Consider the following 288,358-nt stretch of genomic DNA (forward strand, 5'->3'; position numbering starts at 1 on the left):
TAAACAAAATTCTAAAATTTTAATCTAAAACAATGAATCAAAACCAAGGTAAACAAAATTCCAACTTTTAAACCCAAAATAATGAACCAAAATTACGCTAAGCAAAATCCTAATTTTTTAATCCAAAGTAATAAATCAACACTAAAATATATAAGATTTAACTTACCTTTCCTAATGACATGTCAACTGGCTATATGCGGACACTAGGTGGACTGTTTCTTCTTATATCCTGTTTCTTTATGGGATCCCTTATAAGAGTGTGTGGAGTGATGATCTTTAGCAAAGTGCAATGGGTTGACACCTTCTTGGAATCGGTAGTTGTGTGTGTTTCCTATATTTTTCTTGATACGGTAGGATGTTTCTTAACAATGCAGCCAGCATGGAGATCCTAAAATTATGGGTTGTGTGGCTATCCTTTCACCCTTGGTGTATGCGTGGAGAGTTTTTCCAAGTGTCAGCCTGTGTATGTGGTATTCTTTCCAAGATGGACTCTCTTCATTTTTCAGGTTGTTGCGTGCTAATGCTTCTCCATGGAGAATGGCATCTATATGAGGACTTATGCAGTCTCTCCAATAGTGGACTGTGCGTAGGCTTTTCTCCCTAAAGTTGCTTGCTGCATGTTGCTTTGAAAAATGCAACCCATTTTTAAAATTTTGGTGTCTCTTTTCCTTAGTGTATGTGTACCCTTCATTCTACTAATGGTGTGGCCCACTATTGGAAAGCAATGGCGTGGTCGTCTTTCTATATTTGCTGGCTACTTCTTCCAAATTCTGAATGGTGCGGCTACCTTCCTAAATTCTCAACATGTGTGGCTCATGTGCAGATCCCCATTTATGCTATGATGCATCAGTATTTTCAGTGGTCGTTCTCCCCTATCATGAAGGTGCAACCCGCTTGTGCATGATTTTGCACCAATATGTGAACGTGATCTTTTAGGTGCAATCCCCTTGAATCATGGATGGGGTTGTGCATCTTTTACTTGAAGTCGTGTGAGTGGACTATTTTTTTTCTCCTCAAGGTGCGTGTTGGTGTCTTTCAATAATGATGCAACCCTTTTATATGGTGGATCGTTCCTCTAGTGTGTGTGTTGGAAAGGAATACCAATGGTGTTGTTGCATCTCATCTAATGAACAACATGTTCATGAACATAGACGATCGTCCTCCTTTAATGTGTGGGTTGTTTTATCTTCCCCTCTTGCTATCGTGGTCTTCTTATGGAGAGAGACAATGGTGTGTTACCTTTGTGGAGAGCCTATGCGTCATGTATCTTCAGAAATCAAGATCTCTTCCTTTTGAAGATGAAGTGGCGGCCTCCTCTTTGTTGTGCATCTCATGTTAGGGCCAATTGCATGCTATGGGGCTTCATTGTTGCATGTGTGGTCTGCCATGGACTATGTGTGATGGAAGTGGTTGTCCTTTTTCTCCCATGCATTAGGCGATTGTGGAGATTTTTCATCCCTCATGGTGCGCTGCTCCTTAATAATCCCACTTAGTGTGTAAGTCTATGTGTGGTGATGCCCAGAGTCCCTAATGGATGTAGTTATGTATCTTTTTGCAGCAATGGTTGAGATATAAGAAAGGATCTCCTCTCCAATCCTACGTGGTTGCCTTCTGGAAACAAAATCTCTAGTTGAGTGCCCTTCTTGCCAAATCCAAAATCCTTCCATACGTGTTGGCCACTTACCATTATTGCATGATAATCTCTTCCTCTTTCCCCAGGATTCCTTCCAAGTCTCCTTAGTTTGTCACAATCTCCTCTCCTTGATGACTTCAAATCTTATGCAAAATTAAAAATAAAATTGAAATAAAAAATCATGTAATTGGAAGTCAAAATCAAAATGAAATATAATAAAATGTCAAATCGCGTAGCCACAAAATCCAAGATATCAATTCATGGAATTAAAAAATGAATAAATAAGTAAATAAACAAATAAATTGATAAAGGTATAAAAATAAATATTAGATGTATACAATTAGAAAAAATCAAGAAATTAAATTAGTGCAACGAATTACAATAATTTAAAAGTCAAAGTCAAACCATAAAAATCAGAAAATTCATTTCATGCAATAAAAATTCAAGCCAATACTCATCTAATCTTGAAAAATAAGTAACCAAAATCAAGAACATGCCTAAGTGAACTATGCCAAAAAGAAGTGTCCAAGTGACCTATTCTGAAAAAAGTGCCTAAGTGACCTCGGGTGAATGTGTGTAAGCTGGAAGGTGTCTAGGATGTTTAGAATAGTGTCTAAGTCTAAATTATGGCTTCCAAGGGTCACAATGAGGGTCAAAATAAATCTCTCCATCAGAGTTTCCAAGGTGGCTAAAAAAAAAAAAGTTACATGAGTAGTAATGGGCTACCAAGGAACTATTGTGGAGCATTGGAAGTGAACTAAATGACATGTGCTAAAGGGACAAACGGAGGGTCTATGACATCATGTGATGCAATTCCTAATACTATGAGGCTATCAAGAGGTTTTGCATCGCATTGTGCAAAAAGTGAGTAAACCCTTTTGTAATCGAATCAACTTCGTATGGCAATATTAGGGTTGAGATATACATTTTAAAATGCAGAGGAGTTTCAAAATACTATATACCAGATGTCATTAGGTGGGAGTTTCAATACAAGTACAAGAAAAATTCACCTACTCATATGTCCATAAAGTGTTCGGTTGAGGGTTGTCCTTAGAAGATAGCAACTCATGTTGTAGAGGGGGATAAAATCTTGCGAGTTCATACTTACCAAGTTATTCATAATCATATAGCTCAAGATGAGTGTTCATCTAAGGAAAAGGTTTCTTCAAAGAGAGGCGTTGTTGTTATTAAAGATGTGTTTAGAACCACTCCAGAATATCTTCCCCATCAAATATGCAAAGATATTGAATGTGATCATGGAGTTGAATTGACATATAACCAAGCATGACACCTTAAAGAGAAGGCAAAAAAAAAAAAATGCATATATGGAGCTCTACGTGAGTCCTATGCATTTTTGTCTTGGTAATGTCATAGGCTAAGGGAAATAAACCCTAGAACTATTGCGAAGTACACTTCTCAAGAAGGTCACTTCATGCAATTGTTCATTGCCCACACATTTTCAATTCAAGAGTTCATCACTTTTGAAAATGAGGATCGATATTGGCTATTGATTCTTGCCACCTAAACAATCCATATAAGGGAGCTCTTTTGCCTGCCATTACATATGATGTAGACAATGGAATGTTCCTTCTAAACCTTGGTGTGGTCAATTTAGAAAATTATGAGGACTGGCATTGGTTCTTAGAGAAATTGAAGGGAGTCCTAAATGGTAAAGAAGTTGTTATTATATTAGATAGACATCATAGCATATTGCGTATTGTTTCCGAGTTGTTCGGGACAGAAAATCATGCATACTGTTATCGACATATGAAGGAGAACTTTTCTAGCTTCTTTACTAGGTAAAACATTAGAGGAAAAAAAAGGAAAAGAAAATGTTTTATTGCTTTTGCACAGCATTGTGTATGCTAAGTTGGATATAGACTACAATGAGGCATTTGAAAAACTTGTGCGCTTCAATGACAACCTAGAAAAATGGGTTGCGTAAAATAATCCTGAGCATTAAGCAATGTCAAAGTTTCTTAAAAAAACATTGGGATAAAATGATAACTAATATTGCAGAGTCCTTCAATGCCTAGTTAAGAGAGGAGCACCACCAAATAATTTATACATTCTTGTTGATACACATGGATAAACATGTAGGCATGTTGGACACCCATATGTGTGGTGCAGAAAAGTGGATAAGCATGGTTGGACCGAAAACAAAGGAAAAGCTAAAGTCAAATATCATGAGGTCTGGTTTGATTAGTGTGATGCCTTATTTGGGAGGGACGTATAAGGTGTTTACTAGCAAGGTTTGTTTGGTTGTGGATATGTAGCAATGTACATGTACTTGTATGACATGGAAAATGTCCAGATTGCCATGTGCACATGTATGTGCTATCATTTGCACAGTGAGACACGACGTGTATGAGTATATTGACCCATGTTTTCATGCCTCCCCTCAACATTTGATTTACTTGGGTTAGTTTCATTCATTACTAACGCACAACATGCCCAAAGTTTGTGAGAATGGGAGTTTGCAAGATGGAGCAGACAACTTATTTCCTACTCTCCAACCCCTACATGTGAGACTTCCTCTAAAAAGACCCTGACAAAGGCGCATTAAGTCACAGTTTAGCCATAAGAGAGATATTCATTGCTCTTGATGCAATGGCATAGGTCACAACCACTCTAAATGTAATAATTTGTTGTTGTGACATGTCCATTTTTGTGCTTATAAGGTTTTCATATTTTGTACCATCCTTCATTATTCCATTCTATGGTATATGGTGGCGAGGGAGTTGGTTTTGGTACTTATGTATTGACCTTGTTATAGGCACGATGAACTACCTTTTTTATTTTCACGATTTGGAGTTGTTTTCATTAATGAGTTAAATTAAAAGTGTAAGTTGAATATGGTATATCTTCACTTGTTGTTTAATTTGCCAAAAGATGAGCACGTATAGTGTCATGTTACCATAATATAAATAAGGGCTTCTACATCGAACATTTTGTGACTAACATGAAAGTGGAGAGCTTATTTTTGTTCAATCACACTTGTCATCTTATAACTATTAACTTTGGTACAAAACTTCTTCATCATTCTATTATGGTTGCACATTGTTGCTAACTTTCTCATAGTAGTCACTCACTGTAGTGTCTATTTATTTGAAAGTAAGGAAAATGAAATTTTAACTTTCTTAATTGTTAATCAAAATTTTGGGCATATGCACACTTCTTTGGTAGGTTCAATAGTTGTTGTAGGTCATGGACAATAGAAAGGGTAGACATCATCTTCACTTGGGGAAGTTGTAGACCCTCCATTTTGTCCTCCTAACACATGTCCTATTAGATATTTGTTCCGTACTTTATAGCAATTCCCTGGTGGCCCATTACTACTCATGTAACCTATCTTTTCTAAGCCACCTTAGGAACTTTGGTTAAGGAATTTATCTAATTCCATTGTGACTCTTGGCAGCCCTAATTTAGACTTAGGCTCACTTAGGCACCCTAGTTCCATTTAGATACACATGGCCCATTAGGCACCACTTTAGGTCCACTTAGGTACCATAGGCCCATTTAGATACACATAACCCATTAGGCACCACCTTAGGCTTACTTAAGCACCTTAGGCCCATTTAGATACACATGGCCCATTAGGCATCACCTTAGGCCCACTTAGGCACCCTAATGTCACGGACTTAGTCGTTTCCTAAGCTCGTGCGGCACTTAGGCAAATCAAGACACTTGATCTTGCTAAGTCAGCCTTACCCCCGACACTTAGCTTGCTAGGTTAAGATGCTCACGACTTGGAAGCTTGAGAAGTTGTAGTAGGCAACTTTTAAAGAATGGAAGCTCTTATTACTCAAGGAAGCCTTTACAAGTGCTTGGAAGCTCACTTGCTTGGTGCCTTGGCCAAATGAGGCTCTCACCTATTTATAGGCACCAATGGAACTCTCTAGAACCTTGGAGGGTTCCTTACAACTCAAGACTATTCTAAAATGTCCTACATCATTCTAGGTACAAGCCTATATACAAGTATATACAAGAGTCTTCTAGATTTCTCTAGAAAGCCCCGGACTCCTCTCGTGCCTTCTACCATGGTGTAGAATTGTGTGGATTCCTCTAGACTTCTCTAGAACCTTCCACACTCTTCCCACTCTAGGAGTCTCCAGAAGCTTCCTGGCTCTATATAAGGCCATGGGGAGGCTCATGTGGATCAGCTTGTGACACTAAGCCCATTTAAATACACATGGCCCATTAGGCACCTTAGGCCCATTTAGATGCACATGGCCCATTAGGCACCACCTTATACCCACTTAGGCTCCCTAGGCCCATTTAGGTACACTTAGCCTATTAGGCACCACCTTAGGCACCTTAAGCCCTTTTAGGTACACTTGGCCCATTAGATACCACCTTAGGCCCACTTAGGCACTCTTGGCCCATTAAACACCACCTTAGGCCCACTTAGACACTTCATTAGGCTTAGTTCACTTAGGCCCACTTAGGTACACTAAGCTCATTAGGCACCACCTTTGGTCCACTTAGGCACCTTAGGCCTATTTAGGTACACTTGGCCCATTAGGCACCACCTTAGGCCCACTTAGGCACCTTAAACCCATTTAGGTACACTTGGCCCATTAGGCACCACCTTAGGCCCACTTAGGCACCCTAGACCCATCAAGGTATACCTTGGCCCATCTAAGCACACTTGGCCCACAAAGCACATTTAGCCCATCTTAGCCACACTTGGTCCACCTAAGCTCGCTTGAGCCCACCTAGGTTTAAGTAATTTTTGCATAGGTTGCATGGCATGCATGATTGCATGGCTTACATTTTTGCATGGCTTGTGCAACACTTTTTTTATGATTATTTACTTATTTATAATTTTTTTACATTTTTATTTATTTATTTTATTATATAATTTTCCAAAATACCTCTTTTATTCATTTATTTAATCTACTAATTTTGTGCTTTTGTAAGGAAATTTGTCAATGAAAAGGAAAGGGTGGCCGATTGAATCTTTCCATTAAGGACTCTTCTCATGTTTGGAAAAATACCATACAACATTTTGCCCTTGCTTAGACATTTAATTCAATTATGAAAGGGGCTGTAAGAGAGAGAGTAAGACTTACCAAATGAAAGGTGAAGTTTGAAAGACTAATTAGAGAATAAATCATTTAGGTGGTGTTTGTTTTTTTACTTAATTCTAAATAGAACCTTAATACTTAATAGTATTAAATATTAGGTTGTTTGTTTTTATAGTATTTTATTTCTATTAAGTATTAAAAAGTAAAAAAAACCATTGTGTTATTTTTTCTATTTAGAAAAAGCCACATATTTTGGCTTTTTCTATTTAGTAAAAAATTTATAATAAGTCATGAAAAAGTAAAAAAACAAACAACATAAATTCTAAAACTAAATGGTTTTCAGCAAAAAGCTAAAAAAACAAACACCACCTTACTAAAGGGAAGAAAATTTGAAGAAAGATAAGACCATTTTTTTTTTAAGAAAAATTCAATATGAATATGGAATGAAAGGGGTTGCATTTATAAGGAAGATTCAATATGAAATAAAGGGGGCCACACTTATGTGGAAGATTGAATATGAATTTGGAATGAATGGGATTGCGTTTGTGAGGAAGATTCATATAAATTGGAATGAATGGAGCTGCATCTATGAGGAAAATTCAACATGCATATGGACGAAATTGGGTTACATTTAGGAAGGAAAATTCAGCATGAGTATGGAAAGATGGAGGTGGTGTCTAGGGAAAAGAATTCAAGATGCACTGCCAGAGAAGAAGAGAAACAAAATAAAGAAAAGTAAGAACGGAAGGAATGAAAGGGTTGAGTAGAGGGGGCACGATGGGCAATGGAAAAAACGGGAAGTGGAGGTGCAGCTGCACCTTGGAAAAGAGGAGGTGCAACCACACCATTGAGAAAAAAATTTCAGCATGTGGATAGGGCTTTGAAAGTTTGGTTTTTCGGGAGAGGGGCCACAATTTGCAGCAGAAAAAACGGAAAGAAAATGTGCAGCCACACCTTTGAAAAGAAAAGATGCAACCGCACCATTTTGGAGGAAAGAGGTGGGCCTAAAAAGTTTGTCTTGTTGGGAGAAGAGGAGAATTGGCAGACCATTCTGGAGCGTGAGGATTGGCAGTTGCGCCATTGAGGGTGAGGGAGATTGATTGAGAAGTGAGAGAGATCGATTGGGAGAGAAGAGAAAGGTAAGTCGCACCAGAAAAGCTTTAGAAAACACTACTACGTCAGGGAGCCGCACCATTAAAGGAGATAGAAAATGAGAATGTATTTTTTTTTTTTTTTGTACACTGTACACACTAGCATATTTTGGAAGGAACACTCACTATCAACAACTTCTTTTCACCAACAGCCAAACAACAACGTTTTCTTTTCCTCTACCAAAGGTAAATTTTGAACACATTAGTTTTTTTATTTATTTTCAATCATAAGTTTTGATTTTTTTTATAACTTTGATGTATTATATTTATTTTTTAGTACAAATTTTTTATATTCCTTCAGTTGTGTGATAATATTTTAGATTTAAGAATTCTTGATTAATTGTGTTAATATTTCATAATATCTAATCCCAAGCTTTGTTTGTCTGGAGAACTTGATTGAACTTGACCAAAATTTTGGATTGCATTTGGAGACATGTTTGAATTTTATTTAGCCAAGCATTTAGGTTGATATTGGGTAAGCTTTTAGGGTTGGATTAGCTTAGAATCAAGGCTAGTTATTATTTAAAATCTGGGTTGCATCTTTGATCGAATATAAGATGATTTATCCATGAAATATGGGTTGTTGTCAAGCTATTTTGAAATAAAAAATGTGGACTGATATTGCTTTAAAATCAGGGCTGGTGTAAAATGTAATATATAACCACCAGATTTTTAAATGAGAGAGCACCAAAATATTTGAGAAAGCCACCAAATTTTTAAATAAGAGTGCACCAAAATTTTTCTTTAAGTGAGATAGCCACCAAATTTTTAAATGAGAGAGCACCAAAATATTTGAGAAAGCCACCAAATTTTTAAATAAGAGTGCAACAAAATTTTTCTTTAAGTGAGATAGCCACCAGATTTTTAAATGAGAAAGCACCAAAATATTTGAAAAAGCCACCAGATTTTTAAATAAGAGTGCACCAAATTTTGTTTTCTTTAATTGAGAAAGCCACTAGATTTTTAAATGAGAGAACACCAAAATATTCGAGAAAGCCACCAAATTTTTAAATAAAAGTGCACCAAAATTTTTCTTTAAGCGAGAAAGCCACTAGATATTTAAATGAAAGAGCACCAAAATATTTGAGAAAGCCACCAGATTTTTAAATAAGAGTGCACCAAAAATTTTTCTTTAACTGAGAGAGCCACCAAATTTTTAAATGAGAGTGCATCAAAAGATATTTTAAGTGAGAATGTCACCAGATTTCTTAAATGAGAGAGCACTAGAAGGTATTTTGAGTGAGAATGTCGCTAAATTTTTTTATTGAAAGGGCACCAATTTTTTTGAATGAGAGCCACCAGATTTTTAAAAGAAAGATGCAATAGCAAAATGTAATCTTCAGTTCTTTGTCATCCTTTTAATCTCACCTTGATCCTTTCATACTTATCTATTTTTAGGATCCATGATTCTTCAATAATTTTCTTCAAATCTTATGTTATTAGTTTCCATTTACCTTTTGTTAGTTTGTGGCTTAAATGTCTTGAGATATTGGTTTTATTATTACCTAGTTCTCATTGATTTCCTACTATTTCATTGCTTATTTTTCTTTAGTATTAATTTGACAATTCCTTTGTTAATTTTTATTCGTAATAATTATATTTGTTGGGTGTATTAGTCCTTCGTTAGTTCTTTTTTTTTTATATCTCAGTGTTAGTTTTTATAAGTTTCACTATAGTCTGTGTACTTAATGTCTTTAGAATTTTGGTTGGCTAATTCATTTGATTCCATATCATTAACTTCATATTGCACGTTTTAATTCTCTTGGTTGATTTCATTTTGTTTATGAGTTTGTTTTTTTAGCCATGTCTTGTCTTTATTGATAACTCTAGTTAGGCTAATTATTAAGTTTGTTAAAAATTTAGTTTTAGATAATTATGTGCTATGTCCAAATTGATAATTAGTTAAAGATTAAGGCTTATAGTTATTATGCTAGTTATATTTTAGTCATAGTTTAATTCATGCCTATTTTTAAATTGATAATTCCTGAGTTTGATTTATCATTGCAATTATTAAGTTGTTTATAATTTTTGTTTTAGTTAAATCTATGTCTCCTCTTAGTGGTTTCTTTTAGTTGGATTGACCTCATTTGTTTATTTATTTATTTATTTTTATTTTAGAATCTTAGTTTTAGTCAAATTCTTGTCATGTCTTTAAATTGATAACTTTTTTACTTTGATTGAATCCATTTAGTTTTTAGTACTTAGGTTTTAGTTAAATTTTTTGCCATTTTTTCAAGTCGACAATTCTAGTTATTTTTTAATTGAACTCTTTTAAGTCTTGAACTCAAGCCTTTTTATTAAGAAAAGAGTTCTTTTAAATTGGCATCTTGAATTAAGTCAAAATGAAAGGGTAACCAATGATGTGGCTCTTTCAAATTGGCCACATCATTGGCCAATTTGAATATTATCCATCAATGATGTGGCTCCTAGATCCCAAATGAAACGGTAACCAATAAGGGGATCCAAGTTGATATTCTTTTGTTTTCAAAACCCTTTTAAATTAGAAATGAAAAGAAAAAGAAAAATCTTCATTTTGTGTCCTATATTATGGATTTATCAAATCACATGGTTCTTTTTGCTTTCCTAAAATCATTCTCAAAGGAATTTAAATCTTTTAACAATTTTTTTATAAATAATAAAAATCCATTCTAGGATTTTAGTGCAAAGATCTTACTCTCTCTTTAAAAAATATGCAACTTAGTTTTATCTAAGTTGTATTCCTTTTTCTCAATTTCCAAAACTTTATTTTCTTAACATAGGTTTGAGCTTGTGTTCCCAAACTAATGGGAATACATAGGTTAAACTTATGAATATTAACTGGGGACTTGATGGGACCCCAACATAAAATAATCTTTCTAAAACTCATCTTTTTTGCCACTTTAGCTACTTTCTATAATCAAAATCATCAAATTTTTTAGGAATTATATACAAGATGTATGCGATCATTGATGATTCTTTATACTGTGATCATTGATGATTTCATATACTTTGATCAATTTTGCTATGCTAATTAAATAAAAAGCATGCTAGGATTTTTGTATTTTATTATTTATTATTTAATCCCTCATGTCTCGCGGAAGCACGTTACGAGTTATCTATGCTATCCAAGTATGCCCCTAACACTCATCTCCTAAATTATGTGAATATGCTTGTCACTATGAACTGCGCCTATATTTGATAGTGCTTGGGTGTTTTGATACATATGTTTCATTGTTTGATTATTTCTAATAAAACGCATGTCGGATGATATACTATTTGAACTAACCTTGATGTCTTGTGATAGCGCTTAAGAAGTAGTCCAGGTACACACCCTAAATCTTCTTTATGATTGTGATTGGTCTTCTTATTAGGCATGTTATTTTTGAAATCGCCTAACCTACTTAGGTATTTATAATTAACCAATTAATTGCCACATCTCCCTCAACTTAGTTAGTAGAGACCTTTATAGGGCTTAGAGGGGTGCTACCTCCTAGAGGTACCTTCCCAATAAGTAATCTGATCCCCGGACCTAGACTCGGGTTTTTCAAAGACACGCTTTTCCAAAAATTATGGAGTCATTTTTTTTAGGGTTTTTTTTTCTTGTTTTATTTTCCCTTTTAAAATAAAATAAAATAAGTGGTGACTTTGACTTTTCCAAAATAATTTTTTCACCAATAAAAGCGAGTCTTGCCGATCGAGTGAGACACGTGAAAAATGCAGGTCCATAGAAGTACTACTGGCCAAGGGATATATTTGAGCTATCAAGCCGATATTGGGCATTAGGAGATGATAATTTGATGTACTCACTAAAGCCATCAGAGAAGTATTCGAACGTGACCATGTGCACCATGGATGGTGAGTGGACACATCGGGTGGAGGAATCAACAAATCTAGTCCAACAACTGATTGTTTTAGGTGTATGTGTAGCGTGTAGAAAGTCATTGTTTGTCCATCGATACAATCACATCAATTTATCTAAAGCACTTAATAAGATCAGGGAGGAAAACAATAGATGGCAGTTAAAAAAAAAGGGTAATAATGTCGGAAGAGGCACAAAACAAAGCATTGGCAAATGGTAAAGAACTCAATGAAGAGAAAAAAACAAAAATGTTGTCTCTACCGTAATGCAAATCAGATTTTGAAATCTTTGATGATGAGTAGTAACATATATGAATGACCTTACCTAAATGAACCCTATGTAATGTATGTAATATTGTACTCTGAATCTTGGGATATTTGTTGCAACTTAAGTAAGCAAATGGTTGATAATTAATGATCAACTTTGTTGTTAGTGTCCCATTATTAACTCATCACCCCATGGTATAACTCAAATTAGCATCACATCTTGTTAGTCTTACAATCAATTTTAAATAACATTGACATATTGCAAGTCATGGCGTATCAAATATATTCGTTCTAAACACATTGTAGGTGAAGTACAATTTGGTTAGGAAAAATTAATAACTATCTTTTTTTAATTTACCAATGATTCACATTTTGCCACATTTTCTCAATATGTGATAGTGAAATTAAATAATAATAATAATAATATTTTGCATGTCATAGCCAACCAAATCAAATATGTTCGTTCTTAAGATCTTTCAATGTAACCAAATAGGACGTTATAATGTAGGTGAAGAACACTATGGTTATAGGATATTATTAACTTTTACCAATGATTGAAAGTAAGGGGTTACGAGAACAATATTCTTCTAAAAATTGACTTCACAATAACACTTTTATCAACCACACATATTTATATTTAAAATTTTCATATAGGTCCTGTACTTTTGTGTTTGTATTGCAAATAAGCCCTCATGCCAATATTACGACTAGGCCCTCCAACCAATCTTCAAACTATATAAATGTTATAACTTCAACTTTAACACCATTGTTTGGTTCAAAGCACCGAGTAAAGAACCTTGATTCCAAACGTATAATAGCTATATTGTTCAGGTATGTTTGAAGGCATAAATTTTATATTTCATTTCTTCAATGAAGCATATTGTCAATGTTTTAGGCATATATGAAAGAAATACTCATGCACAAATTGTTTATTTGTTTGCATTAGTATAAAGAAATATGTGGTAAACGAAGACAAGTTATACGTTGTTTTTGTTGGGAGGAGACCAGGTGTATGCACTACTTGCCCTAAATGCTAAGCTCAAGTCATTGGTTACAAGGGTAACATTTATAAATCCTACAGAACTCATCGTGAGGTTGTATTGGCATGGGTGATGTATGAGCCTCGATGGAAAGTACCTAATGCAACTATTGAATCCTCCAAGCCTAAAGAGGTTAACCAAGTTATTGGCCAATTGGTAAATGACCAAGTATTAAAGAAGATTGAAGATTGGAAACAAAATTTTCTTGCTCTTTTTGTCCTTGGATGTGTTGTAACATTCACAATCATGTTTCTCATTCAAAATTTCTTTTAGGTATGCTCAAATGTGGTACGACTAAGCTACACGTTGTACTTGTTTTACGTGTCTTGAATACAATGGTACTTTGGCCTTTCATCCTTCATTATTTATTTTAGTTTTAAAACAATACTAAAACAATTTAAAACAAAATAAGAAGTTACGAATAGTGGATAATGAAATTTAAGAGGGAAATGAGTGAGCGAGTTCTTCAAATTTCCATAAAATCCTTCAAGATAGGTTACCTTGTACACCATTGTACAATTAGCACACGTACCTTATACACTTAGTGTAAATGCCTTGTACACTTGCACAATTTACATACACCAATAATGAAATGTGTGCATATAGGTGGGTTAACTATGTTTCCATTGTCATGGCTCAAGAAAATAGGTAAAAAAATGAAATTGAACCCAACCTTGTATCCCTAATCATCATTTATGAATACGAGGTGATGGAATGAACATGTATGAGGTCAAATAAATGGATGAGCTGCATGTGTGAGGAATGTCTTTCATCATTGAAAAAGGGAAATGAGCGAGCTAATTCCTCAAAATCATTTGAAATAGGGAGAATTGTACTATTGTACACTCTCGTACAGTTACCATATTTGTCTTATTCACTTAGTGTAAATGTCTTGTACAATGGCAAAAATTCCATACACCTACAATACATGAATCCATATGGGTGGGCAAACCATGTTCTAATGTCATGACTAAACAAAATTTGAAAAAAAAAATGATACCAAATTACGTTCCTATTCATTATTATTGTAGTGAGTAATATGATGAACATGTACGGACTCACAAAAATGAATGGGATGAGTATGTGATCAAGTAATGTGTGTGACGAATGTCCCTCATCACTAGAAAATGGAAATAAGCAAGCGAGTTCTTCATATACCTTTGAAATCCTTATGGATAGCTACCTTGTATAGTTAGCACACATACCTTGTATACTTAGTGTAGATGCCTTATACACTTGCACATTTATATACACCTCTAATGCAATGTGTGCATATGGGTAGGTTAACTATATTTCCATTTTCATAGCTCATGAAAAGATAAAAAAAATTGAAATCGAACCTGATTCTCGCTTGACTTCCCAGCCGGATCTTTTAATCAAAAACATTTATAAAACCTATGACCTTATACTGGCGTAGCAAAGCTACTATAGTATAGCAGTTCTAGGGTCGAACTCAGGGATGGGTTTTCACTCTATCAGTGACAGACTCTAAATTAGAAATTGATTCTGATGATTTCCTTTAGCACAAACTTGAAATTTAAAAGAAAATAAAATTGTTTTGAAAGTGGTGATTTACACTAAACTCACATAGAACTAAGTAAAAAGTGGAAGAAAGAAAGTCTCCCGGAGCTAAAGGTTGCTAGGTTCAAGTTCCAGATGCAAAGTGGAAAATTCCGGATTTTTCTCCTCGCATTGGGGATTTAACCTATAGTTATTTCCCGAACCGGTATAGGTTTGACAATGAAGTTTTAATCCATAAAAAATCACTAGAGATGGTAGTCAAGGTCCATTAATGGCTTAATACACTATGGGCTATCACCTTGAATCACTTTCCAATGGCTCGTACATGATAACTAATGGACTGATATGGATCTAGCAATAAGCATCCACAGAGACCTTAAGCTTACCATGTATTGGCCAGTCAAAGTGATTCGAAGGGATTTAAGGCAAAACCTTGGCTTTAAAAACCATTTATGGACTCCAACTACCTGAATTTAATGCACGGAAACTTTCCACCTTTTAATCTGGACTTTTCACCTAGCTTCCTTTAATCTAAGAAACTATTGTTTAGCCTCTCATCCTCTGGGAAAACATCCTCAGAGGGTGTTTGGCTTGCAAGAAAATAGAAAATAGAAGAGAGAAAAAAAATACAAAAGAGATCTCTGTATTTCACTAAGTATCAAATTTACATCAGTTGGTCTCCTGGAGAAAGCTCCCCGAAAAGAGATCTATTTTCAGTGATTACAAGAGAATTTATATAGGAAGGTAGTTTTACCCTTTCTTGGATACTTCCTCGCTAAGGAATTACATGGTTGGTTGAATACAAGGAGAAAATGGAAATTTAAACACAAAAATATCAGAAGAAAAAAGAGTCGGCAAAAATATCCAATTTTCGCACGCTGAGTTCCAATTTCGCATGTTGGTTTGAGGTGTGCGAAATTTTCGCACAGTGGACTGAGGATTTCGCACCTTAAACAGTGGTGTGCGAAATTGTCCCTCAGCTTGATGCAGTTGTCTTCCGAAGTCCATATCTTCCTCATTTCAGCTCCAAATCATACGTGGTGTAAACCATTGGATTCTTGACTTTCTAAGCTTCGAAATGGTATATAGAATGTAAAGAATGGACTTCGGGAAGTGCTCCAAAAGTGCACTAAAAGACTGCAGCTGTGTCCCCTGTTTTCATCCCCTGTTTTCTTCTTCTCCATTGTTTCTCCCTTGTAAACTTTGAACGATTAAGGCAAAGGATTATGAGGCTCCATAGCTTGATTCCTTCAAAAATCAAAGCTTCCAAAAGCTTTGCCATGAACTATAAATAGCTCTTCCTCATTCTTAAATTGCTTTGGTGGGCATAAAGCTATCAAAAAGCACCAAAAACTTAACACAATTGTTAGAAATCTGATTGCAAGGGTCCCTAACATGTTAATCGAGTTAAAAGGTAATAATTACTACTCAAGAGTGTTTAAGAGAGCTAATTACAAGCTACAAAATAGCATGTTTTGAGTAGTAATCACTCCCCCCAACCGACATATTGCTAGTCCCTTAGCAATTAAGGAGAGAAAAACTAAGCAAACGTAATAATATATATAAAAGAGGTCATGCAATTCATTCCAAAAAATAATTGAGTGGCATGACTGATATCCAAACACATCTCACCTGGTGAACTAAAGATATGAAGATTCAAAATGCAATAGGAGTTATCAAAGCTTAAACTTAAACAAAAAGTACAAAGAGTGGAGATTATGCAATTAAGTATCAAAAGAATCTCTACTCTCAAGGTTTCAAATCAAACTCTTCCATAATAAGCTAAGTGTTAATGAAATTAGCTTCCGGATATAGTATATACAACTATCCTCACCCTCCAACCTAAGCTTTTCTCGGATATTGGCAACATTAACCAACTCTTAATAGGTTAAGAACGCACCTTCTTATTCACAATTCTTTTTACTTACTAAACTTAACCAATTCACCTATGTAGCAAGCAGAGGATCGATGACTCCCAACCAATCAAGGTTTAGGGCATCGGGTTTTAAAGGCTTTCGCCACCCCTTCGGATCATGCTTAGGTTTCAAGGAAAGAATAGAAGCTTATTCTCTTTTTCTTTTTCTAAGACTCATTGGTCTTTTTCTAAGACTCATTGGTCTTTATGAGGTGTCCCAACACTATTAAAAAGAGGTTAAGTAAAATTTTCCTAAGCTTAGAAAGTGAGAAAGTTTTACATCTTATATCCGGGATCTAATGTGCACAGTGTGTGTAAAGCTCGAAATGGAAGAAGAAAGTTCAAAATCAAAGAGGCTTCAATAGATTATCAACTTTGAAAGCATAAAACAAACTCTAAGACTTAAATAATTAAGTTAAAACTCGACTTATCCTAATTTATTTTTGAGAAATTATCTTTAACAACCAGAGAGAATGATTCAAAAAACTTTTTAAAAATTTTAAATTTTAAGCAAAAATCAACTAAAATACCAAAATAACTTAATATTGACAACAAAACTTCCTTTCTCAATTCTCCCCCCCAACCAAGTCGAACATTGTCCCCAATGTTTCAAAAGCGATTAAAAATAAAGGGAGGAAGTGGTACCTCCTGAGTGAGACAAAGTCTGAGTGTAAAGGAGGTATGGAGTACCTTAAACCACATGTTCCAAGGACAAAAGAGTAATGAGAAAAGGGAATATAATCAAAAAGGATATATATATATATATATATATATATATATATATTACTTGTAAAAGAAATATACAATGTATGATTTCAAGTAATACTTCCAATCCCAATTTATAACACATGCAAAAGATGGGATTTACAAGTCTAAAATAAAAAACAAGTAAAACATAAAAAGATCAGATATGAGTGGGGTCATGTGATGGCTCTGCTCTGATCTCCTCCTCTGGTATAGGCTGCTCAGCTGGCAAGCTCTCCTCATCTGACACTAGAGGCTCGGATGGTGCAGACCTATCATGCCTAAGAGGAGTCTGCATACTCAGATGCTGCTGAATCTGATGAAGGATCGTGGTATGCTGGGCCTGAGTAGCAATGATCTGATCCTGGTGTGCCCGAATAGTGGCCATCTGGTGGATAATAGAATCCTGAGCAGTGCTCAGTGTCCGCAATGAACGCTCTAAGCCTCTGAATTCCGTAAGAGAAACGGTGACAGTGGGCTCAGATGAAGGAGGAGGTGCTGGGGTAGCTGGTACGACTGGTGGAGCACCCTGAGTGATAGGGGAGGTAGAATGTATAGCCTCGGGTATGTGCACTGAGGGGTGTGCTGCAGGGGCAGGAGGTGGTGTCTCTGTGAGAATCTCATCCTACTGGGCCTGAGGTATGTGCTCATCTCGGGGTAGCTCTGGAGGTGCATGTACAGCTGGGGCTCCCTGAGGTGCAAAGTAGGCTACCAAGTGATGCCATTTGTCGAGAGAGAAGTCCTCTCGGCAATGGCGGCGCCTCTCAAGACGGGGCTCTTCAGGATAGCCCAAGTGCTCTAAAATCTGGCAGAGGAGCCTCGGAAATAGTAATGGGATGCCATCTGCCCTCTGAAGCTTCTTCTGATGGACTTTCTCTTCAAAATGAAGAAGAGAAGTCATAATCAAATGATGAGGGCCGAAGAAATAGCCCTCAGAAATCCTGAATAATGCCTCAAGTATAGCTCCTCTCCTCTGAACCTTATGCTGAAGGGGGAATAGGTTGGCACGCAGGAGCACATCAATGAGGAGCATCCCAGATGGAAGCTCTCTCCTGGTCAATACCGAGGCTGTAGAAGTCCCCCTGGACAAAATGCGGACCATGTCACTCTGAGAGAATGAGGACCACTCCCTGAAATCTGCCTGAAACACGGGCTCATAAGGTATATGGAGGGCCTCAGCAATGTGACGAGCTCCAATGGCACCCTGACGTCCGTCTATAGTAAACTGGATGAGGGTAGGATTGCGGAGACCTCGAGTAGTCATAGATTGATAAAAATCTATAACTACTCTGGGATAGTAGAATTGCCTAGGAGTGAGAAAAGACTCCATGTGATACCTCTGCAGCAGTCGGAATGAATCTCTGAGCTCTGGCTGCTGTCTGAGGGCCTCTATATCAAAGTAGGTCTCGGAATGAAATGATCTATCTCTGCAATCCAAGTTACCCTCAATCGGCGGTCCAGCTATCATGGGACGCCTGATAATGGCCTCGGGAGGCATATCCACTAGAATCCGAGGTTCCTCTGTAGCTGGCTCTGGCTGAGGTGCGTGGGATGGCTCTCCAGGACCCGAGAACCTGGTCCTCTTCGCAGGGGGCCGAGAAACAGAGCTCGCGGCTTGCTCGGCTGGTGGCACAGGTTCCGTGGGTGGCCTTTGGGTGGGGTATCGGCGCTGAGAAGGAACTTCCCCCTCAGATGGGGGAATGGCCGGGGCCTGAACAGGAGGTGAATGTGCGGCTCCCATGGCAGCTCGCTGTGGTCGAGGGGTCGGTGAGGATGGGGAGGAGGAAAGGCCTCCTCTGGTCTTCACCATGGCCGAAATGACGGAATGTGGGTGCTCGAGGTTCCAGAGGCTTTTCAGCTGATAGGTGGGGGAGTCCTTTGAGCTTCTGGACCTCAAAGGTTTATATAGGACTGAGGTTTAAGGGATTTCTGATGCTTTAAAATTTTCCAAGGCTGCCGAAAAGTCGTTTTTGGACGTTAGGCACAATTTCGGGGGTAAAATTTTAATTTAAAAGTCCGTTTTAAATTTTTAGAACTTAGAATTTTACCGTGCGAAATTTTCGCACCTTGGTCTGTCCATTTCGCACCTTGGAATTGGGTGTGCGAAAATGGCACCCTTTTTGCTGAAGATTTCGCACCTTAAAAGGAGGTGTGCGAAATTTTCGCACCTTGAATAGTGGTGTGTGAAATTTTCGCACACTGTTTCGCACCGTGCGAAAATGAGCTTGAGGTGTGCGAAATCTGCACACGTGTGCCAGGAGAGGATTTCGCACCGTGCAAAAATTTTCGCACTTTCCACAGTGGTGTGCGAAATTGGATTTTAGGAAATTCGCACCTTGAAAACGGATTTCGCACCTTGAAATTGATTTCGCACCTTGAGGTAGGGGTGTGCAAAATCTTCTTCCTTTGGTCCAAGGATTTCGCACCTTGGTTTTGGGTGTGCGAAATTTTCGCACCTTGAAATCAGGTGTGCGAAAATTTGGCACCTTGAAATTAGGTGCTCTGTTTCCTTGGTTTTTCTCCCCTTGGCTGCTTTTGACGAGCTCTCCCCATCTTTCATGATTTTTTTCTGAAATTTATCATCAAAATTAACTTGAATTAAGACAATATAAACTAAGATTAGGAGAAAATTAAAATATAAAGAAATAAAAATACTAATATAACTATAAAACTATAACAAAAAATTCATGGACTTCTTTAGCCCATGATACCCTGCTTTTCCTCAAAGTTGTGGTGGTTCAAGGAGGTTGATCTCCTCCTTGTCTGTACTGTAAGGCTCTAAGAATGGCTTGAGACGATGGCCATTGACTTTGAAGGTTTGATTGCCTTTTGGATTGAATATTTCCACCACTCCGTTGGGATGCACTTCATGAATTATGAAATGACCCGTCCACCTTGATTTCAATTTACCTGGAAAGAGATGAAGTTTAGAGTCATAAAGCAAAACTTTTTGTCCTTTGGTAAAATTCCTCTGATTTACCAACTGATCATGCCATTTTTTCAATCTTGCTTTTGCAATTTTTGAATTGAGGTATGCATCATTCCTCATTTCCTCCAATTCATTCAAATCCAAACATCTCTTTAACCCGGCTCTTGTCAAATCCATGTTGAGCTTTTTGATTGCCCACCATGCTTTATATTCAATCTCTACTGGAAGATGACACGCTTTGCCATAGACAAGGCGATAGGGAGACATTCCTAGAATGGTCTTGTAAGCGGTCCTATAAGCCCATAAGGAATCCAGGAGCTTGATAGACCAATCCTTCCTATTCACATTGACCACCTTCATCAATATATTCTTGATCTCTCGGTTGGCCAACTCAACTTGGCCACTTGTTTGAGGGTGATAAGGTGTAGCTACCTTATGCTTAACCCCATACTTGGCTAGAAGAGTCTCAAAAGGTTTATTGCAAAAGTGGGTTCCCCCGTCACTTATAATGGCCTTTGGCACTCCAAATCTTGCAAAGATGTTGTCCTTGAGGAATTTAAGTACCACTTTATGATCATTGCTCCTACATGGGATTGCCTCTACCCACTTAGAGACATAATCCACTCCTACCAAGATGTAGGAATGTCCAAATGACATTGGAAATGGTCCCATAAAGTCTATACCCCAGACATCAAAGATATCCACTATTAAGATGGGGTTCAAGGGCATCATATTTCGGCGTGTTAGCTTACCAAGCCTTTGACACCGATCACATGCCTTACACATAGAATGGGCATCCTTGAAAAGAGAGGGCCACCAGAAGCCTGATTGGATCACTTTCATAGCTGTTTTCTGGGAGGCAAAATGACCTCCACATGCATTATCATGGCAATGGGAAAGAATTCCCGATTGCTCTTGCTCAGGAACACATTTCCTTATAATTTGATCTGCACAATATTTGAAAAGAAAAGGTTCCTCCCAATAATAGGCATGGATCTTAGCCAAGAAATGCCTCTTGTCTTGAGCACTCCACTCACTTGGTACTTCTCCAGTAACCAAAAAGTTTGCAATGTGAGAATACCATGGAGCTACATCTACTGACATGAGAGACTCCTCAGGGAAGTCATCATTGATAGGTAGACCATGTGAGTCATGTGCTATCACTAGTCTGGACAAGTGGTCAGCTACCACATTTTCTACCCCCTTTTTATCTCTGATTTGGAGATTGAATTCTTGGAGCAAAAGAATCCATCTTATCAATCTTGCCTTGGCATCCTGCTTGGTTAGCAAGTACTTCAAAGCAGAATGGTCAGTGAACACTACTATAGAGGACCCTACCAAATAAGCACGAAACTTATCCAAGGCAAAAACTACAGCCAACAACTCCTTCTCAGTAGTTGTGTAGTTCTTTTGAGCCTCATTCAAAGTTCTGCTTGCATAATAAATCACATAGGGCTTTCCATCTTCTCTTTGCCCTAAAACAGCCCCCATAGCAAGATCACTTGAATCACACATTACCTCAAAAGGTAATTTCCAATTTGGGGCTCTCACTATTGGTGCAGTTGTGAGGAATTGCTTCAATTCCTCAAAACTTCTCTGACACTTCTCATCCCACACAAACTTGGCATCCTTTACCAAAAGCTCACACAGAGGTTTTGAGATTTTTGAGAAATCCTTAATGAACCTCCTATAGAATCCTGCATGTCCAAGGAATTGCCTAATTCCTTTAACATTTGTGGGAGGTGGCAACTTAACAATAAGTTCCACCTTTGCCTTATCTACCTCAATGCCATTTTTGGAGATGATATGTCCTAAGACAATTCCTTTTTGTACCATAAAATGGCACTTCTCCCAATTTAGCACTAGGTCTTTCTCAATACATCTATGGAGAACAGCTTCTAAATGCATCAAACACTCCTCATAAGAACTTCCATATACAGTGATGTCATCCATGAAAACTTCCATGATGCGTTCGACCATGTCACTGAAGATGCTTAGCATGCATCTTTGGAAAGTTGCAGGAGCATTACATAGACCAAAGGGCATTCTCCTATATGCAAAAGTACCAAAAGGACAAGTGAAGGTTGTTTTCTCTTGATCTTCCAAATCAATTTCTATTTGGAAGTACCCTGAATAACCATCTAGAAAACAATAGAAAGGATGTCCTGAGACTCTCTCAAGGACTTGGTCCATGAAAGGCAGTGGAAAATGGTCCTTCCTAGTTACTGAATTCAACCTCCTATAGTCTATACACACCCTCCATCCTGAAGTAGGACGTGTAGAGACTTCTTCCCCTTTCTCATTCTGGATCACAGTGATTCCAGATTTCTTTGGGACTACTTGGGTGGGACTCACCCACAAGCTATCTGAAATGGGATAGATGATCCCAGCTTGAAGTAGCTTCAAAACTTCACTCCTCACCACCTCTTGCATGTGAGGATTCAGTCTCCTTTGGGGTTGCCTCACTGGTTTTGCATCATCCTCCATATAAATATGGTGGGTGCACACCAAAGGGCTAATCCCTTTCAGATCAGAAATTTGCCATCCAATGGCTTTCTTACATTTTCTGAGGACTCCTAAAAGACTATCCTCTTGATCACTAGTGAGGGTTAAGGAAACCACCACTGGACATTTCTCATCATCCTCCAAGTATGCATACTTCAACTCCACAGGAAGTGGCTTTAAAATAAGCTTTGGAGGATCCTCCATAGCAACTCCTTGTGAGTCTTCCTGGTTGAACAGTGGTAAGATCTCTTCCCGTCTCCTCCAAGGAGACATAATGGCTAGCACATCAGAGGGTTCAGGGAACCCATCTTCAAGGACTTCCAGGTTTTCATTCAAGCTCTCCTCTAAACTCTTGTCACAGTGCTCTTCAACCAAAGTGTTGATCAAGCATACTTCCTCAAATCCTTCTTCCTCTTCAGGGTAAAGATGCCTCTTACATAAGTGGAATATGTTTACTTCCAAAGTCATGTTTCCAAATGTGAGTTGCATCACCCCATTCCTACAGTTAACGATGGCATTTGAGGTAGCTAGAAAAGGCCTCCCTAGGATGATTGGCACATAATTTTCTTCCTTGACAGAGGAATCAGTATCAAGCACCACAAAATCCACAGGATAGTAGAATTTGTCCACTTGAACTAGAACATCCTCTATCACTCCCCTTGGGATTTTGACAGACCTATCAGCTAAAGAGAGGGTCATGGTTGTAGGCTTTAATCCTCCTAGTCCCAGTTGTTTATAGACAGAGTATGGGAGCAAATTCACACTTGCTCCCAAGTCTAGTAAAGCTTTTTCCACATGTGTCCCTCCAATGTTGACTGATATGGTGGGACATCCCGGATCTTTATATTTAACTGGGGACTTACTCTGAATGATAGCACTCACTTGCTCAGTGAGGAATGCATTCTTTGTCACCTGTAAACCTCTCTTGACTGTGCACAAGTCCTTTAGAAACTTTGCATATGTGGGGACTTGCTTGATCATATCAAGTAAAGGTATATTCACCTTTACTTGCCTCAGCACTTCAAGAATTTCTGATGAATTCTTGATTTCTTTCTTTCCATGTAAAGCTTGAGGAAAAGGGGGAGGCATATGTTTCTTCATCATATCCTCCTTAATCACTATCCTTGGTTCTTCCTCAATGCTTGATTTGGATGCACTTTTCTTCCCACTCTGCTCTTCTTGGTTTTTGCCCTCTTTAATCAAGGGTCCCTTTGATCTAATTTCTTCATCAGGGCCCACGTTAGGCAAGGGTTGATCAACCTCCTTCCCACTTCTCAAAGTGATCACAGCTTTGACCTCTCTCAAATTTGAAGACTCACCATCTTGGGTTTCAACTTCATGAACACCCTTGGGATTTTGGCTTGGTTGAGAGGGAAACTTTCCCTTCTCAATCACTGTGTTTAGGTTGGTAAGCCTAGAGATGGAGTACTGAATATTATCTATCTTCTGAGATAGATCATTTTGCATCCCCTCCATTCTTTTAATTTGAGAACTCTCAACATTTTCAATCTTTTGATGCAATTGGGAGTTGATTGCCTTTTGTTCACCCACAAAGTCACCCATGACTTTACTCAGGTTTACAATGGCTTGCTCCACTGAAGATGGTTGCTGAGGTGCTTGGGTTTGGCCTTGTGGTTGGTATGGAGGTGGTCTTGGTTTCCAAGAAAAATTTGGGTGGTTTCTCCAGCTTGAATTATAGGTGTTTCCATAAGATGCACTGTTGTTGGGCCTAAATTGCCCCACAACATTTACTTGATCACCTAACATCTCTCTCACAGCTGGCATGGTTGGACACTCATCTACCACATGATCACATGATTGGCAAATGGTGCATGGCATGGCATGGGCTTGAGTTTCGGAAATAGCTTGGACTTCATGCATCTTTTTCAACTCAAGTTCTTCCAACCTCCTAGCTAATGTTGCTACTTTAGCTTTCATGTCCACGTCTTCACTCAACATGTACATTCCAGCCTTTGGATTTTGGGTTTGTTGAGAGGGAAACTTTCCTTTCTCTCTTGAGTTGGGCTCATCCCATCCTCTTGACACCTCAGCCACGTAACTTAAGAAGTCCATGGCTTCCTCAGGATTCTTACTCATAAAATCTCCCCCACACATGGTTTCAAGAATTTGCTTCATAGAAGAGGACATTCCATCATAAAAATAGCTCACTAGGAGCCATGTATCGAAACCATGATGAGGACAAGCATTGATGGCTTCCATATACCTTTCCCAACACTCATGAAACTTCTCATTTTCTTTAGCAGAAAAATTTGAGATTTGTCTTTTCAACCCATTGGTCCTATGGGTGGGGAAAATTTTTTTCAAAAACTCAGCCTGAAGATCCACCCAATTCCTTATGCTTCTTGGCCTTAAAGAATTAAGCCATATTTTTGCCTTGTCCTTTAAAGTGAAAGGGAATAGCTTGAGTCTCATCAAGTCTATTGAAGCTCCTCCCTCTCTAAAAGTATTACATACCTCCTCAAATTCCTTAATGTGAGAATATGGATTCTCACTCTCCATTCCATGGAAAGTTGGTAGGAGGGGTACAATATGGGGTCTTATAACCAACTGCTCAAGAGGGGGCAGGATGCATGAGGGTGCACTCATCCTTGGGGGATGCATTCTATCCCTCATGGATAGATATGCATTGGGATTACCCCCTTGACCTTGTTGAGAATTCTGATCCTCTGGTGGAGGGTCCATGATATTTACACAGATATCCAACTCTGTGTCTTGAGGATTCTCAATCCTTACTAATCTTCCCTCTTGGTCCCTAATCCAATAGGGCATGCACAAGTTACAATTCCTGTAATAGTAAAAACAAAAAGGAAACTAAAGAAAAGGTTAAAGTTAGGAAGAAAATGAAAATAAAATTAACAAAAGGAAAATGAAAGAAAATGAAGTTAGTGAAAAAGGAATTCACCCTAGTTGTGATGAAAATCATAAGTAGCCTCTAAAAGGTTGTATCACTGTATTGTGGCACCATCCCCGACAACGGCGCCATTTGATTCTCGCTTGACTTCCCAGCCGGATCTTTTAATCAAAAACATTTATAAAACCTATGACCTTATACTGGCGTAGCAAAGCTACTATAGTATAGCAGTTCTAGGGTCGAACTCAGGGATGGGTTTTCACTCTATCAGTGACAGACTCTAAATTAGAAATTGATTCTGATGATTTCCTTTAGCACAAACTTGAAATTTAAAAGAAAATAAAATTGTTTTGAAAGTGGTGATTTACACTAAACTCACATAGAACTAAGTAAAAAGTGGAAGAAAGAAAGTCTCCCGGAGCTAAAGGTTGCTAGGTTCAAGTTCCAGATGCAAAGTGGAAAATTCCGGATTTTTCTCCTCGCATTGGGGATTTAACCTATAGTTATTTCCCGAACCGGTATAGATTTGACAATGAAGTTTTAATCCATAAAAAATCACTAGAGATGGTAGTCAAGGTCCATTAATGGCTTAATACACTATGGGCTATCACCTTGAATCACTTTCCAATGGCTCGTACATGATAACTAATGGACTGATATGGATCTAGCAATAAGCATCCACAGAGACCTTAAGCTTACCATGTATTGGCCAGTCAAAGTGATTCGAAGGGATTTAAGGCAAAACCTTGGCTTTAAAAACCATTTATGGACTCCAACTACCTGAATTTAATGCACGGAAACTTTCCACCTTTTAATCTGGACTTTTCACCTAGCTTCCTTTAATCCAAGAAACTATTGTTTAGCCTCTCATCCTCTGGGAAAACATCCTCAGAGGGTGTTTGGCTTGCAAGAAAATAGAAAATAGAAGAGAAAAAAAAAATACAAAAGAGATCTCTGTATTTCACTAAGTATCAAATTTACATCAGTTGGTCTCCTGGAGAAAGCTCCCCGAAAAGAGATCTATTTTCAGTGATTACAAGAGAATTTATATAGGAAGGTAGTTTTACCCTTTCTTGGATACTTCCTCGCTAAGGAATTACATGGTTGGTTGAATACAAGGAGAAAATGGAAATTTAAACACAAAAATATCAGAAGAAAAAAGAGTCGGCAAAAATATCCAATTTTCGCACGCTGAGTTCCAATTTCGCATGTTGGTTTGAGGTGTGCGAAATTTTCGCACAGTGGACTGAGGATTTCGCACCTTAAACAGTGGTGTGCGAAATTGTCCCTCAGCTTGATGCAGTTGTCTTCCGAAGTCCATATCTTCCTCATTTCAGCTCCAAATCATACGTGGTGTGAACCATTGGATTCTTGACTTTCTGAGCTTCGAAATGGTATATAGAATGTAAAGAATGGACTTCGGGAAGTGCTCCAAAAGTGCACTAAAAGACTGCAGCTGTGTCCCCTGTTTTCATCCCCTGTTTTCTTCTTCTCCATTGTTTCTCCCTTGTAAACTTTGAACGATTAAGGCAAAGGATTATGAGGCTCCATAGCTTGATTTCTTCAAAAATCAAAGCTTCCAAAAGCTTTGCCATGAACTATAAATAGCTCTCCCTCATTCTTAAATTGCTTTGGTGGGCATAAAGCTATCAAAAAGCACCAAAACTTAACACAATTGTTAGAAATCTGATTGCAAGGGTCCCTAACATGTTAATCGAGTTAAAAGGTAATAATTACTACTCAAGAGTGTTTAAGAGAGCTAATTACAAGCTACAAAATAGCATGTTTTGAGTAGTAATCAGAACCCAACCATGCATCCCTAATCATCATTTATGAATACAAGGTGGTGGAATGAACATGTATGAGGTCAAATAAATGCATAGGTTGCACATGATCAACCAATAAGTGTGATGAATGTCTCTCATCCTTGGAAAAGGGAAATGAGTCAGTCCGTTCCTCAAAATCATTTGAAATCCTTCAAGATAGGTACCTTTGTACACCCTTATACAATTACCATATTTTTCTTGTACACTTAATATAAATGTCTTGTACAATGACAGAAATTTGACATAGCTACAATTGAACGTGTGCATATGGGTGGGTTAACCATGTTCCAATGTCATGCCTAAAGGAAATTAAACCCAAATTAGTTTTGTACTCATCATTAGTGCGGTGGGTCATCCAATTAACATGTACAAGGTCAAAAAAAAAAAAAAATTGAATGGGATGAGTGCGTGATCAAGGAATGTTTATGAGGAATGTCCCCCATCCTTACAAAAAGGAAATGAGCAAGCCAGTTTTTAATTAAAAAATATTTGAAATCCTTTAACATAGGTACCCTTGTACACCCTTGTACAGTTACCATATTTGCCTTGTATACTTAGTGTAAATTCATTGTATAGTGCTAAAAATTGGACATAACTAAAATTGAACATCTGTTCATACATGGGTTAACCATATTTGCAATGTTTTGGATCATAGAATGGGGAAAAACTAAAGTCTAATTTTTTTCCCCAATTACTAGTCATCATATTACTCAAAAACAACTACTACTCCACGATTCTTACACTATAATCATACAAACAAATTAGTGAATGATGCAAATGAAAAACTCCTCTACTGACTTCCTACATGCACAACATTTGATATTCAAAAACAATTTTCTCTATTATTATTCGCCTACTCAAACATAAAGGAGATTCAATCATACAATTAATGGGATCCGAAACATAAAGAATTTTAACAAATATGGATGTGACAATTCATCCCTAAACCTAATAAAAACACTCTTAATCCTCCACAAAGTTGGGTTCCAATTCCAGAAACTATATTAACTCTAAAACCACTTCAACAAGTGGAACATATTTTCATGTTCAAAGAAGGTCACTAGGCATATACCCTACTACTAGTGCTATAGCAGCTTTAGATCTTCAAAGGAATTCTTGTTTTTTCAGATCCGTTTGACCCGAAGGAATTGTGGAGGAATTGCATGATCTTCACACAATCTTCTTCCCCAAAGTTCACCATCTCTCTCCACAAACCATACCCAAATCCTCTCTTTGAATTTATTTTATTGGACAATAGACTCAAGTCATAGCCACGTACACATTTTAACGAGATCTAACATGACAACTTCAATTGACCACATATGAAACCCAAATTTTACAAACATTTGCTATGGAAAGTTGAAGGGTATATTTGTCTCTTGATATTTTATATCCTCCCTCTCAATTATGCAACTTATATGCCCTAAAGGTTAATTTTTCATTGGAAATGAGTGTGTGAGTTCTTCAAAAGCATTTGAAATCCTTCAAGATAGGTAGCCTTATACACCCTTGTATAATTAGCACATTTGCCTTGTACACCCTTGTACAATTAGCACATTTGCCTTATACACTTAGTGTAAATACCTTATATAGTCACATAAATTTCATATAGGTACAACTGAATGAGTGCATATGGGTGAGTAAACAATGTTTCCATTCTCATGGATCAGGGAAAATGAGGAAAAAGTTGACCCTAATTTTGGTTCATATTCATGATTAGTGGAGGAGCTAATAGAATGAATGAACATGGTGGACATCAAATAAAATGCATGCAATGAGTGTGTGGTCAAGCCATGCGTGTGAGGAATGTCCCCCATGATTGGAAAAAGTAAATGAGTAAGTTCTTCAAAATCATTTGAAATCCCTTAAGATAGACACCCTTGTATAGTCAGTATATTTGGCTTGTACACTTTACGTAAATGTCTTGAACAATGGCAGGAATTCGACATAACTACAACCGAAGGAGTGCATATGGGTTGGTTAACCACATTTTAATGTCATGGCTGAGTGAAAAGGGGGAAAATGAAACTCAATTTAGGTTCCTATTCATGATTATTGTGGTAGCTCATCCAATGAATGTGTATGAAGGGAAATAAAGAATGTCTCTCATCCTTAGAAAATTGAAATGAGCAAACTAGTTTTTCAAAAGGATTTGAAATCCTTCAACATAGGTACCCTTGTATAGCCTTGTACAGTAACTATATTTGTCTTGTACACTTAGTGTAAATGCCTTATACAGTGACAAAAATTTGACATAGCTACAATTGAACACATGTATATGGGTGGGCTAACCATGTTCCAATGTGATGCCTAAGGGAAAAAGGGGAAATGAAACCCAATATAGGTTCCTATTCATCATTAGTGAGAAAAGGTCATCCAATGAACATGTATGAAGTAATAAAATTGAATTAGATGAGTGTGTGATGAAGGAATGTGTGTGATGAATGTCCCTCATCCTTACAAAATGGAAATAATTTTAAACGGATTTGAAATCCTTTAACATAGGGACCTTTGTACACCCTTATATAGTTAGCACATTTATTTTGTACACTTAGTGTAAATGTCTTATGCAGAGGAAGAAATTTCATACAACTACTACTAAATATTTGTTTATACATACGTTTATTATGTTTGTAATATTTTGGTTCATAAAATAAGGAAAAACTGAAGTATCAATTTGTTCCCCAACTACTAGTCATCATATTATTAATTTTCTACCCAAACATAAAGGAGTTTCAATCATACAATTAATGAGGTTGTGCTTTGGATCTTAGCAGAATAATTTTCACAAATATGAATGTCACAACTCACCCCTAAACCTAATAAAAACACACTCAATCCTCCATAAACCTAGGTACGAATTCTAGAAAATATACTTACCCCATAATTCTACTCCAAAAGGACATATACCTTATTTAGCATATTTTCATCTTCACATGAGGTTGTTGGGTCACTGTCATCATCACAACCACAACTGTAGCCGCTTTATATCTTCATTGGAGTTCTTCATTTTCTTCGTTTCAAGATACGTTTGATTCGAATGATAGCTACTATGGAGGAATTGCGTCATCATCAGAGAATCTTCTTTTCCAAAACTCACTGGCTCTTTCCATGAACCATACCCATTTCTTCTCTTTGGACGATAGACCCAACAAGCAGATTCTAAAGTCATATTTTTACCACGTATGAAACACATTAATTTAAAAGCAGTTGAGTTGGAAATTTGAAGGGTATATTAGTCCTTTAATATTTTATATCATCCCCATCAATTATGCAACTTATATGGACCAAAACTTAATTTTTGAGTCCAATTGAATCTAAAACACAATTGTCCCTCATGGTGGTGCTAATGTTGGTACTGGCGTAGATACAACATCTCCTAGTTGACATTGTAAGCCAAGTACGTGTAGATGTACACATCATTCTATAATATAAATAAATTAATTTATTCTACTATTTAAAAATGATTTATATAAATACAAATTTACATAAATTTAAACACAGTTTTCTTATAATTTATTGGTTTACATATTTGTAGTGAGATTCTAATTTTTCAAATTAAAATTTACTAAAATTTAAAAATAGTTAATAAATTTAAAATAAATACTAAAAAAATAAACATTTTAAAATTTAAAGAATTTAATAAATTAAAATTAAAAATTTTAAAAATTGATTCTAATTTAAAACATTTCATAAATAAAAAAAAATTAAAATACATACTTTTATTCAAATATAACATTTTTAGTAAATCAAAAAAACAAAAAAAAAGAAAGAACTTTTAAAAAGCAAAATTAAACTTTTAAATTAAAAAATGTCAATTAAAATTTTCACTCTCTCTCTCTCTCTCTATTAAAAATGTTAAGATGGAAAAAAAAAAAAGAAGTGTAAGAAACATGTGCAACACTGAGGGATCCAGCATCTTTTTAGTGTCTAATGTATGCATGTTGAACATGCCCCCATGAACTTTTTAAATGCTTTCTAAACTATTTTTATAATAAATATTTGAAAAAATGAGGAATAGGTAGGGTGTGTCATATGGAAGAGAATAATAAGAGTATTTTTGGCTTATTGAAATTACTCAGGTGGATGAATTAATAGGATTTATATTTGGAAAAATTAGAATAAAGTGCACTAAAATAGAAATATTTGAAAAATAAAATGACTTATTATTTAAAAAAATTATAATACATTTTATTTAATATAAGAGATTAATTAATATTTTTTTTAAAGATAATGACTAAAATATACTTATTTTTAATATTTTTGCAAAGTTTAAAAAATATTTGATGTGGATAGTATATGTAGAAATGATGCATTGATATCTTTTTCATTTATATATCTATTAATTTGAAAAAAAATTTAAAAATTTAACTTCAATTTTTATAAATCAATTTTTTCTTCTTCTATTTAAAAATATTTAAAAATACATACGTTTTTTTTTCAGAATTCAAATAATTATTTCCTAAAATGATATTTTATTCTCATCTTATCTTGATTTTTCAATATTGTTGATGTAATGAGAATTTAGATCGGTGTAAATATAAACAATTTGATCCAAGAACACCCACACAAAATTTAAAATGAAAAAGTTGTCCAAAAAGCCGAAATTTTGAAGGAAGCCCAACCTCAAAGCCCGTTGAAGAGTCTAATTGGGTCGGCCCAAGTGAACCAGGTTGCACCCGCGGGGATTTGAGAAAAAGAGGAAGCGGGGTGACCCCCATTAGCTTCACAGAGAGCAGGTAGTCAGTGCGATAGAGAGACGGAGAGAGAGCAGCAGAGCAGGAACAAAAATGCATTATTGGGTTCGAGCATCTCCCTCTGATTTCTCTGGGACTCTTCCTCAACGTCGAAGGCAACACTCTCTCTTTTAATTTTGATCTTCCTTTTATTTCCTTTCCGTTTCTTTCTCCGGAAAGTAAAGAAAAATGTGTTTGAGAGAGAACGGCCTTCTTTCTTATCATTTTCAATTTTTTTGGCATTCCCTCCACCTTGATTTTCCCGAGAAACAAAGCGGAGAGTTCTTCTCTAATGATCCTCATTATCCTGCTTTTCCATCCTCAGCGGCCACACTGCTGTAAATATCGGAAAATCTAAGATTGTTGTGTTCGGTGGCCTCGTCGACAAGAGATTTATCAGCGACCTTTGTGTATATGATATTGGTATTTTCCCATTTTTTTTTTCAATTATTGATTTCTACGAGCTTTAACTTTTGGTCAGCTTGACCTTGTTAACTGGCCTTGTAAATCTAATTCTTCATAATATTCTTAACTGTCTGAAATATGCTTTCTAGGAATTTAATTTCCTGTTTCATTTTTAAGTGCTAATTTTTCTATTGGAGGGGAGTTCTATTTTCGTCTCTCTTTTTCCCTTTTTGTATAGTTACAAGTTAGGATTTTGGAAATTTCTGTACTATGATTTGTGGTTTCCTCTTTCTGGTTGCGTCTATTTGATGGATTGCTGAGTGTTTGAATGAATTTTCAATGAAATTATAGTGTAATTGTTTTTAATACAATTTTTATATTGCTTTCGATAATCAATTTATTGTGATTTGAATTGAAAAAAGGAAACAAAAAAGTGTTTTCTGTGTTTCCATTTCTTATCATGTTGATATGAATACTAATAATTTGCGGATTTAAATTTTCTTCATTTTGTGTTGGATGAGTGTTTCTTAGTTTTTTTTTTTTAATTTATTTTATTTATTTATTTATTTTGGATTTACCTATACCAACTCATATTCAATACTCCTGATATTAGAAGTATAGCAATCTCTCTGTGTGCACTCCATTTGCACTTCCCAGTTATTGCCTATATCTCACCTTGCCTAGGAAGTTCATATCACCTATAAGAACCTTGATGATCTGTGTAGCTCGTCACTAATTTTGGCCTTGTTTGTTGGATGCAAGATGGCATATGTAGAACAATTGTACTTGGTAATCATCTAGTTTTGTAACTTTATGATCAATTAGTATTCTTGCTCTGAAGCTGGAATCTTGCTTTGAAGCTGAAAGTGCAACCTGGTTGATTGATCTGTGTAGTGTAAACAAAATATTCTACAAGATATGCATATAAAGTCTTATGCTAATGACCCTTTCTTTGGTTCAAATTGGAATGATCGTACTAATGGGCAGTCAAGAGAGTATTTGTTGAATGATGGCGTCCTATTAAAAGGAAATCAACTTTGTGTTCCAGACTGCTCCTTGAGGGAAAAGATCATCTAAGACATGCATGGTGAAGGCTTAGGTAGACATTTTGGGTAAGGTGAGGCATATGCTATGATTGAACAGAAGTCCTTTTAGCCAAAAATGAGGAGGGATGTGTAAAAATTTGTTAAAAGGTGTCACACATGCCAAGAATAAAAAAGAAAAGTTCAGAATATAGGTTTGTATACTCCACTGCTAGTTCTTGTAACTCCTTGGGAAGGTGAAAGCATGGACTTTGTGGTGGGTTGCCTAGAAGTCAATAGGGAATGGTTTCCATCTTTGTGGTGGTTGACAAATTTTCAAAAGTGGCTCATCAAATATAGCAAATCTCTACTTTTGAGAGATTTTGCGATTGCATGGAGTTCCAAATCAAGACTCCAAGTTTCTCTCTCAATTTTTTGGAGAACTTTATGGAAGAAGCTTGGATTTAGGCTTCAATATAGTACTTCCTATCACCCTCAAATGAATGGACAAATTGAGTTTGTCAATAAAAGTTTGGGAGATTCATTGAGTTGTTTAGTTGGAGAAAATCCTAAGCAATGGGAAGCTATGGTTGTACAAGCAGAATTTGCCTATAACTATTCTAGGAATTGAAGTATAGATAAAAGTCCTTTTGAAGTCGTTTATGGGAGGCAACCATTGCATCTCTATGATTTAGCTCTTTTACTAGAAATGAGAAGAAATAGCTTAAAGGGTGAAAGCATGGTTGACTTAAAGAAGGATCACATGAAAAATGTAGATTAAAGATTGAGGAGTTGAATGCAAAGCATAAGAAATATGCAGATTAGAAGAGGTGCAATCAAAGCTTCCAAGAAGGCGACATGGTGATGGTGTACCTAGTCAAGGAAAGATTTCCAACTAGCTCTTATTTCAAGCTAAGCTAAAGAAGGATATGGCCTATAGAATCAACAAGAAGATTGGGGAAGCTGCTTATGTGGTTGATCTGCCAAAACATATGGGAATAGATTCACTGTTCAACATGTTGGATTTATATTCATACACTGGTGAGAAAGTAAAAGAAGTCTTCAAGAACACAAAACTCGAGGATGAGCTCTTCTGAGGAGAGAATGATGCAATCATTAATAGAAAATTGATAGCAAGTTTGAATGGTCAAAAGGTTTGCATGGGAAAAGTTTGTTATTAAATTAGAAGTCGAAATGTCAATCTTTATTTTTGTTTTATTAAAACTATAGTAAATGAATATATAAAGGTTACTAATTGTATCTTGGAAACCATCAAAAAGTAGTTGAGGGCTAGCATTATAAAAGACAAAAAACCTACTTATTGTGAGGACTTCTATTATTTTTCCAAAAGAAATATACTAAGTGATTATCCAAAACTTTTTGGTTTCAGTTTAAGCAAAGGGTTTTTCCTAGATTTCTCCTTCAAGAAATCTTGACTCGGATGGTGTTTGAAGTAACTTGGTTGTAGTTTTCTTGGATAGTAGCTATATTATTTTTTCAGTTTTCATCACCAATGGGTATTTGGTTTATATATAAATGGTGATGTATATGTAGATTTATTTGAAATAAATAGAAATGAGGGGAATGTGCAGGTCATTTATAAATGAAAATGGATATTATTTTAGTTCAAATAAAAGTAAAATGAACTAGTCTTTATTGTTTGTAGTTGACTTAATTTCAATATATTTGAAAGGAAAAATAGTTTTTTTTTTTAAAGATTGCATCAGTTTAGAATGGTTGCATTTTTTAAATTAGAAAAATATGTTTTAAAAATTCTAAAATACTTATTTTCAAATGAACTATCTGACAATTTTGTTTTAATTATTTTTACCTTTCATTTTTTGAAAAAAATAATTTTTATTTAGCATGCTGCAATTTCAAATATCAAAAAATTGTATTAGATACAAAAATAGGCATGATAATGTTGTAATTGGAAATGGGTATTAGTATTCAGCAATTGGTCATGGTTAGATAATGCTATGGGATTTTGAGGCATTTTGCCCAAATGAGGTATGGTGTAAGCCTCGAGGCAGAACGAGGCATAGTAAGCCACAACTTAAACAAATAAATAATAAAAAATATTAAAAAAACAGAAAATATATATGAAGTCATAAGAAAATTGAATAATGAAAAAGATGTAAACTTCATAACAATTAAATTAATTATTTGTCATTATTAATAGTTTCTAATTTTGTTTCTTTTTCTTTCTTCTCAACTTTAGCTCTTGCTTATATTTTCATCAAATAATTTTCAACATTGTTTTCATTATCACTAGTAGGATCCTCCAAGAAATCTAATCATATCCAATTGATATATTATCCTCCATATCAATGTTAATATTCACCCATTCTTCTTCTTCTTCTTCTTCTTTGTCCACCAATTGCAGTGATGTTTTTTTTTATCTATCAATGATAAGATAATGATTATATATGATATCAACCACTTGGATAGTCAACAATTCTCTTCTTCTTTCTTCTCATTCTTTTTTTCCCTTCCATTTAAAAGATTAATTGAAAGTCAACTAAGCCCTTATTTCATAAAAGGTTTTACCAAGTCAAGACCTAATACAAAACTCATGAAATTTATGTAAAAAACTCACAAAAACATAGATGATAGATGCTATTATAACTCATAGAATATTAAGGCTCAACCCTTCTATAAAATATATGCTAAAAGCTCATAAAGGCCTAAAACCCTTTGAATATGAAAATACATGGAAAAAGGAACCTTAAATTTTTTAAATCAGTATTATCTTCTTCTATTTAAAAATAATTTGAAATACATTCACTTTTTAGTGAGTTATCTAATTATTCTCTAAAATGCCCTTTTCATTAACATAACTAGACTCCTTTACATAAATATTTCCCTTCCTTTTAGATTTATTATTATTATGTTTGAGATTTTTTTTTCACTATTTCTAATGTCCACACTCTTCAAACTACCTCCCTTTTGAGATGTTTGTTCATAAAGAAAAAAATAAGTCTCCACTTTTTCTAAGAGGTGTTTTTTTCTAGAGGAAAAAAAAAATCTCAAATAATAATAATAATAATAATAATAATAATAATAATAATAATAATAATAAATCTAAAAAGAAACGTGGAAGGGCTTAGTTGTCAATTGATGTTGATGACATGACAAGTAAAAGGGCATTTTAGGGAATAATTAGATGACTTATTAAAAAGTGCATGTATTTCAAATTATTTTTAAATAGATGAAAATAATACTAATTTAAAAAATTTGGAGTTCTTTTTTTCATATATTTTCATATTAGTGAGTCAAAACCTACTTTTCCCTAAAAGTGGTAGTTGGAATCCTAAGTTTATTAGACAACTGAATGATTGGGAGCTGGAGGAGGTAGACATCTTATTTGAGAGGCTATATGATCATTCTATTTCTATGGATACCGAGGATTTAGAGGAGTGGGTTGACACAAAGAGTGGTATTTTTTCTGTTAGGTCCTTCTACTCATCCTTGGCTAGTAGGGGAGTGAATCGTTTTCCTCACAGTATGATCTGGAACTCCTGGGTCCCTGTTAGAGTCAACTTCTTTGCTTGGGAGGCAACTTGTGTCAAGATATTGACTCTAGATCAACTCAAAAAGAGGGGGTGGAAGATGCCTAATAGATGCTACATGTGCAAAGAGGAAGAAGAAACAAGTGTCCATATTCTTCTTCATTGCCCGAAAGCTCATATATTGTGGCAGCTTTTTTTTTGCTTTATTCGGTGTTCAATGGGTGATGCACACTTTGATGAGAGGTTTACTCTTGAGTTGGGGAGGCTTTCTTATTGGTAGAAAAAGGAAAAAGGCTTGGAAGGTTGCTCTGTTATGCCTTTTTTGGTCTATTTGGAGGGAAAGAAATAGGAGAGCCTTTGAGAATTGTGAATGTTCAGATCATTCTTTAAAAAGTTCTTTTTTGTATCTATTTTGGGATTGGGTAAGATTGTATATCAAAAAAAAAAAAAAAGACCCCCACTTTTCCTTAAAAGAAATTTCAATATTAAAGATTGATCCAAATGCATGCTTTTATGACCTTTTTTTTTTTTTTGATTAGAAACAAACATATGTATTAATTAAGAATAAATAAAATATGTTAAGGATGAGAAATCCTCCTCGTGAAATACAAACCTAATAAACAAGGGGCTATACAAAATGTACAAAAAGCCTATACAAGTGTAACAACTCCTGGTCCTGTAGACCCTACCCTAAGGTGTGCAAATCGAAAACCAACTGAGTTGAATTACACTCAAAGAATAGATTTTAAAAATGTTTGTACAGTAAGCTAAAAAAGAAACAAAGAAATGAAATGCATCCCACATCATCTCCGATGTCTTCCAAGTGTCCTAAAAAATCCTAGCGTTCCTCTGTCTCCACACAATCCACAACAAAGAGAGACACACAATACTCCAAAGAGACTTACCTCTAATAGAGTTTTCAAAACACTTGAAAGAAATCACCATCATATCATGAATACTGCTTGGCTAAACCCACCCATGTTATCCTTGCCTGTGGGAAAATCCTATGCCACAATCCCAAAGTAATCGGACAATGTACGAAGAGATGATCAACCGTCTCACTCCTCCACCTACAAAGGATGCACCAATCAGGGTAGAGGGTTTTGAAAGGTCTTCTCAACTGTAGTATGTCATTGGTATTTACCTTTTTATGCGCCACTAACTAGGTGAAGGCCATGACCTTAGAGGGGACTCTTTATTTCCACAATAAGTTAGCTAGGTAGAAAGGAGTAGAATTTGAGAAGTTGGATAAAGCTAAAAGAAAGGATTTTACTGAGACTTGAAGATGATGGAATCTAAGCTTTCACATCTGGAATAGAAGGAGTCAAATGAACATGAGAAACTAAAGACATTAGTCTTTCAAGATCCTCAGTCTCCACATCTGTTAGATTGTGGTGAAAGATAAGATCCCAAGACATAGAAGTATCATTACCCAATATGGCTGAAATTGAAAGGTTTTTAGTTGTGGTGACTCTAAAAATTCTTGGAAATTGTAAGCATAATGGTTGTTCCTCCCACCACAAATCTTCCCAGAAAAGAATTCTAGTCTTATCACCTAATATAGGGTGAGTGTGTGTAGAAAAACTTGGAGAATATGTGCAATGACTTTCCAGGGGCAATGATGTGATGTATCCCATAGATACTCAAGATAACCTAATGCCAAAGGTAAAACTTTCCTGAGTGTGCTTTTATGACCATTTAAATTGTTAAATGCGATAAAAGTCTATTTTATCAAATTTTTAGCCTATGTAATTGTATTTATTTTTCAGATAATTTTATGAACTTTTTTAGATTTTTTTTTCTATATTAATATATTATGCATATCGTTTGATATCGATCAGAGGTACTGAGATTGATGATCCTTAGGACTTCCCTAGTCAATGATCAATACCAAGACTTTGAACCACACCATTAGCATGACATTTGGTGTTTTCTTCCTTTCTATTATAATGCATGGTTGTGTTAGTACTTTCTTCCATGCTATCTCCTTATCTTGTCTTGCCATGCAATATTATAATGTTTGGGCATGGATGCCTACCTCTAAGCATATGCTTAAGTACCTCAAATATGGTGGTGACACCATGAGTATCTTAGTGAAATTTTTACTTTGTTCCTGTTGTGGAAATGAGACCTTCCCACTCTTCTAATCTTCCTCACCTCAATTTGTTTTGCTATCCTCTTAGAGGACTCCTAAACCCTCCCATGTGGATGATCTCCTTCAATTGAGAACCTGACTTAAATAATATATAAGGGGATTTATTAAGGGACTGATTTTCTCCTTTCATTCTTTTGTGTCATGAGAGATGTGCTAATCATCTTTTTGTGCAAAGTGGGGGATGGTGTTCATTAATGCCTAGGTCCTATAACCTGCTTTTAATTTACATATGACACCTTGGTCATTTTTATTTATTTTTAATTAGACACATTGGTTTATTCTATGCCTTGCGGAGCCAATTTAATATTTTTGCATCTACCTTATGATGCTTTGAAATAACTTTAGGATTGTGTATCAATTTGTTGGAGTATGCTTTGATTGGAACAGGCTTCAGCTAATCATCTCCTTATTCATTGTGGTATCTCATAGTTTATAGTCTCTACTATTCTTTACTTATGGTGTCTCTTGGGGGTTGTTGCCAAAGTTAGTGAAGATGTCTAGCTGGTATGGATGCTTTCTAGGAAAGAGGAGGAAAATATGGAGAATGACTCCTTTAAGTTTATTCTAAGATCCTTGGACAGAGCATAATCAAATAAGTTTTGAAGCCTTAGAGTTGCCATTGCTAAACCTAAAAAACTTATTTCTTAAATTTTGTTTTAGTCAAAGAATTTGCTAGGGGAAGGGAGTCTATCTTTCTTTCTTAGATAGGATGGCTGTGGGCTATGGTCTTTTCCCAATCTATTATCTTCCTTTCCTTTTGGTATTCATTGTATGCTTGTTGTGTAACAAGGTTGTGCAACCACTTTTTAGTGTCTTCTAAAATTTTTTCTATTTGCCTATTGGAAAAAAAAAGTTTCTGAACCTGGACAGGCTAGTTTGAGAGTTTAGTTGTTGAATGGCTCATCTCCTTTCCAACTTCTTGTATTCTTCTAGGGGGCTCTTTTCAAGCTACTTTGGTGTGGGGAATTAGTCTTATGGTCATGTGAGATTAGATCTTCTTATTAGAGGGCAATTATCATTTTAAGGTGGGAGAATTATTCTTACAAGGGACTCTCTCTTGCTAGTTTGCCCACGCTTCCCTTTTCCTGTTTAGAAACTGAGCATGGTTTGTTAATAGATGGAAAATTTTGAAGAGACTGCTTATTGGTGTGTGTGTGTGTTTGTGTATACATTAAGACCTTCAGTGAGGTAAAAAAGGTGGCTGTTGAGGTTTTGGGAGAATGCAGACAGACCATAGAGGATTTTTATTTGGACTCAATATGAAGAGGGCACTAATGGATGGAATTCTTATGAGGCTATATGCCATTATGGTTTTTGGGTGTATAAGTCTTTAAACTTAGGCCCTTATTCCCTAAGACAAAATTGTAGATTCGTAATGTGGCTAGCTAAATTTTGGGTGATGTTGATTTTGGGATGTTTCTCTTTAAGCTACATTTTATTCTCTGTTTTTTATTTTTAATTTGCACAGATTGGTTGTAAGTGGAGAAGTGAAAATCCCCTGTTACTTTTGGAATTTGAAGAGTGAAGTGGAATGACTCCTTTGGTTCCTTCTGGAATTTGTAGGTCTGAGATATTTTCTAAAGCATGTTTTACCCTGCTTTAGAATTTGTCTTTGGATTTGTCTCAAGCAAATGAAAGAATGGCATTCTCTAAAGCAGGAATATTGAAGGGCAGTGTAGGACTTGGATATAAACAGGTTGGAGAATGTTATGTGTTGAAATAATGCCAAAGTTAGGACTTTAATTTAGGAATAAAAAAGGAGAGATCATTTAGGATATTTCCTTATGATTTAGTTTCCTAATTTTAGGAGAGAATTAAGCTAGATTGATTGTTTCTTATTCAGTCATTTGTGTATATATATGTGTATGGTGTGTACCGATTCATTATCAATAAAGGAGTTCAGAAATTCTTCATGGTATCAGAGCCAGTTTTCTGAAACCCTAATCCCTTCTGGCCACCTCTTATTCAGGCCATCACTCATTCCGGCCAAATCTTTCTGGCCATATCTCAATCCGATCATCTCTCTCTCTCTCTCTCATTCCGGCCATCAGTCCCTGTTCTCAGAGCCAAGGGAGAAAACACTTTCCAGTCAGTCGAATAGTCGTCAGAAAACACTCACCGCCGGCAACTTTTCCGGCGAACTTTTCCGGCGAATTTTTCCGGCGAACTTCCCGGCGACGGTTTTTTTCTACACCGCAAGGAGCGCCTGGAGGAGATCTCCAATTTGTCCCAAAGCACCGGAACCAGAAACCCATCCACGCGCCGCCCACGCGCGTTTTTCCGGCCGGCGACTGCATCTCACGCGCCGGCGCGTGAGGGCGCGTGAGCCACTTTCCGGCGACGCGCTTCCTCCTCCAGGCTCGCCTGACGCCGACCAGCCACCCTTCCTACCTGTTTGTGCAATCCGAGCCCTGCACGTGCCTCTTTTGGGGTTCTTTTGCTTCCGCGGGCCCTCTGATCAGATTTTCCGGCGTCCTTCGGCTATTTTTTCTCAACTCCAGTCCCTGCACGTGCCTTGAAAAGTGTTCTTCTACCTTTCCGGTCCATGACAAAATACGGAAAGGCATCATCACAAGTATCCAGCGTCACGTCACCAGAATCAGGGGGCAGATCTGAAATTCCAAACCTTGGTGGCAATGATTCCTCTCCTATTCTCATCACAGGACACAAATTAAATGGCCATAACTATTTACAGTGGTCACAATCTGTGTTGCTGTTCATTTGCGGTAAAGGAAAGGATGAGTACCTCACTGGAGAAGCAGTCATGCCAGAAACTACAGAACCGGGTTTCAGGAAGTGGAAGATTGAAAACAGCATGATCATGTCATGGCTTATCAATTCCATGAACAATGACATAGGCGAAAATTTCTTGCTGTTTGGGACTGCAAAGGACATATGGGATGCAGCCAAAGAAACTTACTCAAGTTCTGAAAATACTTCAGAACTGTTTCAGGTTGAATCAGCTCTACATGACTTCCGCCAAGGAGAGCAGTCAGTTACTCAGTATTACAACACACTCACAAGGTATTGGCAGCAACTTGACTTATTTGAGACTCACTCATGGAAATGTTCGGATGATGCAGCAACATACAGGCAAATTGTGGAACAAAAGAGACTGTTCAAGTTCTTCCTAGGACTAAACAGGGAATTGGATGATGTTAGAGGCCGAATCATGGGCATTAAACCCCTGCCAAGTCTCAGGGAGGCTTTTTCAGAGGTTAGACGTGAAGAAAGTAGAAAGAAAGTGATGATGGGATCAAAAGAGCAACCTGCCCCAACATTGGATGCCTCTGCCCTTGCGGCTCGGTCATTTAATAGTAGTGGTGGAGATCGTCAGAAACGGGATAGGCCTTGGTGTGATTATTGTAAGAAACCAGGCCATTATAAGGAGACTTGCTGGAAACTTCATGGCAAACCTGCTGATTGGAAACCAAAGCCACGGTTTGACAGAGATGGCAGAGCACACGTGGCTGCCAACTCTGAGAGCACCTCTGTTCCCGAGCCGAGTCCATTCAACAAAGAGCAGATGGAGATGCTACAGAAATTATTAAGCCAAGTTGGCAGTGGCAGTACTACCGGTGTAGCCTTCACTGCTAATCGAGGAGGAATGAGGCCGTGGATAGTAGACACAGGTGCTTCTGATCACATGACAGGAGATGCTGCCATTCTTCAAAATTACAAGCCAAGTAATGGTCATTCATCCGTCCATATTGCTGATGGTTCAAAGTCAAAAATTGCCGGGACAGGTTCTATAAAACTTACTAAAGACTTATATCTTGACTCTGTCCTCCATGTTCCAAACTTGGATTGCAATCTTTTGTCCATTAGTAAATTGGCTCATGATCTCCAATGTGTTACTAAATTCTATCCAAACTTGTGTGTTTTTCAGGACTTGAAATCGGGGAAGATGATTGGCAGTGCTGAACTGTGTTCCGGGCTCTACCTCCTTTCATGTGGCCAATTCTCCAACCAAGTCTCTCAAGCAAGTTGCGTACAGTCTCAGAGTATGTCAGAGTCTTTCAATTCTGTGTCAAATTCTAAGGTCAATAAAGATAGTGAGATTATAATGTTACACTATCGCCTTGGTCATCCTAGCTTTGTTTACCTTGCAAAATTGTTTCCCAGATTATTTATCAATAAAAATCCAGCATCTTATCACTGTGAAATTTGTCAGTTTGCAAAGCATACTCGAACAGTATATCCTCAAATCCCATACAAACCTTCGACTGTTTTCTCTCTAGTACATAGTGATGTGTGGGGTCCCTCCCGGATAAAAAATATTTCTGGCACTCGATGGTTTGTGACATTCGTTGATGATCATACTCGGGTAACATGGGTTTTCCTTATGAAAGAAAAGTCAGAGGTCGGGCACATTTTTCAAACCTTCAATCGTATGGTTCAAAATCAATTCAATTCCAAAATACAAGTCCTCAAGTCAGATAATGCAAAGGAATACTTTACTAGTAGTCTCAGTACTTATCTTCAAAATCATGGCATTATCCACATAAGTTCTTGTGTTGACACCCCACAACAAAATGGGGTGGCCGAACGCAAGAATAGACATCTCTTGGAGGTTGCCCGGTGCCTTATGTTTTCCTCTAATGTTCCAAACTATTTCTGGGGGGAAGCTATTCTCACAGCTACCTATTTGATTAACCGTATGCCATCCAGAGTGCTTACCTTTCAATCCCCACGTCAACTTTTCTTAAAACAGTTTCCTCACACCCATGCCGCCTCTTCTGATTTACCACTCAAAGTATTTGGTTGTACGGCATTCGTTCATGTGTATCCTCAAAATCGTAGCAAATTTGCTCCTCGAGCAAATAAGTGCATTTTTCTAGGGTATTCTCCAACCCAAAAAGGGTACAAATGCTATTCTCCAACCAACAAAAGATTTTACACCACCATGGACGTCTCTTTCTTTGAACATGTCTTCTTCTATCCCAAATCTCATGTTCAGGGGGAGAGCATGAATGAACATCAAGTTTGGGAGTCTTTTCTTGATGGTGTACCTTCTTTTCACTCAGAGTCACCAAATCCTTCCCAATTCGCGCCCACTGAGTTGTCCACACCCATGCCGCCATCAGTTCAGCCAGCCCAGCACACAAATGTTCCTTCTCCCGTGACCATCCAGTCTCCCATGCCTATTCAACCTATAGCCCCACAACTTGCTAATGAGAACTTACAAGTTTACATCAGGAGGAGGAAAAGACAGGAATTAGAGCACGGATCACAGTCAACATGTGGCCAATATATTGACTCCAATTCAAGTCTTCCTGAAGAGAACATAGGTGAGGATAGGGCTGGAGAGGTGTTAATTCCCAGCATTGATGATTCTACTTTGCCAATTGCATTGAGGAAGGGTGTTAGGAGATGTACAGATCATCCAATTGGGAATTATGTTACGTATGAAGGGTTATCACCATCTTACAGAGCATTTGCTACTTCTCTTGATGATACTCAGGTTCCCAACACAATACAAGAGGCATTAAAAATTTCAGAATGGAAGAAGGCAGTACAAGATGAGATTGATGCACTTGAGAAGAATGGGACGTGGACTATCACAGATTTGCCGGTTGGGAAGAGGCCTGTGGGGTGCAAGTGGATTTTCACCATAAAATACAAAGCAGATGGATCAGTCGAAAGATTCAAGGCTCGTTTGGTAGCTAGAGGGTTTACACAATCCTATGGGATAGACTATCAGGAGACTTTTGCTCCTGTTGCAAAACTGAACACTATCAGGATCCTTCTCTCATTGGCTGTCAATCAAGATTGGTGCTTGCAACAACTGGACATAAAAAATGCGTTTCTAAATGGGGACCTAGAAGAGGAAGTCTACATGGAAATACCACCTGGTTTCGAAGAAAGTATGGCAAAGAATCAGGTTTGCAAACTCCAAAAATCATTGTACGGCCTTAAACAATCTCCTCGAGCCTGGTTTGATAGATTCACAAAAGCAGTCCTGAAGTTGGGCTACAAACAAGGTCAGGCTGATCATACTCTATTTGTCAAGAAATCTCATGCCGGGAAATTGGCCATATTGATAGTCTATGTCGATGATATTATTCTATCTGGAAATGATATGGGGGAGTTACAGAATTTGAAGAAGTATTTGTCAGAAGAGTTTGAAGTTAAAGACCTTGGAAATTTGAAATATTTCCTTGGTATGGAAGTGGCTAGATCAAGGAAAGGAATCGTAGTCTCTCAAAGAAAATACATACTCGATCTTCTTAAGGAGACCGGTATGCTTGGATGCAAACCAATTGATACTCCTATGGATAGTCAGAAGAAACTTGGTATCGAGAAAGAAAGTACACCGGTAGACAGGGGGAGATATCAGAGGCTTGTCGGGCGCTTGATTTATCTCTCACACACTCGGCCAGATATTGGCTTTGCAGTGAGTGCTGTAAGTCAATTCATGCACAGCCCCACTGAGGAACACATGGAAGCAGTCTACAGGATTCTTAGATATTTAAAAATGACACCAGGGAAAGGCCTATTCTTCAGAAAGACAGAGAACCGTGACACTGAAGTATACTCAGATGCGGATTGGGCAGGAAACATCATTGACAGGCGGTCCACTTCCGGATATTGTTCTTTTGTCTGGGGAAATCTTGTTACCTGGAGGAGTAAGAAGCAATCAGTTGTAGCCAGAAGTAGTGCAGAAGCTGAGTACAGAGCTCTTGCACAGGGAATCTGTGAAGGGATTTGGATAAAAAGGGTTCTTAGTGAACTGGGACAAACGAGTTCATCTCCAATTCTGATGATGTGTGATAATCAGGCAGCTATAAGCATAGCAAAGAACCCCGTGCATCATGACAGGACCAAGCATGTTGAGATTGACAGACACTTTATCATAGAGAAGGTGACTAGTGAGACGGTCAAATTAAACTATGTTCCTACCAAGCACCAAACCGCAGACATCCTCACCAAAGCTTTACCTAGACCTAACTTCGAAGACTTAACTTGCAAGCTGGGATTATATGATATATATTCTCCAGCTTGAGGGGGAGTGTTGAAATAATGCCAAAGTTAGGACTTTAATTTAGGAATAAAAAAGGAGAGATCATTTAGGATATTTCCTTATGATTTAGTTTCCTAATTTTAGGAGAGAATTAAGCTAGATTGATTGTTTCTTATTCAGTCATTTGTGTATATATATGTGTATGGTGTGTACCGATTCATTATCAATAAAGGAGTTCAGAAATTCTTCATTATGTGTAGAAGCATTTTTCTTTTTATGTTTAATTATGTTAATGGAGTCCACATACCGAATATACAAAGTATAAGTTCATTCATTTGTTTGCATTTCTCTCTTTCTTTAGTGAGGGTGTGGAATTAGTTGATGCTTGATCTTGGTTCTCTTTCTGTTGCATACTCTATGTGCATTCTTCTTTTTATTTCTATTTCTTAGTGACACCGATATGTTTATATGATGGGAGAGTTTAAAGCTCTTATCTAATAGTTTATGTTTGACTAATGAGCTACAGATCCAATCCTATGGGCATATTGCATTAAGCTGAGAGCATCTTTGAATATTTCCGCAATTGGGGGTAGCTTATAATGTTATAGCTATCCCTACTAGATGTAATGTTTCCCTGGGGTAAGGTGCCTAATATTTATGATTCCCGGGTAGTTAAGAATTGAAATATTGGAGGGTTAAGCAACTAATCATTGATTTAAAATTGTGTGATTCTTCTTGTGTAAACATTTAGAGATTTTGAGGGGAGGATGGTTAGAGCATTTTCCAAGCTAGCCAGATTTGGCTTGACCATGTAAGTAGAGGCCTTGTGTCACACCCTCGAAAATCACCTTAAATTTTTCTTATGAGTGCGCGATGCTATGGACCCATCCTTAGCCAACCTTCCCTTCCCAACGTTTAGAAGAACAGAGTAGAATACAGAAATCAAAGCAACAGGGACACACGAGGTTACAGGAAAATCCTTTCCCAACTTGTATTAATCACTCTTACAAGACAAAATTGCTTCTTGAACCAGAGTACAATGCACTTACCCAAGGCATACGAGAAGGAACCCTTTCCCCAACTCTCACCCCCTGTTTTAAGGCTACAGGAGCCCTATTTAAATGACTCATTTGCAGTTACACATTTGAATTCTCTCAATTCAAATCTTGGAGCCAACTAGGTGATCATGCAACTGGCCAGAACTGCCCTCAACTGCTTGCACAACCACCCACTGTGGATCCGGCCCCTTGCGACACGTGGCATCGCTCATTTCACCCGGACGGAAATTCTCCCTCATTCCACTCGGACGGGAATCCCTCATTACACCCGGACGGGAATCCCTCATTACACCCGGACGGGAATCCCTCATTCCACCCGGACGGGAATCCCTCATTCCACCCGGACGGGGAATCCCTTATCCGGATGTCTCACAGCCGCCATTCTGTCCGGCCGACATTCCACCTTCTCCGGATATCTCACATCCGGCGCCTGTCCGCCGACATTCCACCCGGATCTGAATCAAGTGGCTAAAGGGCTGACAATTCACCCCCGCCTGTTGAAGTCGACGCCCTCGTCGACTTAGACTGCCAGTATGCCTGAACCTCCTTCTCAAATTGCCATAAAGTAACATCTCTTTCCCATGAAGTTTCGGTTTCTGAAATCCCCTTCCATTGAACCAAGAAATCAGTTCGCCGGGTCTTTCTGCTGTGTCCCATGGTCCTGTGATCCAAGATCTTCTCTATCTCCCGATCAAATTGTTTCATGACCAAGGGAGGGGCTCGCTTTGTCTGCACCCTCTCTGCATTCGGATCCTCATGGTAAGGCTTTAGAAAGCTCACATGGAAAGTCGGGTGAAGCTTGAGCCTTTCAGGCAGCTTCAACATGTAGGCCACTTGCCCAACTCGTTTGATCACCTCGAATGGTCCGTCATACTTTGGAATTAGACCCATCTGCCTTGTCTTGCTGCTGATCCTCTTCCAGATCTGAGGAGTCAATTACAGGAGGACCCTGTCCCTAACCTGAAATTCCAATGGTCTGCGGTCACGATCCGCATACTTCTTCATCCGTCTAGCTGCCTTCTCTAGACTGTCCCGGGCTTCATCGAACATCTCCTGCCGGGACTGAGCCAACTTGTATGCTGCTGGATTACTTCCTCCAGCTTTTTGCTTAGCCATCTCCAAAGGCATCCGTGGCTGCACCCCAATAGCTAGCTCAAAGGGACTCGTCCCTGTTGCTGAGCTTCTCTGCAAGTTGTAGCACAACTGAGCAGTATCCATTAAGTCCACCCAGTTCTTTTGTGTTGCTGTCACATAGTGCCTGAGGTACTCTTCCAGCAAGGCATTGATCCTCTCCGTCTGTCCATCAGTTTGAGGATGGTTGGCGGTTGAGAATTTCAACTCTGAACCCAAGAGTCTGAACAGCTCAACCCAAAACCGGCCTGTGAATCGTGTATCTCGATCACTGACTATGTCCTTAGGCAACCCAAAATGTTTCACCACATTACTAAAAAACAACTTGGCAGCTTCCTCCGCAGGGCAAGCTTCAGGGGCAGGTATAAACACAGCATACTTGGAAAATCTATCTACCACAACAAAGACAGATTTGAAATCACGAACCTTTGGGAATCCAGTGATAAAATCCATGGAAATGTTCTCCCAAGGTCTCTCTGGAATGGGGAGGGGCTGCAGCAACCCTGCAGCCTTCTTCCTTTCGGTCTTGTCCATCTGACAGACCAGACATGACTTCACATATGCTTGAACATCCTCACCCATCTTAGGCCAGTAATAGGATCTGGCTAGCAGCGCCAGAGTCCTCTCTTCTCCGGGATGACCTGCCCACTTCGAATCATGGGTTTCCCCTCAACAAATCCTTCCTCAGGCCACCTGTAGGGACATATCATCTTCCTCCTTTTGCCACAAGGAGGTCACCCTCTAGCCAATACCTTCTGATCACTCCCTCTTTTACTTGCTGCTTCAGTCTACCATATGCAGCATCCTGCTCCGCAGCTAGCTTAATCTTCTCATTGAAGTCAGAGATGACTTTAGAGAGGGTCGTTATGTAGGCAATTACCTCCTTCCTACTCAAGGCATCAGCCACAGTGTTATGCCTTCCTGGTCGATGCAGCCACTCGAATTTGAAGTCGGCCAGGAACTCCTGCCATTGCGCCTGTCTGGGACTCAGCTTCTTCTGAGTCTTGAAGAAGGTGTTGGCCACATTGTCCGTGACCACTGTGAAGATACTTCCCAGCAAGTAATGCCTCCACTGCTACAGACAATGCACCACAACAGTCATCTCCTTCTCGTGAGTGGAGTACCTTTGCTCTGCATTATTCAGCTTCCTGCTTTCAAATGCCACAGGGTGCCCTTCCTGCACCAAGACTCCACCCAAGGCTCTATTAGAGGCATCTGTTTGGACTTCAAAGGGTAAGTCCAGGTCTGGCAACCGCAACACAGGCTCAGTGGAGATGGCTTCCTTCAAGCCTTCAAAGGCCATCTGACACTGCATGCTCCAGTCCCATGAGTTGTCCTTCTTCAACAGGTCAGTAAGGGGAGACACCCTCTTGGAATACCCCTTAATGAACCTTCTGTAGTAGTTGGCCAAGCCAAGGAAGGACCGCAACTCCGTCACTTTGGTAGGGACTGTCTACTCCATTATAGCCTACACCTTACCCTTGTCCATCCTAATCAATCCTGCACTGATCTTATGTCCTAGAAATGTGATCTTCTCCTGAGCAAACTCACATTTCTCTGGCTTCACATAAAGCCTATTCTCCCTCAATCTCTGAAACACCAATCTTAAGTGCTTCTCATGTTCTGTTAGAGTTTTACTGTAAACTACAATGTCATCTAGATACACCACCACAAAGGCATTCAAATAATCAAACAGAACATCATTCATCAAATTACAGAATGTAGCAGGAGCATTTGTCAAGCCAAAAGGCATTACCAGAAACTCGTATGATCCATACCGAGTTACACAAGTGGTTTTCCCTTCATCTCCTGCTGCAATTCGAACTTGCCAGAAGCCCGGTCTCAGGTCCAGCTTGGTGAAGTAAGAAGCTTTTGACAATCTGTCAAATAGCTCAGCAGCCAAGGGGATCGGGTACTTGTTCTTGATGGTCACCTTGTTGAGGGCTCTATAGTCCACACACATGCGGAGTGAGCCATCCTGCTTCTTTTGGAACAGCACTGGTGCACCATATGGGGCTCTGGAGGGCTGGATCAGACCTGCATCCAGCAACTCCTTCAGTTGCTTCCGTAAATCCAGCAACTCTACAGGAGGCATCCGGTAAGGGGCTTGAGCCGGGGCCTTTGTTCCAGGTAACAGCTCGATTTTGTGGTCAATGGGTCGCCAGGGTGGCAACTCCTTGGGGAGTTCTGCAGGCATCACATCTTTGAACTCTTTAAGGATCTTGACCACCGAGTCAGGGACTTCCATAGACTGTCCCTCTTTGATCTCGATCAGGGCTGCAACATAGGTCTCCTGGCCCTTCTTCAATCCTTTCTTCAATTGAATAGCAGACAGCATCTCAGGTTGTCCCTTACCACCATCTTTCGTCCTCAAGGCCTTCACGAAGCAAGGCTACTTCTCTTCTAGCACCACCAATCCACCAAGATGTGGAATCAAGGCCACCTTGGCCCTTAAGAGGAAGTCTACACCAAGGATCAAATCAAAATCATCCAAAGGTACATAAAGTAAACTACACGTACCCTTCCAGTCACCGATCTGCATAGGGACGTTCTTGACTACCCCTTGGATCTTTTGGGCTTTGCTGTTGACTGCCTTGATCCGATTGGTGTCCTCCTCCAATTTAAGTCCCAACCTGGTTGCTTCTCTGGTGGCCACGAAATTGTGAGTGACACCACTGTCCACTAAGGCCTTCACTGGCACACCATTCACCACTGCATGGACATGCATCAGAGACTTCTAGACTGGGGTCTCACCATTGATCACATTCAGAAGTTGCAGTGGGTTGACTCTTGGAGCGGTCTCCGAGTCAGAGTCTCCCTTGTCGTCTGCAGTCACAAGGGCTGAGAGTTTCTCCCTTTTGGGGCAGTCTCTGGCTCGATGAGGGCCATTGCAGATGAAACATCCAGCCATCTGGGTGGTCTGCTGCACGAACTTAGTGGTCTCCTCCACTGGCTTTCCTCTTGCAGCAGGGCTCTTGCCTTGTTTCTTCCACCCAGGCTTCTTAGGAGCTTTGCCCTCAGCCTTTGCCCTCTTGCCCCCATCTGACTTGGGTCTCTGCGTGGTGGAGATGGCACCACCCATCTTGTAGTCCACCAGGCAGTCTGCTGCAGCAATGGCAGCAGGGAGATCACGAACTCCTTGTCTCCGACGTTCCGTCTGAGCCCATCCTTGTAAACCCGACATGAAGTTAAAGAGCTTGTCCTCCTCTGATATGTTCTTTATGTCCAGCATCAAGGAACTGAACTCCTTGACGTATTCTCTCACGGATCCGGTGTGTCTGAGCCTTTTTAGTGCCTCTCGAGCCATCCACGCAGTGTTGGTGGGAAGGAATTGATCCTTCAATTCCTTTTTGAGAGTCTCCCAAGTGGTGATCTGGGGCCTTCCCGACTCTGCATCGTCTTCCACCCTGGTTCGCCACCATAGTTTGGCATCACCAGTCAGATACATACTGGTGATGGAAACCTTCTCGCCATCAGGAACATGAGCAGCCTTAAAGAACTGCTCGATGTCCCACAAGAAGTTCTCCAGCTCTTTCGCGTTTCTGTTGCCATTGAAGCCTTTGGGCTTTGGGACTCAAACTTTGGAAGGGGCTTCCGGGCCTGAGGCAGATCCCTGCAACACCGCTTTCTTAAGGATGGCGATGTCCTCTCCATAGGACTGCAGGGTCTCCTTGAAGTCATCAATCCGGGACTACATCTCGGTTTTGAACTTAGCCAATTTCTCCTCAAAGAAATTGTCATGGGACTCCAATATACTCCTCTGAGCTTGGACTTCTCCCCTGGTGTGCTCTGCCCACGAAGCCATTGTGCCTTCCTCACGTGGCCATTCTCCCAGTGCCTCTTCTATTTGAGTCATCCTCTCCCATAAGGCTTCCATTGCACTACCACCAGCCATCTCTGGTGCTTGCTCTGATACCAACTGTCACACCCTCGAAAATCACCTTAAATTTTTCTTACGAGTGCGCGGTGCTAAGGACCCGTCCTTAGCTAACCTTCCCTTCCCAACGTTTAGAAGAACAGAGTAGAATACAAAAATCAAAGCAACAGGGACACACGAGGTTACAGGAAAATCCTTTCCCAACTTGTATTAATCATGCTTACAAGACAAAATTGCTTTTTGAACCAGAGTACAATGCACTTACCCAAGGCATATGAGAAGGAACCCTTTCCCCAACTCTCACCCCCTGTTTCAAGGCTGCAGGAGCCCTATTTAAATGACTCATCTGCAGTTACACATTTGAATTCCCTCAATTCAAATCTTGGAGCCAACTAGGTGATCATGCAACTGGCCAGAACTGCCCTCAACTGCTTGCACAACCACCCACTGTGGATCCGGCCCCTTGCGACACGTGGCATCGCTCATTTCACCAGGACGGAAATTCTCCCTCATTCCACCCGGACGGGAATCCCTCATTCCACCCGGACGGGGAATCCCTTATCCGGATGTCTCACAACCGCCATTCTGTCCGGTCGACATCCCACCTTCTTCAGATATCTCACATTCGGCGCCTGTCTGCCGACATTCCACCCGGATCTGAATCAAGTGGCTAAGGGGCTGACACCTTGCTTTATTGGAAGATTTGGTTGAGACATCCTAATGGGGTATTAGTAAGTTTCAATTTCACTATTGTTCTCTTGTGGGTTTCTTAGGGAAACAGGAGGTTGTGGAAATTGGCTTTTTGGATTTGAAAAATTGTTGACCTCTTAAAGGGTGGGTGTTGCTTTGCTGCCAAGCCTAGATCAGAAATCTAGACTGCAAATTGCTTGGCCAAACCAGGAGCCTCTAAGCTATAGGTTGAGGATTTTCTTCTCCTTTAGCTGTTTGTTTTCTGTGAGAAGAGATTTTTGGGTTCAGGTAGGGCTTTAGTTAGAGATTTGAGAGTGTCTTTTTTCTTTGATGCCCTATTGTAAGTTTGATCTCTTACCCTCCTTATGTTTAGCTTGAAAAGATAGCTTATCCTTCCTCTTGCCTAAATCTTGTATTAATTCAATTTCTGTTGGGCTTTTTGAATGTTTCAGAGAATAAGTTGTGGTTCCAACCAGAGTGCACTGGGAATGGGTCTGTTGGGCAAGTGGGTCCCAGCCCACGAGCATTTCACATTGCTATTGCAATTGATTGTCATATGTTTGTCTTTGGTGGGCGTTCTGGTGGCAAAAGGTTTGTGGATTTCTAAAATACATGCTTTCGTCTTAACAATTTGTGCTTTTATTAATCAACAAAATTTTACATTTGATATTGACAATGAAGCTGGATCTCAGGTTGGGTGACTTTTGGGTCCTAGATACTGGTAAGACATTTTTAACATTTTAAAAAATGCATAAGGATTATATGTTGCCTTAAATTTGGAGATGAGCAGGTTTTATTTAACTATAGCCTTTCGTATTTATTTAACTATGGGCTCCATGTCTTGTTAAGGGCTAATTGAATTTATATTCTTCCAGATATATGGCAATGGTCAGAGCTGACCAGTTTTGGTGACTTGCCTTCACCAAGGGATTTTGCAGCTGCTTCAGCTATTGGAAACCGGAAAATTGTTATGTGAGTGTTAATAATTGCATCCATGATCAACCAACTGATTTAATTTTTTTTTCCTAACTTGCATTCTAAAGCTAACTTATTTAATGCAGGTATGGAGGCTGGGATGGTAAAAAATGGTTGTCAGATGTTTTTGTCTTGGACACAAGTAACTTCTTTTCTCTGTAGATTTGGTGTTTCTTTTCTTTCTTTTTTTTTTTTTTCTTTGAGGTATTTGAAAAATGCAAGGAACTCCGTCTTAATTCTGGAATTACATTCTTCTTGAATTGCTATGGTTGTCAGTAACAGGTTTGCCCCTGTTAGGATGCCATTACTGACTTTTGACTGGAATTGATGATATTATGGCTTGATATTTTTAAAAGAACTGCTTTATCATTATTTTTAAGTCAGTCAACGTTGGAATCATAATTCCAACTTTGAATGCCATATTTTGATCTCAAGACTTCACCATGGAAAAAAAATCAGATAATTTTAAATCTGCAATTCTTTTTAAAAATGGAAATGAAGGCTAAACTCCTCAAATCTCAATTGTCTTCTTCATTTGTAAATTTGATCAACTAAAGGACCTATTAAATGGTGGTCTGAGATACTGTTTTGATACTTACATGGCTTCACCAAGTAGAATTTTGTTGGTGATAAGTCAACTCTTCGACAATGTTATCAACTGGACTCCTGAAATTCTAAGTTACCATTGTAGTTATTATGAGTGCTCTCAAGTTGCCCAGCATCCAGAATTTCAGTGTCACAGTTAGCCATCTAAACATCTGTAAAAAGGAGCAAGGCCAATCATTTATTGGGTCCGAGTTAATAGATCAACTGAATAAAAAATTATCTTAATCTATGGTTGACGAATGATTTGCATACGTCTTCCAAAATTTTAGCAGTTCTGAATCATTTGCTAGATGCTAAAGCGGTAACCTCATACAATCTAGATCATTTTGGCACACTTGATCTCTCTAATTTTTGTGCCAATTGTGTCAGGATTATATAACTGATACTGAGGATATATATATATCATTGGAGAGAAGCAATCTGATCTTTCTTTTAGCAATTCAATTCAACTTCTTATTTGAAGGCATAATATTTCTAAATAGTCAAGGAAATTATGAAATGAAGTTATTTTTATTTCCCAGTCTCATGACCAATTCCTTTTCTTTAACCCTTTGTTTGGTTGATGAACAAGCAGAGGAGAATAGAAGGAATTGAATTGTTGAACATTATTAAGGCAAATGGTGAAATTACACTTAAGTGAAGGTTTTAAATTTCTTTTCTCACATCATTGGAATATAATATAAGACTTAAAACTTAAAAACTTTTTTTATTTTTTTTTCTTTTCCCAACTTTTATCTGCCAGACAACAGAAATATCATAGACCTTCAACCTCATCTGCAATCATTTGACGGTGAAATTATGAAAGAGAGCAAGAGACTCTGATGCTCAGATCAGAAGTCTGGCAGACTTTGGTGAAGTTTATATCTTGTTGAGGTTATGGCTTGCAATTGGGTGCTTGTGTGTAAAGAGGGGGGAGAGGGGTTGGTTTTGAGGTGTTGTGGTTTGGGTTCGTTGTGTGGGGTTTGCACAGGTGCTGGGTTGAAGATTCGGTCTGTGTGACACAGATGAGACAATTTCTTCATTCTAAATGTGTTAATATTCTTTCCAATTGTTCAAATAAATTAGGGTTATACAAGTAATTTTGATTTTAATGTTAGAGCCATACAGGCTATAAGTCTGATAGGGAAGGGGCAGTGTAATTTTAGAATCAAGAGGGCAGGTCCCAGTTTTTTTTTTTGGATACTAAAAATGGAGGTGAGTGTAATTTACCTTTTATTATTTATACTATGAGCATGATATCATGTTTATGATAATTTTATTATATTTGTTTTCTTAAAGGCAGTTTGCTTTTCTAAACAGTATCACTTGAATGGATGGAGCTGTCGGTTTCTGGATCATTGCCTCCACCTAGATGTGGCCATACAGCTACAATGGTTGAGAAACGAATGCTTGTCTATGGTGGAAGAGGTAACGTTGTTTTTCCTGTTCTTTTGAAATGTTTGGGTTTCATAATTTCTTTCAATAGTCTTTGATGTCTGTTCCACTCGCTGTGTTTGTTTGAAGATTGCTGTTGATCTGTGTGTAATTTTAAATGGGTGCATTGTTATGTTTGCAGCAAATAATACCTGGTTTTACTAAGCAAGTACAACTTTGCTCCTTTGTTTTGACCTGCCGTTGAATAAGATTAATTTATTAGAAATAGAATTGGTGAAAGAGAACTCTAATGGAAGGGGGATGCATGTTTTTTGGCTTTTTACAATTTGTCATTTTGAATTTGAGTTGTTTAACTGATCACTAAGTCCATAAGATGTGCCTATATTACCTATTCTTTGTCTTACTGGTTCAAGATTATAATCGAAATTTGTACTCTTGCACATGTTCCATACATGCCTTTAGACGATATCAATGGATGACATAGAACTGTGCAACGTGGTTCGTTTTACAGTAAACTGCTCTCTCTTCTGCATTAGAGCTCCATTCTTTATTTTACTGGAATGTGGTAATAAAGTCTTCCTTGAATTCCCTTTTGAGCTTGAGCATTTGGGCCTTTTTATGTTTTAGGCCAAAAGAATCTGTGTAGATTTTTCCCTCTTTAAATTTTAATTCTTTTGAGTAAACTTTCTAATGCTCTAAGAACTTGGTCTAATCAAAGGTATATTTTTAGGTTTGAGTTTTAGTAGGAAATGCTTTTTCTTATAAGCAAGGAAATGAATTAAAGATGTCAAGGGGGACAACCTTAGTGCATGAGCGTGGAGATTCTGACCAAAAGAAAAAAAAGAAAGGAAAGACAGAAAAGCCAACAACAACCAAGATTTAGCTCCAAGGACAACACATGTTGTATATGACCTTTGGTAGAGAAGAAAATCTACATACTGAAATTCTTGTTGGATTAAATCTTTAACTTTCAATACTGAAATCTCTAACTTGTGAAAGGTACTTATATTATACTTCCTCCAAATGAACCAAGATGCATAAAGGGGAATGGTCTGCCAAAATTTATAAAAATTAAGGTGATGAGGATGTCTCTTTAAAGTTTAATCATGAAATGAAGAAAAGACGATGTGAAGTCAAATTTAGGAGAAATTAGTTCAAATCATAACAGAATTTATAAAATTAGGTTAATGGTTTTGTTTAAGTTTTATTAGTCAAGAGATATAGTGGTCTTAGAATCCTAGTAGGTTAAATGGAGTCTTAATAGGTCTTGAGTTTCCTAAATCCTATAAATAAGGCTATTGATGTAAACCAAGACAAATGGTGAATTGAATTGGTCTTTATGCAACTTTGCTTGTGATGATAAAAATCCATTATCCATTTCTTCTAGGTGAGATCCCTAGAACTTATGGTGAAATTCTTTGGTTTTATCTCTTCGTTTCTATCATTTCTCTCTTTCTCTAGTTTTTTTTTTTTTAATTTCTTTTTTCCTCCATTGCTACAACCTTTGACCACGTTTCCTCTCCTTACATCCTAAAAATGTGAAATCCTACCCCGCCTATTTGATTGTAGACAACCATTCTAGGTTGTCATACATCACAAGGTCCTTACAAAAACCATTACTTGATTTTGTTTCCAAGAACCTTTTTCCTAACAACCATTTTCTCTTAACATTGCCCTATATTTCTTAGATTGTTCGTTTGATTATAGGATCACATGGAGAAGGGGAGTTTTCCTTTTAGATTCTATTGATAGATGGGGAGTGACCTAAGGCTTGTATTTTGATCCCCCATAGACCTTTCTTTTTGGCTGTTCCCTTTGTTCTTTAGATGATCCTGGTTTTGTCTAATAGAATCTATATTGGCCTATAAAAAATTTATATTTCATAGTAATTATTTCTTTTTGTCCCTAAGGCTTGGCTTAGGTGGTAAGGATTGGGTTATGGAAATGAAGGGCTTTGAGACTGAAGAATTTCTGAACTCCTTTATTGATCATGAATCGGTACACACCATACACATATATATACACAAATGACTGAATAAGAAACAATCAATCTAGCTTAATTCTCTCCTAAAATTAGGAAACTAAATCATAAGGAAATATCCTAAATGATCTCTCCTTTTTTATTCCTAAATTAAAGTCCTAACTTTGGCATTATTTCAACACTCCCCCTCAAGCTGGAGAATATATATCATATAATCCCAGCTTGCAAGTTAAGTCTTCGAAGTTAGGCCTAGGTAAAGCTTTGGTGAGGATGTCTGCGGTTTGGTGCTTGGTAGGAACATAGTTTAATTTGACCGTCTCACTAGTCACCTTCTCTGTGATAAAGTGTCTGTCAATCTCAACATGCTTGGTCCTGTCATGATGCACGGGGTTCTTTGCTATGCTTATAGCTGCCTGATTATCACACATCATCAGAATTGGAGATGAACTCGTTTGTCCCAGTTCACTAAGAACCCTTTTTATCCAAATCCCTTCACAGATTCCCTGTGCAAGAGCTCTGTACTCAGCTTCTGCACTACTTCTGGCTACAACTGATTGCTTCTTACTCCTCCAGGTAACAAGATTTCCCCAGACAAAAGAACAATATCCGGAAGTGGACCGCCTGTCAATGATGTTTCCTGCCCAATCCGCATCTGAGTATACTTCAGTGTCACGGTTCTCTGTCTTTCTGAAGAATAGGCCTTTCCCTGGTGTCATTTTTAAATATCTAAGAATCCTGTAGACTGCTTCCATGTGTTCCTCAGTGGGGCTGTGCATGAATTGACTTACAGCACTCATTGCAAAGCCAATATCTGGCCGAGTGTGTGAGAGATAAATCAAGCGCCCGACAAGCCGCTGATATCTCCCCCTGTCTACCGGTGTACTTTCTTTCTCGATACCAAGTTTCTTCTGACTATCCATAGGAGTATCAATTGGTTTGCATCCAAGCATACCGGTCTCCTTAAGAAGATCGAGTATGTATTTTCTTTGAGAGACTACGATTCCTTTCCTTGATCTAGCCACTTCCATACCAAGGAAATATTTCAAATTTCCAAGGTCTTTAACTTCAAACTCTTCTGACAAATACTTCTTCAAATTCTGTAACTCCCCCATATCATTTCCAGATAGAATAATATCATCGACATAGACTATCAATATGGCCAATTTCCCGGCATGAGATTTCTTGACAAATAGAGTATGATCAGCCTGACCTTGTTTGTAGCCCAGCTTCAGGACTGCTTTTGTGAATCTATCAAACCAGGCTCGAGGAGATTGTTTAAGGCCGTACAATGATTTTTGGAGTTTGCAAACCTGATTCTTTGCCATACTTTCTTCGAAACCAGGTGGTATTTCCATGTAGACTTCCTCTTCTAGGTCCCCATTTAGAAACGCATTTTTTATGTCCAGTTGTTGCAAGCACCAATCTTGATTGACAGCCAATGAGAGAAGGATCCTGATAGTGTTCAGTTTTGCAACAGGAGCAAAAGTCTCCTGATAGTCTATCCCATAGGATTGTGTAAACCCTCTAGCTACCAAACGAGCCTTGAATCTTTCGACTGATCCATCTGCTTTGTATTTTATGGTGAAAATCCACTTGCACCCCACAGGCCTCTTCCCAACCGGCAAATCTGTGATAGTCCACGTCCCATTCTTCTCAAGTGCATCAATCTCATCTTGTACTGCCTTCTTCCATTCTGAAATTTTTAATGCCTCTTGTATTGTGTTGGGAACCTGAGTATCATCAAGAGAAGTAGCAAATGCTCTGTAAGATGGTGATAACCCTTCATACGTAACATAATTCCCAATTGGATGATCTGTACATCTCCTAACACCCTTCCTCAATGCAATTGGCAAAGTAGAATCATCAATGCTGGGAATTAACACCTCTCCAGCCCTATCCTCACCTATGTTCTCTTCAGGAAGACTTGAATTGGAGTCAATATATTGGCCACATGTTGACTGTGATCCGTGCTCTAATTCCTGTCTTTTCCTCCTCCTGATGTAAACTTGTAAGTTCTCATTAGCAAGTTGTGGGGCTATAGGTTGAATAGGCATGGGAGACTGGATGGTCACGGGAGAAGGAACATTTGTGTGCTGGGCTGGCTGAACTGATGGCGGCATGGGTGTGGACAACTCAGTGGGCGCGAATTGGGAAGGATTTGGTGACTCTGAGTGAAAAGAAGGTACACCATCAAGAAAAGACTCCCAAACTTGATGTTCATTCATGCTCTCCCCCTGAACATGAGATTTGGGATAGAAGAAGACATGTTCAAAGAAAGAGACGTCCATGGTGGTGTAAAATCTTTTGTTGGTTGGAGAATAGCATTTGTACCCTTTTTGGGTTGGAGAATACCCTAGAAAAATGCACTTATTTGCTCGAGGAGCAAATTTGCTACGATTTTGAGGATACACATGAACGAATGCCGTACAACCAAATACTTTGAGTGGTAAATCAGAAGAGGCGGCATGGGTGTGAGGAAACTGTTTTAAGAAAAGTTGACGTGGGGATTGAAAGGTAAGCACTCTGGATGGCATACGGTTAATCAAATAGGTAGCTGTGAGAATAGCTTCCCCCCAGAAATAGTTTGGAACATTAGAGGAAAACATAAGGCACCGGGCAACCTCCAAGAGATGTCTATTCTTGCGTTCGGCCACCCCATTTTGTTGTGGGGTGTCAACGCAAGAACTTATGTGGATAATGCCATGATTTTGAAGATAAGTACTGAGACTACTAGTAAAGTATTCCTTTGCATTATCTGACTTGAGGACTTGTATTTTGGAATTGAATTGATTTTGAACCATACGATTGAAGGTTTGAAAAATGTGCCCGACCTCTGACTTTTCTTTCATAAGGAAAACCCATGTTACCCGAGTATGATCATCAACGAATGTCACAAACCATCGAGTGCCAGAAATATTTTTTATCCGGGAGGGACCCCACACATCACTATGTACTAGAGAGAAAACAGTCGAAGGTTTGTATGGGATTTGAGGATATACTGTTCGAGTATGCTTTGCAAACTGACAAATTTCACAGTGATAAGATGCTGGATTTTTATTGATAAATAATTTGGGAAACAATTTTGCAAGGTAAACAAAGCTAGGATGACCAAGGCGATAGTGTAACATTATAATCTCACTATCTTTATTGACCTTAGAATTTGACACAGAATTGAAAGACTCTGACATACTCTGAGACTGTACGCAACTTGCTTGAGAGACTTGGTTGGAGAATTGGCCACATGAAAGGAGGTAGAGCCCGGAACACAGTTCAGCACTGCCAATCATCTTCCCCGATTTCAAGTCCTGAAAAACACACAAGTTTGGATAGAATTTAGTAACACATTGGAGATCATGAGCCAATTTGCTAATGGACAAAAGATTGCAATCCAAGTTTGGAACATGGAGGACAGAGTCAAGATATAAGTCTTTAGTAAGTTTTATAGAACCTGTCCCGGCAATTTTTGACTTTGAACCATCAGCAATATGGACGGATGAATGACCATTACTTGGCTTGTAATTTTGAAGAATGGCAGCATCTCCTGTCATGTGATCAGAAGCACCTGTGTCTACTATCCACGGCCTCATTCCTCCTCGATTAGCAGTGAAGGCTACACCGGTAGTACTGCCACTGCCAACTTGGCTTAATAATTTCTGTAGTATCTCCATCTGCTCTTTGTTGAATGGACTCGGCTCGGGAACAGAGGTGCTCTCAGAGTTGGCAGCCACGTGTGCTCTGCCATCTCTGTCAAACCGTGGCTTTGGTTTCCAATCAGCAGGTTTGCCATGAAGCTTCCAGCAAGTCTCCTTATAATGGCCTGGTTTCTTACAATAATCACACCAAGGCCTATCCCGTTTCTGACGATCTCCACCACTACTATTAAATGACCGAGCCGCAAGGGCAGAGGCATCCAATGTTGGGGCAGGTTGCTCTTTTGATCCCATCATCACTTTCTTTCTACTTTCTTCACGTCTAACCTCTGAAAAAGCCTCCCTGAGACTTGGCAGGGGTTTAATGCCCATGATTCGGCCTCTAACATCATCCAATTCCCTGTTTAGTCCTAGGAAGAACTTGAACAGTCTCTTTTGTTCCACAATTTGCCTGTATGTTGCTGCATCATCCGAACATTTCCATGAGTGAGTCTCAAATAAGTCAAGTTGCTGCCAATACCTTGTGAGTGTGTTGTAATACTGAGTAACTGACTGCTCTCCTTGGCGGAAGTCATGTAGAGCTGATTCAACCTGAAACAGTTCTGAAGTATTTTCAGAACTTGAGTAAGTTTCTTTGGCTGCATCCCATATGTCCTTTGCAGTCCCAAACAGCAAGAAATTTTCGCCTATGTCATTGTTCATGGAATTGATAAGCCATGACATGATCATGCTGTTTTCAATCTTCCACTTCCTGAAACCCGGTTCTGTAGTTTCTGGCATGACTGCTTCTCCAGTGAGGTACTCATCCTTTCCTTTACCGCAAATGAACAGCAACACAGATTGTGACCACTGTAAATAGTTATGGCCATTTAATTTGTGTCCTGTGATGAGAATAGGAGAGGAATCATTGCCACCAAGGTTTGGAATTTCAGATCTGCCCCCTGATTCTGGTGACGTGACGCTGGATACTTGTGATGATGCCTTTCCGTATTTTGTCATGGACCGGAAAGGTAGAAGAACACTTTTCAAGGCACGTGCAGGGACTGGAGTTGAGAAAAAATAGCCGAAGGACGCCGGAAAATCTGATCAGAGGGCCCGCGGAAGCAAAAGAACCCCAAAAGAGGCACGTGCAGGGCTCGGATTGCACAAACAGGTAGGAAGGGTGGCTGGTCGGCGTCAGGCGAGCCTGGAGGAGGAAGCGCGTTGCCGGAAAGTGGCTCACGCGCCCTCACGCGCCGGCGCGTGAGATGCAGTCGCCGGCCGGAAAAACGCGCGTGGGCGGCGCGTGGATGGGTTTCTGGTTCCGATGCTTTGGGACAAATTGGAGATCTCCTCCAGGCGCTCCTTGCGGTGTAGAAAAAAACCGTCGCCGGAAAGTTCGCCGGAAAGTTTGCCGGAAAAGTTCGCCGGAAAAGTTGCCGGCGGTGAGTGTTTTCTGACGACTATTCGACTGACTGGAAAGTGTTTTCTCCCTTGGCTCTGAGAACAGGGACTGATGGCCGGAATGAGAGAGAGAGAGAGAGAGATGATCGGATTGAGATATGGCCAGAAAGATTTGGCCGGAATGAGTGATGGCCTGAATAAGAGGTGGCCAGAAGGGATTAGGGTTTCAGAAAACTGGCTCTGATACCATGAAGAATTTCTGAACTCCTTTATTGATCATGAATCGGTACACACCATACACATATATATACACAAATGACTGAATAAGAAACAATCAATCTAGCTTAATTCTCTCCTAAAATTAGGAAACTAAATCATAAGGAAATATCCTAAATGATCTCTCCTTTTTTATTCCTAAATTAAAGTCCTAACTTTGGCATTATTTCAACAGAGACCAACTGCATGTAGCTCCCGCACGCGCACACGCACACGCACACGCACACGTACACGTGTATGTTTATTTATTTTTTGGGAATGAAGGGTTGTAAGACCAAAAACATGTAGTGCGTGCGCGCACCCACGTGTGTGTTTATTTATAGATAAAAATATGTTTATTTATTTTTATTTCTTTTATCTAACAAAACACATATAAACATTTTATTTTATTACAACTTGAATATAAAAAATTCAACTTTCCATCAAGAAAATGCAATTCATTTATATAAATAGATAAATGCGCATGGACATGCATTTGTATTTCCTTTTCAAATGTTTGGGTCTATATAGGGTTTGTATACCTAGTTCTATTAAATGTCATGAGATAAAACAACATTGAGCATAAGAGATTTCAAAGAAAATGGGCGGTTTAAGATTAACCCCTTGCATGAGAGATTTCGATGCCTTTATCAAAGAAAGTGAGTTGATCCCCCACTTAGAAATGCTTTGTTTACTTAGTCCAATTTACAAGAATCCCCTATCTGTAAGAGGCTGGATAGATTCATATTTTCAAATGATTGATTGCAAAACTTTCCATAAAGTCTCCAAGAAGCATTACCTAGGTTCACTTCTGACCATTGCCCAATTGTGTTGGATACCAACCCATTCAAATGGGGCTTAGCTCCTTTTAGGTTTGAAAACATGTGGTTGCTTCCCCCAAACTTTAGGGATAGTTTTTGCTTATGGTGGAAAGAGTTTCAGGGCGAAGGGTGGGAATGCCATAAATTCATGAAATGAGTACGATATGTCAAATCAAAGTTGAAAGAGTGGAACATGGATGCTTTTGGAGACATAAAGGAGAGGAAAAAGATTATTCTTAGAGATATGGCCAACATTGATGTTTGTAAGCAAGAAGGTAATTTGTCTTTAGAGCTTCTAGTTCTCAGGGCTTGAAAGAAAGGAGATTTAAAGGATTTGTTGTTGAAGGAAGAGGTTTATTGAAGGCAAAAGGCTAGGGTAAGATAGGTAAAAGAAGGGGATTGTAATTCAAATTTTTTCCATAGGGTGTCTGATGGAAGGAGAAACATGAAGTTCATTAAATCTCTAGAGAATGAGGATGAGGCTAGTTTAGACAATTTGGAAAGTATTTTTGAAGAGATAGTGGGATTTTCCGAAAAATTATATGCTAGCCCCCTTGGAGATTCATGGAGGCTAGAAGATCTAGATTGGTCTCTTATTTCAGAAGAGGGTGCAAATTGGTTGGACCATCCTTTTACCAAAGAGGAAGTTTGTAAGGCTATATTTCAGTTAGATAAGGAAAATGCCTTGGGGTTAGATGGTTTTTCCATAGCAATGTTTCAAGAGTGTTGGGATGTGATAAAAGAGGATATTTTAAAGGTGTTTATGGAGTTCCATAATAGTGGGGTAATTAACCAAAGTACCGATGCAACCTTTATAGATCTAATGCTGAAAAAGAGTTAAACCGTCAAAATATCGTACTTCTAGCCTATCAACTTGGTCACTAGCTTGCATAAGATCTTAGCTAAAGTTCTTTCAGGTCGCATCCAAAGAATCCTTCATGAAACTATCCATGTTGCCCAAGGTGCTTTTGTGGAGGGGAGACAAATCCTAGACATAGTTCTAATAGCCATTGAAATGGTGGATGAGAAGAGAAGATTAGGGGAGGAAAGTGTTGGTTTTCAAAAGGCCTATGACCATGTGGATTGGGGTTTTTTAGTCCATACTCTTGATAGAAAGGGTTTTAGTACTAGATGGAGATCATGGATAAGGGGATGTTTATCCTCAACAAGTTTCACAGTTTTTGTGAATGGAAATGCCAAGGGATGGTTTAAAGCAACCAAAATCTTAAGGTAAGCAGATCCTCTTTTTCCTTTGCTTTTCACCATTGCAATAGATGTTTTAAGTAGAATACTGGTAGGAGTAGAGGATTGTGGTATTTTAGAAGGCTTTCTAGTGGGGAGAAGTAGAACTAGGGTGTCTCATTTGCAATTTGCAGACGACACTATTTTCTTTTCTAATGCTAGAGCTGAAGAGTTTCAAAATCTTAAGATCATTTTGTTGATTTTTGGCCACATTTTAGGTCTTAAGATCAATCTAGACAATAACACTCTATTAGGAATTCATGAGTCAAGATTAGGTTGCTAGGTTGGCTTCTATGTTAGAACGTAAAATTTCCAATTGGCCTTTAACCTATTTACGTCTTCCACTAGGGGGGAATCCTAAGGCTCGAGTCTTTTGGGACTTAGTCATAGACAAAATTTCAAAGATATTGGATGGATGGAAAAAAACCTTTTTTGTCTTTAGGTGGAAGAATAACTTTAATTTAGTTTTGCTTATCTCACATCCCTATCTATTTCCTCTTGTTGTACAAGATTCTTCCTTAGTGGCAGCAAAGATTGAGAAAATGCATAGAGATTTCTTTGGTTAGGGTTTGGGTGGGGGGAGGTGACGGCTAAGGGAGATCATCTCATCAGCTGGATCCAAGTGTGCAAGCCTAAGGAAGGAGAGTTGGGGTCTGGGAGCATTTCTTTGAGAAATAAGGCCCTTTTAGGGAAGTGGCTATGGCGACTTCCTAGGGAATGCATTGCTCTTTGGCACAAGGTTATCTTGAGCATCTATGGAATGCATTCAAACGGTTAGGACACAAACATTTTTGTTAGGTGGTTGCATCGTTGCCCTTGGAACGCCATATCTCAGGTTTTCCTTGATTTCTCTAATCATACCCGATTTTTGATGGGAAATGGGACCATAATCCATTTTTGGGAAGATTTGTGAAAGGGGATTCAGCCTTTAGCTTTGCAATTTCTGGGTCTTTATAGAGTTTCATCAGTTTGCAATTTTCGTACTTCATCTATCATTGGACTCTCTCCCCTTGTTTCTTGGAATTTCAACTTTCGGTGATATCTCATTGATTTAGAGATAGAGGATAATGAAAGACTCGTGTCCATTCTCAGTAGTGTTAACCTATCACCATCATGCCCAGATGTGAGAGCTTTGTCTTCTTCATCTTCCTACTTAATTTCAATAAAATATTTTTTCTTAGCCTTATCAAAGCAATCAACTTCAATTCCCTTCTCTCCTACTAATTTCATTTGGAAATCAAAAGCCCATCAAAGGTCAACGTTTGCTTGGTTAGCGGCTAACAAGAAGGTTAATACCAATGATGTGTTTCAAGTAAGAAGATCTTTCAAGTGTTTGTTTGTTTTTCAGTGTATTTTTCTATAGTTTAGCTTTCTTTGGCGGGAGGATTCCTCATCCTTCTTTTGTACTTATTTTTATCTATCAATAAATCTTTGTGTCGTTTCCAATAAAAAAAAGAAAAAAGTAAGATCTTTCAAGGCCCTTAGTCCAGATTTTTACACCCTATGTATGGGTAGTGGAGAATCGATAGATCACCTATTTATACACTATTCGATGATTATGGAGTTATGACATAAGCTTTTTAGACTGACCAACCTGTTTTGGGTTCCTCCTAGAAGTGTATGTGACATGTTGACCATTTCTTTTAGTGGGTTAGGGGAGCACAAATAGGGGCAAAGTCCTATAACAAATCGATTGTGTTACTCTGATTTGAATAATATGACGGGAAAAAAATGCAAGGATCTTTGAGGACAAGTGGAGGATAACCGAAATGTTATGGAATCTAGTCTATTTTTGTTCATCATTTTGGGCATCGACTTTCAAGGGCATTCCTCTCAGCCTTATTCAACTTGATTGGGTTTCAACATATAGTTCAAAAGTGTCAAAATAGTAAAGTTGAGATGTTTTGATGTCTTTTGGTTCTTTTTTATTTTCCTCTTTTTTATTTTTTACTTTTCTTGATTTGATTTGTATTTAGAGAAGGATTTCTCATCCTTCTCAGTTTTTCTATGCTAATAAAATCATTTCTGTTTTTGATAGAATTTTTTTTTTATTTATTTAAAAAACATAACAACATTCAGCATTTTCAAAAAATGTTTTTTATTTGTGGGTAGGAAATGAAGAAAAGTTTTGAAGGATGGCTCCATTGTGTTTGTTTAGGACCACTGGTAGGATAGAAACTGAAGGGCTTTTGAAGGCTAGGAGCAGAAGATTTTAAGTGTTAAAAGGACCTTTTTGTCTAGACTCTTTTTCTCTGGTTTAGATCTTACTTGGGAGTGGATTGTTTGTCCAGGTTAATTTCTGTTCTGGTAGTGTGGTCATGGTTAATTTTTTTTATTTTATTCTTCCCTTTCAGCACCTTTTGTATACTTTCTGTGTACTTGGGGACTGCCCATTTTTTACGGGTGTTTTCAATAATAAATGTTTCTCATCTGCCCATTAAATAATTCTTCTTTGGAGCAAATTGTGAATTGCATTAAAGTTCTGGCTTCCCAATGGGCATCAGTGAGCCAGGAGTTCTTTGGGGTTCTGTTGGTTGATACTTTTAGATTTTGGAATTAGCCAGCCCTTCCTTCGGTAATGACTTATTTCCAATTATTGATAAACTCTCCTTGTTGAGGGAATCATGAAAAGCTTTTCAACAGATTCTGTAGGTCATTTTGGGCATCTGAGAGATGATGGTTTGAGCAGAGATCAGAGGATGAAACGTTATCATCTTTTAGGGACTGGCTGTGTTGCAGTAGTATGCTTACCTCGGAGAATCATTGGCTTATGCTTGGGTATTTTGATGAAGTGATTAATAAAAGTCTATGGAATATGGTCTATTGTTGTAGAAAGAGAGTGAGACAGTGAAATCATTGGGACTGGGTTAGTTTGTAAGCAGTTAGGCAGCCTTGGAGTCATCTCTGGGCACTTCAATTGTAACTTCTCATGGTTTTGGGCGCTTCAATCTGCAAGTTTTGGTCAGATTTCCATATCAAGGAAGGGCTAACTGCACCTTGTCACAGGTAGCTTTTATTGATGTTTTCTGCTCTGTTTGCTTGTTCAATTATTTTAATAATCAGAGGAAACTTCACACCTTCCTGTTTCCTCTTGACAGATTTATTTCTTACCATACAAAAAAGGGGTGGCCACTAGTGTAATACCCAGGTTTTTAAGGACACGTTAGATTCTAGGAGCATAAAGTCTTTAATAAAATTGTGGGTCAAATGGTCAAAAAGAGTGGTGAAGATCCACGTGTTAGTATCTAATTAGGAGAGATTTTGGAAAAGTTGGTCAAAAGTCAATAGTTTGAAAATTTTGCCACGTCAGATGTAAGGAGTGGGAATTTCAGAAATAAAATTTTGATTTGGAGAAAAAAAATTTAACCATCAAATAATTGAGATTAGGTTTTGAAAATTTGAATATTAAGTATGTTACGAGAATTAATTTAATTATTATCAGGTAATTATAAAAAAAAAAAATCGTAGTAAGAAAAACTTGGTAAAAATTTATATTATATCAAATTGTTATAATCAATAATTAAAAAGAAATTGAATTTAATTTTATAACGAATCAATTTGATTTTTATAATTGGAATTAAACTTTATAGAATTACAGAACATTAAACGGAGTTGAATTGAAATTAAATTAAGATTAAATTATGATAAGTGAATTTAGAAAAGATATACAAAAGGGGTAAATTAATTAAATGTGAATTTTATGAATTTAACTTTTGAAATTTTGATGCAATTGAATAATTTGACAAATGAAGTAAATTAAATAAAAGTTATACCAAAGGGTTGAGAATTTGCTTTTTATAAATTGAATGATTGATTAATTTATGGAATTAAGTTTTAGAATATTACTTAAATTTTTGTTGGTAAATAAATATTGGTAAAATTAACGGGTTAACGGTTATTACAAATTTCAACTTCTTAGTTGCTGAAAAATTATTGTGTTTTTAATATTTTTATGGAATTGAATTTTGTTAATAGTTAATTATATCATGTTTTAAGTGAATTTTAGAGTTAAAAAAAAATTGTTTCAGGTAATTATAGTCAAATTATACTTTTCGAAGAGCTGAGTTGTAGTAAATTAAATTATGAATACAATAGCATTTTTCGTGAGGTGAAAAATCATAAGTTGGGTATAATTCATAATTACGAAAGGTGAATTTAAGAATAATGGTTTTAATTTATTAAGGGACGTGTATGGTATTTTAGGATTTGTTTTAATAGTATTATAATATATATAAAGTGAAATTGGCGTGGGAGTTTAAAAGGAGAAGAAAGAAAAAAGGATGTAGAGGGAGAGTTGCAAGGGAGTTGTCGGTAGAGAGTGGGAAAAATGGGTCGCCAACTTTGGGACGCCGGTGGACCTACCAAATGACGTCCGTTTCACATAAAATTCTGGAAGGATATTCTATTCAATGCGAGAAACACTCCTATGGTGTCCGATTTTAGTTTCAACAGTTAGATTTTTTAGATTTAAGGTAGGGTGGTTTAACCCTAAAACTTTGATTTAATATTTTCTTTGAAATTTTTTAAATATTGTGTTGTTGAAAGATAATAGATGTTATTTGTAATATTTGAAGTGTGATTATTGTTGTGAATAATTTTATTTCGTGATTTACAAATTTTTTTCTTAGAATTTTGGTAATGTTTGAGAAGATTAAATATGAAAAAAAGAAAAAAAAAATAGTTGTATTGACTATTGAGTACTACGAATTATTGATGTTGCTGGAGATGAGAAAAATTAAGGTATAATTGTGTTTTGTTAATATATGAATTATTATTGATGTTTGTGTAGGAAGGACCTCTCATCCTTCCCTTGGTTTCTTCTCTTTCTTTTGTATCTTTTATTTCTCCTGTATCTTTTCTTCTATTAATATATTTTTCTCCGTTTCTGATAAAAAAAAATATATATATATGAATTATTGGAAAATTTTCCCGGAATGTTGTGGTGGCTTAATTGTGGGAAATTGTTGTATTGGTTATTAAAATTATTAATATTTTTAGAAATGAATAAAATGATGATATAAATTGGGTTTTTGTTAATATTTGAATTATTGAAAATTTTTCCCCGAATGTTGGGGTGGCTTAATTGTGGAAAATTGTTGTATTGGGTGTTAATATTATTGAGATTATTGGAGAATAATAAATTATGACATAAATTGCGTTTTTGTTGATATTTGTATTAGGGAGAATTTTCTTGGATATGTGTGGTTGTTTAATTGAAGAAAAAAAAAATCACTATGTTGGTTGTTGGGAATTATTAATCATGTCGGGAATAAATAGAATTTATGTGGCTACGGTTTAAAACTATGTTTTGATACTATACAATTAATTGTGAATTTTCTTTGATATTTGTGGTCATTAAAGTGAAGAAAAATCATTGTGTCGATTATTGGAAATTATGAGACATAATGAGAGTAAATAGAATTGTCTTGGAAAATTATGGGTGTTGAAATATGATGTGATTGCACTTCATATGCATCATGTTTGTGTGAAGAAAAAGAAAGATTAAAGAAATGGTTGTATGAAATGGAAATGAGAATTAAAAAACCCCTAAAAGGGCAAAAATTAAAAGGAAAAAAAAAATGAAATGACCCCAGAGGGGGCAAATTAAGAAGGGGGGTGAGATCCCTACAGTGAAAGACCTAAAAGTTTACCTCGGGAAGACTCCAAATGAGGAGTGTATTTGGGTATGGAAGTGTATCCTTCGGTGAAAACCCGAGAACGACGGTGCATTGCGTGATTGCATGTAAGCATTTGCATCATGGTTGCATTTGGAAGAAGGATTTGTATTATTTATCAAGTATATATTTGGATATATTATTCAAGTATATATTTGGATATATTATTCAAGACTAAAATGACTTGTTTATTTTGTAAATTTAGAATTGTTGATATACTAGACGTATGATTGAATAAGGAAAATGATAATTTTGATTGTTTTAAGTTTGTATGGTTGGGGTTTCTTTTAGTGTGTATAATGTAAAGGTAATATTATATTTTGGCATATAGTTGTGTTTTATTGACTTAGAATTTCTAACCCATTTGGGTATAACACACCCTACTGAGCAACGTGGAAATGCTCACCCTTTTATTTTCTAAAATTTTTAGATGCATATATAGTTTCAGAGGGACCATAGGAAGTTTAGGAAGTAATCCAGAAAGCAAAAGAACCATAATAATAGTTGTTTTTAAATTTCTATTACCCTTTTTACATGTACCAATTTGAGTTATATGGGCCTTTTGTATGTTAAATTATATTTTGTTAGATTGTAAAACATTTTTGGAAATATTTTTTTTTGACTTAGAGATTATTGTGAATATTTGAGCTTTTGGTCATGAAGATGACTGGTGGATTTATTATACTTGTGAACAGGAGATAGTGTGATGGTTGGTTTTGGAAAAGTAAAATAATATGTTATAATGAATCTTAGCTTAATAAATTTATATAAGATTAGACGTTTTGCAAAAAAAAAAAAAAAATTCAAGGTGTTTTGATTGATTGCCAGCGTGGATAAGAGTAACTTTTAGGGTCAAACCCTTGACTTGGGGTCACGATTCGAGTTATGGGTTGCCCAAAATTTGGGGTGTGACAACTAGTTATTGATTTCTAGTTGGTATAGAGTCTTCAGATAGTAGTTTCTGAATTGTATGATACACATTTAAATGGTGCATGAAGATGTATAAGAAAGAAAGAAAAAAGGTAATGTATTTTTCATACAGGCTAAATTCTCTGCCATGTGGTAGGTTTTTTACCTTCTCTTTTTTAATCCTTCTGACCAATCATTCTATAGTTTTAAAATCCAGATTTCTGTGGAAGTCCTGAAATCTCTCTATGCAATTTTTTTTTTCTTTTTTTACCAAATAGTATTATCCAAATCTAAGATGAATAGTAAGAATTGATGAAGCTCTGATTAAGTTTAAATTAGGGCTGCAACATGGGTGGGTTAGTCGGGTTGATGGCTAATCCAAGCCCAAACCAAATTAAGAAACAATCAACCTAAACTCAACCCAACCCAACCTCATCTTTCTAAATTTGGGTTGAACTTGAGTTGGTCGAGTTAAACTCAAGTTGATTGGATTAGACTCAGGTTGGTCGGTTGATTAGGTTGCATGATTCAAAATCCATTCATAGTTGTTTTTAATTTTTTTTTTCTGTATATTTATACCAAAATTTAAATAAAAAATAACACAAAACTTCAAGATAACAATAAAAAAGTAAAAATAATCTTATATATCTTTTAAAAAAATGAAAAAGTATATGATATAATTATAATTTGATATATATTTTTTTTAAATCTAAAAAGAAAATGCATATTATCATATAGGATAATATACATTATAAAAATATTAAATCGGGTTCGGGTTAAGCTTGGGTTGTTCAAACCTTGGTTTGAGCCCAACCAAATTGAGCTTGGGTTGAGAAAACTTAACTCAAGCTCAACCAGAGTAATGAAAATGTTTTCCCAAGCCTGTCCAAATATTGGGTTAGGTTCAAGTTGGGTCGGGCCAAACCGTCCAAATTACACCCCTAGTTTAAATTAAAACTAATGTGAGTGTGAGTGTGTGTTTATGAATTCAGGGTTGCCTATGTCTTTATCTTGTATATCGATTGTTATGAAATATTTTTTTATTTTTATGCAATATGCATCTCTTTTTTACATCAATTGATTTGTTTTTCTTTTAACTTTTCTGTTTCCTTTTTGTTTTGCTTTTTACTATTGAAAGTAGATTTCTTGTCAAGTGAACTATGCTGCTTTTACATTCTAGTCCTTTGTTTTTTTGGATGAGTGATCCCAATCCCAAATAGCTAGGGAAAACCTTGGATGATCTTAATGATTGGCCATGCCAAAATGACAATTTTATTATGAGAAATAAACTCCATAAAGCTGCCACATTATGTGAACTCTTAACATCATTAATTTTTCTAGTTGTGAGTTAAATAATGTTGCAGAGTGTAGTTTACAATTTTGTAAAAAAAATATTTTGGAAGTTGAGATTGGTGTGCACTTCCAAAGGGTTTAAGATAAGGGATGACATTTGAGCTGAATCATTCTTGGTGATTAGTTGGCTAAAAGTGCATGCATATGGCCATATAATATATGCTCATCCTATAAGGGAATTTATGATAGATCTAGGGTGTTGGACATGGAGTGTAGATGGGTAATGGGGTGTCTTTGAATAAGGAGGCATACATTCTAAATATTAAGAGGCCTTCACTCTAGAATTTTTTAGGTTTCTAACCCTTGTGTCAGACTATTATTATTATTATTATTCTCTATATCTGCATTCAATTGCAATTTCTCCTCTAAAATCTTCAATCATTTTTAATTTTGATGCTTACTTTTAATTTATTATTAGTGAGAATTACTTTGCAATTTATTGTTAGTGTGAAACCTAATATTTCAATCTGGTAAGACAGAAGGAAATTTATAATGATAGGGCAATTGGTGTGCTTGCCAAGAACGCAAGTCCTGTGAATGAAACAAATTTAATTTTGACTCTTCAGTGGAGGTGTACTCAATTCATGCTATATATTAATTTTTCCCCTAAATTTGGACTTTGCATTAGCCAAATGAGTATTTGATTCTTTTATGTACTGCTTATAAAATCAAGATTTCCTACCCTTGGTTTTATTGTAAAGACCCAGGGTTGTTGAAGTTCTCAACTCGCATTATCTATACTGTAATGAAGTTAGATGTTATGCATGCATGGATTAATCATTGTGTTTATTTTCTTGGCATATCTGGAATAATCATGATTAAATTCCTTTGTTTAAGATTCTTTGATACCTAAAAGAATATAGCTGACATTGATGAATTTTGTTTGCTAGCTACCGATATACTCGTGCAATGCATATCCATTTAAGTGACCTTTAGTTAACGTGAGTGATTTGTAAACTTTGATAGGAGGTGGTGGGCCTATAATGGGTGACTTGTGGGCTTTGAAGGGTCTTTTGGAAGAAGGTTGGTAATTAATCCATCTTTGTCACTGCTGGTACAAATTCAGATATAATCTAGTTTCTGTCTCTAGTTATTAAACATGAGTTATATTTTTACTTATATTTTTCAGGCTACAACTTTGCTTTATATTGTGTTTTGTAAGCTTCTTATCTAAATCATCTATTTTTCTGTAGCGATTGTATGTCTCTTGGCTTGATAAGTTATGATAAATTGTGGAGCAAGCTTTGATAAGGGAATATATAACATGAAATTGTCATTTTATTTTTAAGAAACATGGGGAGACATGCTCACTGAAAAAATTGTTTTCTTTGCCATAAAACATTTCTCCTAAATCTTTTTGCTCTTAGAAAAATGAATGGAATCAATAAATAGTATTTGAGATCAATAAATTTTGGTCACATTTGGATTTTCCTTGGTGATTGGTGGCCCCATCGTGCTTTTCATAACACTTGGGTACAAATCCATCATAGACATCATCATGGATAGTTGAATTGAATTAGCATCATATAATGAATTCCTGAAACTGACATTGTACACTATGTGGCTATGACAGTCGAATGCATCCTTAGTTATTTTGAATTTTCTTGGTTAGAAGAGTTCAAAGGTAGAAACCAATGACTTTGCCTGTTCTCTGAACCTAATCAATCAGGACCTTAGAGGTTCATTAAATAAATGAATTTTCTTCTAACAATGGATGGATGTGCCATTTAGATTTGATTGTTTATGTCTGTCCTATCCTTTAAGTTCACTTAGCAAATTCTTGCTTCCATCACCTATTGTTTTTGCCTTTAAAATCACTGGTGGTGATCCTGTTTGATGGACTTTTGTGTTTTTATTTATGCTGATCATCATGGACCTTATATTTCTTAATCTCTTAGCATCAACATATTCAATGATTTTCTTTTTTATTTGACCAAATGTTTTGTCTTGTGGAAGGAAGAGAATGAAACTCCTGGATGGACCCAATTGAAGCTTCCTGGTCAAGCTCCTTCCCCTCGTTGTGGTCACACCATTACATCCGGTGGTCACTATGTAACTACTAATCCCTTTCACATTGATATTTTGTTTCATTAACAATTCTACCGTGTCAGTTTACTTCTATTTGTCAATGCTTTTCTTCATGCTGTTAAAGACTTATGTGACATGTGCCATTTATTGATGTCTTGTATTTGATGGAGTTGGCATTCAAAGATTGGGCATAAAGTTTGGACTCCTAAGTTGTGGTGTTTTTCTTTTGAGTTGACATAACCTTAATCATCTTAGCCCCCTTTTCTATGTTGGCACATGGCAACATGTGTGAGTATTGCAGGAAAGAAATGCTAGGATTTTTTAGGACAAGGCGAGAACTTCAGAGGCTCTTTGGGATATAATTCATTTCTTAGCCTCCTTTTGGGCTTCTTGGACCACAACTTTTAACGGTATTCCCCTTAATTTGATCCAACTTGATTGGATGTTGATGTGTAGCCAAGGGTGTGGGCTAGCAAGGATAGATTATTTTTTGTGTATTCCCATGAGACATGGTTTATGGAACCTCATAGTTGTATAAGATTTACTTGTACTTGGAAGGTTCCTACTTTCTTTTTTTGTAGTTTTTGGAGGATTTCTCATCCTTCTATTGTACTTATTTTTACTTACTTTAATATACTATACTGCCGTTTCTCATCAAAAAAAAAAAAGAAAACAACACATGGATGAGTATGGACAGGGAATTAAGTAAACTGTCTCTATGTTAATAATGAAGGGAGGACTGGATTGAATAAAGGTGGAGATTGGAATTTATTTCTGGATTGTGGGGCTCTTTCTTTGGTTGAGTTGTTGAGCTTAGAATATGTGCTGGAATGTTGAAGTGCTCAATGAATTGAGGAAAAGAAAATTGATTAAATCCCTTTTGTGCAGCCATAGAACTGATGGGGTTTAGATCCATGGAACTACAATGGACATCTGAGAGAATGATTGTTGGTGTGGGGCACTTTCTAGATAGATTGACTATACTTGATGCTCAGGGTACCTCTGGGGGATGCAGATGATGCAGGATAAGAGTGGTGGACCTCTTGGATTTAGAGGTAGGTGTTTACTCAATTTCTTGTAGATTCAGAAACATTTCTATGGAAGGCACTGAGGAAATTTTTTTTGGAAGATTTGGGTTCCTTTAGTGGCTCCTGGGACAATTTTGGAGTTTGGAGGCTATTTTAATACAGTTGAATTTCCAAATGAGAGCTTGAACTGGGAGAATGAGGATTTTCATAGAGTTCATCATAATTGTTGAATACTCCTGAGCAGAGAGAGTTACACGCATAGAGATGCTTTAGGGGAGAGAGCTTTGTCTCGCATTGATCACTTTCTTATTTTGACTAAATGAGAATAGCACCTTCTGAATGTGGTTAAAAGTCTGTTGCCTAGATCAATGTTTGGTCATTCTCCAGTTCTTCTTGATACCCATGGTCTAAGGACTGGGAAGTAACCTTTTAGATTCAAGAATATGTGATTGGAGGTGGATAGGCCTGGGGATTTCACCCAATAGTCATGGAAAGGCTATTGTTTTGATATGGGCTAGCTTTATTTTGGGATGTAAATTGAAAGCAACGGAGGCCTAAGAAGTGTTGAACAAAGGGATGTTTGGTGAGTTACTAGGTTGCAAGTTGTGAGCTTTGAATAGGATCTAACGATGGGATTTGGAGGGAAAAGAGGGCAAGCGGAGATAGCAAAAAGTAAGAGCTTAGGCAAACACTCAACACTCAAAAATTGATGACACTCAAGCATCCAAATTAAGCAAGGATGAACAGCCCTCTAGTTCACTTATATATAAAAGAGTGCCAAAAAGAGGACTATTATATGAAAAATACATAATGATGTGCTGATAGAGAGCCAAAGGAAGAGCTTAGGCAATCATTGAACACCTAACAAAGTCAGACAAGGACAAACAAACCCTCTCCCCAAGAAACCAAATCAAGGGCATGAAATCCAAAACTAAAGTGTAGGCATTATTGGTCAAACACTCAACAAAAAAAAAACTAGGACAAACAACCTTCTCCTAGGGAGAATCAAATAAATAAGGACAAACAGCCCTCTGCTGTTTATACATGTATTTTTTAAATCATAAAAGAACACCAAAAAGGGGGTGAACTAGTACTCAAAAAGTATACAAGGTTATGCCAATAATTAGCCAAAACAAGAGCATAGGCATTCATTCAAAAACTCAACAAAGTGAACAATGAAAATTTACCCTTTGGGGGAGAATTCAAACGAAATGAGGAAAAATAATCCTACCCTAGTATGTATTTGTGTGCAAGGATACATGGAAAGGAAGCCAAAGCGAGTGCTTAGCCTATCATTGAACATTCAATATAATCAAAACAAGGACAAACAACCTTCTCACGGACAATCCTTAAATTGCAAAAATTAAAGACTACAAGCGTATTTCTTTAGGTTTCACAACCAAAAGCTCCATCTCTTCAAATATTTTCCCATTTCGTTCCTCCCAAATACACCAAAGCAAGCTTATCAGCATCATGTTCCAAGCTTTCTTTTGCCTTTCCCTAAAAAAACTACCTTTTGCCAATTGATCATAGCATCCTTCATCAAAATGTCAAAAACAGATAAAACCAAGTCAACTTAAATCAGCCACTTTACAGCATAGGAGACTATAATTTGCAAATCTCATAGCTTACTTTATATTAACAACACCACTTCACCATTATTTTACCCCTCTGCATCTAGTGATCAATGGTGAGAATCTTCCCTCAAATTGCTTCCTAATAGAGCCCCACCTTGATTAAAGCAATGGAACACCAAACCATCAAGTAGAGGAAAGAGAAAGAATGATTTTAGGAGAAAGCCTCTGAGAAAATTTTGACTGTCGACGACTACTTTCTAGATCCATACCAGAAAAGACTGACCCATCCTCTCTGATATGCATGTCATATAAGACTACTATCTCAGCTTGCTCCCAAGCAAGCATTAAAACTTTTTTGACAAAGCAAAGGTTTTATAGAATGCTAGAACTCAAATAAACCTTAATCCCAACTACTTGGGGTTTTGCCTACCAGTATTCTTTCTTTTCATTAGCCACATCCTTCATTAAATCCTTGGCATTCACATTGTGTCTTACTGCTTCTACTCACACCTTTTTTGGCATTCTGTTCTCCATTTGTCACCTTTCATGCTGGAGCTGTATTACAAAATCTTAAGTATGACTTTTGTTGAAACCTTTTTTGCAGTACAATCAAAATATCATAAAAAAATTTGTGAAAGCATTCAAACAAACTGTGAAAAGTATAATCTAAAATCGAAAGATTTGATGGATAAAATTAAGATAATAAAGATGATAATTACTTTCTTCAAAGTACAAACTTGAGTGAAAAAACAGCATTGATTTTTGTCTTTAAGTGCTCTAAGTCATCTCCTCTCCTTAAATTCTCAAGCTTACAGTTTTAGTGTCCTTTCCCCTTCTCTTATACCCTGACCTATTCATTAATAACTCTCTGCATATTGTTTTACCTTCAACTTTTTCTAGTAAATTTGAGGATATGTTATGTTGTTATAGCTATTCATTTAATGGGATAAAAACTTTGAGTTTCTCTCAATGTCCTGAATTGGAAGTACAGTATTTCAATCTCAAAGTAGGAGGTTCTCTCTATATTGAAGATCTCGTGTCTTTGCATAGCTTCTGATTTTTATTCCCACTGTGTCCGAACTTCCTTTTTCTGGGATTGAGTACCTGACTGAGAAGATCTTGTGTCTTTGCAGCTCTTGTTATTTGGGGGGCATGGGACTGGTGGTTGGTTGAGTCGTTATGACATTTACTACAATGAATGCATTGTTTTGGATAGGGGTGAGTGCTTTTCATGTATGAATCTCAATTGATGTTTATCAATGAAGCCACTAATTATCCAGCAGGCTTCACCTTGCAGGAGGACTGATATTGTGTTGTGTCCCCTCAATGGGATATCTTTCTGGGGTTTCCTGGCCCTGGATTGTCTTTAGTTGTTACTTTTGGGGATTAAACTCCCTTTTAGCTAAGAGTTATTTAAATAAACAACAGATGTACCTCTGCAATATCCCAGTTTACAATTGACTGGGCAAAGATGATTCTCATTCCTGAGTACTTGTTAATTTATTTATTTTTTTAAAAAAGGATTTACTGTAAAACTTAGGATTATTTTTAGTAAATTTATACATTTTGTTGTTTTTTGGTGATTGTTGGTCTAAAAGTTCTTTCATCTTTGGTTTATTTGCATTTAGTGTCTGTACAATGGAAGCGTTTACCTACTAGCAATGAACCCCCTCCTGCTCGGGCATATCATTCCATGACATGTATTGGTTCACGTTATCTATTATTTGGTGGCTTTGATGGAAAATCAACATTTGATGATCTGTGGTGGTTAGTCCCGGAAGGTACTAAATTTTCTTTCAAATGCTATTGTCATTTGTTCTTGTGTTGTTAACTAACCCTTATCCTTTTTAAAAGTTCACTGGGATTAATCTCTATCTCTCTCTCATGAGGGTTGGAGGGTGCGGGGTTTCTTCTTGTTTGTTTGTTTTGTTTTTGTTTTCCCCTTTTTCAGCTACTGCCTTTCAGTTCCATCATCCTTTTTCTTTCTATATTATTTTTCTTTAACAAAGTGGTTGTTTCTTATTTATTAAAAGGAATTGTTTTTTCTGACATCATTCTCTTTCTACATTATTCTTCTTCAACAAAATTGTTGTTCCTTCTACAAAAAATTTAAAAGGAAAAAAAAAAACACTTGTAAATTCTGGTATTACCATCTTAGACAAAATTTTGTGGATAGCGCATCAATCCTTAAACAATGAACCTTCTCCAATGTAGTAATTTGAGAAGACAATTTCACTGCAGAATGATTTATGACGTGCTCAGATTTAGTTTCCATGGGATTTTAACTTGACATTAACAATTATTTTAGCTGTAAAAGATGACATTTGGAGTGCTATGATTCTTTTTTATTTTGTTTAGATCAATTTATCATGTTTTTTACTCGATTCTTTAATTCTATTGTTATTAAAATTAGTTTGCAATGATGTTCAGAAGAAAAATGTTTTTTTCTTTTAATAAGCATGAGACATGAGACCTAACACTATCCTTGTCACTTTTATCTTAATTTTCAAGAATGAAGAAATTTAAAAAGAAAGAATGCTTCAAAGGCGATTTATGTGAATGAAAAGAAATTGAAAAGTATGGTTTTAAAATAAAAAGTAAGATTATGAAAGTAGACCAAATAAAATAAAATAAACCAAAAACCTAAATTAAAAATTCGTGTGGTGCCAAGAAGTGCAACTTAGCTATTATAACTTGTATCAAAGCAAAATCAGTTGATGCTGACTTTCGGACTTGACTATAACTTCTGCCAAAGGAATGTCATTTTTTTCTTGATTTGTAGAGGATCCTATTGCAAAGCGGTTAACTTCATCTCCAGCAAAAAATATTCCTGAAGATAAGGATTTGGCAATAGCAAAGGAGACCCAGTTGTCACATGAGGTAATAATGCAGATGCTTTTAAAGATGGCTGATCCCTTTATCCTGTGGTGTTCAGGACTTAGCCCTTAATATCTGTCAAGTAGACTGAAATTTGGGCTGCAACATCTTGTTGCTTGGAAATCAGGAGGGCAACAATCGGAAGCAGATCTAACATGAGATAAAATTGTCTTCGTTCGCTTTTCTGATGAATTATTCATAGGAAAATTTATATATGAAAAATGGACTGCATGAGTTATAGGTGATGTATAGCCTCTAGATAAATGTATTCTTTGGATGTCTCCTAGGTAAGATCCACTTTATGTGCCAGGTGTGATGTTCTTATCATATACCTGATCTCATAGTTATGTACATCCATAGAACTATGAATTTATTCAACTTATGAATGAACTAAAATTTTTAATTTTGTACTTGCATATTGATGTATGTTATCAAGCACATCACTGTTTCCTTCTAAGATTCTGTAACTTAGCTAAACTTCCATGGATCAATGCCCTCTCACCTGTTAAAGAAGTTTAACCCAGTTATCCTTATGAATTTTAAATAGGCTATGCTGCTTGTATTTACATTTTAAAATCCACATATGATCCTGTAAATCTTTCACAGGCAAGCCAGAAGGAAGAATCTGCGGTCTCAGAATTACGAAAAAGATTAGATATATCAGTTTCAATATCAGTCCCTGAGCTTCAAATAATTGATGAGTTGGAAGACAAAGAATTTCTTGAACTGGCATTAAGTTTGATTGGAGTTGGAGAAAAAGTTTCTAGTAATGGACAGATTTCTCATACTCAGGTAGTTTGGTGTTTTTATGTTTTCCCTGGTTGGTATTTTCAACTGACAATGTTCTCTTTGGTGAAAAAAAGGCAGCTCAGGCCCTTCGTGACCACTGGGGAGAGTCCACACCGAAGTTGATACCATTGAAGGAGCTTGGGCCATTGCTTCGTGACTACCAGCGACTGATTACCCGTCATCATACGTAAGAATGACCACTGGGATGCCATTATTTATTGATTGCTTGAATCTCGAAAATATTTTCTAGCAGTTTCTACTAGTTCTTTGGGCTTAATTATCAGTGCCAATTCTTTCTATCAGATCATTGTCTGGTTGGGAAAGTTTAAAGTTCCATCTTTATGCAAATGTGTTAGCGGTAAACTATGTCATAGACTATGGTTGGTTTTCTGTTTTAAGATGGCTCATTTGTGGACATATTACTTGGAAATGAATGAAATGAAAAATGATGATAAGCATGACTGCATACTGTGGAAAATTAGGGAAAAAAAAAATCATTTGTAATCTAGTAAAAAGTAAAGATTTGTTAGACCTGAATTATGGTTAGGAAAAAGGAGAAGAAAGTAAAGAAGAGGTGTAGGTTTGTCTAACTAGACTTCCCATTACCTTTTCATTTATTTATCTTATTAAGCTAGATTACAATAATGCCCTAAGAACAATAAATAAAATAGCACTTTATATAATGTAAGAAATGAAATAAATTTTAGCACTCCCTCAAAGTTAGAGCATAAAGATTAAACATATTTAGCTTAGAACACAATCATGAACGCTACCATGAGCCAATAGCTTGATAAGAGTGTCACCTAACTGGTCATTAGCATAGTTGTTAAAAACTTATGATATATTATACACTACAACGATATGATACATTTTTTTAATGAAAATTGATACGTATCACAAATTCGTATCTTACGATACATATATGATATGTGATACAACATATGAGCATTTAACTATTTTCCATAATTTGAAAAATTTTCCTTAAAAGAATTATTATGTTAATTGTTTAAAATGTAAGGTCAAACTAGAAATTGGTCATAAAAGGGAAAGAAGTAAAATAACCCTACATAAAAAACTACATTCTTGGTATCAAACACCATGTTGGAAGTTAAGTAAATTTATTCTTACAATGAATGTTTGAAGAATTTTTATTTGAATGTTGCATTGAAAATAGATGATCTACTTTTTGTATTGAGTTTTTTTTTTTTTTTTCTTTTTCTTTTTCCCTTTTTTTCCGTGAGGAAGGAACGATGACAAACATAAGAAGTTGGAATTTTGAAGATGACATATAAAGATATATATGTATATATATATATATATATATATATATATATATATATCAATACATATAAGAACATATGCCTAGTTAAAATTTGAAACTAAAAATCATATTTAAAAATTCAAAATGTTCACTTTTATGGATTTTGTAATGAATTGATACTAATAATTCATATTTTGTTATGTTGAAAATTTCAAAACTGTAGTCTTTAATGTTTTCATATGATATAGCATAGTTTAATAGAACCCCCTCTAGTTTCTTGGTGCTTGTTAACAAAACCTCTTCTAGTTTTTTTTCCAAGCCCTAGGTGTTTGAGACTAGGGAATCCTCTCTCTCCATATCAATTTTTGTTGGTCATGAAGGAGTTGAGTATCCTCTTGGAAAGGGCTAGGGAGGCTGGGGTTTTTCTTTTCTGGTTTTAAGGCAAGGGGGAAGGGGGGTGAGGGTGTGGAGGCATCCCACCTTTTGTTTGCAGATGATACTCTAGTATTTTGCAAGGATTCTCAAGATCAAATGTTTCATTTGAGTTGGCTTCTTATGTGGTTTGAAGCATCCTTGAGGCTGAAAATAGACTTGGATAAAAGTGAGTTGATCCCAATTTAGTAAAGAGGGTGTAGCAGATGTGGTGGAGTTAGCCTTGGAGTTAGGTTGCAAGGTAGGAGAGCTTTAGTTTTTCTCAAGTTTGCGTTTGGATCCTCCGTTCAAAGCAGGTTCAGTTTGGGATGGGGTGGGGAAGAGGTTTCATAGAACGCTGTCAAGGTAGAAGAGGTACTATATTTCTAAAGGGCGAAGACTCACATTGATTCAAAGCACTTTATCCGGTATGCCTATCTACCGCATGCCCTAGTTTGCCATCCATAGAAAGGTAAGATTGAGACTAGAGAGGATTCAAAGACTTTTTTATGGGAAGGAGGGCCTTTGGAGAAAAAGCCTCATTTACTTAAATGTACTATTGTATGCACGGATTGGAGGAAGGGGTGTTTGGGCATTAGAAGTCTATCATCCCTTAATCGGGCCCTTCTTGGTAAGTGGAGCTGAAGGTTCACTTCTAAAGGGGATGCTTTTTGGAAATAGGTCATAGAGGGGAAGTATGGAAAGGAAGAAGGGGGTTGGTGTTCTTGTGACATGAGAGATGGGTATGAGGTTGGTGTTTGGAAAGCTACTAGGAAGGGTTGGGACCTTCTTATTAGTAAGGTTGCTTTTGCAGTGGACAATGACACATTAGTGAAGTTTTGAAAAGATAGATGGTGGCGGGAGGAGCCTTTTGGTGTATCTTTTCCCTCCTTATATTCTTCTTTATCATCCACAAACGCTCAGGTGGTATATGTATGGGAAGCAATGGTGTTGGGGGTGGGGGGAGGAGTTATTGGAATTCGTGTTTCTCTAGACACTTTAGTGATTCATATTTAGTTATTATTAATATTTATATATTTTTTATCCTTAAAAATGCAAGATAAGTTGGTGAGGAGGGAAGTCATTGACAAAATCATTTGGAAGGAGTTGAAGAATGGTGTTTCTATGCACCCTTTATTTTGTCCTTGCACACATGACATCATATGTGTCTTCATTCAAATGCATACTATGCATTTCACGCTTCTCATTGATGTATGTCTCATTTGTTAGGGTGTATAAAATGTATGTGAGATGTAGGTTTCATCTGGCATATGAGCTTATGCATACACATCTTATTCTTGTTGCATTTTTTAGATTACTATGTGTGCATGCTTGTATCTTTGGGGGTAATTTGGACATTTCTTCCTTTATTTAGCCTAATTGAGCGACCTTTAGGGATAAACATGAAGGACAAGGTAACGACGAAAGATTACAAAGACAAGGAAACACAACAACAGGACACAAAATTAGCAATAAGATGTTAAGTTCAAGTGTGTTACCTTATTGCAATGCAATAGGTAAATTAGTGACATCTAAGCTGGATGATGAATAAACAAGATCCTTTGTTTGAGGAAACATTGAATTTAGGCCTTAGGAGGTGGAGCTATTAGAATCAGAAGAGCAAGAGAAGATATGAGCTCCCACTTTTGAGTAGATATAAGATCCATTGTCAAAGTCTGACCAAAAGATGAAAAGAATGGAGTGGACTCAAAATATTTAACATTAACATTGACAAAGTATTATTGATACTTGGGGTTATTACATCAGTAACCTTTCTTTAGCACGAAAGTATCCAAGAAAAACATATTTATAAGCATCTGGAGAAAACTTTCATCACTGAAGCCCAAATTATGAATGTAGGCAATGCACCCAAATACACAAGGAGTGAGCTGAAAAGAAGAGAAACTAGAAGTAAAATGGAAGTTTAATTATTGATAATAAACGCAGGTAATGCATGTGAGAATGACAGGTGAGAAATGAGAATGGCTGGGTAGAACTGTTTCTACTGGGTTGGTAGGTGTTGGGTTTGGATGGTTATCCTTGTTCTCTTTGTTTTCTGCTGTGGCGCATTTTGTATGCTAGGTGTATGTTGTTGTGCAGCTTTTAATATATTCTCACTTTTACCTATAAAAAAAAATGGTAATGCACTTAATAAGGTAGCATGTTGTCACGGACTTAGTCGTTCACTAAGCTCGTGCGGCACTTAGACAAGCCAAGACGCTTGATCTTGCTAAGTCAGCCTTGCTCCCCGATGCTTAGCTTGCTAGGCTAAGACACTCGCGACTCAAAAGCTTTAGAAGCTTGGTAGGCAACTCCTTAAAGAATGGAAGCTCTATTAACTCAAGAAAGCCTTTACAAGTGCTTGGAAGCTCACTTGCTTGGTTAGGAAGTGATTTGGGTGGTGCCTTGGCCAAATGAGGCCCTCACCTATTTATAGGCACCAAGGGAACTCTCTAGAACCTTGGAGGGTTCCTTACAAATCAAGAATATTCTAGAACATCCTACCCTATTCTATGTACAACCCTATGTACAAGAATATACAAGAGATTCCTAGAAGTCTCTAGAAAGCCTTGGACTCCTCCCATGCCTTCCACCATAGTGTAGAGATGTGTGGACATCTCTAGGCATTTCTAGAACCTTCCACACTCTTCCCACCAATGGCTTAGTGTAGATGGCTCCAGGAGTCTCCAGAAGCTTCCCTCCTCCTATATAAGCCCATGGGGAGGGTCATTTGAAGCATCCTGTGACAATGTGGTGAGAATGACATCACCCCAAAAATATGTATCTGCATGATGAACAATTGGTATGAGTAGCATCCATAAATGGCATAGCATTGCTCTGAACACTATTTGGTTGAGTTGTGAGCACAACTGGTTTGGTGAATGATATCATGATCAACGCAAAATAAATTCATGATTGATGATGGTGTATATTCCAAAACATTACTAGACCAAAGAACTTTAAGGAGTTTACCAAGTTGAACTAGAATTTCATTGTAAATTTTAGAAACAATGAGGTTGTTCAGATCTCCATTTTTATGAAAATTTGTCATGTCATCCAAGAATAGTGATTGACCTTGTTGAATATAATGTAAATATAGTGTACAGTCTTTCCTTTTTTAATATAGGTTACATGTATGGTAGTTAGTTCTCCTAGGCTTGTATATATATATATACTTCTCAATTGTAAGTAGTTAATCACATGAATGAGAATTAAGGTTTTTCTTCTTTCTCTCTCTCTCAATATGGTATCAGAGCCAAGGGAGAAAACCTAATTCTTTCCAGTTTCCCGTGTCATCAACTCCGGGAAACCTTCCGGTGACCGTGTTTCATTCCGGTCACCTTCCCCATCTTCCAATATTTTCCGGTCAGTCGGATCGTTGTCAGAAAACACTCACCGCCGACAAAATTTTCCGGCGAACTTTTCCGGCGAACTTTTCCGGCGACGTCTTTTTCCGACACCGACCATACCAGAAGGAGCGCCTGGAGGAGATCTCCAACTTTTGTGAAGGCACCGGAACCAAAAGCTCATCCACGCGCTGTCCACGCGCAATTTTCCGGCCGGCGATTGCATCTCACGCGCCGGCGCGTGAGGCCTTTTCCGGCGACGCGCCTCCTCCTCCAGCTTCGCCTGACGCCGACCAACCTCCCTACATCCCTGGTTCTCCCATCCGAGCCCTGCAGATACCTCTTTTGGGGATTTTTGTCTCCGTCAGCCCTCCAAAGAGTCTTTCCGGCGAAGCTCTGGCTACTTTTTCTCCACCCCAATCCCTGCACATGCCTTGGGAAGTGTTCTTCTACCTTTCTGGTGGTACCACGCCGCGATCTGAGGCTGTCTCCCTTTTTCGGTAGTAACACGCCGCAATCTGAAGCCGTATTAGGGCTCTCTTCGATCCAAACATACTTCATTCTCTAAATAAGTGGATATGACTACTAAAACTTCCATTTTTTCCTCTGTCATATGTGGATCTCCTATGATTACTTCGGAGAAATTGGTTGGTAGTGAAAATTATCTTTCCTGGTCTGCCTCTGTTAAACTTTGGTTTATGGGTCAAGGATATGAGGATCACTTGGTTACCCAGGAGGCAGATATCCCTGAGGTTGACCACATACAGTGGAGGAAGATAGATGCACGGTTATGTAGTGTATTATGGCAATCGGTTGATCCCAGGATTCTTCTTCATCTTCGGGCCTACAAAACTTGTTTTAAATTTTGGACTCAGACCAAAGGATTATACACGAATGATATCCAGCGTCTTTATAAGGTGGCTTCTACTATTGTCCATATCAGCCAACAGGACTTGGATCTATCTACTTATATTGGTCAAATTGCCTCTCTTAAGGAGGAGTTCTTGACTGTGATGCCTCTTACTCCTGATGTTGGGGCTCAACAAACACAGCTTGGCAAGTTCTTCATGGTCCTTACTCTTATTGGCCTCCGTCCGGATCTTGAGCCTATCCGTGATCAGATTCTTGGTAGTTCATCAGTTCCGTCCTTGGATGATGTGTTTGCTTGCCTCCTCCGTATCTCGTCCACTCAGACTTTGCCATCTGATAGCACTTCAGATTCTTCTGTGTTAGTTTCTCAAACTACCTCTCGAGGAGGACGCAGTGGTACCCGAGGTAGAGGCCAACGTCCTCATTGCACCTATTGCAATAAACTTGGCCACACTCGCGATCGTTGCTATCAGTTAGATGGACGGCCTCCTCGCACTGCCCATATGGCCCAGTCCTCTGATTCTCCGCTGCCTCAGCCTCCAAGCTCTTCCGCATCTCAGACATCTCAGGCTTCTATTGCCTCTGTTGCCCAGCCTGGTAATGCCTCTGCCTGCCTTACCCACACATCTTCTCTTGGACCCTGGATTCTAGATTCTGGAGCTTCTGATCACCTATCTGGTAATAAGGATCTTTTCTCCTCTATTACTACTACCTCTGCTTTACCTACTGTTACCTTAGCTAATGGTTCTTAAACTGTGGCTAAAGGTATTGGTTTGACCCTTCCTCTACCTTCTCTACCTCTCACTTCTGTCCTTTATACTCCTGAATGTTCTTTTAATCTTATTTCCATAAGCAAACTCACTCGTACTCTTAATTGCTCTATTACCTTTTCTGATAAATTTGTGACCTTGCAGGACCGGAGTACGGGGAAGACGATTGGCATAGGACGTGAGTCTCAAGGCCTTTATCACCTCACCTTGGATTCATCTCCTGCAGTTTACATTTCCACTGATGCTCCTCTCCTCATTCACAATCGTTTGGGTCATCCTAGTCTCTCCAAGTTCCAGAAGATGGTCCCTCGTTTTTCCACTTTGTCGTCGCTTCCGTGTGAGTCATGTCAGCTTGGGAAACATACTCGTGTCTCGTTCCCAAAGCATTTGAATAATCGGGCAAAGTCTCCTTTTGAGCTTGTCCACACTGATGTTTGGGGTCCTTGTCGGACTGCGTCTACTTTAGGATTTCAGTATTTTGTCACTTTCATTGATGACTATTCTCGATGTACTTGGTTATTTTTAATGAAAAATCGAGCTGAGTTATTCTCTATTTTCCAGAAATTTTATGCTGAAATTCAAACCTAGTTCAATATTTCTATTCGTGTGTTACGCAGTGACAATGCCAGGGAATATTTTTCAGCCCCACTTACTTCGTTTATGTCTCATCATAGGATTCTTCATCAGTCTTCTTGTGCTCATACTCCTCAACAAAATGGGGTAGCTGAATGTAAGAATCGACATCTTGTTGAGACAGTTCGTACTATCCTCCTCCATAGTAATGTTCCTTTTCGTTTTTGGGGGGACGCTGTTCTTACCGCTTGTTATTTGATTAATCGTATGCCCTCCTCTGTCTTACACGATTAGATTCCTCACTCCCTTTTCTTCCCTGACCACCCACTTTATTTCCTTCCTCCTCGTGTCTTTGGTTGTACTTGCTTTGTTCATATTCTTACTCCTGGACAGGACAAGCTTTCTGCCAAAGCCATGAAGTGCCTCTTCTTGGGATATTCCAGACTTCAGAAGGGTTATCGTTGTTATTCCCTTGAGACTAATCGATACTTTATCTCCGCTGATGTCACCTTCTTTGAGGACTCACCATTCTTTTCCACCACTTCTGAGTCTCTTCCTGTTTCTGAAGTCTTGCCCCTTCCCATTGTCTCCCCAGCTGATGTCGTGCCTCCTCGACCACTTCAGGTTTATCATCGTCGCCCTCGTGTCGCTGCTCCTCTCCCTTTTGCTGAGGCACTTGCTGACTCACTTCCTACCCCTTCGACTTCTCCTGCCCCGGCTCTGCCTTCTCCTGATGATTTACCAATTGCTATTCGGAAAGGTACTCGCTCTACTCGTAATCCTCATCCTATTTACAATTTTTTGAGTTATCATCGATTATCTTCACCCTATTCTGCTTTTGTTTCTGCTATATCCTCTGTTTCTCTTCCAAAGAGCACCCATGAAGCTCTTTCCCATCCAGGCTGGCGACAGGCAATGGTGGATGAAATGGCTGCTCTGCACTCTAATGGCACTTGGGATCTTGTTGTTTTACCCTCTGGTAAATCTACAGTTGGCTGTCGTTGGGTTTACGCAGTTAAGGTTGGTCTTGATGGTCAGGTTGATCGCCTTAAGGCCCGCTTAATTGCTAAAGGCTATACTCAGGTTTATGGTTCTGATTATGGTGAGACATTCTCCCCCGTTGCCAAGATTACTTCTGTCCGTCTGCTTCTCTCCATGGCTGTTATGTGTTCTTGGCCTCTTTATCAGTTGAATATTAAAAATGCCTTCCTTCATGGTGATCTTGTCGAAGAAGTTTATATGGAGCAACCTCCTGGTTTTGTTGCTCAGGGGGAGTCTGGTTTAGTGTGCAGGTTACGCCGTTCTCTATATGGCTTGAAACAATCTCTTCGAGCATGGTTTGGTCGTTTTAGCTCTGTTGTTCAAGAGTTTGGCATGTTTCACAGTACAGCAGACCATTCAGTTTTCTATCATCATAACTCCTTGGGGCAGTGTATTTATCTAGTGTTTATGTGGACGACATCGTCATTACAGGTAGTAATCAGGATGGTATTCAGAAACTAAAGCAACATCTTTTTACCCACTTTCAGACTAAAGACTTGGGGAAATTCAAGTATTTATTGGGAATTAAGATAGCTCAATCCAGTTCCGGTGTGGTCCTTTCCCAAAGGAAGTATGCTTTAGACATCCTGGAAGAAACCGGTATGTTAGACTGTAAACCGGTAGACACACCTATGGATCCGAATGTCAAACTTGTACCAGGATAGGGGGGAGCCTTTAGGAGACCCTGGGAGATATCGACGACTCGTAGGTAAATTGAACTACCTCACCATTACTCGTCCAGACATTTCTTTTCCTGTGAGTGTTGGTAGTCAATTCCTACAGTCACCATGTGATAGCCATTGGGATGCCGTAATCCGCATTCTTCGATATATCAAAAGCACACCAGGCCAAGGTGTGTTGTACGAGAACAGAGGTCATACTCAGGTTGTTGGTTACACAGATGCAGATTGGGCTGGCTCACCCACAGATAGACGTTCCACTTCAGGGTACTGTGTTTTTATTGGAGGTAATCTAATATCTTGGAAGAGTAAGAAACAAGATGTAGTAGCCAGATCTAGCGCTGAAGCCGAGTATCGAGTTATGGCTCTGGCAACATGTGAACTCATATGGTTGAGACATCTTCTTCAAGAGTTGAAATTTGGAAAGGATGAACAGATGAAACTCATTTGTGATAACCAGGCCGCATTACATATTGCATCTAATCCAGTCTTTCATGAAAGGACTAAGCATATTGAAGTTGACTGTCACTTCATTAGAGAGAAGATCGCATCAGGATGTGTTGCTACAAGTTTTGTTAATTCAAATGATCAACTAGCAGACATCTTCACTAAATCTCTCAGAGGTCTTAGGATTAAATACATTTGTAACAAGCTTGGTGCATATGACATATATGCTCCAGCTTGAGGGGGAGTGTTGAATATAATGTATATATAGTGTACAGTCTTTCCTTTTTTAATATAGGTTACATGTATGGTAGTTAGTTCTCCTAGGCTTGTATATATATATATACTTCTCAATTGTAAGTAGTTAATCACATGAATGAGAATTAAGGTTTTTCTTCTTTCTCTCTCTCTCAACAGACCTATACAACAAAAAGTTGATAAATCGCTGAATGAATTTTTCATATATCTTAAGGGTATTTATACAGAGTACACAAGACTATTTTAGGATAATCAACTCTACCAAATAATAGAAAATTATACAAAATACTTATAGCTATATAAACACAACTATAGAATAAATTACAGTTGTAATTCATAGTTGTAATCTACCTAAATCACAGCTGTAAATCACAATTGTGAATATATGTTGACTCTCCCCCTCAAGTTGGTGCATAGATATAGCACATGCCTAACTTGGATAATGATGCATAGAATGGACCACTGGTAATAGCAAGAGTCATCATATCCACCAGCTGATCTACACTATTTATGTAATGAACCTTTATCATGCTAGAATCTAGGTTATCCTTGATGTAGTTCTTGTCAAGTTCCATGTGCTTAGTTGGTTATCCTAAAATAGCCTTATTTGCTTTGTATAAATACCCTTAAGATATATGAGAATATTCATTCAACAATTTATCAAGTCAAACTATGCCCTTGATGATTGTCTTAATCCATACAAAGCTTTTTAGTTTGCATACCTTGCTTCCTTTTGGTGTAAACCCCAGAAGGAGATCCATGTACGCTTCGTCTAACAGATTACCATGGAGAAAGACATTCTTTACATCAAATTTTTTTAATGGTCAGTCTAGATTGACCACAAGAGAGAGTATGAATCTAACAGTGTTCATCTTGACCATAGGCGCAAAGGTCTCTTGATAGTCAATGAAATTAAGTCTAGGTGTATCCCTTGGCAGCCAGTCTAGCTTTATACCTGTCAATTGTCCCATATGACTTCTACTTTACTGAAACCACCCACTTACATCCTACTATCTTCTTTTGTTGAGAGAGCTCAACCATCTCTTAAGTAGAGTTTTTATGGAGAGCTTTCATTTCTTTTACCATAGCAAACTTCCACTTAGGATCTTCAAAGGCTTCCTGAAAATGACTAGGAATAGACACAGAGGGCAACTGAAGAGAAAAAGTAAGGTGAGTCTTAGATAGACGATGATAAGAGACAAATTAGAAATGGGATGGACGACATTAAAGGATAATATAGAGAAACCCAACCTATCAAGTTCTTTATGATAGCAAAGAGGATATCTCTTACCTTTGTCACCAATTTGTAGATTCAAGGTAGCAATTTCTAAAGTTAAAGGTGAAGGAACATGTACCTCAAGATTAGTCTTGGAAGAGTCATCCGATGGCATGGTAGTATCATTAAGAGGAGTATTAGAGCCTGGAGGGGGGTATGTCAGTAGCATCTTTGTTCTTCCTTGTATAACCTTGTTAGAATAATCTGGCTGGTCTTTTATCCCTTCTTTCCTTGGAAGCAAACTTAGGTGCCATAAGGTTGGGAGCATCTAAAGACTCCCCTTTATCCAAATCAGTTAAATCCTCCTCCCAACCTAAAATCCATGCCCTTCTCTATTCTAACATAACTTTTCCTATTCCTTACTACTAATCTCCCCTTGAAGAGGAACTAGAGACGCATTCCCAGAAAAATAAGACTCCCCTTCGCAAAATTGAACATCCATGGAGACAATATTTGTTTGTAGCAGGATTAAAGCATTTATAGTCCTTTTGGGAGTTAAAATAACCAAGAAAGACACATTTAAGAGCACAAGGATCAAGCTTATCCCTTTGATAAGAATGTATATGAGCATAATATACACAACTAAAACTTTAGGACAGATTCAAAATAGAAGGAATAGGGTGAAACCGTGATAACATTCGCAAAGAAGTTTGATAATCAATGACACGAGCAACATTCAATTGATGAGAAAGACAACAGTTATGACAAGCTTAGCCCATAAACATTTTGGAACATGCATGGTAAAGAATAAAGCTCGGGCAACCTCTAGAATGTGGCATTTTTTATGCTCAGCTATTTCGTTCTGTTATGGCATGTATGTACACATTGTTTAGTAGAGGATTCCATTTTCTTTAAAAAAAATCAGCAAGGAATTGATTCACAAACTCACAACCATTGTCAAAGTGAAAGACCTTAACTTGAGGATTAAATTGTATGGCAATCATTTTGGAAAATTGAGGAATAACACGTAGAACATCATTCTTAGACTTAAGCAAATATACCTAGCTCACTCTAGTACAATCATCAATACAAGACAATATTTATGACCTAAAACAAGAGTAGAAAAAGGACCCCAAATATTTGTAAAAACATGGATAAAAAGAATTAAACTTTTGTTGAGACTTATTTTGAAAGGCACACTATGATTTTTAGCATAAATGCATTGTTCACATCTTAAACTAAAAATTGAAAAATTTCGAAACAACTGAGGAAATAAATATTTTAAATAATAAAAAAGTCGGTGGCCTAATTGACAATGCCATAAAATAATATTTTCTCTATCAGACCTCTTTCTTGCTACTTGAAAAACAAGGTCAAATTCAAATTGTAACTTCCTTGCCCTCTCCAAGGAGTAAAAACCTTCCCTCTCCTTATCAATATCAATTGTCATCTTCATAAGATTGTCCTGAAACACATGGTGAGTAGAATTGAAGGTTACAAAACAATTCAAATGTTTAGTAATTTTGCTAACAGAAAGAAGACCATTAGAGAGACTAGGCACAAGTAAGACAAAGGACATCAAGAGTCTGGGGGAAAGTGAGACATTGCCAACTCCTAAAATTGACATAGGAGTCCCATTAGCAACCTGAATAGACTTAATAGATAAGGGCATTACAGAGTCAAGCAAGGAAGAATGACTAGTCATATGATCAGTGATCCTGAATAAATAAACCAAGTGTTAGAGGCAGTAGAGATAAAGGTCAAACAAGAATTACCTTCTTGAGAAGACAATCAAGAAACCTAAAAGGCAAATGTTGGAGGAGTAGCGTCAGTAAAAGCAACTTGAGTTGATTTCTTGTTCTTCCTTTTATCTTGCTTAAGCTTGTACCACTCTGGATAGCCATGCTTCTTCTAGCAAACATCTTTCGTATGTCTGGTGCCATTGTAGTGAGTGCGAAAGCAAGAAGAAGAGTCGGTAGAAGGAGTAAATGATGTTGGGCATGTGTTATTCTTATGGACAGCCATTGCAGAAGCTTTAGAGTGATCATCTATTCCCATGGTGACTTACCTCTTCGCTTCACGATGGACTAGTAAAAGGCTTCCTTTAGACTTGGTAAGGGAGAGGTGGCCAAAACACGACCACTAACTTGATCCAAACAGTGATCAAAACCTACAAGAAATATATAAACTTGGTCCTCAGCAGTACACTTCCTTTGTTTCTCAATATCAATTACACATGTCATATCATTGGGCCTTCGATAATCAAGCTCCATGAATATTGAGTTTAACTCATTGTAGTATTCTACAAGAGGGTGACCACCTTGGCATGATTGAAAGGATTTTTTATTAGTTCATATACTTGAGAAGAGTCAAAGGTATCAAGATAGCTCCTCTTGACTACATCCCAAACCTCCTTAGCCATTCCACATTGCGCAAAGTGTGACATCAGTTGATTAGTCATGGAATTGATGAGCCAAGACTTGACTAGAGTGTCTTCAGCCTCCCATTCATCATGGTTTGGGTCATCTTGTGCAAGTGCAACCTTTCTTTTTATGATATATCCCTTTTTCTTTCTACCAGCAATATGCATCTTCAAAATTTGAGACCAAACATGATAATTAGCACCATCTAACTAATAGAAAATGTTAGAGAGGCAGTCTCATGAATGACCTTTTGCTATAAAAAATACTCACATTTGCTTTTACAAACATGATATGATAATGAAGAGGGTGAAGAAGGAAAGAAGTGTCGGTTAGGCAGCAATGAAAATTCTCTGTTTTTTTTTGCTTTGATGCCAAGTTGATAAATTGTTGAATGAATTTTTCATGTATCTCAAGGGTATTTTTTGTGGGGTGGGGGAGCTCTTGTGCGGAGGCCATATCTTGTTAGGTAGAACTTGGTTTGCTTGGAAAGAAAGAAAGATGATTTGGGTGTGAGAAATTTAGCTTTGATGAATAAAGCTCTCTTAAGTTAGTGGAATTGGCTCTTTGCCATTGAAAGTGAGGCTTTGTGGAAGCAAGTCATCAGTCACAAATATGGTGAAGAAGAGGGGGGATGGTGCACTCGGATCGTAAGTGAGAGGTATGGTGTCGAGCTTTGGAAAGCAATTAGAAGGGAGTGGTTGTATCTGAATAGTAGTTTAGCCTACAGAGTGGGTTGTGGAAGGAGAGTGAGATTTTGGAAGGAAAAGTGGTGTGGAGATGAGCCTCTTTATGAGTCATTCCCTTCTTTATTTGCCATCTCCTTGGCTAAAGATGTTTGGGTATCGGATGTTTGGAGCCCAGACGGTGTTGGGGATTGTTGGACCCCTCTTTTCTCTAGGGCGTTTAATGATTGGGAGATTGAGATGGTGGAGCGTTTTATGCTTAAGATCTAAGCCTTTAGGGTGCAAAGGGAGGACGAGGATAAAGTAGTGTAGACAACATCTAAGAGTGAAGCTTTCTCAGTCAAGTCGGTTTATTCTATTCTAGAGCCCGGAGGTTCTTCTTTGTTCCCTTGTGATAGTATTTGGGGGGCAAATGTGCCTCCTAAGGTAGCATTCTTTGCTTGGGAGGCTTCTTGGGATAAAATCTTAACTTTGGAGCAACTCTAGAGGAGGGGGTACTATTTGGCAAATAGGTGTTTTCTATGTCTTTCTGAAGTAGAAACAATGGATCACCTTTTACTTCATTGTGTAAAGACGCGGGCTTTGTGGAATCTTCTTTTCTCCTTATTTGGTGTGGCTTGGGTTCTCTCTAGTTCAATGAAGGAAACTCTCCTTGGGTGGCATGGAGTGTTTGTGGGGAAAACCCGTAAAAAGGCTTGGCAAATGGCCCCCTTATGTATATTTTGGTCAGTCTGAAAGGAAAGGAATTTGTTAGCTTTTGGGAATGAGGAGCTTTCGCTTCAAAGACTTAAATATTCTTTTGTATGTAATCTTTGGTCTTGGGTTAGGGTGTTTATAGTTTTGAACCCTTCTTCTCTTGTTAGTTTTTTTGAGTGGCTAGGCTCTAAATAAGGGTAGGTGATATGTTGTTTTTTTTTTCCTCCCTTGGTTTCGAGCCTTTGGGCTGCTTTTGTATACTCCCTGTATTCTTAGAAGGCGCTTTTTGGTGCTTCCTCTTTTAGTTTAATATAATTCCCTTTATCTATCAAAAAAAAAAAAATGTATCTCAAGGGTATTTATATAGGGCACACAAGGTTATTTTAGGATAGTCAACTTTACAAATAATAGACAACTATATAAAATATTTATAGTTGTATAAATCACAACTATAGAATAAATTATAATCGTAACTCACCTAAATCATAGCTGTGAATATATGTTGACTCGAAATACAAAATTTTGTTTCAACTAGTAGTTCAAGAACAAGCCCAAATGTCGATGCAGACTGCAAAAGACTTGGAAGAATATTACTATTGCTAAAAATGTACGACAATGATGATTGCCCAAAGGACAAGCTTCATATTTGAAACCAAACACATGACTTCAAGTGGATATTACTAAATGAAACTTTGTCAAAGATGGATGACCTAGATGAGAATGCCTTAAAAAAGGCGAGCTTGTAGCACTTAATATCAATGAAGGAGCTTTATCAAGATCCCAATAATACCACCCATGATGAGGATGAATATTCAAGATATATATCAAGAAAGGGAATTAGTATTAGTTGTAATTAAAGTATGATTATTATTACTTGGAATTAAATTAGGATTGGTATTTGTTGGAGTCTAATTAGGATTAGCTAGTTGAGTTATAATATAATTAGAATTTGAGTCATGATAGGTTATTAGAGTCCTAGTAGAATAGGTTATTAGAGTCCTAGTAGACTTTGGATTTCTTAAAGAAGCCTATAAATAGGCTAATCAATGTAAATCAAAGGAATGAATTTTGATGAATAATATTATACTTTCTTTCATTGCAAGGTTGCAACCCTCAATGGTGAGACTCCATTGATTTTCTTCTAGGTGAGACTCCTAGAAGGCCTTAGTGAGACTCTAAGGTTTTCCATCTTTTCTTCATTGTTTCTTCTTTCTCTCTATTTCTTATCTTATAATTTTCTCTACCATAAAGTTTATTCCTTTTTCCTCTCCTTACACCCTAAAAATAAAACCCTAACCCACCTACCCTTGAGTGTAGACAACCATCCTAGGGTTGTCCTACATCAATTTTGGTATCAGAGCCAAAATTCTTGGCATGAAGGCATATGTAATTGAGGAGTGGAGCAACATATGCAAACATGGTTGAAGGCTACAACTTTTTTATGCAGCCATTGGTGAACATACCAAGGCTAAATGAAGAGGAGGATTGGCGACGTACTAGCATCTTCCAAACTCGTGTTGCTTGTCAAGGGAGACTATGTACTTTGATTATTGATGGAGGTAGTTGTTCCAATCTAGCTTCAGAGGAGCTTGTTGAAAAGCTTAATCTAAAGACAGAAGATCATCCAAATCCCTATCAAATAGCATGGGTAAATGACGCATCTATTTTGGTGAGTTCTCGTTGTCTAGTGACGTTTAATTTCAGTAATGATTTTGAGTTATCAGCATGGTGTGATGTTTTGCCGATGAAAGTTGCTCATATTATGCTTGGAAGACCATGGCTTTTTGATGAAAGAGTCCAACATGATGGCTATGAGAACACTTACACACTTGTGCGCAATGGGCGAAAGAAGATCCTTCGTCCAATGAAGGAAATTCCACCACATAAGCAACCAGAGGAAAAAGTAGCACCCTTGAAACTAGAAGAGCCATCAAATATTCTTATTAAAAAGCAAGTCGAAGTTACTAGAAAGGACGAAGAAATCATCAATGATGAATCTAGAAAGCAAGAGGTGATGAAACTAATCTTAGATCAACCAATAGAAGAGCTCAAAGAAGTTGAAGAAGTTTCAGAAGAATCGATGTTTGACTTCCCAAGGCCAAACATTATCGTGAGTGGTGGCAAACATAAAGAATCTGCTGAAATTTCTTTTGAATATAGGGAATTCAAGAATCTTATTCTTCCACAAAACAATTTACAAGAAGAGTGTGGGAAAAAACTTCCCACAAGTTTGTTGAAGACACATAATTATTTCAAGAATTATCAACTTGTTGTACAACATCAAAAAGTTTTTCGAACTCCAGTATTTGTCTTGCATGAAATTGAACAAGTTCAAGAGATCTTGAGATCTTGTCTTACCATGGGAAAGAGACGACGAAGAAAGAAAGGGTGGAAGGCATTGCTTGGAATTTCAATTGATCGTGGAAAATCACTAAAACTCGAGGTCGAGTTTTTTTCAAGTCAGGGGGAATTGATGAGGATGAATATTCAAGATATATATCAAGAAAGGGAATTAGTATTAGTTGTAATTAAAGTAGGATTATTATTACTTGGAATTAAATTAGGATTGGTATTTGTTGGAGTCTAATTAGGATTAGCTAGTTGAGTTATAATATAATTAGAATTTGAGTCATGATAGGTTATTAGAGTCCTAGTAGACTTTGGATTTCTTAAAGAAGCCTATAAATAGGCTAATCAATGTAAATCAAAGGAATGAATTTTGATGAATAATATTATACTTTCTTTCATTGCAAGGTTGCAACCCTCAATGGTGAGACTCCATTGATTTTCTTCTAGGTGAGACTCCTAGAAGGCCTTAGTGAGACTCTAAGGTTTTCCATCTTTTCTTCATTGTTTCTTCTTTCTCTCTATTTCTTATCTTATAATTTTCTCTACCATAAAGTTTATTCCTTTTTCCTCTCCTTACACCTTAAAAATAAAACCCTAACCCACCTACCCTTGAGTGTAGACAACCATCCTAGGGTTGTCCTACATCAACCCATCTGCTCATTCTAAAAGGAACTCTAGGATTGATCAATGTTCTAATACCAAATTGAAAGTAAAATCTTGTAAGACTACACTTAAAGTTTGGACGAAGAAGGACTAAAAAAGTTTAGAAGAGATCTAGGTTTGTCTAACTAGATTTTCCTATGTTGTCTCATCTATTTATATATATATATATATATTTTGATAGATAAACAACCAAATATATTAGAAAAGGCTAAAAAGCCGCATGTATACGGGGGTATACACAAAAGCCCAAAACAAAGAGCTGAAAGAAAAGAGGGGATAAACCTCGCCCACCCTCAAGTGGCCGCAAGCCACTCCAAAAAGCCTAAGAGAGAATAGGTTTCCTCACCAATGTACACCCTAGCTCAACTCCACAAGTTACATACAAAAAAAATTTTGAATTTCTAAATATCTACCGACCCCCCCCCCCCCCCTTGAAAGCTAATTTATTCCTTTCTTTCCAAACTGTCCAAAAAATGCACAACGGGATGGAATTCCAGATCTTTTTTCTTTTTTTCCCACAAAAGAACCCCTCCAACTAAGTAACACCTCTTTAACTGACTCTGGGAACACCCATTGAACTCCAAAAATGGCGAAGGCAATCTCCCAAAGAGTCTTAACCACTGTACAATGTAAAAGAATGTGATTCGCATTTTCCTCTTCACAGCCACATAAAAAACACCGATTAGGGAGTTGCCACCCCTTTCTTTGAAGCTTATCCAAGGTGAGGATCTTCCCCCACGAAGCTTCCCAAGCAAAAAAAGACACTTTTGTTGGAACTTTATCCATCCAAATGCGTCTGTTCGGGAAAGCATAGGCTGAGGAGCCAATCAGCATTTTGTAAGCACCCTTAGCACCAAAAACACCATTGCCTTCCCGTTTCCATCTCACTGAATCCTCCTTAAGAGAAGTCCTGAAGTCCCTCAACAGATTCAGCATGTCTCCTATCTGATCCAGCTCCCAATCATTGAAATCTCTAGCCAAGCTGAGATTCCAACCTCCTTGACCCAGGTTAGAGTCCCACACTTCACTTACTTTGGCATTCCTATGACCAGCCAAGGTAAACAGCTGTGGAAAAGTTTGTGAAAGCACCTGATTGCCACACCACTTATCCGTCTAGAACAAAACTCTAGTCCCCTTCCCTACCTTAAAATCAATGCTCTCCCAGAACCAATCAGCCTCCTTCATGATCTCCTTCCACAATCCCACTCCATAAGACCCACAAACTTCCTTAGTCCTCCACCCACACCCCTCTTGACCATATTTCACCCTTATCACCATTTTCCAAAGATTATCCTTCTCATAGGCATATCTCCACACCCATTTGCCCAGCAAGGCTTTGTTCAACAAGTCTATCTTTCGGATGCCTAAACCACCCTCCTCCTTAGGCCTGCAGACCACCTTCCAGTTAATTAAGTGAGCTTTCCCCTCCAAGCTCCCTCCCCCCCAAAGGAAATCTCTTTGAATTTTTTCAATCCTTTTTGCAACAGACTTAGGAATGCGGATAAGGGATAGAAGGTAGATAGGTATGCTGGCCAAAGTGTTTTTGATAAGAGTAATTCTTCCCCCCTTCGAGATGTATTGTCTTTTCCACTGGGCTAGCCTTCTTCTCATTCTCTCTTCCACCCCATCCTAGGAAGAAGAGGTTTTATGGTGGGCTCTAAGGGGTAGCCCCAAATAGACAGTGGGTAAAGCCCCCAATCTGCATCCTAGCTCAGCCGACAACTCCTCCAGCTCATCCACTTCCCTAACAGGAATTAGAACACTCTTGGCAAGATTAATTCTGAGGCGGGATGCCGCCTCAAACCACGCCAAGATCCAGCTTAGATTGGTTAGTTGCTCTCTTCTAGCTTTGCAAAAAATGATTGTGTCGTCAGCAAAAAGGAGATGGGAGACAGTCAGCTCCTCACCCCCTCTCCCCCGAAGCCTACAACCTGAAAGAAAGCCCCCTTCACCAGCCCGTCTAAGAAGGGTGCTAAGCACTTCCATACCCAAGACAAAGAGATACGGAGAGAGAGGATCTCCTTGCCGCAACACCTTTGAGTTCGAAAAGAAACCGGCAGGCACCCCATTGATTAAGATGGAAAATTTAGCAGTTGAAATACACCACCACATCCATTCCATCCAACGAGACCCAAAGGCCATCTTTCGAAGCACCTTCATAAGAAACTTCCAATTGATGCTATCATAGGCTTTTTCAATGTCCAACTTGCATATTAGCCCTTTCTCTTTTCTTTTGTGCCAGTAATCAATCACCTCATTAGCTACTAAAGAAGCATCCAAAATCTATCTCCCTCTTACAAAAGCATTTTGGTCTACTGAGACCACCCTATCTAGCACCTTCTTTAGCCTATTCGCTAGGACTTTGGCCAAGAGTTTGAACAACCCCCCAAGCAAACTGATGGGCCTGAAATCTCCTAATTCTTCAGCACCTCCTTTCTTAGGAATAAGGACTAGAAAGGTAGTGTTGAGACATTTGGCAAAGGACCCATGCTCATAGAATTCCTTAAACAGATCCACCACCTCTTCCTTCACAAAATCCCAGCATTCTTGCCAAAAAGCCACTGTGAATCCATCCGGGCCTGGAGCTTTGTCTCCCCTCATCTCCATCAAGGCGAAATGGATTTCCTCCTCAGAAAAAGGCATCTCCAAATCTTCAGCTTCCCGGGGATTAAGTTGATTGAGATGCAGTCCCTCAATATCCGCTCTCCACCCCGGCTCTTCTGAGAGTAAGATCTGGAAGGCGTTCACAATCCCCTCCCTCACCTCTTGATCCTCAGTCAGCCACTCCCCATTAATCATAATCCTATCCAGGGAATTATTCCTACGGTGGGCATTAGTCATCCGGTGAAAGTAACCAGTATTCCTATCCCCTTCCTTGAGCCACAGCTCCCTTGACTTCTGCCTCCAATGGACTTCTTCCAAAAGCACCCAATTATAGAAGGCATCCTTGGCTTCTTTTTTCTGCTCAGTTTCAGCTATAGACAGGTTCCTTTCGCTCTCCACTCTATCCCAATACTCCAGTTGCTGGAGGGCAAAATTTTTGTTAACTTCCAGCCTTCCAAACACCTCCCTATTCCAAACTTTAATTTTTTGCTTCAAAACCTTCAGCTTAGAGGCCAATCTGAAACTGGCCCTTCCTCTCACCTCAATCCCCTACCACCACCTCCGGAGAAGACCTTTAAAGTCGTCCGCTTTCAGCCACATATTCTCGAATCTAAACAGGGTAGGACCCCTCCTCATCCCACCACCCATCAACAAAATGGGAAAATGATCAGAAGTAGGTCTATGCAGTCTGCATTGGGCGACCCCATTAAACATATCTAGCCACTGCTGGGTCACAAGAAACCTATCTAGTCTAGCCCAGGATTGATTATTCCTGTCCCCACTCCAAGTGAAAACACCCCCTTGCATAGGAAGATCAAGAAATACTAACTCATCAACAGTTTGGGCAAAACTTCTCATAGCACCAGTCATCCTTCCCTGTCTACTCCTTTCCCTCTGGGACAAGATGACATTGAAGTCACCCCTTAAACACCACGGATCTTCCCACAAGCCTCTGATCGCCCCTAGCTCTTCCCACAAACAATCTCTGTCTTCTTTGGAAAAAGGCCCGTAGACACCAGTAAATATCCAGGTTAGCCCATTTTCCACATTCCTAATCCTACAAGAGACTGAAAACTTCCCCACCTCCGTCTCCATCACCTCCAAAGACCTTTTATCCCAACACACCAGCATCCCTCCTGTAGAGCCCAAGGCGTCCAAGGCCACCCAATTTGACCACCTACCAGAATCCAAACTTCTCACCAGACCCTCCGACAAAGACTGAATTTTGGTCTCCTGAAGGCAAAAAAGGTCCACCCTCAGACTTCTGATCACTGCCTTAATAACCCTTCTTTTGGAGCTGTCATTGGCTCCACGAACGTTCCAACTTAGGAGTCGTAGCTTCATTTAACTTCCATAATCTGGCACCCCCTTACTTGCTCTTCACCATTTTGCTTCTTCCCCCCTTCATAGTTAATGGAACACTCTAATCTTTTCAATTCTCTCTCGAACTTAGATTTCTCCAGCAGGGTTTTGCTATGAACTCTTTCCCTTCTCTTACGAATTTTAACCAAGAAGTCCATAATATCCTTCTCCAAACCTTCTGTCAAAAACCCCAAGAAGTTACTAAACTTGGCCAGATCACTTTTCTCCCAGCTAAGCTCCCCCCTTGCCTTAGTTACCCATGGCACTATTTGATCAGAGCCCATCTCCTTTCCAAAAGCTTCAGTTCTGCTTTTATTGACCTCCACCAAATCCCAGCATTCGACATTCTCACCCATAGGGGGCTCCATGCCAATGAGTATTTGAATCGGATTTTCTCCCTCATTACGCTCCTTTTCATCCCCAGAAAGGTCGCAATACTCTCCCAATGGAGTCCGACCAAAAAAAGGAGAAGGGAGAGAAAGGGGCCCAGAGACCAGACAACCGGACTGAAAGGAAACACTATCGTACCTCAACGCTTCCTCAACAAGGGCGAGATCAGTCTTCGATCTCTCTTTGTGGAGGAACTCTGCCTCGCTCAGCCTGCGCAGGCCATCCTTCTCCCAAAACAGAGGAATTTCGGAGAATGGGCTTCCCGAATGGCTTGGGCCACAACTCTGGGCCTCACCCATTTGGTCGTTGGGCTCCACCGAGGGGCTTTGACCATCGGCTACCAGTCCAGCACCCTCCGAGGGCTTCCAGGCTTTGGTCCGTCTGAGATCCATCATCTCCTTTGGCCTAAAAGAGTCCATAGAAGAGGAGGATGGGTTAAGATCCACAGGCCCATGAGGCTTTTCCAAGAGGCCCATCTCTAAAGGCCCACCCTGCATTCTCACCACTCCCTGCAGCCCTAAATGCGACCCACCCATCCCACGAAGACAATCCATGGGTCACCCCGGCCCAAACGTCAGCCTCCGCGTCCCATCCGCCGACTGCGTCTGATCCTCGAGCCTTGGGCCCCCTTCAGCCTCCATCACGTGCTTGCCCTCACGTGGCTGAACCTCACCCTCTACCTCTCCAGCTGTTACGAAGGGTTTTCCCCTTTCGTCGGTTGGCAGCGCTCTTAGCGTCGGCCTGGTCTCCCACCACAAGGCTAAAGAGTAGCACATATTCTCGACCCATACATCCACCATATTAGGGATTTTCTCATCTTTAATCCTTACCCGAATTCTAGCCCACTACAGCTCCTCCATCCTCTCCATTTTAACATCAATGTCCAAAAAACCCCCACACCCCTCTCCTATCTTACTCAGGATGTCCCGGTCCCATAAGGAAATGGGAAGGCCAACTATTCTCACCCAGGCCTCTCTCTCTCTCTCTCTCTTCCTCCATCAAACATCCCGTCCTTTGACTCCATTTCTCCAGTCGCATGACGAATCCACCGATCGATATTTCCCTATCTTTTAGGGCTTTCTCAGCTTCTGTTATCAACTCAAATTCCAGTAATGCCTTGCCGTCTTCCAATTTGGTCAGGCCTAAATTGCCCTTCAAACCCCACAACTTTGCCATTTGGGTCCCCCAGCTTCTCAAATCTTCCCCCCTTCCTGGCATTGGGTCCCAGCATCCAACAAGGCAATGGGCAGCTTCTCCAAGCTCACACTTAATGCCCTATTATCAACTTTCACCCTAACCACCTCATCTCCGTTGCTGCGATTCTGCTTCACCACCTCCGCGAAGGATTTTCCCACTAGGGGTTTCCATAACTTCTCCTTGTCCTTCTGTCTCACTTGCCTATCTGAAGCAGACTCCATCTCTCGTAGCGCCTCCACCAGAAGGGCCCAACCCCCTTTTGCTCCTCTGCCTCTAGGTATAAAGATACTAAATCTTTTCTTTTCCCGATCGATAACACCCAGGCGTAGGAAGCATCCCCCCTTGTTTTCGCCGCGCATTAAAGAGAAGGTTCTCCCATTCTCTTGCCAGAATTTCTCCCAATGTCCAGTCCTCGTGTCCTTGGTACAGAAGACCAGGCCTTCCATGAGCGGCCCTAAACTTGCCGGCCCCAGCTTAATCCAAGAAGAGACACCTCTCTTTCTTTCCACTATAAAGATTTGCGTTATACCCTTCTTCTTCTCTGTCTCAACCTCAAAGGTCTTCGACTCTACCCCAAAACTCCTTTTCCGAACCCCTGACTGGAGGAAGCCCGCTGCGTCCCCGATCGCACCCTGGACCCAGCTCTCTTCTCCATCTCTCTCACTCACTCTCTCTCTAGGTCTTTCTCTCTCCTCCATTTCCTGTAGTTATGCGGACCCGCATTCTGTCTCATCTATTTATATTATTAACCAAGATAACAACAATAGCCTGAATAACCAATAAATACTATTACTCTTAAGCTAACACAACAAAATAATACAAATGCTAACAGTAATGTGTCCTTTTAACCTTTAATAATTTGTCTTTTCATAAGCTATATAAAGCCAAAGGGATTGGTTCAATTTCCCAACCCTTACCATACACTAGGATTGTTGGTTTGATTCTAAGGTGGGGTTCTCCATAATTCTTTATAGTATATAGGTGAATGGTTTCTCAAATTCTAAAGCTGTAGGTTCTATCTCACTCTCTCTAGAAGGAACCATCATAAAAACATCTCATTGTGGAACCAAATGAATCTCTCATCCCCTTTTTTTTGTCTTTAGTATTAACAGCTGGCTTACTTTATATTTAAAGAACTCATACTATAGTTTCAACCATGAGACACATGCAATAAAGTTTGAAATTGACTTGCTTTATATTTAAAGAACTTGTTCTATAGTTTCTTTAAAACTTTTTGTTGTAAGGTCTCTCCACAAAGATGATTTTCAATGATATAGAAGGAATCATCATAAAGCATCTCATTGTGCAACTAAATGGATTATTCATCTTTGCCTTTAGTATTAACAACTTGAACCTTACATCGGCAGAGTATAAGTTAGTAGATAAATTAGGTTGATTTCCATCCCTCTAGGCTTCAACCATGTGATACATGCAATAGAGTTTGGTACTGGCTTGCTCATGCGCTTTTGAAATTTATCAACTTCACATCTATGTCTGTGTTTTGCCCCTCCCTTTTCATTTAAGCTGCACTAAATTAATCCTTTTTTGTCCATGCATGTGATTGTGACTATGGCAGAGGCAATGGTCCATCTGATTCACAGTTTACAGAATCTTGCTTTTCTGGAAAAGAGGCTTATCGGTTTTATCATGTCAAGAGTGCTTCTCAGGTATTCACTGTTTGTATCTGATTCCATGTTAGATTTTGAAGATTTTTCCATATTTTGTCATGTTTCATGCATAATATCATGATCTTACAATTCTTCTCATGTAAATTCTTGACATCTTATTTGAGTAACTTTTTGTAAAGATGACACAATCAGTTTTTGATGCTAATGATTTTCTGATAACATCTTATGCTTGAATACACCAATTTTTGCTAAGCTTGGCTAAATCATTGAGTACCCCTAATATGTGATTTGGAATAATGATAGACCACGTCATACTCAAGCATGGTATGAGTATACTTTCCTATTCAATATTGAAGAATTTCTGAATTCCTTTATTGATTTTTAGGTACACCCCATACACATATATATACACAAATGACTGAATAAGAAGATATCAATCTGACTTGATTCTCTCCTAAAATTAGGAAACTGAATCATCCTAAATGATCTCTCCTTTTTTATTCCTAAAACAACTTTCCTAAATTAAGAACCCTAACTTTGAATGCCAAATTTCAACACTCCCCCTCAAGCTGGAGAATATATATCATATAATCCCAGCTTGCAAGTTAAGTCTTCGAAGTTAGGCCTAGGTAAAGCTTTGGTGAGGATGTCTGCGGTTTGGTGCTTGGTAGGAACATAGTTCAATTTAACCGTCTCACTAGTCACCTTCTCTGTGATGAAGTGTCTATCAATCTCAACATGCTTGGTCCTGTCATGATGCACGGGGTTCTTTGCTATGCTTATAGCTGCCTGATTATCACACATCATCAGAATTAGAGATGAACTCGTTTGTCCCAGTTCACTAAGAACCCTTTTTATCCAAATCCCTTCACAGATTCCCTGTGCAAGAGCTCTGTACTCAGCTTCTGCACTACTTTTGGCTACAACTGATTGCTTCTTACTCCTCCAGGTAACAAGATTTCCCCAGATAAAAGAACAATATCCAGAAGTGGACCGCCTGTCAATGATGTTTCCTGCCCAATCCGCATCTGAGTATACTTCAATGTCACGGTTCTCTGTCTTTCTGAAGAATAGACCTTTCCCTGGTGTCATTTTTAAATATCTAAGAATCCTGTAGACTGCTTCCATGTGTTCCTCAGTGGGGCTGTGCATTAATTAACTTACAGCACTCACTGCAAAGCCAATATCTGGCCGAGTGTGTGAGAGATAAATCAAGCGCCCGACAAGCCGCTGATATCTCCCCCTGTCTACCGATGTGCTTTCTTTCTCGATACCAAGTTTCTTCTGACTATCCATAGGAGTATTAATTGGTTTGCATCCAAGCATACCGGTCTCCTTAAGAAGATCGAGTATGTATTTTCTTTGAGAGACTACAATTCCTTTTCTTGATCTAGCCACTTCCATACCAAGGAAATATTTCAAATTTCCAAGGTCTTTAACTTCAAACTCTTCTGACAAATACTTCTTCAACTTCTGTAATTCCTCCATATCATTCCCAGATAGAATAATATCATCGACATAGACTATCAATATGGCCATTTTCCTGGCATGAGACTTCTTGACAAATAGAGTATGATCAGCCTGACCTTGTTTGTAACCCAGCTTCAGGACTGCTTTTGTGAATCTATCAAACCAGGCTCGGGGAGATTGTTTAAGGCCGTACAAGGATTTTTGGAGTTTGCAAACCTGATTCTTTGCCATACTTTCTTCGAAACCAGGTGGTATTTCCATGTAGACTTCCTCTTCTAGGTCACCATTTAGAAACGCATTTTTTATGTCCAGTTGTTGCAAGCACCAATCTTGATTGATAGCCAATGAGAGAAGAATCCTGATAGTGTTCAGTTTTGCAACAAGAGCAAAAGTTTCCTGATAGTCTATCCCATAGGATTGTGTAAACCCTCTAGCTACCAAACGAGCCTTGAATCTCTCGACTAATCCATCTGCTTTGTATTTTATGGTGAAAATCCACTTGCACCCCACGGGCCTCTTCCCAACCGGCAAATCTGTGATAGTCCACGTCCCATTCTTCTCAAGTGCATCAATCTCATCTTGTACTGTCTTCTTCCATTCTGAAATTTTGAGTGTCTCTTGTATTGTGTTGGGAACCTGAGTATCATCAAGAGAAGTAGCAAATGCTCTGTAAGATGGTGATAGCCCTTCATACGTAACATAATTCCCAATTGGATGATCTGTACATCTTCTAACACCCTTCCTCAATGCAATCGGCAGAGTAGAATCATCAATGCTGGGAATTAACACCTCTCCAGCCCTATCATCACCTATGTTCTCTTCAGGAAGACTTGAATTGGAGTCAATATATTGGCCACATGTTGACTGTGATCCGTGCTCTAATTCCTGTCTTTTCCTCCTCCTGATGTAAACTTGTAAGTTCTCATTAGCAAGTTGTGGGGCTATAGGTTGAATAGGCATGGGAGACTGGATGGTCACGAGAGAAGGAACATTTGTGTGCTGGGCTGGTTGGACTGATGACGGAATGGTTGTGGACAACTCAGTGGGCGCAAATTGGGAAGGATTTGGTGACTCTGAGTGAAAAGAAGGTACACCCTCAAGAAGAGACTCCCAAACTTGATGTTCATTCATGCTCTCCCCCTGAACATGAGATTTGGGATAGAAGAAGACATGTTCAAAGAAAGAGACGTCCATGGTGGTGTAAAATCTTTTGTTGGTTGGAGAATAGCATTTGTACCCTTTTTGGGTTGGAGAATATCCTAGGAAAATGCACTTATTGGCTCGAGGAGCAAATTTGCTACGATTTTGAGGATACACATGAACGAATGCTGTGCAACCAAATACTTTGAGTGGTAAATCAGAAGAGGCTGCACGGGTGTGAGGAAATTGTTTTAAGAAAAGTTGACGTGGGGATTGAAAGGTAAGCACCCTGGATGGCATACGGTTAATCAAATAGGTAGCTGTGAGAATAGCTTCCCCCCAGAAATAGTTTGGAACATTAGAGGAAAACATAAGGCACCGGGCAACTTCCAAGAGATGTCTATTCTTGCGTTCGGCCACCCCATTTTGTTGTGGGGTGTCAACGCAAGAACTTATGTGGATAATGCCGTGATTTTGAAGATAAGTACTGAGACTACTAGTAAAGTATTCCTTTGCATTATCTGACTTGAGGACTTGAATTTTGGAATTGAATTGATTTTGAACCATAAGATGGAAGGTTTGAAAAATGTGTCCGACCTCTGACTTTTCTTTCATAAGGAAAACCCATGTTACCCGTGTATGATCATCAACGAATGTCACAAACCATCGAGTGCCAGAAATATTTTTTGTCTGAGAGGGACCCCACACGTCACTATGTACTAGAGAGAAAATAGTCGAAGGTTTGTATGGGATTTGAGGATATACTGTTCGAGTATGCTTTGCAAACTGACAAATTTCACAGTGATAAGATGCTGGATTTTTATTGATAAATAATTTGGGAAACAATTTTGCAAGGTAAACAAAGCTAGGATGACCAAGGCGATAGTGTAACATTATAATCTCACTATCTTTATTGACCTTAGAATTTGACACAGAATTGAAAGACTCGAACATACTCTGAGACTGTACGCAACTTGATTGAGAAACTTGGTTTGAGAATTGGCCACATGAGAGGAGGTAGAGCCCGGAACACAGTTCAGCACTGCCAATCATCTTCCCCGATTTCAAGTCCTGAAAAACACACGAGTTTGGATAGAATTTAGTAACACATTGGAGATCACGGGCCAATTTGCTAATGGACAAAAGATTACAATCCAAGTTTGGAACATGGAAGACAGAGTCAAGATATAAGTCTATAGTAAGTTTTATAGAACCTGTCCCGGCAATTTTTGACTTTGAACCATCAGCAATATGGACGGATGAATGACCATTACTTGGCTTGTAATTTTGAAGAATGGCAGCATCTCCTGTCATGTGATCAGAAGCACCTGTGTCCACTATCCACGGCTTCATTCCTCCTCGATTAGCAGTGAGGGCTATCCCGGTAGTACTGCCACTGCCAACTTGGCTTAATAGTTTTTGTAGCATCTCCATCTGCTCTTTGTTGAATGGACTCGGCTCGGGAACAGATGTGCTCTCAGAGTTGGCAGCCACGTGTGCTCTGCCATCTCTGTCAGACCGTGGCTTTGGTTTCCAATCAGCCGGTTTGCCATGAAGCTTCCAGCAAGCCTCCTTATAATGGCCTGGTTTCTTACAATAATCACACCAAGGCCTATCTCGTTTCTGACGATCTCCACCACTACTATTAAATGATCGAGCAGCAAGGGCAGAGGCATCCAATGTTGGGGCAGGTTGCTCTTTGGATCCCATCATCACTTTCTTTCTACTTTCTTCACGCCTAACCTCTGAAAAAGCCTCCCTGAGACTTGGAAGGGGTTTAATGCCCATGATTCGGCCTCTAACATCATCCAATTCCCTGTTTAGTCCTAAGAAAAACTTGAACAGTCTCTTTTGTTCCACAATTTTCCTGTATGTTGCTGCATCGTCCGAACATTTCCATGAGTGTGTCTCGAATAAGTCAAGTTGCTGCCAATACCTTGTGAGTGTGTTGTAATACTGAGTAACTGACTGCTCTCCTTGGCGGAAGTCATGTAAGGCTGATTCAACCTGAAAAAGTTCTGAAGTATTTTCAGAACTTGAGTAAGTTTCTTTGGCTGCATTCCAGATGTCCTTTGCAGTCCTAAACAGCAAAAAATTTTCACCTATGTCATTGTTCATGGAATTGATAAGCCATGACATGATCATGCTGTTTTCAATCTTCCACTTCCTGAAACCCGGTTCTGTAGTTTCTGGCATAGCTGCTTCTCCAGTGAGGTACTCATCCTTTCCTTTACCGCAAATGAACAACAACACAGATTGTGACCACTGTAAATAGTTATGGTCATTTAATTTGTGTCCTGTGATGAGAATAGGAGAGGAATCACTGCCACCAAGGTTTGGAATTTCAAATCTACCCCCTGATTCTGGTGACGTGACGCTGGATACTTGTGATGATGCCATTCCGTATTTTGTCATGGACCGGAAAGGTAGAAGAACACTTCCCAAGGCACGTGCAGGGATTGGAGTTGAGAAAAAATAGCCGGAGGACGCGGGAAAAAACTGATCGGAGGGCCCGCGGAGGCAAAAGAACCCCAAAAGAGGCACGTGCAGGGCTCGGATGGCAGAAACAGGTAAGAAGGGTGGCTGGTCGGCGTCAGGCGAGCCTAGAGGAGGAAGCGCGTCGTCGGAAAGTGGCTCACGCGCCAGCGCGTGAGATGCAGTTGCCGGCCGGAAAAAAACGCGCGTGGACGGCGCGTGGATGGTTTTCTGGCTCCGGTGCTTTGGGAAAAATTGGAGATCTCCTCCAGGCGGTCCTTGCAGTGTAGAAAAAAACCGTCGCCGGAAAGTTCGCCGGAAGTTCGCCGGAAAAGTTGCCGACGGTGAATGTTTTCTGACGACGATTCGACCGACCGGAAAGCGTTTTCTCCCTTGGCTCTGAGAATAGGGACTGATGACCGGAATGAGAGATGGCCAGAGAGAGATGGTCGGATTGAGAGATGGCCAGAGAGATTTGGCCGGAATGAATGATGGCCTGAATAAGAGGTGGCCAGAAGGGATTAGGGTTTCAGAAAACTGGCTCTGATACCATGAAGAATTTCTGAATTCCTTTATTGATTTTTAGGTACACCCCATACACATATATATACACAAATGACTGAATAAGAAGATATCAATCTAGCTTGATTCTCTCCTAAAATTAAGAAACTGAATCATCCTAAATGATCTCTCCTTTTTTATTCCTAAAACAACTTTCCTAAATTAAGAACCCTAACTTTGAATGCCAAATTTCAACAAATATCCAAGCCTGTTCATGAATAACTTTCTAACTGAAAAGGGTTCAGAGCTGGAAATTTCTTATGCAGAAGCAGGAAGCAAATTCTTATATAGAATTATAGATTTAGATGAGAGATTGAAATTATACCTATAAACACTGCCTGTGAAGGAAAACTGAGTCACAATCTCAATAAATTTAGAGTGCCATTTTGTTTTCCTTGCAGGAAGGATTATGGTTACACTTTTAATTTAATGAAAAATGGAAAATAAAGTTATTGTGACCATTATTTTTATTTTTATTTATTTTATTTTATTTTGATGAGAGAGGCAATTGCATGGTTTACAACACTATTTCACAACTGATTGCTATTAAATCCAGATGGCACTCATAACAGGTTCATTCTATTTGATAACTTTCTACTGAAATTTGTCTATCACTAACTTTCCTTGTCACATTTTAAGGATTAATTACATGTATCCATGCTTCAATTGGACTTCTTTTTTATGTTTAATCATGAATTTCTATAGCTCGTCACATCAACGAAATAGGAAGAAGCAATCTTTATTTAGGGAGAGAAAAATATGGGTAATAAGGAAATTTAGATGAGAAGAGAAAAATAAATTAGATGAGAAAAGAATTTAAAATTAGATGAGGAATATAGGAAAGTAGAACGAAAGAAAATCATCAAATTTTCAGAAGAATAAAATTAGTTGTCTTCATTTCAGATATTCAACCTTATTCATAAGCAATCCAAGTATTCTAAATGAAATAAATATTAAATCAATAAGATAAATCTCCTAATTTTGATAAGAATGGGAATCCTAATTTGATGTGAATTGGCATCCTTCTTATCCCTATGCCTATGCCTATAATGAACTTGAAATGGGTGGTCTTGATCCACATTAATTGCCTTTGGCAGGAAATGACTAGATTTTGGCAAGTTGTGACTATTCAAGAAGGTTAGGATTGAGTCATCGAAACTCATCATTTATAGTATGTGTTGCCATAGTTATTAAAAACTTACAATACACAATATGATACAATGTATTTTTATGGAAATCGATATGTATTGCAATTCGTACCTTATTTTAAAGTGTATCTTACGATACATATACGAAATACGATACGATACGATACACGATATGATACGTGATATTACGATAAAACAATAGATACATCCTCAACTATTTTCTATAATTTTTTTCAAAAATCAATTTTTTTTTAAAAAAAAAAAGAATTTATTATGTTAATTGTTTAAAATATACTCAAAGATTAAAAATTGATCATAAAAATGAAAAATAGGTAAAATAATCTTATATGAAAAGTTGCATTCTTGTTGTCATATGATATATTAGAAGTCAAGTTAGTTTATCTTTATAATGAATATTGAAACTTTTTTATTTGAATGGTTTGAATGTCGACAAAGAAAATAATGGTGATTAGTGAATAAAATTTTTTTACTTAATATATTAGTTTTTTAAAAAAAATATCTTTTTTAGTGGAAAAAGAATGATAACGAACCTAGAAAGTTAGAAATTTGAAGATGACACATAAAGACATATATATATAAAACAACACAATAAGTGCATACGCTTAGTTAGAATTTAGAACTAGAAATTATAGTTAAAAATTGAAAAAGTTTATTTTTGTGGATTATGTGATGAATCTATATATTGAAGTTATATTTTGTTAATTTGAACTTGTCAAAACTTTAATATTCAATGTTTTCATATGATATGATATAGTTTAACTCTTTAGATTCTACTATCTTTCATAAAATTGATTATATATTACTCTATAATCCATACTTTCAATAGATATTCACACATATACATATTTTTTCTATTTATTTTTCACTATATAAAAAAACTTACAATACATGATATAGAAAAATAGAAAAATAATACACAATACATTTTATGAGTTAAAAAATGTGTGTTGCACTAAAAATTGGATGATACTACTTCCTTTTGGCAGGATAGTGTTGATACCCATCTTGAGATGGTTCAATAACCTCATCATTAACCACATCTTCTATCTTTTCCTTATATATTTGCTAAAATGTTGGAGGTGTGGGAACCTTTAAAGTTGTAGTTGTACGTATAGAGACACCATCTGACAAAATAGGAAACTCAAAGGTTCTTGTTAAAGAAACATATCCTTTGCACTGAAATTTAGATGATTATTCATAGATGTGGTAATTCAAGTAAATATACAATTAAGGCTAAGTTTGTTAATGATGAGAAAAGGTCCATTAGTTTGAGCAAAACAATTTCTTAGAGGAATGTTTAAGGTATTCTTTAGGGCAAATATGGATCATGGCATAGTTGCCCTCATTGAATACTTGATTTCTATGTTGCACGCCAAGAACAAGTTTATAATTTTCATTCCTTAATGCAATTTTACATCATATATTGACAAAATCATGAATGTGTTAACCATTAGACAAAGGACTTTGCATGTTTAGAAGGATTAGATTCAAAAGGTAAAAAGATAAGGTAAATAGGTTGGCAAGGAGAAATGCCATAAACAATCTCAAATAGTGATCTACCTGTAGAGCACTTGATAAAATTGTCAAAGGCAAAATTCACTCTTTGTAATGTTAAATTCCAATGCCAATAAACAATCTCAAATAGTGATTTACCTATAGAGCACTTGACAAAATTTTCAAAGGCAAACTTCCATCTTCATAATGTTTAATCCCAATTATTTTGTGTATACCCCACAAGGTTCCTAATAAGTCTCCTAAACTATGCTTAAAAACCTCAATCTAATCATTAGTTTATAGACAAAAGGCTTAAAAAAAAAAATCCCAACTTGTGCCAAGAAGTTTCCTAAGTGTGCCAAAAATAATTAACTAATTTGACATCCTTGTCAAACACTATGGAAATGGGTAAATCATGAAGCCTAACTATGCTATATGTGAGGCATTGACTAGTTTGCTAGAAGGGATAAATGGTGTCATCTTAGAAATCTATCTACCACAACAAAAATTGAATGATGTCATATGGTTGTTTTGCAATCCATGAAAAAAACCACAATAAGGTCTCTCCAAGGGGTGTTGGTACAAATAGGCGTGTGTATAAACTAGTTTTTCTCTTCTTAGCCTTAGCTAGTTGACAAGGTTGACACTAGCACAATTTTGTGCTATCTCTTTTCAGTGAAGACTAATAAAGCATATCCTCCACCAAAATAACGGTTTTATCCCTTACAAAGCTGTCCAGCTAGACCTCCATTGACTGATACCAATTCCTAACACAAGAATTCCCGAATAGAAACTCAAATAATGCATAACCTATACCTTGTGATGCAACACACAATCATCATTAGTTTCTATTTTAGGTTAGTTTCCATTTTTTACATCATTAGTTTCTATTTTAGGTTCATCATTAGCTTCCTATTTCAGTTGTTTTCTTTATTTTTGCATTACAAACATTATTTAAAGGCTTATTGTAATTGTTAGAAGGAGTTCAATATATTTTTTTTAGAATTATTCCCTAATTTTCAGATCCTATTGTGATCTTTGTGTTTGTTATTGAGTGTTCTTCAGTTTCCTTTCAAAACAAACTTTCCGCTGCACCACAATTGGTATCAGAGCAAGGATTTTTACCTTGATTTGATGTTTGATGATGGTTCTAGTGGAAAATGAACCATTGACAACGAACAATGGTTTGAAAAAATCAAGCAACGACTCAACGAGTCGCAACCTCACGTAAATGGTGGTTGCATTGACTATCAAAGGGAAATGTGAACCCATGGAGCAACGACTAGACCAACATGGCGATTGGCAAGAAGACGGCTACAATGATTGACTTCAGCCATAGATCGGGTTAGAAATCGATTGTGGAGGCGCAATTTGCACGAGTCCAGCCGCAAATCACTATTTTTGCGAGTGCTATCCGTTACGAGTGTATGAGCGTCGAAATCAGGGAGCTCTTAGGCGTCGTGATGATGACAACCTCCAACGAGGGGTTTTTGATGAACAAGATGAGTTTTGTCCTCCTTTTCAAGATGGTGATGATTTTCAACTTCCACATCGGAGGAATATTCAACAAAGGCAATAATGGAGGTTGGATTATTCATCTGGAGAAGAAAGATGATTTTCGTTTCAATTATTGGGATAACAACTGGGGTGAAAGTAATCAAGAATTTAAGACGAAGATGGATTTACCAAGTTTCAACGATCGATTACACATTGAAGATATTCTCGATTGGGTCCATATTGTCGAAAACTTTTTTCGACTATTTGAATATTTCAGAAGAAAATCAAGTGAAGCTCATGGCATATAAGTTGAAAGGCAGAGCTTCTACATGGTGGGAACAACTTCAATATAATCATCAATGACAAGGAACGTACTTGGCCCGAGATGAAACAGTTATTACAAGGACGATTTCTCCCTCCGAATTATGAACAATTTTTATACCAACAATATCAAAATTGTCGACAAGCCAACCACACTGTGAATGAATAAACAAAGGAATTTTATCGATTAAATGCCCGAATTAATTTGTATGAGACAGAGGATCAATTAATTGCTCGTTATATTGAAGGCTTAAAGCTGGTTGTTCAAGATTGACTGGCTCTTCAAGGGGTTTGAACCATGACAGATGTAGTTAATTTGGCGATGAAAGTGGATAATCAAATCAATAGGTCCACGGTCTGCACTCAGGGTAACTTTCGTCGACCAACCCAAGAATCTTCTTTTGCTCCAAAGGGGTAAACAACTTCAGGCAGCAATGATAACAGCAATAAAGATGCCCCTTCAACTCAAAATTTGACGCAAAATCGAAGTAAAACTTCAGTCCCTATTCAATCTAATACTCAAGGTCGAAACCAGCAACAACAACAAATCAATAATGACCCTTATGCACATCCAAATCCAGGTAAGTGTTTCTGATGCAACCAGCCAGGCCATCTTTCAAATAATTGCCCGAAAAGACGATCTGTTAACTTTATAGAAGAAGGTGGCAGCAAAGAGGAATAGGTTCTTGAAGAAGATATCTACGAGGGTGCTGAGTTTGCAGAAGGAGATGTGGGAGAAGAAGTGGCATGCATTGTCCAACGAATTTTGCTTGCCCCAAATAAGCCAAACAACTCTCAACAACATAAAATATTCCGAACTTGATGCACTATTCCGCAATTTCTTATGGGCACGACATCCCAGGTAATTTAGTCTTATGGTTCTTCATTATCCGCATCGTAATAAAGTGTGCAATGTAATCATTGATAGTGGTAGTAGCAAGAATGTTGTTTCCAAGGCTTTGGTAAAAGCACTAAATTTGAAGACTAAAAAACACCTTCTTCATACAAGATTGCATGGATTAAGAAGGGCCCAAAAGTTCAAGTGCTAAAAGTTTGCAAAGTTCCTTTGTCGATCGAGAAGTATTACAAAGATGAGATCATATGTGACGTGGTGGATATGGATGCTTGCATATTTATTAGGGAGGCCATGGCACTATGATGTTGATGCCACTTATAAGGGTCAAGATAACTCTTTCATCTTTTGGTGGTTTGACAAATATATTGTTTTGATGCCACAATCTCAATCGTCAAAAAACAATTCGGTTACTAAGAAGATAAGTTGCTATTCACCAACATAACGAGCCCAGGTTTCTTTAAGCAAGTCAAGGAGCTGCACACGTCCTTCGGATGAGTTTTCTTTGCAGCTACAAAACTTGAGGACGAGTTTTCTTCAAGTAAAGGGGATTGATGCAACACACAATCATCATTAGTTTTTATTTTTAGTTTCCTACATCATTAGTTTCTATTTTAGGTTAGTTTCTATTTTCTACACCATTAGTTTCCTACTTCAATTATTTTCTTTATTTTTGCATTACAAACATTATTTAAAGGCTTATTATAATTGTTAGGAGTTCAATATATTTTTTCAGAATTATTTCCTAATTTTCAGATCTTATTGTGATCTTTGTGTTTGTTCTTGAGTGTTTTTCTGTTTCATTTCGAAACAAACCTTCCGTTGCACCACCTTGTATACAAGCAACCATTATGAATTATAAAATTAATGTGATCTCGATGGTGACCATCTTGGATTTGCTAATATATGACATCAAAATCAAGACAAATGAAATATTCATATCCTCTCAAATCCAATCACAGACACTAATTTTTGTAAAACAGCCATTACTTGACCAAGGGCATTGATAGATTATGCTCAACTTTCATGGTGGTGAACAAATGCATATTCCTGAAAGCACTCTACCTAACTAGAATTTTTTACTCTTAACTTTCTTTGGGAATTTAGGTATCTTAATGGTGCATGGTAAAAGTACAACACAAACTCTTGAAGTAATAGATAATACCACCAATGACGTAAAATTCATACAACAACCTAACACTCTTAACATAAGTGGAATATCTCCTTTTAGCCTCATCAATTTTCTCACTAAGGTATGCCATAGGACACCTGTCTTGACTCAAGACACCTCCTATGCCAATACCGCCCATGCCATAGGTGAGGAAAGAATAGAAATTAGATAGGAATATGAAAAAGTTGTGAGAGGGAGAGAGAGTACAAATTTTCTGAATGGTTCTAAATAGCAATAATATTAGTTGTCTTCTCTTGATGATTTAACCCTCTTTATATGCAATTCAAGAAACCTAAATAAAAATAGAGTACTGAAGTGATAAGAATTTTGATAAGAAAATGAATCCCACTTTGATGTGAAGAGGCATGCTTCTTGTCCCCAATCCTAAGCCTATAATAAACTTGAAATGGGTGAGCTTGATCCCCATCAATCTAGTCATTCCATTTTGTTGTGATTAAGATGGTGGTTTAATTGCCATACCGCATTAATGAGAATTCTACATTAGTTATCTGTATTTATTATGCATAAATTAATAAATTTGCTGTGCAAGGATATGAGGGCACTTGAACCCCTGAATTGCAGCTTCTTCATATCCTTCATCCACTAGACAGGGACTATAATATCCTTCATCATAAATCTTTTGTTCTCTCTTTTGGACTTTGCCTTTTGGCCCCCTTTGTTTTTTCTTTTTTTGTTTTTTGTTAGGCATTGTTTATAATATTATTTTTCTCACCTATAGAAGAATAATCTCCTAAAGCTAAACTGTGAGGTGCTGAAGAACCTTCTCTCTTAAACCAGAAGATTTACTCTTGGAATGGAACATAATCCTTTTGCAATCATGATGCTTCAGTTTTTTGGCCTGAATGCCTTATATGTACTCATCACCCTCCTATCCTGATTACATTCTTGCTGATTTTCAGTTGTATATGAACAGTGTTCCTTCCTTTTGTAATATAATCATGATGCTTCAGTTTTTTCCCCTTGAATGCCATACATGGATACCTCCCACTCCTATTTTGATTACATTCTTGCTGATTTTCAGTTCTCTTTTCTCTCTCTCTCTCATGCTTATGTCACTTATTTTCAGTTACGTATGGATGATATCCCAAAGCTGCTGGCAGAGTACAAAAAGCTTTTGTCCAATTGAAGAACATTGGTATCCTTAATTTACTGGGAAATTAAAAGGAAACTTTTTAAATTTTTGTGAGTTTGCTTGATCTTCATAAATTGTAATGTGAATGTGCTTCCTCCTGTAACAACTGGCTCAAACATTAATTGTGCTCATCTCAATCAGAAAACAAATGCTGACTTACACATGTTCATATAAATTCCTTGAAAATGCGTCTGAATCAGTACAGCCAGAAAAAATATTGGTGATATTCCACTGCTTGATTCTGCTGTTTTTTAGTTATGCAATTTCAGGTTTTTATGGTAATGAATGCTATGTGATTTTGTCTGCATATTTTGTTGGTTACTGATCACAATGTTCTTATCATGGCACTCACAGATTTTTAGGCTTTTTGGTTGAGGCAGTTAGTTTGGTGTTGAACATTTGTTTTTACTGGGACAATATCATGCTGACATTGGTAAATGCGAGGAACTTTAGAAAACTTACTATTAGCTCACTACACTTTCCTTGGCCAGCATGCATTATGATTTTGATTTCAGGATCCTCTATTATCATATCAAGGATAAACAAATGATCTTTGTATCCCCTTTGGGCTACATTTAGTGCACTAGAAACTGTTTCCCGAAGAACTTATGTTTTCCAATTTCCATATTAAATAAGATGATTTTGAGTGTACATGATGTTTTATTGGAAGTTGTTTTCCAATAATGTCATCTTCTATTGGTAGGAATTTTTTCTTGGATCACTTGATTCTTCTATGTAATAGTTCAATTTAATGGAAGTTATATTGTTGTTGGAAAATTCCCAGTTGAGATGTCAGTGTTTAGAAATTAGTTAGTCAATCCTAATTTGCTCAATCCATTAAATGCCGAAAAATAAATGTTAGGTAAAATCCTTCAATGTAGTTTGCTCAAATTTTCCCTTGAAACTCTGGGGAAGCTGCTGCTTTGAAATAGCTGTTCCCTAATCTAATAAACCTCAGGTAGCAAACCCCTTTTTTGTTTTCATGTTACTTCGAGTACATGTATAGTTTAACAATAAACAACTCATAATCTGGCATGGTATCGTGCAAATGGTAGATATGTTGAAAACAGACCTGTCTTCTATGTAATAGTTCAATTTAATGGAAGTTATATTGTTGTTGGAAAAATTCCCAGTTGAAATTAGTTAGTCAATCCTAATTTGCTCAATCTATTAAATGCAGAAAAATAAATTTTAGGTAAAATCCTTCAATGTAGTTTGCTCAAATTTTCCCTTAAAACTCCGGGGAAGCTGCTGCTTTGAAATAGCTGTTCCCTAATCTAATAAACCTCAGGTAGCAAACCCCTTTTTTGTTTTCATATCAATTCGAGTGCATGTATAGTTTAACAATAAACAAGTCATAATCTGGCATGGTATCATGCAAATGGTAGATATGTTGAAAACAGACCTGTGCGGTGCAGTATCCTCAAAAATAAATATTGAATACATCACATATATTCTATCAGATATCAACATGGAAATATCTCAGAGTGTGGAATCTACATGTTTGCTAAGGTCCTCCAGCTTCTTCATCCTCAGTTTTTCGCTCTCACTCAGCAGCTGGTAAGATCACAGAGAAAACAGTAGAAGAAAAAGTATATTGTGAATCTGTATAAGAACTGAAGAAAAGAAAATTAAGACTCTGAATAGAAGGTAAATAACTGGAATATCATGTTAAAATCTTTGCTTTTCTGTAAGAAAATTTGGATTTCACATGTACCTCCATTAATGTGGTAACTAGTTGGGCTTTTTCCCTGTTCTTTTCGTTGAATGCTTCAAGAGCTTCTTTATATTCTTTCTCCTGTTGCCAATCAAATCATGAGTGTAAATTTCCAATTCCATCGTTCAATTTAATCTAGAAACATGTTGAAAATTAGTGTCATCTGGAAAATAACCTTCTTCTGGCAGCTCTGCCCCAGTGGCTTTATGTCGCGATTAGCCATGTCAATCTTCTTACGTACTACTGCAACTTCCTTCCTCAAAGGATCTGCCAACACTTCAAGTTCCTAATAGATTGCATAAGAAATATCAAGTCAATGATTTTGTTATTAGCAGTTTACAATCAAATTTGCATTTATAAGAAGGGAAAATAACAAACAGTCGCACTGTCCAAATTTTCTCTAGTTCTGATGATGCAACAAATTGTATTTCACTTTTTTTTTTTAACCCAACTGAATCTGATGCTTTAGCCTGCAACTCTTCAATGTGTGAAGCTTCTAATGTTTTGAAGTGTGAACATTGCATTAGCTATGAATTGCACACATGTAATTCTCAAATTAATGCTTAGAGCTATTCTTAGATATATGTGTTGTCATCCCCCTATTTAAATTAATTCTTGCAATTTTTGGCAGACTTTCTACACTCACTGAGCTTTATCTATGTTGGTTCCTAAGGTTTCCAATTTAGTCTCTCCAAAAAATGATCTCTAGTGTTGACTCTGCTCTCAATTTCTAGTATAGATGGAATGGTAAGATGTGTTTGGTTTCCCAAAAACCCTAATGTGTGCCCTACCGACAAGCTAAGCTGGAACATGTAGTCTTTTTTGTCTTGTGAAAACTATTATCAAATGTTGATGCTTTTGAGGTTTTCAATAATGGACCATTTAAATTTGCATGTGGTTGCATGTGCACATAAATTACTTTCCATGTAAAACCATAACATAATTGGTTGTTGGGGAGTCATCTTTCTCTTTTATGTAGAATAAAGCTGGGGAATTAGTTACAATGGTCAACCTAATGGCACTCTTTTGCCTCTTGATTGAAATGTTTTTTTGGTAGTTGGAAAAAAATACTTTCTTTTAAAATGAATGGATTACTTGTAACCTCCCAAAAAGCTTAAATTGGTAGGCAATAAACCAAGACTATCATATGAAAGTAAATATGCCTGTATGTATTTGTAGCATTGATTTGTAAAGTGTATTTGGGTGATTTAGCATAACCCTGTTATTTAGTTAGCTAGGAAGTGTTGATGGTGAATGGGTTGTTGCTTAAACTTACTTCCCAAATTTGTGCCAAGCGCCTTGTTTCTTCTTCTGCTCGGCTCAACTGTAATTCGACCTTCTGCCTCACCTCCATCTTCTTTCTCTCAATCTCTTCTTCTCTAGACTGTAGTGTGGATATGGCTGATCTTGTCACGTCCTCCTCCTCGTCTTCCATCATCATCATCGTCGCCAGCCTTCCGCTGCTGCTAAGATTATTCTTTGTTTTCTGCATCTGCAAACCAATGTTGGGTGGATGTTGTTGTAACTTGTAACTTAGTTTGTTCCTATATTTACTTGTCTCTGCAGCAGCAGCTTCATTCACCTCGTTCATTCTCTCGCTTTTGCTTTAAAGCAAAACTCTCCCCCACAGTGCTTGCTTTCTTTTCACAACACTTCAACAAAAGCAAGATGAGAATTCCCAAGAATGCCTTTTCCTTTTACCATCCCTATAAAGATGCCTGACCATCATCTTAGTGACTACCACTTTTGCCTTAGAGAATCTCAATTCTCCTTTCCACCATTTACCCAAAAGGCAAAAACACCCCACTTATGAGGTTAACCAGTTTTAGAATCTTTTTCTCAAGTTTTTGGGCTACTAATATTACTAAGAGGAAATTTCCTGGCACTGAAGACTTGTTTGTGAAGTTGGGTAAAGTGTCAAATTCCAAATTCCATATCATGACCTGAGGCTGTCTCCCATGTGGATGTTGTGAGTCGCCAGGTACTACCATCCCTTAAAGTAAAAGGGATTCTCTCACGTGATACCCATTACCCACTTTGTTGGCTGACCACGCCTTGTTTTTACCTCCTGGATGCTCTTTATTTTTGGTTCTCCTTGCTTGCTTTACAAGGAAAACTCGAAGGTGTGGGAATGAAAAGTAATCGCTTTTTATGAAATTTATTAGTAGAGATTTTATGAACATGTTGCATAAAATTGCCACTGGAAGCAAAATTTTTAAGATATGGAATGGTTATCATATCCAACACCTTGCACAAAAGAGAGAGAGAGAGAGAGAGAGAGAGAGAGAGATTAAAGGACAAACTAATGGCATCATTTAGCTACACGACCATCTCTGATTGAGTGACTTGCCTATATTGATATATGAGTCATTTATGTCGTTTTATATATGATATAGTCTATAATGACTCATATATCAATGACTCTTTAACTCTTTATTTTAAAAATTTTGTTACAAAATGTTTTAAGTCAACAATGTTCAGTCAATCACAAGTTTTTTCTTACCAACTTGGGTGACTACATTGTCACGACTCACATGTCCTCATCAATATTGGAGGCATTTCGAGTACCACACGTAATCCAGAAGGCTATCCATGTGACCCCTAGAACACTCTCGACTCCTTTCTCCATTTATATACAAATTTTAGCAATTAATTTTCCTTTTTTATTTAGAGCTTTACATCTGTCTTATTTATTGAGTACAAAATAGAAAATGTATTTACTAATCTCTTGGCAAGAAAGTTTTGTAAAAAATTTTCTAATAAATATTAGTCTAAGCAAAAATATTTAAGAAAATGAAAATCCTATAGGCATGTTTGATAACTATTTTTTAAAATAATTTTCTATTTTTCGGAATAAAAAACTTGGAAAACTTATTTGACAACCAAAAAGTGTTTTTTATTTTCTTTTCTTAAGACCAGAAAATAAAGTGTTTTTAGATAATATTTTTTAGTTATTTTCATTTATTTTTACTTGTTTTTTAAGATTTATTTTAAAAATTAATTATACAAATATTTAAAATGATAAAAAATAAAATATTACGCATTAAAATTATTTTTAAAACATATTTAAAAATACTAAAAATAGGTTAAAAACATTTTAGGTTTTCAAACATATTTTTGTTCTACAAAACATTATAAAGCAATTTTTAAAAATTGTTCTAAAAAATTGTTTTTCAAAATTATTTCTGAAAACAGTTACCAAATAGGCCCTAAGTTACTATTATTATTTGGATAGCATGAAAAAGATATTGATTGCATGCTTGTTAAATTGACTTAATGGTTTAATAAAAATAAAAATAAAAATTGTTAAGAAAAATGAGCCTTGTTTGGTAACTGTTTTTTAAAACAGTTCTGAAAAAAATAGTTTTTAAGAACAATTTTTAAAAATTGTTCTTTAATGATTTTGTAGAATAAAAGTTTGTTTGGGAACTTAAAATTGTTTTAACTTGTTTGAAATATTTTTAAATATGTTTTAAAAATAAATTTTATGTTCATAGCTTTATTTTTAATCATTACATATGTTTGTATAATTATTCTTTAAAATAGATCTCAAAAAACAATTAAAAACAACTAAAAGAAGTTATCTAAAAACATCCCATTTTCTATTTTCTGATAGTAATAATAATAATAAAACAAAAATAGAAAACAGTTTTTGACTGGCAAACATGTTTTTCAGTTTTTTTATTATAAAAAACAGAAAACTGTTCTTGAAAACAATTGCCAAATAAGACCATAATTTCTCATATTTGATTTTAGCACGAAAAATATAAAAGAAAACCAAATAAAATTAAAATTACTTAGACATTTATCTATTTAAATAATCTCTATATATAAGAGTTAAATAAAATGAGTTTGAAGTAACATATAAAAATAATTTGACTTTAAATCTATTTTTTGTTCTCCTTCACTCATTTTTTTTTTCTACTTTTCTTATTTTATTTCCCTCACATTTTCTCTTGAATATCAAATATAGTCAAAATATATTTGATAAGTTAACTTAATATTGAAGCTTAAAGTTAAATAAACTTAATAACTTCATATGAATTAATAATTTAATTTTAATCATTAAATAAATTAAATATGTTTTTAATAACTTAATTAATCATTAAATAAATTAAACATATTTGATAAATTAACTTAATGTCATAATTTAGAGTTAAAAATAACTTTAAATATTAAATCAAAATAATCAACATATTCTGAATCTCAAATCACTTTTGCTCAATTTGTCCACACCGTATGAAAGCCTTTTTTACATCCACAACTTCACATGCATGACTCATATTTCATCATAAATATTTTATAGTTATTTTATATAATTTTATGTGTTTGAATACATCTAAGATGAATGTTTAATAAATTTGGAGGCTAAGTTCTAAATATGGACATTGAGTTCAAAATTACATAGCTGAGTTTGAAATTACACTTATGAGTTCGAAATGGATTTTTAATTCACATGTTAAATTCAAATGGTCATGTGTGAGTTCAAAATGCGAAGCTGATTTCAAATTTAGGTTATTGTTTTGATCTTCCTTGCATGGTGGAGTTCAAAATGCTTCCTTAATTTTGAATTTGAGCTTCTAATCTTGGTCTTTTCACCTTTCCTTGTTTGTTTTGCACATTATCTTCCTTGCTTGGCTTAAAATGACTTCAATCTTGTTCCTATGTTTGATCATCCTCTCTTTCCCCTTCATAACTTGCTTTCTATTATGCCTTGACTTTGTCTTACTTTTATGTCTTTGCCTCAATGCTTTTCAACTTCCACAAGCCTTGAACCTCTATTCAATGCTTGATTAAGCCCTTCTTCTACCTCAATTGATAAGTGTGCTTCATTGCCATCTTTGTTTACCCTTATTTCTTGTCTTTTAATGCAAAATAACAAGTGAGCACCACAATTAGGATGCTAGCATGTATTTAAGCTAAAGTTGACAATTTGTGCGTTTGGTATTGTATAATTCACACCATTTATGTACCTTTAGGGAACATATTTGGGCACCAATTAGCTTCCTTGATAAAATAATTTTTAAAATATTTTTTATTTTTATGAGGCTTGTAGCCTAACTTTTTTTTTTTTTTTTTTATCAAAAATATATTTTTGACTTACCAAATCGTGTCAAAACATTTTTCCCATTTGAGAATTTTGACTTCAATCCTCCAAAACATGGTTTGAAAGATTTGCTAAAACTATGATAAACCAAAAGTTCTAACAAAGTTAGGGATGATTATGTTTTCTTTTTCAAATGATCAATGATGGGTAAAATCACAATCTTAATTATTTGTGTGGATGATATAATTGTGATAGAGGATGATATTGAAAAAATGGAAAAACCTAATTGTGGGACCTCAGGCGCTACCAACTCTCCTAAAAGCAATTGCTTGTAGGAAAGACGCATATCCTAACCTCATAGTGCATTTACCCAAGTGCCCATGATGAACATAAGGGGAGTTGATAGACGCGGCCAACCCTCCAATCTGCCAACATTCTCTTCCCTAGTGACACCCTTGGGGTTTGAACCCGTGACCTCAACTCTGATACCACTTGTAGAAAATAAAGGCTATGCTTAAATGAGAAAAACACCTAAGAGGGGGGTGAATTAGGTTTTTCAAAACAACAAATTCAAATACAATATAATCAAGAAATAAAAAGATAGAGTTAAAGAATTCAAACTCGGATTTTATAGTGGTTTGACACTTCCTTGCCTACGTCCACTCTCCTCAATCTCCTAACCGAGTGAGGGTTCCACTAGCTTGAAGCTTCAACCAAGCTTCCAATCCTTTACACTTGGATTCTGACTCCAATGAGCTCTTACACAATCTCTTCAAGATTCAAACCTCTTGAAGGCTTTAACACTCAAGTTTTACAAGAAAGAATCCCTCAACCTAGCTCAAAGATAGCTCAAATACAAAACAAAGCTAGGATGACTCATAAGGGTGCACTAAAATATATGCAAGTGGTGCTTTAATGCACTAAGAAAGAAATGAGAGCTTTTAAGCCAAGAACAGGTAGGTAGACAATTGATTGCAAGTGTTCTCTATATCATAAATGAAGTGGAGCTCTCAATTTATAGGTTTCTAAGCTTGGGAGCCAAGAAAAGCAAAAGGCAGTCTCGACTAGTCGAGTTGGGGGTTGACCGGTTCACTAGCCGTTGGACCATTTAATGCCTTGGTAGGTGACCGTTGGACCTTGACCGGACCTCAACTGGACCTCGACCAAACCTCAACTGGACCTCAACCAGACCTTGATCGGACCTTAACCGGTTGAGGTTCAATCTTGATCGGTTGAACAACCATTCTGGAATAAAGAGAAAATTTTTTGCACTTGACCAGTTGAGCTGGGGGTCGACCGACTCCTCATCCAATTCAACCAATTGAGCCATTTTTGGCTCAACAACAAACTTTTTCAACTTAAAACCTTTTAAACAAGTTTGAAAAACATTTGACACAAGATTTTAGTTGAAAACATGAAATCATCCAATTTTTAAAATATTTAAAACAAAATAACTCTTGGATGATTTTGGTGCATAAGTAAAGAATGTAATGCATGAAAAACCTAGTGCACCAACAACCTTACAAAGAGATCTTATGAAGCTTGGGTCTTGAAAAACACTTCTCTTTGAGGTTTTCTTCTTCTTCATGATTTCTCTTTGGCTTGACTTGTCTTTGTGATTGCCACTTTGGAAATCGTCTTGCCTAATCACACTTGTAATATAATCATTAGTTTTAAACCTTGTTTTGTTATCATCAAAACGGAGATTAACCAAACCTTGGTTTTACAATCTCCCCATTTTTTATGATGACAAAACCAAGGTTGCTAAAAAACTCCCCCTCAATATATGTTTCTTTGAATTTAGAAAATATTCAAGTTTAGAAACTTCAAGGAGTATATTAAGGATGCTCAAAAAGATATAATCAAACATAAATAGTATAAAGAGCAATTTAGCAATTTGGCAAGACATTATTATTAAATATGATGCATGCAATTATAACCAATAAAGCACATAACATCAATATGAATAGAATTGCTAAAACATTATTGACATTTCTTCTCTAGTTAGCAACCTACCATTACTTTTCCCCCTTTGTGTCATAAAAAAAAAGTCTCAATAAAGTAGATGAGGGGAATCAAAAAGTTTAAAAAATAAACAATAAGTATGATATGATTTCTCATGAAAATGAATCTCCCCCTTTTCATTAGAGAACATTTTCCGAATAAAAGATTGCTCATCCTTAGAGCATTCCCAATTTAAAGCATGATTTGGAAAAAATATATGGGAGAACATATGCATTTAAAAAGATATATAACATGCATTGAATAACACTATTAGAGCATACAAGCATATGATCATTCAATTTTACCTAGGTGTATTTAAAAAAAAAAAATCTTCTTTTTAATCAAAACCTTGGTTTAACAAATATGATCATTTAAGCATGTGATACCAAATTTTATATTATTAACAAAAATTATACCAAGTGTTAGCAAAATGATAAAAAGATACTGCAATTTAAGCTTTAGAAGGGATACCATTACCAATATTATCAATGCATTCTTTCTAAGGTAAGCATATCCTCCTTCTTGCATGGATCCCTACAAAACAAATTAAGTAACCTTTGGTACCCATATCGTTTTGGGTCTTAGAAGGTTAGTCTTTCTTCCATTTGGAATCCAAAATAATTTAGAGTTTTGAAGAACATGAGGGGATTTTCTTAAGGGACAAATATCACTAATTATGTGAACTCTTCTTCCACAAAGATTGCAAATAGTTGAAAGTGAAAAACTAGAGGCTTCCTTTACAAAACAATTCTTAAAAAAAAAATTGATTTTTGAAAGACTTGTAGCCTAGCCCCCTTTTTATCAAAAATGAACTTTTGATTTGCCAAAATCATATCAAAAGTATTTTGACCATTTGAGAATTTTTAACTCCTCATTTTCCTGTTCAAAAGAGATGTTTGCCTTCTCAATATTTTCAAATTTTTCTTTACGCTCATTAAGCTCATTTTGAAGACAAGAAATCTTTTTCTTGAGAGAGATATTTTTGAAACCAAGTTTTTCAAGATCAAAATATAATTCTTAAAGTACATCTTGAAACTTATTATAGTTAGAGTTGGTGTTTACCTCATCTTCATGTTCCTCCAAAGCCATAAAGTACATGTTGACATCCTCATTTGTGCATTCTTCTTCCATGGAGTCTTCATCATTTTCCCTTTCACTCTCTTCCTCTTCATCATCATTTATTGTAGTCATAAAAGCTATACTTTTCTTATTTTCTTCAACTTTTTTATAATTGTTCAAATTTATCTCATAAGTCATGAGTGACCCAATGAGTTCTTCAAGTGAGAGGTTGGTTAGATCCTTTGCTTCTTGAATAGCCGTCACTTTTGTTTCCCATTTCTTTGGTAGATACCTTAAGATCTTCATGAATTTCTCTACTTCGGTGTAGGTCTTTCCCAAGGCTTCAAGTTTATTCACAATCACCATGAACCTAGAAAACATCTCTACAATATATTCAAAATCCTTTATAGAAAATAATTCATAATCATGCACAAGGATATTGATTTTAGACTTTTTAACTTGGTTGTTTCCCTCATGAGTGATTTCTAATAGTTTCCAAATTTCTTTAGCTGACTTACATTGCTAAATATGATTAAATTCATTTCTATCAATAGCACAATGTAAGATAAAAATGACTTTGGCATTTAATTGAACTTTCTTTCTATCAAGTTCATCCCATTCATGCTTAGGTTTCGGAACCATCACTCCATTTTCTAATTTTGAAGGAATGTGGGGACCATCTTCAATGACATCTCATAAATCAAGATTAGTAAATTGGAAAAACCAAGTCATTTTAGTTTTCCAATAGGGATAATCGGTTCCCATGACAAATGGAGGTTGAGTGGTTGAAAAACTTTCAATGTGAGATAAGCTTGATGGATTAGCCATTACTTCTTAGACGGTTAAGTCTTAAATAAAAAGTCTAGCTCTAATACCAATTGTTAGAAAAATTAGGCTAATCCAACCTATGATAATCACCCTAAAGAGAAGGTGAATAGGGTAATGGTCTCTTTTTGCAAATTTAAACTATGTGAATGTAAGAGACAATTATATGCAAGTATATAATAAAAAAATATAAAGACAATTGCATATAAATTAAAAGAGTAGGAAAAAGAGAATGTAAACACAAGATTTTATAGTGGTTTGGCACAACCCGACCTACATCCATTCTCTTCTAGCTTCAATCCCAAGTTTGAGGTTCTACTAATTCAAGGCTTCCAAACCAAGCCTTCAAGCAATATAATTGGATTATGGTTCCAATTCACCCTCTTGGACTTTTGGCTCCAAGCACCCTTTACGCTTCTCAAGTATTAAATGCTAACGGTTAGTCAACCGGTCAGCCCCCAGCTCAATCGGTCGAACCCTCAACGGCTAGTTTGGCTTTTTTCTTCTATAACAAGACTCGAATGTATATTGTTTTATGAGCTTAACCTTCCCAAACCTTTCTTGAATATATTTGAGCCTTGGAAGAATGTTTTTTTTTAGTGCACCATTGTTCTAAAACTTACATATCATTAGTGCAAGTTTTTGTGAAATCATTTATTTGTAAATCTTTGAGAGGAAGTTTCTCAAGTGTGTGGTATCACTTGAGGGGTTGTTCAAGAGTGGGATATCTCTTGAGAAGGGTAAAAGATGCTTAGAACCAAAAGTCCAAGAGGGTGAATTAGAACCATAATCCAATTGTATTGTTTGAAGGCTTGGTTTAGAAGCCTTGAATTAGTGGAACCTCAACCTTGGGATTGAAGCTAGAGGAGAGTGGATGTAGGCCAGGTTGCACCAAACCACTATAAAATCTTGTGTTTGCATTCTTTCTTCCCTACTCTTTTAATTTATATGCAATTGTCTTTATATTGTTTATTATATACTTGCATATAATTGTCTTTTACATTCACATAGTTTAAATTTACAAAAAGAGACCATCACCCTATTCACCCCCCCCCCCCTCTCTAGGGTGATTACCATAAGTTGAATTAACCTAATTTTTCTAACACTATTAAATAGTTTATTAGAGAATTTGAGATAAGAAACGAATAAATTCAAGTATTTCTTATGAATTGAACTAGCCCATTTAAGAAATGGTATTTTTATTTCCCAACAAAAGTATGTACTTGATATTCTCAAAGAAACTAGGATGCTCGAATGTAAACCTGCTAACATACCTATTGAACAAAATTATAAACTTGAGGAAACATTAGAAGATACAGTAGTAGATAATAGGAGTTACCTAAAGCTAGTTGCGAGACTCCTCTATTTGTCTCACATGAAACCTAATATAGTTGTGCAATGAGTGTAATAAGTTAGTTTAAGTACTCCCCTAAAGAGACTCACTTGTAAGTTACGCACAAAATTCTTTGAAAATTGAAATCCACTTCAAGTAAGAGGAATACTCTTCAATGAGAATGAAGAGTTAAGTTTGGAAGCCTATATTAATGTAGACTAGGTCAAATCAATAATAGACCCTAGATCAACATTTACAAATTATACTATTTTTGGAGGAAATTTGATGACATAAAAAGTAAGAAACAAGTTGTAGTTGTTAGGTCTGATGTTAAAACAGAGTTCAAAGTCATGGAAAAAGGAATCTATGAACTATTATGGCTAAAGATCACTCTTGGTGATCTAAGTGAAGTAGAAAGGGGCTGTGGAGTTATATTGTGTTAATAAATCAACAATCAATATTACTCACAACCTACTTTGACATGATCATTTAAAACATGTTGAAGTGGATCAATACTTATCAAAGAGCAACTAAATAATAGACTCATTTGTACTCCTTATATTTCAACAAATGGGCAATTTGTTGATACCCTAACAAAAGGTCTATCGAGTCACTCATTTTAGAATATAACTAACAAGTTTGGGATAGGTAATACCTATGCACTAATTTAAGGGAAAGTGTTGACTAATTTTATTAAAGATACCAAGGAACTAGCTCCTCAATTTCCAAGATTTGATTAAAAATACTAGAGAATTAATTTCTTGGAATAAAATATCAAGGAATTAACTCCTTAATTTTTTAAATTTGATTAAAAATACTAGAGAATTAATTTCTTGATTTCCAAGATTATATAGTTGTATATTTTCTATTATATTTTTCTTGATTTTTAGGGTAGATGATCGCTAGGAATTAGTCAACTTTCTATATACAAGTTTCCTAATTTTGTAGCATTGTACACTATATATACTATATCATTTTGTCATAAATATAATAAATAAAATCATTCTTTTCCATAATAATAAGGAGAAAATTGAATGAATATATCACAAAAAAGTTGAATAAGAAATTAAATAGATGTGGAATAAACAAAAGAAGTAGAGGACTAAAGTGAACTTGTGCTAATCTATGTTGATGTGATCATGTTTGCCAAAGGGAAAATTTTATGAAAGATTCTAAGAAAGGAAAACCAATGTCACTAAGGAAAGAGGAAGGGAATGTCCTTATAAAAAGAAAAAATAAATAAAAATAATTAACCGAAAAATGCATTATGTATATTTGTCATTTACCATAAATTGGTAACAAACTTTCAATTTCAATTTTTCGTTGACAAGTATCATTCTACATTGCATGAAAAAATAGGTACATTTTATCAATATTATATACATAAGTCATTTTCGATGAAAACTTTCACTTAATTGAGAAATATAACCATTGGAGCAATAAATGTCCATTTGAATGTACTTATTTTTTATTTTTAAAATTAGAAACGGAACATCTTATATAAAAATTATAGATTTATCTCATGTCAAAAGTATATCATAACGTACAATAAGAAACAACATTAGCTTTGCATGGGATAATATAATTTTTTTTTATTATAAAATTTTAAAAAAACAATAGATCTAAAAACCCTATGGTTAGCTACCTAAATCTATGATCATGTAATAAATAATTTACAGATTTATTTGAGTTTCTTAAATTAAATATATACCCATAAACAAATCATATATACATGAAAGCACTCAATCGAAAGTTAGAATTACCCATACTCGAATATGCTTTGAAATGGTAGGATATTGGTTTGACGTCTATCAAATTTATAATCCCGAATATTAAAAGTATATGGTGAAATTTAGACAATTGAATAAAAAATAAAAATATATGAATACAGTAAAATTTTTAAGTTGTCCAATAAAATAGAAATATATGACATCAAAGTAAAAACAAATGATAAAATAACAAGAAAGATGGTATAAGTAAGATATTAAGATTAGTTTAATTTTTTGGGTAGGTATTGATTCCAAAACGTAGTGGACTCTTTGATTTAATATTTTTTTCCAACTTTATAATAAATTATTGTATATTTATAATGCATGTGGATGCAATCAAGTGTAATTTGGAAGTGTGCATGCATTTAATGAAGGGTTTTCAACCCAAAAAGTAAACCTAAACAGGGAGGGAGGGAGAGAGAGAGAGAAAAGAAGGTGAGTGAAGAAAAAACAAACACATAGGCAATTCCGCGTTCTTCCGTAAGGGCCATGTCCCACTACTAACCCCAATATACGCGTATGATATCAGAGGTTAATGAGGCTACTGCTCTCATCTCTATCCGCCTTTTCACCTAAAACCCTCACTTTTTCTTCTATCGCAACGCATGGATCATATTCCTTCTCCTAATTCACTCTCGAAGCTCTGACAAAAGGAAGGAACAAAATCTCCTCCTCCTTTTCAGACTGTGTTTCTAGGGTTAGGGTTTTCTGGATCTTGATTTGTGGACTTTCTATTAAGATCACTGCTGTTTTTTTCTTTTTTTTTTGGACTATACATTATAGTTTTGGTTTTGGGATACTGAATTGATGCAATCGCGACGGCTTGAAGATTTCGCGCCGCAGTCGCCGGCAGCGAGGGTGAGAGACCGCCGATTGGAACTGGGGGCGGACTCTTTCTCGAACTCTCGCCGGGATGCGCCGGAGAGGCGGAGTTTGAGCCCGCAAAAGCTGGATGTGGGTCGACGAATTCCGGGTGGTGATCGGAGGAGCGGGTCGGTTGAGAGGAGAGACTATGGCTGGCATTTGGGCGGCGGCGGAGGCGGAGGGGGAGGGAATCGGGTGCTTTCGGGGTCGCCGCCGCTGGCAGCCGTGCATAAAAGGCCTCAATTTGATGACGATGATGAGGTAGAAGAGGGGGTTGTCATGCGTAGGCAGCTGGAAATTGGGCGGAGAGGTGAAGTGCTGCGGGAGGCTTCGTCGGGTTTTAGTGGTGAAGCAAACACTAGTTTGAAGAATTTATATGGTGGTTATGATCATAGTAGTTCTAGAGTCCGAAAAGATAAAGCTTTGAGTTATAGCGACACCAGATTGTCTGGAAGTGAGAGGCATGGGATGCTGGTTGAGAAAGAGAACACAATGGAAGATGGTGTTAGAGGGTACTTTAGGTTGGCTCCTGATCTGGGTCCTGCCTCTAATTACGATGAAACTGGCGGGCCTTTGACATCTGCTTTTCGGGATTCTGATATAAGCCGGTATAAAGATGAAACATTTCGTTATAGGAATTCATTACCTGCAGATAAATTACCGGTCATGGAATCATCCTATAAAGAAGGCGAGAAACCCATGATGTATACCAGAGATATTTCATATACTATGGTGCCATCGCATCGATCCAAGGAAATACCAAGCAACACTCAGTTCAAGGAGATCGCGAGCACCTCTTTGAGCATTTCACGGGCTGATTTGCAGGTTCCTTACCAGGATGATCCACGTTTGCCTTCAGATGAGTTTCCACGGAAACAAACCGAACCTTTGGGTTTCCGTGGATATGGCCGAAGGCAGCTTCTTGAATCTGAAAGAAATTCTGAGACTGAATTGACAGATCATCAGGATTATCTATATTCCAAAATTTTGGCAAGGGAGAGCGACGATTATGTATATCCATCTGATGATTTATACAGAAAGATGCCGATGCTAGCTCGAGTAGACTATGATCATAAGGACTCATTAAGACCAGGTATTATTGAACGCTTTGTAGATAATGTTGATGACATTAAAGTTTCTAGTGGAAACCTGAGAGACAGAGGCATTTCACGCCATCCTACTTTACAAGAGCAGAGTTCAGACTACCTTGATATGAAAAGAACACCAAATGCATCAAAGCAGGGTGGGCTATATTTGGGTTCAGGACATAATCGGCTTGAGTTTGGAAGGCAAGTTTCACGAGATCACGATATCTTGAATTCTGGAAGACAAGCTTCACGAGATCACGATATCTTGAATTCTGGTAGGCAAGTTTCACGAGATCATGATATCTTGAATTCTGGAGTAGTACAGGAACATGAATTGTCACGCCTAAGATCACATTATGTTTCTGGAGGAGATGCAAACCCAGTGTCTCAGAAAGAAAGATTAAAGATTATACCTGTGGCTGACTATGACATGGAAATGCATAGACTTGCTATAAGACGACAAAGAATGAAGGGAGAGGAGCATGACATTTATGACGCATCTGATAGGATCCTCAAGAGAAAGCACAGCATGGAAGAAGAAGTAACTAGGTATAATTCTAGAAGTATTATTTCGAGTAAATGGTATACGCATGTGCCTAGAAGGTTTCAGGGTCATCTAGGTGATAGTGTTGAAGAGATGTATGATGAAGACCTGGCTGGTTTAGCTTCAACAAAACCAACAAGAATGGAGCGCAATGGATATAGACACTCTGAGAGGATTTTTGATGGCAGAGACCATCGTAGCGGTTCTGCTTATGATTGGCTATCATCTCAAGATCCATTAGAATATGAAGAAGAGCGACCAATCAAATCCTATAAGCCTGGTGGTAGATATATAAAGGGTCAAAATAGACCTAGCTCTCTAAGCTGGAATAACTCGTACCATTTTGATAAAAGAAGTTATCCAAACAAACAGCACAAAGTTTGGAAAAGAATTAAAGAAGATTATTACGAGGATGTGGATGCAAATGAAAATGATTTTGACCCATCGGAAGAAGATTGGGAAAATCCTGTAAAATCTGAGCCACCTGAGGACTCCGAAGAATTTAAGCAGATGGTGCATAAATCCTTCTTAAAGTTTTCCAAAAAGTTGAATGAACACCCATCTGTTCGAAGAAGATACAAGGAGCAAGGACAAGCTGGCAGTTTGTTCTGCATTGTTTGCGGCAGAAGGTTTGTTTTCTTTTTCTGTGGTATTCTTTCTAAAAGTGGATCACTTCTTTTATATTTTGATTCAGAAGTTCTTTGTCTTATTGTTACTTCTGCAATCAAGTGAGTAATTATTAACCTAAAAGATTTTGCCAGTTGGGTTTTCTTTGGGATTCCTATAATAGATTTTTGGAGTTTTGAAAATCAGCAACTTGTCTAGGTGTTTGGGAAAATATTGGGGCGGATGACTTAGTGGTTCCCACTAGCGGTTCCATGCAATGAGTGAATGAACTTTTTGAATGACTAAAATATAACTTTGTCATGCAAGTTCAAGGGAATTCCATGATACTAAGATGTCGTGTAAATCTTTTATTACTGCTGGATTTCCTGTTCCTAGGCTAATGGCTATGACTAGGGTTGAGTTTGTTGTTCTGAGTGAAATTTGTTCTTCTTGATTGCCCAAGTTGTCCCAAGGTAGATCATGGATAATCTATTGAGGTAAAAGATTGGACAGTGTGAAGCGGTTTGGAAGTCAAACCTAGGATTGCTGGTCTTTGTTTCAGATGAATACAAATTAATCATATTCGCTATTTTTTCCAAAATGAATTTATATTCAGCCTTGTAGAATTTTTGGTTGAAGATTCACCTACGACTCTCCTTGTTCCCACCCTTTTCTCTTTCTTAATTTCTATATTCTCATGGTTTTGAATAAAGTATTCTTTTAGAGCAAGGGATGTGTAGAAAGGTGTTCAAAGGACAAGAAGGGAACCAAACAGGGAATGGGATGTGTCGATGAGGCTGAGAAGTTGTTGAGACTCTCTATACTAGAATGGGAAGTTTGAAGTCCAAAGTTGATGCTTCTTGCTGATTTTGGCCAAACAGAGAAGCCTATATGTTCCCTTATCATAGACTTACTGGATATGGGATATTAGAGTTGAGCGAGAGCAGTGTCTAGTCATGCTCTATATCTTAATGATGCAACCTCTAGTGAATGCTAGATTTACATTTACTCAGGATAATTCACACAGTTCTTGCATTACCAGGTTATAGATGTTTCTTAAGCTAATAAGCAGTGAACTTGTGTGTGCTTCCTTGAGAAAGGCCATGTGCCATTCCATTAAGAAAAACTCTATTATTAGTATTACTATTATCATTGGGTAAGCTGAATCCTACTGCTATTAGTGGTGATGGATGTGATGTTGTGATCTGATGGTGATATTGTTGGATTGGTAATCCTGGCAGCACAGAGAGCTGTGTTGACAGTGCAGGAAGAAGTCTTGGTGGTTGTGATTATGGAAGCAATCAGTTTGAGGACATAATGGCCTGTCTACCCAATTCTTCACAGGATGAGATTTGCAATAACACCATGGAATTGACCAAGGATTTGGTCCATTCAAATCTCTCTCTTCAATTCACTCAACCATGTAAGGCTCTAGGTTATCTTGGGAAACTTCTACCAGAAGATTTTTTCAATCAATTAAGAAATTTATAGTGGTGTTTGGAATTTGAAAACAGCTGCATTATAGAGAGTGAAGATAGTGAGAACTGATTTTAGTTAACTTGGATCAACACACTTAAATGTCCTGCTGTTTGCCTTCTTCGAGGATCTTATCTATGAGATTGTTGAACAATGACTTGCTTTAGTCCCCCATGGTTAGGAATGGCAACGAGGCGGGTTGGGGACGGGTCGCTCCCATCCCAACCCCGCCCCGTTTATTCAAAACAATTCCCATCCCCATCCCATTTAAAAAATTAAACGGGGCGGGGCGGGTATGAGAATTTATCATACCCGCCCCACCCTGCCCCGTTTAACTTTTTTTTGAATTTGAATTTTTTTTTTAATTACTTTTAAAATTTTTAATTACATTAAAATAAATATATTTTATAAATAATTAAATTATTATATTTTTTATAACTTATTTTATTATTATCTATATATTAAAAATAGTAAAATAAAAAATAAATTTAAAATTTAAGAAATATTTAATTTTAAAATTAATTTTATATATAATCAGGGCGGGGCGGGATGGGGCAATACTTGAACCCGCCCCGAACCTGTCCCGGGTTTTTAAAAAAAATCCCAAACCCGTCCCAAACCCGTTTATTAAAATTGAACCCCGTCCCATTAGGGGCGGGACGGGGCGGGGCGGGTAGCCGAAAAAACCTACCTCATTGCCATCCCTACCCATGGTTAGGAATATCTAAATATTTATCATGTTGGGAGAATTTGGCGCTAAACCTTTTCTGAAGGATGGCTCGATATTTTTGGTGGTTCTAGAATCAAGGAGAAACAAAAGATTATTGATTTATTTCACTTTTTAATATATAGAGAGTGGACGTACTTGTCATTTTTATCAATAACAATCTTTGAATAGGCTGCCTGGAGATCATTGTGGTAGATTCAGTAGGTAATATTGCTGTGTTAATCTGTCAATTTATGTGTTGCTGTCATTGCTTCTTAAGGTGTTGATGTCATTCAGGCAAAGCTTGAAACCCCACTTGGCCACAAATTTCCCATCATACCTGGGTCCTGTCGTGGAGTTTATATTTTATGCCATTTTTTTCTCATTCAAAGATGTTCAATAAATTATTCTTACTGCCTATTAAAATAATCTAAATAATATTTCTCTTGTGAAATCTCAAGCATTCTTATTGTTCCTCCTCTTTCTCCTCTGTTCTATGTCAGTAGATTTGATGTTGTGCATACATGCCTCTGGGTAATAATATAGTTTATCATGCATTTTATTAGCAATTGATTATGTATCTGAGTTTTTTCAGCAACTCCAAGGAGTTCATGGACACTCAGCGCTTGGTGACACATGCCTATATGTCTCACAAGTTTGGACTGAGAGCAGACCACTTGGGTCTTCACAAAGCAATTTGTGTTCTGTTGGGATGGAACAGCATTGTGCCCCCAGACACAATAACATGGGTTCCTCATGTCTTACCTGGTGATGAAGCTTTGACTCAGAAAGAGGACCTCATTCTCTGGCCACCACTTGTCATCATCCATAACATTTCTATTTCGAACAGTGATCCAGAAGAATGGAAGCTTGTAACCATTGAAGCGCTTGGGGCTTTTCTCAGAGGTGTGTGACTAACTTTTGGTTAAATAATTATATTGAGTCGGTTTACTACTGAATTTAATTGGAGGGAATGCAATGCATATAAAAAATAAGAATGCAATTTAACCTATTCTTGACAAGCAACACAGAATGAGAAATATGAGATTATTATTATTGTCAGATAATAAGTCTGACCAAAAAGACAAGCTCATTGTCAACCAACCCAACTTAAACCCGACCCTAATAAACTTGTTGAACAAACATGTTGAATCCTGCCCCATTTGATGAGAAAACATGGCGAACCTTATGATGTAATTCTTATTTTGCTACTTGAAAATTAGCGGTTTTAAAAAACTTTGAAGGCTAATGCCCTTATACTTTCATGGGGGTGAACCTCTCATTATCCTGAGCAAGAGCTTATATTTTTTTCCTTCTGATCGTTGACTACTTGGTTTTGTGTTGATTCTTCTAAATGCCCTGGTTGCTTCCTTCAAGTCTTCACACCATTAGAAATCTATAGTGCCCTTGCTATCATTTGACTATTTCATTCTTATTCCCTAGTCTCAATATTTTCCTTTCCTTCTTTTAAATCAACCCTGTCAATCAAATTTAACTTCACCAAACCCAGGGCTATCCATATCAACTCTTTCTCTGAAAATTGAGGTCATATAGGCTAAGTTATAGCATATTAGGTTGGGTTGGGTTATTGGCAAAGTGATAAGCTCTTCAGATTAAAAGTTTTGGGTCTGTTTGGGAACTATTCATGAAAATTGTCTTTTGTTCTATAATATAAAATAGATTTTTAACTTAAGATAAAACGTGTGACAAATTTTTTAACTGACAATAGTTTTTTAAGAATTTGTTTTGAAAACAGATTGATTTTTGTAGATGTTTTCAGGTGTTTTTTGTGGAGTATTTTGAGAAACAATTTAATATATGAAGAATGTTTTGAGAAGTTTAGCATTGTGCATTATATCTGATAAAAAAAAATATGAGTGCATTATAACTTCATAGAAAATAAGTTGACAAAATTATTTTTCACATTTGAGTTCTTAAATAGATTTTTTTTTTTTTTTTTTTAAAAAAACAATTGAGAAATGTTCTGAAGAATTTTTATTAAAAATTGATTTTTGAGAACTGTATTTGAAAACACTTGTGTTTATCTCTAGCTTAACTCAGCTTAACTGAGCTGGTGCCCTAATGCTCACTCTGGATTTGGCTTAAATAAATCAGCGATGTGCACAGTAAATTAGTTTTGGAAGCTGGTGCTATGCTTATTCTGTTTTACTGCCTTCGCTTTTTGGGGTCTTAATGGCAGGTAAAGGTTTTGGCGGGGGAAAATTCAAGATGTGCCTCGGTAAGCCTGCAGACCATAGTGTTATGGTGGTGAAGTTCTTGGGTACGTTTTCTGGACTGGAAGATGCAGTAAAGCTTCATAAGTATTATGCTGGGAATAATCATGGAAGAGCAGATCTTGAGAAAATAAATTACAACAATGGCAAAAGCAGCAGCAGTACGGAAGCAGGAATGCAGCCAGACAAACCAGAGGAGGTTGTTCTATATGGGTACATGGGAATTGCAGAGGACTTGGACAAACTTGATTTTGACTCCAAGAGAAGGTGTTTGATTCAAAGCAAGCAGGAGATCCGGGAGCTTGCAGATGCCCCTGTTAAACCTGATTAGAAGTAACTGTTCAAATCTGTAAATTAAAGATAGAATAATCTTGTTTAACAAGCTTGAGCTATGTTTTTTCCTCTCTACAAACCTATGTCAGTTATGTAAACAGAGCTGTTATGTAACACTTCCTCGTCAGCTCTTTATGAATTCCCATAGAACTAAATTCTAACTAAGTTTGCTAGTGGAGGACAGCTAGTGTTTGGGGGCACTTGGGTTTCCCTCTTGCTAATGCAATTTTCAGATTGTTTTATCATCTTTCTCAGAATCAATCTTACTTCTCGGAAATTGGATTATGATTGAATGCCTTTCAAGTCAGAATTTCAATTACCGACCCTCAATGGATCAATTTCAAGCTCAAGTCCCTGGGGCAGAGCAGGGTGCTGGGCTTGCCCGATCGGACGGCACCGAGCCCTCTGATCCTTGTCCGCACAATTCATCGTGATTTACCCTATGTTTCTTCGATTCTTCACTCCCTCCCAAATCAACTACTCTTCTTACCACAACTCCGTTGGTCAAAACCATTAATATTCAACCTACCATTCATTGACCAACGCCTCCTTTCTTTGGCACAACTCCGTTGGTCAAACTATTAGTATTCAACCAACCATTCATTAAGTGTCTCGAGTAGAATTTGGCCCATCCGAAGGTCTCCTTTCACAAAATCTTATTTTATGTTTTTTCTACAGGAAGGAATGGGATTTCAACTAGAAGATGGGTCCCCTATATCAGTATTGACATTACCCATTTGACAAAGAGCAAAGGGATATCATCTCTAGGTACCCAAGAATTTTACAAATTTGTAGTTTCTATATTGGTTTTGATTTTGAAGTGAGGATGATATCATTGAAAATGTAGAAATTAAGAAAAATAACAAATGATAAGCTCTTCAAATTTACAAAATTCAAGATAAATACAAGGCAGCCACTTCTCATTCCGTCATCTGTAAATCACACATACTTGTGTATGCAAATGAAGAAGAAACAATCATTTTCTGAGACTTTCCTTTACCTCCTTTGGAAGTTAAGGAACTTAATGCCATAGGCAAAGACGAACAAGAAGAGGAGGACCCAACCAATATGAGCCAACGCAACCGCTCCCAGGAAATCATATTCAAAGCCTAAAGCCTCCTTAAGATACAGCTTCACTGACTTGACACCTGCTCCAGGTACCTGAACCGGATCCTCCTTGTCGCCCACCTGAGATGTCACTAGTCCGTAGATGGTCCAAGAAACAGGGGAAGCCCAGTAGTACCACCTCCACCATATTGGTATTTGCTGCAGATGTACAGTTTGTTAGAATTCAATATTCTTCTACAAAAACATACTCAAATTCTTCGTAGGCATACGCACCATCCTAGGGATGAGAAAACCAGCGAAGAGATTCCAAAAGCTTAGGAAAAACGACATAACAATGGCAGCAATTTGATGGTTGGGAGTGAGTGCCACGATCATCATTCCATACAATGTGAAGTAAATAAAGCACATGAGTAGGTAGTAGTAGAACCATAAGAACTTGTCCACTCGCCAGTAGAATCCCATCATAGAGTAGAGGAGAAGACTGTAAACCAAAGTTTGGATTGCAACGTAAATTGCCTCTATGGCCACCTGCAGGGCATCCGAATACAAGATTAGTTTAAAGTTAAGCTCTACTAGAAATGTGTCTGTTTCTCATCAGTTTTCTCAAAAGGCAACCTGGGCAAATGCGTAAGGCAATGCTGAATACATCCCAGCTGCCCTTTCACGGTAGAAGACTGTTCTCTCAATTGCCACAACAGGCTGCACTGAGGAAGTGTTGGTGGCTCCAAGGAAGAAGACAGCTGAAAACATAGCTCCCAGCAGATTTATTAGATCTTGTTCCTTGTCTCTGCATACAGTAGTTGGGGTGTTGGTTCACATTTTTTGTTAATTATTAATGGAGAACAACCAAAATAATAAATTTGCAATACTTACGTCTTCTCTCCTTTGTTCCAGAAAATTACTCCAAATAGAACACCAATAATTATGGTCAAGAAGAACCGGATAGCATTATAGGGAGGATTCCTCCAATAAGACCAGTGCTGTTTCCAGAAGCAAGCCTTGCATTGACTAATAAAGCTTTGAGAGTATTTGGTGGGGAAATAAAGGTCTTTGGATCCTGGTGATGGTGTGCTCAGCTCTTTGATGAGTTCCTGATTCCTCCTGCAACAAAAAGGTGAGTGTAATAAGTCATTGGAAAAAGAATTGAGACAGAAAGATGATGTTCCAAGGAATCATAATCCACTTACTGATAGAGTTCAGATTTAGCATAAATTTCTGCAAAATCCACACCAAGTTGAGCCTCAACTGCAGCAGAGCTGATCTCCAGCATCCATGTAGCAGGATTTTGACCATCTCTGACTTTAGGAACCCCCGGGACAGCCTGCAGCAAGTTATGGATTTGATCATGACACACTCCTTATAAGTATAACAATGGAGATGGAGCAAGTTCACGGAAGATGAATAATGCTCACTTCAAAGTACTCTACAAGCTTGTGAGAATTGCGACCAAGAGCTCCAGCATAAATGATTTGTCCTCCTCTCTTCATCAGCAGTAGCTGCAGGCAAAAATGATGTTGGATTGAAGAAAGGAATGGTGACTCCATGATAATCATACCAATAAGAAGTATTAGATTCAAAACCATGAAACTGAGAAATACCTCATCGAAAGCTTCAAAGATGTCTATGCTTGGCTGGTGAATGGTGCAGACAACAGTCCGCCCTGTATCCACTGTGTTTCTAACAGTACGCATAACAACTGCGGCTGCTCTAGCATCAAGGCCTGTCGTTGGCTCATCCATGAAGAGGATGGAGGGGTTAGCAACCAATTCTACAGCTACTGTCAGCCTCTTCCTCTGTTCTGTTGAAAGCCCATGTATTCCGGGAAGGCCAACCAAAGCATCCCTCAGGGGGTGAAGCTCAACCAATTCCATTACTTCCTCAACAAACACCTATGGCACAGAAGGAACAAAAAAAAAAAAAAAAACAACTGATGAATATAGCTTATAAGAGGGTGAACTAAAAGAAAAATCATTCATTTGAAAAAAGGACATGCCTGCCTTGTTTCCTTCTTGACATCTGGAGCAAGGCGCAGCCAGGCAGAGTAAACAAGAGATTCATAAACAGTTACATTTGGAGAATGTATATCATTCTGCTCACAGTATCCACTAATACGAGCGAAAGTTGCTTGGTTTTTGGGGTAACCAGAAATACTGATACTTCCTTCAATGTATCCACCAGTTTTCCTTCCTGCTAACACATCCATCAAAGTGGTCTTTCCAGCACCACTAACACCAACTAATGCTATTTGAATACCTGGCCTGAAAGCACCACTAGCATCCCGCAGCAGTTGGAGACGATCCGCTTCAATTCCTTGGCTCTTCATTCCCTGTGATTGAATCCATAAAAAAGTTTCAAAGCTCTAGACCAAGATCATATCCTAACACATATATTAGTCTCACTGGTGTGTCTACATACTCAAAACAAGTTACTTACAGCAGGCATATCAACATAGTAATTCACATGCTCAAATGCAAGTGATAAGGGCTGGAAGGGCAACACCATTCCCCTTTTAGTAGGTGTATGATTTGCATCTTTGACAACTGATTTGGTGCTTTCTCTAGTTTTCCTTACTTCCATATCAATACCTGTTACCATAGACCTACTATCAGCTTCCAGATAAAGAAAATCTGATGTTTATGTTATTTGTAATGTACAGTATCGCTAGCCTCTTCAAGAAGTGATTAACAAGAATTTTGTGAGGGTCAGGTAAAAATCTGGTGTCTCCTAGAGAAGGAGAACCAATAGCAAGAAGCAAGTTCAGAAATTGTAGAACCATACAATAATAGTTGATGAAACATTGTTAATAGCAACATCTTCTCCTCTCTGCAAAGGGAAATTTGCAGCATGTTTCAGAAGAAATAGATCTCAAAACTTATCCTTTTTGTCCTAACATTTTGAAATCTCTCTTAATATCCACCACTTTGTTAGGCTTGAGTTTTAGGCTATCATGCTACTGGTTTTCGACATTGATAAACCACTCAGTTTATTGAAAATGAACACCATAAGGTGGCAATCACAGGGGATTTGATTCAGTGGAAAACTAGATATTGAATTATTGTTGAATGGAAACTGTATATGGACCTAATGCTTGGTTAATAAAATATATAGAAACGCTAGAAGACAAACAAACAACCAAAAACCAGAGGAGATCAAAGTAGGAAAAATCTTGAACCTTCAGACATTGGGGCAGTAGCTGAATTTCTTTCTGGGGTGGTCAGATCATGCTGTTTGTTAGAGAAAAACTGCTTCTCACTCTTTTCTTCATTTTCCTCATCAATAATGACAGATTTTGAGTCTCCCAGAGCTGCATTTGAGTTTCAGAAAATTGTCAAAACTAGAATCTTATTTAAATAATACCCAGTTCTGACTGATGGATGGTAATTCCATGACTAGAACCTTTGGAGGGAAGGAAAAAGGAAAATGGAGGTTAGTATAAGCAATAACTTACGGTCCAAATATGTCAGAGCTACAATGAAACAGATATTGAAGAGCAGAGAAAACCCCATGAGTGCACCAACACAAATCCAATACCAATAGCCATCCACAAACATGCCTCTTGCCTTGAGAAGAGCTTTTCCAACTGTGGGTTCTGGAATTCTTTGATCGATGTTGGGCTGTGCCAAAAACCGATTAGCGTATACAAAGACAGACCAAGTAATGACGGCAGAAATGCCAAAGCTTAAAACAAAGTGAGAAACAATCATTCAAAAGCTACTAGGAAACCTTACCGCACTCCATCTGTCATCAAGAAATTCATTGATGACAAGCGCATTTTGTCCATACGTCATTGGAGAAGCATAATATCCCCATATCATCCATGGTTCAATATCATCTGAGTAAGAAGGAGAAACAAATGGTTTATTACATTATCACTCATATGATATAATCACATGAAGAGTGCCCCTTGTCTCCCTTTCCACTTGAAATATGGCATCAGTGTTGCAAAAACAATCTGTTGAATTTTGACTTAGTATTTGCTGGAATTTGAATTTTGAATATTGCAGCTGGAGTCTTGCACAAAATCTGCAACATCTAGATATTTTCTTATTTTTATTTGGTCAAGATTTGGTTTCTATTTTATAGGAAGTAGTTGTTCATCATCTAGTAGCTTGATTTTCTGCTATTCTAATGTCATTTAAGTTACAAGTTCATGTATAAATTCAGCATTCTTCATCAATAAAATTAGAGTTCCAGCAGCCCAAAAATACATATTTTATATAAGTGTTTAATCCAAATACCAACAAAGTGGTATCAGAGCCATAGTTATCTTGAGGGGCCAGTGAGGTGAGTGAACCCAAACACCTTCTAAAATCATTTAGCAATGGAAGAGTCAAGTCTCACAGTTGCACCATCAATTCTTGATGGAGACAATTATGAAACTTGGGCTGTTAGAATGACAGTTCATCTACAAGCACTTGATGTTTGGGAAGCAGTGGAAGAAAATTATGAAGTTCCTCCCCTGGGAGCCAATCCAACTGTGGCTCAAATGAAGTTGCATAAAGAAAGAAGGACAAGAAAGGCTAAAGCGAAAGCTTGCTTGTTTGCTGCAGTTTCACCATCAATTTTCATCAAAATCATGAAAATTGATTCAGCTGCAGAAATTTGGGAGTATCTCAAGGAGGAATACAAAGGAGATGAAAGAATCAAGAACATGCAGGTGATGAACTTGATTCGAGAATTTGAAATGAAGAAAATGAGGGAGTCTGATGCTGTTAAAGACTATGCTGCACAACTTCTTTCAATAGCAGACAAAGTTAGGCTGCTTGGAAAAGAATTTTCCAATGAGAAGATTGTTCAAAAGATATTGGTTACACTTCCTGAGAAATATGAAGCTACAATTTCCTCTTTGGAGAATTCAAAAGATCTGTCAACTATTAGCTTGACAGAATTATTACATTCCTTGGAGGCTGTGGAACAAAGAAGACTCATGAGACAAGGAGATACTGCAGAAGGAGCATTTCAAGCAAGAATGCAGAAAAATGCAGGCCATAAAAATGGAAAGGTGAACAACAACAAGTCGTGTGGCAACAACCAGAAAAATGGAGTTTTTCCACCTTGTCCTCATTGCAAGAAGACAAATCATTCTCCACAAAAATGTTGGTGGAGACCAGATGTGAAATGCAACAAGTGTGGTAAACAAGGACATGTGGAGAGGATTTGCAAAAATCAACAGCAGGAAGAAACTAATGCAGTAGTTGACTATTGTCAGGAGGAGCAATTGTTTGCAGCAACGTGTTTTGCTAATAAAAGCACCTCTAAAAGCTGGCTTGTGGATAGTGGTTGTACAAACCACATGACAAATAATCAAGATCTCTTTAGAGAACTTGATAGAACAACTATTTCCAAAGTCAGAATTGGAAATGGTGAGTATATTCCAGTGAAGGGCAAAGGAACGGTTGCTATCGAAAGCCAAACAGGTTTGAAACTCATTTATGATGTTTTGTTTGTGCCTGACATTGACCAAAACTTACTCAGTGTTGGACAGCTCGTTGAGAAAGAATTTAAAGTTTATTTTGAAGATAGGAATTGCATTATCAAGGATGCTGAAGGCAAAGAGGTGTTCAACATAAAAATGAAGGGCAAGAGTTTTGCCTTGAATTTACTGGAAGATGAGCATACTGCTATTTTACAACAAGATAGCACAACAATGTTTTGGGACAGAAGGGTCGAGCACTTTCATCATGATGATGTGCTCTACATGAAGAAAAATCAAATAGTTGAAGGACTTCCTGACTTAGAAAAAGATCTTCCTATATGTGCTACTTGTCAATATGGGAAGCAAACTAAACTTCCCTTTCCAAAGAAAATATCCTGGAGAGCAACCCAAAAACTGCAACTGGTGCATACTGATGTTGGTGGATCTAAAAAAATGCCATCCTTGAAATGGAATGCAAACAATGTTTGGTGGATCTCAAAAAATGCCATCCTTGAAATGGAATGCAAACAATTTTGGGCTAAAACTGCAAGTAGAGCAGTATATTTTCTGAACATATTGCCAACAAAAGTGTTAAAGAAGCAGACCCCTTTCGAAGTTTGGTTTGAGTGTCTACGTGCAAGACTTGGAGTTTGCATCTACGAAGTCAAGGAGGAGTGTTGAATTTTGACTTAGTATTTGCTGGAATTTGAATTTTGAATATTGCAGCTGGAGTCTTGCACAAAATCTGCAACATCTAGATATTTTCTTATTTTTATTTGGTCAAGTTTTGGTTTCTATTTTATAGGAAGTAGTTGTTCATCATCTAGTAGCTTGATTTTCTGCTATTCTAATGTCATTTAAGTTACAAGTTCATGTATAAATTCAGCATTCTTCATCAATAAAATTAGAGTTCCAGCAGCCCAAAAATACATATTTTATATAAGTGTTTAATCCAAATACCAACACAATCAGCTCAGTGCATAGCAAAAAGACACAAAACACTGACCTTTGGCTACAATGAAACCACCCAGAACAAAAACCAGTAGCAATGTAAAGGTACCAAGAGTGTTGGCCACAATCTGTGTTCTTCCAAGTGCTGCAATGAAGCGGAAGAGAGATAGAGCCATCTGATGCACGCCAAAGAATGCCAGTAATTGACGGAAAAACCTGAACATTTTTCAAGTCTTGGGTTGTCTTAGTTCCATTTGTGAATGCTAAAACAAGAGTCAGGAAGAATGAGGTCCATTCACATACCTACTAGCAGAAGGGGCAAACCCAATAGTGTAATACGTGAGAATGATCCATATCCCTGACTCCATGAGTGACAAGGGGATCCTAAGGACCCAAATTGGTAATGCAAAAGCCCATGCCGGGTAAAACAAGAAATCCCTCTGCTTAAAAAACACTGGGAGCCTGAAAAGAGTCAATGCAAGCTCTGCCATTCCGTTAAACATTACATTTATGAGACTATAAAACAGAGCCCCATAGAATTTTACTCCATCTTGCAGTTGGCCATGCTTCATTTCTGTTCTGAAGAACACTGTCATGGCAATTACTGACATGATTGTAATCTGGGTTGTCTTGAATATGTATATAAAAGAGTTGCGCTTCATCAATAGCCACTCCCTGGCAAAGCATGCCTTGAAGAGTTCCCAGTTGGAGATTCCATACTTTTCTGTCACCAATGCTGCAGGATGGGTTCTGCTCTTATTGTAAGGGATTCCAAGGTCGTCTGAAAGCTTCTGGCCAATGTGGAAAGAGTTGAAATGTTGTGCAAACTCGGGCACTGAGATATATTTGTAAGGTTCATTGTGTCTGAACCAGTATTGTTCTTGTTCCTTTCTGGAAGTCACCTCTTGCAAGAAGTCTGCAACTCCTTTTCTTTTTGGGCATTTGAAGCCCACGCTTTCAAAGAACTCAAGGATGTTTTCACGGGGACCTTGGTACACAATCTGACCCTCACATAGTAAGATAATGGCATCAAAAAGATCATAAGTTTCAGGTGCAGGTTGGAGAAGAGAGATTATCATGGTTACTTCCATGATATGAACCATCTGCCTCATAAACTTGACAATCTGAAAAGTGGTGGAACTGTCCAGACCAGTTGATATTTCATCCATGAAAAGAGCCTTTGCTGGTCCAACCAACATTTCTCCTGCATTCAGTTTCATCAGTCATATTAGGCTTTTGTGGAATATTAAAAATCTTAAGAACAAGGATTCCTCAGAAAGCAGACAATTCATAATTGATCAGTAGCTCAATTCAAATTGAAGGCAAATGCTTTACCACTAAGTTGAAAGAAACAATTGATATAGGACATAATCAATGGAAATGGGGCACATACCGGTAGTAACACGCTTCTTTTCTCCACCAGAAATGCCCCTTCTCATATCATCTCCCAACACAATGTCAGCGCAGATGTCTAATCCCAGCATCTGTTACACAGACAATGTCAAAGAGCGTAAAGCTTGGGAATGTAACTAATAGGCCAGGCACCAAATGGAAATGGAGGTGCAAACCTTGAGCACATAATCTGTAACCAAACTAGTTTCTTGGCCTGCCATTGCTGTTGCTTTCATGAATGCATCTATCTCAGGATCTGGCTTAATTGCAGATTCTTTTTCTCGTCTTGACAATTCTGCTAGTAGTTCATATCTGGTTCCAACTCCCAAACATCGTCCTGAGAAGTCCAACGTTTCCCTAACTGTCATCTCACCATGGTGCAGATCATGCTGGCTAATGTAAGCACATGTTCTCTGAGGAACAAACTCTGATAATTCATGACCACAGTATGTGATTTTTCCTTCCATCTGTCCATAAACACCGCACACAACAGATCAATGAGTTCAGGAATCGGGGACTATCACCATCACTAAATAATTCAGAATTAAGGAACAGTCCGAGGACATGGGCTAAAACTAGGGAAGGAAATAACGATGACACAGTGAAGGATCGAATTGGATAAAAATATTTGTCAGAATGTAAGTTGGGGGGACAGCATACCCTTAGATCTTTGTCCATCTTCCCAGCAAGCGCCTGCAGCAGGGTAGTTTTCCCTGAGGCTGGAGGTCCCAGAAGCAGGGTCATTCTGCAAAACACAGAAGCTAATCAAGAAACCAGCAAAGAAAGAAAGTGTACTTAATGGGAAATTTTTTTGTTATCCTATTGAATTTTCCCAGAATATGTATCAATCAAATTATCTAAAGACATCATTCAGGAGATTTGTGTTATGGGTAACATGATTGATTGAATGGTACTTCCAAAAATGGAATACATTTACCTTGATGGTTTCACGATCCCACTCACATCTTTTAGTATCTTGACTACCCTTTTCTTGGATGAGGAAAGCCTAATCAGTCCAAGTATTCCCTGTTCATGACAATAAATAAACACAATCATACTTCATTTATCTCTACAACAGTCTTCTCAATTGAAGCAAACATCTCCCAAAAACATTATCAGGAGATTGAAGTCATTCATTATAATTTGCTGAAAGGGAAAATCAAGAATCACCATCGAAAACAGAAGAAGAAAAACAAAGGGACAAACAGAACAAACTACCTCTATGAAGTTCATGGTAGAATTGAGCAGAGTAGGAAGTGCTCTGGTTCCAACATATGCGTCTCCTTCCACTGATAAATGCTCAAACCGGACTTCGATTTTTGGTATCTCAACCCCAACCCTGTTGAGCAAACAGATGTTATGTTTCATAAAACTTTTCTGGTAACAAATTCAACCGGGGCAAAGCCAAAAGCAAAAAAACACATGACCAACAGGGTGAACTTCATGGGAAGAAAGAGAGAAGAGTGACCTATCAGTCCTTTCCCTGAGCCTGAGAAGGAACTTCTCATTATCTTCTTCAACAACCTTAAGTATACTCTCTATGAGATGCTTCCTCTCCTGCATACCAAGATTGGTGAAGTCAACTTCTTCATGGACAACCTTCCCATCATCCAAAACTTGCTTAAGCATCCCCTTCCTCAACCGCTCAAAGGTTGGAAGCCTTTCAATGGCCGCCCACTTCAACTCTTCCTCATCATCCTCTCTCCTACTCTGAAAAACATCACCTTGTGCTGACAACACCTCAAGAATACTCGCAGAAGCCCAACTTCGCCTACTTCCAGACGCTAAACTTTTGCGCCTGCTGCTCATGGACCTTGCTAGATCATCCCCAGCCAATGCTGCAGCCATTGTCACCCACCAAAACCCCTCAGAGTAAAGACTCCAAACCCCCCTTTATAATAACCCTGGAAAGCTCAGATTCAACCGATGAGCTCAAGATGCTAGAGAAGGTGTGGATGAAATGGTGAGTAGATGAGATTGATGGGCATGGAGTGATGTAGGAGGTGATGGAGACTGGAAAGCGGTAGAGAAGTGGGCATTACTGAGTGGCAGAGGAGAGTCTTTTATGACGTACATGAAATTTTTATGTTTGATCACTTGACAGTTCGGGAGACTTGAGAGTTGGCTGGTGAGACTTTCATGCATATGGATGCAAATCTTTTTCGGCTTAATTATGGCTGGCATATAGTTTGGAGAGGGTAAGTGTGTTTTTGGTGTCTCCGTGTTAGCTTAACAACCACAATAAAAATAAAATAAAATAAAAACCTAAAATTAATTAAAATTTCACCCACCCAAGAAAAAGATAGTACATGTGTTGTTAAATGCTACTACTTTAATATTATCCTTCACTTAAAAATGTATAAAAATAACAATTATTTTGAAATCACATCATACCATTTCAAAAATAAAAATTTCCCTTACATGTAAAGGTTTTTTTAACAAAAATAAAACATTTGACCCCTCTAAAAAAACAATATAAATTTAATTTTAAAATTTTTAAAAATAAAAAGTGATGGTAACTAAATATTATTACCACGACCGAACTAAAATTAAAAAATAAAATAAAATCTTCTTTAATATTTTTCATACTTATTTTTTCTTGTTTTTTTGAATCTTTTTCTTGTTTATGCTTAGTTTTTATGATTGGTTTAACTTACCAGAGATAGTTAATGTTATCCTTAATTTACATATTGATATTTATCTATTTATTATGTATTAGTTTGAATTATAATAAAATATAGAATTTGATTTAGAGTGAAAGTTTACTATTAAAACCTACTCCCAATCGTGTAGATATTATCCGTTTTGGACCCAAAGGGGCCCTCTCAGCTTTAAAACGCGTCTAATTGGTTAAGAGGAGTCTCTACATATATAACATTAGGAACTTTCTCTTATATCCGATGTGGGACATCACAAACACTTCTTATGCAAACACAACGTTTGTAACGACCCGCTCCCAACTATGTAGATATTATTCGCTTTGAACCCAAAGGGGCTCTCACGACTTTAAAACGTGTTTACAGGGTTAAGAAAAGTTCATGCTTATATAGTGCTATGAACTTTCTCCCCTATTCGATGTGGGATGTCATAAACATCCCCCTATGCAGACACAACGTCCTTGTTGTGTCCTACGAGATTGTGGGGCCAAACAAACACCCTTACGGGACTAAACAAACCCCACACCGAGGTCGGGGATCAGCTTTGATACCATTTGTAATGACCCGCTTCCAATCGTGTAGATATTGTCTGCTTTGGACCCAAAGGGGCCCTCACGGCTTTAAAACTCGTCTACAGGGTTAAGAGAAGTCCATACTTATATAGTGCAGGGAACTTTCTCCCTTATCCGATGTGGGATGTCACAAAATTTTTGTAATGGCCCGCTCCTAACCGTGTAGATATTGTCCACTTTGGACCTAAAGGGACCTTCACGGCTTTAAAACGCGTCTATAGGGTTAAGAGAAGTCCATACTTATATAGTGCAAGAAATTTTCTCCCATATCCGATGTGAGATGTCATAAACACCCCCCATGCAGACACAACGTCCTCGTTGTGTCCCACGAGATTGTGGGGCCAAACAAACACCCTTACGGGACCAAACAAACCTCACACCAAGGTTGGGGATTGGCTCTAATACCATTTGTAATGGCCCGCTCCCAACCCTGTAGATATTATCCGTTTTGGACCCAAAGAGGCCCTCACGGCTTTAAAACGCGTCTACAAGGTTAAGAGAAGTTCATACTTATATAGCGCAAGAAACTTTTTCCCCTATCCGATGTGGGATGTCACAAACACCCCCCATGCAGACACAATGTCTTCGTTGTATCCCATGGGATTGTGGGGCCAAACAAACACCTTTACGGGACCAAACAAATCCTACACCGAGGTCGAAAATCGGCTCTGATACCATTTGTAATGGTCTGCTCCTAACCGTGTAGATATTATCCGCTTTGGACCCAAAGGGGCCTTCACGGCTTTAAAACGCCTCTATAGGGTTAAGAGAAGTCCATACTTATATAGCGCCATGAACTTTTTCCCTTATCCGATGTGGGATGTCACAAACACCCCCCTATGCAGACACAACGTCTTCGTTGTGTCCCGCGGGATTGTGGGGCCAAACAAACACCCTTATGGGACCAAAAAATCCCCACATCGAGGTCTGAGATCGGCACTGATACCATTTGTAACGATCTGCACCCAACTGTGTAGATATTGTCCACTTTGGGTCCAAAGCAGACAATATCTACACGGTTGGGAACAGATCGTTACATTGAATTGTAGTAGAACCCAAATATATTTATATATAAATACTTAGCATCATTAATGAGAATAGTATGTCATATTTTCTTTATCTATATGATATCAAAGCCTTGAATTCTAAACCCTAATTCAACTTAGAGCAAATTTAGGGTGCAAGGCTCAGGCCCTACATGCCTCCCCCTACCCTTACCGCAAATCGTAGTGACCTTGCTATGCCTATGTATTGAATGTAGTATTTTGAAATACATTTTCATAGCCAAGAACTCCAATTTTTCTTAGTTCAAACCTACTAGAAGTTTCTTCTCCTTTGCTTCCACTTGGTTCCTTTATTTAACATATATTTTTTTTATTCCCTTCAACTCTACCTTTCTCTCTTTCTTTAAAACCTTCATCAAAGATATATTTTCTTTATTTATATAACTAAATCATAAAAAAAAAAATACTTGTTAAGTTTTTATTAACTAATATTTTTACCTGGAAGTAGGAATATAATGTGAATCGATCAAAGTTTAACCATTAAGTTGCAAGTGTTTAATGATTTATTATAAGTTTTAAGTGAAAGACTTTACTTTCGAAGATAGTCCATTATTTGAAAAAGAAAAAAAGCTAAGATATTGATTTTGTATCTATGAAAATTTTGGATACCCGAATATAATGCTACCAATAATTGTACTAATGCACATATGTCTCTCTCCCATCAATCGGTACTAGTTAAAGTAATGGAAATTCCCATATTTGTTTGATGAGAAATTCGAAAGAAAAAATATATATAATATAAATAAAATATAAATAAAATATAAATATAAATTAAGAATAAGCATCCCCTGTAGATAAATAAATCTTTTTTTTTTTTTTTATTGGATCCGTCGGGACTGACGGGGCTCGAACCCGCAGCTTCCATACCCGATTCATAACTAGAAAGTTTCTCTGGTCCTTTACTAATCGGAGCTAAAACTCTGGAAAATTTTAATGTCCACTTTTGAAAGCATATAGAATTCTAAGTTTTTTGAATGTAAGTATAAAAAATGAAGTAAGGTATAAATAAATAAGATTAAGTTGTAAGACAATGAGATCTAAAGACGTTAAACAAAAATGATTGAATTCTTTAAAATAATTTTAAATGTTTTTTCTTTAAAATGACTAAAATTATTGAAAATTTATAATTATTTTTCTTTTAATTTTTTTAATTCTTTTATTTTTTATATATCTAAAATCTAAAACTTTTTTCAATGTTCTTAATACCATGTTGTTTAATTTGATACATTTTTATAATTAATATTTAAAATTATTTAATTTTTTTAATAATAATATAAAATACTATTAATTAGCTTACAATTTATAAATGATAACTATAACATTTTTCTTGGATCCCTCTTAACAAAAGTCTCTGGCTCGGCCATTGGTTCACGAGTCTCCCAATTTCTATCCAACTTTTATCTTATTATTTTGTATTTTAATTTTATTATTTATATGGGAGTTTTATATATTTCTTAGTATATACTTAGAATAGATTAATTTAGAAAGTTGGTATGTGGCCCAGAAGAGAGGCAATTTGGACGGCCAACGTGGCATAAATGCGTCAACTTGACTGACAAATCACATTAAACCCTTAATGCCCATGCCTTCCCAACTGCCTCCTGCTCTGATTGATATTGAGTGGAAGTAAATGCTCTATTAATATCCCCTTCTATGATTTTGACTTTCATTCATTACACCCCACATTTCTCAATCCAACAAATGTCGACATGACAGAAGTAGAGAAAATTAAAATCTTCATCTAAACATCATGTACGGGGAATAAATTCCCTAATTAAAATTTCTTGACCCCAATTATTCACGGATTTTTTAAATAAAAATGTTATTTTAAAAAATATTATTAAAATATAGTTGCAAAAATATGATGCTTTTTAACATATTTTTTTATTTATATCCTAAATTTATCTTTTCAAAATATCAATTCACTTTTTAAAAAATGATTTTATTTTTTGTACTGTAAGGATCAGTCATATTTTTACCTTAGAACATTTTATATTGAATTGGACTTTTCAAAAAATGAAAAGACGAGTTCTACTTGTAATTAAAAAGTGTTGCAAATTTAAAATCATTTTTTATATTACGGTTATTTAAAAAATGCACTACTCTTGTAGAAATCTCAATTATTCACCTCATCAAACAATTTTGAAAAAAAAATGTCATGTTTAAATCTAGTTTTTATTTTTAAGATCAGGCAAGAACCTAATGTTTTAAAAGCCTAACTAATTAAAAAAACAAACCATATATTATAAATGGAGTTTTTTGAATTAGTTTTTAAAAAGATGTGGTGAATAAGTAACCTTAGAATCCATTTTTGGTAGTGATTTTAGAATACTTTTTTAACACAAAAAGTGTTTTTGAAAACAAATTAGATGGTTTAAAATTTTGTAAAATCACTTATATCATTAAAAAAATCATTTATAACATTTTCTAGAAAAACAATTGATAAATGATTTTTCTAAAAACATTTCTAGGTAGAAACATTGCGAAATACAGTATTAATTTATTACTTTTTTTTAAATCTTTATAAAATGAATGAAGAAACTTTTCAAGCAAACAAATTAATACAAATATTATTAATATAAAATAAGTTGGAAAAAAAAGGGAAAAATCGATGCATCAAATTTCGTTTGATTTGTAATCTTTTCGTCCAATGAGCAATCATCTTTCATTTCTCATTTATATATAAATATATATATTTTTAAATTTTTTCAAAACAAATGAATTCCAATGGGAAACTTATGCATTAGATTCTTTAATGAGCTTATTAACTTTTAGAAATGATTTGAAATCTAGAGCAGTGTAAAATCCTATAAATAATTGAGGAGTATATGCATGTGTGACAAAAAAGTTAATTTATTTACATAAATTAGCGTTCTCCCTCTTTCTCCTTTTGTTTGAGATTCAACGAAGTCAACAAGTACATATGTTGACTAATCAGCTTTGGTCATGATCAATACACGAAATAACCTCGCAATTTCCTTGTATTTATGTTTCTGTGAAGTCCAAATTCATTTATTACTCAAAGCATTAATTTCAGAAAATAATAAATAATATTTGTTTTTTAAGAATTTTTCTATTCCATTGAAAAGCCGATTTTTCAATATAATATAAAAATATGGTAATGCAAGAAATATTGTTTGATCCTATTTCTTTGAACCTGTGTTGTTTTTATTTTTCATATCAAAAACTCAAATCTTAAGTTAGACATTGTATTGAAGGGGCAACATAAAATCTTTATTATTCACCTCAACTAAGTGTTATTTTTTATTTTTTATTTTTTATTCTTTTATTTCCCAATTTGCAGATCTAAGAGGTTGGATTTGAAACTATTGGGTAAGACATAATCTTGGTTTTGTTAAAAAAAATAAAAATAAATAAAGAATAAGAAATAAAGATTAAAAAAACGCATGAGAATCCAATTGAGAAAGTAAGAATTTTCATTTTCTAAAGCCCGCATGCAATTTGGGGTGCTTGAATGAACTTGATATTGAATTTCATTTCCAACAAAGGAATTTAGGTTCATTTGGAAAAAAAAAAAATCATAAAGAATATGAAAAATAAAACAAATTATTATGGGGATAAATTATTGTCATAAAAAAAATAAAGAATTGAGGTAAGAAATTCAGAGAAAGTGAACTCATGAAAGTATAAATTTCCAATAACCTTTATTTAAGGTTATAATCGTAATGAGTACAATAAATTATTCTCTAGATTTATTACAACGGATAAATTGGTATTAAAAAACAATAGGGATACTATAGAAAACATAGATCTTGAGAATAAAACTACATACTTTGATTCAGATGTTCCTGGATCGATTTCGGTTGATATAGATAACTCCAAAGTAGTAATGAATCTCATAAACACCATGATCTTCAGTCCGATGACTCTTCCTTGTGTTGATGATGGAGATCTCAAGGGTGGAGGTTAGGGTTCTCTCTTTAGATTGAAGGGGAGAAAGACAAGACATAAAAACCTTTACCCCTAAAGGGGTATTTGTAGGTTTCTTACTAGGCTTAAGTGCCTTAAGCCCACCATGGACTTGGGTTACTTAATCTAGCCTAAAAAAGGTTGCTAATTGATTAATTAACCATACAATACCCTAATCAATCAATTAACCCAGTCCAAAGATACTACTCACTTATCCTTGTGCAATCTTATGTAATTACCAAAATACCCTTATACATAAAGTGAACTAAAAACACATTCAATCCTTATAAACCGCGTCATCAAGGAATATGAGCTTAGAAAGGGGGCCATTGAGACCCATAGGAGTACTAGCTCCCTTACAATTAAATTTTGAAATTGACTCAATATCCTACTATAGAGAGTCAACTACACTCCAGTACCCTATCTATATTACAACGAGACACCAAGTACTCTAGTTCATGACTTACTATCCATTACATACAGGCTCCCTATGAACTAGTCCATAATCTAACAAGGTAGTGTTATCACTTATTAAGATTACCTATCAAATCTTTTAGTTATAGATCTCACTTATTCTATGATCAAATGATATACTCTAACTTTAAGGAGCATATGTCAAATTCCATTAAAGGAATTATTATGTCCACAAATTTCAAGATCATTGGCATTTGGATCACCCAATGGGATACACTATTTCAATCCCATGAGAAATCATGGTGCCTCTATTGAGAATACCTGTTGCCACTAGCCTCCATCAAGAGTGATCCAATCCATAGGGATATATAACCACTTTAGGGTTTTACCTATAGGTCAAAGCCTCTTGTTGATTTTGGCATAGACTCAATATCCTCTCAAGGTTGAAAGTTCATGTAATACAATAGCTTGGTGAATTAAGACAATTGGTAGTCTTACCATGATTCACCCTAAGTTTTGTTCAGTGTGCATTAGATACACTAGTGCACTCACCATGGGAAACTCATCTCGACAGTTAAGACAAGTCATCCCTCAAATTAGGAGGTAGTGCACTACGATCTCTACTAGATTACCCAAATCCATGAACCAATTGTGGACAACTTATCTACTTACAAAGAACCCATGACTTGTATATTCTGTGCAACTCCTAATGCACCTAAGTCATGTATAATGTAAGAGACATAAACTGAATACTCAAATCAATGTCAATACACCAAAAGGATAGCAAGATGATAGCTAAGTTTAACTTTGTTACACTATATCTTGGTTTCAAGGGCTCAATCCCAACAAACTCCCACTAGTCCTAAAAACAAACTAGGCAACGTAGAAAAAATTATGCTTCATAGTCTCATCACCTCTCAATACTATATCACAATAAGGTAACACTTTTTCTTTATGTGTTTTCTCTTTTAATGGTACTTTAGTTCTTTAGACCATGCCACTGTCCCATTGTTATCACATATCAGGATCCTAGACAATATAGCTAAGGGAACTAGCCATAAGCCAAAAGGCTTCCTTTGTTGCTATAGAAATAACAAAAAACCATTTAAAGTATACACATACTTAGAGGTAGACATACGAGAGTTCCTATCAAATTGAAGTTCAATTTCTCGGTAAGAAAGGAGTACCAACTCATCGCAAAGACTCACAAACATATAAGCCTTTATTCTTTAAAGATACTAGAGTATATGTTTGACATCTGCCCAAATCTCTAATAAGGAAATTGACCAATATCCACTCATTATTCCTATAACAAAACAAATATCTGGTCTAACACATAGTATTGCATACTTAAGGCTACCCATTACAAAGGCATTGAATATCGCCTTAATGCTATCTTTCTCCATAGATATCCAAGGACATTGATCCTAAGAAAGACAACTCCAAATCTAAAGAGTAATAAACATTCCTAGAGTTTTGCTTCATGTACTTGACCAAACGCTTATCTATGTAGGTGACATGACACATTTTTCCTACTCTTGCAGTCTTAAAAGACCTTAGCCCCAAGGATATATTGCGTCTTCCTCTAAATTTTCATCTAGAACTGAGTAAACTACTAGATCTTAATTGATGACAATATTTCTATATCATATCCAATGAGTATATTGTTATCTACCTACAAGATCTTAGAGTATCACCACTCTTCCTTGTACCTTCTTATACACACAAGACCCTTTGTTATGAAAATGTTTAGTTGTTGTATCTTACAAACGAGACACACTGCAATAGATATGAGTAATCTAATGGATTTGAGTATGACCACTGTTAAAAAGGTTTCCCATAGTTGAAAGAAAGTTTCAAACTATAACCTTTTGCTATAGTCTTAACCACATAAAACTCAAGCTTTCCATCTACTTCTGTGTTCCTCTTGTAGACCAACTTACACCTATAGGTTTTATCCTCTTTAAGTGCTTCTATAGAAATCCAACCTATGTTAGAACTACCTCTTCATAACTCCTTACCTTAAGTGAGGACAAACACTGTTCACCACTTCATCATAATCTATAAGATATGAACCTCCCACTATGATGAGGCACTAGTGTATTAGAAATAATGGGAATGGTATGTTTTGAAACCTCTGGATCCATAGTATCCTATGCAATGTGGGATTATCTTATAATATATCCTCCAATATGTATCACTTTTTGCCTTTTTCCTTATCATATAGTCTTCATAAAAAATATGACATTTGTGTCAAGAAATATCTTTTGGTGATCTCGACTATAAAGGTAATAACCCAAAAATCCTCCTAAATATCCTATAAACTAATATACCTCTTAAGAAAAAGAGGTATTACACAGTGTATAAGACATATCCCTAAAAGAATTCGGAAAAATATGAAAAACCTATCCACGATCTCACTAGGACCAACCAAGTTTGATATCTTCTATCCACTTCTCCATTTTGTAATAGAGACCCTGGTGCACATGCCTAGGAAATAATCTCGTGCTCCAATGAAAAGAATTAAACTTATTAGACATATCACCTTGATCTAATCGAAGTGACTTGGTATTTATATCCAATAGGTTATCTGATCCTACCTTAAATTCAATGAATATATCTAAGGCATCGAATTTCCTATGTAAATATCCAAACCTAGAGTAATCATCACTAAAAGTGATAAAATACCCATACCCTTCCCATGCATGGACACTAAAAGTTCCATACATGCTAGTATGCACTAACTCCAAACATTCCTTGGCTCTAGTCCACTTGGTCATTTTTCCATCTATATAGGATTCATAGACTGAAAGATCTTCTAGAATCAAAGAGTCCAGACTTTACTAGTCTTTGGATCTTATTTAGATTAATATGACCTAGGTTTAGAAACCAAATGTTTAATTAGTGCTAGGTTTAATAATGAGATTTAACTATTCTCATCACTTGACAAAGTAATAATGGAATACATATAAAAGACGAGAATATTACCTTTCACTAGTCTGCATAGCTAACCTTGCATTTGAAGCTAAGTTAAATATAATCCATCATTTAACCTTCTCACTTGTTGAATATTCTATAAGGACTTATAAACAATGGGCCTGGAATCTATCTACCATAAATGGTGAAATCTACCACTAAATATTCAATAACGAGAAAATGATGTATGCTTTCCTTGTTCCTTAATGTAAATTGGGCATTCCTTTTCTAGAGTCCTAAAATGTCATAAAGGAATCACTTTCCTTTGAGCTTGCTCTCTTATTCTTTCTCTCTAACTTTCCTTATTTGGTGTTATTCTTCATTTTCTTGAGAGAAGAACCTAAAGAACCTTTGACTTTCATATGTACACTCTATAATTTTTAATAATCCCTTTAGCCATCCCGAAGGAAAATGACAAGGTCTCTAAGATCATATATATGAATACTAGTGTTCATAACAGTCCTAAAAGTAGCTTGTCAATGTTGTCCTACCATTATCATCATTCCAAACTAGAAAGTGTATATGAAAGTCTTTAGTAATAGAGATATGTTGCTATTGCAACACATTATCCAAAGATCCAAGTGTTACACACTTGGTCTTCTAATACAACCTTGAGATACCACTCTTTCCTTTTGCTAGGTTAGTTCATAAGGAATAGTTAGCTCTACCTAAACTAGCTTCTATGTAATTACTTGTTATATCCATAATGAAATTAGTCTAATTAATTAGTTGGGCTTGGCTTATTGTGAGAAAGAGAGTGATAATATAACCAACATGATATCTGTAAAAAAGAATATAATCAAGCATATGACATAATTTAGCATTTATGGGAATTGGTAATAAATTTAGCAAAAATGTAGTGTTCTCAAACTACATGTCATTTTGTATATTAGTATCATAAAAATCAAGTCTACCTTATTAATAGTTAAAGACCTTCTTAGATTGATCTCATTGCCTTAAGTATAAAGGTATCTAAAGGCATGATCAACATACTTTTTATTTGGCCTATGGACTATGCAAGTAGGACCGTGTGAAGCTATTCTACCACTTCATATCCAATGTCAAGTTGTGGACCCACATTTTCCATGTGCGTTCCCACTCAAACGGCTAGACTTGTTTTTTTTTTATTTATTATTATTATTATGAAAAATTGATTTTTTGAAAAAGACTTGGAGTTGTAACTTATTTTTGTTTTATTTTTTAAAAGGGGAAACAAAATAAGAAAAAAAAAAGTCCTATGTGAATCTTTATTTGGAAAAGACGTGTATGCAAAAACTGAGTTTGAATTTGGGAATCAAGTTACCTATCAGGAAGGTACGGTAGTGTGTCATAGCACCCCTCTAAGATTGTATACATACGACCTCTACTAAATGAATGAAGGGAATTGTGACAATTAATTAATTGATCATGGATACCGAGAAAAAGAACCACAAATAAATATATACAAATCATTGCGAAAATCAATATATACAAAAATAATGATGAAATCAAAATACAAGTATATACAAAATAAATGACAAAGAGATTATGCAAATCGATTTATTGAACTAATTAAAAAAATATATTCAAAAAAATTATTTTTTAAAGACATTTCAAAGGATTTTATTAAAAAAAAAAGAAACAATTTTGAATTAATGATTTCAATTTAATTATTTACAAAAAAAAAGTGTCAATTTATTTTCAATAAATGCTTTGATTCAACTTTATTTGTTTTCAATTTTTAAAAAGAGTTATTTACCCTTATTGTATCAAAAGAACTTATTACAAAATTTCAATTTGGTAACAAATTTTTACTTGTTTTTACTAGAAATGAATGAATTTTTACAACTATATTTACAAAAGTATCTTAGTTTGATTTTTCATTTAAGAAAAGTGATTTATACAAATTATTTATAATAAATAAATAACTTTATTTGCAAAAGATTTTTTTTTTTTAAAAAAAAGAAAAGACTTTTATAGGTTTATTTACAAAAATGTTAAAATTCAATCCAATTTTAATCGAAAAGTGAATTTTCACAAAATTATTTACAAAAGTGTCTTAACCCCTTTTTTATTTATAAAAAATAATTTATTATTTGGTTTCATTAAAAAAAATTTATTGAAAAAGAGATTTTATCTTTATTTGATTTAAAGGTAAGTTATTCAATTTTATTAGAACTTAAAAAAATAAAATAAAATAAAATAAGTCTTAAAGATTTGAACTTTACAAATAAATAAATAAATACCAAAGTTAAAGAAAATCATTTTTTCATATTTTATTCACAAAAGCATTCCAATTTGATTTTTGTTTTCTTTTAAAAGGATTTTTTTTAAGAAAAAAAGGAAATTTACATTTTCACAATTTTATTTGAAAAGAATTTAATTTATTTTTATCATTAAAAATAAACAAGTAAAAATAAGTAAATAAATAAATAAATATGCTTATAAATTGCTTAGAAGATTCATGAAGATTTTTTTTTTTTTTAAATAATTTTGTCTAAAAAAAATTACAATTTTATTTGCTTAAATAAAAATAAAATTAAAAGCTAAAAAGAAGATTTTTTTTTGAATTTTATTTCAAAAATAGATTTATCTTAAAAATAACATAAAATTATGAGTTTGTCTAAAAGATTGAATTTTTACAAACCTTTACTAAAGACAAATTTTTACAATTTTATTTAAAAGGAAATTTTCCTTTAAAAAAAAAATGAAGAAAAATCTGCACAAGTTTTATTAAAAAAAAAAAAATTGTTCATAAAGAAAATATTATTCCAATCTTAATTTTATTTAAGGGAGATCTTTACAAATTATTTGGAAAAAGTACATTTACAAAATTATGTACAAAGTAGGTATTTATTTAGGGATGATTATTTACTTGACTTTTATTGAAAAGGAATAAAATAATAATAATAATAATAATAATAATATCTAAAAAAGGATTTTACCTAACTTTAAAAAGATATTTTTTAAAAACTTTATTTAAAGAGATAACTTTGCCTAAGATAATAACAATAATAATAATAGAATAAAATTATGACTTTAAGGGTTGAATTTTTTATTTACTTTTAATAAAGATAGATTTTTGTAATTTTATTTAGTGATAACAATAAATCAGGCTCCACCAACTTCTACCCATGCCAATACCTTGCTTCAACCACCCCAACTACTCATATTTTGCTCTTCCCACTCTCAACACAATGACAAAAGACAACCTAATCGTAAGAAAACCCAATATGAATGAACTTCAATAACCCAAATCAATAATGCATAAAGCCAAATACAAAACAATAACCCGAACAACAAAGCCTAAATAGAACAAATACATCAAACACAAGTCCAATTAAATGAAATTCGAGCCTAAATTCGTAAATGAATATTGTAGAAATTAAATAACATAACATAAAATAAAAGTAAAAAATAAAAGAAACAAAATAAAATTAAATTAAAACTTACCTATCTCCCAAAGCCGTGTATAGAGATGTAGCAACAATGGGAGATCGGTAGCCATGGGGAGCGAAAAATGAGATAGAGGCACGCCTATGGCGAGACATAAAGGACAATAAAAGAAAAAAAAAGGAAGAGAAGGAATAATATAAAAAATAAATAAAAGATAAGAAAAAGAGATATGCGGGATGAAGTGGCCGGAGAAAGGTCAACGATTGTGGGGTTGTCGGTGATTAGTTGCCATCGGCGATGACCGTGGGCCAATGCTCCCGCCATTGGAGATGCTGTGGACGAGAAATAAGAAAGGACAGAGAATAAAAATAAAGAGAAAAGAAAGAGGAAAGAAAAAGAATGGGAAAAAAATAATAATCAAGGATCAGTGAGTGGAGAAGAGAATATGGGAGAAAGGAAGAAGATAAAAGAAAGTGGGAGAAAGGAAAGGGAAAGGTGAGGTGGCAGGTATGGAGAGGAGAGAGAGAAGTTAAGGATTTAGGGTTTTTTTTTTTAAAGAAAAAAAAAAAGAAAATGGATGGTAGGGATGGGGTCTAGAGATGAACGACCAGTATTGGTTCTCTAAAGTAAGAAATGGGCTTGGAACTTTGGCCCAAAATGCAAAACAAAAAGGCCCACCAAATTTAGGGGTCTACACAAGTGTATAACCATTATCCTCGAACTATCATTGTCACCAAATAAAGAACCCCACCATGGGGGTGGTCACTCTCACTATAGATATATCTAGTTTTCTATACACAATTCCAATTAATAAATATTTTATTTAGGAAATGTTTCAAAGAAATTTATTTCCATCAAATTACTAAATCTTTTGGTAGTAATATTTTAATGATAAATTATTTCTAATGAAAATTTTCAAAACATTTATTTTCCAAAATGGAGACACTTGTATAATAAGGAAATTGCCAATTTATGAGATTTTGAATAATCTTGAGAGCACCTTATCTAGGAAAGGAATTTTTGCTTCTTATATTTAAAAATCCTCATAAGATTAACTTTTCTTATTCCTTACACTTTTCTAATTTAATAAATATTTCCATGGAAATTTCATAATAATTTATTCCATTAAATACTACCAAAAATAGAACCTTTTAATAATTCCTTAATAGATAAAATATTCTCTATGAAAAACTACCAAAAATGTTTATTTCCAAAAATGAATTAAGCAATCCTTTTTCAAAAGTATTTTCAAAATATTTTATATCTCCATTAAATTACTAAAACTTTCCAAAGTTATTTTGGTAACCCTTCTTATTATAAATTCTCGATCATAAGATTTTTCAAATCTATTATTTACTTTTAAACTGAGACTCCTGTGTTAAAAGAATTGTTCTCTTATTTTTTATCATTAAACTATCCAAACGAAATGGTTTTCTTCTTCTCTCTAGTGGGGAGAGCTTGGATGACCAACCATAGGTATATTTTTCCTTCTTTCACCGAGAAATAACAAAAAAACCACCTAAAGTTTAATAAACAGATAATCATAAAGAAATAACAATCTTCTTAGCAACAACCAGCTTAAATAGATAATCTTAAAAAAATATCTTCTCATGAAAATTTAAGAAGAATACCAAAAAACTTTTCTTTGTGTTCTAATACTTATTTTGGTAACCATTCTTAATTATAGATTATCCATTATGAATTTTCAAATTAACTTATTTTTTTAAAATTGGAAATAGGAAAAATACTATTTTATAAAGATATGAAAAAATAAGAGTTTTTCCTTAAAAAAAAAAAAAAATTATTCTTAGAGATCTCAAAGATTTGAGAATATTTTAAAAAGGTAAGAAAGCTCTCAATCGTTTTTCCAACTTATCTTTTCTTTAAAATAAAAATTCCTAACCATGCACAATCCAATTTAAATAAGTTTTCCAATTTTTTTTTTTAAAAACATAAAAATTTATTTCCAATTAAGAATACCAAAATATCTTGAGGCCACATATGCAATTAATCAAAAGCATATAATAAAAACAAGGGAATAAAAAAAATAAAAACTTTTCTCATAGCCTTTAGGGATCTTGTTGCATATTTGATAATTAAAATTTGGATAAAATCCAAATTACCAAAAATAGTCCTACAACCAAAAATAAGGTTACTGAAAATAGAAAACCCAAAAGGCCCAATTGCCACCAAAATGAGCCCAAAAGGAGAGGAATCAAATTTAGTCTGAAAAACCAAAAAGAATTGGACTCGTATGCAATCCTGTAACAACATGCTCTTTGTGCAACATTGCTTCAATGGACTATATCTCCCTTGTTTCAACTCCAAATTGCAATTTGCTTGAACCATTGGATTCGTGACCTCCTAAGATTCAAATTCATATGTGGCCTGCCCCAAGAAACTACTAGGAGATAGTTGTGATTTTGAGTTTAAGTTAACGTCATTGTGTTGCCATGGATCTCAAACCAAGAACTTCCAAGAAAGCTTCTTTTTTCTTTAGCTACCATAGAATCTCAAAAGGAACTTTCAAGATTCCTTCTTTTCTCTTGGGTCACATAATCAGGAATGGATATAAAAAAGGCTACTAGGCTCCTTTCTTTCTTATCACATCCAACCCTTATCGATAGCCCCCACTAGGACATTCAAGTAAGTCGGGTTTTGATCTGATTCCAAAATGAGGCAGTGTTACCAATGACTCGATACCCCGCTGCTACTGAATGAAGTTCGTCCTTCTCTCATTTCCCTATAATAAGATGTTGACCTCCGTAGATAAATGCCCCATATAACCTCTCATCTCCGGGGTTGGGTTGAAAGAACAATCAAACTGGGTTAAGAGAAGTTTATGAATCGAGTGAAAATGAAAAATAAAAATCGTAAATAAAAATGGGCCAAGTGTGTGATGCAAAAACTGAAAATTTTACAACAATTAAAAAAAATAAAAAATCCTATGCTCTTTTAATGGAGTTTGCAACCCATCTATTGAAAAGAAAAGATTTTTACAATAAAATAAAAATCTTATACCCCTTATGGGGTGTACAACCCAATCTAGAGAATCAAAAGGCATAAATCATATCCATTTATATTCCTTCAAATGAATAAATAATAATCCATCACAATTATAATCATAATCATCGTATTGACATTCATTCAATTGAACAAATAAATGTATCCCATTCATTCATCTATTTAGACCATGGGATGAATAAAACAACCCTGTAAAATATAGTGAACACACCTTAGAACAGATCTAACATGCTAAAACCTACCCTAGGGTTCTGATACTAGTTGTTGGGAACCTCAAATTACTCTATTCCCATGCCCTAGATCACGTAGGGTGCGTGCAAATATATCATAGGCTCTTTAAATCTATCACAACAAATAAATTGGTATTAAAAAACAATAAGGATACCATAGAAAAACATAAATATAGAGAATAAAGCCACATACCCTTGATTTGGTTGTTCTCGGATCAATTCTAATCGATGTAGATAGCTCCAAAGTCATAATGTATCTTGTAAACATTATGATCTTCTACCCGACAACTCTTCCTTGTGTCTAGGCATTAAGATGGTGGAGATATCAAGGGTAGAGTCTAGGGTTCTCTTTCTAAACTAAAGGGGAGAATGACAAGACATAAAAACCATAACTCCTAAAGGGGTATTTATAGGCTTCCTACTAGGCTTAAGTGACTTAAGCCCACCATGGGCTTGGGTCACTTAATCTAGCCCAAAAAATGTTGCTAATTGATTAATTAACCATACAAGACCCTAATTTATTAATTAGCTTAGTCCAAAGATACCACTCACTTATCCCTATGCAACCTTGTGTAATAAATAAAATGCTCTTATGCATAAAAGTGAACAAAAACTCATCTAACCTTCATAAACTGTGCCATCAAGGAATATGAGCTCAGAGTGGGGATTATTAGAACCCATGTGAGTATTAGCTCCTTCAAAATCAAATTCTGAAATTGATTCAATATCCCACTATAGAAAGTTAATTGCACTCTAGTACCCTATGTATATTACAACGAGACACCAAGTGCTCAGGTTCGTGATCTACTATCTACTGTATGCAGACTCCCCATGAACTAGCGTCTGTAATCTAACAAGATAGTATTATTACCTCTCAAATTCTTGAGTTATAGATTCCACTTATTATGTGATCAAATAACATACTCTAATTCCAAGGAGCACATGTCAAATCCTACTAAAGGAATTACTGTGGTCACAGATTTCATGATCACATGTCCTTTGAATCACCCAATGAGACACATTGCCTCAATCTCATAAGATATCGTGGTGCTTTTATTGAGAATACTTGTTGCCACTAGCCTTCATCAATAGTTACCCAATCCATAGAGATATATGACCACTTTAGGGCCTCACCTATAGATCAAAACCCCTTGTTGATTTTAGAATAGGCTCAAAATCCTCTCAAGGTTGAGAGTCCATGTAGCATAGTAGCTTGATGAATCATGACAATTGATAGCCTTGCATCATGATTCACCATATGTTTTATCCAATGTGCATATACTCACCATGAGAAACACATATTGACGGCCAAGACAAGTTATCCCTCTAATTAGGAGGTGGCGTACTACAGTCTCTACGAGATTGTCCAAATCTATGAACCAATTATAGACAACTTATCTACTTAGAAGGAACCCATGAATTTTATTTTCCGTGCAACTCCAAATGTACTCAAGTCATGTACAATGTAAGATTTATGGATTGAATGCTCAAATCAATGTCAATATAACATGAATTGTTACAACATGTCTTGTTTTTAGGGGTTCAATCCTAACAAGTATTACTTTCATACACTCTTTCTCCTTAAGTATCTTAAGACATTGATCTTGAGAAAAAAGAACTCTATGTCTAAAGGGTAGAAAACCCTTTTTGGAATCTTGCATAGCATATGACTCAAGTGGGTTGAGATAGTGTAAACTTCCTATTCTTACAATCTCTTAAGACCTTAATCCAAGGAATAAACTATGTTTCTTTAGATTTTTCATCTGAAACTGAGTAGAAAACTATATCTTGGTTGATGATAATAACCTTATATCATTCCAAATGAGTAAAATATCATCAAAATATAGGATCATAAAGACCATCATGCTTCTTTACACATTCCTATACACACAACGTTCATTTTTCATTTTGATGAAAGTCAAACGTTTTGATGAAAGTCAAAAGTTTTGACCGCCTAATCAAAATGCTTATACAGTGAGCAAGATACTTGCTTTAATCCATAAATGGATTTCTGCAACTTGCACACCAAACACTTTTGGTATTTTACTATGAAACCATATAGTTGCATCATCTAAATGGTCTTACTAAGATAGTCATTTAAGAATGCTTTCTTGACATCTAATTTGTTTGTCTCATAATTGAGATGTGTTGTAATGAATAGGAGTATTCTTATGGATTTGAGAATGGTGGCTAGTAAAAAAGTCTCTTTATAGTCAAAACCAAATTTTTTACTATAATTAAGTCTAACCTTTCCATCTACTCCTTTCTTCCTCAAATAGACCCACTTGCACCCTATGGCTTTTATGCCTTTAGGTGCTTCTACAAGCTTCCAAACTATGTTAGAATGCATGGATTCTAATTTTGTATCCATAGCTCTTAGCCAAAAAGATGCATCAACATCGCTCATTGCTTCATCATAATCTATGAGATAAATCTCATATTCTTATGAAATTATCTCAAAAGACTTATCCTAATACATTAATCGGTCAAGTTATACAAAACCCCTACTATGACGAGGCATTAGTATACTAAAAATGTTAGAAGTGGTCGGTACTATATCCATAGTATTTTGTGCTATTGTGGGAGTGTCATCTAATACTCTTCAATCAATATTACTCCTAAACTTATTACTTATCATATATTCTTCTTTAAGAAATCTAGCATTTGTACTCACAAATACTTTTTAATCAATTTGAGTATAAAAGTAATGGCCTGTCTACCCAATTCTTCCCTGGAGGAGATTCGCAATAACACCATGGAATTGACCAAGGATTTGGTCCATTCAAATCTCTCTTCAACTTGCTCAACCATGTAAGGCTCTAAGTTTTCTTGGGAAACTTCTACCAGAAGATTTTTTCCAATCAATTAAGACATTTGTAGTGGTGTTTGGAATTTGAAAATAGATGCATCATAGAGAGTGAAGATAGTGAGAACTGATTTTGTTTATCTTGGATCAACACACTTTAATGTCCTATTGTTTGCCTTCTATAAGGATCCTATCTATGAGACTGTTGAACAAGGACTTGCTTTAGTCCTCCATGGTTAGGAAGATCTAAATATTTATCATGTTAGGAGAATTCAATGCTAAAACTTTTCCAAATGATGGCTCCATTTTTTTTGGGGTTCTAAAATCAAGAAGAAAAAAAATAATTATTGATTTATTTCACTTTTTGATATATAAAGAGTGGACATGCTCATCATTTTTATCAATGACAATCTTTAAATAGGCCGCCTGGAGATCATTGTGGTAGATTCAGTAGGTAATATTGTCGTGTTAATCTGTCAATTTATGTATAGCTATCATTGCCTCTTAAGGCGTTGATGTCATTTAGCTGCAAAGCTTGAAACCTTGTTTAGCCATAGAATTTCCCATCATAACTATGACCTAACGTGGAATTTATATTTTATGCAATTTTTTTCTTATTCAAAGATGTTTAATAAATTATTCTTATTACCTATTAAAATAAGGGGAAATTATGTTTTGGGAGGCCCATTTGAAGGTAATATGCAAATCAAACCCAAAGAAACTGGAATATAGGCTTTGTCCGTTAATGACCAAATTATTATTCTTTTTGTGCACTATATATTGTTTCGGTGAGCTATTCCAAAATTGCCCTTTAGTTTTCCCTGTCAGCAACCACCGCGGTCTCCATGTCAACAGCCACCGCACAATTTAATAAACATTGAAATGTCAACCGATCTCCATGTCAGCAGGCTGGTGTGCAATTTTAGAAACATTAAAATGTGAATAATGAAGTTATGAAGTCTGAAACCCACAAAGCACCCCGACCCAACAAACATTTGAAACTTGAAGTTATCTTTGTCACTTTCTATCGTTTTGCCCTAACCAGATCTTAGAAAATTTCCATTTTCATAGCTCTTTTGATACATCCGATTTGTTTATTGAGATCTTGAGCAGGCGATCAATACCCATATTTTGAAAGCCGGCTTCATTTGATTCTGCCCTAACCCTAGTGTGTCTCTTTACTAGTTGACGACCCAAACCCGATAGGTTTTTTCCGAAAACCTTCAAGGAAGCCAAAATCGAGGCAGATCTTCGTATTTCTTCATCAAATGTTGATTTTTTAAAGGTTTATGGAAACCGAAGTGGAGTTTCCTCAATCAATAACAGGTGAGTTTTCCATTTAAGCATTCGTTTGGGTGTTGAGAACATATTAGGGTTGAAGGTGTTAACATGAGCATCAGAAAAGAAACTAGTTTAATAATAGATTGAGCATCAGAAAAAAGGCCGGCTTTGGTACTTTGTTTTAGCTGTGATTTTTTTTTTTTACTTTTTGATGGGTATTGTGAGGTTTTCTATGTCAATTGTTGGTTGGTTTAAGCATTTGGGTCTTTTAGATTTTGAGCATTAACTTTTGGGTTGTCCACTGATTAGGTTTTTATCTCATTTCAAAATTGAATTTGAGGTGTTTTTACTGTTTTGAGTATCAATTATACTGGTAGGAGGTGAGCAAAAAATCATTATAAAGTAAAGTTTTTGTATACTGTGATGTGGATTTTTTTTTCGGGGTCGTGCGTTGGCTGGTTAAGCATTTAGGTCTTTCAAATTTTGAGCATTGATTGTTGAGGTGTCCAACAACTTGGCTTTTATATCGTTCCATAAGTGAATTTTGAGGTATTTTGCCATTTCATGATATTGATCATCCTTGTAGTAACTGAGTAGAAAATGAATATAAATTAAAGGTTTTATGTGGTGTGTTGTTGATTTCATTATTGGGTATTGATTTTTATTTGGTTTAAGAATATGGGTTTTCATATTTTGAGCATTGAAAGTTTTGTTGTCCAATGGCTTTGCTTCCACCCTATTTTAGTAGTGAAATTTGATTTTTTTTTTGCTTCTTTTAGTGTTGATTATGATGGTGGTAGGTGAGCAAGAAATAAGTCATTGAGTATAAATCAAAGGTTCTCTCTAATGTATTATTGATTTATTTTTTTGGTGTTGATTGCTGGCTGATTTATCATTTGGGGATTCCATATTTTGAGTACTGATTGTTGGGTTGTCCAACGATCTGGATTTAATCTGGTGTTAGAAGTGAATTTTGAGGTGTCTCATTTTAGTATTGATTATACTGTTGTTCAATGAGCAAGAAACGAGTATAAATTAATATACTGAAAAAATCATATTAGTTTAAGTGCTTGTGTAATACATGCATAATAAATCTAAATCTAGAAGATGAAATCTTGAATTAGAATTCCCAGGATGGATGAGCTAACATGTTATATCTTGATATCTAGACCTACAATGAGAGAAGGAATGCAATATTTTATCGAAAAATTAAATCCATTATAGAATAGGTTTATGGATCTTAATTAAATATGGATGATCAAAACAAACTATTTTACAAAAATCAGTGATGATCAAACCTCACTTTATTTTCCCAATGCAACAAAACCAAGCAAAGTTGTGAATTCATAATTTCGGTTTTCCATAAATAAAATAGGAATCAACGAATGGTATCATTTCAAGTCATATAATTACTGGTAGACCTACATTGTGAAAGGTCTGCTTGCATTGTAAAGAAGCCTAGATTGAAAAAAAAATTTATAAATAAAAAAGTATACATACTCACACCTAGATTTTTAATTTCAAGTTTTATTTGTAATGTGCTATTTAGGGTTTTGTTTATTTATTTCATTTGTTTTAAAGCTTCAATTTGCATAATGTCTTCTCTTTATGAATTGTGATTAGGTAAAGTATTTGATAACTCTTGTTGAAATTTGAGTTTTATATTTCTTTAATGTTCCATGTGAGAGTTTGAGCATCATGCCACTTAAAATTTTTTGAAGTGATCAGCATGATTTTGTAAAGTATATTACTGTTTATTTTACTTTTTCTCTCCTTAATTGCTAAGGGACTAGCAATATGTCGGTTGGGGGGAGTGATTACTACTCAAAAAGTGTTATTTTGTACCTTGTAATTAACTCTTTTAAACACTTTTGAGTAGTAGTTATTACCTTTTAACTCAATTAGCATATTAAGTACCTTTGCAATCGTTTCTAATCAAATTGTGTAAGTTTTGGTGTTTTTGATAGTATTTTGATCACCAAAGAAATCCAAGATTGAGGAGAATTCTATGGAATCCATGGCAAAGCAATTGGAAGCTCATTAACATAAAGAATCTAAGCTTTGAAGTTTTATAGTCCTTTGCCATAAGCAAATCATGAATGCAAGGAGAGAAAGCAAAGAGAGAAATCTAACATGAAGAATTCAAGAAGATAGCAACTGTTGGACACTTTTGGAGCACTTCCTGGAGCCCATTTGATGCATAATATATGTCGTTTTGAAGCTCGGGAAGTCAGCAATCCAACGCTTTAAACGGTACATGAATCGGAGTTGAAATGAAGAAGTTAGAGCCATTGGAATCCGATCACACCAAGCTGAAGGCCAATTTCGCAGGCTGCGAAATCAGCCTTTGGTTGCAAAATCACAAGAGGATGGCTGCGAAATCAGCCTTTGGTTGTGAAATGGTGACCTTCAGCTTGCGAAATTTTGCAGCCATCTTGCATGCTTAGGAAATCCTCCTGAGTGCTTCCAGATATTTGCGACCGACACTTTTAGATTTTTTTCTTCAGATATTTGATGTTTAAATCCCCATTTTCTCCTTGTAATCCACCAATCATAGGATTCCTTGGTTATTAAGTAAGAACAAAGGGTGAATAACCTTATATATATTGTTTGTAATTTTCATTACACAAAACATCTCGGGAACTTGTTCTCAGAGACATCTTTTATATAGTTTTGAAGGAAGTAAAATACAGAGCTTTGCTCTGCCTTACCTACTCAATTTGATTGTATTTTTCTTTCTATCCAAACAAGCTCTAAGGATATTTCCTCAGAGAATGAGTGGCTAGACTTTTTGTCTCTTGGAGCTAAGGTAGCTGGGTAAGGTCTCGAGTGCAAGAATTGGTAGTTTTGTTGTTTCAGCTATTAAGGAAGAGAAAGTGTGACCCGTTAATGGTTTCTATGTTTTTAGTTAACTTAAAACGCCTTTAATTCACCTAGGCCAACACTTGGTAAGGCAAGTGATCTCCGTCCATTGAGATGCACTAGTTTACCTCTTGCGAGCCTTTGGGAGGTGACTCGAAGGTAGGATTTTCTAGAATTGCCAACACTTGGTAAGCTTTTGGACTCTAAGGAGACATCCATTAGTTATCTCTTACGAGCTTGAGAAGGGAAGTCCAAGGTTAATGAGCACTTTGAATGGTAAATGCTAGGTGAGAGGCACGAGCCATTGCAAGTTGCATCAGTGAGAGAGATTTAGTGTTTGAATCCAATAACGGGAAGCATCTGTACAACACCGATTAGAGAAATAACTATATGTTAATTCTCTAATGCGAGGAAAAGATTCAAGTGACCGGAGCTTTGTTTTTGCATGAGGAGTCTGACCCCAGTGAACCTAAAACTCCAAGGAACGCTTTTCTTCATAAGTAATTCCCATTACTTTCTTTTTAGTTAGCTTAAAATCTATCATTTTTCAATCAAAGTTTATGTTTTCTTTTGAAGCTAACCTTGAAATGAAAAAAACACCAATTCAACTTTGAATTGGTATCAGTTGTAAGTTGAAAACCCTTCCCAGTGAACGATCCTAGAGCCACTATGCTATATTAGCTAAGGCTATCCTAGTGCATGGTGATATAGGTTATAAATTTTGTTGATTACTCCTGTTTGAGGACCAAACTCAAGGTACACCAGCTAGGCACGCAATCAATGTCAAAATTGTTGTGATTCATGATGACAGAGATGTGTTTTTAGTTTATTAGTACATTACTTCGCAGGTACTTAGGTAATTCAAACCTCTCTAGTCATCTGGTACTTGAACTTGGGCAGCTAGAGTATCTACAATATCTGTATTTTTTCTCTTTGATTGTTTAATGTAGAAAGATTGTGATTCCTTAGTTTTTTATTCTATGGTTTGTCTTGCAATAATCTATGGTATGTTGAGAGAGTCATTCGAGTTCTTTGAGTGTGGGATGATTGGATATTTCTTTATGAACTAAGATATGGAAAATCACCCTTTAAGAGTTTAGGAATGATGATCTATTATGGAGCCTTAGGATCCCTACAAAATCTACTTTAAATTTCCAGGAAAAAAAATGTGATTAGGGGGCTATTAATTCAAGAGCCCCCCAATAGATTAGGATCTAAGGAACTCACACAGAGATCTAGCAACACCCATTCTTCTGGGTCTGAAATGTGTTACGATGTGTTGTGCAATGCCACAAGAGTTTCCCATCTATGCGATATTAGAAATAGAACTTGAGTTATGGTTTCCTAACACCAGTGTAACTCTAATTGTTGCTCCCAAAAAGGAGGCTACTAGTATAACATGCAGGAGAGTATATACAAAGTTTGAGTATTTTTACCTCAAACATCTCTACCATGGGAAAGGTTTGGCTTTCTTTTCTTAGTTGAGTCTCATTCTTATTGTAATGTTTATTATAATGAAATGATGAAAAGATGACAAATATTGTTGGGGTAAATTGTTCAGAAAAGTGGCAGCATGTTATTTAAATATATGAATATGGAACTGGAAACTCAGACTCCAAACAGGAAACAAAGGAAGGGATAACATTCTCTTAACATTTATGATGGGCCCATCACATAGGGTTCCTTCTCAGTCACCCCATTGAAATCTATCCAACATAAGACACACCCTTAATAAAAAACAAAAACAATAATAAATGAAAAAAGAAAATAAGGACAACATAGTTTACCCTTGAACAATGGAATCTTTGAGAGCATTTAGTAAGTTCTTATAAACTTCACTAGAGAGAGTATCATCTAACAAAATTGCTTTCAATTTCTTAACTTCAATGGATAGGGTCATTCATTATTAACTCGATGAACGAATTTGTTGCATTAAACAAATTGATTTCAAAAAACCTATAATCTGGGATGTATTGAAATCTTTATCAGGATATGATAGACTTTTGACTTTCGAATGAAGGTCTAGGTATAAACAAATTAGGCCAAGGTTTACACCCATAAAGTTAATATAGTAAGTTACGTACATGGGAGTGAGAGTGATAGAGTAAGTGTAAAATAAGGATGTCCCTCTTTGTTATGTGGGATCATTTAATTATTAATGTCTTCTCGATGGTAAAAAGTATAGTTCGATAACGGTTGTAGGATGTAATTATTTTTTTAAGATGATGAAGAATGAAAGTGGAAAGAAACATAGAAAATGGTTTGGAGATGAGGACATAGGAATGGTGGATAGGAAGTAAGCCACCATTCTTATTCCTTAAGCAACTTCATGGCATTAGATTATAGATACAAGGATATATTAGGGATTTGATTATAGAAAGGGGGCCTTCATTCCCTTCTTCCACCTTTCCTCTTTGTCTTTTGTTTTGCTAAAAAAAATTCTTACACGTTAGCTAAGCATCACATGCCCCGAGGATGACCCATTTCTGACCTCTCTCTCTAGTCCTTCTTTTTCTCTTTCCAACATCATTATATTCATACATAATCATAATCCCTATTTACTTTTGTTGTCGTTTTATTTGTAACAAGTTTCTATTTAATTAAGGAAATGGAAGAGGACATGTTCTGCTACATTCATGAAGGCGGTCAACTAGTTAAATGTGCTGGTGGGTCTGTAGAATATCAAGGTGGTCGAACCGAATCCATGGTTGTTAGTTGGAATATTTCACATAGTGATTTCATTTCAAAACTGTGTGATGAGCTGCACTTTGACTGAAGTTCTATCAAATTGGAATTCACGGTCAAGTTTGACCCATCATGTCTACTACCGTTGCATGATGACGTAGTCATACTTAAGATGTTCAGATTCAACGAAATGTTTTATCGAGTCTATGTCTCATCATCAAGTGAAGTTATTGCAGCCTATATAGCACTGACTAGGTACTTATAGCCTTACCAACATCACATACACTTTGTCCATTAACTTTTGAAATATATGTAGATGGATGAATAATTTTTATTTGTAGTGCCCCTACTCCTATTGTTGGTTCAAATTCGGCACATGTACTTTCCTCCGATGGTGATCCGCCAATGGATATCTGTAATGACTCTCTTACAATTGAGTCATATAGGTTTTCCCAAAGATATGCTGAATTAAATATACTCGAACGTGATTCAAGGCGGTTTGAAAATTCCATTATGGGTAGTGGACATACCTTCCCCAATGTTACCGAGTTCCATGATGACGTGTATTTGATGTCAATTGCTGGTAGATTCCGTTATTGCTTCAAGAGAAATAGTACAAAACACATGGCAGTTGTTTGCACAGTTAATGAATGTCCTTGGAAAGTCACTGCTCGTGCAGTTGGTGAATCGAACATCGTTTAGGTTCACACTTTTCAAAACCTCCACAATCATAGTTTGGAAGATGTTGCCACATGCCAACCTTTAGTGAGATCCAATCGTGCCTCATTGCTTATTGATGATGTCATACAGTCCACTCCCCATTACCAACCCTGCCAAATTTGTAAGGACTTTCAAAGGCAACATAGGATGCAATTGACGTATCTTCAAGCATGGAATATTAAGGAGAAGGCAAATGAGCGCATTTATGGAGAACCCAAATATTATTACAAATTGTTGCCTTGGATGTATGAGAAAATGGTTGCAACAAATCTAGGAAGCATTATTGAGTTGAGACATTTAAGTGATGGGCATTTTGAGTAACTCTTTATTGCTCATTCGGTATCTATCCAAGGGTTTGAAATGGGGTGTCGGCCAATCATTGCTATTGACTCCGCCCATATGAGTGGGCCATATAGGGGTGCATTATTTTCAGCCACTGCATATGATGCAAATGACTCCATATTCCCCTTAGCCTTTGGCGTGATGAGCTCAGAAAATTATGGCAATTACTCTTGGTTTTTGCAAAACTTGAAAAAGGTTGTTGGAGATAAGGAAGTCGTTATTATCTCGGATAGACATCATGTTCTCCTTCATCGTGTTCCTGAAGTGTTTGGGCTTGAAAACCACGCCTACTGTTACCGTCACTTGAAGGAAAATTTCAACTCTTTTTTGAGCAAACGTAACACAAGAGGGAACAAAGGTAAAGAAAATGCACTCCAATTCCTTGATAGTATTGTCTATGCAAGGTTAGAGTACGATTACAATGTTTTCGAGGTTGAACTACGGAAATACAATGACACTTTAGCCACATGGGTTGAAGAAAATGCACCCAAACATTGGGCTATGTCAAAATTCCCAAAACAAATATGGGATAAAATGACCACAAACCTTGCCAAGTTGTTTAATGCTTGGTTAAGGAATGAAAGACATCACTCCATTTGTGTCTTTCTAATGGAGCATAAAGGTAGTACCTAAGGTACATTAAGGTAGTACCTAAGGTACAGTCCCAAAAAACCAAAGGTGGACCACTTGACCACATAAGAGAACCACATAATGGCATGGTCTAAGGGTAAAAAAGAAAGGCCCGAGGCTTGGAAAAGGTAGACCCCAACTTTAGCTAAGGTAGTACCTAAGGTCCCTAAAGGTAGTACCTAAAGTACATTAAGGTAGTACCTAAGGGCTCTTAAGGTAGTACCTAAGGTACAGTCCCAAAAAACCAAATGTGGACCTCTTAACCACATAAGAGAACCACATAATGGCATGGTCTAAGGGTCACAAAAGAAGGCCTCGTTTGGGAAAGTTAGACCCCAGTTTTAGCTAAGATAGTTCCTAAGGTACAATCCCTAAAAACCAAAGGTGGACCACTTGACCACACAAGAGAACCACATAATGACATGGTCTAAGGGTCATAAAAGAAGGCCCGAGGCTTGGGAAAAGTAAACCCCAACTTTACCTAAGGTAGTACCTAAGGTCCCTTAAGGTAGTACCTAAGATACAATCCCAAAAAACCAAAGGTGGACCACTTGACTACACAAAAGAACCACATAATGGCATGGTCTAAGGGTCACAAAGGAAGACCCAAGGCTTGGGAATGATAGACCCCAACTTTAGCTAAGGCAGTACCTAAAGGCTCTTAAGGTAGTACCTAAGGTTTAATTCCAAAATACCAAAGGTGAACCACTTGACCACACTAGAGAATCACATAATGGCATGGTCTAAGGGTCACAAAGGAAGACTTGAAGCTGGGGAAAGGTAGATCCCAATTTTTGCTAAGGTAATACCTAAGGTATATTAAGGTAGTACCTAAGGGCTCTTAAAGTAGTACCTAAGGTACAGTCCAAAAAATCAAAGGTGAACCACTTGACCACATAAGAGAACCACATAATGGCATGGTCTAATGGTCACAAAGGAAGGCCCGAGGCTTCGAAAAGGTAGACCCCAACTTTTGCTAAGGTAATACTTGAGGTACATTAAGGTAGTATCTAAGAGCTCTTAAGGTAGTACCTAAGGTACATTCTTAAATAACCAAAGGTGAACCACTTGACCACATAAGAGAATCACATAATCGCATGGTCTTAAGGTCATAAATGAAGGTCCGAGACTTGGGAATGGTAGACCCCAAGTTTAGCTAAGGTAGTACCTAAGGTCCCTTAAGGTAGTACCTAAGGTACATTAAGGTAGTACCTAAGGGCTCTTAAGGTAGCACCTAAGGTACAGTCCGCAAAATAACAATGCCACTTACAACCTTTTGCTCTTGTTAGAGCTCGCTAAGTCCACTTACAAACTTTTCCATGCTAAGGCCACTTACTCTTTGGCTTTGATTTCCATATTACCTTCAAATGGGCGACTCCAAACACAACTTTCCCATTTTTTTTAAGCCATAGAAATTTGCATGTTAAAACCATAATTTTTCTCCCACGTTTTAAAATTCCCATTTGCGAGACCTTTTTTTTTTTCGTTTTGACTCTTACCACATTATAAATGCAACACACAAATTACTTGCAAGACTACTTAAAAAATAACTTATGCTTTTAGCTGGACCTAGTATTTTTTTTAAATTTTCTTTTTATTCTTTATGCAATATAAAAATTTTAAGTTACACTGGAAACCAACTGAATCCACAAATACAAGGAACTCTTTCACTCTTCAGTCATAAAGTATTCACAAATCAAAATACCAACTCCTATTGAAAACAACAAGCTCTTTCAATATGCTATACCACACACAACAACTGGATACCAGATTTCTATGCATTTGAAAAGGTTGATTAAATCTCTTAACTCTTCCACATAACTCCTTTAAACAATATGAGGAGCTTACCTGCCATACTGCCATATCTAAACCTTGAATTTATGATAAATATCCACAAGTTTTCTTAGATGTATCAACCTAGGATCAACTAATCAAAATATTCACTCATATATTATATATAAGAGGCAAAAAACAGAACATGACTTCTAAACAAAATTAGCACCAAGTCCATGATTTCCTGATAGCAACCCATTCTAGAATGAGTTATTCCCTCACATGATTTCTGGTACAGATGTTCTCAAAGAATTCATACTTAACCATCCTAGAAAACTATTCCCAATAAAAATAAAAATAAATCCCTAATATGTTCCTGTACAATTTGCAGTTCACACAAAGCAAAAACCACTGTCTTGTACGAAACCACAAATTGCAACACAATTAATAAAAGAAAAAAGAAACAAATAGAAAAACCCCACAAGAATGCAGTAAAACTATCATTCAGCAAATTCTGAAATAAAAAAGAAACAAATAGAAAACCCCACAAAAATGCAGTAAAACTATCATTCGGCAGTTTTGGAAATAAAAAAGAAACAAATAGAAAAACCCCACAAGAATGCTGAAAAACTATCATTCAGCAATTTTGGAAATATTGTAAACCAACACCATTATCATTCAAGCTTCTGAAGTAACCCATGATGAGAGCAAGAAGATCATAGAACACTTCGAAAATAATCCATACCCACTGAAGAAAAACATGATTCACGGAGACCCACATACCTCATGCCCCTCATCAATGAAAAGTCTGTAAGCCATGTTCGGGTGTTTTCTTTGATTGGGTTTCAGATTTCATAACTTTCCGGTTCACATTTGAGTGTTTATTAAATGGGCAATTTTGGATATCGGTGGCTACTGACATGGAGACCGTGGTGGCTGCTGATAGGGAAAACTAAAGGGCAATTTTGAAATAGCTCACCGAAATAGTATATAGTGCACAAAAAGAATAATAGTTTGGTCATTGACGGACAAAGCCCATATTCCAGTTTCTTTGGGTTTGATTTGCATATTACATTCAAATGGGCCTTCCGAAACACAACTTTCCCTTAAAATAATCTAAATAATATTTCTCTTGTGAAAGCCCAAGCATTCTTATTGTTCTTCCTCTTTCTCCTCTTTATCAGGCATTTTATTAGCAATTGATTATGCATCTGAATTTTTTCATCAACTCCTAGGAGTTCATTGACGGTCAGCGCTTGGTAACACATGCCTATATGTCTCACATGTTTGGGTTGAGAGCAAAGCACTTAGGTCTTCACAAAGCAATTTGTGTTCTGTTGGGATGGAACAACATTGTGCCCCCAGACACAATAACATGGGTTCCTCATGTCTTACTTGGTGATGAAGCTTTGAATCAGAAAGAGGACCTCATTCTCTGGCCACCACTTGTCATCATCCATAATATTTCTATTTGGAACAGTGATCCAAAAGAATGGAAGCTTGTAACCACTGAAGCGCTTGGGGCTTTTCTCAGAGGTTTGTGACTAACTTTTGGTTAAATAATCATGTTGAGTTGGTTTACAACTGAATTTAATTGGAGGGAATGCAATGCATATAAAAAATAAGAATGCAATTTAACCTATTCTTGACGAGCAACACAGGATGAGAAATAAGAGATTATCATTATTGTCAGATAATAAGTCTGACCAAAAAGACAAGCTCATTATCAACCAACCCAACTTAAACTCGACCCTAATAAACTTGTTGAACAAACACGTTGAATCCTGCCCCATTTGATGAGAAAACATGGCTAACCTTATGATGTAATTCTTATTTTGCTACTTGAAAATTATCAGTTTTAAAAAACTTAGAAGACTAATGCCCTTATACTTTCATGGGAGTGAACCTCTCAGTATCCTGAGCAAAAGCCTTTTCTTTTTTTTTCTTTTTTCCTTCTGATCGTTGACTACTTGTTTTTGTGAAGATTCTTCAAAATGCCCTGGTTGCTTCCTTCAAGTCTTCACACCATTAGAAATCTGTAGTGCCCTTGCTGTGATTTGACTATTTCATTCTTATTCCCAAGTCTCAATATTTTCCTTTCCTTCTTTTAAATCAACCCAAGAATTTTACAAATTTGTCTTATTTTTGTAGTAGTTTCTATATTGGTTTTGATTTGGAAGTGAGGATGACTTCACTGAAAATGTACAAATTAAGAAAAATTACAAATGATAAGCTCTTGAAATTTACAAAATTCAAGATAAATACAAGGCAGCCACTTCTCATTCCGTCATCTGTAAATCACACATACTTGTGTATGCAAATGAAGAAGAAACAATCATTTTCTGAAACTTTCCTTTACCTCCTTTGGAAGTCAAGGAACTTAATGCCATAGGCAAAGACAAATAAGAAGAGGAGGACCCAACCAATATGAGCCAAGGCAACCGCTCCCAGGAAATCATATTCAAAGCCTAAAGCCTCCTTAAGATACTGCTTCACTGACATGTCATCTGCTCCGGGTACCTGAACTGGATCCTCCTTGTCGCCCACCTGAGATGTCACTAGTCCGTAGATGGTCCAAGCAACAGGGGAAGCCCAGTAGTACCACCTCCACCATATTGGTATTTGCTGCAGATGTACAGTTTGTTAGAATTCAGTATTCTTCTACAAAAACATACTCAAATTCTTCGTAGGCATACGCACCATCCTATGGATGAGAAAGCCAGAGAAGAGATTCCAAAAGCTTAGGAAGAAGGACATAACAATGGCAGCAATTTGATGGCTGGGAGTGAGTGCTACAATCATCATTCCATACAATGTGAAGTAAATAAAGCACATGAATAGGTAGTAGTAGAACCATAAGAACTTGTCCACTCGCCAGTAGAATCCCATCATAGAGTAGAGGAGAAAACTGTAAAGACAAGTTTGGATGGCAACGTAAATTGCCTCTATGGCCACCTGCAGGGCATCCGAATACAAGATTAGTTTAAAGTTAAGCTCTACTAGAAATGTGTATCTGTTTCACATTTGTTTTGTCAAAAGGCAACCTGGGCAAATGCGTAAGACAATGCTGAATACATCCCAGCTGCCCTTTCACGGTAGAAGACTGTTCTCTCAATTGCCACAACAGGCTGCACTGCGGCAGTGTTGGTGGTTCCAAGGAAGAAGACAGCTGAAAACATAGCTCCCAGCAGATTTATTAGGTCTTGTTCTTTGTCTCTGCATACAGTAGTTGGGGTGTTGGTTCACATTTTTTCTTAATTATTAATGGAGAAACACCAAAATAATAAATTTGCAATACTTACGTCTGCTTTCCTTTGTTCCTGAAAATTGCTCCAAATAGAACACCAATAATTATGGTCAAGAAGAGCCGGATAGCATTATAGGGAGGATTCCTCCAATAAGACCAGTGCTGTTTCCAGAAGCAAGCCTTGCATTGGGTAATAAAGCTTTGAGAGTATTTGGTGGGGAAATAAAGGTTTTTGGATCCTGGTGATGGTGTGCTGATCACTTTGATGAGTTCCTGATTCCTCCTACAACAAAAGGTGGAGTGTAATAAGTCATCGGAAAAAGAATTGAGACAGAAAGATGAAGTTCCAAGGAATCATAATCCACTTACTGATAGAGTTCAGATTTAGCATAAATTTCCGCAAAATCCACACCAAGTTGAGCCTCAACTGCAGCAGAGCTGACCTCCAGCATCCATGTAGCAGGATTTTGACCATCTCTGACTTTAGGAACCCCCGGGACAGCCTGCAGCAAGTTATAGATATGATCATGACACACTCCTTATAAGTATAACAACGGAGATGGAGCAAGTTCACGGAAGATGAATAATGCTCACTTCAAAGTACTCTACAAGCTTGTGAGAATTGCGACCAAGAGGTCCAGCATAAATGATTTGTCCTCCTCTCTTCATCAGCAATAGCTGCAGGCAAAAATGATGTTGGATTGAAGAAAGGAATGGTGACTCCATGATAATCATATCAATAAGAAGTATTAGATACAAAACCATGAAACTAAGAAATACCTCATCGAAAGCTTCAAAGATGTCTATGCTTGGCTGGTGAATGGTGCAGACAACAGTCCGCCCTGTATCCACTATGTTTCTAACAGTACGCATAACAATTCTAGCTGCTCTAGCATCAAGGCCTGTCGTTGGCTCATCCATGAAGATGATGGAGGGGTTAGCAACCAATTCTACACCAACTGTCAGCCTCTTCCTCTGTTCTGTTGAAAGCCCATCTATTCCCGGAAGGCCAACCAAAGCATTCCTCAGGGGGTGAAGCTCAACCAAATCCATTACTTCCTCAACAAACATCTGTAGCACGGAAGGAACAAAAGAAAAGAACTGATGAATATAGCTTGTAGTAGGGTGAAACTAAATGAAAAATCATTCATTTGAAAAAGGACATGCCTGCCTTGTTTCCTTCTTGACATCTGGAGCAAGGCGCAGCCAGGCTGAGTAAACAAGAGATTCATAAACAGTTACATGTGGAGAATGTATATCATTCTGTGCACAGTAACCACTAACACGAGCGAAAGTTGCTTGGTCTTGGGGGTAACCAGAAATGCTGATTCTTCCTTCAATGTACCCACCAGTTTTCCTTCCTGCTAACACATCCATCAAAGTGGTCTTTCCAGCACTACTAACACCAACTAATGCCGTTAGAATACCTGGCCTGAAAGCACCGCTAGCATCCCACAGCAGTTGGAGACGATCTACTTCAATTCCTTGGCTCTTCATTTCCTGTGATTGAATCCAGAAAAAAGTTTCAAATCTCTAGACCAAGATCATATCCTAACATATATATTAGTCTCACTTGTGTGTCTAAATACTCAAAACAAGTTACTTACGGCAGGCATATCAACATAGTAATTCACATGCTCAAATGCAAGTGATAAGGGCTGGAAGGGCAACACCATTTCCCTTTTAGTAGGCTCATGATTTGCATCTTTGACAACTGATTTGGTGTTTTCTCCAGTGTTCCTTACTTCCATATCAATACCTGTTACCATAGACCTAATATCAGCTACCAGATAAAGAAAATCTGATATTTATGTTATTTGTAATATCTGGTATCACTAGCCTCTTCAAGAAGTGATTAACAAAAATTTTGTGAGGGTCATGTAAAAAGCTGGTGTATCCTAGAGAAGGAGAACCAATAGCAAGAAGCAAGTTTTATGCAATATAATTTCTCAAGAGCAAGCTCAGAAATTGTAGCAACATAATAGTTGATGAAACATTATTAATTGCAACATCTTTTCCTCTCTGCAAAGGGATATTTGCAGCATGTTTCAGAAGAAATAGATCTCAAAACTTATCCTTTTTGTCCCAACTTTTTGAAATCTATCTTGACATCCACCACTTTGTTATGCTTGAGTTTTAAGCTATCATACTACTGGTTTTCGGCATTGATAAACCACTCAGTTTATTGAAAATGAACACCATAAGGTGGCAATGAGAGGGGAGTTGATTCAATTGAAAAACTAGATATTCAATTGAAAAACTAGGCATTGATAACCTAATGCTTGGTTAATAAAATATATAGAAACGCTAGAAGACAAACAAACAACAAAAAACCAGAGGAGACCAAAGTAGGAAAAATCTTGAACCTTGAGGCATTGGGGCAACAGATGCTGAATTTCTTTCAGCGGTGGTCATTTTATGCTCTTTGTTAGAGTAAAACTGCTTCTCACTCTTTTTTTCATCATCCTCATCAATAATGACAGAGTTTGAGCCTTCCAGAGCTGCATTTGAGTTTCAGAAAATTGTCAAAACTAGAATCTTATTTAAATAATACCCAGTTCTGACTGATGGATGATAATTCCATGACTAAAACCTTTGGAGGGAAGGAAAAAGGAAAATGTAGGTTAGCATAAGCAATAACTTACGGTTCAAATATGTCAGAGCTGCAATGAAACAGATATTGAAGAGCAGAGAAAACCCCGTGAGTGCACCAACACAAATCCAATACCAATATCCATCCACAAACATGCCTCTTTCCTTGAGAAGAGCTTTCCCAACTGTGGGTTCTGGAATTCTTCGATTGATGTTGGGCTGTGCCAAAAACCGAGTAGTGTATACAAAGACAGACCAAGTAATGAAGGTAGAAATGCCCAAGCTTAAAACAAAGTGAGAAACAATCATTCAAAAGCTACTAGGAAACCTTACCGCACTCCATCTGTCATCAAGAAATTCATTGATGACAAGCGCATTTTGTCCATACGTCATTGGAGAAGCATAATATGCCCATATCATCCATGGTTCAATATCATCTGAGGAAGAAGGATAAACAAATGGTTTATTAGATTATCACTCATATGATATAATCACATGAAGAGTGCCCCTCTCCCTTTCCATTTGAAATATGGCATCAGTGTTGCAAAAACAATCAGCTCGCATAGCAAAAAGACACAAAATACTGACCTTTGGATACAATGAATCCACCCCGAACAAAAACCAGTAGTAATGTAAAGGTAGCAAGGGTGTTGGCCACAATCTGTGTTCTTCCAAGTGCTGCAATGAAGCGGAAGAGAGACAAAGCCATCTGATGCACGAGAAATAATGCCACTAATTGACGGAAAAACCTGAACAATTTTCAAGTCTTGGGTTGTTACAGTTCCATTTGTGAATGCTAAAACACAAGTCAGGAAGAATGGAGGTCCATTCACATACCTACTAGCAGAAGGGGCAAACCCAATAGTGTAATACGTGAGAATGATCCATATCCCTGACTCCATGAGTGACAAGGGGATCCTAAGGACCCAAATTGGTAATGCAAAAGCCCATGCCGGGTAAAACAATAAGTCCCTCTGCTTAAAAAACACTGGGAGCCTGAAAATAGTCAATGCAAGCTCTGCCATTCCGTTATACATTACATTTATGAGACCATAAAACAGAGCCCCATTGAATTTTACTCCATCTTGCAGTTGGCCATGCTTCATTTCTGTTCTGAAGAACACTGTCATGGCAATTACTGACATGATTGTAATCTGGGTTGTCTTGAATATGTATATAAAAGAGTTGCGCTTCATCAATAGCCACTCTCTGACAAAGCATGCCTTGAAGAGTTCCCAGTTGGAGATTCCATACTTTTCTGTCACCAATGCTGCAGGTTGGGTTCTGCTCTTATTGTAAGGGATTCCAAGGTCATCTGAAAGCTTCTGGCCAATGTGGAAAGAGTTGAAGTGTTGCACAAACTCGGGCACTGAGATATATTTGTAAGGTTCATTCTTTCTGAACCAGTATTGTTCTTGGTCCTTTCTGGAAGTCACCTCGTGCAAGAAGTCCACAACTCCTTTTCTTTCCGGGCATTTGAAGCCCATGCTTTCAAAGAACTCAAGGATGTTTTCACGGGGACCTTGGTACACAATCTGACCCTCACATAGTAAGATAATGGCATCAAAAAGATCATAAGTTTCAGGTGCGGGTTGGAGAAGAGAGATTATCATGGTTACTTCCATGATATGAACCATCTGCCTCATAAACTTAACAATCTGAAAAGTGGTGGAACTGTCCAGACCAGTTGATATTTCATCCATGAAAAGAGCCTTTGCTGGTCTAACCAACATTTCTCCTGCATTCAGTTTCATCAGTCGTATTAGGCTTTTGTCCAGTGTTAAAAATCTTAAGAACAGGGACTCCTCAGAAAGCAGACAATTCATAATTGATCGGTAGCTCAATTCAAATTGAAGGCAAATGCTTTACCACTAAGTTGGAAGAAACAATTGATATAGGACATAATCAATGGAAATGGGGCACATACCAGTAGTAACACGCTTCTTTTCTCCACCAGAAATGCCCCTTCTCATATCGTCTCCCACCATAATGTCAGCGCAGATATCTAATCCCAGCATCTGTTACACAGACAATGTTAAAGAGCGTAAAGCTTGGGAATGTAACTAATAGGTCAGGCACCAAATGGAAACGGAGCTACAAACCTTGAGCACGTAATCTGTAACCAAATTAGTTTCTGTTGCTCTCATGAACGCATCTATCTCAGGATCTGGCTTAATTCCAGCTTCTTTTTCTCGTCTTGACAATTCTGCAAGTAGTTCATATCTGGTTCCAACCCCCAAACATCGTCCTGAGAAGTCCAACGTTTCCCTAACTGTCATCTCACCATGGTGCAGATCATGCTGGCCAATGTAAGCACATGTTCTCTGAGGAACAAACTCTGATGATTCATGACCACAGTATGTGATTCTTCCTTCCATCTGTCCATAAACACCGTACACAACAGAGCTACTAGTTCAGGAATCGGGACTATCACCATCACTAAATAATTCAAAATTCAGGAACAGTCTGAGGACATGGGCTGAAACTTGGGAAGGAAATAATAATGACACAGTGAAGGATCGAATTGGATAAAAATATTTGTCAGAATGTAAGTTGTGGGGGACAACATACCCTTAGATCTTTGTTCATCTTCCCAGCAAGCGCCTGTAGCAGGGTAGTTTTTCCTGAGGCTGGAGGTCCCAGAAGCAGAGTCATTCTGCAAAACACAGAAGCTAATCAAGAAACCGGCAAAGAAAGGAAGTGTACTTAATGGGAAAATTTTTTGTTATCCTATTAAAATTTCCCAGAATATGTATCAATCAAATTATATAAAGACATCATTCAGGAGATTTGTGTTAAGGGCAACATGATTGATTGAAAGGTACTTCCAAAAATGGAATACATTTACCTTGATGGTTTCACGATCCCACTCACATCTTTTAGTATCTTGACTACCCTTTTCTTAGATGGGGAAAGCCTAATCAGTCCAAGTATTCCCTGTTCATGACAACAAATAAACACAATCATAATTCATTCATCTCTACAAATTCCAACAGTCTACTGAATTGAAGCAAACTTCTCCCAAAAACATTATCAGGAGATTGAAGTCATTCATCATAATTTGCTGAAAGGGAAAATCAAGAATCACCATCGAAAACAGAAGAAGAAAAACAAAGGGACAAACAGAACAAACCACCTCTATGAAGTTCATGGTAGAATTGATCAGAGTAGGAAGTGCCCTGGTTCCAACATATGCGTCTCCTTCTATTGATAAATGCTCAAACCGGACTTCGATTTTTGGAATCTCAACCCCAACCCTGTTGAGAAAACAGATGTTACGTTCCATAAAACTTTTCTGGTAACAAATTCAACTGGGGCAAAGCCAAAAGCAAAAAAACACATGACTAACAGGGTGAACTTCATGGGAAGAAAGAGAGAAGAGTGACCTATCAGTCCTTTCCCTGAGCCTGAGAAGGAACTTCTCATTATCTTCTTCAACAACCTTTGGTATACTCTCTATGTGATGCTTCCTCTCCTGCATACCAAGATTGGTGAAGTCAACTTCCTCATGGACAACCTTCCCATCATCCAAAACTTGCTTAGGCATCTCCTTGCTCAACCGCTCAAAGGTTGGAAGCCTTTCAATGGCCGCCCACTTCAATTCTTCCTCATCATCCTCTCTCCTACTCCTCTGAAAAACATCACCTTGAGCTGACAACGCCTCACAAATACTCGCAGAAGCCCAACTACGCCTACTTCCAGACGATGAACTTTTACGCCTGCTGCTCATGGAACTTGCTAGATCATCCTCAGCCAATGATGCAGCCATTGTCCCCCACCAAAACCCCTCAGAGTAAAGACTCCAAACCCCACTTTATAATAACCCTGGAAAGCTGAGATTCAACCGGTAAGCTAGCTCAACACGCTAGAGAAGGTTTCGATGGAATGGTGATGGAGTGTTCGCCTGTTAGTTTAGGAGAGTTGGCGGCGGAAACCCCTCAGAATAAAGACTCCAAACCCCCTTTATAATAACCCTGGAAAGCTGAGATTCAACCGGTAAGCAACACGCTCGAGAAGGTGTCAATGGTGTCGGAGTGATCGCCCGCTAGTTTAGGAGAGTTGGCGGCGGCGGTAGTCACTGCCTGCGTGGAGCCGTTGTTTGTTTTAAAGTCACATCATAAAAAATTGCCTTACATGTAAAATTCTTTTATCAAAAATAAAAACTAAAATAGAAAATTTGCCACCTCTACAAAAAAAATATAAATTTAATTTTTCCAAAACAAAATTATCATTTGTCATTAATTACTAATAATATATTAAGATTGAACGAAAATTAAAAAATAAAATAAAATCTCATTTAATATTTTTCGTATTTATTCCTTTTTATACTCTTGTTTTAGGGTTGATTTAGCTAAATCGTAAAAAATAATACTTACTAAGTTTTTATTAACTATTTATATTTTTACTTGGAAGCATGAATATAATATGAATCCATCAAAATTTAGCTATTAAGTTATGGGTGTTTTAGTGATGTATCATATAAAATATAAATTTTAATTGAAAGACTTTACTTTCAACTATCTTATATTTAATTATTTGAAAAAGAATAAGAATTAAGATACTGATTTTGTATCTATGAAAATCTTAATCTCCATTTTTAAAAGTACATATAAAAAATAAAAATAAAAATCTAAGTTTTTGAATGTAAGTACAAAAAATGAAATCAAGTTGTAAAACACGAGACTTAACACACACGTCTTCTATTTGAAAGATATCAAAATTTATAATAGAAGTTATTGAATTTTTTTAAAATAATTTAAAATGTTTTTGCTATAAAATGATTAGAATTATTGATCTAATGAATTTTTTTTCCTACTTTTTAATTCTTTTAAACATTTCCTTTAAATATTCTTGATCATTTTATTTATATAAAGTCCAAAAAAAATTTCAAGTGTACTTATACCATGGTTGTTTAATTTAATATATTTTTATAATTAATATTTAAAATTATTTACTTTTTAATAATAATATAAAATATCATTAATTACCTTATAATTTATAAATGATAATTACAATATAATATTCTTAGTGGATGTCCTCGTGACAAAAGTCTTGGGTGGACAAGTATATTGCCTTTTAAATTATTTTACAAGTCTCGTTATTTCCGCCCGGATTTTTTTATAATTGTACCGTGAATTTAAAATTAATTTTTTAAAATACGGCACTATGAAAACTATTTCCAAATCTACGGCATTTTGTATCACTTTTTAAAGGTATCTCTTGAAAAGACATTTTACATCATTTTTATATAAATGATACATGTTCAAAAAAATTGAATTTACATTGAAGGTATCTCTTCAAGAGACACCTTCCACAATTTTTATATCAATAACACATGTTAAAAATTTTGAATTTACATTAAAAGTATCTCTTTAAGAGACTTTTTTTAATTTTATAAAATTAAATTTATATTAAAAGTGTCTTTTAAATAGTTATTTTTCACGGTTTTCATATCAGTTGCATAATAAAAAAATTGAATTTATACTAAAGATGTCAGACACACTTTCTAAAATTTCACAAAATTAAATTTATATTAAAAATGTCTCTTGAAGAGACACCTTTAACAATTTTTGCATCAATCATCCATTGAAATAATTGAATTTATAGGTTATGTTTGGTTCCCGAAAAGTATTAAGAAAAGAAAAAAATTGCTTAAGAAAATAATTTTCTCATGTTTGGTTGTCTTATAGAAAATAATAAAGAAAATAATATATAAGTAAGATTAATTAAAAATTTATATATTTTCAAATTATTTAATCTTTATATTGAAAAGTGAAAATAAGTAAAATGAGTTTGAAGTAGCATGTAAAAATAATTTATTGATTTTAAATCCATTGTTATTTTCCCTCATTTTTTCTTTCATTCTATTTTCCTTTCTATTTTCTTTCCCTTGTATTTTCCTTTACATTTTCCAGGAACCAAACATAGCCTAAAAGTGTATTTTCAAAAGACACATTCCACAATTCCATAAAATTAAATTTATATTGAAATGTTTTCCTTCAAGAAACACTTTTAGTATAAATTTAATTTTTTTTTATAGGTGACTAATATAAAAATTGTAAAAAGTGTTTCTTTAAAAGACACATTTAGTATAAATTCAATTTTGTGAAATTGTATAGACTCCTTCAATGTAAATTTATTTTTTTTCACTGTGTAATTGATATGAAAATTATAAAAAATGTCTCTTCTAGAGACATCTTTAGTATTAATTTGATTTTATGGTATTGTGGAAATGATATTTTTTTAATATAAATTTAATTTTTTTTTAATATATATGACTAATAAAAAAATTATGGAAAAGTGTCTTTGGAAGAGACACTTTAACATATATTCAATTTTATGGAATTATGGAATGTATCTTTTCAAGAGACTCCTTTTGTGTAAATTTAATTTAATTTTTTTTAACATTTATGGTTGATATAAAAAATATAGAAGATGTCTTTTCAAAAAATATATTTCAAAATGACAAAAAAATATAGTAGATTTGGAATTATTTTTTAAAGTACTATTTTTTAAGAATTATTTTTTTAAATAGCCGTACAAGTTTAAAAAGCCCGTCCAGGGCTGAGAACTGGAAAAAGGAAGACGGTCCGACACACTTGATAAAAGGAGACAAGACTTTGGTCATGTAATTCCAAATCTATCGAAGGAAAAGGTATTAATTTGAAAGAAATCCTAATCATTGACTCGGCTTCCACATGTATTTCTACCATCATCCGACCACTCAAATTGGTTTTTTTATATTTATGATTTTCATTGATTTCTGTCCAACCCAAACCTATCGAATTAAAAGAGGAAAAGGTATATATTGATTAAAAAGATTGGAAAGAAGTACTAATCATTGACTGATAGGCTTCTTCACCATCTATAACAAAAGAAATATTTGGTTAAAAGGATGAAATAATTCTCAAAATTAAAAATCTAACCCTTTTCATATTTTTTTTGAAAAAATAATTCATTTTTTATATAAATATTATTTTCTATTTTAAGTATTTATATGTAGGTTTTAAAAGAAACGGTTGTTTTTACAAGAAAATAATGAGAATATTTTTGTCCAAATGATACCAAAAAATGGGTGAGAGGTTAAATTTCAAAAGTTGGATTTTGAGAGGCCCTTTTAATCAAATAACCCTTTACAAAAATTCCTTTTCAGGTCACTCTAATTAAGGAAATAGACTTTTGTTTTAAAAAAACCTTTTTTGGGCATTTTATTAAAAATTAACTTTTTGGACAATTTTATTCACAAAACGATTTTTTAAATCATTTTTATTAAATAAATAATTTTTTTTTTGTTTTTTTAGGACAATTATTATTAAAAACAATTTTTTGAAATTTTGGATTTTTGGATATTCAATTCTGTACCCAATGAGTAAACATATATAAATGAATATTTACGAATCAATAGGAATAAAACAAAATCTTAACAATGAAATGAGTCCATGTAAAAACAAAAATAAACCAAAATAAATATTCAAAAATATACAAAGTCTAAAATTAAACTTTAAATTAATCCAATAAATTTCACCAATTAAAATAGATTTAAATTGATAAATAAAACCCAATAAAAACATCCCACATATTATTAGTCTTAATCCCAGATCTGCAAATTAATCACCAAAACACAAACATAATCATGAAAATTTACTAAAAATACCAAAAATCTTCTCTTTGGTTCTAATACTTATTTTGAAAACCATTTTTAATTATAAATTTCCTCTGCAAAGTGGATGGAGATATTGGCCTTATATCTCCTTTTTCATTCCTCTCTATTGTTCCTGATCTGCACCATTGTTGGATCTGTTAAAATCTGGAGAAAAATAAGGAACTAAAACTTGTAGAAAATATTAGAGTATTGAGTTGGAGAAAGGCACACAATATTTCACCAATGAGAATGCCTATTTATAGGCTTACAACCAAACTGAAAATGCTAAAAACTCTCAGCTGCTATGACTACTTCTACTAACAGAAAAACTGAAAATTATGGAGCAAAACTGAGTCTAACTAAGACATTTTCAAAGGCAAACTCTCATGAATTCTAACACTCCTCCTTGAGATTTGCCTTGGACATACCAAGCTTCAACCTTAGGAACTCCAGCCTTGATTTAGGAAGTCCTTTAGTCATTATGTTAGCAAGTTGCTCATCAGTTGAGCAATAATGCAGCTTAACAAGTGAATTCTTTTCAGCTTCCCTTATGGAGTGGAATTTTACATTTATGTGCTTGGTTCTGCCATGTTGGACAGGATTTTGAGTACTGGAAATGGCTGACTTATTGTCATAGTAAAGCTCAGTTGGTGAGCTTTGTTCCTGGCCTAAATCAGTAAGCAATTTTCTCAACCATATTACTTGATTTGCAGCAGCTGCTAAGGAGATATACTCAGCTTCTGTAGTTGATTGTGCCACTACTTCTTGCTTTCTTGAATTCCAGCATATGACACCTGAACTGATTGTAAATACATAACCTGAAGTGCTCTTCATATCATCAACACTTCCTGCCCAATCACTATCAGCATAACCATCTAGCTTAACTCCTCCTGTCTTTAAATACCAAATGCCAAGATTTGTTGTACCTTTAACATACTTTAGCACCCTCTTTGCAACTCCCATGTGAACATTTCTAGGTGAACTCAAGAACCTTGAAAGCAAACTAGCTGGAAACATCAAGTCAGGTCTGGTTACTGTCAAGTATAGTAGGCTTCCCACCAAGCTTCTATATGCAGAGGGTTCCTCAAGTTTCTCACCATCATTCTTTGAAATTTTCTCATTTTGTGCCAACGGAGTTGCTACTTCTTTGCATGATTCTAGCTTGAATTTCTTGAGAATATCCATAGCATATTTTCTTTGTGAAATGAAGATACACCAGCTGCATTGGTATATTTCCATTCCAAGGAAGTAGTTCATGATGCCAAGGTCAGACATCTCAAATGCATCATGCATTTCCATTTTGAAATCAGCTAGCAATTTTACATTGCTTCCAGTCACTAGCATGTCATCAACATAAAGTGATACTACCAGTTGCAAACCATCATCATTTTGTTTCAAATACAAAGTAGCTTCATTTTCACTCCTCCTAAATCCAAGTTGGATCAGATGAGAATCAATTATGCTATACCAGGCCCTTGGTGCTTGCTTCAAACCATAGAGAGCCTTATGTAGCTTGTACACTTTATGTTCATGGCCAATAACCTCAAAGCCTTTTGGTTGTTGAACATAAATTTCTTCAAGAAGTATACCATTTAGAAAAGTTGACTTGACATCTAAATGGTATACTTTCCATCCCATTTGACCAGCAAGTGCAAGTAGTAGCCTTATAGTGTCATGTCTGGCTACTGGTGCAAATGTATCACCATAGTCCACTCCAGCAACTTGAGCAAAACCCTTCACAACCAATCTAGCCTTATGCCTGAAGATTGAACCATCTGAATTAAATTTGGTTCTAAAAACCCATTTTACACCAATTACATTCTTAACTTCAGGTAGTTCTGTCAACTTCCAGGTTCCATTTCTTTCAATAGCATCAATTTCAGCTTTCATGACCTCAATCCATTCTAGAAATCTTGCAGCTTCCGTGTAACATGTAGGCTCAGCATGTACAAGATTGCACCTCTCATACACATCAGATAATGGCCTCATCTTAAGCACAAGTGTGTCTGAAGTTGCTTCAACATCAAGTGGACCTTCAATGATTATACTTTCTATTGCTGGTTCAAGAATAGATGGAGTGGTTTGATCACATTTATGAACTTTCTTCAAGTCCCAATTCCAGTAGGAGTTTTCATCAAAGTCCACATCTCTACTTATCACGATTTTCATTCTACTCAAGCTATAAATTCTGTAACCTTTTGATTCAGCTGCATACCCAACAAAAACACCTTTCTCAGCTCTTTCATCAAGCTTCCCTCTCTTGACAGATGGCACATGAAGATAACAAAATGAACCAAAAACTTTCAGGTGCTTGATAGAAGGTTTTACACCAGACCATGCCTCTATTGGTGTTTTGCTCTAAACAGACTTAGTTGGTAGTCTGTTAAGCAAATATACTGAGGTGTTGACTGCTTCAGCCCATAGAAGTTTTGGTAGCTTCTTCTCGAATAGCATGCACCTTGCCATCTCCATCACGGTTCTGTTCTTCCTCTCAAAGACTCCATTCTGTTGTGGTGAGTATGGAGCTATTAGTTGGTGTACAATTCCAGCTTCTTGACAAAAGACATTTAACTCTTTTGAGATATACTCACCTCCATTATCAGTTCTAAGCACCTTAACGTTCTGGCCACTTTGAGTTTCAACCATTTTCTTGAAGCTTTTGAACACAGAGAGCACTTGTGACTTGGTTTTTAGAAAATAAACCCAAGTCATTCTACTGAGATCATCAATAAATAATGCAAAATACACATTGTTGCTCAATGAGGCTGTGCTCATTGGTCCACAAATATCTGAATTAATTAATTCCAGCTTGTGAGTAGCTTTCTTGGACATATTTTGAGGGAATGGTTGTCGTTGTTGCTTCCCTAGCTCACAACTTTCACAAGTTTGAGCATTAACTGAGATTTCAGGCATGTCTTCAACCATACCAGCTTCTTGCATGAACCTCAGTGACTTCAAGTTGAAATGACCATATCTTTTGTGCCAAACAACACTCTCATCAATCTTGGCACTAAAGACATGACCTTCAACTAAATCAAGCTTCAAATAAAAGTTATTTCCATTCATTTTAATTTTTGCTATCTCTTTTCCATGTACATTAGTGATAAAACAAAAATTTCCTTTGAAAAAGACTGCATATCCATTTCTTAGCATTTGTGCAACACTAAGAAGATTCTGATCTAAATCTGGAATGTAAAGAACATTAGTGACAATTTTTGTACGTCTCTTGGTGCTGATAGCAATTGTCCCTTTTCCTTTGGCCTGCACAACTTCACCGTTTCCCAACTTGACCTTTGGTTGAACTGATCTATCAATGGAGGTAAATATTGACAGATATTTGGTCATGTGACTCGTGCAGCCACTGTCAATGAGCCAAGTATTCAGTTCATGAGAACTCAGTTCATGAGAACTGAGTGCTTGTGATGCCATAAATAAATGCTCATCATCATTTTTGTCTTCTTCAGTCACATTTGCATTTTGTTTTGGTTGTTGTTGAGATTGTTTTTTCTTGGCTCTGCAATACTTCTCACTGTGGCCAAGTTTATTGCAGAAATTACAATTAAAGAGAGGTTTACCTTTGTGCCAACAATCTTTCTCAGCATGGTTGGTTCTTCTACAATGAGAGCAAGACGGAAATTTTCCTTTTCTTGAAGACCCTTCAGCTTTCTCTTTGTTGTTCTTGAAGAACTTCTTTCCTTGCAAGTTTCCAGAATTCTTTCCCTCGTGATTTGCTTGAAAAGCACCTTCAGTAGCTTCATCACCTCTCATTAAGACCCTTTGCTCTTGTGCATGAAGCTTGCTGGTTAACTCTACAATTGTGAGAGTTTGCAAGTCACAAGACTCTTCAATTGCAGAAATCTTGGCTTCAAACTTTTGAGGCACTAAAACCATGATCTTTTCTACCACCTTTTGATCTGTAAATGCCTCACCAAGAAGTCGTATTTGGTTTACAACATCCATTAACCTGCCAGAATAATCTTTGACAAATTCATCGTCTTTCATCTTCATCAACTCAAACTCTCTCTTCAATTTGAGGAGTCTAACAGTTTTGAATCTTTCACTGCCCTCAAATTCACCTTGGAGCTTGTCCCATACTAGTTTAGGTGTTTCCAAGTTCATGATTTTGGTGAAGATGTGGTCTGTAAGTCCTGAATGTAGGCAGGTGATGGCTTTGTCTTTCTTGAGTTTTTCTTCCTCATATGCTTTCATCTGAGCAACTGTAGGATTTGCTCCCAATGGTGGTGGATCAGCTTCAGACATCACAACATTCCACAAACCTTGAGACCTTAAATAAAACCTCATCTTGACAGCCCAAATGTGATAGTGTTCACCATTAAACACTGAAATTACAGAGGAAGTATTGCTAGAAGGAGACATGTTTGCACCACAGTTGCTTAAAAAAAAATAGATCACTCAACCTCACTAGTGTTTGCACTCAACCTCATTGTGTTTAATACTAAAAAAAAAACTTTGCCTCATAGCCCGTAGGAATAATGCTCTGATACCACTGTTAAAATCTGGAGAAAAATAAGGAACTAAAACTTGCAGAAAATATTAGAGTATTGAGTTGGAGAAAGGCACACAATATTTCACCAATGAGAATGCCTATTTATAGGCTTACAACCAAACTGAAAATGCTAAAAACCTCAGCTGCTATGACTACTTCTACTAACAGAAAAACTGAAAATTTTGGAGCAAAACAGAGACTGAGTCTAACTAAGACATTTTCAAAGGCAAACTCTCATGAATTCTAACAGGATCCTCATGATCTATTTCCACCAAGTCCCACAAGTCACATGCTTGCAGGTACGACTCCATTTTCACATCCCATATTTGGTAATTTTCACCTGTGAAAACTGGAGGTGCAGACAAAAATCTATTTCTGCCATATCGGGTTTCAAGAGGAAGGATGGGTTTTGATTTGTTGTGGTTTATATCTCACTTGATACACTCTCACACTACACAGGTCCCAAGTCAAATATGAATTCAAAAAATTCAAACTAAACTACAAACTGTTCCTCTATCTTGTAGAATACTCTCAACAGAATACCAGCTTAAATCCTGCAGCAAATATAGCACTTGTCATCACTAACTTTTGGTTAAATAATCATATTGAGTCGGTTTACAACTGAATTTATTTGGAGGGAATGCAATGCATATCAAAAATAAATACAAGGCAGCCACTTCTCATTTTGTCAAATGTAAATCACTCATACTTGTGTATGCAAATGAAAAAGAAACAATCATTTTCTGAGACTTTCCTTTACCTCCTTTGGAAGTTAAGGAACTTAATGCCATAGGCAAAGACAAACAAGAAGAGGAGGACCCAACCAATATGAGCCAAGGCAACCGCTCCCAAGAAATCATATTCAAAGCCTGAAGCCTCCTTAAGATACAGCTTCACTGACTTCACACCTGCTCCAGGTACCTGAACCGGATCCTCCTTGTTGCCCACCTGAGATGTCACCAGTCCGTAGATGGTCCAAGCAACAGGGGAAGCCCAGTAGTACCACCTCCACCATATCGGTATTTGCTGCAGATGTACAGTTTGTTAGAATTCAATATTCTTCTACAAAAACATACTCAAATTCTTCGTAGGCATACACACCATCCTAGGGATGAGAAAACCAGAGAAGAGATTCCAAAAGCTTAGGAAGAAGGACATAACAATGGCAGCAATTTGATGGCTGGGAGTGAGTGCTACGATCATCATTCCATACAATGTGAAGTAAATAAAGCACATGAGTAGGTAGTAGTAGAACCATAAGAACTTATCCACTCGCCAGTAGAATCCCATCATAGAGTAGAGGAGAAGACTGTAAACCAAAGTTTGGATTGCAACGTAAATTGTCTCTATGACCACCTGCAGGGCATCCGAATACAGATTAGTTTAAAGTTAAGCTCTACTAGAAATGTGTCTGTTTCTTGTCAGTTTTCTCAAAAGGCAACCTGGGCAAATGCGTAAGGCAATGCTGAATACATCCCAGCTGCCCTTTCGCGGTAGAAGACTGTTCTCTCAATTGCCACAACAGGCTGCACTGCAGCAGTGTTGGTGGCTCCAAGGAAGAAGACAGCTGAAAACATAGCTCCCAGCAGATTTAGTAGGTCTTGCTCTTTGTCTCTGCATACAATAGTTGGGGTGTTGGTTCACATTTTTTCTTAATTATTAATGGAGAAACACCAAAATAATAAATTTGCAATACTTACATCTGCTCTCCTTTGTTCCAGAAAATTACTCCAAATAGAACACCAATAATTATGGTCAAGAAGAACCGGATAGCATTATAGGGAGGATTCCTCCAATAAGACCAGTGCTGTTTCCAGAAGCAAGCCTTGCATTGAGTAAAAAAGCTTTGAGAGTATTTGGTGGGGAAATAAAGGTTTTTGGATCCTGGTGATGGTGTGCTCAGCTCTTTGATGAGTTCCTGATTCCTCCTGCAACAAAAGGGGGAGTGCAATAAATCATCGGAAAAAGAATTGAGACAGAAAGATGATGTTCCAAGGAATCATAAACCACTTACTGATAGAGTTCAGATTTAGCATAAATTTCCGCAAAATCCACACCAAGTTGAGCCTCATATGCAGCAGAGGTGACCTCCAGCATCCATGTAGCAGGATTTTGACCATCTCTGACTTTAGGAACCCCCGGGACAGCCTGCAGCAAGTTATGGATTTGATCATGACACACTCCTTATAAGTATAACAATGGAGATGGAGCAAGTTCACTGAAGATGAATAATGCTCACTTCAAAGTACTCTACAAGCTTGTGAGAATTGCGACCAAGAGGTCCAGCATAAATGACTTGTCCTCCTCTCTTCATCAGCAGTAGCTGCAGGCAAAAATGATGTTGGGTTGAAGAAAGGAATGGTGACTCCATGACAATCATACCAGTAAGAAGTATTAGATACAAAACCATGAAACTAAGAAATACCTCATCGAATGCTTCAAAGATGTCTATGCTTGGCTGGTGAATGGTGCAGACAACAGTCCGCCCTGTATCCACTGTGTTTCTAACAGTACACATAACAACGGCAGCTGCTCTAGCATCAAGGCCTGTCGTTGGCTCATCCATGAAGAGGATGGAGGGGTTAGCAACCAATTCTACTGCTACTGTCAGCCTCTTCCTCTGTTCTGTTGAAAGCCCATGTATTCCTGGAAGGCCAACCAAAGCATCCCTCAGGGGGTGAAGCTCAATCAAATCCATTACTTCCTCAACAAACACCTATGCCACAGAAGGAACAAAAAAACAACTGATGAATATAGCTTATAAAAGGGTGAACTAAAAGAAAAATCATTCATTTGAAAAAAGGACATGCCTGCCTTGTTTCCTTCTTGACATCCGGAGCAAGGCGCAGCCAGGCAGAGTAAACAAGAGATTCATAAACAGTTACATTTGGAGAATGTATATCATTCTGCTCACAGTAACCACTAATACGAGGGAAAGTTGCTTGGTCTTTGGGGTAACCAGAAACGCTGATACTTCCTTCAATGTACCCACCAGTTTTCCTTCCTGCTAACACATCCATCAAAGTGGTCTTTCCAGCACCACTAACACCAACTAATGCCATTAGAATACCTGGCCTGAAAGCACCGCTAGCATCCCGCAGCAGTTGGAGACGATCCACTTCAATTCCTTGGCTCTTCATTCCCTGTGATTCAATCCATAAAAGAGTTTCAAAGCTCTAGACCAAGATCATATCCTAACACATATATTAGTCTCACTTGTGTGTCTAAATACTCAAAACAAGTTACTTACAGCAGGCATATCAACATAGTAATTCACATGCTCAAATGCAAGTGATAAGGGCTGGAAGGGCAACACCATTCCCCTTTTAGTAGGTGCATGATTTGCATCTTTGACAACTGATTTGGTGTTTTCTCTAGTGTTCCTTACTTCCATATCAATACCTGTTACCATAGGCCTACTATCAACTTCCAGATAAAGAAAATCTGATGTTTATGTTATTTGTAATGTCTAGTATCACTAGGCTCTTCAAGAAGTGATTAACAAGAATTTTGTGAGGGTCAGGTAAAAAGCTGGTGTCTCCTAGAGAAGGAGAACCAATAGCAAGAAGCAAGTTTTATGCAATATAATTTCTCAAGAGCAAGTTCAGAAATTGTAGAACCATACAATAATAGTTGATGAAACATTATTAATAGCAACATCTTCTCCTCTCTGCAAAGGGAAATTTGATTTTAGGCTATCATGCTACTGGTTTTTGGCATTGATAAACCACTCAGTTTATTGAAAATGAACACCATAAGGTGGCAATCAGAGGAGATTTGATTCAATGGAAAAACTAGATATTAACTGCTTGGTTAATAAAATATATAGAAACGCTAGAAGACAAACAAACAACCAAAAACCAGAGGAGATCAAAGTAGGTAAAATCTTGAACCTTCAGACATTGGGGCAGTAGATGCTGAATTTCTTTCTGGGGTGGTCAGATCATGCTGCTTGTTAGAGTAAAACTGCTTCTCACTCTTTTCTTCATCATCCTCATCAATAATGACAGATTTTGAGTCACCCGGAGCTGCATTTGAGTTTCAGAAAATTGTCAAAACCAGAATCTTATTTAAATAACACTCAGTTCTGACTGATGGATGATAATTCCATGACTAAAACCATTGGAGGGAAGGAAAAAGGAAAATGGAGGTTAGTATAAGCAATAACTAACGGTTCAAATATGTCAGAGCTGCAATGAAACAGATATTGAAGAGCAGAGAAAACCCCGTGAGTGCACCAATACAAATCCAATACCAATAGCCATCCACAAACATGCCTCTTGCCTTGAGAAGGGCTTTTCCAACTGTGGGTTCTGGAATTCTTCTATCGATGTTGGGCTGTGCCAAAAACCGATTAGCGTATACAAAGACAGACCAAGTAATGAAGGCAGAAATGCCCAAGCTTAAAACAAAGTGAGAAACAATCATTCAAAAGCTACTAGGAAACCTTACCGCACTCCATCTGTCATCAAGAAATTCATTGATGACAAGCGCATTTTGTCCATACATCATTGGAGAAGCATAATATCCCCATATCATCCATGGTTCAATATCATCTGAGGAAGAAGAAGAAACAAATGGTTTATTAAATTATCACTCATATGATATAATCACATGAAGAGTGCCCCTCGATCTCCCTTTCCATTTGAAATATGGCATCAGTGTTGCAAAAACAATCAGCTCAGTCCATAGCAAAAAGACACAAAACACTGACCTTTGGCTACAATGAATCCACCCAGAACAAAAACCAGTAGCAATGTAAAGGTACCAAGAGTGTTGGCCACAATCTGTGTTCTTCCAAGAGCTGCAATGAAGCGGAAGAGAGATAGAGCCATCTGATGCACGCCAAAGAATGCCAGTAATTGACGGAAAAACCTGAACATTTTTCAAGTCTTGGGTTGTCATAGTTCCATTTGTGAATGCTAAGACAAGATTCAGGAAGAATGGAGGTCCATTCACATACCTACTAGCAGAAGGGGCAAACCCAATAGTGTAATACGTGAGAATGATCCATATCCCTGACTCCGTGAATGACAAGGGGATCCTAAGGACCCAAATTGGTAATGCAAAAGCCCATGCCGGGTAAAACAAGAAATCCCTCTGCTTAAAAAACACTGGGAGCCTGAAAAGAGTCAATGCAAGCTCTGCCATTCCGTTAAACATTACATTTATGAGACTATAAAACAGAGCCCCATAGAATTTTACTCCATTTTGCAGTTGGCCATGCTTCATTTCTGTTCTGAAGAACACTGTCATGGCAATTACTGACATGATTGTAATCTGGGTTGTCTTGAATATGTATATAAAAGAGTTGCGCTTCATCAATAGCCACTCCCTGGCAAAGCATGCCTTGAAGAGTTCCCAGTTGGAGATTCCATACTTTTCTGTCACCAATGCTGTAGGATGGGTTCTGCTCTTATTGTAAGGGATTCCAAGGTCGTCTGAAAGCTTCTGGCCAATATGGAAAGAGTTGAAGTGTTGCACAAACTCGGGCACTGAGATATATTTGTAAGGTTTATTGTTTCTGAACCAGTATTGTTCCTGGTCCTTTCTGGAAGTCACCTCTTGCAAGAAGTCTGCAACTCCTTTTCTTTTCGGGCATTTGAAGCCCACGCTCTCAAAGAACCCAAGGATGTTTTCACGGGGACCTTGGTACACAATCTGACCCTCACATAGTAAGATAATGGCATCAAAAAGATCATAAGTTTCAGGTGCAGGTTGGAGAAGAGAGATTATCATGGTTACTTCCATGATATGAACCATCTGCCTCATAAACTTGACAATCTGAAAAGTGGTGGAACTGTCCAGACCAGTTGATATTTCATCCATGAAAAGAGCCTTTGCTGGTCCAACCAACATTTCTCCTGCATTCAGTTTCATCAGTCATATTAGGCTTTTGTGGAATATTAAAAATCTTAAGAACAAGGATTCCTCAGAAATCAGACAATTCATAATTGATCAGTAGCTCAATTCAAATTGAAGGCAAATGCTTTACCACTAAGTTGAAAGAAACAATTGATATAGGACATAATCAATGGAAATGGGGCACATACCGGTAGTAACACGCTTCTTTTCTCCACCAGAAATGCCCCTTCTCATATCATCTCCCAACACAATGTCAGCGCAGATGTCTAATCCCAGCATCTGTTACACACACAATGTCAAAGAGCGTAAAGCTTGGGAATGTAACTAATAGGCCAGGCACCAAATGGAAATGGAGATGCAAACCTTGAGCACATAATCTGTAACCAAACTAGTTTCTTGGCCTGCCATTGCTGTTGCTTTCATGAATGCATCTATCTCAGGATCTGGCTTAATTCCAGCTTCTTTTTCTCGTCTTGACAATTCTGCTAGTAGTTCATATCTGGTTCCAACTCCCAAACATCGTCCTGAGAAGTCCAACGTTTCCCTAACTGTCATCTCACCATGGTGCAGATCATGCTGGCTAATGTAAGCACATGTTCTCTGAGGAACAAACTCTGATAATTCATGACCACAGTATGTGATTTTTCCTTCCATCTGTCCATAAACACCGCACACATCAGAGCAATGAGTTCAGGAATCAGGGACTATCACCATCACTAAATAATTCATATTGGGAAGGAAATAACAATGACACAGTGAAGGATCGAATTGGATAAAAATATTTGTCAGAGTAACTTGGGGGGGCCAACATACCCTTAGATCTTTGTCCATCTTCCCAGCAAGCGCCTGCAGCAGGGTAGTTTTCCCTGAGGCTGGAGGTCCCAGAAGCAGAGTCATTCTGCAAAACACAAAAGCTAATCAAGAAACCAGCAAAGAAAGGAAGTGTACTTAATGGGAAAATATTTTGTTATCCTATTAAATTTTCCCAGAATTTGTATCAATCAAATTATATAAAGACATCATTCAGGAGATTTGTGTTGAGGGCAACATGATTGATTGAAAGGTACTTCCAAAAATGGAATACATTTACCTTGATGGTTTCACGATCCCACTCACATCTTTTAGTATCTTGACTACCCTTTTCTTAGATGGTGAAAGCCTAATCAGCCCAAGTATTCCCTGTTCACGACAACAAATAAACACAATCATAATTCATTCATCTCTACAAATTCCAACAGTCTACTGAATTGAAGCAAACTTCTCCCAAAAACATTATCAGGAGATTGAAGTCATTCATCACAATTTGCTGAAAGGGAAAATCAAGAATCACCATCGAAAACAGAAGAAGAAAAACAAAGGGACAAACAGAACAAACTACCTCTATGAAGTTCATGGTAAAATTGAGCAGAGTAGGAAGTGCCCTGGTTCCAACATATGCGTCTCCTTCTATTGATAAATGCTCAAACCGGACTTCGATTTTTGGAATCTCAACCCCAACCCTGTTGAGCAAACAGATGTTACGTTCTATAAAACTTTTCTGGTAACAAATTCAACTGGGGCAAAGCAAGCAAAAAAACACATGACCAACAGAGTGAACTTCATGGGAAGAAAGAGAGAAGAGTGACCTATCAGTCCTTTCCCTGAGCCTGAGAAGGAACTTCTCATTATCTTCTTCAACAACCTTAAGTATACTCTCTATGTGATGCTTCCTCTCCTGCATACCAAGATTGGTGAAGTCAACTTCTTCATGGACAACCTTCCCATCATCCAAAACTTGCTTAAGCATCCCCTTCCTCAACCGCTCAAAGGTTGGAAGCCTTTCAATGGCCGCCCACTTCAACTCTTCCTCATCATCCTCTTTCCTACTCTGAAAAGCATCACCTTGTGCTGACAACGCCTCACGAATACTCGCAGAAGCCCAACTTCGCCTAATTCCAGTATGCTAAACTTTTACGCCTGCTGCTCACGGACCTTGCTAGATCATCCCCAGCCAATGCTGCAGCCATTGTCACCCACCAAAACCCCTCAGAGTAAAGACTCCAAACCCCCCTTTATAATAACCCTAGAAAGCTCAGATTCAACCGATGAGCTCAAGATGCTAGAGAAGGTGTGGATGAAATGGTGAGTAGATGAGATTGATGGGCATGGAGTGATGTAGGAGGTGATGGAGACTGGGAAGCGGTAGAGAAGTGGGCATTACTGAGTGGGAGAGGAGAGTCTTTTATGAAGTACATGAAAAATACTATATTTGATCACTTGTGAGCTCAGGAGAGTTGAGAGTTGAGAGTTGCTAGTGAGAGTTTCATGTAAATGATTGCAAATCCTCTTGGTCTTAATTATGGCTGGCACTTGGCAGATAATTGAGAGAGGGTAACTGTGTTTCGGCGTTGCGGTGTTGGCTTAACAACCACAATAAAAATAAATTAAAATTAATTAAAATTTCATCCACTAAGTAAAGGATAGACATATGTTGTTAAATACTACTTTATCCTTCACTTAAAAATGTATAAAAATAACAAATATTTTGAAATCACATCATACCATTTCAAAAAGAAAAATTTGCCTTACATGTAAAATTTTTAGCAAAAATAAAAACCAAAATAGAAAATTTGCCCCCTCTTAAACAAAAATATAAATTTAATTTAAAAAAATTTAAAAATAGAAAATAATGATAACTAAATATTTTTACCAAAAAAACTAATATTTATCATTAATTACTAATAATATATTCAGATTGAACTATAATTTTTTTAAAAAAATATTCATTATAAAATATGTGAATTTATCGGATTAAGAGAACTTGTAAATAATCATATATGTTGATGTATATTTATTTATAACTCCTTATAAAATAGAGATACCTTTAATGAAAATTCACTTTGTTCTCTTCCAATGTTCTATTATACTTTTCTTGAAGGATTTATGTTTATTCTCTCTTCTATTTTTTTTTTAGTCGTTTATTTTATAACACGTTATCAACATGATGCTCTGAGTATGTAGAAGAAAAAAAGAAGAATGATTGAGATAGAAAAAATAGAAGATTTCATCTACAAAATTTCTTACAGGTATATATTCTTATTTTCTTCGAATGAAATATGAAAAGTAGTATACATTGTATTATTATTATTATTTACTTTATCTCATAGCCAGAAGCTATGTGAATCATATTTCATATAATTATAAATATTTTAATTATTTAATAACTAGAAGAGATATATATATATATATATATATATATATATATATATATATATATATATATATATAATCATAACTAGAAGTTATGAAAAAAAAAATATATGTGCAATCCCTATAATAAGAAGTTATGGGGTAAATTAAAAAAACACATTCAAAAGTCATGTATATAATCCCTAATTATCTATTTTAAATTATACAATATAATTAAAAGTTATACCAAACAATATTATATAATCAGAAGCTATAAAAGTAAATAGTTCATAGCCTGAAGTTATGTACAAAGCTACATAATGAAATTCATAGCCTGAAGTTATTCACAAATTTATATAAAACTAGTTCATATGGTTGTTTAATTTGATATATTTTTATAATTAATATTTAAAATTATTTAATTTTTTTAATAATAATATAAAATACTATGAATTACCTTACAATTTATAAATGATAACTGTAACATTTTTCTTCCATCCCTTCTAACAAAAGTCTCTGGCTCCGCCATTGGTTCACGAGTCTCGCTATTTCTATCTAACTTGCATCTCATTATTTTGTATTTTAATTTTATTATTTATACTGGAGTTTCATATATTTCTATCATTATCCAACCACCTAAATTTTAGTATATACTTGGAATAAATTAAAGGGAGAATTATGTTTTGGACCCAGTTGGGTACAAAAATTAATCTTTGGTCCACATAAGTTGCATAATTGATGGGAATGATATAAAATTATTAAGAGACTAATATACCCTTTAAATTTCCAACTCAAATGCTTTGAAATTAATGGGTTTCATACATGGTAAACTAAAAATGGCATGTCACCTTTCTTAAAAATCTAACTTTAAAATCCTGCTTGTTGGGTCTATTGTCCAGAGAAAAGAAATGGGTATGGTTCATGGAGAGAGATAGTAAGCTTCGGGGAAAAAGATTCTCTGATGATAATGCAATTTCTCCATAATAGCTATCATACGGATCAAACATATCTTGAAAGTAAATAAAATGGTTGTCATGATTGTGAGGTTGGTCCACCACACGAAACGGAGAAAATGAAGAACTCCGATGAAGATCTAAAGCATCTTCAGCTATGGTCGTCATGATGGCAGTGGCCTAGCAACCTCCTGTGAAGATGAAAATATGCTAAATAGGGTATATGCCCTTTTGAAGTAGAATTGTGGGGTAAGTATATTTTCTATAATTCAAACCTAAGTTTGTAGAGGATTGAGTGTGTTTTGATTAGGTTTAGGGATGAATTGTGACATTCATATTTGTGACATTTATTCTGCTATGATCCAGAGCACAACCCCATTAATTGTATGATTGAAACTCCTTTATGTTTGAGTAGAAGATTAATAATATGATTACTAGTAGTTGGGGAACAAATTGATACTTCATTTTTTTCCTTATGTTATAAACCAAAACATTACAAATATGGTTAACCTAAGTATGAGCAGACATTCAGTAGTAGTTGTTTGGAATTTCTTCCTTTGTACAAGACGTTTACACGAAGTGTATAAGGTAAATATGTTAACTATACAAGGGTGTACAAAGGTACTATGGACCCGCATTTTTCACATGTACTCCCACTCGATCGGCAAGACTCGCTTTTATTTTTTTGTGAAAAATTTAACTTTGGAAAAGTCGAAGTCGTTACTTATTTTATTTTATTAAAAGGGAAAATAAAATAAGAAAGAAAACCCTAAAGAAGTGACTCCATAGTTTTTGGAAAAATATGTCTTTGAAAAACCTGAATCTAGGTCCGGGGATTAGGTTACCTATTGGGAAGGTACCTCTAAAAGGTTTTAATTACTGACTAAGTTGAGGGGAATAAGACAATTAATTGATTGATTGAGGGTACCTAGGTAGACTGAGGTGATTTAAAAAAATAGCATGCTAAACAAGAAAAGTCAAATCATGATCATAAAAGAGATTTAGGGTGCATACCTGGATTGCTTCTCAAACGCTATCACAAGACATCAAAGTTAGTTCGAATAGTATATCATCCAACATGCGCTTTATCAGAAATAATAGAACAATGAAACATATATATCAAGACATCCAAGCAATATCAAATATAGGTGGAGTTCATAGTGACAAGCATATTCACAGAATTTAGAAGGTGGGTGTTAGGGGGCGTACCTAGATAGCATAAGTAACTTATAATGCGCTTCCACAAAACATGAAGGGTTGGATAATAAATAATAAAATAAAGAAATCTTAGCATGCTTATCTAATTAGTATAGCAAAAATGATCAAAGTATATGAAATAATCAATTATTATATAATTCCTAAAAAATGTATAAATAGGATTACAACAAGTGGAAAATGTGGCAACAAAGATGAGTTTTGAAAAACGAAAAGATTTTATGTAGGGGTTTCACCAATTCCCCAATTAATATACACAAATCTAGCTTAGAATCATCCCATTTATTTGGGACCACAAGCTTTGATTTGTATTTTGTTCAAAACCAAAATTTTCATTGAAAATCGAGAAAGATGCGAACCGATCAAAAGATGGTTGCATATTATTTAAGAAAATGAGATTTTGATTCTAAGGACTCTAAATGAGTTTTTGAAATAGATTTTTAAAGGGATCTTTTGAGAAAAGTGTTATATTTTAAAATAAGATAAATTAATTTGAAAACAATAAAACGTATGAGAAACAGAATACCAAGCAAAACAAACGGAAACAAAATTACGAAGTAAAATTTTTGGCAACCAAGAAAACTGAAATGGTGTGAATGGAGGCCAATCATCACTATTTTCTGATGGCCTCTGAAAAATAAAATTGACAAGAGACTACCAAAGTAATAAACTATTAAAACTTAGATCAAATAAGCTAACATGATACTCATCGAGGATTAATGACTAATTTTCAAGAAACATGTCAATTAAGAGTAACAATCAAGAATTAGCACGTGATCAATTAAACACACAAACGTATCTAGACTGATTAAAAATGGACCAAATTAAATTAGGGCAAACATGAATTTTCAATTATAGAATTAATTTTATTAGTGAGCTAATAGTATGGAAAATACCTAAACTAAATAGATGAGTGAAGCTAAATCAGAGTAAACTAAACACAGACACCTTCTAATATGGAATTGATTTTATTAATAACTTAAAATTATAAAAAAAAAACACCTAAAATAATTAAAATGAATCAAATGAAATGAAAGCAAGCTAAAACAAAATATGAATTCATGGAATCGGGTTCCTAAATAAATTTACATTATTAAAATGAAATCTAAGCTCAAAATGAATTAAACACTAATTAAAGAAAATTTAAAAATCAAATATTTAACACATAAGATCAATTATTTTAACCAAATAAAACTTTACTTAAACCAAAAATTAAATTATAAAAATATCCAAAAGAAATTTTAAAACTAAATTTCTAACCTATAAAATCAATCTCATTAACAAATGGATAAGTAGACAACACATAAATAAATAAATATGACTAAAACGAAATATGAACTCATGGAATTAATTTTTTTAAATAAACTTACATTACTAAAATGAAATCTAAACTTAAAAATGTTTTTAACACCAATTATGGTAATCCTAAAATCTAATATTTAACACATAATATTAACTATTTTAAAGAACAAAAATTTCACTTAAACCCAAAATTAAATTGAAAACTATCCAAAACAAATTTTAAAACTAAATTTCTAACCTATAAAATTAATCTTATTAATAAATAAATAAATAGGTAATGCGTGAATAAATAAATATAGCTAAAACAAAATATGAACTCATGGAATTAATTTTTTTAAATAAATTTACATTACTAAAATAAAATCTAAGCTTAACAAACGTTTTTAACACTAATTAAGACAAGTCTAAAATCTAATATTTAACACACAAAAATCAATCATTTCGAAAAACTAAAATTTACTTAAACCTAAAGTTGAATCAAACTACCCAAAGCAAATTTTTTTGACACTGAATCTTTAACCCATAGGATCAATCTTATTAATAAATAAATAAATAACGAATCATTAAATTAGTAGCAAATAAATAAATAAATAATGAATAATTAAATGAATCAAAACCAAATTAAACAAAGATCAAATTATATGTATTTTTTTTCAAGGTTAAAATTATATAAAATTGTATTTTCTAAATTTAATATGATAAATCAAAACTAACTTTAAACACAATTCTAATCCTTATGTAATCAATCAAAATTAAATAAGAGTGAGATTCATGCTGCCATAATAAGACACGTATATACTAAAGCTAATAAAATAAGTCAAGCCACTCAACCCAATATAGTAATCCAACTTGAAATAAACTAAACTTTGAAAACCCATATGTAAAAAAATATCTTACCTAACCGGCTGTGATGATGCCAAAGCAACTTGGTGGTGTGCGGCTGGTGTAGTGAAAAACGAGTAGATGATCAACCTAGCTAGTTGTGATGCTCCCAAGGCAAACTGATGGTGTGCGGCCGACGCGGTGAAGGACAAGTAGAGGATCAACCTAGCCGGCTGTGGTGCTTCCAAGCAACCCGAATGTGAGCGGCATGATTAGAGGTGGTGTGCTAGTGCAGGTCTCCAATGGCGATGGTACGTCATTCTTTCAGAGATAGAGATGATGTCGCATGTGGACTGTGCTAGGCTGCAAGCATCAAAGATCACTCGTGACCTATGTTTCGTCGCCCAAAACTCCTTTGAGACACTCCGACATCGGTTTTCATTATGTCTTTGGCAGTCATTCGCTATAATTTTCGAATCAGATTACACGATGAATGTATGGGACCATCCGCGTTGAGAAGAGATGAGAATGGAATTTCAGTCTACTATCTATGGACTGATCTCAATGAGAAGTGGGTGGTTGGCGGGACTTCAATGGTGCGGTTGAGTTGGAACCTTCCTCTCATCCAATGGTGCAGCTGCCCATTTGCTCATCCCAATTCAATAAGGAAGGTATATACTCTTCTTTTCCATCACGGGGTGAATAGCCGGTGAATATCAACAAGCAGTTGAGTATGTGGGTTCCAAAACAACAGTCTGAATCTCTTTTGAAACCTGGACCGATTCTCTCTCAAATAGCAGCCCCAAATGCCCTTTTTCAAACATGGACTGATTTCTCAACTTGAAAATGACAGCCTAACTTCCCAAAATAATCCTTCTGAATCACCCTTTAACTCTCTTTCTCCAGAATGATGCCACTACCGCCCTTCAATCGTGCGTCCTTTTTTTTTTTTTTTCCTTTAATATTTTCTCAATCACTTTTTTAGACCCCCCTCCATCCACGGTGATGGAAGACACAACAGGAAAGGTCTTTTTTCCCACTTTCGGATCACCCCCAATTCCTTCCAATCATTCATTTTTTTTTTCTTTTGTCTTTCATTTTCTCTCTTCCTCTCACTCCAATCTCCCAGCTGTCTCCATCTTTCCTCTTAATGGTGTCTTTCCTTTTCTTTTTATAGAGAACGTGGGATCCATGCAAACATAATAATAAAAAATAAAATAAAAATAAAAATAAAAGAAAACTAAGGGTTAGAATAATATAAAAAAAAAACATGCAACTAAGAATTAAAAATCCAAAATATGTAATTTTAAACGAAATTAAAAAAATATAAATCACATGCATAACTTAAAATGAATTATCAACTCAAACAACTCTCTATCAAAATAAATTAATAAATAGATAAATAAACACGAAATGAATATGATTATTAAGCTCATGCAATTTTCTAAAAATAAGTAAATAAATGAATAAAACTAATAAATAGAGAGAAATAATAAAAAAAAAAAATCAAGCACATGCAAGCCATATGAGCTATGCAACCATGCAAACCATGCATTCATGCAAAAAAAATGATCTAGGGTGCCTAAGTGGGTCTAGGGTGCCTAAATGGGACTAGGGTGCCTAAGTAGGTGTAAGGTGGTGCCTAATGGGCCAAGTGTGTCTAAATGAGCCTAGGGTGCCTAAGGGAGCCTAATGTCATGAACTTAGTCGTTTCCTAAGCTCGTGCGACACTTAGATAAGTCAAGACGCTTGATCTTGCTAAGTCAACCTTACTTCCAACGCTTAGCTTGCTAGGCAAAGATGCTCACGACTCGGAAGCTTGAGAAGGCGTAATAGGGGACTCTTAAAGAATAGAAGCTTTATTGCTTTCAAATGAAGCTATACAATGCTTAGAAGCTCATTTGCTTGGTTAAGAAGTGATTTGGGTAGTTTTTGGGTGGTTTTTGGATGGTCTTGGGGTGGTACCTTGGCCAAATGAGGTCCCCTCCTATTTATAGGCACCAATGAAACTCTCTGGAACCTTGGAGGGTTCCTTACAAATCAAGAAGATTCTAGAATACCCTACATAATTCTATGTACAAGAATATATAGGAGATTCCTAGAATTCTCTAGAAAGCCTTAAACTCCTCTCATGCCTTCCACCATAGTGTAGAGATGTGTGGACATCTCTAGGCATCTCTAGAACCTTCCACACTCTTCCCACTAATGGCTAAGTGTATATGGCTCTAGGAGTCTCTAGAAGCATCCTGGACTCCATATAAGCCCATGGAGAGGCTCATTTGAAGCATCCTATGACACTAAGGTGCCTAAGTGAGACTAAGGTGATGCCTAATGGGCCAAGTGTGCCTAAATGGGCCTAAGGTGCCTAAATGAGTCTAAGATGCCTAAATGAGCCCAAGGTGATGCCTAATGGGCCATGTGCTTAAATGGACCTTAGGTGCCTAAATGAGGATAAGGTGCCTAAATGATCCTAAGTTTAAATAGGGCTGCCAAGAGTCATAATGGGGTTAGATAAATCCCTCAACCAAAGTCCCCAAGATGGCTTAGAAAAGATAGGCTACACGAATAGTAATGGGCCACTAGAGAATTGCTGTAAAGTATCAGACAATTACTTAATAGGACATGTGCTAGGAGGACAAAATTGAGGGTCAACATGTACTTATGTTGAATGATTTCAAATCTTTTTAAAATCATTTCCATTTTGTAAGGATGAAGGACATTCCTCACACACATTCCTTGATCATGCACTCATCGTATTCAATTTTATTACTTTATACATGTTCATTGGATGACCTATCGCACTAATGATGAATAGGGACCTATATTAGGTTTCATTTCCCCAATTTCCCTTAGGCATCACATTGGAACATGTTTAGCCCACCCATATGCACGCGTTCAGTTGTAGCTATGTCAAATTTTTACCACTATACAAGGCATTTACACTAAGTGTACAAGACAAATGTGTTTACTGTACAAGGGTGTACAAGGGTACCTATATTGAAGGATTTCAATTCCTTTTGAAAAACTAGATTTCTCATCTTCCTTTTCTAAGGATGGGGAATATTCCTCATAAACATTCCTCATTTCCCTTCATACACATTCATTGGATGAGCTACTGTACTAATGATGAATAGGAACCTAAATTGGGTTTCATTTTCCCTTTTTTTCGCTCAGCCATGGCATTGGAATAAGGTTAACCCACCCATATGCACTCGTTCAGTTGTAGCTATGTCGAATTTATGCCACTATACAAGGCATTTACACAAAGTGTCTAAGGCAAATGTACTAACTGTACAAGAGTGTCTATCTTAAGGGATTTCAAATGATTTTGAAGAACTTACTCATTTACTTTTTCCAATCTTGGGGGACATTCTTCTCACACATTGCTTGACCACATGCTCATCACATGCATTTTATTTGATGTCCACCATGTTCATTCATTCTATTAGCTCATCTACTAATCATGAATATGAACTGAAATTAAGGTCAACTTTTTCCTCATTTTCCCTAATCCATGAGAATGGAAACATTGTTTACCCACCCATATGCACTCGTTCAATTGTACCTATGTGAAATTTCTACCATTGTACAAGGCATTTACACTAAGTGTATAAAGCAAATGTGCTAATTGTACAAGGGTGTACAAGGTTGCCTATCTTGAAGGATTTCAAATGATTTTGAAGAACTCACACACTGATTTGCAATGAATAAAATAACCTTTGGGCCATATAAGTTGCATAATAAAGAGAGATGATATAAAATATCAAGAGACAAATATACCCTTCAAATTTTCATATCAGATGTTTGTAAAATTTGGGTTTCATGCATAGTCAACTGAAGTTTCCATGTCAAATCCCTTTAAAATGTGTACATGGCTATGACCTAGGTCTATTGTCCAATAAAATAAATCCAGAGAGAGGATTTGGGTATGGTTCATGGAGAAAGATGATGAACTTTGGCGAAAAAGACTGTGTGAAGATCAGGCAATTCCTTCACAATTCCTTTGGGTCAAATGGATCTCAAAAGCAAGAATTCTCTTAAGATCTAAAGTAGTTGTAGCACTGGTAGTAGGGTATATGCCCAGTGAACTCCTTTGAACATGAAAATATGCTCCACCTATTGAAGTGGTTTTCGAGTTAGTACAATTTCTGGAATTGGAACCCAGGTTTGTGGAGGATTGAGGGTGTTTTTATTAGGTTTAGGGATGAATAGTCACATCCATATTTGTCAAACTTCTTTATGTTTGAGACCCCATTAATTGTATTATTGAAACTCCTTCATGTTTGAGTAGAAGAATAATAATAGGGAAAATTATTTTTGAATACCAAATGTTGTGCATGTAGAAAGTCGGTAGAAGGGTTTTTCTTTTGCATCATTCACTGATCTATTTGTATGATTATTATGTAAGAATCATAGACTAGTAGTTGTTTTTGAATAATATGATGACTAGTAGTTGTTTTTGAATAATATGATGACTAGTAGTTGTTTTTGAATAATATGATGACTAGTAGTTGGGAAACAAATTTAGACTTTAGTTTTTCCCCATTCTAAGGTTGAGAGTCCATGTAGTATAGTAGCTTTGTGAATCATGACAATTGATAGCCTTGCATCATCATTCACTGTAGGTCTTGTCCAATGTGCATCACATGTGCTAATACACTCACCATGAGAAACTCATCCCGACGGTCAAGACAAGTCATCCCTCCAATTAGGAGGTGTTACACTACAGTCTCTACTGGATTACCCAAATCCATGAACCAATAATGGACAACTTATCTACTTACAAGGAACCCATGAATTGTATCTTCTATGCAACCCCTAATGAACTCAAATCATGTACAATGTAAGAGATAGATTGAATGCTCAAATCAATGTCAATACAACATGAATTGTTACATCATGTCTTGCTTTTAGGAGGTCAATCCCAACAAGTACTATCTTCATGCACTATTTCTCCTTAAGTATCTTAGGACACTTATCTTAAGAGAACAGAACTTTATGTCTAAAGGGTAGAAAACCCTTTTTGGAATCCTACATAGCATACTTGACTCAAGTGGGTTGAGATAGTGCAAGCTTCCTATTCTTACAATCTCCTAAGACCTTAATCCTAGGAATAGACTATGCTTCTCTAGATCTTTCATCTGAAACTGAGTAGACAACTAGATCTTGATTGATGATAATAACCTTATATCATTCCTAATGAGTAAAATATTATCAGCATATAGGATCATGAAGACCATCATGCTTCCCTACACGTTCTTGTACACACAACGTTCATTTTCATTTTGATCAAAATCAAAGGTTTTGACCAACTAATCAAAATGCTTGTACTATGAGAGAGATACTTGCTTTAATCCACAAATGGATTTATGCAACTTGCACACCAAACACTCTTGGCTTTTACTATGAAACCATATAGTTGCATCATTTAAATGGTCTCACTAAGATAGTCATTTAAGAATGCTTTCTTGAGATCTATTTATCTATCTCACAATTGAGATGTGTTGTATTAGATAAGAGTATTCTCATGGATTTGAGAATGGCTGCCAGTAAAAAAGTCTCTTTATAGTCGAAACCAAATTTCTGGCTATAATTCTAACCTTCTATGTTTCAACCTTTCCATCTACTCCTCTCTTCCTCTAGTAAACCCGCTTGCACCATATAGCTTTTATCCATTTAAGTGCTTCTACAAGCTTCTAGACTATGTTAGAATGCATGGATTCTAACTGCATCCATAGCTCCTAGCCAAAAAGATGCATCAACATTGCTTATTACTTCATCATAATCTATGGGATAGATCTCATGTTCTTAAGGAATTATCTCAAAAGACTCTTCCTAATACATTAATAGATCAAGTTATACAAAACCCCTACTATGACGAAACATTAGTATACTAAAAATGTTAGAAGTGGTAGGTACTAGATCCATAGTATTTTGTGCTATTGTGGGAGTGTAATCTAATACTCTTCAATCAATATTACTGCTAAACTTATTACTTATCATATAGTCTTCTTTCAGAAATCTAGCATTTGTACTTACAAATACTTTTTGATCAATTTGAGTGGAAAAGTAATAGTCTGTCTACCCAATTCTTCCTTGGAGGAGATTAGCAATAACACCATGGAATTGACCAAGGATTTGGTCCATTCAAATCTCTCTCTTCAACTCACTCAACCATGAAAGGCTCTAGGTTATCTTGGGAAACTTCTACCAGAAGATTTTTTTAATCAATTAAGAAATTTATAGTGGTGTTTGGGATTTGAAAACAGATGCATTATAGAGAGTGAAAATAGTGAGAACTGATTTTAGTTAACTTGGATCAACACACTTTAATGTCCTGTTGTTTGCCTTCTTTGAGGATCCTATCTATGAGATTGTTGAACAGGGACATGCTTCAGTCCCCCATGGTTAGGAAGATCTAAATATTTATCATGTTGGAAGAATTCGGCGCTAAACCTTTTCAAAAGGATGGCTCTATCTTTTTTGGGGTTCTAGAATCAAGGAGAAACAAAATATTATTGATTTATTTCACTTTTTGGTATATAGAGAGTGGACATACTTATCATTTTTATCAAAAACAATCTTTGAATAGGCTGCCTAGAGATTGTTGTGTTAATCTGTCAATTTATGTATTGTCGTCTTGCCTCTTAAGGTGTTGATGTCATTCAGCTACAAAGCTTTGACACCCCGCTTGGCCACAGAATTTCCCCTAATACCTGGGTCCTGTCGTGGAGTGTATATTTTATTCAAGTTTTTTCTCTTTCAAAGATGTTCAATAAATTATTCTTATTACCTATTAAAATAATCTAAATAATATTTCTCTTGTGAAAGCTCAAACATTCTTATTGTTCCTCCTCTTTCTCCTCTGTTCTATGTCAGTAGATTTGATGTTATGCATTCGTGCCTCAGTTTATCATGCATTTTATTAGCAACTGATTATGTATCTGAATTTTTTCAGCAACTCCAAGGATTTCATTGAATCAGAAAGAAGACCTCATTATCTGGCCACCACTTGTCATCATCCATAACATTTCTATTTTGAACAGTGAAGGCTGATGCCCTTATACTTTCATGGGGGTGAACCTCTTAGTATCAAATGCCCTGGTTGCTTCCTTCAAGTCTTCTCACCATTACAAATCTATAGTGCCCTTGCTATGATTTGATGACTATTTCATTCTTATTCCCTAGTCTCAATATTTTCCTTTCCTTCTTTTATATAAACCCAGGGCTATCCATCTCAATTCTTTCTCTGAAAATTGAGATCATATAGGCTAAGTTTTAGCATATTAGGTTGGGTTGGATTATTGGCAAAGTGATAACCTCTTTAGATTAAAAGGTTTGGGTTTGTTTAGAAACTATTCATGAAAATTGTCTTTTGTTCTATAATAGAAAATAGATTTTTAACTGAAAACAGTTTTTTAAAAATATGTTTTGAAAACAGATTGGTCTTTTTAAATGTTTTGAGGTGTTTTTTGTGGAGTATTTTGAGAAATAATTGAATATATGAAGAATGTTTTCGGAAGTTTTGTATTGTAAATAAGTGCATTATATCTGATAAAAAAAATATGAGTGCATTATAACTTCATAGAAAATAAGTCGATAAAATTATTTTTCATATTTGAGTTCTTAAGTAGAATTTTATTTTTAAAAATAATTGAGAAATGTTTTTAAGAATTTTTATTAAAAATTGATTTTTGAGAATTGGTTTTGAAAACACTGCCAAATGGGCTTTTTGTGTTTACATCTAGCCTAGCTCAGCTTAACTGAGCTGGTGCCCTAATGCTCACTCTGGATTTGGCTTAAATAAATCGGTGACGTGCACGGTTAATTGGTTTTGGAAGCTGGTGTTATGTTATTCTGATGTACTGCCTTCTCTTTTTGGGGTCTTAATGGCAGTTGAAGGTTTTGGCGGGGGAAAATTCAAGATGTGCCTCGATAGGCCTGCAGACCATAGTGTTATGGTGGTGAAGTTCTAGGGTACGTTTTCTGGACTGGAAGATGCAGGAAGGCTTCATGGGTATTATGCTGAGAAAAATCATGGAAGAGCAGATCTTGAGAAAATAAATTACGACAATGGCAAAAGCAGCAACAGTAGGGAAGCAGGAATGCAACAAGACAAACCAGAGGAGGTTGTTCTATATGGGTACATGGGAATTGCAGAGGACTTGGACAAACTTGATTTTGACACCAAGAGAAGTGTTTGATTCAAAGCAAGCAGGAGATCCAGGAGCTTGCAGATGCCCCTGCTAAACCTGATTAGAAGTAACTGTTCAGATCCGTAAATTAAAGATAGAATAATCTTCTCTCCAAACCTATGTCAGTTATGTAAACAGAGCGGTTATGTAACACTTCCTCGTCAGCTCTTTATGAATTCCCATAAAACTAAATTCAAAGTTTGCTAGTGGTGGACAGCTGCTGTTTGGGGGCACTTGGGTTTCCCTCTTTCTAATGCAATTTTCAGATTGTTTTAACATCTTTCTCGGAATCAATCTTACTTCTCGGAAATTGGATTATGATTGAATGCCTTTTTAAGTCAGAATTTCAATTACCGACCCTCAATAGATCAATTTCAAACTCAAGTCCCTGGGGCAGAGCAGGGTGCTGGGCTTGCCCGATCGGAGTGCACCGAGAGCCCTCTGATCCTTGTCCGCACAATTCATCGAGATTTACCCTATCTTGCTTCGATTCCTCACTCCCTCCCAAATCAACTACTCCCTTTCTTGGCACAACTCCGTTGGTCAAAACCATTAATATTCAACCTACCATTCATTGACCAACTCCTCCTTTCATTGGCACAACTCCAGTGATCAAACTATTAGTATTCAACCTACCATTCATTAAGGGTCTCGAGTAGAATATGGCCCATCCGAAGGTCTCCTTTCACAAAATCTTATTTTATGTTTTTTTCTAAAGGAAGGAATGGGATTTTAACTAGAAGATGGGTCCCCTATATCAGTACTGACATTACCCATTTGACAAAAAGAAAAGGGATATCATCTCTAGGTACCCAAGAATTTTACAAATTACAAAGAAACAATCATTTTCTGAGACTTTCCTTTACCTCCTTTGGAAGTTAATGAACTTAATGCCATAGGCAAAGACAAACAAGAAGAGGAGGACCCAACCAATATGAGCCAAGGCAACCGCTCTCAGGAAATCATATTCAAAGCCTAAAGCCTCCTTAAGATACTGCTTCACTGACATGTCATCTGCTCCAGGTACTTGAACCGGATCCTCCTTGTCACCCACCTGAGATGTCACCAGTCCATAGATGGTCCAAGCAACAGGGGAAGCCCAGTAGTACCACCTCCACCATATTGGTATTTGCTGTAGATGTACAGTTTGTTAGAATTCAGTATTTCTTCTACAAATACAAACTCAAATTCTTCGTAGGTATACGCACCGTCCTAGGGATGAGAAAACCAGAGAAGAGATTCCAAAAGCTTAGGAAGAAGGACATAAGAATGGCAGCAATTTGATGGTTGGGAGTGAGCGCTACAATCATCATTCCATACAATGTGAAGTAAATAAAGCACATGAGTAGGTAGTAGTAGAACCATAAGAACTTGTCCACTCGCCAGTAGAATCCTATCATAGAGTAGAGGAGAAGAGTGTAAACAAAAGTTTGGATTGTGATGTAAATTGCCTCTATGGCCACCTGCAGGGCATCCAAATACAAGATTAGTTTAAAATTAAGCTCTACTAGAAATGTGTGTCTGTTTCTCATCTGTTTTCTCAAAAGGCAACCTGGGCAAATGCATAAGGCAAAGCTGAATACATCCCAGCTGCCCTTTCGCGGTAGAAGACTGTTCTCTCAATTGCCACAATAGGCTGCACTGAAGCAGCGTTGGTGGCTCCAAGGAAGAAGACAGCTGCAAACATAGCTCCCAGCAGATTTATTAGGTCTTGTTCTTTGTCTCTGCATACAGTAGTTGGGGTGTTGGTTCACATTTTTCCTTAATTATTAATGGAGGAACACCAAAATAATAAATTTGCAATACTTACGTCTGCTCTCCTTCGTTCCAGAAAATTAATCCAAATAGAACACCAATAATTATGGTCAAGAAGAACCGGAGAGCATTATAGGGAGGATTCCTCCAATAAGACCAGTGCTGTTTCCAGAAGCAAGCCTTGCATTGAGTAATAAAGCTTTGAGAGTATTTGGTGGGGAAATAAAGGTCTTTGGATCCTGGTGATGGTGTGCTCAGCTCTTTGATGAATTCCTGATTCCTCCTGCAACAAAAGGGGGAGTGTAATAAGTCATTGGAAAAAGAATTGAGACAGAAAGATGATGTTCCAGGGAATCATAATCCACTTACTGATAGAGTTCAGATTTAGCATAAATTTCTGCAAAATCCACACCAAGTTGAGCCTCAACTGCAGCAGAGCTGATCTCCAGCATCCATGTAGCAGGATTTTGACCATCTCTGACTTTAGGAACGCCCGGGACAGCCTGCAGCAAGTTATGGATTTGATCATGACACACTCCTATAAGTATAACAATGGAGATGGAGCAAGTTCACAGAAGATGAATAATGCTCACTTCAAAGTACTCTACAAGCTTGTGAGAATTGCGACCAAGAGGTCCAGCATAAATGATTTGTCCTCCTCTCTTCATCAGCAGTAGCTGCAGGCAAAAATGATGTTGGGTTGAAGAAAGGAATGGTGACTCCATGATAATCATACCACTAACAAGTATTAGATACAAAACCATGAAACTAAGAAATACCTCATCAAAAGCTTCAAAGATGTCTATGCTTGGCTGGTGAATGGTGCAGACAACAGTCCGCCCTGTATCCACCGTGTTTCTAACTGTACGCATAACAACTGCAGCTGCTCTAGCATCAAGGCCTGTCGTTGGTTCATCCATGAAGATGATGGAGGGGTTAGCAACCAATTCTACAGCTACTGTCAGCCTCTTCCTCTGTTCTGTTGAAAGCCCATCTATTCCCGGAAGGCCAACCAAAGCATTCCTCAGGGGGTGAAGCTCAACCAAATCCATTACTTCCTCAACAAACACCTATAACACAGAAGGAACAAAAAAAAACACAACTGATGTATATAGCTTGTAAGAGGGTGAACTAAAAGAAAAATCATTCATTTGACAAAAGGACATGCCTGCCTTGTTTCCTTTTTGACATCCGGAGCAAGGCGCAGCCAGGCAGAGTAAACAAGAGATTCATAAACAGTTACATTTGGAGAATGTATATCAGTCTGCTCACAGTAACCACTAATACGAGCAAAAGTTGCTTGGTTTTTGGGGTAACCAGAAATGCTGATACTTCCTTCAATGTACCCACTAGTTTTCCTTCCTGCTAACACATCCATCAAAGTGGTCTTTCCAGCACCACTAACACCAACTAATGCCATTAGAATACCTGGCCTGAAAGCACCGCTAGCATCCCGCAGCAGTTGGAGATGATCCGCTTCATTTCCTTGGCTCTTCATTCCCTGTGATTGAATCCATAAAAAAGTTTCAAAGCTCTAGACCAAGATCATATCCTAACCTATATATTAGTCTCACTTGTGTGTCTAAGTACTCAAAACAAGTTACTTACAGCAGGCATATCAACATAGTAATTCACATGCTCAAATGCAAGCGATAAGGGCTGGAAGGGCAACACCATTCCCCTTTTAGTAAGTGCATGATTTGCATCTTTGACAACTGCTTTGGTGTTTTCTCTAGTGTTCCTTACTTCCATATCAATACCTGTTACCATAGACCTAACATCAGCTACCAGATAAAGAAAATCTGATGTTTATGTTATTTGCAATGTCTAGTATCACTAGCCTCTTCAAGAAGTGATCAAGAAGAATTTTGTGAGGGTCAGGTAAAAATCTGGTGTCTCCTAGAGAAGGAGAACCAATAGCAAGAAGCAAGTATTATGCAATATAATTTCCCAAGAGCAAGTTCAGAAATTGTAGCAACATAATAGTTGATGAAACATTGTTAATAGCAACATCTTCTCCTCTCTGCAAAGGGAAATTTGATTTTAGGCTATCATGCTACTGGTTTTCGGCATTGATAAACCCCTCAGTTTATTGAAAATGAACACCATAAGGTGGCAATCAGAGGGGAGTTGATTCAAAGGAAAAACTAGATATTGAATGATTGTTGAATGGAAACTGTATATGGACCTAATGCTTGGTTAATAAAATATATAGAAACGCTAGAAGACAAACAAACAACCAAAAACCAGAGGAGATCAAAGTAAGTAAAATCTTGAACCTTCAGACATTGGGGCAGTAGATGCTGAATTTCTTTCTGGGGTGGTCAGATCATGCTGTTTGTTAGAGTAAAACTGCTTCTCACTCTTTTCTTCATTTTCCTCATCAATAATGACAGATTTTGAGTCTCCCAGAGCTGCATTTGAGTTTCAGAAAATTGTCAAAACTAGAATCTTATTTAAATAATACCTAGTTCTGACTGATGGATGATAATTCCATGACCAAAACCTTTGGAGGAAGGAAAAAGGAAAATGAAGGTTAGTATAAGCAATAACTTACGGTCCAAATATGTCAGAGCTGCAATGAAACAGATATTGAAGAGCAGAGAAAACCCCAGGAGTGCACCAACAGAAATCCAATACCAATAGCCATCCACAAACATGCCTCTTGCCTTGAGAAGAGCTTTTCCAACTGTGGGTTCTGGAATTCTTGTATAGATGTTGGGCTGTGCCAAAAACCGAGTAGTGTATACAAAGACAGACCAAGTAATGAAGGCAGAAATGCCCAAGCTAAAACAAAGTGAGAACAACCATTCAAAACCTCCTAAGAAACCTTACCGTGCTCCATCTGTCATCAAGAAATTCATTGATGACAAGGGCATTTTGTCCATACATCATTGGAGAAGCATAATATCCCCATATCATCCATGGTTTAATATCATCTAAGGAAGAAGGAGAAAGAAATGGTTTATTACATTATCAATCATAAAATACAATCACATAAAGAGTGCCCCTCTCCCTTTCCATTTGAAATAAGCCATCAGTGTTACAAAAACGATCAGCTCACTGCATAGCAAAAAGACACAAAATACTGACCTTTCGATACAACGAATCCACCCAGAACAGAAACCAATAGCAATGTAAAGGTGGCAAGAGTGTTGGCCACAATCAGTGTTCTTCCAAGTGCTGCAATGAAGCGGAAAAGAGATAGGGCCATCTGATGCACGACAAAGAATGCCAGCAATTGACGGAAAAACCTGAGCATTATTCCAAGTCTTGGGTTGTCATAGTTCCATTTGTGAAAGCTAAAACACAAGTAAGGAAGAATGAAGGTCCATTCACATACCTACTAGCAGCAGGGGCATACCCAATAGTGTAATACGTGAGAATGATCCATATCCCTGACTCCATCAGTGACAAGGGGATCCTAAGGACCCAAATTGGTAGTGCAAAAGCCCATGCCGGGTAAAACAAGAAATCCCTCTGCTTAAAAAACACTGGGAGCCTGAAAATAGTCAATGCAAGTTCTGCCAGTCCGTTAAACATTACATTTATGAGACTATAAAACAGAGCCCCATAGAATTTTACTCCATCTTGCAGTTGGCCATGCTTCATTTCTGTTCTGAAGAACACTGTCATGGCAATTACTGACATGATTGTAATCTGGGTTGTCTTGAATATGTATATAAAAGAGTTGCGCTTCATTAATAGCCACTCCCTGGCAAAGCATGCCTTGAAGAGTTCCCAGTTGGAGATTCCATACTTTTCTGTCACCAATGCTGCAGGATGGGTTCTGCTCCTATCGTAAGGGATTCCAAAGTCGTCTGAAAGCTTCTGGCCAATGTGGAAAGAGTTGAAATGTTGCACAAACTCGGGCACCGAGATATATCTGTAAGGTTCATTCTTTCTGAACCAGTATTGTTCTTGGTCCTTTCTGGAAGTCACCTCTTGCAAGAAGTCTGCAACTCCTTTTCTTTCCGGGCATTTGAAGCCTATGCTTTCAAAGAATTCAAGGATGTTTTCACGGGGACCTTGGTACACAATTTGGCCCTCACATAGTAAGATAATGCCATCAAAAAGATCATAAGTTTCAGGTGCAGGTTGGAGAAGAGAGATTATCATGGTTACTTCCATGATATGAACCATCTGCCTCATAAACTTGACAACCTGAAAAGTGGTGGAACTGTCCAGACCAGTTGATATTTCATCCATGAAAAGAGCCTTTGCTGGTCCAACCAACATTTCTCCTGCATTCAGTTTCATCAGTCATATTAGGCTGTTGTCAAATATTAAAAATCTTAAGAACAAGGACTCCTCAGAAAGCAGACAATTCATAATTGATCAGTAGCTCAATTCAAATTGAAGGCAAATGCTTTACCACTAAGTTGAAAGAAACAATTGATATAGGACATAATCAATGGAAATGGGGCACAGGGGCACATACCAATAGTAACACGCTTCTTTTCTCCACCAGAAATGCCCCTTCTCATATCATCTCCCACCACAATGTCAGCGCAGATATCTAATCCCAGTATCTGTTACACAGACAATGTCAAAGAAAGTAAAGCTTGGGAATGTAACTAATAGGCCAGGCACCAAATGGAAATGGAGGTGCAAACCTTGAGCACATAATCTGTAACCAAACTAGTTTCTTGGCCTGCCATTGCTGTTGCTTTCATGAATGCATCTATCTCAGGATCTGGCTTAATTCCAGCTTCTTTTTCTCGTCTTGACAATTCTGCTAGTAGTTCATATCTGGTTCCAACTCCCAAACATCGTCCTGAGAAGTCCAACGTTTCCCTAACTGTCATCTCACCATGGTGCAGATCATGCTGGCTAATGTAAGCACATGTTCTCTGAGGAACAAACTCTGATAATTCATGACCACAGTATGTGATTTTTCCTTCCATCTGTCCATAAACACCGCACACAACAGAGCAATGAGTTCAGGAATCAGGGACTATCACCATCACTAAATAATTCATATTGGGAAGGAAATAACAATGACACAGTAAAGGATCGAATTGGATAAAAATATTTGTCAGAGTGTAAGTTGGGGGGGCCAACATACCCTTAGATCTTTGTCCATCTTCCCAGCAAGCGCCTGCAGCAGGGTAGTTTTCCCTGAGGCTGGAGGTCCCAGAAGCAGAGTCATTCTGCAAAACACAAAAGCTAATCAAGAAACCAGCAAAGAAAGGAAGTGTACTTAATGGGAAAATTTTTTGTTATCCTATTAAATTTTCCCAGAATATGTATCAATCAAATTATATAAAGACATCATTCAGGAGATATGTGTTAAGGGCAACATGATTGATTGAAAGGTACTTCCAAAAATGGAATACATTTACCTTGATGGTTTCACGATCCCACTCACATCTTTTAGTATCTTGACTACCCTTTTCTTAGATGGGGAAAGCCTAATCAGCCCAAGTATTCCCTGTTCATGACAACAAATAAACACAATCATAATTCATTCATCTCTACAAATTCCAACAGTCTACTGAATTGAAGCAAACTTCTCCCAAAAACATTATCAGGAGATTGAAGTCATTCATCACAATTTGCTGAAAGGGAAAATCAAGAATCACCATCGAAAACAGAAGAAGAAAAACAAAGGGACAAACAGAACAAACTACCTCTATGAAGTTCATGGTAAAATTGAGCAGAGTTGGAAGTGCCCTGGTTCCAACATATGCGTCTCCTTCTATTGATAAATGCTCAAACCAGACTTCGATTTTTGGAATCTCAACCCCAACCCTGTTGAGCAAACAGATGTTACGTTCTATAAAACTTTTCTGGTAACAAATTCAACTGGGGCAAAGCCAAAAGCAAAAAAACACATGACCAACAGAGTGAACTTCATGGGAAGAAAGAGAGAAGAGTGACCTATCAGTCCTTTCCCTGAGCCTGAGAAGGAACTTCTCATTATCTTCTTCAACAACCTTAAGTATACTCTCTATGAGATGCTTCCTCTCCTGCATACCAAGATTGGTGAAGTCAACTTCTTCATGGACAACCTTCCCATCATCCAAAACTTGCTTAAGCATCCCCTTCCTCAACCGCTCAAAGGTTGGAAGCCTTTCAATGGCCGCCCACTTCAACTCTTCCTCATCATCCTCTCTCCTACTCTGAAAAACATCACCTTGTGCTGACACCACCTCACGAATACTCGCAGAAGCCCAGCTTCGCCTACTTCCAGACCCTAAACTTTTACTCCTGCTGCTCGTGGACCTTGCTAGATCATCCCCAGCCAATGCTGCAGCCATTGTCACCCACCAAAACTCCTCAGAATAAAGACTCCAAGCCCCCCTTTATAATAAGTCTGGAAAGCTGAAATTCAACCGATGAGATCAACATGCTAGAGAAGGTGGGGATGAAATGGTGAGTAGATGAGATTGATGAGCATGGAGTGATGTAGGAGGTGATGGAGACTGAGAGCGGTAAAGAAGTGGACATTACTGAGTGGGAAAGAAGAGTCTTTATGGCGTACATGAAAAATATTATGTTTGACCACCTTGTGAGTTCAGGAGACTTGCGAGTTGACTAATGAGAGTATCATGCATATGGTTGCAAATCTTCTTCGGCTTAATTATGGCTGGCAGATATTTTAGAGAGGGATCAGTGCTTTTTGGTGTAGGCTTAGCAACAACAATAAAAATAAATAAATAATGTGAATATGATTTATATTTTTACTTGGAAGTAGGAATATAATGTGGATCGATAACAATTTAACCATTAAGTTGAGAGTGTTTTAATGATTTATTATATTATTAATGATTTGAAATATAAGTTTTAAGTAAAGAAACCTTTACTTTCACTATCTTATATTTAGTTATTTAAAAAAAAAAAAAAGCTAAAGTATTAATTTGGCATTTATAAAAATCTTAATAAAATAAGATATAAATAAATAAGATCAAGTTATAAGACAACGAGACTTAAAGACACACAACTCTTCCATTTAAAAAATATTAAATTTATAACAGATATTATTGATTTAAAAAAAAAAACAATTTTAAATGTTTTTGTTATAAAATGATTAAAATTATTGAAAATATTTAATGAATTATTTTCTATTTTTTAAATTCTTTTGAAAATTTCTTTTAAATATTCTTGATAATTTGTTTTTATATAAAATCTAAAACTTTTTTCAAGTGTTCTTAATACCATAATACATTTTTATAATTAATATTTAAAATTATTTAATTTTTTAATAATAATGTAAAATACAATCATTTACCTTACTATTTATAAATGATAACTATAATATAACATCTTTCTTTCGATTGCCCCTAACAAAAGTCTCTTTGGCTCTACCATTGGTTCACAAGTCTAGCTATTTCTATCCAACTTATATGTATTTTAATTTGATTATTTATGTCGGGTTTGATATATTTCTATCATTACCCAACCACCCAAATTTTAGTATATGCTTAGAATAAATTAAATTAGAAAGTTGGTATGTGGGCCAGAATTTTGGTGGAGGCAATTATGACCGGTAATGTGGCATAAAGGCGTCAACTTGACTGATAAATCACATTAAACCCTGATGGCCATGCTTTCCTAACTCTCTTGCTCCTCTGATTGATATTGAGTTAAGTAAATGCTTTATTTTAATAATATCCCCCTTTTGGTCTTGTAATGTTTTTGACTTTCATTCATTCCATCCCACCCAAACCTATCCTCTAATGAATAATCATTTCTTTTTTGACTTTCATTCATCCCAACCCAATCCAAAATATGTGGACATGACAGATGTAGACAGAATTAAAATCTTCATCTAAACATCATGTGTGGGGTATAGATTGCCTAATTAAAATTTCTTGACCCCAATTATTCATGGATTTTTTTAATAAAAATATTCTTTTAAAAAAATATTATTAAAATATAGTTATAAAAATACGACACTTTTCAACGGGGTTTTTTTTTTTTTTGGCTAAAGTCGTTTTTTCCAAAAAAAAAAAAATATTCACTTTTTATATCAAACTTATCTTTTTTCAAAAATGATTTTACTTTTTGCATTGAACTAGCCTTTTCACGGACGAATTCTATTTTTAGTTTAAAATATTTTATATCGAATTCATCTTTTCAAAAAATGAGTTGATCTTTTTTACATTTCATTTTTATACTAAACTTGTCTTTTCAAAATATGAGTTCCACACGTAATTAAAAAGTGTTGTAAATTTAGAAGTATTTTTTATGTTATGATTTTTAAAAAATTACACTACTCTTGTAGAAAACCTAATTATTCACTTCATCGGACAACTTTTTTTTTTTTGAAAAAAAAAAAAGTCAACATGTTTAAATTTTGTTTTATTTTTAAGATCAGGCAAGAATTAATGTTTCAAAAGCCCAAAATTGCTAATTAAAAAAATAAATCGTATGTTATAAATGGGGTTTTTTTTAATTAGTTTTTTCAAAAAGATGTGAATAAGTGACCTTAGAATCCATTTTTGGTTTTTATAATTTTTTTTAATTAAAATTTTTGTTAATAAGCAAATGAATTCCAATGGGAAACTCACGCATTAGATTCTTTAATGAGGTTATTAACTTTTAGAAATGATTTAAAACCCAAACTAGTGTATAATCCTATATATAATTGAGGAGTAAATGTATGTGTGACAAAAATAATTTAAAATCCTATAAATAATTTAATTTGAATTTTGTAAGGTGAGGAGCAATTGTATTGATAGGTAGAGGGTTGTGATTGCCACCAAAGCTATGAAGTAATTTATTGTGCTCACTCACAAAGTTGCCTTTAATTTTGGTAAAACATTAAGGGAATTTTCAAAAAAAAAAAAACAATAATGTTAAAAAAATGGAGTTTAATACACTTTACCCCCCCAACCTATCGTGTGATTTGCACATTATTCCTTCGGGTTTAATATTAAACAAATTGTTCTCCAAGATTTTTAAAATACTAGCATTGTGTCATTTTTATTGGACAATGTTAATTTGAATGAATGAAAATATCACGTGTTGTGCACATGACTTAATAAGTAAGAGTAGATTGTAAATTGAATCACTAAAATAGAATTTTCCCTCATTTTTCTCCTTTTTTCTAAGGTTCAACAGAGTCAATAAGTACACATGTTGACTGAACAACTTCGATCATGATTGATACATGAAATATCTTCGCAATTTCCTTACATATACTTTTCTTTAAAGCCCTGATCCATTTATTACTCAAAGCATTAATTTCAGAAAATAAGAAAAAAAAAATATTTTTAGAATTTTTCTATGCCACTAAAAAGCCAATTTTTCAATATAATATAAAAATATGGTAATGCATGAAATATTTTTTGATCTTATATTCTTTGAAGCTATGTGTTGTTTTTGTTTTTCATATCAAAAACTCAAATTGTAAGTTAGATATGGTAGTGTGATATTCATATTTTGTCTTTTCCCTCATCATTGCTTACTCGACACTATCCTTGTTTTACCTTGAGTAGTGGTTCTCCACACATCACTGCATAGAGGATTGTCATTTTCTTCCCCTAGTTCACCTCATGGGCAGTGGTTCGGAGATCTTAGTTTGAGAGGTTGTCTTATCAATGATGATTCATATTATATCAGTATTGGGGAGGGTTTGATCATTTGAGTATGTATTTTCATTGGAGGTCATTCATTATTGATCAAAGTATGCGCAAAAAAAAAAAAAAAAAACAAAACAAAACAAAACAAAACAAAAAACAAAAAAATAACAAAAAAAAATGGCACATTCTTCATTGTATCATTCTCCACTGAGCACATGTATGGATGTGCTGGTTTGCTTCATTGGGTTCATGTGTTAGAGAGTGTTCGTATGAGAGGTCATAGTGACCCCCCATTTCTTTTTGAGATTCATCTTGATGTATATTTTGAGCGAGAGTATGAGTCATTTTTTTTTCATTTCTTTTTGTGAGAGGGCAAGTGACCACTCTTCGATATCTCTGGATCTTTGCTCTATCCATCATTCCATCCATTTATGATGTGACTAATTTCCATGATTTGAAGCAAGTTGAGCATCACTCACTTTTCTATCTCTTTGCTTTCTTTTAATCTTTATTCTATTACTCCATTTCACTCTACTTCATCTAATTTCTTTCTTTTCTCATCATGCTTGATGTTTGACTTGGGTTCAACATCCACACATTATACTTGCTTGTTTGATATGTTCATTCCTTTATCATCATTTTTCATATGGGAACCCTTAGGTTGAGTTACTCATGAGGTTTTTCTACGCATTGCATCTCATGCATGAGGGGTATGGGGATTATATCACTGGGATTATTGAGCTTAGTTTCCTTTCGTTTCTTTCACCCTATTGTCATAGCCTATGTTACGTCTCATGTTTTAAGACCACCTTGAGGCTATGACTTCACACATTGTGCTTGATAGCTTACACATGGGGCAATACTTGAGATTGGTTGGAGATTATTTCTTAGAGCATGATGGATGGGGAGTTGAGATAATGGATTACACTGGAACCTACCCCTCTTATCAGTGATGGATTTACGGAGGTGATGTAATCTACATTAGGGCATACCCCGCTTATCGATGACATTTTTTTTCGAGACGATATCTTACATTAGGGTATAGCCAGTTCGCTTCTTCACTTGGATTATGATGGATTAGGAGTTGTGAGATGACCCACTGGGGCATAGCCATTTTAGAGATCACTTTTACTAGAGATACAATCACTTTACTCGATATTCTGCATTAGGACACACTTCTCTCATTGATGGTTGATTTTTGAGATGATGATTTATTTTGAGACACGGTTGCTTCAAAGATTGTGTAAGGTAGGCATAGTCACTATTATTTTTTTGTGGAGTATGGGATGATCAGGGTCTGTTGAGATTATATTAGTATATTTATTTTCAACATTGAGAGATGAGATTAGCCTTATTCTGATGACACATACTTAGACACAACCCTCTCATTGGTGATCGACTTTGATTTATCTTGGAGCATAGTCACTTCAGATGGTTTATACTGAGGCATGGCCACTTCATTCGTACTCATAGAGCACAGGGATTCTGATTCATATGGATCATGTTGAGATATTTTCCTTTTCAGTGGTGGGAGTTGAGATTGATTGATTTGTTGACATACACTAGGCATGGTCCCTTAGCAGTTGTTGACTTGGATACACTACTTTATACTGGGGCATAACCATGATGGAGAGTGTTTTTCGCTGGGATATAGCCACCCTATTGGATCCTTTACACTGGGGCATATCCATCTTTTGGAGGGAGATTCGATTGATTCTTTCCGTTGGAGTATTTTATGAGTGATATGGAGATCATTGGATTATTTCATGTTGTCCTCATTGTATATTGGGGAATAGCCACTTTTTTTTATGTTTTGACATCGAGACTTGACCTCTTGATTATGATTGTTGCTTTCAATGGATTATGGAGCTATTGACACCTTGGGTTTAGTCTTCTTGGCATACTTGGATGATCTTCGATACCTACCTACCTTTCATTTCATACTCAAACATTCCACTCGTGATACTTCCATACTTATATCCATCATACCATAGCCTAATCATTTTCTTCCATCCCACACATTTCACCGTGACACATGACCTCACACCCCTCTCTCGATTAGGAGAGGATGTAGATTAGTCTTCGATTTCTTTGGTTATGCTTTCATACATCTTTTGGACTTTAGGTTCAACATCTTCCATGATGGCAAGGCCTAACAGATTGTCAATTTATTAGTGATGATGCTCTCATTTTGACAGTTGACATACTGAGTTTTGACTTGCTTACACTTTACATCCTGGGCATCGATCATCATTGTTTTTATCCATCAGTTAGTTTTGTTTTGTCACCATGGTATCACGATACATGGTCCTGTTTGGCATTTCCTATTTGAGGTTAGACATTTTCATTACATGATTTATGAGCATATTCCTAAGTACAGTAGTTTTGTGGCATTTCATATCTTAGTTTGTTCACCGTCACATACTGGGGCGTACCACCTTTTCTGAGAGCACCAGACATTTCAGCAGACTTTCATTCACCTTTCAACTTAGTTGTCGACCCTCGTGATTTGCATACTAGGGCATACCCTCCTTATTTGAGTTCATTAGACCTTCAGTGGGTTTCATTACCTTTCGACATATTTGTCAACCCTTACAAGGCTCATACTGGGGCACACCTTCTTCTTTGAGATCATTAGATCTTTAGTAAACTTCATTATATTTTGATCTAGTTGTCGATTCTTATGAGTTATCATACTGGGGCATATCCCCTTCTGTGTCGAGTTTGTTTGCATCACTATCTCCGACATCCTTTGGCTTTGAGCCATTTGGTCAAATCATTATCATGTCAGTTCAGTCTTATATTTAGCATAGACTGCACCTTATACGATCGATCATGACGATCGCGTCCTATATGTTTTAGGTGATTTTAGTCATGACGATTGCGTCTCATATGTTTTAGATGATTTCGGTCATTGCGACCGTGTCCCATCTATTTTAGGTGAATTCAATCATTGTTATCACATCTCGTATGTTTTAGGCGATTTCAATCATGACGATTGCATCCCGTCATTTGTATGTTTTAGGTGATTTCAGTCATTGCGACTGCGTTCCATCTTTTTTAGGTGATTTCAATCATGGCGATCGCGTCCCATCCTTTGTATGTTTAAGGTGATTTCGGTCATTGCAACTACGTCCCATATGTTTCAGTTAATTTCGATTATTGTGACCGCGTCCCATCTGTTTTAGATGATTTCGATCATGGCAACCATGTCCCATCTGTTTTAGGTTATTTCGATCATTGCGACTGCGTCCCATTCTTTTCTTCAGTATGGTAATTTTGGTCATGGTGACCACGCCCCATATATTTTAGGTGATTTTAGTCTGGCAACTGCGTACTGTCCTTCGTATATGTTTTAGATGATTTCGATCATGGCGACCCCGTCTCATATGTTTTAGGTGATTTCAGTCATTGAGACTGCGTCCCATCTGTTTTAGGTGATTTTGGTCATTGCAATCGCGTCTCATTCTTTCCTTTAGTTTGGTGATTTCAATCATTGTGACTGTGTTCTGTTCCTTCCTTTTGTTTTAGGTGATTTCATTCATTACGACAACGTCTTGTTTATTTTAGGTGATTCCGGTCATTGCGACCGTGTCTCGTTCCTTCCTTCAGTATGGTGAATTCAATCATGGTGACTGTGTCTCGTTGCTTCCTCTGTTTTAGGTGATTTCAATCATTGTGACCGTTTTCCATCTATTTTAAATGATTTCGGTCATTGCGACTGCATCCCATATGTTTCTGGTGATTTTGGTCATTGCGATCGCGTCTCATTCTTTCATTTAGTTTGGTGATTTTGGTCATTGTGACCTCGACCGCGTCCCGTTCTTTCTTTCTATTTTAGGTGATTTCAGTCATGGTGACCGCGTCCCATATATTTTAGGTGATTTCAGTCATCACTACTACGTCCCGTCCTTTCTATATGTTTCAAGTGATTTCGGTCACTACAATCGCGTCCCGTTCGTTCCTTCAGTCTGGTGATTTCGCTCATAGGGACCACATCCCGTTCCTTCCTTTAGTTTGGTGATTTCTGTCATTGCGACCGCATCTTGTTCCTTCCTTCAATTTGGTTATTTCGGTCATTAAGACCGCATCCCATTTTTCCTTCTATTTTAAGTGTTTTCGGTAATTGAGACCGTGTCTCATATTTCCTTATGTTTTAGGTGTTTTTCAGTCATTGAGACCATGTCCTGTCTTTTCTTTTGTTTTAGGTGATTTCAGTCATTGAGACCGCGTCCCATCTTTTCTTCTGTTTTAGGTGTTTTAGGTCATGGCGACCACGTCCGATATATCCTTTGGTTTGGTGATTCCGGTCATTACGACCATGTCCCGTTCCTTCTTCTATTTTAGGGGACTCTAATCTTTGCACACTTTGTCCTCACAACTTCATATTTCATCCTATTTCGTATGGTAGATGTGTGGTTCCTCCCTTTGTATGCATTTGTTCTTGTGCTCCTAGGTGATTCGACTGCTACTCAACTTTGACATTGATTTTTAAGTCACTTTTAGAGAAATCTTAGAGAGAGTCTTGATCCATAGTGCAGCTTTAGAGGCACCCTAAGAGCTACATTTTTCTTAGGATTTTGGAGACCTTTTTGTTCTTTGTTGGTTTGAGCGAGCTTGTGTTCTACTTGTGTACTTTTAGGGCTCTTTCTTGTTCTTCGGTAGAGTTCGCTTCGTTACATTCATTATTCACACTCTCATTTCATTTCGATGTTCACATGCTTTTCACCTGTAAGCTCTACCAAAAAGGGGCATATTTGTAGACCCCTGTTTAGGAGACTTTTTTTTTCTTTTGTCAAATGGCAGCATCTTGGAGGAGTGGGGGTTCGGCTTCTTCAAGTGCTTAGAGCTGCATGGGACACATGGCCAAGAACACCACCACCATACCATGGTGGTGGTTGAGATGGGGAATTTTTTTTTTTTTTTTCTAAACATCTTCAGAGAATGATGGTGGGAGCAATGGAATGAATGGGAGGTAGGTAGAGAAAAGAAGAAAAAAAACATAGGTTTTTTAGGGGGAAGAAAGAAAAGCTGGGAGGGGGAGAGTTTGAAAAACCATGGGAGAGCAGCTTGAGAGAAAAATATTGGAGCAGGAAGAGAAACCAAAAAAGAGAAAGAAACAGAGTACCGTGAAATGAGCCTTTTTTTTTAAAAGATGATGAGCAAGATGTAAGTGGGGTTTTTAGAGATATTGAGGTAGCTGTTTTGAGAGGGATCATTAGACTAGGATAGAACCTTTTTTTTTTTTTTTAAGTGAGAGAGTTGTTATGGAGGTGGAGAGTTGAAAATAGAGAGATGGTACCTGAGAGAGAAAAACAGAGAGTTATAGAAAGTGTCTAGAAGAAGAGCAAACGAAAGGGAAAATTGGAAATTCTTTGCTAGTTTTTGGAAGGAGACACAACTCATTCGAAGTTAAAATAGCACGGATTAGGAGGAAGCTTTCTAGCAATGGCTCAAGAATCAAGCATGTTTAGAGTACATCAAACCATCAGAAGAGTTCTGTGTTGCAAATGCGGTATTCCAATTGTACCTAATGTGGCCAATATGTGCATCAAGTGCTTAAGCTCAGAAGTCGATATTACAGAAGGTTTGCAGAGGCAGGCCACCCTTCTGCACTGCCCTGAATGCGATCGGTACCTACAACCACCCAAAGCTTGGATCCAAACCCATTTGGAGTTGATACAACTCTTGACCTTATGCTTGATGATGCTGAAGAACTTGAATAAAGTAAGATTGATTCATGTTGAATTTATTTGGACTGAACCTCACTCTAAAAGGATAAGGTCAAGTTGAGGGTTTAGAAAGAAGTCCTGAATGGAGCAATTCTTAAGTAGGTTTACATTGTTGAATACGTTCAGAAAGAACACATGTGTGAGTCTTGTTGTAGAGCCCAAACCTATCCTGACCAATGGGTGGCTTCTGTGCAAGTCCGGCTACACATTCCTCATAGGCAAACTTTGTTTCATTAGGAGTAGCTCATCCTCAGGCATGATGTTGCAAGTTGTGCCATTAAAATTAAGCAATTGGATCATGGTATTGATTTCTTCTTTGTTGATTTGAGTCATGGGAAGAATTTTATGAAGTTTATTCACAAAATGATTCCAAGCAGGAGTCTTGCCCCCAAGCCATGCACTTGACCTGATATGTAGCAAGAATTTTATGATGTTAATGGACTCGTGTTTGGAGGGTCATTTCACAAATAATTTTCAAAACTCCAATTTCTTTCAAAATTAATTTTTAAAACTCCAATTCTTAAAACTAATTTTCAAAACTCCAATTCTCAATTATTTTTCAAAACTCTAATTTCTTTCAAATTTAATTTCCAAAACTCTAATTCTTAAATTTAATTTTCAAAACTCCAATTCTCAAATAATTTTCAAAATTTCAATTTCTTTCAAATTTAATTTCTAAAACTTTAATTCTTAAATTTCATTTTCAAAACTCCAATTTTCAAATAATTTTCAAAACTCCAATTCTTTAAAATTCCAATTTTCAAAACTTTCATTTTCAAATAATTTTTCAAAATTCCAATTTTAAAATTTATTTTTTAAAGAAATCCAATTCTCAAACAATTCTTCAAAATTCCAATTTTCAAAACTTCCATTCTCAAATAATTTTCCAAAATTCTAATTTTCAAATTTAATTTTTAAGAAATCCAATTCTTTAACAATTCTTCAAAATTCCAATTTTCATAACTTCAATTTTTAAATAATTTTCCAAAATTCCAAATTTCAAATTTAATTCTTAAGAAACCCCATTCTCAAATAATTCTCCAAGATTCCAATTTTCAAAATTTTCATTTTCAAGTAATTTTCCAAAATTCTAATTTTCAAATTTAATTTTCAAAACTCTCTTTTTCAAATAATTTTTCAAAATTCCAATTTTTAAATTTAATTTTCAAATAAATTTCAAAACTTTAGTTTTCTTTCAAATAGTTTTAATTTTACTCCAATTTTCAAATATTTTTTTTTATTCTACAACTTTTCATTCTTTATTCGAGTTTTAGGTAAAAAAAAATCTCATTTTTAATAAACTTTCTACCTTTTCCTTGAGGTAAGTACTTTCACAAATTTTCTTTGATTTTCAAATAATCTTTTGTTTCTCTTGATTTTAAATAAGCATGAATATGATTTTCATAATTCCAAAACAATGGAATTTTTGGGATTAATTCATACAAAAATCAATTGGGCTTTGGTGGGGACCCTACATATGAGTTTTCTCTTCTAATTGTCGATTGTTATGCTTAATGAATATTGCTTGATCTTTGTTTTGTTCTTTGATATGCATGTGATAATTTTATACTTGAGTTAACCTTGTTTTCATTATAGCACACTATTACTTGCTACTAAGGTACGATCTCACTCCCATTTTGCTTATTCTTATACATGATTCGTTTTATTGTTTGATAATTTCATTGGTATCCATTGATTTTTTTATCAATTGACACACTTGCTTCACCTTATTTAGTATAGACCCATTTTTAGGGACTTAGAGAGGTGTACAGTCTTTTTATCGTACATTCCCAATAAGTAACCTGATCCCCATACTTGACTTTGGTTTTTCATAGATTGTCTTTTCTAAATAAGGAGTTATACTTAAGGTTTTCTTTTTTATTTTGTTTTTCCTTAAAAATAAAACAAAAATAAGTGGTGACTCCAAGTCTTTTCTAAAAATCATATTTTTCATCAAATAAATAAAAAAGTGAGTCTTACCATTCGAGTGGGAATGCACGTGAAAAACGCAGGTCCACGAGTAGGAAAAGGCAACCTAAAATAATTCAAATCTTTCAAGGTGTATGAATATCTTCTCTTTATTTAAAAATATTCACTTTATTATTCACCTCAACTAAGTGTGAGTATTTATTTTTTATTCTTTTCTTTCCCACGTTGAAGATCTAAGAGGTTGGATTTGAAGCTATTGGATAAGACATAATCTTGGTTTTGTTTTTAAAAAAATTAAAATTAAAAAAAAACATGAAAATCCAATTGAGAATGTAGAAATTTCATTTTATAAAGCCCACATGCAATTTGGGATGCTTGAACGAACTTGATATTGAACTTCATTTCTAGCAAAGGAATTTACGTCTGTTTGAGGAGAGAAAAAAAACCAATTTCTAACACAAAAAGAAAAAATCATAAAGAATATGAAAAAGAAAACAAATAATTATGGGAAAAAATTATTCTCATAAGAAATAAAGAATTAAGCTAAGAAATTAAGAGAAAGTAAACTTTGGAATTATAAATTCCCAATAACCTTTTTATAGGGTTACAATCATAATGAGTACAATAATTGTTTTCTTTAATAATTATGTAAGTTACATTGGTATTTGAAAAGTTTATTATGAAAAATGGTTACATCCACAAATTTTTGTATCTATTTAACATTGTTCCTTGGATGTCAACCATTTTAACATATGTTTCACTAAAATCTTAATAGGAAAAACTCAATGGAAAAACCCTAATAAGAAAAAAGAATGCAATATTTTTTCAATGGTTTTGCACTATTATGATTGTCTTGTTAAAAACTTTGACAATAAAACCCAATGGGATAAAACCTGGATGAAGAAAAAAAAAGTATAGTCTAATAACATCTTTATTAATATGCTTTCTCTCATATTAATATGATTATACTTCTCTAATGACTCAACATGAAGATTTTAAATTTGCTACATTCCAATATTATATATGAAATTCTTGAATATTGCAATTGACAATGCTTTTATAGATAAATTTGTTAAATTGCTTTTGATCTTACTTATTAAACATTAATTTCACTGCTCTTTTGGAGCTTATGAGTGCCAAAGAACTTGGATAACATATGCTTAGTTCTAACACCCTTAATATATCCTCTTATAATTTATGCAATGTAGGTATCTGTTGGGATTGAGCCCTTAAAAACAATACATGATGTAACAAAGTTGGACTTAACTATCCCTTTACTACCCTTTTGGTATATTGACATTGATTTGAGCATTCAACTCATATCTCTTACATTGTATATGACTTGGGTGCATTAGGAGTTGCAAAGAAGATACAAGTCATAGGTTCCTTATAAGTAGATAAGTTATCCACAGTCAGTTCATTAATTTGGGCAATCCAATACAGATTATAAGACAACATTCTTAATTGGAAAGATGACTTGCCTTGGTTGTCAGAATGAGTTTCCTATGATAAGTGCACTAGTGTATGTGATGCACACTAGACAAGACCTACGGTGAATCATAACGCAAGACTATCAATTGTTATGATTCACCAAACTAGTATACTACATGGACTCTCAACCTTGACAGGATATTAAGTCTATGCCAAAATTAACAGGAGGCTTTGACCTATGGGTGGACCCTAAACTGGTCATATATCCCTATGGATTGGGTTATTGTTGAGGGAGGTTGGTGGCAACAGGTATTCTTACTAGAGGCACCATGATATCTCATGGGATTGAGACATTATGTCTCATTGGGTGATCCAAAGGACATGTGTTCATGAAATATGTGGCCACAGTAATTCCTGATTCGTGCCCAATTGGTGTCTCAGCTGATTCGTGTCCAGCTGGTGCTCCTTGATTGAGGGAGTAATCAACAAAATTTATAACCTATTACACCATATACTAGGGTAGCAAAGACAAAGCTACTATAGCATAGTGGCTCTAGGATCGTTCACTAGGATGGGTTTTCACTTCACAAATGATATTAATTCAAAGTTGAATTGGTACCTTTTCATTTCAAGGTTAGCTTTAAAAGAAAACATAAAGATGTTTGAATGAAAAAGGTTTGGTTTTAAACTAACCAAAAATAGTAACTGATTTTACTTACAAAGAAAAGTGTTTCTTGGAGTTTCAGATCACTAGGCTCATATTCCTCATACAAAAAGGGAGTTCCGGTCACTTGTTTCTTTTCCTCGCATTAGAGAATTAACATATAGTTAATTCTCTAACCGGTGCTATACAGATGCTTCCCATTAATGGGTTCAAACACTAAATCCCTCTCACTGATGCACCTTGCAATGGCTCGTGCCTCTCACCTAGCACTTGCCATTCAAGGTGATCTTTAACCTTGGATTACCCGTCAAAAGCTCGCAAGAGATAACTAATGGATGTCTCCTTAGAGTCCAAAAGCTTACCAAGTGTTGGCTATTCTAGAAAATCCTACCTTCAAGTCACCTCCCAAAGGCTCGCAAGGGGTAAACTAGTGCATCTCCATGGACGGAGATCACTTGCCTTACCAAGTGTTGGCCCAGGTGATTTAAAGACGTTTTAAGTTAACTAAAAAGATAAAAACCATTAACGGGTCACACTTTCTCTTCATTAAAAACTAAAACAACAAAACTTCCAAATTATGCATGTGGAAACTTACCCGGCTTTCCTCACTCCAAGAGACAAAAAGCCTAGCCTCTCATCCTCTGAGGAAAAATCCTCAGAGTTTGGTTAGCAAGAAAATGAAAATTAACGAGAAAACAAGAATATATATATGAAAAACAGAGCAAGTGCTCTGTTCGTTGATTCTATATATGATATATCTATATATTGATCGATCTTTATCTCTCTCAGAGTCTCCTTTTCAGTGTTTACAAGAGAGTTTATATAGGAAGGTAATTTACCCTTCCTTGGATACTTCCTAGCTAAGGAATTACATGAGTGGCTGAATACAAGGAGAAAATGGAAATTTATACAAAAATATCTGAAGAAAAATATCCAAAAGTGTCGGTCGCAAATATCGGGAAGCACTAAGGACCATTTCGCAGGTGAAAACGAGGTCTGCAAGATTTCGCAAACATCCAAAAAGGGCTGCGAAATCACTTCGTAGCAAAAGGTTATTCTCGCAGGGCTGTGAAGTTGGCTTTCATCTTGAGGTGCTCAGCTTCCAACTTGCGGCATATATCGGGCAACTTCAAGAGGGAATCCACAACACTGTACAAAAAGGCTGTGAAATCATTTCGCAACAAAAGGGTGATTCCGCAACACTTTTGCAAAATGCTTTCTTCAACTTAGAGTGATTGACTTGCAGTGGCTGTAACTTCTTCGTTTCAACTCCAAATTGTGCACCGTTTGAAGCATTGGATTGTTGACTTCCTGAGCTTTAAAATGGTATATAGTATGTACAAAATGGACTTCAGGAAGTGCTCCAAAAGTGCGCAAGAAGACTACAGCTGCTGTCCTCTGTTTTATTCACTCTGTTTTCCTCTCTCCAGTGCTCTTTCCTTGCATACTTTGAACGACTAAGGCAAAGGGCTATGGAGCTCCAAAGCTTGGTTCTTCATGAATTTGAGCTTCCAAAAGCTTTGCCATGAACTATATACAGCTCTCCCTCATTCTTAAATTGCTTTGGTGAGCAAAAAGCTATCAAAACACCAAAACTTAATACATTTTGATTAGAATTGATTGCAAGGGTCCTTAACATGTTAATTGGGTTAAAAGGCAATAACTACTACTCAATCTACTGCCTCAGAATCCTATGCCGGAATAGTAGCTGTCACCGAATATTTTATTATTATTATTTTTTTCATTAAAAATATTAGAATACGAAAATCTTGGAGTAGAAGCACCAAAGTCTCATTTACAAGCTATCAAATAGCACTTTTTGAGTAGTAATCAATTCCTTTAGTGGAATTTGAAATATGTTCCTTGAAGTTAGAGTATGTCAGTTGATCACATAATAAGTAAGATCTATAACTCAAGGATTGGAGAAGTAATCTTTATGGGTGATAACATTACCTTGTTAGATTACATACACCAGTTCATGAGAAGTTTGCATGCAATAGATAGTAGGTCACAAACCCAAGTTTTATCCCATTGTTATTTATATAGGATATTGGAATGCAGTTGATTCTCTTTAATGGAATGTTGAATCAACTTCAAAATTGGATTCTAAGGAAGCCAGTACTCCTATGGGTCCCAATGGTCCTCACTTTGAGCTCATATACTGTGATGACATGGTTTATGAGAGCTGGATTGGCTTTAGCTTCATTTTTGTGCATAAGGGCATTTTGGTAATTTAGCAAGGTTGCACAAGGGATAATTAACAAAGTCTCTGGCCTTATATGGATAATTAATCAATTAAGACCTATTTTGGGTTAGATTAAGTGACTCAAGCCTTGATGGGCTCAAGTCATTTAAGTTCAATAGACAATCCTATAAATACCCCCTTATGGATTAGGGTTTCCTAATGACTTTCAGGTAGTCATCTTCAACCTCTAGAGAAAGAGATAGAGTCATAGTCTCCTCCATTCCAAAGCCCACACTTTTGAGTGCTAAGATTGTGGTTCAAGTTATCGGATGAAAGATCTTAGATGTACAAAACCTCCTTAAATGTAGGGATATAACGCAAAGGACGCGCACAAGACGTATGCATGAGAACCGCACAAGACAAGTGCATGAGAACTACACAAGATGCACACAGGTTGCATGCATAGGAATTGCACGAGACATGCATAAGCCGTGTGCACAGGAATTGCACAAGACACACATATGGGCAGTAGCACAAAGAGAAAGACTTTAGTTTTTCCAGGCATATTCTTCAATGGGTGAATTTTGATTTGGGAACATCCTAATCACAAGTATGAGTTTCAAATCTCTAGATCTTTATTTTATAATGGTTTTTGAAGCCATTACTTTTGGGATACTTATGTTTTGAGCGGTTGATCCCAAAATAATAAAGATTTTAAACTCCAATTTTTCCAATTTCAAGAAACGTATGTTAATGTGAAAAATTATTAGATCTTTATGCACTTTGTGCTTAATGGGATTTTTATACCCAATATGCCCTTCCCTATCCTCCAGGTTAGTTTCCACATCTGAAAAGGCAAGAAAAGAAAAAAAAAAAAAACCTATCTCCTACCTAACACTCTACCAAAACAAAAAAGCAAACAAAACAAAAACTGTATGTTTGCTTCATCTCCCATGGACACTGAACATTGAAACTAAACTCTAATCTTCCTTGTTTTCCTCTTATTTTGGAAAACTAAAACACCCTAACCTTTTTTTATCTTCCTCTCATCTAGGAAAACCGAAAAACCCTAATCTTTTCTTCTCATTACAAAACCTCTTTGCCTCATTTTCCTCTGATTCTGAAAACCCCAAAAGCCCTAACCTATTGCTCTCATTTGGAAAAATGAAAATCTAGTGTTGGTGACAACTCCTACGTCACCCTCTGAAAACCCAAAACCTAAGGTAAACACTCTTTCTCTTTCTCTTGGGCTCTCTATTTCTTTAGAAAATAATAGTGAAAATTTTCTTAAATTAAAGGATTTTTGTTTTTCCTATTTTGTGGTATTTTTTCCATTACTAAGGTTAAGATATTTTTCTATTAAAGGATTTTGTTTGATCAAGTTTTGTAACATTGTGTAGTTTGGAAAAGATAGTATGATCCACATTGAGTTTAACAGTTGTTTTGGGGGGGTTTAGGGTTGGTTGGTGGTCTTATACTATTTTAGAGTTCAGTATTGACAATTTCAATGGACAACATAGTAGACTGTCAATTATATTCCTTCGAGAGATTTTTTAACTGCTTATTGTTATACTTGTATGATTTTTGCATAAGTATGACATTTTGGATCCATCATATTTATTCATATAATTTTCAGGTAGTTGAGTTTTGAGTATATTTGATTCGGCACATCTTTAGGAAAACCCATATGACTCAATTGTAAGAGAGTCATTATAGATATCCATTGGCAGATCACCACCAGAAGAAAGTACGTGTGTCGAATTAGAAACTAACAATAGGAGTAGGGGCACTACAAATAAATAAAAAAAAAAAATTCTTAATCCATCTATATATATTTCAAAAGTTAATGGACAAAGTGTATGTGATGTTGGTAAGGCTATAAGTACCTAGTCGGTGCTATACAGGCTACAGTAACTTCATTGATGATGAGACATAGACTTGACAAAACATTTCATTGAATTTGTACATTAAGTATGGCTGCATCATCATGCAACACTAGTAGACATGATGGGTCAAACTTGACCGTGAATCCCAATTTGATAGAATTCCGATCAAAGTGCAGCTCATCACACAGTTTTGAAACAAAATCACTATGTGAAATATGCCGGCTAACAACCATGGATTCGGTTCGACCACCCTGATATTCTACGGACCCACCAGCACATTTAACTAGCTGACCGCCTTCATGAATGTAGCAGAACATGTCCTCTTCCATCTCCTTAATTAAATAGAAACTTGTTACAAACAAACCGACAACAAAAGTAAATAAGGATTATGATTATGTATGAATATAATGATGTTGGAAAGATGAGAAGAGGGACTAGAGAGAGAGGTCAGAAAGGGGTCATACTCGGGCCATGTGATGCTTAGCCAACGTGTAAGAATTTTTTTTTTAGCGAAACAAAAGACAAAGAGGAAAGGTGGAAGAATGGAATGAAGACCCCCTTTCTATATTCAAATCCCTAATATATTCTTGTATCCATAATCTAATGCCATGAAGTTGCTTAAGGAATAAGAATGGTGGCTTCCTTCCTACACACCCTTCTCATGTTCTCATCTCCAAACCATTTTCTATGTTTCTTTCCACTTTCACTCTTCATCATCTTAAAAAAATAATTACATCCTATAACAATTATTGAACTATACTTTTTACCATTGAGAAGACATTAATAATTAAATGATCCCACATATTAAAAAGGGACATTCTTATTTTGCACTTACTCTATCACTCTCACTCTCACTTCCATGTACATAACTTCCTATATTAACTTTATGGGTGTATACCTTGGCCTAATTTGTTTATACCTGGACCTTCATTCGAAAGTTAAAAGTCTATCATATCCTGATAAAGATTTCAATAAATCCCATATTATAGTTTTTTTAAAATCAATTTTTATAATGCAACAAATTCGTTCATAGAGTTAATAATCAATGACCCCATCCTTTGAAGTTAAAAAATTGAAAGCAATTTTGTTAGATGATACTCTCTTTAGTGAAGTTTAGAAGAACTTACTAAATGCTCTCAAAGATTCCATTGTTCAAGGGTAAACTATGTTGTCATTATTTTCTTTTTTTATTTATTATTGTTTCTGCCTTTTATTAAGGGTATGTCTTATTCTGGATAGATTTCAATGGGGTGACTGAGAAGGAACCCTGTGTGATGGGCTCATCAGAAATGTTAAGAGAATGTTGTCCCTCCCTATTGTTTCTTGTCTGGAGTTTGAGTTTCCAGTTCCATATTCATATATTTTAATAACTTGTTGCCACTTTTCTGAACAATTTACCCAGAAATATTTGTCCTATTTTCCTCATTTCACTATAATAAATATTAAAATAAGAATAGGACTCAAGTAAGAAAAGAAAGCCAAACCTTTCCCATGGTAGAGATGTTTGAGGCAAAAATACTCAAACTTCATATATACTCTCCTACACGTTATACTAGTAGCCTCCTTTTTTGGGAGCAACAATTAGAGTTACACTGTTGTTAGGAAACCACAACTCGAGTTCTAATTCTAATATCGCATAGATGGGAAACTCCCGTGGCATTGCACAACACATCATAGCACATTTCAGACCTAGAAGAATGGGTGTTGTTGGATCTTTGTGTGAGTTCCTTAGATCCTAATCTATTTGGGGGCTCTTAAATTAATAACCCCCTAATCACATTTTTTCTTGGAAATTAATAGTAGATTTTGTAGGGATCCTAAGGATCTATAATAGATCATCATTCATAAACTCTTAAAGGGTGATTTTCCATATCTTAGTTCATAAAGAAATATCTAATCATCCCACACTAAAAGAACTTAAATGACCCTCTCAACATACCATAGATTATTGCAAGACAAACCATAGAATAAAAAACTAAGGAATCACAATCCTCCTACATTAAACGGTCAAAGAGAAAAACTTACAGATACTGCAGATACTCCAGCTGCCCAAGTTCAGGTGCCAAATGACCAAAGAGGTTTGAATTACCCAAGTCCCTATGAAGAAACGTAATGGTCTAATGATGATAATTACAATATACAAATGCACTAATAAACCAAAAATACATCTCTGTCATCATGAATCACAACAATTTTGACATCTCAAAGAATATTTAATATATGTAGCCCATCATGAAAATACAACTTACAAAAAGATATCATGGCAAAAACAACAAGTTTCCTACCACACAAAAAATGAATAGATATCATACTAAAAGCTCCTTAATTGATATACAACAGAAGGCATGAGGGAAAAGTTTTATTACAGCTTGTTCTTAGTGAAATGGAAGCACCAAAGCACATTTTCCAAGAAGCTTTTCTTGTTCTGTTTGTTTCTTTTGTCTATTGTTTTTGTTATATTTGGCTTCTCCCCTAATATTTTAGGTGTGAGAATAAAGAACACATTACGAAAAGAGTGTGCAAAGAAGGAAGAGAATCATCTAAAACAAAAAAAATAAAAATAAATAAATAAATAATGAGAAGATAATGAAAAAGAGTCAACCACAAAAAACAAATCAACTAAGGCTACCAGGACCACTATGGATATTATAATCAAATTTAATAGCTTCATGTATGGCAAAAAAAAGCAAATTTCTGCATTTTATGAATTGTTAAGAAATATATTGTAACAATTTGGATAACTTCTAGACATCTATATCCAACCATCAATTGCAACAACTCCTCATTTCTTAATCTATTTCTACAAGGGATAAATTCCATACTCACCTTACTTCAGTTGTAGACACAGAAAGAAGAGTGAGCTCTTAACAACAATTGATCCATTTTTCTTAACCCACAGAGGAAGGCACATACTTTCCAAGCCAAAACCAAATCGGATCAATTTCAGGGATAGTTTGTTCATATATGAGACAAGTGCATCTCTTGAAGTAGAGTCGTCCTTAGGAGAGGCATTTTCAAAATAAATTTTAAATAAGCTAATTTTCCTCAATTTAAAATGTTTGACATGTCAAAATAGAGATGATTAGGAGCATACCAATTCTAAAAACTTAAGTCAGGGTGGACCAATTCTTATTTTCTCATCCATATCCCAAACTAAAACAATTGTCCAACTTTTATGTACATAAAACGTGGAAATTGTATTTTGAGGTGTTAAAACTATGATATGCTTCACAAATCAGAAGGAAGCAACAAAAAACATGGAAAACTCTTTATGCATGCACATGAGATTAATACCAACTAGAAGACCAAGTTGCCTAAGTTCATGCATCTTTTTAAAAGCATATGATAATCATTTTAGAGGTGGATGATGTATTCTATGTATATCATTCGTGTTAAAAAGCAATGGCTAAAAAGCAAAGACTATTTCCTTTCAAGGCAGCTAAAAAGCAAGGACTATACTAGGGTTATTTTTAGATACATGCAACTTGCTTTAACATTACATTTACACCTCCTCTTGTCCAAAAATCATATTTAAATATTTAATGTTCCTTATCTCACTTTAATTGAAATGATTTCAATATAATGAAGCCAAGAAATTTACTGCACCACTTGCAGTACACATTCTATTGCATAGTAAATAGACCAATAGTCTTAGAAAAAGCATAACACAACATATATAATGAACTACAAGGGAAAATGACACTAAATAAAATAATGAAAAATTGTCCATTTCTTTCTTATGCAACAAGACAAGGCATTTGAGACAGTCTTTGCTCGAGTTTTTTTCCTAGATAAATTTAATCAATACAAAATTGGTACTTACACCAATCACCCCTTAGTATATTAAAAAAGGAAAATTTTCAAATATCCACTTAGCCAGGTGTTAGTCTATCTGAGGAAAACATTCAATTAAGTTCAGTGCTTATTGGCCTTCCTAGTATATTTACATGTCGAATTTTCTATTTGAATAACTGAAAAATCAGTGCCCTTACTTGCACCGGATTATTACTAGAATAGGTGATTACTACCCAAAAAGTGCTATTTTACACCTTTAAGTCATTATGTTTTAAGCACTTTTGTGTAGTAATTCTTCATCTTTATTCCAATTGGCATGTTAAGGACCTAGAAATGACTCCTAATCATATTTGTGGCTAGTTTTAGTGTTTTTGACATCTTTTTAGATCATTAAGACAAGCCATCCAAAGAAGAAAAGCAGAGAAAACCAAAGAGAAGCAAAGAGAAGCAAGGACGAAAATAGAGGACAGCAGTTGCAGTCTTCTTTGGCACTTTTGGAGCACTTCCTGAAGTCCATTTTTTACATTCTATATACCATTTCAAAGCTCAGGAAGTCAAGAATCCAACGCTTTAAACCGTGTACGATTTGGAGCTGAAACGAGGAAGATATGGCCTTCGGAAGACAACTGCTCCAGGTGTGCGAATGGTGTGCGAATGGTGTGCGAAATTCGCACACCCCCTTAGCTGTGCGAATGGTGTGCGAATGGTGTGCGAAACTCGCACACCCCCCTCAGGTGTGCGAAAATTCGCACACCCCATGCGTGGTGCGAATTTTCCTCTGTTTTTGCCGACTCCACTTTAGATATTTTCTTTTGTATTTTTTGATGTAATTTCCTTTCTTCTCCTTGTAACAAGCCAATCACAAGCTTTGCTTTTGTAAAAACTATAAAAGGGGTGGAAATCACCTCTTGGAGGTATCACGCGTGTTATGTTTTACACTTAGAAAAATATACAGAGCTCTCTCGTTTTCCTTTTTCTCTTTACTATTTTCTTTTTCTTGGAAGCCAAACAACCTCTGAGGATGTTTTCTCAGAGGATGAGAGGCTAAACTTTTGGTTTCTTGGAGTGATGGAAGCTAGGTGAAAAGTCCAGATGCAAGGTGGAAAACGCTCGTGCCTTAAATACAAGTAGTTGAAGTTCATAAATGGCTTTTAAATCCAAAGTTTTGCTTTAAATCCCTTAGAATCACTTTGAATGGCCAATACATGGTAAGCTTCAGGTCTCTGTGGATGCTTATTGCTAGATCCATATCAGTCCATTAGTTATCATGTACGAGCCATTGGAAAGTGGTTCAAGGTGAAGACCCATAGTGTCTAAAGCCATCAATGGACCTTGACTACCATTTCTATTGATTTTTATGGGTTAAATCTTCATTGTTAAACCTATACCGGTTCGGAAATAACTATAGGTTAAATCCCCAATGCGAGGAGAAAAATCCGGAATTTTCCACTTTGCATTCTAAACTTGATCCTAGCAATCCTGAGCTCCGAAAGACTTTCTTTCTTCCATTTTTAATTAGTTTATGTTAATTTAGTTTCAAACACTTTCAAAACAAATTTTATTTTCTTTTAAACTCTAAGTTTTTTATAAAGGAAATCATTAAATTCAATTCCTAATCATGAGTATATCACTGGTAGAATGAAAACCCATCCCAGAGTTCGACCCTAGAGCCACTATACTATAGTAGCTTTGCTACACTAGTATGAGGTCATAGGTTTTATAAATGTTTTTGATTAAATGAAACGACTGGATTTACATACGCGAATCAATAGGTTTCAGAGCCTTTGGTCCATTTCTTATGCCACTTTTATGGCGAGACACCTGCATATTTAGGACATATAGATAGCTTTGAGATTGGAAAGTAACAAATTTTCATCACCTAAAACAAATGAAATAAATAAACAAAACCCCAAATAGCACATTACAAATAAAACTTGAAATTAAAAATCTGGGTGTGAGTATGTATACTTTTTTTCTTTATAAGTTTTTTCTTCAATCCAGGCTTCTTTACAATGCAATTAGAGCTTTCACAATGTAGGCCTACCAGTAATTGTGTGACTTGAAATGATACCATTCATTGATTCCTATTTTATTTATGGAAAACCGAAATTATGAATTCATAGCTTTGCTTGGTTTTGTTGCATTGGGAAGATAAAGTGAGGTTTGATCATCACTAATTTTTGTAAAACAGTTTGTTTTGATCATCCATATTTAATTAACATCCATAAACCTATTCTGTAATGGATTTAATTTTCCAATAAAATATTGCATTCCTTCTCTCATTATAGGTCTAGATATCAAGATTTAGCATGTTAACTCATCCATCATGGGAATTCTAATTCAAGATTTCATTTTCTGGATTTAGATTTATTATGTATGTATTACACAATCTCTTAAACTAATATGATTTTTTCAATATATTAATTTATACTTGTTTCCTGCTCACTGAACAACAGTATAATCAATACTAAAAGGAGATACCTCAAAATTCACTTCTAACACCAGATTAAATCCAGATCATTGGACAACCCAACAATCAGTGCTCAAAATATGGAATCCCCAAATGATAAATCAGCCAGCAATCGACACCGAAAAAATAAATCAATAATACATTAGAGAGAACCTTTGATTTATACTCAATGACTTGTTTCCTGCTCACCTACCACCATCATAATCAACACTCAAAGAAGCGAAAAAAATTCAAAATTCACTACTGAAATAGGGTGGAAGCAAAGCCATTGGACAACAAAACTTTCAATGCTCAAAAAATGAAAACCCATATGCTTGAACCAGATAACAATCAATACCCAAGAATGAAATCAACAACACACCACATAAAACCTTTAATTTATATTCATTTTCTGCTCACTTACTACAAGTATGATCAATATCCAAAAGGGGCAAAATACCTCAAAATTTACTTATGAAACGATATAAAACCCAAGTCATTGGACACCTCAACAATCAATGCTCAAAATTCAAAAGACCCAAATGCTTAACCAACCAATGCATGACCCAAAAAAAAAATCCACATCACAGTATACAAAAACTTTACTTTATAATGATTTTCTCCTCACCTCTTACCAGTATAATCGATACTCAAAACAATAAAAACACCTCGAATTCAATTTTGAAATGAAATGAAAACCTAATCACTGGACAACCCAGAAGTCAATGCTCAAAATCTGAAAGACCCAAATGCTTAAACCAACCAACAATTGACATAGAAAACCTCACAATACCCATCAAAAAGTATATAAAAAAAAAAACAACAACCAAAATAAAGTTCCAAAACAGACATTTTTCTGATGCTCAATATGTTATTAGACTAGTTTCTCTTCTGGTACTCATAATAACACATTCAGCCCTAATATGTTCTCAACACCCAAACAAATGCTTAAATGGAAAACTCACCTATGATTGATTGAGGAAGCTCCACTTTGGTTTCCAGAAACCTTTAAAAAATCAACCTTTGATGAAGAAATATGAAGATTTGCCTCGACTTTGGCTTTTTTGAAGGTCTTCGGAAGAAACCTATCGGGTTTGGGTTGTCAACTCGTGAAAAGACACGCTAGGGTTATGGCAGAATCAAACGAAACTGACTTTCAGAAGATGAGTATCCATCGCCTGCTCAAGACCTCAATAAACAGATCAGTTGCATCAAAGGGGCTATGAAAATGGAAATTTTCTGAGATCTGGTTAGGGTAAAACAAGATAAAGTGATAGAGATAACTTCAAGTTTCAAATGTTTATCGGGTCAGGTGCTTTGTGGGTTTCAGACTTCATAACTTTAAGTTTCACATTTTAGTATTTCTAAAATTGTGCACCGGCCCACTGACATGGAGACCAGTGGCTGCTAACAAGGAAAACTAAAGGGCAATTTTGGAATAGCTTACCCAAATAGTATATAGTGCACAAAAAAAAAAAAAAAAAATGTCATTATGGACAAAGCCCATATTCCAGTTTCTTTGGGTTTGATTTCCATATTACCATCAAATGGGCCACTGAAAACACAACTTTCCCATTACTTTTTGTTGCATTAGCTCTAAAGAGCCTTAGGGATAGATGCATGCCCCTTATGAGATCCAGGGCATGGGAATAGAGTAATCCAGGGTTCCCATCAGTATCGTTATTTTCATGTAGCATTACTATATTGTCTTTAATAGAGGATAGTCCACTTGATTCTCAAACATTTTGGATTAAAAACTAGTCACATTCCTAACTTGTTTCACGAATTGCAAGTATTTCTTAATGATTTAAGAAATAACCACCATTGTTTGTTTTACTAATTTCCAAGATATTGTAGTACTCTTATAGGTAAATACATATCATATTTAAGATCTAACCTTGTGAGGATCTGAAAGTAACCAACATTTGTATATCCAAGTAGTTTTTATTATGATCCATTTACATAAAATAAGCTTTTATCAATAGTTTCATGAAAATAATGTAATATATTTATAGTGTCTTTGAGTTGATATAAAATTATATCTTGATAGTAAATTCATAGAATATATTATACCTAGTCATATACAATTTATCAAACACATCAATGCACCAATTACATTGAGATATGATACTTCTGGACTAAACAGCTCTTCATTATTTTATTTGAAATGAAACAGGTCCTTGTTCACTTCAAGTGAATGAATAGCCACTGAGGAACTTAATGAATGTGAGTCATCTATCTAAAAGCACTTCAAGACTTTATTTGCATATGTTATTTGATGAATTAGCCCCTCATTTGGAGATTGCTCAACCTATAAGCCAAAGCAAATTTTTTTTCCCAAATCTTTCATTTCAAATTTCCTTTTAGATAAATAGTTGTTCTTGTGAGCTTTTCAAGAGTTCCAATAAGATTCAAATCATCTTCATACATCGCAAATAGGACTATTTATATCATTCTTTTAATGAATATTCACAAAGATAATTATACCTTAATAATACAAGTGAAGCATATTCTCTAATGCTACAAGGATCTTTATAGCTTAATTAAGTACATGCTACAAGATTTCAAATTATTTGCTTTAGGAATTTTAAATCCTTTAAGGATTTTCATATGTGTTGTTATCTAAAGATCTACATAAATATGAAGTAACGACATACATGAGATGCATATTCAGTCATTTTGAGACTACTAAATTAATTAAATATCTAAATGTAATTGTGTCAATCACAAGAAAGTATGTTTCTTTCTAGTCAATATCTGATCTTTGTGAGAAAACTCAAGCTACAAGTTGTACTTTATATGTATGTCCTAATTCTATGTACCTAATTACACTTTATTACAAATACCCATTTGTTTTTAGAAAACTTAACAACTTTAGTTATTTAGATTATAAGACCAAAAACTCTTTGTTTTGGCAATGAGTCTAATTAGCTTCTTTTTATTTTGGTTAATTTCTTTTATCTTGACATCCTTCCGCATTTTGTGATTCAAGGACATCATCATTTCTTATAATGTCAATGGTCATATGAAATGAAAATATATTTTCAATAATAAGGATATTTCTTTTCCATTTTTCTTTTGAATGTAAATAACTAATGTAAGGAATATCTAGGTATTTTCATTCCCATCTATGGTTAGGGTGCATGCTAAATCTCGTAAAGTTCTTTAAATCTAAGCAATGGAAGCAATATGCATATAAAAACATTGAGACCTAGAAATGTGTGCTTTACCTTAGATTTGAAGGTTCCAAGATCAAATTTTGTCAATGAAGATGTGTCGAATAGGTGATAGATCTCATAAACCCTAGAGTCTTTGTCCGATAGCTTTTTCTAGATCTTGATATGTGAGGGATAGAGTTTTGTAAGAGGATTGGTAGCTAGGGTTATTTTCTTTTTGGAAAATAGAAGACTTAATGGAAAGAGGGCAGCCTTAAACACTTAAAGTGGGGTTTATACAAGCTTTCTATGGGCTTGGGTCATTTAAACTATCCCAAATAAATCCTAGTTGATTAACTAGCTTAATTCACTCCAATTAATTAATTTGCCCAATCTTGAGAGATCATACACAAGTTCCTATGTCACCTTACATATTTACCAAAATTATGCACATATGTGTACAAATAAGATAATTAACCCTCGTAAGCACTATCATTAAGGAACATAAGTTTGAGTAGGAATCACTAAGACTCATAGAAAAATACTAGATCCTCAAAATCCAATTCTAAACTTGACTCAACATCCTACTAGAGAGAGTCAATTGCACTCCAGTATCCTATGACACTATAATGAAACACAAGACCTCAAGTTGGTGACCTACTATCCATTGTATGTAGGCACCCCATAAACTAGTGTTCATAATCTAACGAGATGAATGTTTTCAACCTCTCAATATTACTTCTACAATATTTGAGTTTCAGATCCTCTTATTATGTTATCAATCGACATACTCTAGCTCATTTTGATTATAACAAACCATGGTTAAGTTGTTAATTGGTTTGAATTAAAAAGAATTTCAGGTTTTAGTTTGGAAATTCAAAAATACATTCAATAAATTCTTCAAATGACGCAATGGATGCAAGATCAAGGCATATGGAAGACCGTTTAATCCTAGGAAACATTTATAAGATGAATGCATGGGTGCACTTAGGATTTTCATATCTTTTCATGCATCTTTAAAAACTCGGTTTGCGCATTAAAGTTAAATTTCCATTAAAACTCAAGTTTTATCATATGAACCTTAGGCAAATCGTTTCAAAATTGGCATAATCATTAACCTAAAGACCTTGCCTAAGTGTTAGAAGTGAAAGGAATAGAAAAAGATAGGTTTTCAGACAAAAAATGGTGAATTGGTCAAGACACTAGTCGACCAACTCAATTAATTAGGGTATCAGTCAATTGGTTTTGTTTTCCATATTGAGGATCGGTTGAGAGATACAAAAATATTCTCTGTTTTTTAGTAGCCTAGTATTCCTGGTCGATGGTTATGCCTTCTTGGTCAAGGCTCAGTCTTAGCCTAACAGTCACCTACCATGCATTTATTGCCAAACAACTAGTCAATCGGTCGACCCCCAACTTGACCGATCAAGGCTACTTTTTGGCATCTTGGCTCTTAAGGCTAGAAACATATAAATTGAAAGGTCCACTTCATTTATGAGCATGAGAACACTTGCATTCAATTATTTTACCTAGTTGTTCTTCACCTAAAAGTTCTTATTCTTTCCTTGTGAATTAAATCATCACTTGTATATTCTTTAGTGCACCCTTATCATTCTTCCTAGCATTTGAGTTGTATTTGAGCCTTTATTGAGATAGGTTGAGAAGTTTAAATTTGTACTTTGAGTGTTTTTGTGAGAGTTAGAAGCTTCAAGCAAGTAAAGACTTGAAGGGATTGTGTAGGAGCCCATTGGAGCTAAAATCCAAGTGTAAAGGTATTGGAAGCTTGGTTAAAGCTTCAAGTGTAGTGGAATCCTCACTCGATTAGGAGCTTGAGGAAAGTGAACGTAGGCAAGGGGTGTGAAACCACTATAAAATTGGAGTTTGCTTTCTCTAACCTTATTTCTTTATATTTGTGTTTCTTTTGCTTAAATTTATTATGTTTGAAAAAGAATTTTTAAAACCTAATTAAGTTCCCTTCCCTCATCCCTCTTAGGTATTTTCCTAATTAAGATTAGTCTTTATTTTCTCACTTAAGATTACCCAAGAGGACACATTGTCTCAAATCGATGAGATATTATGGTACCTTTATCAAGAATACATATTATCACTAATCTCCATCAACAATGACCTAATCCATATGGAGTATATAACAACTTCAGGGTTTCACTCATAGTTCAAAGTCACTATAGACTTTAACACAAGCTTAGTATCCTCTTAAGTTTGAAAGACCATACAATATAATAACTTGGTGAGATCATGACCACCCGATATCAAATGTCATGACTTGTTATAGATCTTATTCATTATGTAACCATATACACTAGTGCACTCATCATAGAAATTTCATCCCGATGACCAAGACCAATTATCCCTCTAATTATGATGTAATGCACTACAACCTTGAATGGATTAGTTAAGTCTATGAACCAACTATGAATTAATTATTTACTTGTAAGAAAATCATGACTTGGATCTTCTGTGAACTCCTAATGCTCCCAAGTCATGTATAATGCAAAAAATGCTAGGTTAAAAGGCCAAAAAAGAATAATGCATGAATAGGATAGATAGAAAAGAAAAACATGAATCTTATTATTAAGTAATAAATCCCTTATTGTTACATCATGTCATGCTTTAAGGGCTCTATCCTAGCAATCTCCCACTAACCCTTAAAGTATACCAAGAATTTATTTGGTACCTATGTTTTTCCTACGGTCATAAAAGACTCTATTTGACAAAGTCTTCATGAAAGGATTTGGTAAGTTCTCCGCAAAAAGTATCTTCTCCACTGCTACATCACCTCTCTATACTATCTCACAAATCAAATGGTAGTTCCTCTCAATGTGGTTACTTGAGACGATCCACACCAAGAAACTGAGAAACTTGTGGATCAAGAATGACTCTAAGATCGTCTAGAAGCACATTTATATGAAACCATGACCTGTTGCTTATATGGAAGTAAGAACCTTGGTATAATGAAGACATCACAATCAATTATGGAAAAATTAATTGATAAGTCAAAGATGAACGCCACAAAAATTGTTCTGATAAGTTTAAAGAGTTTTAAAAGAACCAAATAGAATTTTCTCTCACAAAATTATGAATAAAATATATAATTTTTTTTAATAAGCTAATGGTTATTTAAGTACAAAGAGGTCCACGAATTTGGCAGTTAGAAAATCCTTAAATATGCTACCTAGGATTCGTAGATAACTAGAAAATGGAAACTAAAATATCTTAAGTTGAATTCTAAAAATTGAATCCAATATTTCCTAAAATCACGCCTACCCAAAAAAAAATAAAAAAAAACAAGGGAATTTTGAATTCCTTCATTCCCCATACAATTCGAAAATTAAAATATAATAATAAATTAAAAAATAATAATTTAGCTATCTTAAAAGATTACTTTAAATTAAGCTAGCCATTCTCCTTAATAAATCAAAATTAGGTAGTCACCAATTTAGAAACTCCACTCAATCCACGCAATTTTTTAGTTGTTCTCTTTGAGAGATTCTTTTAGATTATTCAAAAGCTTGAATCATGGAAATCCAACCTTATGGAACATGTGGAACATCTTCTTTAAGCCTCCATGAATTCACCTCAGTCCAAATGTTTTGAATCAGTCCATTAAGAGTTTCCTTGAATTTTTTAGCTCAAGCCCTTGTAAATAGACCAACTAGAACTTTAATAGGATTTGCATTCCATTTGTTAGTAGTGTCCTCAGCATTTCCCTCCTTTTGAAAAGGATTTTTCCTCAAATCATCACCTACATCAAAAAGACTTAAATCAGTGACATTGAAAGTGGCACTAACATTGTACTCACCTAGCAAATCCAGCTTATATTCTTTATCATTGATGCGCTCAAGGACTTGAAAAGATCCATCTCCTCTTGAAAGCAACTTAGATCTCCTTTGTGCTGGAAATCTTTCTTTCCACATGTGCAACCAAAACCAATCTCCGAGTTCAAAAATTAGTTGTCGATGCCCTTTATTAGCTTGTTTTGCATAATGCTCCGTCCTCCTCTCAATGTTGATTCTTGTTTTCTCATGTATCTGCTTAACAAATTCAACATTTTTATTTCCATCTAAGTTAGCACATTTAGACAAAGGTAATAGCGTTAAATATAATGGAGTTAAAGGATTAAAACCATAAACAATTTCAAATGGTGAAAACTTAGTAGTATAATGAATAGTATAATTATAGGCAAACTCAACGTGTGGTAAACACTCTTCCCAAGTTTTTATGTTCTTTTTAATAATAGCCCTCAACAACATAGACAAAGTCCTATTCACTACTTTGGTTTGACCATCAATTTGTGGGTGACAAGGAGTAAAAAATAACAACTTAGTTCCTAACTTACACCACAAAGTCTTTCAAAAGTAACTCAAGAACTTAGCATCTCTATTTGAAACTATTGTTTGAGGCATACCATGTAATCTTACAATTTCTCTAAATAACAAACCAACAACATGTGAAGTATCATTGGTTCTATGACATGGAATGAAATGTGCCATCTTAGAAAATCTATTCATGATCACAAAAAAATTGAATCCCTACCACATTTAAACCTAGGTAAACCTAAAACAAAGTCCATCAAAATATCAATCCAAAACTCTCTAGGAATAGGCAATGTAGTGTATAAACCATGGGATTGCACTCGGGATTTTGTTTGCCTATAAGTGACACATCTACCACAAATTCTCTCAACATCTCTTTTCATGTGTGGCCGAGAAGTGTTCTTTCAAAACGGCTAAAGTCTTACAAACTCCAAGGTGTCCCTTCGACCATGGGATTCCCTTATTAACAAATCACACAAAGAGCAATTCAGCACACATAATTTATTTTCCCGAAACAAGAAACCCTCGTGCCCAAAGAACTTACCCAATGTGTTTTTTCTCATAGGCCTGAAACTCCTCACACAAATTGTGGTGTAAATGATATAATTATTTAATGTGCTTAAAACCAAGTAATTTAGCATCAAGGGTAGAAATCAATATGTACCTTCAAGAAAATGCATCGGCAACGATGTTTTCCTTACCTTACTTGTATCAAATGACATATGGAAATGTCCCAATGAATTCCACCCATCGTGCATGTCTCATTTTCAATTTTTGTGGGCCTTAAATGCTTCAAGGACTCATGATCAGTGTGAATCATGAACTCCTTAGGCCAGAGGTAGTGTTGCCATGTTTTCAATGCTTGAACTAACACATATAATTCTTTATCATAAGTAAGGTAGTTTAAGGCTACCCCACTTAACCTCTTGCTAAAATATGCAATTGGTCTTCTTCCTTACATAAGAACTATGCATATACCCATACTTGAAGCATCACATTCAATTTCAAACGTTTAAGTAAATTCAGGCAAAACAAGTAAAGAAGCATGAGTTAATTTTTCCTTGATCAATTGGAACGTCTTCTTTTGTTCGTCTTCCCATTTAAATCCAACGTTCTTCTTGATGACTTCGGTAAGTAGTGCGGTGATGCTACTAAAGTCTTTCATAAACCTCCTATAAAAACTAGAGAGTCTATGAAAACTACAAACATGACCTACACTCATGGGACTCAACCATTCTTGAATCACGCAAATCTTCTCTTCATCAACTTGTATTCCCTATGCACTCACAACAAAACCAAGAAACACAAGCTTATCAATGCAAAAGGTGCACTTCTACAAGTTAGCAAATAACTTCTCTTCTCTAAGTAGATCCAAAATTGAATTTAAATGCACAACATGATCATCCAAGTTTTTACTATAAATGAGAATATCATTAAAATAAATAACAAAAAATATGTCTATGAAAGCACACAAGAGATGGTTCATTAATCACATGAAAGTACTTGATGTATTAGTTAATCCAAATGGTATAACTAACCACTCATATAAATCATTTGTCGTTTTAAAAGCAGTTTTCCATTCATCACCCTCATTCATTCTTATTTGATGATACCCACTCTTTAGATCAATCTTAATAAATACACAAGCACCATGTAGTTCATCTAACATATCATCTAAGTGAGGAATAGGATGACAATACTTTACGTTATATTGTTGACTATTCAGAAATTAACGCACATTCTCCATGTCACATCCTTCTTAGAAACCAAAATCACCGGCATGACGCATGGACTCATACTTTCCTTTACATATCCTTTTTCCATCAATTCACTAACCTACATTTGTAGTTCCTTTGTCTCCTTAGGATTGCTTCGATAGGCTGGTCGATTTGGAATGGGAGCACCGAGCATGAAATCGATTTGATGTTCAATTCCTCAAATATGAGGTAAACCATGTGGAACATCCTTAGGAAAGACATCATCAAACTCCCACAAAAGAGAAACAACTAAACTGGGCAAAGACGTGCCAAGTTTTTTAGTGTTTAAGTACGCCTCTTTGTACAAAAGTACAATCATTGGCTGATTTAAAAACATCACTCTTTTTATTTCACTCGTTTTTGCATAGAAATTTATTTTTTTATCTACTTTTCTCTCATTTTTCTCGACCCTTTTTTTTTCTGATTTTCACTTGTTTTCTTTTTCTCACTATTTTTCTTTAGATCACTCCTTTTTTGTAACCTCACTTTATCTTCATAAACCTACTCTGGTGACAAAGAGACTAGAGTGATTGTCCTTTGATTAAGCAGAAACAATTATTTGTTGATGAAACCATCATGCTTAACATGCAATCAAATTGCCATGATCGGCCTAATAACAAGTGTCCAACTTGTATCAGAACTATATCACACAAAACTTCATCTTCATTTTTTTTTTATGCGGAATGATACTAACACTTGTTTAGTAACCCTCACCTCACCACTATCATTGAGTCATTGCAACTTGTAAGGTCATGGATTTTTAATTGTTAACAACCCTAATTTCTCCACCATTATAGTGCTAGCAACATTAGTACAACTACCTCCATCAATAATCACACTACATACTTTGTTTTGCACGTGGCATCTAGTATGAAAAATGTTTTCTCGCTGCACTTTGTCATCTTCTTTGACCTACATACTTAGAGTTTTCTTCACAATCAACAATTCATCTTAGGCAACGTATTCCTCATCATCCACGTCCTCTAATGGTGGCATAGATTCGATGTGATCTTCGTCATCGAATTCAATCTCATTAATATCTCACAATATCATAACTCCTTTTTTTTTACATTGGCTTGCTCTGTGGCCTCTGTCTTGGCATTCAAAACACTTAATATCACGATTTCGAGTGGTGGAAGAATCGGATTTATCTTGATTACCAAGGTTGATCGCTTCTTGTTTTTGCTCAATTTTAGGTTTGGTAGTGGCTTACTTTTCATCTTTCTTCACAAAATTCAATCTCCATGATGACCTTAGGCTAGGGTTTTTCCGTGTACTGTTGCCCCTCCTCTTGAGTTGGTTCTCAATTTTGATAGTTATGTGCACCATATCTTCCAACTCCACATAATGTTACAATCCCACCGAATTAGCAATTTTCTGATTCAAACTAACCAAGAACCTAGCCATATTAGTCTCTCAGTCATCTTCTACATTTACTCAAATCATAGCGATTTCCATCTCTTTATAATAGTCCTTCACACTTCAATTACCTTGTGTAAGGCTTTGCAATTTTTGGTACAATTCATTATAGTAATGGCTTGGACCAAACCATCCCCTTATCAAGGTTTTCATTTCCTCCCATGTCTATATTGAACACTCTCTATTTCTTTTCCTGTTTAACACTAGTTGATCCCACCAAATAATCACATAATTGGAAAATTCAATGGCTACAAGTTTTACCTTTTTAAGCTCGGAATAAGTGTGACAATCAAATACCTTCTTATCCCACTCAAAGTAAGCTTTGGCATTGTTTTTGCCTTGAAACGAAGGAATCTTCATCTTTATACTATCCAAGTTATTATCTTCCCGATTCCTAGCCTCTCTAAACCGCATATCATATCTCTGTAGACCCTCAATTTTGTCCCTTTAGCACATGTCTTCGAAATTCGTTTTCAATGCTCCACAGTAGTTCCTTGGTGGCCCATTGCTACTCATACTACTTACCTTTTCTGAGTCACCTCGGAGATTTTGGTTGAGGGATTATTTGACCCCTTATTGTGACCTTTGGCAGTTTTGATTTAGACTTAAGCTTTTCTTTATTTTTCTAGGATATTTCTTATGCATGTTTAGGCCATTTAGACAATGTCCCGATCACTTTAGGACACTTTTCATTAGGCACCCTTGACCCATTTAGGCACCCTAAGCCTATTTAGATACACTTGGCCTACTTAGGCTCACTTAGGCCCACTTAGATCACCTTTTAAGTATTTTTTTGCATGTTTCCATGATTGCATTTTTTTTTTTTTGTATGGCTTGCATAACTTGCATGGCTCGTTTATTTTAAAGTTGCATGACTTAACTTTTTATTATTTTATTTTTATTTATTATATTTATTATCTTGTCTATTTCTTCACCTATTTTATTTCCTTATTATTTTGTCACTTTTTCCATAATAATTGCCCTTATCTATTTTAATTTAAGAATTTTATTTAAATGTTTTATTTTTATTTTACAACTATTATTATTATTATTACTTTTACTCATTTTTTATCATCATTATTATTATTATTTTATTTAATCTATTAACTTTGAAATTTTGTAGGAAAAGTATGGAAGGTGTGCACAATCACATTGAGATTGAATATTTGGAGGATTTCCTTGGATGCACGGTGGGATGGATACATTGAAAGGTAGGCGTGAACATTTTGGGAAGAGTCCTCATTAAGGGAAGTGAGATCAAGGCTTCAAATAGGAATCCGGGCTGCATATAGAAAGAGGAGATCACGGCTGAATGGAGGGCGGGAAAAAGAGATTTATATTGTTGAAAATAAAAAGGAAGGAAGTGGCCACTTTGTGCACAGCTGTAAGAGAGATTTCTTTATTATTTTTAAGAAAGAAAAGTCAACATGCTTGATGACTTACCAAATAGGACATGGCTGCATCTTGGGGAAGTCTCCAATGTGAGCCACATGCATGCACTTTCTATATCCATGTGCATTAAAAAAAAAAAAAAAAACAGGATATTCCATATAAAAAAAAAAAGTGGGCTATCATATAAAGGAGGAGAACAGAGGAACGTGCAGGAGAGGAAATGGTTTTTGGGCAGAGACCCACACACGAGCAAACTTCTTTTCAAGAGAAGACACGCCCAGAATTTTTGGGAGTGGTAAAGGACTTCAAACATTAATGGGCTGCCACTTTGACCATCAAGAAAGTATTTTTTTTCTGAAACAAAACAGGTTAGTTTTTTTTGCTTTCAACAGAACACTTTTTTTTGGTTTAGATTTTGCATATTAGTTTAATTAATTCTTTGTGATAAATTCTTTTAAACTTTAACTCGCTCAATTTTTTTATTTCTCCCGGATTAGATATCTTTTCTTTGTGATAGTAGTTTTTTAATCCCATGCTAGTTTATTTTAATCCATATGATAGTTTAAATGTGTTTGTGATTTTAATCTAATTAGTTTTGTCTTAATTTATTTATTTTTAGTTTAATTTTGATTGTTGATTTGGATTTATTAGATTAATTCATTTTTTCTTTTTTAGATAGAGTTTAATTTCAATCTAATTTAGTTACCGTTTGTTCTCTTAATTTAAGTGTGTTTGTGATGTTAATTTCTTAGTTTAGTTTTATTGTTGATTTTGACTTATTAGTTTAATTAATTAATTTTCTTAGGTAGGGTTTAGGTTTTGATTTGGTTTATTAATTTATTCTATAATCTGAATATGTTCATGATTTTAATTCAATTGTTTGATTAAACCTTTTAGAAAGATCGCATCTTGTTTCTAATTTCGATTATTTCGGTTTTGAGTCGCTGAGTTATTAATTTGTTTTATTTTGAAGTGTATTTTTAATTATAATTTGATAGTTTAATCAATCTTATTAGATGAAGTGGATTTTTTTTTTATTCCAATTTAATTTAGTATTAATTTATTTGTTAGTATAGCTTGAATGAGTTTGTGTGTTTTAGTTTTGATTCATTATATTAGAAAAAAGAATGATTTGATCCCTATTTAATTTTGATTGATTACATTAGATTGAAAATATTTGAGTTTTATTTATTCATGTATTTGCTACTCTTTTAATTACTTGTTATTCATTCATTTATTTATTGATAAAATTGATTCTATGTTTGGAAGTTCGTGTTTTTAGTTTGCTTTGATTTAATTTGGTTCATTTTAATTAGATTAGATACTTTTATAGTTTTAGTTCATTAATAAAATTGATTCTATATTTAAAAGTTCATGTCTTTAGTTTACTTTTAATTTAGTTTAATTCATTTATTTAGGTTAGATACCTTTATAATTTCAGCTCATTAATAAAATTGATTTCATGTTTGAAAGTTCATGTTTTTAGTGTACTTTGACTTAATTTAATTTATCAATTTAGTTTAGACACCTTTATAATTTTTGGTTCATTAATGAAATTAATTCTATGCTTGAAAGTATATATATATTTTTAGTTTGCTTCGATTTAGTTCGGCTCATTTTAATTAGTTTAAGCACTTCTATAATTTTAGTTCCTTATTTGAATTGATCCCTTTTTAGTTTTTGTTATCATTAATGTTAGATCCTGATCACCCTTATCTAAATTTATATGCTTTTAAAATCCTAACGGTTAGTTCATGAGTTGATACTTTGTTAGTTTTTCTAATTTAGAATGCCTTGCCTATTGCTTTAGTGATCCTTCACTTAATTTGATTTCTTTTTCTGAGGCTATCGGAAAATAGTGAAGATTGGCCTCCATTTCCACCACTTCAATTTTATCGGTTGTCAAAAATTCTACTGTGTGATTTTGTTCTTTTTTCTTTTGCTTGGTATTTTGATTCATACATTTTATTGTTTTCAAATTAATTTCTTTTATTTTTAAAATATAACACTATTCACAAAATCTCATTTTCCTTAAAAATCCATTTCAAAAATTCATTTAAAGTTTCTTAGAGTCAAAAGATCCCCTTAACAATCCATTTCAAAAATTCATTTAGAGTTCTTAAAATCAAAATCTCATTTTTTAAAATAATGTGCAACCATGTTTTGATCGGTTCACATCTTTCAAATAAAATTATAGTTTTGAATAAAACACGAACCAAAGCTTGTGGTCCCAAATAAATGGGATAATTCTAGGCTAAATTCGTGTATATTAATTTGGGGAATTGGTGAAACCCCTACATAAGAAAATCTTTTCAAAATTTATTTTTGTTGCCACATTTGACACTTGTTGAAATCATGTCTATCTATTTTTTTTAGGAATTATATACAAGAAGTATGTGATAATTGATAATTTTGTATACTTTAATCACTTTTGCTATGCTAATTAGATAACGAGCATGCTAGGATTTGTATATTTTATTATTTGTTATCTAACCCTTACAACTTGAGGAAGCACGTTACAAATTATCTATGCTATCCAGGTATGTCCCCTATCACCTACTTTCTGAATTCTGCGAATATGCTTGTCATTGTGAAATAATACTTATGTCTAATAATGCTTGAGTGTTCTGATATACATGTTTCATTGTTTGATTATTTCCAATAAAATACATGTTGGATGATATATTGTTTAAATTAACCATTGATGTTTTATGATAGCACTTGAGAAGCAGTCCAGGTACGCATCCTAACCTTCCTTTATTGTGATTTGATCTTGTTTGGCATGCTATTTTATTTGGAATCACCTAGTCTACTTAGGTACTTATAATTAATCAATTAATTGCCACATTTCCCTTAATTTAGTTAATAGAGACCTTTAGAGGGCTTAGAGGGGTGCTACCTTTTAAAGGTACCTTCCTAATAGGTAACCTGATCCCCGGACTTAGACTCGGGTTTTTCAAAGACACGCTTTTCCAAAATTCATGGAGTCATTTCTTAGGGTTTTATTTCTTGTTTTATTTTCCCTTCAAAAATAAAAATAAAATAAGTGGCGACTCCAATTTTTTTTCAAAAATCAATTTTTCACAAATAAAAAGCGAGTCTCGCCGATCGAGTGGGGACGCACGTGAAAAATGCGGGTCCACAATCTCCTATTGCCAACAATTGAATCTCGGTTATCTTTTTCATCAAAATCACTTCCATAATATTCTTCATCTTCAACTCTCACCTCACTAGGTTGAACTCTCTCTCTCATATGCACATTAGGAGCATTTTGTGGCTACTCCACACATGCATTTTTTACCCAATCTACCTGTTCATGAACTTGCTCCATCTCTGCTCTCAACACTCTTCTCATCTCACCAATTAAAGCTTTCATGAGAAACTTTAGATCAACCTCTTCTAATACATTTCCATAAGGTCTTGTTGCTTGCAAGGATTGAAATATCGGTTTTTACGGATATATCGGTACTTCGATTTTACGGATATATCGGAAATATCGGAGAAATATCGGAGAAATATCGTGGATATTTTTTCACAAATATCAATAAAGTGAAAATTATTTAAAATTAATAGAAATGTTTGAAAAAACTTAAAAAAATGATAAAATAAGTAAAAATACACATTTTAAAGTTATCTTGTAAGTGTAATTGACATATATATAATTAAGAAGATATTTTAAATAAAGATATATTGATAGATTCGATATTTGAATTTTAAAAATAATATATATGAATTTTGAAAGTATATAGAGTTAGAATTAAATTAAAAAATATTTGATTTTATTGAATAAAAATAATTTATACATAAATATAATACATATGATATTACAATAGTCCTTATATTAAGGAAGAGATCGATGTGATTTCATTATATTGTTAGATGAAGATGACCCAATTTGCTGAAGATAATGTTTATTTAAAAAATTTTAAAATATTTTTATTAAAACATGTTTTATTATATTTTAAATGAAAATTAAATTAATTTATATAAATATTTTATTTGAGATTTAATTTTTAAAATTTTATTAAAAACATATAGTAACAACTTTTTTTTATTAATATTAATTTATTTAATAATCAAAATAAAATTCAATAATTTATAATTATTTATATGGGTAGAGGAAAATTGCTCTCATGATTTTTTTTTTTTTTTTTTTTTACCTCTACTAAATCTAAAAATTAAAAGGGCCACCCACGTCTGAAGTTGCCCTCCAGCCGAGAGAATTCCCCTTTCCCCTTTTCTGAAGCTGCCCTCCAGCCAAGAGTTCCTCTTCCTAAAAAGACCTATCTTCCTCTGCCACTCTCAATCCTCGCAGGTACTAATCTAATCACGTTCATATTATTTTTTTTGCAACCCCCGTTTGATTCCCAAGAAAATCCATCCCCCATTTGATTTCCGGGAAAATTCATTCTCGTTTGATTTCCGAGAAAATCCATCCATTCAAAACCCCCAAAGAAAACCAAAAAATTTGCTTTTCTTTTGCTCCCTGTGTTTTCTGGATCTGTTTTAAGGGTCTCTTTGTTGTTGTGCCATTGGATTTAAATTTCACGAACCCTAAATCCACGATTTTTGAGCCAGATTTTGTATCCTGTGCGCGGGCTGGACTGGTAGGAAAATATCGGGAAATTTCCCGATAAATCGGTATTTCGCCGATATTTCGCCGATATGTCGGCGATTTTGCCGATTTTTTGTCGATTTTTCCGTCGATCGATAATCGGTGACGATTATCGTTTCGACGCCGTCCGATATCCGATATTTCTTCGAAATATCGGCGACATTTTCCGATTTTTCAATCCCTGGTTGCTTGACATGTTTCTTGCAAAACAAAATTAGAAAATAAAAAAAAATAAAAAAACCCTTGCATACTCTCTCATATGTTTCACTCAAAGACTGATTCACTCATGTTTTCACATAAAATCAAATTGGCATTAACCCTCTTATGTGCTCACTACTCTTGCATTTTTCCACTCGTAGTAATCCTCTATAGGTTCTTATCAAACTAATCAAATAAATATCCCAATTTCTAGCAACCATTCACCAAAAACTCACCAAGAGAAATTTAGATTTAAGGGCTTAGAAAAGCAAGGCTAGGTTGGTTTAGAACAAGAAATTCAGATTTTTGGAATCAAAAAGGAACACAAAGATGTAAAATTGAAAAAACAATTTCAAGAGTTAAATCGCAATATCACTTTTTTTTCAAGAGTTGAATCACAATATCACTTTTTTTTTTTCTTTTTTTTCGTTTTTTTTTTCAAAAAGAAAAAAGAAAAAAAGTAAACCTACAACTAGAACCTCGCTCTAATACCAACTAATATGATCATCACCAAGAAACTGAAAAACTTGTGAATCAAGACTAACTCTAAGATCATCTAGAAGCAAATTTAAATGAAACCGTGACCCATTGCTTATATAAAAGCAAGAACCTTGGTAAAATGAAAACGTCAGAATCAATTATGGAAAGATTGATTGATAAGTCGAATGAGAACGCCACAAAAATTGTTATGATAAATTCAAAGAATTCTAAAAGAGCCAAAGAGAATTTTCTCTCACAAAATTATGAATGAAATCTATGATGTTTTTTTTTTAATAAGCTAGTGATTATTTAAGTACAAAAAGGGCCATGAATTTGGCAGCTAGAAAATTCCCAAATATGCCTAGGATTTGCAGACAGCTAGAAAAGAGAAAATAAAATATTCTAAGTTGAATTCTAAAAATTGAATCCTATATTTCCTAAAATCATGCCTACCCCAAAAAAATAAAAGGAAACAAGGGAATTTTATTCCTTCCTTCCCCGTACAATTTGAAAATTAAAATATAATAATAAATAAATAAAACGGTAATTTAGCTATCTTAAAAGATTGCTTTAAATTGAGCTAGTCATTCTCCTTGATGAATCAAAATTGGGAAATTACCAATTTAGAAAACTTCACTCAATCCACGCAATTTATGAATCTTTCTCTTTGAGGGATTCTTCTAGATTATTCAAAAGCTTGAATCATGAAAATCCAACCTTGTGGAACATGTGGAGCATCTTCCTTGGGCCTCCATGAATTCACCTCAGCCCAAATGTTTTGAATCAGTCCATTGAGAGTTTCCTTGAACTTTTTAGCTCAAGCCCTTGTAACCAGACCAACTAGAACTTGAATAGAATTTGCATTCCATTTGTTAGTCATGCCCTCATTATTACCCTTCCAGTGGTTTCTTAGTTTTTCAGATGTGTCATTGCCTTATTATTATCACCAAAAAAAAAATGTCATGGTTGATATAGCTAAGGGTACCACCCAAAATCCCACTAAGAACTTTCTAAGCCAAATGACTTCTTTTTCAGCTTTAGGAACTACATTATACTTGACTTCTCTAGTTGGGATAGCAATACAAGATTGCTTCACACTTCTCCAACTAATAGACATATAACCTAAAGTGAACACAAAATCGAAAGTAAATCGATGAGAATCCTTACTAGATTGAAAGTCTAAGTTTGTGTACCCAATGGATACCAACTTTTCACTATAAAACATAAACATATAATCTCTCATTCTCCTAAGATACTTAAAGTATATTCTTTTCTATTATCCAATGCTTTGGGCCTAGATTAGTTGATATCTACTCATCATCCATACAGCAAAGCAAATATCTGGTTTAGTACATAGCATCACATACATGAGGCTACCTGTTGTTGAAGTATAGGGTATTGCCTTTATACGCTCTTTCTCCTTAAGCATCTTAGGAAGGGTAGGAAACCATTCTAGAATCCTACATTAGATACTTGACTAAAAACTTGTTAATATAGGTGGCTAAAAATAATGAAAACTTCCTATTCTTATGATCCCTTAAGACCTTAATCCAAGGAATATACTATGTTTTTCCCAGATTTTTCATTTAAAATTGAGTAGACAACCAGATTTTGACTGCTGATAATAACCTTACATCATTCCTAATGAGTAAAATGTCATCAACATACAAGATCATGAAAACCACCATGCTTCCCTAGACCTTCTTGTATACACAATGCTCATCCTCTTTTTCACAAAATTCAAAGGTTTTGATCACCTAATCAAGATGCTTGTTCCATAAGTGGGATACTTTCTTTAATTCATAAATGGATTCATGCAACTTGCACACCAAGTGCTCTTGGTTCTTTACTATGAAACCATCTAGTTACATCACTTAAATGGTATCATCAAGATAGTAATTCAAGAATGCTTTCTTAACATCTATTTGTCATGTCTCATAATTGAGATGTGTTATAATGAATTGGAGTGTTTTCATAGATTTGAGCATGGCTGCCATCAAAAACATTTCATCATAATTAAAACTAAGTTTCTGATTATAAACTTCGCTATAAGCCTAACCTTCTATGTATCAATCTTTCTATTTACTCATCTCTTGTTCTGGTAGACACACATGCACCTTATGGGTTTTGTCTCTCCAAGGGCTTCTACAAGCTCCCAAAATTTGTTATAATGCATAGATTCTAACTTTATGTCCATAGCTCTTAACCAAAAAAGTGCATCAATATCACTCATTGTTTCATCATAATCTGTAGGATAGATATGTTCTTATGGAATTATCTTAAAAGACTCTCCCTAATACATTAATCAATCTAGTTATACAAAAGTGGGCCCACTATATCGAAGCATTGGTATACTAAAAATGTCATAAATGGTAGGTATTTGATCCATGGTATTTTTTTGGTATTGTGTGAATGTCATCTAATACTTTCCAATCAATATTAGTCCTAAACTTATTACTTATCATATAGTTTTCTTCTAGAAATTTGATATTTGTACTCATAAATACTTTTTAATCAATTTGACTATAAAAGTAATAGCCCTTTGTTCCTTTTAGATAACCTACAAATTGAAAAACTTTTTATCTTGATTTTAAATTACTTTCAACACATGTTTTGGACCCTCTCATATGCGAACGTAGTGTAAACCAAGTTTACAACTTGTCCATATCTCCATAGGAGTCAAAGGTACCTATTTAGACAGAACTAGGTTAAGAAGAAAACTGAAGTTTCTAAGGCATATCCCCAAAAGGATGTAAGGGGTGTTGAGAAACTCATTATAAATCTTGTCATGTACATTAGATTTTGGTTTCTTATTTTTGTTACTCCATTTTATTATGGAGTTCTAAGAGCACTCAATTGGGTTATAATCCCATGTTTCTTTAGGAAAAAAATCAAACTTACTTGACATGTATTTTGCACCTCAATCATATCGAAGTGCCTTAAGGTGTTTACCTAATTACTTTTTTATCTCACCTTAAATTCTTTGAATTTTGTTCAAGACATTAAATTTCCTATGCATTAGGTAAACATAACCATACCTAAAGTAATCATTAGTAAAGGTGATGAAATACCCTACCCTCCATGTGTATGGAAATTAAAGAGTCCACACACATCAGTATACCCTAACTTCAAACATTCTTTTGTTCTAACCCCTTTAGCAATAAAGGGTCTATTGGTTATTTAAATTAATATGAAAAAAAAAAAAAAAAAAAAAACTCCTCACTTGGTAACATTGATGTCAAGGATCTTGGTTATACACTTAACCTAAATATGAAGTTGTAGAATCACCTAAAATAGTCCCATTTGTATAATCTAAGGGTTAAAATGAAAAAGGTATGTTAATCATTACCTTAGGAAACTTTCCAAGTTTAAAGTAAGGTGATAATTATAGAGGGTCGCCTATTAATAAGAATCATAACCTTGCTAAAGTAGTCTTGATCTTTATGATACTTTGATACCTCACATAAATATATGTAATATATGAGAGCACCATATTATTACTAAACTTATCAACTTGCCTTTAAATGCTCAAACTCAAAGTAATGCACAAGTTTTTTTAATTGTTATGGAAATCATGTCTTACAATCCAATCACTCTCATTCTCACTATAAAGAAACTAACTAGACTTAATTATGTTGATTGGAAAAGAAACCTAGATATAGTGCTCAAAGTAAAAGAGCCAAAATGGGTAACTCAGGAGTTTACTCCAATTCCTAATGAATATTCCTCACAAGAAGATAAGGATCCTCATTATAAGTGGCAAAAGGCAAATGAAAAGGTCAAGTATATCATACTTGGTTCTTTAGACAATGTGTTACAATACCAACACATGTTTATTGACACTACTTATAAGATTCTCTTGAGTCTGCAAGAAATGTTTGGTGACAAAAGGTGGTAAGCTAAACAGACTGCCCCTAAAGATTATTATGAACACTAAGATGACAAAAGGAACTCCTTTAATGATCATATGATTTCATTTTTTAATGAGATGGAAATCCTTGGAGTTGAAATCGATGGTGAGGCCAAGGTTGACATAATCCTAAAGACTTTATCAGATTCCTTTAGGTGGTTCAAGCTCAACTATTCCATGAATAAGATGTTGATGAACTTACCAAAGTTGATGAGGATACTTCATATGGCTAAAAGGATTCTCAAGGATCAAAGGGATGATCATATGGAAGTCTAGGATTTTTCAAGTTCTTTTAACAAGAAGATGAAGAAGAAGAATTTCAAAAAAAACCTAAATAAGGAAAGTCCAAGGCTAGGAAAGGAAAGAGCAAAGTAAAGGGTAAGCATTTCCTTTGTGGCAAGAAGGGTCATTGGAAAAAGGAATGCCTTGACTATTTAAAGAAAAAGAAAGGTACACTTTATTCACATTACTTGAGTCCTGATTAGTGGTGGATTCCACTAACTTTAGTGGATAGATTACAAGGTCATTGACTACATTTGTAACTCTTTAAAAGGATTTCAATTGAGATAAGGTTGACATGTACTTGACTTTAGCTTTTGATGCAAGGAGAGTTGTGCAGAGTGTTAGACATGTTACCTAAGTATTTGATAATAAGAGTCATCCAAAACTCAAGGATTCTCTTTATATGCCTAAGTCTAAAAAGAATCTCATTTTAGCTCCTAATCTAAATAAAAGCAATTATTTTTCAATAAAGAAGTTTAGATCAAAAAGAATAATTTATTAGTTGTTCATGCCCATTTGTTGACAATTTATATTGTATCACTCCCTCTTCTATCTCACCATATGTTGAGAATTATGAAGTCTCGTTAAAAAGGAAAATACCTAACACTAATCAAACTTACTTATGACATCTTCACTTAGGTCATATTAATCTAAATAAAATCCAAAAACTAGTTGAGTCTAGAACATTACACTCTATTGCTAGAGTAAAAGAATGAGACTTGATATGAAAACAACTAAAAGAACATTCAATACAAGAACAATTTCTCCCAAAAAGAAATTGATGAAAAGTTATAAAGATTGATAAAAAGTTCATCATTAGGAAAATAATTACCAATCCACTTTCTATTATAGTATGTATACATTAACAAAACATAGTCTTAGTTTAATTATAACTCCTACACATTTTACACTATTACAAATATTTAATTCTCTAAAAACTACATTTTCAGTTGGACAGGGATTAGGAGAATTTTATGGAGTCATTTAAAATTGAGATTTGGAAAATGGTAAACAAAAAGCTTCTTGTAAAATTTGAGAGAATAATAGGGAAAGAAAATGATGAGGAAAAATAGAAGAAAGGAAAAAGTAAATGATAATAAAAATAGATAAATTTAAGTTAATAAATTATTTTTATATGTTATTTTAAACTCCTATATATAGATTAAATAATTCTAAAATGATTTTTAATTATATTCCCTTTTTTCATATTTTTCATCATAAAACCAAATATGAGAAAATTATTTTTCTTAAGATATATTTTGGTTAACAAAAAATGATGAGGAAAAAAAAATATAAAGAAAATTAATTTTCTCATGCCTTATTTTACCATAAAATATACCCCATATATATTCAAATTATTTAATTTTTACATAGAAAATTTATAATAATTAAAATGATTTTGACATTCAAAAAACTATTAAAAACAGAAAATGAGGTTTTCTCATAAAACATTTTTTAATTATTTTTTGTTATTTTCACTTATTTTTAAAAAAATTATCTTAAAAATAATTATACGAACATATAAAGAAATAAAATTGGATATAAAAATTATTTTTAAAACATATTTAAAAATATTAAAAACAAACTTTTATATCAAAGAACAATTTTTAAAAATTGTTCTTAAAAATATATATTTTTTAAAGTTATTTTCGAAAACAATTAGCAAGGCCTAACATTTTAAATAATCAAATTATTTAGTATTGAAAACTGAATAATGTGATGGAATAATCTGAACATCCTCAGAACGGAGTTCTGAGAGCCCCCCGCGACCATCCACTGAGGTAAAGTGCCTTCAAAGGATAAGAACGCATTCACCACAATGAATGGAGGTTGAAGCTTAGTTTGTTTACTAGTAGTCATTACAACAGCCCAACAGAGCATGAACATCAAAACTGCATGGTAAGTTTCCCACATGCTTTGCTCCATACTAATACCTGTTAACGTCAGTCACCAGCATGCTGATATAGGCTAGAAATTTCCTGTATTTTTTTCCCTTTTTTTTTTATCAAGGAAATCAACCAATTACAGATTTGGTGTGAGGTCCTAATAATACAAGATGTACATCCAATCAAAATCTATACAAAAATTACATTACTCTTTTTCTTCTCCAAAGGCTTCAAAAAAAGCCATGAGGCTGTAATTCCCCCCTCCCTGTTATTAATAATTGGCCACTTCAATTAGCATCAAGACTACCTACACCTGCTACTTTTAATCAAGAAAATTAGCATCATCAGCAGCAAGAAAGGGTGATTCAGAGAGTCGTGTTGCTTCTGCAATTCTAAGTGCCATTGCGGCTCTATACGTTGCCAAATCTGCATTCTCCATAAGAGACTGAGCTCTTACACGCTTGCGAATAGCTAATTTCTCTGATCTGTCGAGTGAGACTCTGGCTTCTTGGGCTTTCAACTTGGCACTTGTTTCATCAATTGCCTTTCGTTGCGCTGCCAAGGCTGCATATCCACTGAACATGAGATACAGTTTTGTGATGAATAGAAGTGCCAAATATCAAAGTTTTGACACTTAATGAACAATGCATCAAATTACTCCATGGGTATGGTTTTGCAATAAAAAATTAAACCTACAAAACATCACAAACCTATACCCAGACCCACTATATAGGTGTGAGAGAGCAAACTCATCTGCAATGACATAGGCGCCCCTCGTCGTCAACCCAACTTTGGTGGGCTATAATATAGTAAGAAAACTAAATTTTTCCCCCTCCAAGTAAACCAAATGATTATTTTTGTACAAAGCTCAACCAAAACAAAAAAGAATCAAAACCAAGTAGCAACCTGTTAAAGATAGAAAATTAATCAAAAACCAAAAGGAACAGAATAAAAGCAAAAACTGGTCAAAGTGAAGGAAATGGCCAAAATCAGCCGAGTAGGTAATAAATCCCTCCTGATTCATGTCCTCCTCAAACAACATGCCAGAATGCAGCAAAAGTGGCAGAGCTGGTTAGATCTGCTTAAAATTGCCTTTACAGTTGTCAGCACCACAATTTTTCAAGATCATCAATTTTCTAAGATACTAAAACAGAATTTGAATAACTTTAATGAGATCCAATTCCCTAAGAAGTTTGTAGGCATGTTAAAAAAAAAAAAAAAAAAAAAGCAGAATTTGAATAACTTATAGGCCTAATAAGTTTAATGAGATCATCAATTTACCTATCAAAAAAAAAAAAAAAAAGGAACAACTCTGTTTTATCACTCATATTTCACAAGCTAAAGCATCGCCAAGAAATACAATATTAATAACAAGATGACACCATGTCTTATACAATATATTACCAACCAACAGTGAAGACTATTCATAAACAAAAATAAGTTATTTAGCTTTTAAAAATAAATTCCCAATATCTCTGTTTGTTATCTTTCCACTGGTGTCATAAACACATAAGAAGGAACATTCATAAAAGTCAAATAAGCTGCAAGCCTGAAAGCACACACCTTGCATGACATTTTGTTGTTTGCCTCTTCCAAATTTGCCCACCTGTCGGCTGAATGATCTTTTCTTACGCAGAACAGGCTTTGGAATCAGCTGAGCTTTCCTTAGGTGATGACCCTGTAGGAAGTACCATCCATGTTGATCAGCTAACTCAATGGTTAAACAGTATGAAATGTTACCACAAACCCAAAATAGCATTGTACACCTACCAAAATATTTAAAAAGAAAAATAAAATGAAAAAGAAGGGAGCAAGGAAAAAATAAAAGAGAGACCCACTTTCCAATGAGAGCAAAAAAATAAAAGAGGGGGGGTGGGGGGGGGGGGGGGGGGTGTTAAATATAAGAATTCAATTTAAAATAGCTGATAACATATATCAAAGTTCTGACTTTTGTACACATCCTGAACCTCTTTAAGATAAATAATGAAACACTTCCTTCCTAGCCTATGTTCTGTTCAGTGGGTTCACATTACCCACGTCAGAACTCATTAACTCAATGATGATGATAGAGGGTTGCTGGAGCTGGAAGCATGATTCACATATTTTAGCTCAACTTTGATTGAAGTTTTTTCTTTGAGAATATCTCTGAAAAGAAGGCAATATATCAATATATCAAAAATCTTTCAAATTCATGAACTGAGCATATCCCTTATAGCATACATAATGTAAAGCACTTCGGCAGTAAAAAAATACTTTCAGGTAATAAAAAGGTTGCACCAAATGAGGTCTAAAAGGCTTAAAAGATTCATAACATATAAAAGTTGCTAAAAGAATCATCCACTAAGTTGTATAGATAGAATTTCCAAGGAAAACTAAAGAAACAAAACAGTTCCTTACAGTAAAAGATGCTTCAACAGAATGGATGGATTCCTATCAAATGCTTAAAATCCAATGCACCAATAAAAGATTAAAGTGTAGGGCTAAATAAAAAGGGAACACATGGCATCTAAACTGGAGAGGGGGCATTTCATTTCAGATCAATGAAAACAGAAGACAATAAGACTCTTGTAAAGATAATCAGCAATCTACACATGATAGTGATCTAAAATAGGACAATCTGAGAACTCATACATAAGCACAAATATTTATATTGCCCCTACATCTAAAAACCACCAAGACACAATCCATTGCCACTGCCCAAATCAGGAGCTCATATGTGGTAAATATCCATAAAAGTGAAATAAAAATATCGTCAAATACAAATAGTGCACAGAATGAGATTTCTAAAGCATGACCCCTTACCTGGAAAACCCTAACTAGTGATCCACGTTTTCGCTTCCTTTTTTTCATCCAATAACCATACACACATGCTATGGCTTCCCTGCTACCTAGGTCCACACAAAGATCAGCAGCTCCATTCGCATCAGGGTAATCATCTGGACTACAGTACACAGCCTTCTCAAATGCATCCACCATCAATTCAAAATCCTCCTCTGAAACATGACCATGAAGATCATTCTCAGCATGAAACTCACTGTTGAGCTTCTTTAGCCACTCCTCATCTTCAGAATCCATATCATAACTTGCAGTCGTCTTTGCCATAGCTCTTGACACCTCATCATTCTTAAAAGCAATATATGTATCTGGTCGGGAAAAGGGGTCGCCCTTATAATCCCCATAGTCTGTTACTTCATGGACCCCAGGCACAGGGATGATCTTAACACTGGGAGCCTCCACATTGCGATCACAACATTCCTTATAAAGTTCCTTGAAAATCATCCAGTCCTGTCGATTGGGAAACTCTAGCTTCCAACCATCTTCACCATTCCATATCATGGCATGGGTGTGACGATTGGAAGCATACCTCATATCTTTTTCTGCCTTGTGGCTATATTTCATTGACCCATCTTTCTTGACTGCAATAAACCACTCTTTGGAAGCAGAGACTTCCAACATAACATTGGCTCCATTTTCCCTGAAACATCTGTCTGATTCCACAATCAATATATTGGCAGAGCAGCACACTGAATCTATTTCCTCTTTCACCACCACCGAGGTCGATTTCAGTTCCCTGATGTTTGTTGCAGAAGCATGCCGAGCTGACCTCCTAAGCTCCTGATTATACACTACAGAAGAAAATGGAATTCCCTTATTCCTATTGGTTATGAAATCAGAAACTAAAGCTCCATTAGATTTGTGTATGCCAACCAATGAAGGATTTCTAACTCTCCTTGACCTCTGTGAACTCCTTCTCTTCTGAATACTGCGAGAATTCACACCGTTCCTCCACTGTGCATTTCGACCAGAAAATCTAGAGGTTCCAATAGTTGGTTGTAACATCCTCCTCTTCCCAGAATTATCATTTTCCAAAGTGATTGATTTGCTTCCAAAATGATCTTTCTTGGAAGGGATGCATAACAGGTTTTCTTCGCTGTCAATAGGTTCTTCACCATTTGAACACACACTCATTGAGTTATTTACAAGAACAAATGGCAGACACCCAAATCTAAGAAGCATACTTGAATGCAAATACATAAAACAGGAGGGAACTGCAGAAAAATCCACAGAAAACAATGGTATAAACCTCCTGGCCCCAAAAATCTTGCAAATTCCAAAGCTTCTAGCACAAGGAGGATCCTGAAGGCAAAATAAAGAAAGATAAAAATTAATGACACAATAAAAAAGGATACTATCTAATGCACAGAAAAAGACCATAAAAATAAAACCATCTAATATCATAATCAAGTAGGATACGACAAAGGCTCTTAAAAACCCATAAAAATAAAGCCATTTATTGTCATAACTCATGATCGAATAAAATACTGTCTAAGGCATTGAAAACACCATAAAAGCAAAACCATCTAATTTGAGTTTTGGCATCCATGGAAATTCATCACAAATAATGGGTCATTAGAAAATAAATAATAGAACCCTTTGTTTGTTAGGGGAAAAAAAAATGAAAGCTGTCCATCAAAACTGGCACCATTCCATAGAACCCAAATTCCATCACTCCCATTTATCTTTCGAGGCCTTACTATAAATGATATGGATTTGTATTTTCCACAAACAGAATGCACTAGAGCAAAACGATTTAATCTCCATCATCAGTGGAAAGAGATAGACTCACTGGAAAACAAAATCAGAAGATTCCATTATAAGATAACAACCACCACTCACCCGCAAGAATCGAACGCCATGTGAAGAGAAAGCATCCATCATAGGCTCCCACGTCAAGAACTCATAGAGGCCCCATAATCTCACTCTGCTTCTCCGCATGTAACCCAAAATCGAATTCAAAAAACTAGTAAAACGACACCGTCCACTACGAGAAGAATCAATAACGACAGTAACCATTTCAACGCAGACATACCCTCCCTCCTCGCTCTCTTCCATCCTTTTCCTTCGCTGCTTTCGACTGAATCGGATTCCAAACCTTTTATCCTCGAACCCTCTCTTCTTCTCCGGAGAAAGCAACGATTTTGAATCCGATCTCTTCGTCCTCCTACTATAAACAATGCCCCACCGGCTATAGTCACTACCTTGATCATCTCCACACTTTCCCGCTACATTTCTCGATTCGGAAACCGCCACTTCTGCGTCCACATCATCCACTTCTTGCTTCGAATTAACCTCATGCCACCCATTCTCCTTCAACCCACCACCACCGCCGGCACCACCGCCGCCACCGCCGGAGTTGTGGAGAAGCCGGAACCAGTCGGCATCTCTAGTGAGCTTGCCCTCGCCAGAGTCTGGCCACAGCCGCCTCCCCGACCTCAAAACCCTAGCTCCACCGGCGGCACCCTTGGCCGCCGTCTTCGGCACGAACACCCTCGTGGTCCGTCGCATACCAACCGACGGCATCGCCGTGCGGCCGCGAACGGGAGCAGCAACAGCAACACGGGCCTCGATCTCCCCCGGTGACTCAGTGAGTTGACTCGCCGACTCGGTCCGGAATCCGAACTCACTGCATGTTCTCATAATCGGGCATCACATAAAGAATCGCCCAAGAATCGGCCATATCGAGACAATAACAAGAACAACAACAACAACAATAACTCTAAAAATCTAAGATCTCCTACTACACGAATCCATATACGTCAGATCTAACATTCCACGATTTTCTCCCTATAGAAAACAGATCGAAGAGTGAGAAAGCAGAGAGAAGGCGAAGAAGGGAGTTGAAGAGGGAAGTTTTCTAGGGTTTATGCCAAAAATCACTGGCGGAGAAACGAGAAAGAGAAACCACTGTAAAGACTTCTGGGAGCCGTTGGATGGGAAATGGACGGCTGGGATTAAATGAATGGCCGAAACTGGTTCGAGGGCGATTCTGAAACCTAGAGATAGAGCGAGGGGATATTTTTGGGATTCTTAACACTGTGTTTCTGGCGAAAAGACAGAAATAGTCCTGGTGCGGGCAGAGCCTTGAAGGGGAATTTAGACCGTTTGGTGGGGGGATTATGTTTATTCAGGTAGAGTGAAGATGGTAATTGTGGGTTGGAAAAGCGGCGTCAATATCTCCGAAAATTTGGAAACTCGAAGGGACTGAGCCCCAGTTTTCCATCACCAGGTTTATTTATTCTTTCCTCAATTTTCTTTTCTTTTTTCTTTTTTCTTTTTTCTTTTTCTTTTTTCTTATTCATAAAATGAAATAAATATTTATTATTACCAATAATGGCTAAACTAATACAATGATTTGACACCCTTCTTGCATGGGTATTATTCCTATATATATATTAAATGAACCAAAATCTAAAATTAATATTTTTATATCTATATTATTCGTATTTGTTAAATGACTACGATAATATGTAACTATGCTAATGTCACATCCTAACGGCTATAAGGACCACAATCCAATCATCTTTTGCCAACTCACCACAAGTTAAATGACCATCAAATATTAAATATGGGTAACTCTATTCATTAAAAAATTACCAAAAAATTTCTTTTTCAACGTTATAGATTCAAAATTAAAAGTTTTTTATTTTATATATATATATATATATATTTAATGTTTACCCACTAAAAGATCCACAAAAAGTGGGTGGTAAAATGAATTATATAAGCAAGCCTAACCTTTTGATAATTATCAAAAGGTTTTAAGTAAAAAGTGGGTGGTAAAACGAATTATATAAGCAAGCCTAATTTGTCAGAATAAATATCAGGAAGTGTGGTTTTAATAATTAACATTTGGTTTTAGGTTTGAATCATATCATTAATGATATTCTAAATTGTTTTAATGTTAATTGTCACGGGATGATAAGCACCCATGATATTTAGGTCCCATAGAGCTAATGTTAGTTGTTGTGGGTTGGTCCACACCTTAAGGTTTGGATCCCAAAAAGTTAAGGACTTGACCATAGAAGGTTTCTCAATTATAAAAATAAATAAATAAAAATAATCAAGTCACGAAAGATAGGTTAAATTCCATTGGTTTAACTAAATTCTTTATAACAAACAAAAACTTAGTAAATGCTCACCAACCATCAAAATGAACCTACAACCAATTCAATCAAGAATTCTAGGCCTTAATAATATCTAGTAAGTAAAAATTTTAATAAATATAAAATGGAAATCATTTAATAACTCTTAGCTTTTAATAATAGTTTGAATGATAATGAAACTCTAGGAATTGGAGGTTTAAAAGGGCAAAATTTAAGTTTTGTGATTTATTATATACTCAAATTAAGTTAATTATGGATTAATAGAAGAATTAAATGTTCATGATTAATTTAAATTGTGTCTAATTAAAACTTGTCACATTGAATAAAACATATAATGCAAGATGCATGTGATAAAATAAATGTTGTCACATGTTCTCAAATTAAATTGTGATACATGTAATATTGGCCCACACACAACAAGAAGACAAGTTGTCTTTAATATAAAATAAATAAAAAAAACATATATTATGAACATTAAAATATAACTTTCAAAATAAATAAAAATAATAATAATAATTAAGAAACAAATTGAAAAGTATCAAATATAATCTTTCAAATCTTTATAAATATTAACTTTGATTAAGGAATAATATTTCTAGGCTATGTTTAATCTTGTGAACTTTGAAGGAAAATACAAGGAAATGAAAATAAAGAGAAAAAAATAAAAATAAAAATAAAAAATTAAAATCATAAACTATTGTTATATGATAAATGGGTGACTTATAAAGATTATAATATAAGAGTTGAATTATATTAACACAATTTAAACTAGGAGATAATAGGGTTAATTGAAAGAATCAGATATTAAAGTAATAAAAAAAATGAAATAAGGGAGATGTGAAATTTATGTGGAAAACACTAGTACTAACTATGGAAATAAAAAAATTATAGGATATTTTTAATCAATAATTCATTATTTGATATCAAAGTACACAAATTTACCTGAAGGCATGCAAATCCTTCCAACAATAATTCGTTATTTGATATCGAAGTACACAAATTTACCTGAAGGCATGCAAATCCTTCCAACAACCCATAATCTAAATTCTTAAGAATGATAGGACAAGTTAGGTTGAGTTTCTCTCAATCGTCACCAAAAATATACTTAGATAGGATATATATATATATATATATAGGAGAAAACCTAGTGGAATTGGAATTACTTTAGAAATCATATTTCACTATAAACAATTTAGAAACTTAAGAGTTTTAAAAAGATTTGAAAATTTTTCATATTTTAAATTAAAAAATATTTGAATTTTTATTTTCAATCCTCAATTTAAAATTCCTTTTCAAATTATTTTTATTATTTGAAAAGATTTTCATTTTTAATTTCTCAATTTAAAATCATTTTAAAATTAATTAAGATATTTTGACTCAATTAAAACTTATAATTTAATTTTACCTTATCAAAAATACTAACTTGCCTTGAATAAATGACAACATTAAGTCTTCAATGGAGAGTAAGGTCTTATTTGGTAACTGTTTTTTAAAATAATTTTGAAAAATAGTTTTTAAGAACAGTTTTTGAAAATTGGTCTCTAATGTTTTGTACAACAAAAGTCTGTTTAGGAACCTAAAATGTTTTAAACCTATTTTTAATATTTTTAAATATGTTTTAAAAATAATTTTTATGTCCACAACTTTATTTTTATTCATTATATATGTTTGTATAATTATTTTTTTAAAACGGCTCTCAAAAAACAATTGAAAACAATTAAAAGATATTCGTAGACATAAAAAAAAAAATTAGTGGATTAAATTACCACTAATTTGGTCATCAAAATGAATAAAAAAACATATCCTCTTATGGATAAATTTTCCTAATCTTCAACTATAAAAAGGATAATAATAATAATAATAATAATAATAAGAAAATTATTATTATTATTATTATTATCATCTTGTTGGTAAAAGCTCTCGGAAGAAGAAAATTTGTTAAAACCAAGGAACCAAATCCCTTGAATTAAGCAACTAAAATTCGAGAATTTGAAATTCAAATTCCCTATCCTTACCTATAAACAAAGGTGTCTTTTTTCAAGAAGACAGAGAGGGGAATTCAGAAATCAGAAAAATCCAAAAAGGAAAATCTTGGGAAAAAAATCAAAAGACGACTTCATACGAGAAAATGAACTACACAACAAAAGAAAAACTTTCATCAAATCTCCCTACAAGTTCGGTAAACGAAAAAAGAACTACTACACACATTCTTTGTCATTCAACGAGTTCATTCGAGAATAAGCCACTTGTAGCCCTTGGTTAATCTTCGAAATCAAGAAAAACGTCATCGTCGTTCTTCAAGTTGTGGTCAAAGCAAAAGAAGCAGAGGAAAAATATTCTTTTGGAAAGAATATTATATTTGATATTGTACCCACAATATTTTTAATTTTAATAAATATTTTGTTCACATTATTTTCCTATTTGTTTTGCAAATTTCGCAAGACCTTTTATGAAATTTGTGCGTACAAATTTCTGGCACACCCAATGGGACCTCTATGTCTCTCATCTCTTTTGTTAGAAGATTGATCTCTAATTCATGATAACACCCAAAAAAACTCAAGTTGTGCATGTCAACAAGGGCAATGACAAGATCGTCATTGCACAATCGACACATGACATCGCTACGAGCCCTATGAATTATAGCAAAGCAAAATCGACATTTTCACTCTCAACAAAACAATCAAGTGAGTCTGCTTGTTTGCTAAAATCGGTAAGAATGCATGATGAGCACCAACCACTCATCACCTTGGTCTCTCTAGGGGCAAAAAGTCATAGTCCGCGTAGCAAGGGAAAACTCCCTTCAGCACTAAAGGACTTTAGGGATAAATCTCCTTGCTTTGTTATTGATGCCAACTTCAGCACTGGCTTACACTTCGGATCACCAATTGGAATGTCAAAGGAGAAAAACTACTCCAATTGTTCAGACTCTTTTACTTTTCCCTTCTCGATGACCTTGTCGGTAAGGAGCAATTGGCAGAGATGAGTCGCGCCATCGCCAAACTCACCAAGACAGTTGAGGAGAAGGATATGCAGATAGTCTCCCTCATAAACAAGGTTGAAACACAAATACAAAACATGAGTGAGTCAAGTCAAGGACTCAACCACCTTCTGAATGTTACATCTCATCTCGATGATGCACCACATGCATATAGGAGAGTGCACGTTGAGAGACAAACGGCGAAATCTGTCTCAATGGCGTCATTATCTATCCAACAACTTCAAGACATGATAATTAACACCATTAGAGCATAGTACGGTGGACCCTCACAGAGTATGCTCATGTACTCTAAACCTTACACTAAGAGGATTGATAACCTACGTATGTAAGTGGTTTATCAACCTCAAAAGTTTCAATCATTTGGCAAGAAGGAAAATCCAAAACAACATGTTGCCTTTTTCGTTGAAACTTGTAACAATGCAGGTATAGATGGTGACTTATTAGTTAAACAATTCGTTCATTCTATCCGAGGGAATGCTTTTGATTGGTATATAGAGCTTACACCTGAGTCTATCGATAGTTGGGACCAAATGGAACGTGAATTCCTCAACTGTTTCTATAGCACTCGACGAATTGTAAGCATGATGGAGCTTACTAACACTAAGCGATGGAAAGATGAGCCGGTTGTAGACTATATCAACCGTTGGTGTTCCTTAAGCCTTGACTGCAAAGATAGATTATCTAAGGTATCAGCCATGGAGATGTGAATACAAAGAATGCATTGGGTCTCCTATACATCCTCCAAGGGATATGACCTCGTACCTTTGAAGAATTAGCTACTCGAGCACATGACATGGAGCTCAACATAGCCAAACATAGTGTTAAAAAGGACCTTATTGTTAACCGGCAAAAAGAAAGACACAATGGGAAAACAATTGATAAGAATGCAATAAAATCCACCCAAGAGTCAATGACGGTAAATACGACTCCTATCAAAATCTTAGCAAGAGATAAAAAAAAGGAAGTAAAAAAGATTGGAACAACCCAGGAAAATAAGAGGTGACGGTTCACCTTGAAGGAATTAGAGGATAAGAAGTATCATTTTCCTGACTCTGATATGCCTAACATGTTGGAAGACTTGCTTTAGAAAAAGGTTATTGAGCTACATGAATGCAAACGTCCAGAAGAAATGGGTTGTGTTAATGATCCGAACTATTGTCATTACCAAGAGAAATGTTTCATCTTAAAAGATTTCATAATGAAACTTGCAAAACAAGGAAGAATCCATCTGGATTTGGATGAAGTAGTAGAGTCAAATCATGCTACAGTCACATTTGAGTCCCTCAATCCTGTTTCGTTACATGTTCCACATAAGACACTAGAGGCATGCGCCGATACTATCCAATGCGAGTCACCGAAACCAAAGCAAACACAAGTGTCATGTCAAAACACCTTTCTTCATTTTTATTTTGATAATGAATCAATGTCATATAATGAAGAAAGTTGGACATTGGTGACATGAAGAAGACCTCACAAGAAACAAGAATCTCATCCATACCCAAAGGAGCAACATAAGAAAAATATTTTTCGATATCCAAAAAAGAAAGAAGAAAAGAAACCCAAAAGAAAACAAGATATTGTATAAGTTGATAACCTTTTGGTACAAAAGCTCATCACTTCTGTCACCTTAGGAAAATACTTTTCTCTAGAGTTCTTTAATAGAAGGATAAGGACATCAACCCATATGGTCTCTTGTCATGAAAATTCGGAAGAAGATGAACCAAGTGAAAATGAAGAAAGCGCTCTTGGTATAGAGTCAAGCAAAACCAAGGAAGATGATGAGGTAGTAGCAAATCTACAATGCTTACTCTCATTCTATGGTATCTATGAAATGCTGCAACTTTTTAAGGAAACATAAATTGCATTTATCCATATACATAGGAATCCATCACTCTATGCTACAAAAATAAAGGAGGCAAAACAATTTGAGAACAAATGCCACAATTGTGCAACCATGACTTTCACTAGTGATGATGATGAGAGCATGACATCAAATTTTACCACAATTGTTTTCAAACCTCGACATTCCAGTGATGCTCCTTCAAGCATGAGCCTAAACTGCATATTGCTCCTATTCTACAAGAGCTTAAACTGTAGTAAAAAAAATAAAAATAAAAATAAAATCATTCTTGGCAAACTTCTTAAACCGAGGAACAAACTCTTTGTATTAAAGAAATCAAATTCAAAGATTCTAAACTAAAATCTCCAACTTCTCTAAATACAAGTGTTCTTTTCTTTCAGTATGAGACATTCTCAAAAGGGAGATGCAGCCCAGATGCTAAATCCAAAAATGAAGTTTCAAAAGTCAAAATCAAACTCCAAACATTCTTCAACAAGCTCATGGAAGAATATCAACACAAACAAAAGTGTCATTCATCCACCTTCAAAGTTAAAGAAGACAAGGTTGGGTTTTTCAAAACACTTGAGGGAATTGTTGATAAGTTTACTTGAGATCAAGTCACCATTGACCCTCAATTAAATTTTGCTCCAAGAACATGTATTTACCACCCTTGGATTAAAATCAAGTCCAAGCTTGACACATTCTTCAACAAGCTCGTGGAAGAATATCAAACACAATATAAAAGTGTCATTCATCCACTTTTAAGGCTGAAGAAAATCAAGACGAATTCAAATGACTTCTTTTGTTCTCCAAAATGATGAAGAAATGTCTTCACAAGTTTGGTTAAGAATAAGTCATCTTTGATCATTAATTAAACTTTGTTCCAAGGACATAAATTTATCATCCTTCGATCAAACTCAAGACAAGTGATGCTCCTGGCTCACATGAGCATAAATTGCATATGACGCACCTAAAAAAAAAAAAGTCTGCCAAGTTGA

At 35.9% G+C, this 288,358-nt stretch overlaps 7 protein-coding genes and 1 pseudogene across 10 annotated transcripts; 2 read left to right on the top strand and 6 right to left on the bottom strand.

Annotated features, from left to right (window-relative positions):
* Window positions 1–31,968: 31,968 nt before the first annotated feature.
* Window positions 31,969–121,274, top strand: LOC100248877 (protein GLUTELIN PRECURSOR ACCUMULATION 3). 2 transcript variants are annotated; one of them, XM_019224530.2, is made up of 17 exons: window positions 31,969–32,122; window positions 32,332–32,429; window positions 53,273–53,411; window positions 53,513–53,541; window positions 53,696–53,792; window positions 53,882–53,937; window positions 55,701–55,808; window positions 74,011–74,067; window positions 75,005–75,096; window positions 78,811–78,895; window positions 79,306–79,458; window positions 80,460–80,557; window positions 81,161–81,346; window positions 81,418–81,530; window positions 106,158–106,248; window positions 119,448–119,516; window positions 120,977–121,274. In XM_019224530.2, the coding sequence occupies exons 1-16, from the start codon at window positions 32,061–32,063 to the stop codon at window positions 119,505–119,507; spliced, it is 1,524 nt and encodes a 507-aa protein (XP_019080075.1). In that variant the 5' UTR covers window positions 31,969–32,060; the 3' UTR covers window positions 119,508–119,516; window positions 120,977–121,274. The 2 variants fall into 2 exon arrangements, with proteins under 2 accessions (XP_019080075.1, XP_002267817.1); XM_002267781.4 differs by lacking the exon at window positions 120,977–121,274 and having other exon boundaries at window positions 119,448–119,795.
* On the bottom strand, window positions 120,806–123,063 carry LOC100262498 (uncharacterized). Its single transcript, XM_010660425.3, has 4 exons — window positions 122,507–123,063; window positions 121,406–121,516; window positions 121,231–121,311; window positions 120,806–121,070 (listed from the first exon to the last, which is right to left on the bottom strand). Exons 1-4 carry the CDS (start codon window positions 122,819–122,821, stop codon window positions 120,996–120,998), a joined length of 582 nt encoding a protein of 193 aa, XP_010658727.1. The 5' UTR covers window positions 122,822–123,063; the 3' UTR covers window positions 120,806–120,995.
* Window positions 123,064–133,622: 10,559 nt separating this feature from the next.
* Window positions 133,623–141,360, top strand: LOC100267656 (uncharacterized). Its single transcript, XM_002265200.5, has 3 exons — window positions 133,623–136,392; window positions 139,147–139,457; window positions 140,752–141,360. Exons 1-3 carry the CDS (start codon window positions 134,075–134,077, stop codon window positions 141,114–141,116), a joined length of 2,994 nt encoding a protein of 997 aa, XP_002265236.3. The 5' UTR covers window positions 133,623–134,074; the 3' UTR covers window positions 141,117–141,360.
* Window positions 141,361–141,968: 608 nt separating this feature from the next.
* On the bottom strand, window positions 141,969–152,040 carry LOC100253970 (pleiotropic drug resistance protein 2). The gene is made up of 20 exons (XM_010660428.3): window positions 151,414–152,040; window positions 151,164–151,284; window positions 150,883–150,971; window positions 150,606–150,690; window positions 150,122–150,412; window positions 149,947–150,037; window positions 148,857–149,757; window positions 148,609–148,769; window positions 145,915–146,018; window positions 145,635–145,800; window positions 145,359–145,490; window positions 144,620–144,771; window positions 144,180–144,512; window positions 143,785–144,075; window positions 143,599–143,682; window positions 143,374–143,507; window positions 143,060–143,287; window positions 142,802–142,973; window positions 142,460–142,714; window positions 141,969–142,384 (listed from the first exon to the last, which is right to left on the bottom strand). Exons 1-20 carry the CDS (start codon window positions 151,791–151,793, stop codon window positions 142,115–142,117), a joined length of 4,440 nt encoding a protein of 1,479 aa, XP_010658730.1. The 5' UTR covers window positions 151,794–152,040; the 3' UTR covers window positions 141,969–142,114.
* Window positions 152,041–183,537: 31,497 nt separating this feature from the next.
* On the bottom strand, window positions 183,538–190,894 carry LOC100245341 (pleiotropic drug resistance protein 2). Its single transcript, XM_059741462.1, has 20 exons — window positions 190,512–190,894; window positions 190,262–190,382; window positions 189,974–190,062; window positions 189,697–189,781; window positions 189,228–189,503; window positions 189,053–189,143; window positions 187,963–188,863; window positions 187,714–187,874; window positions 187,459–187,562; window positions 187,179–187,344; window positions 186,974–187,034; window positions 186,141–186,306; window positions 185,701–186,033; window positions 185,314–185,604; window positions 185,128–185,211; window positions 184,903–185,036; window positions 184,589–184,816; window positions 184,331–184,502; window positions 183,987–184,241; window positions 183,538–183,911 (listed from the first exon to the last, which is right to left on the bottom strand). Exons 1-20 carry the CDS (start codon window positions 190,892–190,894, stop codon window positions 183,642–183,644), a joined length of 4,371 nt encoding a protein of 1,456 aa, XP_059597445.1. The 3' UTR covers window positions 183,538–183,641.
* An 8,935-nt stretch (window positions 190,895–199,829) lies between these two features.
* On the bottom strand, window positions 199,830–207,454 carry LOC100259107 (pleiotropic drug resistance protein 2-like; annotated as a pseudogene).
* Window positions 207,455–221,457: 14,003 nt separating this feature from the next.
* LOC100264279 (pleiotropic drug resistance protein 2) lies at window positions 221,458–228,947 on the bottom strand. The gene is made up of 20 exons (XM_010660426.3): window positions 228,433–228,947; window positions 228,183–228,303; window positions 227,895–227,983; window positions 227,618–227,702; window positions 227,166–227,456; window positions 226,991–227,081; window positions 225,893–226,793; window positions 225,643–225,803; window positions 225,385–225,488; window positions 225,107–225,272; window positions 224,829–224,963; window positions 224,158–224,309; window positions 223,718–224,050; window positions 223,329–223,619; window positions 223,143–223,226; window positions 222,919–223,052; window positions 222,605–222,832; window positions 222,347–222,518; window positions 222,003–222,257; window positions 221,458–221,926 (listed from the first exon to the last, which is right to left on the bottom strand). The coding sequence occupies exons 1-20, from the start codon at window positions 228,810–228,812 to the stop codon at window positions 221,657–221,659; spliced, it is 4,443 nt and encodes a 1,480-aa protein (XP_010658728.1). The 5' UTR covers window positions 228,813–228,947; the 3' UTR covers window positions 221,458–221,656.
* Window positions 228,948–275,656: 46,709 nt separating this feature from the next.
* LOC100266152 (uncharacterized) lies at window positions 275,657–281,617 on the bottom strand. 3 transcript variants are annotated; one of them, XM_010660430.3, is made up of 4 exons: window positions 280,256–281,617; window positions 278,381–279,715; window positions 277,142–277,256; window positions 275,657–276,153 (listed from the first exon to the last, which is right to left on the bottom strand). In XM_010660430.3, exons 1-4 carry the CDS (start codon window positions 281,054–281,056, stop codon window positions 276,095–276,097), a joined length of 2,310 nt encoding a protein of 769 aa, XP_010658732.1. In that variant the 5' UTR covers window positions 281,057–281,617; the 3' UTR covers window positions 275,657–276,094. The 3 variants fall into 3 exon arrangements, with proteins under 3 accessions (XP_010658732.1, XP_002265036.2, XP_010658733.1); XM_002265000.5 differs by having other exon boundaries at window positions 275,657–276,142; window positions 280,256–281,616; XM_010660431.3 differs by lacking the exons at window positions 275,657–276,153; window positions 277,142–277,256 and adding an exon at window positions 277,486–277,723 and having other exon boundaries at window positions 280,256–281,616.
* Between the last annotated feature and the right edge of the window lie 6,741 nt (window positions 281,618–288,358).

This window comes from Vitis vinifera, chromosome 13 (assembly GCF_030704535.1).
Source record: "Vitis vinifera cultivar Pinot Noir 40024 chromosome 13, ASM3070453v1".
Lineage (NCBI taxonomy): Eukaryota > Viridiplantae > Streptophyta > Magnoliopsida > Vitales > Vitaceae > Vitis > Vitis vinifera.

Excerpts from the sequence above, each read along its gene's own strand:
- LOC100267656 (XM_002265200.5), top strand. The coding sequence starts at position 134,075 with ATGCAATCGCGACGGCTTGAAGATTTCGCGCCGCAGTCGCCGGCAGCG. Across the intron at positions 136,393-139,146 it reads TGCATTGTTTGCGGCAGAAG|CAACTCCAAGGAGTTCATGG; the intron begins GTTTGTTTTCTT and ends GAGTTTTTTCAG. Across the intron at positions 139,458-140,751 it reads GCTTGGGGCTTTTCTCAGAG|GTAAAGGTTTTGGCGGGGGA; the intron begins GTGTGTGACTAA and ends TCTTAATGGCAG.
- LOC100245341 (XM_059741462.1), bottom strand. The coding sequence starts at position 190,894 with ATGGCTGCATCATTGGCTGAGGATGATCTAGCAAGTTCCATGAGCAGC. Across the intron at positions 185,605-185,700 it reads TCAAGAAGGAAACAAGGCAG|ATGTTTGTTGAGGAAGTAAT; the intron begins GCATGTCCTTTT and ends TCCGTGCTACAG. Across the intron at positions 184,242-184,330 it reads TGTCTTACGCATTTGCCCAG|GTGGCCATAGAGGCAATTTA; the intron begins GTTGCCTTTTGA and ends GATGCCCTGCAG.
- LOC100253970 (XM_010660428.3), bottom strand. The coding sequence starts at position 151,793 with ATGGCTGCAGCATTGGCTGGGGATGATCTAGCAAGGTCCATGAGCAGC. Across the intron at positions 150,413-150,605 it reads AGATGGACAAAGATCTAAGG|ATGGAAGGAAAAATCACATA; the intron begins GTATGCTGTCCC and ends GTTTATGGACAG. Across the intron at positions 148,770-148,856 it reads TTTGCCCCTTCTGCTAGTAG|GTTTTTCCGTCAATTACTGG; the intron begins GTATGTGAATGG and ends AAAAATGTTCAG.
- LOC100248877 (XM_019224530.2), top strand. The coding sequence starts at position 32,061 with ATGCATTATTGGGTTCGAGCATCTCCCTCTGATTTCTCTGGGACTCTT. Across the intron at positions 53,412-53,512 it reads GGGCGTTCTGGTGGCAAAAG|GTTGGGTGACTTTTGGGTCC; the intron begins GTTTGTGGATTT and ends GCTGGATCTCAG. Across the intron at positions 81,347-81,417 it reads GACAGATTTCTCATACTCAG|GCAGCTCAGGCCCTTCGTGA; the intron begins GTAGTTTGGTGT and ends GGTGAAAAAAAG.
- LOC100262498 (XM_010660425.3), bottom strand. The coding sequence starts at position 122,821 with ATGAACGAGGTGAATGAAGCTGCTGCTGCAGAGACAAGTAAATATAGG. Across the intron at positions 121,517-122,506 it reads GCTTGGCACAAATTTGGGAA|GAACTTGAAGTGTTGGCAGA; the intron begins GTAAGTTTAAGC and ends GCAATCTATTAG. Across the intron at positions 121,312-121,405 it reads GGCAGAGCTGCCAGAAGAAG|GAGAAAGAATATAAAGAAGC; the intron begins GTTATTTTCCAG and ends GATTGGCAACAG.
- LOC100264279 (XM_010660426.3), bottom strand. The coding sequence starts at position 228,812 with ATGGCTGCAGCATTGGCTGGGGATGATCTAGCAAGGTCCACGAGCAGC. Across the intron at positions 227,703-227,894 it reads GGGATCGTGAAACCATCAAG|AATGACTCTGCTTCTGGGAC; the intron begins GTAAATGTATTC and ends TGTGTTTTGCAG. Across the intron at positions 225,489-225,642 it reads TGGATTCGTTGTATCGAAAG|ATGATATTAAACCATGGATG; the intron begins GTCAGTATTTTG and ends CTTCTTCCTTAG.
- LOC100266152 (XM_002265000.5), bottom strand. The coding sequence starts at position 281,056 with ATGAGAACATGCAGTGAGTTCGGATTCCGGACCGAGTCGGCGAGTCAA. Across the intron at positions 279,716-280,255 it reads ATGGCGTTCGATTCTTGCGG|GATCCTCCTTGTGCTAGAAG; the intron begins GTGAGTGGTGGT and ends TTTTGCCTTCAG. Across the intron at positions 276,143-277,141 it reads ACAACAAAATGTCATGCAAG|CCTTGGCAGCGCAACGAAAG; the intron begins GTGTGTGCTTTC and ends GTGGATATGCAG.